Below are 288,358 nucleotides of genomic sequence, written 5' to 3'. Positions count from 1 at the left end.
AGTGCCAGTTTTGAGATAACTCAGTTCTATATAATAGTGAAAGACATACCGGTACTTCTTTTACATTTTGTTTGCACAAGGAAACCATGTTGTGTATTCTTTGTGAATTTATTTTTTTAATACTTTTTATTGAAGAATCTTTTTGCGTGTTAACAGCTTGTGAACTTTAGGGCCCTTTCACACTTGTGCTTTACAGCAATGCACAGTAAGGCTGCATTCACACCTTTGCATTTCCAGAATGCATGCAGAAATGCACAAAACGTTCTCTACAAACACACATTGCACTTGCTGTGCCATTCATTGTTAATGGCACCCCAAATGAGGTTAGCAGACATGTGTGCAACACTCCACACTTGAAAAGGTTGGCCTACTCAAGTGAACTGGCTGCCCTATTCACGACATGTGGAAACACGTGAAAAATGTGCAAAAAAACCACGAGCAGGAACACGCACTCTTGATATGCGTAGTATGAATGTGGCCTAATACATGCATGTTACAGTGTGTTCCTGCATTGCACAGGAATGCACCTGCTCTATGTGTGATGTGTCACGTTGCCATTCATTTGTGAATGGCACCCCAATACACTGTACAGTAGAGTGGTGTGCTGGGTTGCTAAAAAAAATATCATGTGCATTTTTTTAATTGCAGCTAATTCAAAATGAAAGGGCTGCCTTAAAGCCATGCATGTTAAAGCCTGCCGTAACACACATTAATGCAAATGCATTAATTGACTGCAATCGAACGCCTAAATGTGAATGGCCCCTTAAAATGTTGACAGTCCTGCTCAGTCCATTGAGAAGTGGAAAAGAAAATCCAATGCAGCATCCCTTTCAGTAGCTTATTACTATTGTAGCACTACCCCCTTAGGAGTTGCTGAGTTTCGGGTCCCCCTAAAACTCTGCACAGCCAGTCAACATGCATTTTCTTCCACACTTTGCACCCAGTAAACAGTCCTTGAGCTTGGTTTTGTGATTTTACTAAGGGTTTAATAACTTGGATGGGGTTTGAGGGGTATATGTGAACCCAAGCAACTGCAAACTTGAGGACAAACTCCTTAGCAATGATGTACAGATGTGGACAAAAATATTATTCTTTCCTTTATGAGAATTCCAGCTCTCTGGTGTACCTCCTCCGGCCCCAGATGAATCCTCCTGTTCACCCAGCTGTACTGAGGATATTCCCTGGGCAAGGGGGCCCAGAAACTGCTAATTTAGTACAGCAGCCCCAGATAAAAAGCTAGTTGGGTTTTCCATCTGATTGCCCTCTCCCCTTATCTGGCCCAGGGGGTGTAAGAGTACTCACACTGTCCTCTCCTGACAGCTTAATAGGTTGGTGGCTGCCTTCAGGTCATTCGCTTGGCTGGTTCCTTCCCTGCTGTTCAGGATTGTCCTCCCTTGGAGACAGTGGTACAGTGGAGATGCTCTTCTCCAGCATCTGCCTGTAGGTAGGCCTCTTCCGTGAGCCCCATCCCAGGCTCCACATTACAGCCTCTCATTCCATCTTCCAGCAGACACTCTCCTGACTCTACACATGCTCTGCCACTTTTGAGGGTTGCCCTGGACACCATGCCCAGCCTCCTGCCAGGGGATTGCCCAGGGTCCGTCAAACATGCAGTTCTGGATTTCTCCCCTCCTCCACAAAGCTCTCAGGTTTCTGGAGAGGTGGGAGGGCTACAGAAGCCCTGACCTGTTAGGACCTCCCAGCCTGTCCTGAGGTAACTTTTCTACCTCACTCCAAGGCTGACTCATCCCAGGATGCTACTCAGCTTCTGCCTAAAAGTAAAACAATAAACAGGCTATCTAACTAAACTGGAGGGTGTTGCTCCATCATAATCATAAATGCTTTAAATGTAAATTTACTGATCTAACATAATATCAGATGGCCATAAATTCCCAGAACACATACTTCTACATATAACATCGACACTACAATTTTCTAGTCTCTTGATTAAAAAAGGCTAGCTGTCATAAAATGTATATGTTCCAACAGGTCTAATAAATCTTTTCAAACAAACTATAAATTTGTTTTAAAATAATAGTACTGTTTTTATCATGCTTAAAATATTTTACACTAGAAGAAATAATGCAAATTCTGATATTCACATAGTATTCTAATTTACTAGGGCCATACTACACTAATGATTGACAGCAACGTATCTGTTCTCATGGTGTCTCTCCTTTGCTGACTGAACCATGAAACATTATTCTATTGCTGCTCTGTTACTGGTATGGTAACCCACATGGAAGAAAAATATATCTGAAATATATTTTAAAAATATTCTTTCCAAATATATTGACATATATTTGAAATGCTACAATTTTGGCCATATTCAATATATTTCAATACATATATATACTGTATGTTGAAATGCATTTTTATTACAAAATATATGAAAAATATTTTTAAAAATACATTTCAAATATACTATATACCTTTAAAAATACAAATCTACATTTTGTGGAATGCATTTACAAATATATGTAAAAATATATGTTAAACTGAATTTTTTATATGTTAAACAAAATCTGAAAAATATATTACAAAAAATATATTATGAAAAATATTTTTCATATATCTTGTAATATAAAAAAAATGCATTTCAACATGCAGTATATATATATGTATATATATATATATATATATATATATATATATTTATTGAAATATATTGAATACGGCCAAAATTGTAGCATTTCAAATATATGTCAATATATTTGGGAAGAATATTTTAAAAATATATTTCAAATATATTTTTCTTCCATATGGGAAAGTCCAAGTCAAGTGTGTCACTAGAACCAGAAGAGAAGGTAAATCATTACAATTTGGACACAAAGGCATCAATAATGTCCAGACAAATGTTCTAGGCCTTATCCAAAGGCTATCCAAAAATGAAGGAAACAAAGTCTGGCATAAAATACTGTTCTGTTTCTCCAATCTAAGCATTAATAGTGTGATCTCTGTAACTTACAGTTGTGATGAGATAACCATAACTTCAACCTCAGTTGGATACTACAGTCAGTGACTCAATCGATTAGACATCTTGTAGATCTTGTGAAGTTTATTCCATAAACTGAGAGAATCTTACAACAATGAACATTCGATAGGTCAAAAGATCATAATATGATCTACTCCTACCTGTCACAACGCTCTTTCAGCGTTACCTATAATGCTACCACCTCCCCCTCACTCCCCCTCTCTGTTGGGGTCTCTCAAGGCTCTGTCCTTGGGCCCCTTCTCTTCTCCATCTACACCTCCTCCCTTGGCCAACTCATACACTCTCACAGCTTCAACTACCACCTCTATGCCGACGACACACAAATCTATCTCTCAACCCCCCACCTCACCCCCTCGGTCTCTGCCCAAATCACACACCTACTGAGCGACATATCAGATTGGATGTCGCTCCACTTCCTTAAACTGAATCTCTCCAAAACTGAGCTCCTCGTCTTCCCCCCAGCCCGAACCCCACCCCCCATTGACTTCTACATCACATCCAACAACGCCAATATCAAACCCGCTCTGCAGACCAGAGTACTTGGTGTCATTCTGGACTCCAACCTATCCTTCCAGCCCCAAGTCCAATCTTTAACAAACTCGTGCAGACTCCACCTCCGCAACATCGCCAAAATCCGCACGTTCCTAACCCCAGAAACCACTAAACAGCTCATCCACTCCCTCATCATATCACGACTCGACTACTGCAACTCCCTCCTCACTGGTCTGCCTCGCCGCTGGCTATCCCCGCTTCAGTCGATCCTGAATATGGCTGCCAGACTCATTCACCTTTCCAACCGCTCCATTTCCGCCACCCCCCTCTGCCAATCCCTCCACTGGCTTCCGATTGCGCAACGGATCAAATTTAAAATCCTAACACTGACGTACAAAGCTGTCAACCATACTGCCCCGGACTACATCACTGACCTAATATCCAAGTACCGCCCAACACGCACACTCCGCTCCTCACAAGACCTCCTTCTCTCTAGTTCCCTGGTCTCCTCCTCCCATGCCCGCCTCCAGGACTTCTCCAGGGTGTCACCCATCCTCTGGAACTCCCTTCCCCAACCCAGCAGATTATCACCTACTCTCCTCTCCTTTAGGCGTACCCTGAAAACCCATCTCTTCAGGGAAGCCTACCTCACCCCCTGCTAACTTGCCGACCTCCTCCACTCTTCCTACCACTCCATCCCCCACAGCTATCTCCTCCTGTACCACTATCCCGTCCCTTCTAGATTGTAAGCTCGAAAGAGCAGGGCCCTCAATCCCCTCATGTTTTGCATTGTATTGGTATTGTTCTGTCACATGTTCTGTCCCCCTTTGTAATGTACAGCGCTGAGTGAACTATCGGCGCTTTATAAATACTGTATAATAATAATAATAATAATACTTCATGACATGAGGCTAGAGCTGCAATGCATTTCTGGCAAAGGGGGAGGGCTATCTATACAGCATTAACTAAACCAAAGGAAAGGGAGCAGCAGAAATAAAGTATAGAAACACTTAAAGGAATATGACAGTCAATATGACAGTCATGTGAAACATGACAAATACATTTCTAAACCAACTAAATTAGTGGCGGTTAACTTACTTTAAATAGGGAGCCTCAACGTTGCCTCCCTTCTGCTTGCATGTGTACTGCATACTGTTTGTAAAAATTCTTAATGCGAATACTGTTTTAAATATCTTTGGAGCAGTCACTTGAACACACACAACTCTGGCTACCCTGTGTCATTGAGTGGCTGCTGCAGCTGGTGGGAAGGAACACCAGCAACAGGAGAGCATGGAAGCCAGCAGATGACATAACGGCTCTGTGCAATTCAGCCCCATTGTTGAGCCACTCATTGACAAATGACCACTCTTGAGATAAAAAAGGTCATTTCTTACAAGCAGGAGACAATGGTTTAAACCTTAGCCTTTCTATCTTCTTTAAATTAGAATGACCTAATTCCATTTTAATTCTTTGATGGCTGCAAATGCCTTTATATATTTTGTTGGAACAAGTAATTTGTCACTCTATACATCATTTACTGTGGGTAATTATTTCACTAGGGTGCATAAAAAATTACCTATATACAGTCAGGTCCATAAATATTGGGACATCGACACAATTCTAACATTTTTGGCTCTATACACCACCACAATGGATTTGAAATGAAATGAACAAGATGTGCTTTAACTGCAGACTGTCAGCTTTAATTTGAGGGTATTTACATCCAAATCAGGTGAACGGTGTAGAAATTACAACAGTTTGCATATGTGCCTCCCACTTGTTAAGGGACCAAAAGTAATGGGACAATTAGCTTTTCAGCTGTTCCATGGCCAGGTGTGTGTTATTCCCTCAATATCCCAAATACAATGAGCAGATAAAAGGTCCAGAGTTCATTTCAAGTGTGCTATTTGCATTTGGAATCTATTGCTGTCAACTCTCAAGATGAGATCCAGAGAGCTGTCACTATCAGTGAAGCAAGCCATCATTAGGCTGAGAAAACAAAACAAATCCATCAGAGAGATAGCAAAAACATTAGCCGTGACCAAAACAATTGTTTGGAACATTCTTAAAAAGAAGGAATGCACCGGTGAGCTCAGCAACACCAAAAGACCTGGAAACAACTGTGGTGGATGACTGAAGAACTCTTTCCCTGGTGAGGAAAACACCCTTCACAACAATTGGCCAGATCAATAACACTCTCCAGGAGGTAGGTGTATGTGTGTCAAAGTCAACAATCAAGAGAAGACTTCACCAGAGTGAACACAGAGGGTTCACCACAAGATGTAAACCATTGGTGAGCCTCAAAAACAGGAAGGCCAGATTAGAGTTTGCCAAACGACATCTAAAAAAGCCTTCACAGTTTTGGAACAACATCCTATGGACAGATGAGACCAAGATCAACTTGTATCAGAGTGATGGGAAGAGAAGAGTATGGAGAAGGAAAGGAACTCTTCATGATCCTAAGCATACCACCTCATCAGTGAAGTATGGTGGTGGTAGTGTCATGGCGTGGGCATGTATGGCTGCCAATGGAACTGGTGCTCTTGTATTTATTGATGATGTGACTGCTGACAAAAGCAGCAGGATGAATGCTGAAGTGTTTTGGGCAATATTATCTGCTCATATTCAGCCAAATGCTTCACAATTCATTGGACGCCGCTTCATAGTGCAGATGGACAATGACCCAAAGCATACTGCAAAAGCAACCAAAGAGTTTTTTAAGGGAAAGAAGTGGAATGTTATGCAATGGCCAAGTCAATCACCTGACCTGAATCCGATTGAGCATGCATTTCACTTGCTGAAGACAAAACTGAAGGGAAAATGCCCCAAGAACAAGGCAGAGCATCACCAGGCCTGGAAGATCACCAGGGATGAAACCCAGCGTCTAGTGATGTCTATGCGTTCCAGACTTCAGGCTGTAATTGACTGCAAAGGATTTGCAACCAAGTATTAAAAAGTGAAAGTTTGATTTATGATTAGTATTCTGTCCCATTACTTTTGGTTCCTTAAGAAGTGGGAGGCACATATGCAAACTGTTGTAATTCCTACACGGTTCACCTGCTTTGGATGTAAATACCCTCAAATTAAAGCTGACATTCTTCAGTTAAAGCACATCTTGTACGTTTCATTTCAAATCCATTGTGGTGGTGTATAGAGCCAAAAATGTTAGAATTGTGTCGATGTCCCAATATTTATGGACCTGACTGTAAAACACTAAACAGATGCATTAGAACCTGTCTTTTAGTTTTTCAGTAATGCAAAAAATACTTTAATGGTACAATTATATGAGTGAGCTTGTCAATTTCAATTCCAAAATGCAGTTTAAACAAGAACTTCAATCAAAACAGACTTTTCATTTTTGAGTCAAACAAAGAAAGGTTCAGTCTCCACATGGAGGGCCATGAGGAGCTCTGCATGATTGTAATCTTTTCTCATCCTTACCTCTTTTGGTTCTGGTTGCAGTTGGGCTTAAACCCTAAGTGCAACCGAAATCACAGACAGTGAAATCAGCACAAGAGACATAACTTACAGTCAGTAGGATGTGTCCCTTGTGCCGATTCTGCTAATGTTAGTGAAAATATTCCTCCATCCTGCTCACACCCCACTGCTACCATAGTAATATGACTAATGAGTTGTCATAGGTTCTCACCAAGAGTGCCTAATTTTGCGTGCCCTTTCTGCTCAGCCATAACCATTGCTTCTATGTATGAAACAGAATCTATGAATAGAGAACAGGTGGATGATTGGTAGCTCTGCCCCCTCCATTCATATGTAGCAATAGCCCCAGAAGAGTTGCTGGATTTCAGGCCTTTTCCCCCACACAGCACCCACATCCAGGCAACAGAAATTTTTCCACACACTCCAAATGGCTCCAGAAAACAGTCTAGTGGTTTTGGGTTTTGTTTTACTTTTAGGTAGAACTTGGATAGGGACAAGGGGTACATGTACATGGGATGCCCCAAACTGAAGAAATGCCACAAACTATTTACAAACGGTTGAAGACCTACCAAAGTCTCTGGGTGCTGTAGACTGCTTCACACTGAACTGCACACCAATGGGAATGATGATACAGCATTTTAAATTAACAAAAGCTCCAAAAAGTTAAATTTGTATATGCAGCACCCCCCTGTATTGCACAGCACCTGGCTACTCTCGACCCAAGCTAGAGATATTGGGGATGTTCCTGGCTGTCATGCACTGTATGCAAGCTATCCCCTAGGTCTCATACATGTGCAGTCTTGCACTACACTGTCCTCTCTGGGGCTTTGGGTGTGATGGCTGGTATGTACTCACTCAGTCCCTCTTAAGTAGCTCCTTGGATCTAGCAAGCTGCTGCATGGGCCTTTCTGTTGTACAGGGTGATTCTGGCTTGGAGACCCCAACTAAGCCTAGCTGGGACCATTGCTGAGTGATGTCCTGGAACTCTCTTCTCCTCTGTCTCTCTCTTTCTTTGGCCCCAGGGGCAGAGCCACCAACACAGACTGGATCCCGGATTCTGCTCCCAGACTGCCAGGCTTCTGAGTATTTATGGGTTGTTTCCACTCCTTCTGGAGCCTACCTCCCTAGGAATTGGTGGAAACTCCATAAATATTCAGGCTGCAACCTTTGTCCCTTCACCCACTAGATTCTGGAACTATCCAGAAAATTCCAGAAGACAGGGGGAAGTAAGAAGACTACAGCCTGTGAAGCTCTGCACAGCCTCCCCAATCAATTAACTCCTGCACCTCTGGCTACAGAGGAGCTAAAGTCATTTTACTTACTCTAGCAACCTAGGACTGTGCTACACATAGATTGTGTTCCATCCATAGAAGTTGTAATATGACTTCTATGAATGGAGCAGTTGAGTGGAAAGACTTGAGAGCTTGAGACAGCCCTTTAGCTACATTACCCCTGTCGCACTGGAAGCTTAGAGCGGTATGGATGAGGGGGCAGGACAGAAGAAGATTTTCACCTACAGAACAGGAATCAACACAAGGGACACATCCTACTGACTGCAAGTTAATTCCCTTGTGCTGGTTTTCTGTTTGTGATGTTGGCTGTAGTTAGGCTTTAAAGCAGAAACAGTTCAGGTTTTTCTAAACCAATCTGAGGGTCCACAAACCCAGAATTATTGTCCGTTGAGCTACAATATCTACAGGTGAGAGCTCGAGTGCCCTTATTTCATTTCATGATTAGGGATGAGCAAAATTGAGAGTTTAAATGTACCACAAACTTGGGTGAAAATCCTGATATTTGGGAAAAATGTTGCCATTATGGCAAAATGCATTGGAGTTAATAGGGAAGACGAAAATCATTCTTTACCTAGTCAATCCAATCACTCCACTCATTGTTATTCATGACCAATGTTTTTAGTGAAGTTCAGACGCTCACGAAATGTGCTCCAGTGTACTTTATGTGCAACTATAGCTTTTGTGGGCAAGCCTGGCACTGACTTATGTTGCTCCCACTTTTAGTAGAACAGGCAGAAGATAATTGATGTATGGGCTACATATACCTCATGAGATTATTCTGGATAATCTCCTTACTTGCTGCAGGAATTTCAATCTGGCTATTGCCCTTAGTACTAATAATGTGCCCTTGTATGGTAAACATACGGTCAAGTTCATTACCAGTAAAACAGAGTCTCTTTCATAGTATATAGTCTCTAGGCTTCAACTAGAACCCAGCATTCAATTTATCATGGGATTTTTTTAAAACATTAACAGCGCATTTCTGACACTACTAATTTGATGGACGTCTTTCTCAGTCTTTCCAAGGGGATATAATGTAACCAAAAGTGTTTCCATATGCACTGGATTTTCCTGTGTTTACTTCCACAGAAGCTTATAAACCAAACACTGTTACAGTATCACACATTTGTACAAAGAAAGAAGCCAAGCCAATGTTAAAAAAAGAAAAAAAAAAGAAGAAAAAAAAAAGATTTTTCTGAAAAGTGTTTGATAAAACATAATGATTAAGAAAAATATAATGTTCTGATTTGTGGGTTCATGGATGAGTTGAAAAGCAACAAGGCTTCCTGCATACTGGGGCTTTCATAAACACTTTTTTCCTGGCAGGAGAAAAGCAGCTTCAAAAACACACCTAAGTTGCATTTTTTGCAAACGCATTTAGGCACATTTAGGTGCATCAAGCAATGGATGTTTCTTTAATTCATTGGCCAAAATGACCACTGAAATGAAAAAGCTTTCAAGAGCTAAACGTGCCTAGCGCTTAGGCACGTTTAGACATGTTTACTTGCGTTTAGGCTTGTTTTGGCGTGTTTTTTTTCTGCCAAAACACTCCTCTCTTGAGTGCACAAGTGATTTTTTTTTTCTGCCTCTAAACTCCTGTACATGCCTATAGTGTGCATGAACACAGGCTAACAAGGGGTGTTTCAGAGGCAGTAAAAAGGCCATTAAATGCCTGTATAACATGCATTATTGCGTGCATGAGGCCTTAAATGTGTGTGTAATTGTCTGACATCAACATGCAGTGGTTTATCTCAGTAATTTAAAGAATGAAATCTGTTATGTTACTATGGGCAGAGGTCAGAATTCATAGGGAGACAGTTATTAATTCTGCTGCACAGCAAAATAAATGCTAAACAGGAGCAGTGAGAAAGGGAAAAGATGGACATAAACCGATTGAATCTACTGAACTGACTGAATTCTGATCAGTGTGTGGCCATCGCCACTCAACAGGTCAATCATTTGATTGACTTCTATTGAATGACATGCTGGAAAAGTTTTATCAATTAGCAGGTGCAGTTATTGAAATACATTATGCCGGTTTATGGGGAATTCCTCCATTCACTTCGTTTGTGTGGATGGAGGAATATGTTTTTTTTCGTTCAGCCCTCTGACTGAAGGATAAAAGAATTAAGAGTGTATGACCAGATTTACTATAAGGTTGCAGCTTGATTCATAAATTGCATCCTCTGCTGCTCTAAAGTAGCACTGCAACAGAACAAAACCTGACTATGACCCTGACAACAACTTAGTGTTACCAAACCCAGGACCCTGCATTCTCCCTATCTGGTCTCCCACAGTACACACTACATGGAAATGCAATTATTTTAGTAAATATAAACTGCTAAATACCTTTTCTCATCAGCAGTTAGAGCAGTCTTGTTACTTCTATCAGTGTTCAGCAGAGCACTGGTTAAAGCTTTTAGGAAAAGATTTCTTTCTGTTCTAGGAGTATGCAGAACCCCTGACCTGGACAATGCTGATTGACCCTGTGCTGATCACATACACTCTCCCAAGATACGTGGTAACAGGAGATAAGAGGGGGACAGTGGAAGAATGGGAGGATCAGAGAAGTCAGGATTAAACAGAGTTTTTACACAATGCAGATGATTAACCCCTTAGGTTCCACAGTGAGTATCACAAGAATGCTTTACTGCATATACAGACTGATTTTACTGTTGTGGGTTTAGTAACACTTTAATTGTCTCATCTTAATTGCTAACTTAGTCTCAAACCTTTACACATTTGTCTTAGTTTGCTGTGAGAGTTCTGTGAGAGTCCTTAGCAATGTGTAAACTCCCAATTATGACTTGGATCAGAGATCTTCAAACCTTTTAAAACAAAAGGCAAGTTTACTGTCTTTCAGACTTGAGGAACGCTGGACTGTGGCCTTTGGGAGTAGAAATTGTCTTGGCAACAGTGAGAATAAATAGTGCATCTTTGGCATTAGGGGGAGGAATAGTGCCCCGTTGTTGATATGAGTGGGAGGAATAGTGCCACATCACTGGTACCAGTGGGAGGAATAGTGCCCCACAATTGGTGTCAGTGGAAGGAATAGTGCCCCATTGTTGGTGCCTGTGGGAGAAATAGTGTCCCATGCTTGGTTTCAGTGGGAGGAATATTGCCCCATCCTTGGTGTCAGTGAGAGGAATAGTATCCCATCCTTGGTGTCAGTGGGAGTAATAGTGCAGTGTTTTTGATGTCTGTAATAGATATTATACCCCATTGTTGGTGTCAGTGTGAGGAATAGTGTCTTGCATCAGTGGGAGGAATAGTGCCCCAAGGGCTGGATAAAGGCAAGCAATGGGCCTCAGGTTTTAGAGACCAGTAGCTTAAAGCTTACATAGAGCTTCATTCCTTCTTTCCTGACAGCTGAATGGATCAGCAGGGGAGCAAAAAGAAATTAACTCAGCCCAACATTAAGGTGAATCTGTCTACCATTCCAGTAACCTTTACATATATTTTTCATTTTGCATACTTGTATCTGTTCTTCTGTTAATCAAATTTACTATCTGTTTCTGAATTCTAATTTTAAAGATGTGTCCCTATAAGGGTTTTTTTTCCTTGCAATTATTCTTGATTTTCAAACCTCAAGACAACCCTTAAGTATCACAGATTCTGAGAGGAGTCAGTGCAGTGTCGAGTGGAAGATGGACTGAGAGGAAGGCTAGAGTGAGGAGCCTAGGAGGGGGCCCTAGGGTGGGGAGCCTACCTGCAGGCAGGATTCTGGAACAGAGGATCTCCACTGTCTCATTGTCTCCTTGAGAGGACGTTCTTTGAAGTAGGGAGGGAGCCAGCCCAGTATAAGGCCTGAAGGAAGCCACAAACCCACCAAACAAACAAGGAAAGACAGAGTGAGTACTCCTACACTCCCTGGGCCAGATAGGGGAGAGGGCGGTCAGGTGCAATACCCAGCTAATCTTCATTTGAGACTGTTCTCAATCTACAGTTCTTGGGCCCCTTGCCCAGGGAATACCCTCAGGCAGCTGAGTGAAGAGGAGTACTCATCTGGGGTCTGAGGAGGTACACCAAACAGACTATTTTTGTCCACATTTTTGTACATAGTTACTCTAAGTTGTCCTCAAGTTTATAATTTCCTTGGGCATCCCGTATACCCTAGACCCTATCCAAGTTGATAACCCCTAATAAAAGAAAAAAACCAAGCTCAAGGACTAGGCTAACTGTTTACTTACTCCAGTGTGTAAAGTGTGGTAGAAAATGCATGTTGCCTGGCTGTGCAGAGCTTTAGGGGAACCCAAAACTCAGCAACTCCTAACCTCACCTCTGTGACCAAACCCTGGTGGGTGGGGCGAAACGCGTCAGCAGGCATGGCCAGGATAGCAGCAGGCATGGCCATTCTTTAACACTGGACTCCTGGGGTCGGTTGACCAGTGTCCATCTCTTCACTTGTAGTGGCTGACATTGGAATCGCTTGGACTCATGCTCCCCTCTTCTTACTTGCCGGTGGGGTGATTTTTTTCCTTCCATCCACAGCTTGGAGCAGCGCCATAAGGTATACTTTTCCTAGGGGGGTAGTGCTGCACACCTTTTTACTGGGTTTTCCTTATTGTTCTGAAAGCTATATAGCTTTTCACTTCTCTTTTTTCATTAGATCTGCAAAACTTGATTTACCCATTCCAATTTTGTCTGTATCTGTGGACAGCATTTTCAAATCTACCATGCTCCATTGGTATCCAGGCAGGACTGCTCATCCTTACATGCACCATATACAGTGTCTGTAAGGGGGCACTCTTCCTACTGACCCCCAATGTAAGGAGCGCTCTTCCCTCTCACCACCATGTAAGGGACATTCTTCCCACTGACTTCCAATGTAAACAGCTTTTTTCCCACTCACTACCAAAGTAAGGAGTATTATTCCCACAGACTACCAATATAGGGCACACCAGTCCAACTGAGTGTAAACGCACCCTTCTCCCACTGACCAGTAATCTAAGGGGGCCCTATTTCTCTGACAACCAATATAAGGAGGCATTCCACTGCTCACGAGTATAAGGAGGCTTCTCTCTACTGACTACCAAAGTGATAGAACGCTACAATTTTCACTGCATGCATTTCTTTTCTGTCCATTATTATTTTCTTGACTTCATTATTACTGAAAATAATTTTGTTGTATAGAGCAGCTCTGGGTGTCAAATATGTAAAGTGCATTACTCATTCTTTACTAATTATTATATCTCAACTTACATGTCAGGAAGATCAAGTGCATGGATGCGCTTGAAGATCTGAGCATTTATTGCAGCCCGAGGCCCAATATGCAAGGTTACTGCATGCATTCATGCTCACCTTTATGCATGTCTGACACTGGCTATGGCAACGATCAGCCTATTTAAACATGCTGATGAGAAGTTCATAAGTGGTCATGAAACCCAGTGAACCGTAACCTGACCTGCATTCTGCTAGTCTCTGAGTCTCTGGTTGACCTTGCTTGCCTCCCCACTTTGTGATAACCTGATTTCCTACTACTGACCTCAGCTCATACCCTGACTTCACCTTGTTCCTCTGCTGTTTGTCTGGAATTGATCTTGGCCTGGACTTTTCCCTCGCTATTGCCTGCTGATCCAGTACCTCTGCTACTTGGCTGCTGCAGAACTCTGCTGGTCCTAGATATGTTTCTGCTTCCTGTGCTTGACTTGTGTTCCAACCTTCTGTGCTAGATCAGATCTGAGCATCTTCAGCATGACAGCAGAATCCAGGATGACTTCTAATCAACCACTGTGTCTGGATCCACTGCAGCCAACCATGCCAACTGTTTTCCTACTACGCCGTGTTACTACTTATAGGGGGATCTGGACTGGAGAATTAAGGGAAGCCCTCTCATCGGATGGACCTAGACCAGGTATGCAAAATTACTGTCCATAATAATGTTCCTCAGCTGTAAATATCGTCATTATTGGCAGGGGTTCCTTGAGACCTGAACATGTTTAAAAGGCTGAGAAAGGCAGCTTTAGATAAATGTGGATTTTTTAACGTCAGAAAATGCATTTGGATAGATTTCCTCAAATGAAACAGTAGGAGGAGCTGAAGAGCAGGCAAACACAGGAGCGCCCACATCACTCTGATTTTCTAATCTGCATCCTTGTTCTGGGTCAGTAGATCATAAGGTATTGAAGCCAGATCCGGCCCAGGGAACTGATGTTGGGGATGAGAACAGCAATGGGAGCTCTCATATCAGTTGACTACAGGTTTTCTTTAACACATTCATAGCTAGGCAGAATCAAACCTTTTAAAATCAGCTCCACTGTCAACCTGCCTGAACAAAACCAGGTATCTGCTCAAAGCCTGGACTGTGCTGAGCTCAGCCTTTGTCCTGCTAAATGTGCAAAGCCAGCTTTATGTAAATGAATCCTAATATGCTGAGTCGTGCCTTCTTCTTGGGCATTAGTCCAATCAAGTAACACCAGCGTGGCAGGGGTCAAAATCTGTTAAACATTGCAATTAAAGTATTACACTCCATATTCTCCTACATACACACAAACACACCACATACAGTCATGGCCAAAAATATTGACACCCCTGCATTTCTGTCAGATAATGCACCACATCGGCCAGAAAATTATTGTAATTACAAATGTGTAGGCATTCCCATGTTTGTATTGGTATGACACAAAAAAGTGGAGAAACAAAAAGCCAGATCTAACACATTCTACGCAAAACCCCAAAAATGGACTGGACAAAATTATTGTCAAGGTCCACAGAATCATTGCTAAATTCCACTGGCTCTGTAATTCGGGGTCTAAGGGTCCTATTTAACTTAAAAGTAGAATAGAAGGCAAAACTATTGAAAGATTTTCCCTATATTCCTGTTCTGTTGACAACTCAAAATTTGGAATTTTTTTTTAAATTAAATTTTGGTGATAATGGTCACCAAGACAAACAGAGAGAGTGATTCTCCTTACCGGGGAAATAGACAACAATAAAAACCTGACAGGTTTTTCAAATGCCTCTCCATCTAAAACTAAAATTAAATGTCTTCAGGTACACACTATGAAAACCCATAACAACCATATTTACCTGTATGTGCTCTTTGATTTTAGCCATTACATGAAGTAGATAACATAACGTTTCATACATTTTTAGGGCCTATGGTGGATGATGACGCTAACTCTGACAACAAACTAACCATTGCATACAATTCTATTCTATTTAGCAGGACATCCTCTCTAGAGTAAGAAAAAGTGACACACTCTCTAAAGTATTGATAAACACCTTGTTATTCATGTCACCAGACCAGTGTATGCCAGCAACAGTGTTCCTTATCACCACAACACCAGTGTAAGCCAGCACCAGTCCCAATCTCACTAGACCAGTGTATGTCAGCAGCAGTATTCCTGATTATTGTCACAATAGTACCCATTGTTACCAGACACTGACCAGTAAGTCAGCAACAGTGTTATCGATTACTGCTACACAAATCTCACTGTCACCAAACCAGTGCAGCCAGCAGCAGTGTTCCTAAACACCTCCACACAAGCCTAGTGTGGCCTCTGCCTACTGCCTGTACTAACTCTGGCCTGTTTATTGACCACATTTTGCCTGCTGCCAGGACCGATCTTTTGCCTGTTTGGTGACCATGTGTCTGTCTGCGCCTGAACTGACCAATAAGTACATCCGGCTGGCTACAATCCTGTGAGACACCAGCCCCAGCCATCCCCTGCAGGCAACTGCCTTCCTGGAACCACAGAAACTCTATTTGTTCTTGAATATTACATTACACTGTTTTTGCCAAGATACACAAGATACAATGTCCGGTACATAAACAGACAGTGAAAAATTCTCACATGTGGTATCGCCATACCTGAGAGGAGTATTAGGATGTGTTTTGGGTTGTAATTCTAGGTATGCCAATGCTGTGTGTGAAAGATATCACTTACATTTAAACTATCACATATTAAATTAAAAACCTTGTGTAAAAAAAATAATTTTCATTTTATTTCTGCATTTTCCAACAACTTGTGGCAAAAAATGAAGTCTTCAAAGGACTCACCATGCCTTTTAAAAAATACCTTGGGGTGTTAACTCTTCAATGTGGTCATTTGGTGGGTGTTTCCACTGTCTTGGTGCTCCAGGGCCTCCAGAAATGTGAAAGGTAGTCATGAAATTAGATGTGTAATTTATGCTCCTAGAAAGCCTGAAGGTGCCCCTTGGATTTTGGACCCCTCTATGTGGCTAGGCTGTGAAAAAGTCTCATACATGTGACACTGCCATACTTGGGAGGAGTAGCAGAATGTGTTTTAGGGTGTAATTCTAAGTATACCTATGATATGTGTAACCTCTTAAAATAACAACTTTGTGAAAAAAGAACTAATTTTGCTTAATTTCTTCATTTTCCAAAAAGCTGTGACAAAAAAATTACAACTTCAAAATACTCACCTCGCCTCTTGAAATACCTTGGACTGTCTACTGTGGCATTGTAGGGCCTCAAGAAATTAAATAGACAGTCAGTACATCAGGATTGATCAATTTTCAAATATACAGTACATACCATACTTTGCAGACTTTATAGCTTTCACACAGAATAAATAATATACACTGATTTGGGGTATTTTTACCAAAGAAATGTAGAATAATATAGTTTGGCCTACATTTTTGAAGAAGGATTATTTATTTGCAAAATGTTATACAAGAAACTAAGAAAAACATGTTGTTTTTTTTCAAACTTTTCAGCACTTTTTCTTTTATAAAGCAAAATATGCAAACACAGTAGTGATTAAATACTACCAAAAGAAGGCTCTATCTTTATCAAACAATGAATACAATTTAATTTGGGTATAGTGTTGCATTCTTGAGTAATTGTCATTCAAAGTGTGACAATGCTGAAAACTGGACTGGGCAGGAACGGGGTGAAAGTGTCCAGTCTTGATGTGGTTAACTTTTAACCCTAAAATATCTTATTAATATCTAATCACTCACCCATCACTTAACCTGTAAACTACCTCCTTCACTCTTATTCACTCACCCATTACTTCACATCTAAACTATCAACCTAGCTCTAAACATTCATCTGTCACTTAAACCCAAAATTTTTACCCTAACTCTTAATTCCATTTAATTCCTGGCATTTTCCCCAACCCTTAACCACTTAACTTTTATTTCTTTCCTAGAACAGGTTTCCTTTAAAGGAACTGTGTACTGGTTTTTAACAACAAGAAAACAATACATATAACCAAAACCATTATAGATTTCCTTTAGGCCTCATGCATAGCCTGGGGCTGTATGATGTAACTTTAGTTTGTATTTCTTCACCCAGGAGCCACAGGAGCTGTGTACAGCCACCCATAGCAAACTGTCAGTGTACGCAGGTATACGCAGGTATACGCTGGTATTTCCATAAACATGTGCATGCGTATGGACATACAACCCTATATGAATAAGCCAAAAGTTTAAATCCTATGGTCCCAGGCATCTGTGTGCATGAGGCCTTCAAAGAAGCCTGTGGGGATGGCCAAATAGGCGATTACTTAGTTATTTTATTTACTACAGGTATTTATATAGCGCAGACAATTTACGCAGCGCTTTATATGTATATGCATATTGGGACGCCCCTCCAAATTATTGGATTCAGGTGTTCCAATCACCTCCATGGTCACAGGTGTATAAAATCAAGCACCTAGGCATACAGACTGCTTCTACAAACATTTGTGAAAGAATAGGTCCCTGTCAGGAGCTCAGTGAATTCAAGCATGGTTCTGTGATAGCTTGCCACCTGTGCAATAAGTCCATCCATGATATTTCCTTGCTACTAAATATTCCACAAACTAAACCCCTATTCAATCACCCTAAAATAATATGATAGTGTTCTAAATAGTTGCTGTTAAAACACTGTTAGTGATTTCACAACACCTGTACCAAAATTAGTAACGATAAAGTATATTGCAACAAACTAACATATAAAAATCAATAAAAAACAATAATTACAGTCCCATGAAAAAGACTCCTTTAACACCACTGTGCAACGTGTATAAGATAAATCTTCTCTTTTCTTCAGTGCCAACCATGCCACCACCATTAGGTGAAAAACCTGCTCACCGCACTTTATGAGCTCATCAATAGGTCATTATGCGCTCAACATATGGAGAGACTTGTGTACACCCTCTGTGGTTTTCCTCCAGCTTCTCTCCCGACACCGCCACAGTATACACTCCTCTAGCTGATGCTCTCATATAATATGTACTATGGAAAACAGAAAAGTGGAACCATAGTGCTCTCTATTTATAAAACGATTTATTGGCACCCTGAGTAAAAACATACAAAATGTAATAAACAAGTCAACATATAATGTTTAATTTTGTTACATGGCCACCACCCCACTCTTCTGGATGGTCATCAGTTCAAAACATCTAGGTCTCAGCTCCTTCCACCTATAAGCATTACGCCCCAGATTTTTATTATTGATTTTTATATGAGATATTAATTTGTTGCTCTACTCTTTATTGTTATTCACAAAATATTCCATGGCCAACTGTTAGTGGTATTACAACGAAATGGAAGCAGCTGGGAATAACAGCAACTCAGCAATAAAGTGGTAGGCCACATAAAATGACAGAGCGGGGCCAGCGCATGATGAAGGACACAGTGCGCAGAAGTCTCCAGCTGTCTGCAAAGTCAATAGCTAAAGACCTCCAAACTTCATGTGGCCTTTAGATTAGCACAACAACAGTGCGTAGAGAGCTTCATGGAATGGGTTTCCATGGCTGAGCACCTGCATCCAAGCCTTACATCAACATGCAATGCAAAGCGTCGGATGCAGCGGTGTAAAGCATGCTGCCACTGGACTCTATAGAGTGGTGAAAACATGTTCTCTGGAGTGACAAATCATGTTTCTCTGTCTGGCAATCCGATAGATGTGTCTGGGTTTGGCAGTTGCCAGCAGAATGGTACTTGCCTGACTTCATTGTGCTAAGTGTAAAGTTTAGTGAAGGGGGGATTATGGTGTGGGCTTGTTTTTCAGGGGTTAGGCTTGGCCCCTTAGACATTTTGGACAATTTCATGCTCCCAACTTTGTGGGAACAGTGTGGGGTTGGCCTCTTCCTGTTCTAACATGACTGCACTCCAGTGCACAAAGCAAGGTCCATAAACACATGGATGAGCGAGTTTGGGGTGGAAGAACTTGACTGGCTTGCACAGAGTCCTGACCTCAACTGGATAGAACACTTTTGGGAGGAATTAGAACGGAGACTGCAAGCCAGGCCTTCTCGTCTGACATCAGTGCCTGAACTCACAAATGCGCTTCTGGAAGAATAGTCAAACATTCCCATAGACACACTTCTAAACCTTGTGGACAGCCTTCCCAGAAGAGGTGAAGCTATTATAGCTGCAAAGGGTGGACCAACTCAATATTGAACCCTACGGACTAAGACTGGGATGCCATTAAAGTTCATGTGCGTGTAAAGGCAGGAGACCCAATACTTTTGGCAATATAGCGTATATATATGTATTGTACAATCATATCAGTCCCTGCCCCCAAGGAGCTTACAATCTGAAGTCCCTAACTCACATTCATACATACAGTATACTAGGGCCAATTTAGTCAGGAGTCAATTAACCTACCAGCATTTTTTGGAATGTTTTAGGAAACCCATGCAAGCACAGGGAGAACATGCAAACTCCATGCAGGTAGTGTCACAGTTGGGATTCAAACCAACAACGCTAGTGCTGCTAGACAGAAATGTTAACCATTAATACTTACTTAAAGGTACAGGTTCCAGGGCTGCTATTTGCATCCTGGTCTCTTTATCTTGTGAATAATCACGCAGCCAGTAAAGTTTGAAAAGGGTGATTCATCCATTCATATTTCAGATCACTGAATTACAAGGCAGGTAAGATGACATTAAATAATATGCTTATTCTCCAAAAATAATCCATACACATACTCTACTCAATGGCCCTGTAAATCAATTTTTCATGATATTTGTTTTTCTGCCTCCTTGTAGCATCCTTTGTGAGCTGCCAGATCACCCCTTCCCCGCACACTTTGGTTGGTTTAGAGCAGGCAGTGTATGTTAGCTGTCATGTGCACTGCTTTATGTACATTGCAAATCCCATAGTCCATTTTCGAGAGAGAGCAAGAGAAGTAAATAATTTTAGAAAGTATTATTTTACTGAAAGAGTAGTGGATTCTTAGAATAGACTTACAACAGAGGTAGCGAATCAGTCAGCAGTAAGTGGTTTCACACTTGCTTGGGGTAAACATAGATCTACACTCAGACAACAAATAGTTAACAAAAAACATTGCAAAATATGTATAAAAAAAGCAGACTCAATGGACCACTTGGTCTCCTTTCTGCCGTCACTTTCCAATCAAGGGTGGCTATCAGGGGCGGACTGACAACTCATGGGGCCCCCGGGCAATAGGGGATCATGGGGCCCCTGTGTCCTTGCCCAAACTCAAAAAAGCCTATGAAAAAGGTACCAGGGGCATCTCATGGGGCCCCCTACTGACCCCGGGCCCTCGAGCAGTGCCCGAGTTTCCAAATGGTCAGTCCGCCCCTGGTGGCTATATCCCTACATACAGTGAGGCCATAGAAAACAAATATAGGCACGATCTAATAGGAAGTGAGATCACAACAGCAAAAAGAAAGGAAGTTGGAGATTTGGAGGAAAGGGGGCCAAGAGCAATAGAAGGTACTTCTATCTACTTATCTTAGTTAAGAATACATACTTGAATAGAATGAATAGAATTAGTGTCACTTTAAGCCAGGATCAGCATGACAGCCAGGAGCCTTCACGTTTAAAAACCTACTCAGCAATGGCAGTTACTATATTCCTGTCCTCGGATTCTCACAATAATATAAAAAGATCTGTCTTTAGAATATATATACAGTGCTTGGAAGAAGTGATGTATAGCCAGTGCATACACCAAACGTTCCACAATGAGATATGTCTGTCTGGTCTAAATGTTTTTCTCCTTTTCCCAAGTGAGCTCCAATTAAAATATTACAGATTCCATCACTAACTACAGACACAATTCTGCTGTAGAAAATACTAAAATCCCAGAGGTTGGATACAAAAGTAGCAATTAACGCAAATCTAATGTTAAAAACCCATCTGATCTCATGACACAGTAATGTAATGCCATATGCGGTGTAATGTACTGTAACAAAGGATAAAGATTAAAATGTATGTAAAGCTGAAATGTTTTTGCTTTGGGTAGTTTTGGATGGAGTTGATAGTGTAGGAATGGTTCAGGGCTCACAAGACACACGGGCTTAATAAAACACTGTTATCTACACTGGATCTAGCTGGCAGAAAGATCCTGTGTAAAATAATGTCATGGTAAAGGGCTTCCATTTACGCCTGTTTAAACACATAAACATTTGTAAAGCATTCATATCCGTAAAACTCTTCTTCATTTCCTATAGATCAGTTTTCAATCCCAGCTTGTATGTGTGTACATCCGTCTACATGCATGCATACATAATGTATGTAGAAGTACTGACTGCAGATTTATTATTTATTACAGGTACTTGTATAGTGGTGTCAATTTGCGCAGCGCTTTACATATATGTATATATATTGTACATTCACCTCACTACCTAACCCTCAAGGGACGTACAATCTAAGGTCCCTAACTCACGTTCATACATACACATACTAGGGCCAATTTAGATAGGAGCCAATTAACCTAACAGCATGTCTTTGGAGTGTGGGAGGAAAATGGAGTACCCAGAGGAAACCCACGCAGGCACAGGGAGAACATGCAAACTCTAAGCAGGTAGTGCCATGGTTGGGATTAGAGATGAGCGAAGTATTCAAAAATTCGATTCGACTGATTCGGCGAATTCGTGGAAAAATTTCGATTCGAGTCGAATATATTCGCTGTGAATTTAACTTAAAAAAGGGTGTTTCTAGGCTTCAGAGAGACTTAATATTAGTGCTGAACACTGTACCTTTAATTTAAATGCCCTTGGAGTCTGCTGGGGAAGAGAAATAATACTGTCAGGCAGTATGACATGCAGATGAGTGCCGTCGATCTTAGAATCACCGCACACTTCACTCATTTGGCCAGTCACGGGGCCAAAACCAGAGTGTGGAGCCACAGTGTGGCGGTGGAGGCAGCAGCAATGGGAGGCCATACAGCACCCTATGACAAAAATGGAAACCACCAGCAGTGTGAGGAGACCTGAAAGTGGCACATGGCAGAGTGTGGCGATAGAGACAGCAGCAATGGGAGGCCGTACAGGGACCCATGACACACTCTGGACCTGGCAGCAGCATGAGGAGGCGGTACAGGGGCCCATGGCAGATTACGGGCCTGGCAGCAGCATGAGGAGTTGGTACGGGGGCCCATGGCAGATTACAGGCCTGGCAGCAGCAATGGGAGGCCGTACAGGGACCCATGACACAATCTGGACCTGGCAGCAGCATGGGGAGGCGGTACAGGGGCCCATGACAGATTACGGGCCTGGCAGCAGCATTTGGAGTCGGTACGGGGGCCCATGACACACTCTGGACCTGGCAGCAGCATGAGGAGGCGGTACAGGGGCGCATGACAGATTACGAGCCTGGCAGCAGCAACTTGGACAGGAGGACGTTCAGTTTCTGCACCGTCTGGTGCGTGCTCGCAAACTGTTGTCTCTTGGAAACGGATTCCAAGAAAGACTGCTGACGGAATCCGTGAAGAGGAGTAGCAGGAGAAGGAGCATCTGAACGAGCGGAATATGCCAACAAGCGACAACAGGGGCCCATGACAGATTACGGGCCTGGCAGCAGCATGAGGAGTCGGTACGGGGGCCCATGGCAGATTAGGGGCCTGGCAGCAGCTATGGGAGGCCCGTAATCTGCCAGCACCCTATGACAAAAAATGGAACCCACCAGCAGTGTGAGGAGACCTGAAAGTGGCACATGGCAGAGTGTGGCGATGGAGACAGCAGCAATGGGAGGCCGTACAGGGACCCATGACAGACTCTGGACCTGGCAGCAGCATGAGGAGGCGGTATAGGGGCCCATGGCAGATTAGGGGCCTGGCAGCAGCTATGGGAGGCCCGTAATCTGCCAGCACCCTATGACAAAAAATGGAATACACCAGCAGTGTGAGGAGACCTGAAAGTGGCACATGGCAGAGTGTGGCGATGGAGACAGCAGCAATGGGAGGCCGTACAGGGACCCATGAGAGACTCTGGACTTGGCAGCAGCATGAGGAGGCGGTATAGGGGCCCATGGCAGATTAGGGGCCTGGCAGCAGCTATGGGAGGCCCGTAATCTGCCAGCACCCTATGACAAAAAATGGAACACACCAGCAGTGTGAGGAGACCTGAAAGTGGCACATGTTTGGGGCATGATTCATGGCGGATTTAGTCAGTTGTGTCAGGAACTGGTGGTTTGAAATCCAGACTAATCCACGCCTGATTCATTTTCACAAACGTCAGTCTCTCCACACTTTGGGTGGACAGTCGTGTCCTCCGCGGAGTTGCAATACCTCCTGCCGCACTAAACACGCGCTCCGATGCCACGCTACTGGCCGGGCATGACAGCCTTTCAAGGGCAAATTCAGCTAGTTGGGGCCAAAGGTCAAGTTTCGTTGCCCAGTAGTCAAGGGGATTGTCTACCTCGGTTGGCAGGGTGCTGTCCAAGTAGGCCTAAGCCTGTTGTTTGAGGTCCTGCTCCAGGTCCACCTGATGCTGCTGCTGCTGCTGCTGCTGCGGCTGGTTAGTAGTTTCCTCACTGCGCTGGTGAAGAAAGCTACTCATCATCGACTGCAGACTGAGGCAGCCGCTGCTGGTGGAGCTGCCACTGCTCCTACCACCCCACCCCTCCCCTGCTGCCATGGCAGCGGAACGCGAGCGCACAGGGCCCACAGTGTCTGAAGATGGACGTTGGCGCAGACAGGCAGAGACCAGCTGACTACATAGGTGGTTTTTATAGTACGTTATTTTGGCCTCCCTCTCAGCAGGTGTGAAAAAGGCCACCATTTTTGAACGGTAGCGAGGGTCCAACAAGGTGGACAGCCAAAAGTCATCCCTCTGTCTGATGGTTATTATTCGGCTGTCGCTACGCAAGCAACCGAGCATGCTATGGGCCATTTGTGCCAAGGAATGCGAGGGACTCCCTGCCTCCATCTCCACAGCATACTGCCACGGTGCGTCTGGGTCCTCTGTCTCCTCCTCCTCCTCCTCTACCAGATGCTCCTGCTCCTCCACTCCTGTCCGCTGAGTGGAAAAACCACCCATTTCACTCAATAATTCCTGAGCACCAATGTCCTCCTCTACCTCCTCCTCTTCTTCCTGTCCTGCCCCCACAGGGGTCATGTGGCGTTGAGATCTGTGCGCCACGTCTACCGCACCCTGACCAGCCATTGTTAACAGCATTTGTTCCAGGACGTGCAACAGAGGAATGACGTCGTTCATCCCATAGTCCTGCCGACTCACGAATAGCGTGGCCTCCTCAAAGGGCCTGAGCAAGCGCAGGTGTCACGCATGAGCTGCCAATGGCTGACATCTAAGTTACACAGGGAGTACCTTTATCCGCTTTTAACATCAGGAAATCGGTGATGGCCTTTCGCTGTTCGTAAAGGCGGTCTAACATATGTAGGGTTGAATTCCACCTTGTTGCAACGTCACAGCATGAGGAGTCGGTACGGGGGCCCATGGCAGATTACGTGCCTGGCAGCAGCAATGGGAGGCCCGTAATCTGCCAGCACCCTATGTCAAAAAATTCAACACACCAGCAGTGTGAGGAGACCTGAAAGTGGCACATGGCAGAGTGTGGCTATGGAGACAGCAGCAATGGGAGGCCGTACAGGGACCCATGACACACTCTGGACTTGGCAGCAGCATGAGGAGGCGGTATAGGGGCCCATGGCAGATTAGGGGCCTGGCAGCAGCAATGGGAGGCCCGTAATCTGCCAGCACCCTATGTCAAAAAATTCTACACACCAGCAGTGTGAGGAGACCTGAAAGTGGCACATGGCAGAGTGTGGCGATGGAGACAGCAGCAATGGGAGGCCGTACAGGGACCCATGAGAGACTCTGGACCTGGCAGCAGCATGAGGAGGCGGTATATAGGGGCCTATGGCAGATTAGGGGCCTGGCAGCAGCTATAGGAGGCCCGTAATCTGCCAGCACCCTATGTCAAAAAATTCTACACACCAGCAGTGTGAGGAGACCTGAAAGTGGCACATGGCAGAGTGTGGCGATGGAGACAGCAGCAATGGGAGGCCGTACAGGGACCCATGAGAGACTCTGGACCTGGCAGCAGCATGAGGAGGCGGTATATAGGGGCCTATGGCAGATTAGGGGCCTGGCAGCAGCTATAGGAGGCCCGTAATCTGCCAGCACCCTATGTCAAAAAATTCTACACACCAGCAGTGTGTGAGGAGACCTGAAAGTGGCACATGGCAGAGTGTGGCGATGGAGACAGCAGCAATGGGAGGCCGTACAGGGACCCATGAGAGACTCTGGACCTGGCAGCAGCATGAGGAGGCGGTATATAGGGGCCTATGGCAGATTAGGGGCCTGGCAGCAGCTATGGGAGGCCCGTAATCTGCCAGCACCCTATGTCAAAAAATTCTACACACCAGCAGTGTGTGAGGAGACCTGAAAGTGGCACATGGCAGAGTGTGGCGATGGAGACAGCAGCAATGGGAGGCCGTACAGGGACCCATGACAGACTCTGGACCTGGCAGCAGCATGAGGAGGCGGTATATAGGGGCCTATGGCAGATTAGGGGCCTGGCAGCAGCTATGGGAGGCCCGTAATCTGCCAGCACCCTATGTCAAAAAATTCTACACACCAGCAGTGTGAGGAGACCTGAAAGTGGCACATGGCAGAGTGTGGCGATGGAGACAGCAGCAATGGGAGGCCGTACAGGGACCCATGACACACTCTGGACTTGGCAGCAGCATGAGGAGGCGGTATAGGGGCCCATGGCAGATTAGGGGCCTGGCAGCAGCAATGGGAGGCCCGTAATCTGCCAGCACCCTATGTCAAAAAATTCTACACACCAGCAGTGTGAGGAGACCTGAAAGTGGCACATGGCAGAGTGTGGCGATGGAGACAGCAGCAATGGGAGGCCGTACAGGGACCCATGACAGACTCTGGACCTGGCAGCAGCATGAGGAGGCGGTATATAGGGGCCTATGGCAGATTAGGGGCCTGGCAGCAGCTATGGGAGGCCCGTAATCTGCCAGCACCCTATGTCAAAAAATTCTACACACCAGCAGTGTGTGAGGAGACCTGAAAGTGGCACATTGCAGAGTGTGGCTATGGAGACAGCAGCAATGGGAGGCCGTACAGGGACCCATGACACACTCTGGACTTGGCAGCAGCATGAGGAGGCGGTATATAGGGGCCTATGGCAGATTAGGGGCCTGGCAGCAGCTATGGGAGGCCCGTAATCTGCCAGCACCCTATGTCAAAAAATTCTACACACCAGCAGTGTGAGGAGACCTGAAAGTGGCACATGGCAGAGTGTGGCGATGGAGACAGCAGCAATGGGAGGCCGTACAGGGACCCATGAGAGACTCTGGACCTGGCAGCAGCATGAGGAGGCGGTATATAGGGGCCTATGGCAGATTAGGGGCCTGGCAGCAGCTATAGGAGGCCCGTAATCTGCCAGCACCCTATGTCAAAAAATTCTACACACCAGCAGTGTGAGGAGACCTGAAAGTGGCACATGGCAGAGTGTGGCGATGGAGACAGCAGCAATGGGAGGCCGTACAGGGACCCATGAGAGACTCTGGACCTGGCAGCAGCATGAGGAGGCGGTATATAGGGGCCTATGGCAGATTAGGGGCCTGGCAGCAGCTATAGGAGGCCCGTAATCTGCCAGCACCCTATGTCAAAAAATTCTACACACCAGCAGTGTGAGGAGACCTGAAAGTGGCACATGGCAGAGTGTGGCGATGGAGACAGCAGCAATGGGAGGCCGTACAGGGACCCATGAGAGACTCTGGACCTGGCAGCAGCATGAGGAGGCGGTATATAGGGGCCTATGGCAGATTAGGGGCCTGGCAGCAGCTATGGGAGGCCCGTAATCTGCCAGCAACCTATGTCAAAAAATTCTACACACCAGCAGTGTGTGAGGAGACCTGAAAGTGGCACATGGCAGAGTGTGGCGATGGAGACAGCAGCAATGGGAGGCCGTACAGGGACCCATGAGAGACTCTGGACCTGGCAGCAGCATGAGGAGGCGGTATATAGGGGCCTATGGCAGATTAGGGGCCTGGCAGCAGCTATGGGAGGCCCGTAATCTGCCAGCACCCTATGTCAAAAAATTCAACACACCAGCAGTGTGTGAGGAGACCTGAAAGTGGCACATGGCAGAGTGTGGCGATGGAGACAGCAGCAATGGGAGGCCGTACAGGGACCCATGAGAGACTCTGGACCTGGCAGCAGCATGAGGAGGCGGTATATAGGGGCCTATGGCAGATTAGGGGCCTGGCAGCAGCTATGGGAGGCCCGTAATCTGCCAGCACCCTATGTCAAAAAATTCTACACACCAGCAGTGTGTGAGGAGACCTGAAAGTGGCACATGGCAGAGTGTGGCGATGGAGACAGCAGCAATGGGAGGCCGTACAGGGACCCATGAGAGACTCTGGACCTGGCAGCAGCATGAGGAGGCGGTATATAGGGGCCTATGGCAGATTAGGGGCCTGGCAGCAGCTATGGGAGGCCCGTAATCTGCCAGCACCCTATGTCAAAAAATTCAACACACCAGCAGTGTGTGAGGAGACCTGAAAGTGGCACATGGCAGAGTGTGGCGATGGAGACAGCAGCAATGGGAGGTCTCCCATTGTCCCAACATGGCCCAAATAGTCCCAACATGGGCCCCCTGGCCACGCTTGACTTTCTGGCCACATAGTCGACATACGGCTACGTTTACTTCCTCGGGCGGCTTGACGAAAAATTGCCACACCGCCGAGTAGGAAACTTTGCCCCCGATACTCCTCACTGGCTGACTGCTGCTTCCTCCGTGCACACCGGCACCACTACTGGCCGTGGTGGTAGGCTGCAGTGGAGCTGGTGCTCTACTCCGTGGCGGTTTGGCTCCACTGACACTGCTTCCACTGACACTGCTGCGACCCTGCTGCTGTCTCCTGGGCAACCCACCGACTGTTTCGCTCACTGCCAAGCTGCCACCCTCTTCTCCTGATGATGCGGAAGAAATTGCCTGATGACGACGAGGCTGCCAAGTGCGATCAACCTCCTCATCATCAAGTAGGGTCTCCGCCTCACTACTAGCCCCCTCGGCTGCATCTGGGTCAGGAGACAGACCTGTCTCTAGACCGGCTACCGGGCCACTCTCCTCGCCACTACTTCTTCGCCTAGCTGCTGAAAAGGCGGATGTCTCCCCCCGTTCCTGACCGCCCTCTGTTAGCTCTTCCTCACTGTACAGTGGGGCTGAGCCCACAGCATGCGATACTTCGCTTGGTGAGGGAACACCAAAGGACAGGGGCAGGTAGAGGACACGTGATTTCAGTGGGCTTGGTCCCGGGCCATGCCAACTAACGGTTGTGTCTGACGTACCCACCGACCGTTGGCTGTAGGTGTCAGAGGTGACCTGGGAAGAGGAAGACGACCGAGCCAACCAATCGATGACGGCAGGGTTGTCGGTGGAGACACGACCGCTGGATGACACCGGGAGCACTGGCCTCTGGCTGCGAATAGTGCTGCCTCGACCCCTTCCTCTGCTGCCACGTCTGCTCGCTCCTAAAACATTGCCTCCTCTGCCACTCCTCTGCATGTTGTCTGACATACTCTTTAATTAAACGATTATGTGTCCCTGAGTAACAATTCTGTGTCCCTGAGTAACAATTCTGTGTCTGTGCGAGTAACAATTCTGTGGCCCTAAGTAACAGTTCTGTGGCCCTCAGTAACAATTCTGTGTCCCTGATTAACGTTTCTGTGGCCCCAAGTAACAGTTCTGTGGCCCTCAGTAACAATTCTGTGTCTGTGCGAGTAACAATTCTGTGTCTGTGCGAGAAACAATTCTGTGGCCCTAAGTAACAGTTCTGTGGCCCTCAGTAACAGTTCTGTTTCCCTGAGTAACAATTCTGTGTCTGTGCGAGTAAGAATTCTGTGTCTGTGCGAGTAACAATTCTGTGGCCCTAAGTAACAGTTCTGTGGCCCTCAGTAACAGTTCTGTGTCCCTGAGTAACAATTCTGTGTCTGTGCGAGTAACAATTCTGTGTCTGTGCGAGTAACAATTCTGTCTGTGCGAGTAACAATTCTGTGGCCCTAAGTAACGGTTCTGTGGCCCTCAGTAACAGTTCTGTGTCCCTGTGTAACAATTCTGTGTCTGTGCGAGTAACAATTCTGTGGCCCTAAGTAACAGTTCTGTGGCCCTCAGTAACAATTCTGTGTCCCTGATTAACGTTTCTGTGGCCCCAAGTAACAGTTCTGTGGCCCTCAGTAACAATTCTGTGTCTGTGCGAGTAACAATTCTGTGTCTGTGCGAGTAACAATTCTGTGGCCCTAAGTAACGGTTCTGTGGCCCTCAGTAACAGTTCTGTGTCCCTGTGTAACAATTCTGTGTCTGTGCGAGTAACAATTCTGTGGCCCTAAGTAACAGTTCTGTGGTCCTCAGTAACAATTCTGTGTCTGTGCGAGTAACAATTCTGTGGCCCTAAGTAACAGTTCTGTGGCCCTCAGTAACAATTCTGTGTCTGTCCCTGAGTAACAATTCTGTGGCCCTAACTAAAGTTTCTGTGGCCCTAAGTAACAATTCTCTGGCACTCAGTAACAATTCTGTCTGTCCCTGAGTAACAATTCTGTGGCCCTAATAACGTTTCTGTGGCCCTAAGTAACAATTATCTGGCACTCAGTAACAATTCTGTCTGTCCCTGAGTAACAATTCTCTGGCACTCAGTAACAATTCTGTCTGTCCCTGAGTAAAAATTCTGTGGCCCTAAGTAAAGTTTCTGTGGCCGTGAGTAACAATTCTCTGGCACTCCGTAACAATTCTGTCTGTCCCTGAGTAACAATTCTCTGGCACTCAGTAACAATTCTGTCTGTCCCTGAGTAAAAATTCTGTGGCCCTAAGTAAAGTTTCTGTGGCCCTGAGTAACAATTCTCTGGCACTCCGTAACAATTCTGTCTGTCCCTGAGTAACAATTCTCTGGCACTCAGTAACAATTCTGTCTGTCCCTGAGTAAAAATTCTGTGGCCCTAATTAAAGTTTCTGTGACCCTAAGTAACAATTCTCTGGCACTCAGTAACAATTCTGTCTGTCCCTGAGTAACAATTCTCTGGCACTCCGTAACAATTCTGTCTGTCCCTGAGTAACAATTCTCTGGCACTCAGTAACAATTTTGTCTGTCCCTGAGTAAAAATTCTGTGGCCCTAAGTAAAGTTTCTGTGGCCCTGAGTAACAATTCTCTGGCACTCCGTAACAATTCTGTCTGTCCCTGAGTATGAATTCTGTGGCCCTAACTAGCGTTTCTTTGTCCCTAAGTAACAGTTCTGTGGCCCTGAGTAACAATTCTGTGTCTGTGCGAGTAACAATTCTGTGGCCCTAAGTAACAGTTCTGTGGCCCTCAGTAACAGTTCTGTGTCTGTGCGAGTAACAATTCTGTGTCTGTGCGAGTAACAATTCTGTGGCCCTAAGTAAAGTTTCTGTGGCCCTCAGTAACAGTTCTGTGTCTGTGCGAGTAACAATTCTGTGTCTGTGCGAGTAACAATTCTGTGGCCCTAAGTAAAGTTTCTGTGGCCCTAAGTAACAATTCTCTGGCACTCAGTAACAATTCTGTCTGTCCCTGAGTAACAATTCTCTGGCACTCAGTAACAATTCTGTCTGTCCCTGAGTAAAAATTCTGTGGCCCTAAGTAAAGTTTCTGTGGCCCTGAGTAACAATTCTCTGGCACTCCGTAACAATTCTGTCTGTCCCTGAGTAACAATTCTCTGGCACTCAGTAACAATTCTGTCTGTCCCTGAGTAAAAATTCTGTGGCCCTAAGTAAAGTTTCTGTGGCCCAGAGTAACAATTCTCTGGCACTCCGTAACAATTCTGTCTGTCCCTGAGTATGAATTCTGTGGCCCTAACTAGTGTTTCTTTGTCCCTAAGTAACAGTTCTGTGGCCCTGAGTAACAATTCTGTGTCTGTGCGAGTAACAATTCTGTGGCCCTAAGTAACAGTTCTGTGGCCCTCAGTAACAGTTCTGTGTCTGTGCGAGTAACAATTCTGTGTCTGTGCGAGTAACAATTCTGTGGCCCTAAGTAACAGTTCTGTGGCCTTCAGTAACAATTCTGTGTCTGTGCGAGTAACAATTCTGTGTCTGTGCGAGTAACAATTCTGTGGCCCTAAGTAAAGTTTCTGTGGCCCTAAGTAACAATTCTCTGGCACTCAGTAACAATTCTGTCTGTCCCTGAGTAACAATTCTCTGGCACTCAGTAACAATTCTGTCTGTCCCTGAGTAAAAATTCTGTGGCCCTAAGTAAAGTTTCTGGGGCCCTGAGTAACAATTCTCTGGCACTCAGTAACAATTCTGTCTGTCCCTGAGTAACAATTCTCTGGCACTCAGTAACAATTCTGTCTGTCCCTGAGTAAAAATTCTGTGGCCCTAAGTAAAGTTTCTGTGGCCCTAAGTAACAATTCTCTGGCACTCAGTAACAATTCTGTCTGTCCCTGAGTAACAATTCTCTGGCACTCAGTAACAATTCTGCCTGTCCCTGAGTAAAAATTCTGTGGCCCTAATTAAAGTTTCTGTGGCCCTAAGTAACAATTCTCTGGCACTCAGTAACAATTCTGTCTGTCCCTGAGTAACAATTCTCTGGCACTCAGTAACAATTCTGTCTGTCCCTGAGTAAAAATTCTGTGGCCCTAATAACGTTTCTGTGGCTCTAAGTAACAATTCTCTGGCACTGAGTAACAATTCTGTCTGTCCCTGATTATGAATTCTGTGGCCCTAACTAGCGTTTCTTTGTCCCTAAATAACGATTCTGTGGCCCTCATTAACAAGTCTGTGTCCCTGAGTAATGGTTCTCTGTCCCTAAGTAACTTTTCTCTGTCCCCAATTATCGTTTCTGTGGCCCTAACTCTGTCCCTGTCCCTAGTACAGAGCGGTCTGCCTCTGTTCAATAACTGCAGGCAAATGAAGAATTCCAAAATGGCCGCTATTTATAGCTCGACCATTACACAGTGCTGGCTGGCTGGCTGCTGATTGGCTGATGCGATCACATGTAGTTGAGGAATGCATTATGGGTCAGCGCGCCTTGTCTGCGCGCCTTCCCAGACATCCCCGCTCCGTCGCCGCACATGTCAGCCGCCATTTTCTGAAAAATTTCGATTCGCGCGTCCGAATTAGGCTATTTTTCGGATTCGGCACGAATCGAAATTTTTCCGATATTCGACTCGAATTCCACTTCGGATACTTCGATTCGCTCATCTCTAGTTGGGATTCAAACCAACGACCCGAGTACTGCTAGGCAGAAGTGCTAGCCACTTAGCTGCTGTGCTGCCCCAATGCAGAATTTTTTACGTTATTTTATACAGATGAACACAGCGCAAGATTTCTGAGCACATCGCAACTGTGTGCACAAGTCCATAATACACAACATTGTTGCATTCATTATAAGGTGTACGAATCTGAATGCAATGATTTTTTTATGCCCGTGCGCATGATCCCGAAAACCCTTGTCAGGTTTTCTTTTGATGTCTGTCTCCTATTGTGGAGATTTTCCTTTACTCCTGTCTTAGGCCTCATTCACATGGGCATACTAATCTGTATTCCTGTGCAAAGGACTGTCTTCAGCCACCCAGGATGCACCGCTGTTCCATACAGGGGTGGGAAGGCAGCCTGTTCAAATCAATGACAGGCAGCCAGCTGCACAGATTTCCATGCGCGTCCACATCTGTGCAGGTCCAATCCATGAATCAGGATGCAGACAGGCTGCATTCTGACCTGTGCACCAGACCCACACAGGGATGCACAGGGAGATTCATGCAGGTCTGAGCAGCTGGCTACCTGTCATTGATTTCAGCAGGTTGCCTGCATGCCCGTGGATGGAACAGCTGTGCATCCTGGGTGGCTGAAGACGGCCCTTTGCACAGGCATATTGTTACACCCATGTGAATGATGCCTTAGCAACACAGCAGAAAATAAGAGAAAATCTCTTCAGAATGAAGGGAAATCTCTTCTTAGACATCTGTTACTGATACAGGTTTCCCCATCTAAAGTTTTCCCCTCTATCCCTGTCCTATATCTCTGGGTTTCCTATTACTTTCTATATCAGAGAAAATAGTCACCCAGCGGGGACACAAACAGCAATTAAATCTAAGAAAAAAAAGTTATGGATTGATGAGGGTCTGAGTCAAAGGACTTTGGGCTTGTGTCAATGCCATCAGTTTGAGATGCTTCTGAGATTATTCAGAATCCAAAGAAAGGTGCATTTTACCTACAGCAGACCACCTTCTAATCTGCATTTGACTTGCTTCAAGATTTGCATTTCCATAGACTTGTGTGGCAATGCAAAACCATCTTGATCTGAACAAAACCCTATTGACAGCACTTTAATGTCTCGTTTATATGAGCAACTGGGGGAAGAAAAAAAAGAAGGTTGAGCTGGGGTTTTAGGGCACATGGTGCCGCTCTACTCCGTTCAGCAGGGGATTTGAATCAGAGATGAACTGAGGACCCATGATGGCTCGAGGGAGGCCAGATGTAAACAGACCTGTATCCATTTCCATCAGGCTACCACTGATCCATCATGCTTATGTCGGTAAAAAGAGAAATGATGTAGTCCTTTCTGGACCAGGATGGACTCAAAGGCAGATGTGGTTTGTTTTCTCCACTGCAGGTGGTCCTCAAAACAAGTGGCACCTCAGCCTGGAGAGGAAGTTCAGAGGAAACAATGTTTCTGTATGGTTTCCTGGGTCAATGGAGCAGCGGTCCAGTTGGCTATGCTGTGTCCATGTGACCCTTGGCAGCCATCTGTAGTCAGCAGGGTCTCTAAGTTCCTGCACCTTGGTTTTGGCACACTTCTGGAGTGTGGCTAGCATAGGGAGAGAGACCCCTGCTTGTTAAGGAAAGTAATTAGTAGAAAGGAAAAGTTCCTGATGAAGAGGGAAGGATTAGGGACTCACTATCCTGGAACGGAGCTTCCCTCTTGGGACCGGACTGGCTCGGCTGCGCTTCACCCTCTGAAACAGATGCTGTCGGCACATCTCCTTCTCTACATCTGACTACATTGAACTGTGAGTTATTTCCTTTGCAGTGTTCTGCCGTGTTTTACTGCAAACGGACTCTGTGTGTTTACTGCCTGCACCATGCTGCACCTCCCCACAAGCCTGATATAGATAGGCCTGAAAAATTAACAAGTGGACCTGATCAGAAAGCCTGTGTGATATGGCCCTTACTGCCACCCAACTGCCCAGCCGCAAGTTAATATGGCCATCATGGTGTGGCACAGCAAAAGGTTTCTTTCAGAGGAGGGAACTGTAGTGAATGGGGCCACCGCACAACTAACTTGCAACTACGCCCAATACATACAGTTGTGGCATGGTCCTGCAGGCTTTAACCACTTGCCGACCGCAGATAGCTGAATGACGGATTCACTGTGGCTGGCCAGTTCTGGGATGGCGTTATATGATGTCCTCCCAGAACACGCACTCCCAATCACCCCCGGGGGCGCGCACCCAGCGATCTCCCGGCGCACCTGATGATGTGAGATGGTAAAAGGCCAATCACAGCATCCTTTTACCACATGATCAGCAGTGTCCAATGACACAGAAGATCACCGGTAAATGCAGTTGCCGGTTATCGGCTGCACTTTCCTCACACTGTCACAACATGAGGAAAGTACTGCCAATAATCGGCAATTGTCAGAGGAGGGATTGGCACCGATCATCAGGGCCCTGATGATCGGTGCCCAGCAGTGCCACCCACCAGTGCTGCCCATCTGTGCCCAGCAGTGCTGGCCACAAGTGCCCAGCAGTGCCACCCACCTGTGCCCATCAGTGCCACCCATCAGTGCCCAGCAGTGCCATCCATCAGTGCTGCCCAGGAGTGCCACCCATCAGTGCCCAGCAGTGGTGCCAGTCAGTGCCCAGCAGTGGCGCCAGTCAGTGCCCAGCAGTCAGTGCCACCCATCAGTGCCACCTATCAGTGCCCATCAGTGCTGCCTATAAGTGCCAATCACTGTTGCATATTAATGCCAGCTAATCAGTGCCACCTATCAGTACCCATCATTGTTGCATATCAGTGCCAGCTCATCAGTGCCGCCTATCAGTGCCCATCAGTGCTGCCTATCTGTACCCATCAGTGCTGCCTATCAGTGCAGCCTCATCAACGCACATCAGTGACGGCAAAAAATTAACTGCAAAAATTTATAATAGAAACAAAGAAAACTTTTTTTTTCAAAATTCTTGATCTTTTTTTGTTTGTTTTAACACCCAGTGGCGAGTACATACCACCAAAAGAAAGCTCTATTAGTGTGAAAAAAAATGATAAAAAGTTCATATGGGTACAGTGTTGCATGACCGAGCAAGTGTCAATCAAAGTGCAACAGAGCTGAAAACTGAAAATTGGTCTGGGCAGGAAGGGGGTATAAGTGCCTGGTAGTCAAGTGGTTAAAGGGTAAAACATGCATCCAGGAGGTGACATATTGCCTCTGAGCCACCTATCAAATACCTCTGAAAAGTGATCTACCACTTTTAGAGAGGCATCATTGACAGGCAAGACATAAAGTGTAATGGTTCCTCCTGCGCTATATGAACTCAACCCTAACACAGCTGCTATCACCCAAACCCTTTACCTCAAAAGATTAAATAACATAAATAATGTACATATGGTGCAGCGCTAAAATACTAAATGAACAATAATTAATACAATATTAATGCAGCTAAAAAAGATTCTATAGGATCTAAAATAAAGTGCAGAAAATAAAGTGCAACTTAGTGAATGAATCCAATGGGTCACAAAATCAGACCCTATATAAAGTGAGAACACAATAAACAACCCAATCCCAAAAATTGGGATAATACACACACCAAATTGTGTCAACAAAGTGAATCCCAATACTGGGATAATAATAAAGTGACCAGTGCTTATTCACAATGCATACAGTGTATACACAATACACACAGTGATAATAAATATTCAAAAACAATCTTTGGAGAGTTTGCTGAACCCCCAGCCATGAATTTGGGATCCTGAGGATGATGGGGATGAAGTATTTCTCTCTTCTCTTATGGGTCCCGCATGATCTTATTGAGAGCTGTGCAAAGTCTTTCTGAGTAAGTTGGAGAGAGTAAGGCCACCTGCCTATCGATCCAGGAAGGGGATTACTCATATGGTATATATGGAACCCGGTGTGTGGAGGTCAGCTATTGAGGAGATCTATATCATAGGATCCTAGTGTGATCCTAAAGCGTATTGACCCATAGGGGTTTATTTACTAAAGCTGAAGAGTCCAAAATCAGACTCCCTTCTGCATAGAAACCAATCAGCTTCCAGGTTGCATTGCTTCATTGAACAAGCTGAGGTTAGAAGCTGATTGGTTTCTATGCAGAAGGGAGTCTGATTTTGGACTCTCCAGCTTTAGTAAATAAACCCCATAGGGTCACTTACTGGAGGTGAGCGGGCATTTTAGCCATTTTAGGATTTGTTTTGGAGTGCACACCACACGGCACCAGTTCCTTATAAGTAGTGGAGCACTTTTTGTGTGGAGGATTCCAACAGCACTTTACTGGACTTGATTGGACATTTGCTGCCTTATTGTATGCGATCGTTTTCACAGCAATTGATTTTTTCACTGCATATATTTATTACTGAGTGTCACACCACACATATATATTGTTTTTGAATATTTATTGTCACTGTGTGTATTGTGTATACACTGTATGCATTGTGAATAAGCACTGGTCATTTTATTATTATACCAGTATTGGGATTCACTTTGTTGACACAATTTGGTGTGTGTATTATCCCAATTTTTGGGATTGGGTTGTTTATTGTGTTCTCACTTTATATAAGGTCTGATTTTGTGACCCATTGGATTCATTCACTAAGTTTCACTTTATTTTCTGCACTTTATTTTAGATCCTAAAGGATCTTTTTTAGCTGCATTAATTATTGTTCATTTTGTATTTTAGCGCTGCACCATATGTACATTATTACTGTAAGACAGGCAGCCCTGCAACATCATATTTTAATAGGTAAAATGCATCTAAACATACTCATACCCATAAAACAAGACTTTTATTGTGTGAACACAATGTGCCTGACAAGATCACATGGTAGACGTTATAGCTTCAGGCAAGTCTTGTTCCTGGAGTTGGGCTTATTTGTATAGCCATATGCTGCCAGGCACAATCCTGTTAGGACGTAGTGTAGTCAATGTGACGAGGTGATATGCAAGAAATGTACAACTGTTTCTTGTGGGTATGTATATCCGTTAGTGTGTTTGTACAGCTAAGCATTATTTTTTTTATAGCTGTTTCAGCCTTCTGCAACAGTGTGTATCCTTAACTGTTAGTTCATAAGTGTATAAACCTCACATTACTACAGAGATAGAATTCTATTCCAGAAAATGTACAATCTGAATATTGGGGAGAAAAGTAATACACATTAGACACAGCTATAAAATCAAAATCTGAAAACAAAATAACTTATTTCCAAAACAGGCAATTTTTCCATTTCCCTACAGCATAATGTATGTGCAAAACTATGAAATATACAATAACATGCATGTTGGAAAACTTTAAAGTGGTAGTAAACACTGCATGGTTACTTATAATAAAGCTGACCTGTACGTACAATGAAAAACTCCTAAACATGCACCATTTAGGAGATATTCTCTATTTCTGCAGCTGGTGACGTCACCAGCGTATGCAAACGGCGCTCTGAATTGAAGGCATACTAAGTATACCATCAATACAGAGCCCTGTGCCGCAAGCATGAGTGATGTCATCGCGGCTCGACCATTCAAGTGGCCAGAGCCTGCAAACCTGGAAGGAAGACCGGGTGAAGATGGAAGCCCTGTCAGTGGTGAGAGTGCGCCGATGGAAGGCTTTGTTTTAAGGTAAGTCTTTTATAATATGCTAGTATGTGGTGCATATTACCACATAATGTCATTACCTTGCAAGGAGACTTCTTTTTTTTTTTTTGGCAGACTTAACTACTGCTTTAACCCAAAGTGTACAAACCTCCCCATTTTAGACAACACTCCTTTCATATTTATCCACAATTATTCATAGAACCTTTACACCCATGCTTTCTATGGATTAACAAAGCCATCATTTAGGTTTTTACATTATACAACACAAGCTGGCTTGAGACAGTGTTTTACTTTCGAGGCGAGTCATAAATTTAGTCATGGAAAGTCATTTAAAGTAATAATAACCCTTCAACATTTTTTGGCTTAAAACACTAAGCACAATAAAATAAACATTGCTCAGTAAACTATGTTAAAATCCCCACCCCCACACTTGCAGTTTATAAATTTACAATGCTGCTTGCCTCTTCTTTCTTTTTGCTGCTTTCCTGAACTTCTGGTCTTTACAGGAAAGAGTTAAAAGAGCATACACCCTGATTTTATAACATCAACATTGTAATAACAATACAAACAATAGTTATACTGATAATCAAATATATGTAAGCTTATGTAAATTTCCTTTCATGTTATGAGTGCCGACTGTCTGCTGGCCATCTCTTTCCAGAATCCATGCATGTTTTGCAGCTTCTTCTCTTCTGTTTTTTTTTTTCAATTTCTAAGAACTACATATCCAATGGTACCTTTCGGCCTGCAAGCAGTGATTTCTGTACTGACTCCGCCTCCTGAAACTCCTCCTTTTAGCAATTCTGTAGTTCAGAAGGCAGGCGCAGTGTATACTCACAAAACATAGTGAATGAAGTGAATTAAGTGTCACCGAATTCAATTAAGTATGTGGGGATCTTCACAAAGTTTACAAACTTCATCATCATTCAGAATAGGAATAGGCTAGAAATCATTGAAATACAAGTGGAAATTATTATATTGTAGTGCCAACCCCTGATGGGCGGGGCAATATATTTCCCAGGTTTTCTTCCCATATGGATGTAGGGTAGCTAGGCACACAACAGCGCGAACAGTCTCACAACTCAATAACCAGGCGTGAGTGTCTCTTTTAGATTTAATGTTCGTTGAACTTGGTTGGGATGCAGGGAAACTTTGGGATTTTCCAAAATTTAGTGCACAAAGTAATCTGAGGACATTCTCTACTATCTTCGGGGATATCCCCCCTCTTGGCAGAGAATACAAATACAAACTCTTTGAGATTCTCAGCTGGGCAAATCCTACGCTAGCAACATTGATACAGTCCCACAAATAGCTAAACAGCAGACAGTCACTAGAATCCCACTTACAGGACTCACTATGAAATAGGCCCCTATTTTCCACTGAGCTGGGACCTTAGTGAATTTCCTGCAATAGGCCCCCCCAATTCCCACTGAGCTGGGACCTCAGTGAATTCTCTGCAATAAGCTTCAGCAAACCTGCCCAAAAGGCAGCAGCCCTTAAGGCTGGAATCTTCTCTTCCTAGACAAGAACCTTTCTGCTCCAGGCCCCAGACTATTTCTGCTCCCTCCCAGCCACTTTCTGGGCACCCTCTACCAGGGATTGGCTGAAACCGCATAAATATTCAGGCCCAGGGTTGGCCTCTTCCATCCCACTAAATTCTAGGTCCTAATAGTAGGCAGGGAGAAGTAGTGGAGCCTGCAGCCTTTAAGATCCAGAACAGCTAAAAATAATCACACACTGCTCTGATTTTGTGTGGCGATTTTTCAAACACAATTGTTTAGGAAAAAATACATTTTAATGAATTAAAAAAACAAAACACAATAACTCAATTTTTTTGTATAATATATAAAAGGTGTTACGTCAAGTAAATAGATACCCAACATGTCATGCTTTAAAATTGCGCACAGTTGTGGACTGGCACCAAACTACGGTACTTAAAAATCTCCACAGGTCACTTTAAAACTTTCTACAGGTTACCAGAGTTATAGAGGAGATCTAGTACTAGAATTATTGCTCTCGCTCTGACGTTCACTGCAATACACATGTGTGGTTTGAACACCACTTTCATATGTGGGCGTGACCTATGTATGTGTTCACCACTGCGCACAAGCACAAGGGGACAGGGGCACTTTAAATTTTTATTTTTTTTTTATTTACTTTATTACATTTTTTTATTTTTACACTGTCCCTTTAAAAAATAGTTTTTGATCACTTTTATTCCTGTCACAAGGAATGTAAACATCCCTTGTGATAGAAATAAGCAGTGACAGGTCCACTTAAATGGAGAGATCTGGGGTCAAAAAAAGCATTGATCTGATGCTTTAAAAATAAAAGGCCTTGTTTACATTAAGCCAGAACCGTAAGTGACGTAATGATTTCGCTCTGGTCCTCCTAGGCCATAGAGATGAGTGGAGGCCATCTTTCCTTCACTCATCTTTATGCCCAGCCGCCAAAATCCTCAGATGGGTTCTTGGGCTCACCAATCCCCCAGGTAAGCCCAAGAACCAAAGGAAGCAGCAAGAGGGTCCCCTCCCGCCACTTCTAAAAGTGATCTAGGGGCTAATCCGCCGCTCAGACCACCTTAAGGAGAAATGGAAATCATTGACTGAAAAAAACAATACCAGGGTTGTCACACATTGCTGCAGTCATAGCCGTGGCATCCAACCGAGGATGTATATTTACTATGGCCCAGTTGGGAAGTGGAACCAAAAAGACTACATTTACCTGAACCTCTCTAGCAAGCTATTCTAGGAGGGTGCTACATACAGTTTTATATTTTGACCATAGATACACTGTTACACTAGATAACAGTGGACAGTACAGTCATGAGCCAAGAGTCATGAATCTTTTAACTTGGAGAAGGGAGGAGGTGGGAGGAGAAGGGAAGTGTTTTGCCATCCCTGCCGTCCCTGCATGAAAGGGTGGCTCCATAGAATGCTGAAAGACAAAGAAGCCACCCTGAAACCGGAAACCTAGGGCAGCAGTCTTGGAATTGGCTCAATTTGGAACACACGCAAGGATTACAAGATAAAGAAGCTGTATACCCAATAAAGGCTTGTTTACATGTGTGTCACCCTCTGAAAATCAATTTGGTGGATCGCTTTTCAGAGAGTGTTCAACAGGCAGTGAGGATGTATTATACCCAACTGTAAGTGTAAAATAGGCCTAAGTGATTAAGTCAGCTGCTGTAAGTGCTTAAAAAAACTGACGGTTTAATATAATTTTTAGGGCTTCTTTCACACAGGCGTTTTTTAAATCCAATTTTGAACGGTGATTCTATCTATCTATCCATTCAGTCGTATCTCCGACCCTTGGCGATTGCATGGACTGTCACTTGAAAGCGACTTTTTCCATGAATTGTCTTAGCAATTATTTTACAGGGTAGGTTGCCAGGTCTTTCTCCAACCCCTACCATGCAGGAGATCCCGCATGGCCAGGGATGAAACCAGGACAATTTAGACAGGAGCCAATTGAGCTACCAGCATGTCTTTGGAGTGTAGGAGGATTCCGGAGTACCCGGAGGAAACCCACACGAAAACACAGGGAGAACATGCAGACCTGTGATTAGACGGATCAAAAACTGACTGCAATATATGCCTGTGGGCAGCCAGAGGAAGTGGATGTGTGTCCATTTACGTATGCTTACATCCAGGTCTTTTCTGTTTTTTTTGATCGAATGCAATGTAGACATGTGTGATTCATTTTGTTACGAACAGAAATTCGGTCAAAATATCTGTTATTCGGAGATTTGAATGTATCTGAATCACAACAGTAACAAATTTTAATAAATCCAAAATAATTTTTAACGAAAACAAGTTCTAGAATATGTGTCACACTCTGTATTGTTATGATTGGCCAAAGCCCAAGTCACAAGCTAATCGCATCGAAGTCGCAAGCAAGTCACCCAACATAACAAATGAATCCAAAACTTCTGAAATAGCTTCCGAAAATACGAATTGATTCAGAACAATGAATATATGAAATGAATCCAAATATACAAAATGGATTCCAAAAACGAATCATTCTAACATAACGAATATGAGGAAACTAAATGACTGACTTAACAAATGAATCAGAAACAAAAGAAATGTATATATCTATAATGAAATGCATCTGTGCCCAGGTCCAATATTGTGAAACTGACAGGCTGACTCATCCTGACTGGATGAATGTTGTCTGCAGTGATTACAAACAGAACAGACATGGAGGTCACATATGTAAAACAGTTTCTTTTCTGATACAACAAACATAGATCTATACTCAGCAGGGAATCCTAGTCTAATCCTGAGAAGGAATGAAGGGCGCTTGTGTGAAAGGGGTCTTAAACAGGTTATGAGCCAAATTCATACATCTGTTGTCAAATAGAAACATAGAAAAGTGATGGCAGAAAATTTATCAGGTAATCCATTGAGTCTAATCCCTTTTTTTTTTAATTTATACATCTTGTATTTTTTTTTCCTTTTGTATCTGAATATAGATCTATGGTTGTCCCAAACGTGTGAATCCATTTACTGTGATTTGTTGACTAACTCACTACCTCTGCTGGAAGTCTATTCCAAGCATTCACTACTCTTTCTGTAAAATAATACTTTCTAAAATTAGTTCTGAACTTTCCTCCTGTTTGTTTGATGTTTTTGATCTTGGCTTCATATTGAAAATACTGCTGTCCTGAACCTTGATGTATTAAAAGGTTTCAATCATGTCTCCCCTTTTCCTTTTTTCCTCCAGATTCGATCAGTGGGTGGCTGTCCCTGCTCAACAGAAATTGGTCAAATGATCAACTGCAATTGAAGGGACACGTTAGAAAATTTTCCTGGGTGGTGGGTGTCCTGTCTAAATACAATGTCCCGGCTGGGGGTATTCCTCCAACCACCTTGTTTATGTGGATGGAGGAATCTGATGCAATAGAAAGGATCTTTTCTGTTGTGTTTTTTTTTTTTCAATCCTGAAAACGTTTTTGGTGTCCATTTTTGGTCCTTTGAGACATATATAGAATACAATGAAAAGACAGATGGACGCTGCCATTGATATAGTATAAAGAAAATAATCCTTTTTTTTTCACCAAGCAGATTACGCGGGTGAGAAAGGTGGCGGTGAAACAAAAGGCCTTTCCCTCTAAACACAGACAGCACGGCATTATACATTTCTGCGAGCAGCAACAAAGTTCCCATAGGGCTGACTTATTTCCTGACAGATTACAGCCCTCATTGTTGGTGCCTCATGTCTGAGGTGGGAACAATTGTGAGCGTTATGTGATAGCTCCCAGATCACAGGTCACATGATACGCGCTCATCCTTAGGCTGCACTATACAGAGAGAAGCACCTAGTAAGACAGCAAACAGGATTACCTTTGTAAGTGCATACATACACGTGACACACAACATGTGCACACATTTAATATGTACATACGTAAATAAATGCTGAATTCTATTGATCCATGGTCAGTATGTAAGCTATGCATCACAGCAGTTTACTGCAGCAGATGTACTATGATTGCCCTTTTAACCCTTACTTTTTAATTAATCAGCAGGGTTAAGCTGGGCATACACTAGCAAACTTTCAAATGAATGCTTGTATGAATATTCATGTTACCATTCCTATGAAAATTCCCATTGGTACATTTGATGACATGCCGAATGACATGTTGTTCAAAAGTATTTAAAAAAAATATTTGTTTTTAACATTCGATTTTGGAGTGAACGAAAACCACCTTCACCATTACAGATTTGCTAATTCAAGAAAAAATTTCATCCTGCTCCCTCAAATTTGACCCTACTAATGATTACAAAATCGAACATAGGTTTTTTTAAAATAATAATTTTCTAATTAAATTTTACTAGTGCATGGCCAGCTTTAGTTGTGTAGCACCCCTACAGTGTAGCACTACCCCCGTAGAAGTCGCTAGAAGATTTGGGTCCCCTTATAGTCCTACACAGCCAGGCATCACACATCTTCACACAGACTTACATCCAGAGTCAGAAATCAGTCCTTGAGCTTTGGTTTTGCTGTTTTATTTAGGGGATTTTGACCTGGGATAGGGTTAGGGGTGTACAGGATGCCCAAGAGTACTGATAAACTGAGAACAACTTCCTGGAACTATTTACAAGCCTTCTCTGCAGCACAGTCTCTGTTGGAGAGCTAGCCAGCATCTCCTTAGTGTACCACCCCAGACCCTAGATGAACTTCACCCAGCTATCTGGAGGTATCCCTGAACAGGGGTTCCGGTTCCTGTCACTTTAAGAGTTGAACCGTCACTGGTAGGTGGCTAATCTAGTTTTCCACCAGAGTGCTCCTTCTATCTGCCCAGGGGGTACAGGAGTACTCACTCACATTCTCTCATGTGCCGCTTGAGGGTTGGTGGCTTCTACCAGGCCTATCAGCTGGGCCGCTCCTTCCGTGCCATACAGGTGGTTCTCTCACAGGGGGCTCTGAGCTTTCCTCCATTCCAGCTCCAAGCCTGCAGATAGGCCCCATCCCACTGGGCCTCCTCAAAGCCTCCTTCCTTCAGCCTCACATCTTCCACTCGAACTCTCCCTCCAACTCTCCTGCCACTGAGCAGGCTCTAACACTTTTAAGGGTGTCCAGCCCCTTGCCAACCTCTCATTGGGGATTGGCTAGGACCCCTCAAGAGTGCAGCCATCCACTTCTCATATCCACCCACTGCCTCTAAGGCATTCCTCCAAAAGCCCTAGAGCAGGGGGAAGTTCCAGAGGGGCTGGCCTAGAGAGCCTCTGAACCCTGACCACAATTTGACTCCTCACTGGCTTTTACACCTAACCACTGGAGTCTAGCTGCCCCTAGATAAAACAAGAAGGTGCTACACAAGTATAGGTGAATTTAGTTTGACTCCTCTGTTGGAAGAGATACATGTTTTAATTGTGTTTAGGAGACTAGGCAGTGCTTCACAATCTGTGGCTCTGTTACCTCCCCTTGCCTTCTGGAACTCACTGGCTGTTTCCAGAGCAAAGTGGGTAGAGAGACAGAGGCTGCAGCCTGAATGTTCATGGAGCTTCCACCAATCCCTGGGTAGGTGGACCTAGAAGGGAGGAAACAGCCAATAAATATTCTGAAGCCTGGCAGTTTGGGTGCAAAGTTCAGGGTTCAGTCATCTAGAGGTAACCCCTATGTTGGAGGTTTGACCCTGGGGCAAAATAAAAAGAACAGAGAAGAGAGAGAGAGGAAGGGAGCTCCAGAACATCACTCACAGTCTCAGCTAGACCTAGCTGTAGACTTCAAGGCGGGCTAGAGGCAGCATATTCAACAAAAGGCCAGAACATTAGCCTACTGGATTCTGGGAGCTACTTAAAGAGAGTGAGTACACACCAGCCATTCACCCAAAGGAAGGAGAAAACAGTGAAGTGCAATACCACACGTGTCTGGGACTGTTAGTAGCATACGTGCAGTGCAAGACACCTCTAACTTTGGGCCTGGAGCAGCCAGATTTTGAGCAATACAACCAGGTGCTGTGTCTTCAACATTACTTTTAGGGGCTTTTATTCCCTGTTTCAGCTGCACTATTACTCCCATGCAGCACAGTGCAGTTTGCATTATAGCAGCCAGAGACATTAGCAGGTTTTCTACAGTTTGGGCATCCCATGTACCCCCAGTTCCCATCCAAGTTCTATGTTCCAAAAATAAACACTAAATGACAAAACTGCTAGACTGTTTTTTGAGCCATCGAGAGAGTGTGGATAATTCCTTTTGCCTGTTTGTGAGTGCTGTGATGGGGAAATAGGCTTGAAGTACAGTGGCTTTTTTCGGGGGTAGAGCTACAGTTGTTAGTAATTAAAATCTCTTCCAACATTTCTTTGAGTGGATACTAATACAGTACATTTGAGGGAGAGGACACAGGCTATATTCATCTGGGCACCTCAGTAGATGCCATCCCAAAAATATAGACAGACAAAAAACACTAAAAGGGGCTTTATATGCAAACCTGAGAACTCTGAGCTCTCAATTAGTTCAAAAATATACAAATTTTATTATATGGATATAATAGAATTAATTCTAAAATTCAATATAAAACCATTCTATATGGATATACAGTATATTACAATGTGCACAATCCTTGCAATAATTAGACCGTGTCAGTATCATACATATACCACAGTAATTATACAACACTTGTCATTGTGTTTCACAGTTGGATTTGCTTCTTCAGGACAAGGCTGATAGGCAATACAGAGGTTATATTAACTAGACTTGAAATGAATATAACCTCTGTATCACTTATCAGCCCTGTCAGTTCTGACAGCAATACCAAGAATAACAACAGCCGTTATGTACAAGTAATGTTTGATGGAATAGAAAGAGGTATGACATGAGTCACCTTAATGGAGTAGGCCCAGTTTAAGGTGGTGTAAATAATTAAAATTCTTTGTTTAACCAGTTTATGACTGCCCACCTGCAATGTACTGTGGACGGGCAGCCAATGAAGGCAAAGTGAGTGGGTACATCGCTGCCTACTTCTGGGTTTTAGGCATCCCCCCCAGCACTCACTGTGATTGTACACAGCAGGAGCCTGTCAGCAAGTTCCTGCCAGGACCTGCCGATCGGCTGTGTACAATCACAACCCAGAGCCCTCTGTTGGCATCATGTTTCGGTCCAGGTTGCACCTCAGACTGTCCAGGAGCTCAGTGATGCCCTGGTCCAGTTATAGCAGAGCCATACAAAGCAGTTTGCTTACAGTGGAAAGCACTCTCATAGCACACTGTGAAACAGCACACAGTTAACCCTTTGATCCCTTTCCTGCCCAGTGTCATTAGTACAGTGCCAGTGCTTTTTATTAGCACTATTCACTGTATTGGTGTCACTGGGGATGTCAGTGACACCAAGTCAGATCCCCCAGTGTCAGAAAGCCCACCGCAGTCCTGCTATAAGTGGCAGATCGCCGCCATTACTAGTAAAAAAAAAAAATGCAGTATATATACCACCATTTGTAAAAGCTATAACTTTCATGTAAACCAATTAATTTACATGTATTGGGATTTTTTAAGCAAATACAGAATACATTTTGGCCCAAATGTATGAGGAAATTTGATTTTTAAAACTGGATTTTTACTGGACGTTTAATAGCAAAAGTCAAAAATATTGTTTGTTTTTTTTTCAAAATTGTCAGTCTTTTTTTGTTTATAGAGCAAACAATTAAAAATGCACAGGCTTTCAAATACCACTGAAAGAAAGCACTATTTGTGGGAAAAAAGGACATAAATTTTATTTGGGAGCAGCGTTGCATGACCGCGCAATTGTCAGTTAAAGTAATGCAATGCCGTATTGCAAAAAATGGCCTGTCATGAAGGTGGGTGCGCAAGTGGTTAAAAAAAAAAAACAAAGTAAATAAAATATTAATAATAGCATGATAGTAGTACTATTATTAAAGTGTTACTAAACCCAGGACCCTGCATTCATATATCTGGTCTCCCATAGTACACAGAATATGAAAATGCAATTATTTTAGTAAATATAAATTGCTAAATACCTTTTCTCATCCGCAGTATATAGCAGTCTTGTGACTTCTATCAGTGTCCACCTGACCACTGTTTAAAGCTTGTAGGAGGAGTTTTCATCGTGCTCTGATTTTTCTTTTAGGCTGTATAACCCCTGACCCTCTGTCTTTACAGTGCTGATTTGCCCTGTGCAGATCACAAGCACTCTCCCAAAGTAAAAACAAAAAAGAAACCTGAAGAAAAAAACTCTAACAATATACACCAAACTGAGCATGTGCAGATTGACTCCTAGAGCTCTGTACTATAAGCAGATGGATTGGGGACAGTAGAAGAAGGAGAGGATCAGAGAAGACAGCCTTTTTACACAATCTGGACGAATAACCCCTTAGGTTCCACAGTGAGTATAACAAGCATGCTTTACTGCATATACAGACTGATTTTACTGTTCTGGGTTTAGTAACACTTTAATATAGTAGTATTACTATCATGATAGCAATACTAGTGTGCCACCCTCCTAGGTAGCTAGGGGGAACTAAACCTTTCAATTGTTAGTCAGAGGCTGAATGGCAGCCTGGTGCAACAGTCAGAGTGGTCAAATTGCAGTCAGGACTGAGGGGCTCTGCAGACTGGTTTTCTGAGACTTCCCCACGGCACTAGAACTTTGGAGAAAGTTCTAAGAGCAGTGGTTGGAGGTAACGAGTGGCTATTCTGGCCTCCTAATAGGAGGCTTCGTATGGGGCTAGGACAGCCCTGCAAAGTGACAGAGCCTGCTCAGCAGCAGGGGGATTTTGGGTGGAAGATGGAGAGGAAGTGAGAGGCTAGAGAGCAGGGACTGTTTCACACTGTAGTGGCAGGCACTAGATCCCCTGCTCAGGGATCCACCCAGTACATCTGGATGAGGAGAAGATTCATCTAGGGGTCTGGGGTGGTACAACAGGAGTGCTGGCTAGCTCTCCAGAAGAGAATCTTCTGCTGTGTAAATACTTGTACAGAGTTGCTAAGAAGTGTGTCCTCAGTTGCGTTTCCCCTTGGGCATTCCATACACCCCTTACCCCATTCAAGTTCAATCCCCTAATAAAACATCAAAACAAAGCTCAAGGACTAGTTACTGTCTCCTGGGTGCAAGTCTGTGTCCTGGCTGTGCAGGACTATAGAGGGACCCAAAATGTCAGCAACTCCAATTTCACTAGTATTACTATCATTCTATTATTATTATTATTATTAACCCTTTTATGTACTTCTTTGTTTGTTTGTTTTATGAATGCACAAGCAGATTGTACAACGTATGGTTCAATTTATACACATACCAGTTTTGATTTTTTTTTTTCTTTTTTCAGCACTCATATTCAAATTTTTGTTCAGCACTCAAAAATATTTTGGCACTTCCATTACTATTGACTGGTTTTAATGATGGCTCCATGGGGGGGATAATGTATCAATATAATATCGATAATATCGATTGATATGAAAATCTTCTTTTGTTCTTTCTAGCCCTGATGAAGGGGAAACGTAGACCCCCCCCCAAAAAAAAAAAATGCTTTGGCTACTTTATGAACTGTACCCCTGACCTTTAATGGAAAAATTTGTATCTGGATCTTTTAGCAGTGGTGTGGAGCTTCAATTTCAGATCCTGGCATTAAACAGGCAATGTTGTTGGAAACAATATTTCCCATGAATTAAATTGTGAAGTGCCCATTCTGGCCATTATAAAAAGGTTTCATCATTATCAGCCTGATCTCTGTCCTGTGTACACGCTAACAAAGGAAAGATATGCTCAACATGATGGTCTTTGCAAGCCTCTGGGCAAAAGCCATATATACCTCTACCACAGTCAAATGAAAATACATTGTCAGGAATAAAAAAAATAACAAGAAAATATGAAATATTGCATATTAATATTTTGTATTTTAATTCTTTAGTCAGCAGGTGGAGCTTTAGTCTTTTTTTTTGTTACAGGTTTTTGGATCATTATTAGATTGTAAGCTTTCACTAGCAGGGTCTCTCCTTGGGTGGGGGTGGGGAGCCGGATTTTGCGTTGCCTAGGGCAGCATGAAACTTAAATACATCACTGGCTTTATCCTTACATGAGGTTTCCTCTGCTGGACTACAGAACACCTCCTCCTTATGTTATGAAGATGAGGAGGTGTTATATAGTCCTAAAGAAAGAACTGGGCGAGGATGTCAACACTGCTTAGCATTTAAAGATGCACTCTGGGCGCGAAAACTTTAATCTAAATATGTTTGCCAATAGACACAAAGGTATTTAGTGTGCGCCAACTGCCTTTGTAAACTTCAGATATTATCTTTTAAAAGTAGCAGTGACATCACTGGGCTGTACATAGACTATATAGAAAGCAGAGCTGTGGGAGGGACCCAGTAGGCCCCAATCACTACAAGCGGCCTGCAGAAAACTACAGGGTAGGGCATACAAGAACAGTCACCCCGCAGGAGAAAGAATAGCAGTTACCAGTCTTGATTACAGGAAATTCCTGCACAAAGGAGTATTTTCACAATGTATTAGTACAGGGCTTAAAACTACTAAAAGAGCTACTAGACAGGCCTTAGAGTCACTCGCCACCAACAAACACACACAAACAGAGACACCTGTACACACACACACACACACACAGACATATACATACACATGCACAGAGACACATGTACACACACATACACACACATACAGATACATGTATACACACACAGGCATGTACAGACACGCATACACACAGATACATGTACATACACAGAAATACACACGCACAGACACATGTACATACATACACAGACACATGTACATACATACAGAGACACATGTACACACAGACACATGTACGTACATACACACAAACACACACACACATGTACATGCACACACACACAGGCACATGTACACACACATGTGCATACACGCAGACACATGTACAGATACACACATGTACATACACACACACACACGCACCCCATAAAAAGTTGCAGTACTTCATTGTTCACTCACAGAGCCGGGTACTGCAATCTAGGGGGAGGCAGAGAGCACAGCACACACTCCTTCCTTTGCTTTCACTGCAGTCAGCTATTGAGCAGTCTGACGGCTCCCAGTGCCAATAACAGATCCGGCCTGAGCTCCGAGCCTTCTCAGCAAGACGGTGCTGGGGGACACACTTGCCCCCACCATAATTTCCACTCGCCATTGGCGAGCAGGCGAGTAGAAATTTCAGGCCCTGTATTAGTACACAGATCTGGATGAAATACACAAAGCACACCAAAAGGTGTATTTATAAAAGAATTTGCATTGTTGTTGTCCATTGAAACTGCATCTAAATCCATTCTGTGTGACTTGGCCATAATCAAATGTTCTCCGGCTAAATTCTCTCTAGATCATTTGTGTGAAGGGGGAAAATACCACATTATGGCCACTAGATGGTGATGGGGGCATACCTATTTCCTATGATACTCAGCCCCATCTAGTGGCCATAATGTGGTATCTTCCCCGTTTCATATATTTGATCTGCAGAAAATACAGCCTGAGAACATTTGACTTTGACATATTTGCACAGAATGAATTTTACATGCAGATTTGATGGACTAACAGCAGGTTTCTTTCTGTACTCTGCAATGTTTTTAAAGAAATAAACCCAGGGAAATGTACTGCAGAAACATACTGCATATGCTTTTTTTTATTTTACCCAGACAAGCTTTTTAGATAACAAGCTTTCAGTGATCACCCTCCTTGGCAATGTTTCAGCATTTATTTTCTTTCCAAATGCAAATCGGCTTTCCATTTACTGGAATCTTGAAAGTCAGGTTAGCAATATATTCCGTGGACAACCGTTTGAGGTGGCTGGAAAAGAATGAAATACACCCTTCAGCAGTTGTTGTTTACATATCATAAGTAAATACTGAAAATATTTGGGAACATCCTCATATGTTACTGAAGATCCACATGTCCTAATTAAATTCATTATTCCTCCTTCACATCCACCTCCAGGCTGTCATCTCATTGTTGTCTTTGGCCTTCTTTGGCCTATTGCTCTCCCAATCCAATCAACAACAAAGTCTTCTTACTTAGGCCTTCTCTGTTTTCTTTCTTTCCCAACAATATGTTTCCAAATGTACTCATTGCACAACAGCTCTACTGAAAATAACTGACATAGTTCAGTCTCTTACGTTTCCACTACATACCAAAGGCTTCCTCTGGAACCAATGCAGTCTGCAACCCAGTTTGGGCTAGAACTAAAGCTCACCATGCATGTTACAATCTGATTGTACGATCTCCTTTATGGTGGCCATGCACAGTTTAATAAATCATGTATTTTTTTTTCCAATACATCACTTGCAAAAGGAATAATCGACCGACAGTCAACATGCCACATACGGGGAAGTGAATTTCAATCAGTAAGTAAGATCTCTGTTTCCACCATGTAAATTCGTAATCTAATTAACTTAAATACGATTGTATTCATGAACAAAGTATCTAGGTGCTGATGGATGGAAAATGATCAATAACTTTTCACCCTGGCAGATCAGCTCAGTTTGACCAAATCCAATCTAAATCGAGTCTAAACAAATTGGAAGGGAAGTTATAGCTGTTCAATAGTTTGCAGATTCGATCACTTTTATCAAATCACACATCAATCAAATAATAAAATCGAAGTGTGTATGGCCGCCATTAGATTTACCAACTAGTATGTAGTGCATGGGCCTATCTGACTAAATACAGACTGATTGGATAGTTTTGGTTAATCTAAAGTTGATCTAAAAATAAAAACAGAGAAACATAGAAAAGTGATGGCAGAAAAAGACCATGTGGTCCATCGAATCTGCCCATTTTTACACGTTTTATACATGTTTTTGTATTTTTTGCATGGGTTTCTGTTAACTTTTTTAAGTATAGATCTATTCTTGTCCCAAGCATGTTTGAAGCCACTTACTGTTGACTGACTCCCCACCTCTGTTGGAAGTTTCCAAGCATCAACTACTCTTTCAGTAAAATAATACTTTCTAAGATTAGATTTGGACTTTCCTCAAGTTAGTTTGAGGTCATGTCCCTGTATTCTTGATCTTAGAACTAAGATTCTTGAACCTTACTCACCTCCTTGATGTACCGGTACTTAAAGCGATACTAAAGGTTCCGTTTTTTTCTTTTTGCAAAATAACAAACATGTCTATACTTACCTGCTGTGTGCAGTGGTTTTGCACAAGCAGCTTGGATCCTCCTCTTCTCAGGTCCCCTGCACGCTCTCCTGGCTCCTCCTGTCTGTCTGGTGCCCCCACAGCAAGCAGCTTGTTATGGGGGCACCCGCTGCTCCGTGTGTCCATTCACACATGGAGCCGCAGCTTGGCCCTGCCCCCTCTTTCTCCTGTCTGACTGGCTGTGACTGACAGCAGCGGGAGCCAATGGCTCCTGCTTGCTGTCTCAGTCAATGAGGAAGCAGAGACCCAGGACAGCCAAGCCTGTTATTCACATCGCTGGATCGCGATGAGGCTCAGATAAGAATTGTGGGGGCTGGGGGCACTGCCACACACAGAAGGTTTTTTTACCTTCATGCGTAGAATGCATGAAGGTAAAAAACCTTCAGTCTTTACAACCACTTTAAAGGTTACAGTCTTGTCTCCCCTTTGCCTTCTTTCCCCCAGACTGTACATATTAAGTCTCTTTTGATATGAACCACTTCAATACTGGACACTTTCACCCCCTTCTTGCCTAGGCCAATTTCAACTTTCAGCGCTGTCACACTTTTGAATGACAATTGCTTGGTTGGGCAATACTGTACCCAAATCACTTTTTTATAATTTTTTTGAGACAGGGCTTTTTTCTGGTGGTATGTAATCATTGCTGTTTTTTTTATTGTCTGCTAAACAAGTGAAAAACCGAAAGTTTTGAAAAAAAAAGGTTTTTCTTAGTTTCTGTTATAAAATTTTGCAAATAAGTAATTTTTTTCCTTCACTAATATGTGCTGATCAGGATGCACTGATGGACACTGATAGGCTGCACTGATAAGCGGCACTGATGGAAACTGATAGGCGACACTGATGAAGAGGCACTGACAGGTGGCACTGATGAGGAGGCACAGATTGGTGGCACTGATGGGGCTAATCTGATTATCAGGACACGGATGATCAGTGCCCTGATTATCAGTGTAAATGTCCCATCAGGATTGCTGGTTACCGGCTCTCCTCTCCTCATGCTGTGTCAGAATGTGAGGAAAGGAATGCCTATAAATGGCAAGATTGGACACACCTGATCCCATGGTAAAGGACTACTGTGATTGGCCCTTTACTGCAATCTGTGATCAGCTGTGTGTGAAGGACACAGGGATCACAGAACGTGTTGGATGCACGGGGGGCGGGGCGTGGTAATAAGAGGGTGTTTAAAGATACCCTCCCAAAACTAGGCAACCGTGCTATAGATGTCTTATGGCTATAGCACCGTCAGCAAATGGTTTTTATGTACAGTCTAGAGGAAAGAAGGGAAGATGTAGAGAGACTGTATAGGCAGTCTCTTCTCATTGGCTCAGACACAGCAGCAGGAACCTTTGGCTCCCACTGCTATCAATCACAGCCAGTGAGGAGGGAGTGGTGGGCGAGGCTGAGCCATGCTCTGTGTGTCTATGGACACACAGAGCCAGCTTAGGAGCGAGCACCAACGAGTGCCCCCATAGTAAGCAGTTTGCTATGGGAACAGTTGGTGGGGGGGTGTGCAGGAAAACTTTAAAAACATTTGAAAAATTTAATAAAAATACATTGAACAAGAAGTACACACATTTTAGTCTGAAACATCATCTTTCAGGTTCCACATCCAGGAATAGACTCAATGGGATATATATCACTTGGTTGCTATGAGAAGCTACTCCTGAGTTGCTGTAGTTAGGAAACGTGTAACTACAAAAGTGTATTAAAAATTCCCATATATTAAATAAAATCCACTCACACGTAGGCAGTGTAGGATGCGTCTGTCACTGCCCATGTTATATATTCACAGCTAGCCATGGACTGTCTCTCTTCTTTGTGCTGAGTGACTGTACTTATTCTGACTTCAATTGTTGTAATACTGACTTATCGCTTCCAAATGTAGCAGAGACAATTCTTGTAGTCAATCTTCATCAGATAGCTTAAAGTTTTAAACCCAGGACCCTGCAGTCACTATATCTGGTCTCCCACAGTACACAAAGCATGGACAAGCAATTATTTTAGTAAATATAAACAGCTAAATACCTTTTCTCATCACTAGTTAGAGCAGTCTTGTGACTTCAGCAGAGCACTGGTTAAAGCTTGTAGGAGGAGTTTTCTTTCTGATCTAGGAGAATGCAAAACCCCTGACCCTCTGTCTGAACAGTGCTGATTGACCATGTGCTGATCACATGCACTCTCTAAAAAAAAAAAACCTCTCTAGCAGGGGCGGACTGACAACTCATGGGGCCCCCGGGCAATAGGGGATCATGGGGCCCCTGTGTCCTTGCCCAAACTCAAAAAAGCCTATGAAAAAGGTACCAGGGGCATCTCATGGGGCCCCCTACTGACCCCGGGCCCTCGGGCAGTGCCCCGAGTTTCCAAATGGTCAGTCCGCCCCTGCTCTCTAGCAAAACACACTAAACTGAGCATGTACAGGTGGCTACGGGTTAAGTCTGTCTTATCAGCGTGGACATTTGAACAAGAAGAGGGGAAGAGACGTCAGGATCAAACAGCCTTTTTACACAATGCAGAGGATTAACCCTTTAGGTTCCACAGTGAGTATAACAAGAATGCTTTACTGCATATACAGACTGATTTTACTGTTGTGGGTTTAGTAACACTTTAACTCAACAAAACTCTTGGAATCCACTAATATCTTTATTGCATGCAGAAGAATTGAAACAAGCAATATAATGCTGTAGATTCTGGCATTTTCAGTGATTGAAGGTCAAAAGGAATATACACTATGTTGCCAAAAGTATTGGGACACCCCTCCAAATAATTGGATTCAGGTGTTCCAATCACCTCCATGGCCACAGGTGTATGAAATCAAGCACCTAGGCATGCAGACTGCTTCTACAAACATTTGTAAACGAACGGGTCGCTCTCAGGAACTCAGTGAGTTCTATCGTAGTACCGTGATAGGTTGCCACCTGTGTAATAAGTCCATCAGTGAAATTTCCTTGCTACTAAATATTTTGCAGTCAACTGTTAGTGGTATTATAACAAAGTGGAAAAAACTGGGAACAACAGCAAGTCAGACGCCACGTGGGAGGCCACATAAAATGACAGAGCAGGGTCAGCACATGCTGAAGCGCACAGTACACAGACGTCGCCAACTGTCTGCAGAGTCAATAGCTAAAGGCCTCCAAACTTCGTGTGGCTCTCAGATTAACAGAACAACAGTGCGTACAGAGCTTCATGGAATGGGTTTCCATGGCCGAGCAGCTGTATCCAAGCCTTACATCATCAAGTGCAATGCAAAGCGTCGAATACAGTGGTGTAAAGCACACCACCGCTGGACCCTAGAGCAGTGGAGACGTGTTCTCTGGGGATGAATCACGCTTGTCTGGCAATCCAATGGATGTGTCTGGGTTTGGTTGCCAGGAGAACGATACTTATCTGACTGCATTGTGCCAAGTGTAAAGTTTGGTGAGGGGGGATTATGGTGTGGGTTTGTTTTTCAGGGGTTGTGTTTGGACCTTTAGTTCCAGTGAAGGGATCTCTTAAGGCGTCAGCATGCCAAGAGATTTGACAATTTCATGCCCCCAACTTTGTAGGAACAGTGAGGTTTGCCCCTTCCTTTTCCAACATGACTGCACACCAGTGCACAAAGCAAGGTCCATAAAGACATGGATGAGTGAGTTTGGGGTGGAGGAACTTGACTGGCCTGCACAGAGTCCTGACCTCAACCCGATAGAACACCTTTGGGATTGATTAAAACCAGGCCTTCTCCTCCGACATCAGTTCCTGACCTCACAAATGCGCTTCTGGAAGAATGGTCAAACATTCCCATAGACACACTCCAACCTTGTGGACAGCCTTCCCAGAAAAGTTGAAGCTGTTATAGCTGCAAGGGGTGGGCCAACTCAATATTGAACCCTAAGACTGGAATGCCAATAAAGTTCATATGCGTGTAAAGGCAGGCGTCCCAACACTTTTGGTAATATATTGTATGTTTCTGAGCCTCAATGTCCACCTTGCTGGAACAATACAGGAACTCACAATGAGGAAGGAGGGCTACATCATACAAAAGGGAAGGATTACAGAATAAGTGCAGGCAATACAATGACCACAGGGTGGAAGCATAAGCATCAACACTTTAAAGTGAAACATCATAGGCTATAAACATAGATACATTTGCATTGTTCAAAGAACTGCTGGAGGCACCACAGTGCTGTAGTAGTTTGTTGGAGACTGTGTCAGTCCTGTCTCTTTTCTCTGCACTCTAGGAGCATGTAGTAAGAGCCTTCCAGGAGCAGAGCTAGATCGGCTTACCCATGGGATGGGAATAGTGTGCGCAGGGCTTAGGATAGTTTTGGGGTTGCTGAGCAATGTGTTTCAGGTTACAACCCTTTCTCAAACCTTGAGGCATCAGACCTCAGATACAGTGCTTCAAGCATGGGGATTCCTCCCAGACTCCCTCTTAACTTGTGTGACATCTCAGAGCCGAGGAGGAGTCCAAGGGAAGCTTCCCTGAATTGCATTGCACTGACACACAGCAGAAGATAGATGTCGATTTATACAGTTTTGAATGACCATAGTGCCTGGTCATGGTGTCAGGACCTGGAGCACAATTACTAGATGCAGGGCACATGCCCTAGGTGCCTGGTGCTAGCTATGACTGTTAAATCATTATCCTATTTTTTAGCATTTTATTTAGTTGCATTTACGGTCAGTAACATATATAGAAATTCCTTGTTTGTTCCAGTGTGGGGCAGTGGAGGTATGAGGCTATTCAGACTCCACAATCTCTTTTATTTAAGTTCCTGCTCATCATACCCTGTATGGTCGTACTGTCTTGTTGGGTCCCAAGTCCAACACCTGCCATGGTTTCCATACACTGCATTGATGCCTACATTTGCACTATATTTCATCAATTCTGGATGTACATCTGGTGGGATATAAGGATTGATTTGCATGGCTCCACCCACGATCATGAAATGGGGAATAATGCTCAGATTTTTGGGAGATGTGATGAAATGAGACTGTTCTGTTCTAACATGGCTTTACTGTGCTATGCCCTGACCCATTTGGAAGGCTTTTTGATTTCTTTAGACCCTTCTCACAAAACCCATAACGGTGTGGTTATATCGTAATGCAATACACAGATATTCTGTAGTGTTTCAGATAAGCATGAGTAGACTCCACAATGCTATGCGGACATCTCAACACACAAGAGTTTATCTCAAGAATGAATAGCACTTGCCTGTGAATTGGGCGGCTATTGTGCTGCTAAGAATCAGAACAAAGAACTGTGCACATAAAGGGCTTTTACAGGCCATTCTGACATTCAGATGTAGCTCATGCTTTTCTTTGGCACTAATTAACATGTAGTGTCACCATCAGCAGCCTCTAGAAAAAAAGCTAATCTTTTTGATTGTTGAATGTATCCCATGATTCACATTTTTCAAGAGACACGCTCTTGTACTTTCACCTATAGCTACTTTTAATAGCAAGCGATATGAATATTTTGATGTCTCTTGAAGACCAAACATTTCTTGCCCAAAGCTTAAAGTGATTTTAAACTCTTACACATACTTAATGAAGTGACTGGCCTTAGGTGATTCACAAAGATTAAACAAATCCTCCTACATAAGTTGTATCTGTTTATCTGCAGTATTCTGTTCTGGATCTCTCAGCTCTGAAAATCAGGGAGCGGGTGTAGCACCCTCCTAGTTAGCTAGGGGGAGCTCTAGTTCCAGTTGATAGTTAGAGCCTGAGTAGCAGCCTAGGTGTGATAGCTAGCAAGGTCAAATTTAGGTCAGAGCTGAAGGGCTCTGCAGACCAGTTCTCTGTAATTTCCCCCTGCTCTAGGACTTTGGAGAAAGATCTAGAAGCAGTGGGCAGATGTGAGGAGTGGCTGGTCTGTACTCTTGGAGGATCCTGGCCAATCCCCAACAGGAGGCTTGGCAAGGGGCCAGGACAACCTTCAAGAGTAACTGAGCCTGCTCAGCAGCCAGAGAGTTCGGGTGGAAGATGGAAAGGAAGTGAGGCTGGAGACCAGGAGCCTGGGAGGAGGCCCAGATTGGAGAGAGGCTCACCTCCAGGCAGGGACCTTGGAAGGAGTAAAGCTTTGAACTTCACTGGCCCCCTGAGAGAAGACCGCCTGTGTGGCAGGGAGGGAGCGGCCCAGCTAGAAGGCCTGGTAGCAGTCACCAACCCACCAACAACACAGGTGAAGAACTAATTGAGTAGACCTGCACCTCCTGGGCCAGATAGGGGAGGGAGCACTCTGGTGGGAAAGAAGATTAGCAATTACCTGTAACTGTCTTACTTTAACAGGGCAGGCACTGGATCCCCTGCTCAGGGATTTCCCTCAGATAGCTGGATGAGAGGAGGATTCATCTGGGGTGGTACTACAGGAGATGCTGGCTAGCTCTCTGAGAAGAGGATTTTGCTGTAAAAACCTGTATATAGTTCCAGGACGTTGTCCTCAGTTTCACAGTTCTATTGGACATCCCGTACAACACCTTACCCCATCCAAGTTAAATTCCCCTAATAAAACTTCAAAACAAAGCTCAAGGACTGGTTACTCTCTCCTGGATGGAAGTTGAAGGAAATGCATATTGCCTGGCTGTGCAGGACTATAGGGGGACCCAAAACTCAGCAACTGCTACGAGGGTAGTGCTACATGGGGATATGAAGTTACACTCTTACTCTTACACAGTCCTCAGTGAAGGTGCTCGTAATCCTGACTTGAGGGAAGAGACACCCCCCCCTTCACACAACATACAGGTACAGAGCTGATGCTGTCAATCATACAGTAGGCTGTGTGGTGGCGTTCCCTCCCCTGCCACCTTTTAACCTCTTGGTGTTGGAAAACTGGTTAGAAGTGACTCATGCATATAACATGCAAAGTGCCCCAAATCTCAAATCTCTACTTCTGACATCCCTGCTTCCATGTATTTGAAGGAACACCAGTAAAAGCCCAGCTCTGGTCAAAACTGCTTTTGGGTTGCTAGGGATAGAGAGGGGGAAGGGTTACAACCTCTATCAGAATTGTAATATATATATATATATATATATATATATAAATATATATTTTTTTTTATGTGGATAGAGCCAGGAAGGGTTACAACCTCCATCAGATTTTTATTATTTTACTTTCCCCATTGGGGGAGATTTCCCTTTACTTCCTGTCTTGAAGGGAAATTACAAACTATTTTTCAACAAGTGTGCAACTTCCCCATGTGGAGAAGGCTAAGAAGTCTAGGTAAAATGATTATTTGTATGGTGTCTACAGCACACAGAAGGCAGGCATTGTTCTAGATTTCTTTCCATATGCAGAAGAAAATGCAGAAGAAAAGTGGTCAGACCTCATGTCCTAATAAGAGCTGGCTGGCTAGGAGTGGTGGCAGGGTGGCATACCCATCTATCTATTTCCAACCTACCGCCGCTGAATGCCTGCTTCTCATCCTCTCCCTTCTGCAAGCATTCAGTGGCTGCAGGAGAGGAATGGACGCATCGTTTCCTCTAAATGCTGCCCTGCCGCCCCTCCAATCCATCTTTTTTCTGCTGCCTCTGGGCCCCTGCCCTCTCTCCTGGTTCCCCATTCTCTCTCCCAGCCCTCCTTCTCCCCTACACTCCAGCCAGGTTCCCCCCTCCCCTCTCTCCCTGCAGGGAAGGGGCCGGTAAATATGTAATTTAACAGCCCCTTCCTTTTGTGAATGGACAGTCAGTGATCGGTACCAATTACTGACTTTGTCCATTCATAACTGAGGCATAATAAACTGTGTTTAGTATAGTTTGTGAATGAACAGGAAGCTCTGTACAGAGCTATTCCTGTCCATTCAGTCTGTGCTGCTGAGGCTGCAAAGGTGGAGATTGAGGGCTGTGTCCTTAATCTCCTTTCTCTGTGCCAAAGCCCCCCAATGGTGTACCTGGGTGCAGGCTTCCATCTTGGTAAAGGCAGTGCTTTGCTTCTTCATATCAGATCTGTGTTCCTGATGTCTGGCGAGGGAATATTTAAATTAATTGTAAAGGAAAAATCTATATACTTACCTGCTGTGTGCAATGGAATTGCACAGAGCACCCGAACCTCCTCTTCACAGGTCCCCCACCAGCACACCTGGCTCCTCCTTTCTGTCTGATTCCCCCATGGGAGCACTTGTGCATGCTCACACCCGAGCCCCGCTGCTGTGTTCATTGACTCCCTTGTCGGGTGCCATGGCAAGTAATGCATTAAGGTAAAAAATGTTAAAGCAGAACAAAAACTTCTTTACTTTTTTTGTTTTTCCTACCTTCACTGAATGTCATGCATCTTGTGGGTTACTCAGTAGTTGCTTTGAAACAGCCTATTCATTTTCAAATTAAACCATTAATTCTCTTTGGTTTTGGTAAGACCTTTGACTGCCTATGCCTCCTACTACCTCAGCCACTGATTTTGGCACATCCTTTTTGTAGTTCCTTCTCCAGGAAGCAGTGATGTAATTCAGCTCCAATTGCAGTGGTGGGTGGGCCAAGACTCTCAGACACATTCAACATTTACAGGTCTAGTGTACCAGCCCACATACACTACAATTCCCTGTGCTTGATGGGAACTGTAGTTTCCTTTTACTGCAAAGAGAGAGGAGAAGATATGATGTCATCCCGGCTGTTACACCTCCTCCTTGGCAGAGCAGATGCTGTTATCTTTTGAATTACAGAGATGAGGTAACGAAAATTTAATTAGACTTTTCTCCTAAATGGTAAGGATTTTCAAAATTCTATTAACTGTTTAGTGTTTTGTGTAGGGGGTGTTCTGGTGGATGATTTTTGTGCCTATTCTACAGTTCTTCTTTAAGGCTTTAGAACCACTTTAAGAAGTAACAGAAGTACAGATACAAGGAATAGATTTGCAGGAGAAGGGGGAAACTTGCACTGCAAATCCCCAGGTACAAACTTTTCATCAGCAAGGAAAACACCAAGCATCAAACTAGTGAGGCTAGCAGCCAGAGGCAGCTGTGCTTTAGCTGATCTCAAGCTAATGATATATAGCTATGAGGCTCAAGGAATTCAAGACAAAAGGTTAATCTTTCAGGGCACTGCTTAAAGAATATGTAAACCCAGCATTTCATATTCCTGATATGTGCCTGCTGTACCATGTACTTGTATGAAAAAGTATCCTCTTCACTTTGTATTGCTTCCTTTATGTGACATCCATGGTGTTACTGCCAGTACCTCTGCTTTTCTATCACAAAATGACCACACTAGACACGAGTGCACAGTGTGGTCAGTTCTCTAGTTGTGTTGGGAACTCAGTCTGCTCTCCTCCAGTGTTCAAACTTGTACTGACATTCACCCCCTGCACAGCCATTCTTTGGGAAGACCAGTGTGCTCCTGTTTCTCCTCTCTATGCAGCTGATAACAGAGGGCACGTGATCACTTATAAAAAAAGGAAAAAAAGGTATTTATCATATACAGTTGCAAGAAAAAGTATGTGAACCCCTTGGGATTACGTGGAGTTTTGCATGAATTGGGCATACAATGAGCTCTGAACGTCATCTAAGTCACAACAATAGAAGAACACAGTCTGCTGAACATAATACTACACAAACATTAGATGTTGCCATGGTTTAATTGCACATAACATGTAAACATTCACAGTGCAGGGAGGAAAAAGTATGTGAACCTTTGGACTTCATAACTGGTTGACCCTCCTTTGGCAGCAATAACCTCAACCAAACATTTCCTGTAGTTGCAGATCAGACCTGCACAATGATCCGGAGTCATTTTGGACCACTCCTCTTCACAAAATTGTTTCAGTGTAGCAATATTCTTGGGATGTCTGGTGTGAATCGCTCTCTTAAGGTCATGCCACAGCATTTCAATCGGGTTGAGGTCAGGACTCTGACTGGTCCACTCCAGAAGGCGTATTCTGTGCTGTTGCAGCCATTATTTTGTTGAATTACTGGTATGCTTTGGGTCATTGTCCTGTTGCATCACCCATCCTCTGCAGAGCTTCAGTTGGCGGACAGATGGTCGTACGTTTTCCTGCAAAATGTCTTGATAAACTCTGGAATTCATTTTCCCATCAATGACAACAATCCGTCCAGGCCCTGAGGCAGCAAAGCAGCCCCAAACCATGATGCTCCCTCCGCCATGTTTCACAGTGGGGATGAGGTTTTGATGTTGGTGTGCTGTGCCTTTTTTTCCACACATAGTGTTGTGTGTTCTTCCCAAACAACTCAATCTTGGTTTCATCTGTCCTCCGTATATTCTGCCAGTAGTGCTGTGGAACATCCAGGTGCTCTTTTGCAAACTTCAAACGTGATGCAATATTCTTTTTGGACAGCAATGGCTTCCTCCGTGGTGTCCTCCCATGTACTCCATTCTTGTTTCATGTTTTCCTTATTGTAGATGTGTCAACAAAAATGTTAGCATGTGCCAGAGATTTCTGTAGGTCTTTAGCTGACACTCTGGGATTCTTCTTTACCTCGTGCAGCATTCTGCGCTGTGCTCTTGCAGTCATTTTTACAGGACGACCACGCCTAGGGAGAGTAGCAACAGTGCTAAACTTTCTCCATTTGTAGACAGTCTGTCTTACCGTGGACACATGAACATCAAGGCCTTTGGAGGTACTTTTGCAACCCTTTCCAGCTTCATGCAAGTCAACAATTCTTGATCGTAGGTCTTCTGAGAGCTCTTTTCTGCGAGGCATGATTCACATCAGACAGTGCTTCTTGAAACCAGTAAACCCAAAACAGGTGTGTGTTTTTTAAGGGCAGGACAGCTGTCAGCAACACATCCAATATCATCACACTGATTGGAGTCAAGGTTGGCTCACTCCTGGCTCCAATTAGCTCTGGGAGAAGTCATTAAGCTAGGGCCTCACATACTTTTTCCTCCCTGCACTGTGAATGTTTACATGTTATGTGCAATTAAACCATGGCAACATCTAATGTTTGTGTAGTATTATGTTCAGCAGACTGTGTTCTTCTATTGTTGTGACTTAGATGACGTTCAGAGCACATTTTATGCCCAATTCATGCAAAACTCCACGTAATCCCAAGGGGTTCACATACTTTTTCTTGCAACTGTATATATATATATATATATATATATATATATATATATATATATATCCTAGATTGTAAGCTCGAAAGAGCAGGGCCCTCGATCCCCTCATGTTTTGCATTGTATTGTTGTTGTTCTGTCACATGTTCTGTCCCCCTTTGTAATGTACAGTGCTGAGCGAACTATTGGTGCTTTATAAATACTGTATAATAATAATAATAATAATAAACACAAATGATTTACCTTTCATTTCTATTTCAAACTGTGTGGGTTGTTTTACAAGGTGAGGGTTTACTTTTACAGTACTTTAAGCACAATTAATGGTACTAGTTCTTTATAAGATCCAGTTCATATCTGTGTGGTGAGGTTTAGCTGCACTTTATAGTTCTTTTAAGTGCTGACATACTGTACTGTAAATATGCTATCACAATGGAAGGTCTTGTACAGGGTCCCATAGCTATTCATGACTTTAGAGGCAGAAAAGTGTACCTTATAAAATTAAGGAACGTCATTAAATAACTATCATTATCCCAAGTGTTCCACTGTGTTAATAACAAAATACTAGAATTTAAAAATATACAACATCGGGAGTATGGCTATAATTTACAACCTATCCATCTTTGATCATTCAGCTGTATGCCGCCATTGTGTATATTACTTCAGCAAAATAAATGTTACATGACATGATATGCCACAATGATTGGAGGTTAATTGTTGTGTTACTGTAGAAACTACATGTCAATGTTCCCCTGGAGCAGTTAAAACTAACTAGAGGTATTTGTTAAGAAGGCATTTACGCAACCTACTTATCCATCTGGCGTCAGACATCAGTGTAATTGTGTGCCAAGTACCAATGCCAACATTTTTTCTAATTATGTATCTATAATGCCAGCAGGAAAGCCAGACTAGTATCCAGTACATTGCAGTGAAATGTAATTCTATGTAGGTCAGTGAGCATAATGGCTAAGTGTATAGAAGTCTTGCTGAATGCCCAAAGTGCTTCTTATTAGTTAACTTTTAGTTGTTTATTTGAGCTGGTCTTTGATTCAGTTTAAATTGTTATGATGTATATTCATAGATCAGTGACATGGCCTCTAAGCAATGGAATCGTTTGATGCATGACAAAGCATGCGTAGACTGCATGATGCTATGGGTGTTAGAGTGGTGTAGCAGTAAAAAGAATACGGAGTCCCAGATTGCCAAAAACGATATATTGCGAAAAATAGTACAACAGGCCCTGTGGGGAAGCTGACCCAACTAGGACACTTAAGACAGTTCAATGTAGAGAGTCAGCGGTGTGTAGGCCCGAGCTGATGACAGCATCTGACAAGGAGAGCAGAGTGCAGACTAACCAGTCCAAACCAAAAGGGAGCTTCCTTAAGATACAAACATAGGTCATATGCTTTCCTTACTTCTCCGGAACCTCTCTGTATCGCTAGTGCTGTCCTTGACAGTCAAGAATCCTGTCCCTACAACAAGCCACAGGCAAAAATGCACAACAGACCCAGGGGCAGAAACTTAAAAAGACTGCGTGACCCAAAATGGTTGCCAGGGTCACCTGGATCCAGCGTACCCAACTGGATCGCTGCTCCAGGGGACCGAGGAAACCATAGAGAAACAGTTTCTCTCGATGTCCTCCTCTAGCTGCATTGCCATTACAGACGAATATCACCTGCAGTGGAAACTGTAGACTGCACCTGCCTACACAAAGACATCTAAATACAACATCTCTTTATATAGATACAAGGTCCCAGTAAGGAAAGTATCTTTCAAAATAGACTCTCTTTTTGCCTTACAGCAACCAATCAGATTCAAATTTTAGCTTTTCAGTTGTTCCTGGGAATGGTTATTGTTGGGCAAGAATTAATCTGGGTAATTCCCCTATTGTCTGTTCTTATCCTGATTAGATGACCTCCTCCTTTATCTTGTTTGGTGGGGGGTGCTTGTAAATGGTATTTAAATGAAACAGGGTTTTTTTTCTTTTGTGCATTCCAGGCTTAACAAAAAAAGCTGTATACAGATTGAAATGTTGCTACTTGTTTATGGAGGATTTATTTTTGCTGCACTGCTATTTTATCAATTAAATAAAACAGCTTATTTTTATTGAGACTCCAGTGCAGATTGCTTTGTTCTGTTGAGATGATCACTCCAGGGAATAAAAACAAATGCAAATTATTGTGATATTGATTTTTTGCACCCAACTACGGCCTCACAATGATTAGCTTTTAGGGACCTTAGAATACAATCTGTAATGAGATGGATATCATGGTATACTAGAATGTCCTAGTAACATTGGTGATAAGGACTATTAGAGAGAGTGAAACTCCCTACTGGAGACCAGACAGAGGTTCTAACCCGTTACCACTCTATTAAAAAAAGTTGTTTTTAGTTATACTTAAATTTAAACTACTAGTAGAATATAAACAGTATTCCAGAGTGGCCTTAGATAAATATAGGGATGACTAGTCACTTGAATGATACAAAGAAACTCCACATATACAATTTCTGAAGCTCTGGCCTTTTAGGTGAAAGAATTATGGCTGTAAGCTGTTTGTGCTTTATCTTTGATATTTACAAAAAATGGTGCCAGTGTCCTGTAGTCCTGACCCTTTGGTTGTACAGACCCTAAACATTTTTAATGCACCCTGTTTAAAGGTAGTATAAGAAGTATAGATCCTTGATGAAATTCTAAACGGAAATCAAGAGAGAAATAAAGACTAGAACGAACAGCCTTACTTTTCACATTTTTTGTGTTTCTGCAGTTAAGCAATTATCTTCTACAGAGGGCTTGCACACAATGATGCATACACATTTTTTCCTGGATTAATGCTAAAGTTGTAAATAATGAAGTCAAAGGCTTCTGACTAGTGGCTAGGGCCAGCATACGTAGGTACACCATATAATTACTGCAGTGCAGTGAAGTGATTCTTGACCAAATGTAGAGAGCAGGAAACTAAGTGAACCTGTTTGTAGTTCTAACATCCAATGATGTTCAGGAGCAATGTGGGGACATGGTCCTCTGACCCTCAAGGCGGGGATGCCAGAGTGAGTCCCTCCAAGCTTTTTAATTCAAACAAAGTAAATGAACAAATATAGTTTCCAAATGAAAGGAAGAGGATAAAGGAGTTAGTAAAAACAAGGGTTAACTAAAAATGTTATTACAAATGCTAGGGTTAATAAGAACTAACTAGGGTTAACTAGTTATTTACAAATTGTATTCTTATATATTTATCCTTTATATAGAAACTAGAATTATGCTTCCAGTACAAAAAGCATTTTTTTTAAACTGGTGCCATTTTAAATTGTTTGTTTATCCAAGTAGTTTGTGTGTCCAATAAAGGTTTTATATACTGTAAATGAATAAAAGCTTACCAATGTAAGCACCCATGTCGGTGGTAAATGGTTTGTCCCAATCCTCCACCTGCCACATTTGCTGGACAGCTTGGTCTGTTATAGGAAGTTGAAAAATATCAGATTTACTGGCTGTATTGCCAGGTATTAAAAAGTGTAGCTTTGATTAATAAATGAATGTAAGGCAGGACCTAGCTGACAGCTTAGTCCTGTGGACTACGCAGGAGAGTGGGGCACATTTCAGCTTGTGGGTGGGGCCACGTGTTGGGTACTTGGAGAGGAGAGAATGCACATGGAGACCGAGGATTGCGGTAAAGTGTATTAATATAAAGTTCTGACAAGGTGTTAGGACAATCTGTGTAACATGGTCAATCTGTCCCAGAAGCACTTACAGAGAGTTTGCAGGAAATTCCCAGGAACAACGGATGATGCCTGGTAACGTATATCAGAGGAGGTGGCTGGAAGGCAGATTGGCCGCAAGGCACTTGGATGCAGAAGGGCTCCTGGGTGGTGACACAGGCGAGCAGTGCTCGCCCCTGACCAGTGGGTTCCTGTCTCTGACCTATCCACTTCGCTAATGAAAGCCAACTTAAGGGGAACAGTGCTATTTCTTATCACTGCCCACACTAAAGAGGGCCAACTCAGTTCTTCCAGGGCAGCTGTGTCCGGTCAGACAACTGGTCTCTAGATAACACCTATGGAGGCCTCAGAGGAGCATGAGTTACCCTTGTCTTCTGCTCCCTCTGCATGGTGGCAGCCAAACAGCACCACCTGTTCAGGGAGGCTGAACTGCACCTGCCTTCAAGCGCATTTCACACTTTAGGAAATCGGGTTCCAGGACCACTTCCATTCATGCTTTAATAAATTAGGCCCCATAGCACTGAACTCCAGAAAACATCAATGAGGAGAACAGTGGGAGACAAGTAGAGGGTGTGTAGACAGTACCACTACACCCCAGTTTTTAGGAGAGCTGCCTCTGGGAAAGATAGCATGGAGTGTGATTCACTTACCTTCTGCTGTCCTTTGCAGAAATATTTGTCAGATACCTTCCTTAATGTCATAGAAAAGCTGACATAATGCACACTTAACAAGTCTGGTGTCCAATATATGTGAGTAGACTCCACTTTTGTGGAAGAAAATTTAACAATATACAATTGCTATACAAGCCATGTTGCAATGTATTATTATTAAAATATACCTTTCCTTTGTAATCTGTCGCTGTAATTTTCAGTGAAATTCAATGCAATATGGCAACCTCAAAATTGTTATTTTCTGCTTGTGTGACTCACTGACTTTCCCAGAAGTCTGAACTGCACTATGAAGTCAAACTTTCGGCAACTCCTGCAATAGGAATTTCAGTATTGGTGAGATGATCCCCAAGGGTTATATACCAAAAGGGATGCAGACCCTGCAGCTTTTCCTATTTGAATATTAGAGTGCACCATATGATGATAATGGGCCAGAGCTTCCTATTCAGAATCAGTCTGCAAAAGGACATGGTGAAACAAACAGCTATTTCTTCAGAGTAACAAATATAGTAGTAGGAATGAGCTACAAAATTTGTAAAATCCCTGCAATTTACATTCGCCACCCAGAGGATTTTTTTTTACCAACAAATGTGGAGTTACTATTTTTTTGGTGCTCACTGTCCACTGTCTATGAATTTTAACAGTAAAGCATATACATACTGTAGTAGCAAGAATAATTTTCACTCCATAACTTTGTTCCAGTCATCCATGTCAGCACCCCTTCAGTATTTTTCATTTACACAGACATCTACTGTATTTTGCATAGGCTTGCCCTTAACTGACACATTTTCATAATGACTTTCAAAATTACTCTAAGAACAATAGATAGAATCCTTTCATACTAGCTGTTTTCATATCTGATTTGTCTAGAAAACGTGCTTTTCAAGTTCGTCAAATATTGTACTTGTCATTTTTTTAAGCAACCCCCTCTTCAGAATACTTTTTAAAATACCAGGTGTGTCACAGTTAGGGTTGGGAAATTTGTAAGTAGCAAAAGTGTATTTTTCATATCCTTTGAAAAATCAGAGTACACAGTTTTTGTGGCCATTCGAGGGTATACATTTGCCAGATGTGACCTGTTGGACTGCTATAGTGTAAAGTATTAGTATGTATTAGTATTATGTTTGAATATCAATCCGTCTAGGGCATGAGATAAAAGAGTATTACTTAATTTAATCCATAGTCACACATGCAAGTCAGGGATCTGGTCCTTTTCTCTCCATGAGTTGAATGTGGGCGGGCAACCCATCTTCACTGGACTCTAGCTTAGGTAAATTGTAATACTCTGTTTTAATTCATTCCCCCAGAAATGAGCATTTCACCTGTAGTGTGAGTGCAAGTGAAAGGAACTTATACAGGAGCTCTCTTAAACTCTGGGTGCTCAAGTGATGTTACTGACTCGAGACTTCTATATATGTACAGTATATATGCCTTTGCAAAAGCTGAAAGACTTAAAAGTTCAAATCATGGAAGCGGAGAAATAGTTCAGTGATGGCTACATACTGATCAAGTTGTCATTTTATTTGTTAGCAGTTGGACAGTCAGAGACCTTTGACACTCATGTCATTTTGTGTGCTTTCAGCCACCAGGGTCCATAGGGAGTTCTCTGATTCTTGGGATGGATCTGAGGAGGCATCTATTGGCTTCTATTGCAGATGTGATTTTTTTGCCAGAGAGTGTGTTTCCTCCCTTTGCAACTAGTATATAAGTTTCAGACACTTGAGAAGACTTTAGCAGAGAAAGTCTCTCAGCTGAAGAAGATACCCTGTAGACCTGAGCAAAAGATGTGAACTAGGGCTCCAAAAGACACTATTTCACAGCCTTATGAACATGCAGTGGTATTGTCTGGAAGAGAAACGCCTGAACTCAAAGAGCAAAGGGTCAAGCAATGGATCTGGTCTATGATGGGAACCTTAACAAGAAGTCCATGTTCAAAACAAGCTTTCAACAATGAAGTGCCCAATTCACACTTTGGTCTGCCTCCTGAAACACCTTAGTGGAAGTCTCCCATGCCTGCTCATTTTGCAAGGCCACAAAATAAGCCTGACCTCCAGGTTCATATGTACCTAGTTTTAAATGTAAACTGTTTAATGGTATGTTTGGAAGAAGCTTATGAGTCATATTTACTGGGTCCCTGTTGATTATATGGGCACCACAGACTTTTGTTGGGGGGAATGTGTAATCCCAGGTCCATGGCACTCTTGCCCACTGCTGCGCAGACTGGGCTGCAATTTCTGCTGCTGTTGACACTCACACAATTTCTCTTCTACATGGAGAATCGGCCATATACTGTTAAACATACCCTCCTCCTCAAAAAAATCTACTCTCTTGGCCTTCAAGACTCTGCTCTCTCCTGGTTCTCCTCCTACCTATCACAGTGCTCCTTCAGTGTTAGCTATAACTCTGTCTCCTCCTCTCCACTTCCTCTTGCTGTAGGGGTCCCCAAAGGCTCTGTCCTCAGACCCCTTCTCTTCTTCATCTAAGCTTCCTCCCTTGGTCACTTGATAAACTCCCATGGCTTCCAGTACCATCTCTATGCCGATGACACACAAATCTATCTCTCTACTCCTCACCTCACTACTTCAGTCTCCTCTCGCATTACTAACTTACTAACATATCAGCATGAATCTCACACCACTTCCTCAAACTCAATATCAATAATACAACCATCAGTCCCTCCCCTCATTCCAGGGTACTAGGTGTAATCCTGGACTCCAATATGTTCTTTAAAGCCCCAAATCCAATCACTGTCCAAATCTTGTAGATTTCACCTATGTAACATCTCGAAAATACACACCTTTTTAACCATTGAAACCACTAAGCAACTTATTCACTCCCTTGTTATCTCTCGCCTTGACTATTGCAACTCCCTCCTCATTGGCCTACCTAATCGCAGGCTATCCCTTCTTCAGTCTATCAGGAATGCTGCTGCCAGACTCATCCACCTTACCAACTGTTCCATGTCTGCCATCTCTCTCTGCCAATCCCTCCACTGGCTTTCCATTGCCCAACAAATAAAATTCAAAACATTAGCAATAACATATAAAACCATTTACAATTCTGCTGCAAATTACATCACCAATCTTGTCTCCAAATATCATCCACACCATCCTCTCCGATCTTCCCAAGACCTCCTGTTCTCTAGCTCCCTTGTCTCCTGCTCTAATGCTTGTCTCCAGGACTTCTCCAGAGCCTCCCCCATCCTTTGAAACTCTCTACCTTAATCAGTCCGACTATCGCCTACTCTGTCCACTTTTAGACAATCTCTGAAAACATATCTCTTCAGGGAACCCCATCCTGCCTTCAGCTAATAAGCGAATCTTCTATTTCTCCCATTAGTTCATCCCCTACAGTTATTACCTTATGTTCCACCAGCCTTTCCCTATTAGATTGTAAGCTCCCTGGAGCAGGGCCTTCCTAACTCTCTTATATTGAACTGTACCATTAGTGTATTGTCTCCCTTTATATTGAAAAGGGCCCTGAGCAAACTGTTGGCTCTATATAAATCATGTATTACAATAATAATAAAGAAGAGAGAGGACACAGGACACTTTGAGAGGGCTGCATTTTTAGCGACAGTTGATGGGAGAGACCCTGCCCACTGCCCCGGGGTACAGATGATACTGATTGGCTGCTGTGCAGCCTGGAAGGAAGAGGATTAATGATAACTGTCTGGAATTATTGAGGATGTAGCCTACAGGAGGCAGTTAGCTATCAAGCTAGGGACTGGATGGGACTACAAGTCCAAGGAGGACAGAGAGGTGCAAGAGGAGAATAAATGGAAGAGAAGACCTTAATCGGGGCAGTCTCACATGGGCTCTGAGAGGTAACTAGCCTAGGCTGCCACATCTGTGTGGAGCCACATCTGTGTGGAGGCACAGCTGCCGGAGAGACGCCAGTGAACTGAATGAAAGGGGCATTGCTTGTTCTGTGAGAGATCACCATTTTTCCTGATTTATGGTCAATGCCACCAGTTCCTGACACTAGAGTGTGGGAGGCTTAATTACAGACTGCATGGTGGTGAGAAGCTATGGGCCACAACTTTGTTATCCAGTTTATAGACTGCGTGATGGTAAGAGGCTGTGGGCTACAACTTCCTTGTCAATGAAAAAAGTACAGCATGCTGCATTTTTCGTATGTAAATGTATAAGAATGCACGTGAACGCACATGAACACACTGCAAATGCATGTAAAGGAAAATTCGTAAATAAAGCACACTGCAAATACACCGCAAACACATACAGTACATGCAGAACTGCATGCTTACTGCAAGGATTATATAGATGAGCCCTTACATGCATTTGTAATGCATTTGCCCTGCATTAACCTCTCATACACTGTGCGTTTGTGGGCCATTTTTAAATTTTTTTAGGCTTTTTTTTTACCGAGCTGCATTTACATGCATTTTGGGGGTGCGTTCATGTGTTTTCAAGTAGGTTTACATGCAAAACAACTCCGCATGCTATTCTTTTTTTAAACACTCACAAAATCACTGCAATAGTGTACACTAGTCTTGTTGAAATCCATTCATTTTTCTTGCATATTTGTTCATATTGCATTTAAAAATGTGTTTGACAGCATCTTGTGTAAATGAGCTATAAAAACAAATGATTAAAAACATACAGGCATAAAAATAAAACCTAGGTGATCTTGTTTTGTAATAAAATGTAAAAAAAAATGCCATAAATTTAAAGTCAAAGTGACAAAAGTTAACGACAAAAGGATTTTCTTATACACAGCACTAATTTTATATCCAATGTACATAGTGACCTGAGTGGCCCTATCACCTGATGTTTTTCACACTGAAGAGAAAGCAGCTGTCAACGCATTTATAGGAAATGAAACATTTCTTAACAGTCAAGATAAACCACAATAAATACAACACAGATTACGGGCAGTAAATTCCGTGCTTTAGCTTCTTTTGAAACAGGGATGATGCAGACTAAGACCATGGTTAACTTCCTGCATATGAAGTTCTTCAAGTAGAATCCAGTGACATAGTTCTGAAAGACGGGCACATTATTGCTGCACAGCCATGTCTTGGTGGGGTGTGCCATTATTCTATTTACTGGAAATGTTCAGCTTCTTTTATTTTGTGGCTGGAACAGAAGAGGTGTGAGCCATACTTCTTTACCTTTGTGGTCACCTGATCGGTGCCTTTGGTGTGAAGCTTTATTATCTCTCACGTGCCACTTGAGAACAGACAGACTGAACATCTGTGACCCTTCATTATCTTTGTGACTTCTAATTTTTCTTCTGTGTTTGTTTGACTCCCATTGCCAGTTTTAACCCACCTTAGGGCCAATTTACTTGTCTGTAATGCATGAATTGCATTTATGTGTGTCGTGTTAAGGTAGCCTATTCACAATTAACGGCTGCCAATGCACTAAAATCACACATACAACACCACGCAATATATGTTTACCACTGCTCAAGGTAGAGATACTCCCAATGTCCAAACTCCTCCTGTAGATGCTAGCCCAGCTTGTGTGCTGCATAGATAAGAACAAAGGATGTCCAATCGGCTGCACTCCAAACAATCTACTTTATTGAACAAAGATAAAACCAATACAGACATTGGAAATACAGTGGGGGACTGGCAGGTAAACGTGTTTCACGCTAAAGACAGCGCTTATTCATTACTCACAATGCATACCAATACGCTACTGTGCATTGCAATACGCTACAATGCAGGTGCATTGCTATAAGTCTCATCCACACAGCCTTTTTTGTCCAGACTGCAGATCCCTGCGGTAAGAATTAGCAGATTCTTGATGCTGGAATCATAGGTGGTTCCAGACAACTGTGGCCACTCAAGTCTGTACAATGTAAACACAGGCTTATAGACCCACGGCTGTCCACCGCTATTTACATGTATCCACATATCCAGCCATTCAGCTACTAACAAAATCTGTCCGCAGTCAGGGCTGATCATCGGTCTCACTGCAGGTAACCACTGGATAGGTGGATACATGGAGAGAACAGTGGACAGCTGCTCCAGAACCATCTTTGATTTCAACCACAGGAATCCGGTGATTCTTGTTGCAGTATCCTGCACTCCAGAAAGAAAAGCCAGTGGGCAAGGCTTTAGTGCGTTGGGGTGCCATTTAAAATAAATGGCACTACAATGCATACTACATACCGTACCTTACTGCACGTTATTGTACTGTGCATGGGAATGCACGTGTAGCACTACTCCCGTAGGAGCCGCAAGAATATTGTCCAGATCCTCTCCAGTTACTTTGTCCACAGTTAGGTACATAGGCTCATTCACATGTTTCGCCAATAACCAGTCTAGGGGTGTTATTTTTGTTGTTTTTATTTTTTGCAGAACTTGGATAGGGATGAGGGAGATGAGTGGGATACTCCAGAAACAGGAACTGTACCTTGAGCGCTTTATCTAATCTCCAGGGCAAGCTATGTCAGAGTCTGTGGTTGAATCAAACAGTGGACTTCAGCTTTAAGGCAGTGGTAAAAAGTAGTAGTAGTAGTAGTAACTTTAGAGCCCAGAATAATGTTCCTTTAAAAGTAATCCAGGTGGACAAAGCTCGCTGTTCCCTTTGCTAGACCCACAGCTGACTTCCTAGCACCACAGGGGGGTTAAACAGCACACAGTCTCTAAGATCCTTTATTGTTGTCTGTACTCAACAGGCCCAAGAGTAGATGGATACCTTCCTCTATGATACCAGACCAGATCAGAGACAGTCCCTGGTCTCAGCATTCAGGCCCTCAGGTCATCCACCTTTGGCCGTATGGCAGCAGTTGCCTGGAAGGGCAACATACCCTCTCCCAGGCTGGAGAAATACTATACAGGAAAGAACCCAAAGCCACGTGTGCTCACTGAAAATAGGAATAGGCTGAGGCTGTATCAATATTCATGCTGCCATCTGCATAACTCCCCACCTATCATCCAGAAACTTCTCCTGTTTATGGACACAGAGGAAGCTATATGCAGACTAGCAGCAGCTAGCACACACCAACACAGTAGTCTGAACTGAATCCATTAGATATAAGATGAATTGCACTCTTGTGTTGATACTGTGTTGTGTAACATTGTCCAATGCAGCCCACCAATGCTGGTGTGAACAAGACCTAAAGCTGGGTATACAGCGGGTTGAACAACAGTGACACATTGTTTGTGTGGATAAGGGAATCTTCCCTGCTACTCTGTTGTATTCCGACAGCTGGTACTCCCCCTGTCAGAATACACTAATCAGTGCTGCAGCCATTGCAAACACTGATTGAATGCTGGTTTTCCAGTGGGATCCTTCAACCCTTCAGTTGTTAGACCGGCTTCTGTTGAACAGTACCAAAATTTGGCCAGTTCCTGCTGAACCTTCCGAACTTCGATATGTGTATCCCCAGCTTTACAGCTTGCCTTCACAAAGGCACTTTCTGCTCTGTCTCTCAGAGTACAGATACAAAGAGATGTGTTGTTCTCTATGCAGTAATGTATCTGCTGTCCACTCTGTGCCATCGTTAGGCCTGGTTCACACTACTGCAACTGCAAATTTGTAATGCAATGCGTTTTTTACGTGTTTTTGATTCAATTTTCATATTACTCTTATTTCTAGAGGAGAATAGGAATTGCATAAAAACACATGTAGATGCAATTTTTATGTGTTTTTTATGCATTTCAATTGAAGTCTATAGGCCACGGAATCATACTGCATCACACCAAGGTAGAACAAGACCCTTCCCCAAAGTCACATCACAGTTGCATTGTATGTGAATGTGATTGATTTCCATTGTCATGCGATTCTGTGTGACCCAAGTCGCATCTGAAATTGCACCAGTGGGAACCAGGCCTAAATACATGAGATGACTAACTTTATATTAAAGTATTACTAAACCCAGGATCCTGCATTCACTATATCTGGTCTCCCACAGTACACACAACATGGAAATGCAATTATTTTAGTAAATATAAACTGCTAAATACCTTTTAACATCAGCAGTTAGAGCAGTCTTGTGATTTATATCAGTGTTCAGCAGAGCACATGTTAAGGCTTGTAGGAGGAGTTTTCATTCTGCTCTAGGAGGATGCAGAACCCCTGACTTCTGTTTGGACAGTGCTGATTGGCCTTGTGCTGATCACAAGCATTCTCCCAAGAAAAAAATAACTGTATAGCAATACACAACAAACTGAGCATGTGCAGAGTATCTCCACACATATGTTTTATCAGAAGATAGATTGTAAGCTCTAACGAGCAGGGCCCCCTGTTTCCTCTTGTTCCAAACTGTATTGTAACTGTAAATCTACCTTCATTTTGTAAAGATCTGCGTAAACTGTTGGCGCTATATAAATCCTGTATACTAATAATAATAATAAGAGGGGGACATTGGAAGAAGGGAAGGATCAGAGAAGTCAGGAAAAAACAGCCTTTTTACACAATGCAGACGATTAACCCCTTAGGTTCCACAGTGAGTATAACAAGCATGCTTTACTGCATATACAGACTGATTTTATTGCTGTGGGTTAGTAACACTTTAAATAAAAATATCATGGTATGGAGGACTAAAGCTGGCCATATACTAGTAGATTTCCGAATGAACTTTGTTTGAGCATTTGTACAATAGTTCTCAGTACATTCGATGATGTGAGGAATATTGTTTGAAAGTACTTCCAATACTGTTTGCTCTTAACATTTGTGGTTTTGGAAAACCGCATACACTGTTAAAAATGTAAAAAATGTTCTTCCCACCACAGGTAAAAATGATTCAACACGTCGATTTGACCCTACTAACCAATACAAAATCAAACAAACATTTTTAAATCAAAAAAATTTGAACTGTATGACCAGCTTTACTCATAAGATCTGGTAACAAAAACTGTAGCTGCTGACTTCACCCGCCATCCTGTGTCCCCAGCGCTGGCATCTTAAATGTGAGCACCCAGCGCAAGTAGCACTACACCTTGTGATTGGTGCTGTAGTCTTCTGGGACCAATCACGTGTCCCAGAAGACTACGGGGGGGGCAACCTCCACAGCAGAAGTGGGAGCGGGTAACTATCAAAATTGGGGACCCGCTCCCCAAAGGTGCCGATACTTAACGTGGAGAGGGAGATGAGGCCTTAAAGCAGAACTTCCCCTTTTGGGTGGAACTGCTTTAACCGCTCTAGCGCCACCCCATAGCAAAAATACTGCTAAAGGGTGGCAGCAGTGCGCAAAATCACTTATTTATATGTGATTTCGCATTTCTGGGTAGGGGGCGCGTGCCCTACCCGTCCCACCATTCGCGTCTGCGGCTGTCAATCATCGGGTCCCGCCCGATGATTACTCACCAGCGCCCAATGATTGGCGAGGATCTCCGACGGGGGGATAACTGTTAGTAAACAAAACAGTTCTCCCCCGTCAGCTCCTGCACACCGCTCCCGCACAGCACAGCAGGCAACAGTCACCGCTCTCTTCTCAGAGAGGCAGTGAGAACTGAGCGTTCAACAATGTTTGATCACTCAGTTCCCAGCTTTAGAGCCGGTGGGGTACAGATGCAGCATCGGATCAATGTTTCATCCACCTAGGTAAGTATGATTTAAGAAAAATCCCAAACTTCTCATTTAAAGTACAGAAGGGTTAGAACCTGTTTCAGCTTTTATTGCTCCTCCTGACGCCACTGGGGAGAATTCCCTTCACTTCCTGTGTATGTGACAATATGGACACAAGGACAGAAAGTAAGGGAAATTTCCAACACACACTGTAATAAAAAAGAGCAAGAGCTAGCTAAAGAACAGGGATAGCTAAGAACCCTTTGTTAATTTTTTTTTTCTTTTTACTGCTGACCGTCTCTCTGTGCAGATCCACAGATACCACCCAAATTGCCCACTCCGCTCCTCCCATGATATCCTCCTATCTAGCTCCCTCATCACCTCCTCCCACGCTCGCCTCCAGGACTACTCCAGAGCCTCTCCCATCCTCTGGAACTCCCTACCACAGCATGTCCAGTCAGCCCCCACCCTGTCTGCCTTTACTCACTTCTTCAGGGAAGCCTACCCCACCTCCACCTAAGAACTGTACTTGAATCACCTCCACCAGATCATCCCCCGCAGTTATAACCCTTTGTATCACCTCCCCTTCCTTTAGATTGTAAGCTCCACGAGCAGGGCCCTCCTATTCCATCTGTACTGAAATGTATTGTAATTGTACTAACTCCCTTATATTGTAAAGTGCTGCGCAAACTGTTGGTGCTGTATAAATCCTGTATAATAATAATTGTCACAGGCTTTCTATCCTAATCACATTGTGACAGTAAGATCTCTCCAAGGGAACTTCAAGCAGAATAAAATGAGGATAGTAGTTTACCTTTCCCCACAAACTCCATAATAGTGCTGCACAGCTACCATCTTTGCCCTACCCAGCTGGCTTCCAGGTGTAGGCATCAAACTCCGATGACGCACGGGACCCTCCGCGTGGCCACCTCAGCCACATCCTATGCTGATCCGTGAGTATCCCAGGAGGCTGCAGACCAAGCTGGAGTGGTGGCAGGAGGCGGGGCTAAAGATAAAAAAAAAACAGAAATAAAAATTCCTGCAATTCTGCATGTGGGGGGAGGAATGCTAAAAATCGTAACCAACTCCCTTTTAGGAGTTTAGTTCAACTTTAAAAACACCCTGTAACTGTCTTAAAGTGGTTCCAAAGCCTAAACATTTTTTACCTTGATGCATTCCCTGCATTAAGGTTAAAAAATGTTTGGAGAACAGTATCTTCCCCTCCCCCTTCCACGTACCTCACTCAGTCCAGTGCTGTGTCCATCTGTAGTGGCTCTCCACGTTCTCACAGGCTTTGCTGAGGCAGTGAAAGGCATTCCTATGAAAAGGGAGCAGGAATCCTGTGACAAGGGAGTGGGTGGGCAGGGCTGAGCTGTGCTGTCTGTGTCTATGGACACATTTAGGATTGAGTCTGCAGGTGTGCCACCATAGGAAGAGAAGGAGCCAGGAGCCCCCTCCTTACTGGGCCTCTTTGACGAGGGAGCAGGGGCCAGGGCCGTGCCCCCTTGTCTGTGTCTATTGACGCAAGCACCGGGGCTTAGGATTGAGCCCACAAAAGAGCCCCCATGAGGACACTGCATGAAGAGGAGGAGCCGGGGCGCCAGCAGATGACCTGAGAAAAGGAGGATTAGAGCCGCTCGGTGCAATCCATTGCACAGAGCAGGTAATTATATCATGTTTGCTATATAAAAATAACTTTACAATCCCTTTAAACAAACCCATAAAAAATGTATTAACTTTCAATGTGCCCTTGAATTTCCTAGAAATCTTGGCTACTCCAGGAGAGTCAGTCGTTCTGTCCTTGTACATCATAGCCCTCTTCTTTTCTGTGCTGACCCAGCTCCTTTACTCCTCCTCTCACCTCCCTAGATAACCTGTTATGCTCCTCCTGGTGGATTAATGAATGTGAATACTATAGAGTGACAGCTCTGAGTGTGCTGATGCTGCTGAAATTTAAGATTGAATGTGAACTATGGTTGCCACCTCATCCCTTTAAAACCAAACACATATTAATTACACAGGTTCTGAGGCTAATTTAATGCAGACAAGGCTCTAAGTCTAGGTTCACACCTATGCAGGTTGCGTTTTGCATTTCTGCATTGTGTTTTGCATTGCGTTTTGCGTTTTTACACTTGCTTTTTTGCCGCGTTTTGCTTTTCTTTTTTTCATTTTTTTTATATTTTTCTTGTTGCTAGGCAATACATGTGTTTCTGCAGCATTCCCATTGAAGTCTATAGAACCAAAAACCACAACGTTTTGCATTCAAAAAAGTCCCGGACCCTTTCCAAAAAATGCATCGGGTGAAAACTCAAAGATGTTAACCTGTCCCATAGGAAATCATGTTAAAAGGACTGTAGTGCGTTTCTGCAAAACGCTGCAGAAAATGCTTACTGTAGGTGCCAACCTAGGGTTAGTGAGTTTAATTACCACCTTATTCAGCCACAGAACCTGTGTAAGTAATGTGTTCGGTTTTAAAGGGATGAGGTGGCAACCCTGATGTCAACACAAGTGAGGTTTTTCTAGTTAAATAATATTGTTAAAATCCATTAAATGCACATATAATCTTATGGGAAAATTCATGCTGAAAAAATTCTCTGAGGCAAGGTCTGTAAGTATATGTACTATTGGCAGCATGATTTTATATGAAGTCTATGTAGACTTGTCTCCAGCCATGGCGTTCAGCTGCAGCAGCGATTTCTTGTTGCACGCTATGAAAGCAGAGACAAATAATTAATCATGATCACTTCCACAGTGACGCAGTTATGTGCTGGTAACTGCAGCCCTCTGCTACTGCATTGTTCATTGAGAAGATTCAGTTGTCAGCAGTCACTGGCGATTGTGTGTTTCATATACCCGATGCTGACAATATTCAGAAATTGCAGCAGGAAGAGGTTTATATTTTTGCTCAGTTAGATAACATCTTTATGCACAATGTGCAGTAGATTAAATGCCCTTACCCATACATAAAAAGATTGTGGTAAATGTGAGAGGGCTTTTACTTCACACCCCGTGTCTGTTGTCTCAGACTGATAACATTACTTATTTATATTTGGTCGCATCTGATGTGTAGCGTCTAATGGTTATGGTCTATTTTTATTATGTTTTTGCATTGCTAATGGCCAGTTGTGATTAGGAAGGTTTATTTAATGTATTAATGCATTAGTCCACCATACCCAGTCCTCATTGGGGCTCTTTCACACTTACGGCCAGGGGGGGCAGTAAATACAGGCAGCTGAGCTGCTGTTTAACAAATCCCCATCCCTTGAAATGTTAGCATCACAGCCTGACAGGGCAGTTCACATGCCATTGCCATGATGCTTTGTGGCCTCAACATTTTTAACTCGGGCTGCAGAGTTTAACATGCTGCACCTGTCAACCTCACCAATTGAGATCAATTGGTCCGCACTGCAACTATGAACCAAGCACTTGGCTTCCAATTGCAGCATGGTTCCACAATGTAAAATTTCTGTTCAGTAGTAAAAATGCCTCCTGAATGCCTGCTAGCTGCTGCCATAGCTCCCGACTGTCCCTGATTTCGAGGGACTGTCCCTGATTTAGAACAAAGTCCCTCTGTCCCACTTTCCTCCTCATTTCTCCTTCATTTTAGTCTGATCTATATAGTTGTATATAAAATGCATTTTTTATCTTTCAAAAAGTGGTTCCCAGTGCTAAACCTTTCATCTAATTTCTAATTTGCTACATTTGTACATTTTATAAGTCAATATAAAGGAAACGTAGTGGTAAAAACAAACACTTGTGGGTTTACCTAATCATTATATAGTTTTGGATAATTCTCCTTTAAGGGGGCGAGGCTAATAGGCGTCCCTCGTTCCTATCTCAAAAAGTTGGGAGGGATGCCTGCTGCTATACAGTTCTCTGAAAACTAATCCACTGTGGATCACTTTTCTGAGGGTAGTAAGCATTACTGTCAGTGTGAAAAAGCACTAGGGTCCTTTCAGATCCCTGCCAAATTGCAGCAGGAAGGGATAGATGTCACTTTTGTGAAACCTATCACCATTCTGGTTTTTGTCCAAATTTTGACAGAGGACTGTTGCAGTATTGGATCTATGGTCTGCTGCATGTAAACCTCTGATCCATAACATTTAGGTCAGGACAAATCAAAAAGTATGACATTTTTTTTTTTCTGCATTTTTTTTGGACCACGAAAAACTGAATGTAAACAGACATAGGTCCATTTACATCTGCTTACTTCTAGGCCTACATGGAGCTTCCAGGTCGGCCTAAAAAACTGACAGGTGGACCTGATCATAAAAGCTGCATGAAAGAGACCTGTCCCACAATGTTCAGGCTGCTGAATGCAGGAGAAATCTACACTACAGGGCTGCCTTGTCCTCTTCCTGCTGAACCTCTGGTGCTGTGAGAGTTAACAGCTTTGGGTATTCACATTCAGCTGCACTAAGGCTGGGTTCACACTAATGTGGTGCGGTACATCGCATGGGATTTGCACAGGAACCGCACCGCATTCCTTTGCAAATCACATGCGAATTGTGTGCAGTGTGATTGGAGCTATACGTATTGTATGGCTCAAATAGCACCGCACCCGCACCAAAAAGATGCAGGACCCTTTTTTGGGTCCACACTAGAATCGGATCGCATGGGTATTCACACCTATGTGATCCGATTCTGCACATCGCACTGTGTTTTGTGGACCGATTTCAGTGTGTTCTTAACTTAATATACACACCCACATCGGTGCACATGAACGGGGTGCAATTCTGATGCAGTGCGGAGTTTGAACAGAAAACACTGTGAATTCTGCACCGCATCAGTGTGAGCCCAGCCTCAGGCTAGGTTCCCACTTATGCAGTTTGCGCTTGATCCGTTTCCGCATTTTGCATTTTTGCACATGCGTTTTTGTTGCATTTTGCATTTTTTTTTTGTTGCTAGGCAGATTTCAATTGCAGCAAAAATGCACTACATGCTTTTCTACAGCATTTCCATTGAAGACTATACAACCAAAAATGCAACTTTTTGCATTTAAAAAAGTCCCTGACCCTTTCCAAAAAACGCACCGGGTAAAAACGCGGAGATATGAACGTGTCCCATAGGAAATCATGGTAAATGGACTGTAGTGCGTTTCTGGAAAATGTTTGGTGTGAACCTAGGGTGAGGCTTCATTCACACGAGGTGATTACATGTATGTCCCATTCAGGGCTGTGTTTTGCTGGCACAAGGATGCACAAGTGTTGTGTGCCCTCCCATGCCAGCAGTCCCATTGTTGTCCAGTGGCTTCATAGATAGGTGCGGGTGCATGACTCTGAACGCACACTGGGTGACTTTGGGGACATGCACCTACACCAATTATATATTTGGACAGTGGCAAGCAACACCCGTGCCTCTCTGTCCCCTGCATGGGACATGCATGTAATAGTCAGGGGCGGACTGACAAATCATGGGGCTCTCGGGCAATAGGGGATCATGGGGCCCCTGTGTCCTTGCCCAAACTCAAAAAAGCCTATGAAAAAGGTACCAGGGGCATCTCATGGGGCCCCCTACTGACCCCGGTTTCCAAATGGTCAGTCCGCCCCTGGTAATAGCCCTATATGAACGAGGCCTAAAGATGATCCAATGGGGACATGCCCCTCCCGACCTCTCCTCTATAGGAAATAGTCCGTTCACTGATTTGTTCTCTAGGGAGTAGAGGCAGGGGTGTATTTACCACAAGGCATTTGCCTAGGGTGGCATTTTTCAGGGGGGGCAGCACTGCCCCTCAGAAGAAGGGATGGAAGAAAGGACACAGATGGCACGGGGACCTGGTGGGTTCCAAAAGAGGCTGCGGGTTTCATGACATTGTACCCACAGCCCTACTCTATTCCTGGGGATGTCCGGAGCTGTGAAGGTCTTTCTCTCTCTCACCATGGGGGATGGTGGGTGGAGTATGGGGTTGCAGTTTTAGTGAAAGGCTGTCTCGGTTGGGGGCAGGGGTGTTCTTGGTCAATGTCAGGCTCTGTCTGCGGGGGGCACCAATTTTTGTGTTGCCTAGGGCAGCACAAAACCTAAATACACCACTGAGTAGAGGGCAGGAGGGGCGTGTCCCCATTGGATCATCATTAGTGCAGCTGAGCCTGCAGACCCAAAGCTGTTAACCCCACAGCTCCAGAAGTTCAGCAGCAGATACAGGACAGGGCAGCTCTGCGATGAAGATTTCTACTGAATCCAGCAGCCTGCACATCATGAGAAATATTTAATTACAGGTAAGTAATGTAACTAAAGCTGTAAAAATGATTTTAGCTAAACTTCAGATTTAACAATCTAAACAACATAACTCTGCAGATGAAATGAGAAGAATTACATTATGATTAGACCTACCAATTCCAGTTACTGTGTTGCATGTACAGGGGTTCGATAAATAAATGGAAACACTACATGATTAGCAAGTGTGAAAGTGACAACATGTTTCAAAATGGTCATATAAATTGGCAACTTCAGTCACAGAGGCACCAGCTAAGCGGCACCAACAATTTGCCCTCTTTGAAGCTCAGTAAGCTCTGACATGACTCTGTATTACTAGCAGCGCACACAGTGAATGATGAAAGTGAGGCTTTCCACCTATCAGCTAGGTGTCTCATCACACAGTGGAAGCAAAAGAATATTACATCACTTCCGCTTTCAATGCAAAACATGTCACTTTAACACCTGCAAATCATGTAGTGCTTCCATTTTTGTCTAACCCCTGTAGATACGTTAGTCACAGAAGTGCTGTAAATAATAATTTTGTAAACTGGCACAGATAGTTGCCTTTGGCAGATAGAAACAATGTTACAAAACAGAAAATGTACACTCACCGCTCTGATGATCTGTCTAGTGTCCTGATTCTGCACAGATAGTCAGAGAAATGAGTTTTTTTTGTTTGTTTTTTTATAAATATACCCCATAGTGTGAGAGGGTATTGCACCATTCAAGTCTATGAGGACTAGCTGCACAAGCAACAAAGGAGATTTTGGCCCAAAGGAGATAGACAATTGAGGAGCCATGCTGAGGTAATTAGTGGCTGGGAGGGGAGATCTAGATTATTTAGAGCTAGTGAGGGTGGAATTGTGTACTTTATAATAGAAGTGCAGTTGTCCTTTAAGAAAAAAGGATGCAAGAAGTGCTAGATGTAATCAGGGACATAAATTCTGATTGTTGCTCTGGGTCACGGAACTTTGAATTTAGCTCCTTGTTCTGTACATTTGATATGACCATCATTCAATTACTGATCAAATCTTAGAGGAATGTCACTTCCCCATGCTGCATTTTCTTTTTAATTTCTTCTAACCTGTCATGCTGGATTTTCCTGCTGTAACCCACAGGCCAAGTCCATCATCCTCTCTGATATCATCAAGGAGCCAACCCTTGCTTCCAGGCTATTGCAACCGTCCCCATGATGATGTGGCCACACGGTCCACCCTCCTCCTGCTGCTCTCTGGACACTGATGTCTTACGCAGCCGTAGTAGATGTCATTCTTGCCTAGGAAAAATGGAGATAGAGGGCAGGCCAGGGCTGAATTTTAATTAAAAGTAGAAAACAAAAAGGTTGAAGGGGTAAGGTTGCATCAGCACAAATGTGTGTTTTGGAGTGAAGATCTGCTTTAAATGGCCATAGCCTAGCCTTAAAGTGAATAGTTCAATAGAAGACAACCTTCTCCTTGCCCTGACTACATACATCCAATCAGGCCCAGAATGGGACAAAAAAATAAGCCCAGGCATTTTAGACTGAGCAGCCCTGAGCCCGGGGGCCCTTCCCTTGGATCCCGATGATGGAACGCCAGGACCTCGATGAGAGCAACCTTTGTGACCCTGATAGTTCCGTGACTGGTGTCAGTAGTTATTTATTTATTATTTTTTACCATTTGATTTTTTTTGACAATTTTTGTTTTTTTATTTTTTTTTACAATATTTTTACGAGACCCATTGGGGGGCTTTGGTGAGATATCAGGGGTTTAAACAGACCCCTGACATGTCACCTTTGAGACAGAGAAAGGGGGTTGAGGACACAGCCCTCAATCTCCCTCTCTTCAGCCTCAGCAGCACAGAAAGAATGGACAGGAGTAACTCTGTACAGAGCTTTCTGTTCATTCATAAACTGAAGCATCGTAAACACAGTTTACTATGCCTCAGTTATGAGTGGACAAAGTCAGTGATTAGCCCCGCTCTCCATCCTGACAGATCTCCAGCAGCAGCTGGTGGGAAATGGAAAGGGGGAACCCAGGAGCATTGTGGGAGAAGAAGTGGGCCAACCACCAGGGAAGTACACAGCAGTCTGATGCACCAGGAGGTGGATAGGAGGGGCAGCATATACAGTGGATATAAAAAGTATACAAACCCCTGTTAAAATGTCAGGTTTCTGTGATGTAAAAACAATAAACAAAGATAAATCATTTCAGAACTTTTTCCACTTTTAATGTAGCCTATAAACTGTACAACGCAGTTGAACAACAAACTGAAATCTTTTAGGTGGAGGGAAGTAAAAATAAAAATCTAAAATAATATGGATGTACAAGTATGCACACCCTTAAACTAATACTTTGTTGAAGCTCCTTTTGATTTTATTCCAGCATTTAGTCTTTTTGGGTATGAGTCTATCAGCATGGCACATCTTGACTTGGCAATATTTGCCCACTCTTTCTTGCAAAAACACCCCAAATCTGTCGATTGCGAGGGCATGTCCTGTGCACAGCCCTCTTCAGATCAGCCCCAAAGCATGATGCTGCCACCACCATGCTTCACTGTGATGTGCAGTGTTGTTTTTGCGCCAAACATATCTTTTGGAATTATGGCTAAAGTTCAACCTTGGTTTCATCAGACCATAACTCACTTTCCCACATACTTTTGGGAGACTTCAGATGTGGTTTTGCAAAATTTAGCCAGTCTTGGAAGTTTTTCTTCGTAAGAAAAGGCTTCCGTCTTGCCACTCTACCCCATAGCCCAGACATATGAAGAATACAGGAGATTGTTGTCACATGTACCACACAGCCAGTACTTGCCAGATATTCCTGCAGCTCCTTTAATGTTGCTGTAGGCCTCTTGGCAGCCTCCCAGATCAGTTTTCTTCTCATCTTTTCATCAATTTTGGAGGGACGTCCAGTTCTTGGTAACGTCTCTGTTGCGCCATATTTTCTCCACTTGATGAGAACTGTCTTCACTGTGTTCCATGGTATATCTAATGTTTTGGAAATTCTTTCGTACCCTTCTCGTGACTAATACCGCTTAACAATGAGATCCCTCTGATGCTTTGGAAGCTCTCTGCGGACCATGGCTTTTGCTGTAGGATGCGACTAAGAAAATGCTAGGAAAGACCTACTAGAACAGCTGAACTGTATTTGGGGTTAATCAAAGGCACTTTAATGATGGCAGGTGTGTACTGACTCCTATTTCACATGATTTTGAATGAGATTGCTTCACTCTCAATACAGCTACATCCTCAGTTATAAGAGGGTGTGCACACTTCTGCAACCACATTATTTTAGTTTTTTATGTTTACTTCCCCCCCTAAAAGATTTCAGTTTGTTTTTTAATTGAGTTGTACAGTTTATAAGTCATATTAAAGGTGGAAAAAGTTCTGAAATGATTTACCTTTGTCTCATTTTTTTACACCACAGAAACCTGACATTTTAACAGGGGTGTGTAGACTTTTTACATCCACTGTAGAGGAACCGATCCATCCATTTCTCTCCTGTAACCGCTGAATGCCTGCAGGAGGTAGAGGAGGACATTCAGCGGCTGCAGGAGAGAAATGGATGGATTGGTTCCTCTATCTGCCACTTGACGCCTCTCCAATCCAGATGGTCTTGGCCCACAGGGGAAAATGCTTGCTTTCAGTGAAAGAAAGTGCTATTTCAAACTGAGTTTTCATGTAAATATGACAAAGACAGGTTCCCTTTATTAAGACATTAAGCCCTGGTTCACACTGAATGCAACTTTGAAATCTACTTTTCTTGAAGTAGTGCAATTCAAAGCCACATACATGTGTGATTTAAATCTCCAGTTTCATGTGGCTTGCAACTTCATTTAACAGAAGACAATGCAAGTCGCAATGAAATCTGAAAAAAAATAGATGGGAAGTATTTTTGAAATCGTGCTACTTCAAATCACATTGATTATGACAGTGCCACAGAAATACATTAGATGCCATGTCAGGTACGATTTGTAAACCACATGTTGCACCTGAAATTGCACCAGTGTAAACCGGGGTAAAGGTTTACTAAACCCAAGAACAAAAATGCAGTACATTGCATCCTATAGTCCTTAGATTTGCTGGCTGCACTCGTTTTCTTCTGTTTTTTCAAACTAACAACATTTTCAGCAAATACAGAAAATACCAAATGATTTTGCCAGTGTCTTTGTCTCTTCCTGTGAGCTGCACCAAAGAATATCTTTCTTCCTAACTATCTTCTGTAATCTGCCAGTTGCCCTGCCCCCCATGTAATAGCAATGGAATGATACAGAAATGTTTATAGTCCGCATCAGAGGAGAATATTTGGGTGACAACCAGTGATAAGCTCAGCCCTGTTATGGCTAAAATCCAAACCCAAGTATCCAAGCCTGCCAGGAAGCTGTCACCTACCAATCATCTATGGCTGGGGCATTCCCTCACCCGAAGCCACATGTATACATGCAACTGAGGGTGGGGAATGCCTTGACCCATACAGGTGACAGTTTCCTGGCAGGCTCACACATGTGGATTCAGATCCTAGTCTGAACACACCAGAGATCATCACTAGTGACAATCTTGGTTCTCTCCATTGATACAGTGGAGGAGTGATGTAGCCACCCAGGGGTAAAAATAGGGTTATCCTTTTAAAACTGAACACATAATTACACAGGTTCTGAGGCTAATCTATTGCAGATAAGTACAGGGCCCCTCTAGATAACCGGGGGGAACTAGTTATATTTATTTATAGTTAGAGAGGCTGAGTAGCAGCCTGGGGAAATAGTCAGCAGGGTCAAATTTGGATCAGGGCTGAGAGGCTCTGCAGGTCAGTTCCTTGATACCTCCCCCTGTTCTGGAATCCTGGAGAGAATTCTGGAAGCAGTGTGTGGGGCTGAGGAGCAGCTGGCCTGCACACTTGAAGGACTTTGCCCAATCCTCAAGCAGGAGGCTTGGCATTGGGCCAGGGCAGCCTTTAAGTCTGTTTGAGCCTGAAGATGTGAGGAAGGCTGAGATGCTGGAGCCTGGGAAGGGGCCCAGTGTGAAGAGGCCTACCTGCAGTCCAGAACCTGGAAATAAGGATCACTCAGCCTCATTGGTCCCCGGAGGGAGGACAACCTGCGGAGCCAAGGAAGGAGCCAGCCCAGCAGAAGGCCTGGAGGCAACTACCAACCCAACCAGCTCACAGGCAAGGACTGAGTGAGTAATCCTACACCCCCTGGGCCAGCTAAGGAGAAAGAGCATTCTGGTGGGAAACCTGACTAGCTCCTTACCCAGGACTGACCAACTTAAAGTGGCAGGCACTGGATCCCCTTGCCCAGGGATTTCTTCAGACAGCTGGGTAAAGAAGAGGATTTACCTGGAGTCTCGGGTGGTACACTAGGAGATGCTGGAGAGCTCTCCTAGAAGAGAACTACCTATCATGGACTTACACCTAGTTGCCTACTGTTCCTTGGCCATTCCATACACCCCTCAACACCATTCAAGTTTAACACCCCTGATAAAACGTAAAAACCAATCTCAAGGACTGTTTACTGTCTCTGGAATGCAAGTCTGAAAAAATACATGTTGCCTGGCTGTGCAAAAAAAACTTCAGCAACTCCTAAAGGGGTAGTGCTACATAAGGCACTAAGTGAGTTTAATTACCACCTTAATCAGCCACAGAACCTTTGTAATTAATATTTTTAAAAGGATGAGGTGGCAACCCTAGGTAGGAAGTGTGTTATTTTCAGGATTACCAGGTGTAAATAAAGTAAATGAAGCTTGCAAAAAGAAATGCAGCCAAAACACCAAGGACTAGTAAGCTGCTATATATTAAATTTTTTTTAAATTTATTTAAATACACTTTAGACAAAGTGCAAGGTGCAATAATCCACAGCAACTAGTTATAAATGACAGGTGAAATCTGGTTGCTCTGGTGTTGGAGAACTTTGCATGTCATCCTTGTCATTCACTGCCTTATTAAACAATTATAAAGCCTCCATATGGCTGTCATTACAATTTGCAAATCTGTCAGTCTGGCACATCTAAAAATAAATTTTCCTAACATTTCAGCTTCCTAACCATGCCATTACGTGGCTGTTTTTTGGGTTGTCAAAAACAGTTTGGACTTACTGAGTGTATAAACACATAGTATGCTAGAAATTAAGATAATGAGTAAATGACAGTCTCACCCCCTGTTCCCTGGGCCTCTGGGCACAACAAAAGCAGCAGTGTCTTTGGCTAGTGGCCCTATAGAGAAGATTACTGTGAATCTGTTGGAGCTGAAGGGAGGGGACAGTAGCACAGTATGGCAGCTGTGGAATGAATCTGTGATGGAGTCAGACCCCACCTGGCTTTTCAACTGTTTCTGTGTCACCATGAGTTAACTGTTCAGTGCCGTCATCAGAAGATAAATAATCAATGTGCTGACTAAGCTTATTCAGCTGGGCCGCATTCATGATACTTCCCCCTTAACTCCATGGCGGTGACATGTTCACATGTATTTTCTGATAAACATTCAACATTTGTAATCTTAACAAATCACCAATTTATACAATGCAGTCAAAACAATTTCATTCTGGTCTGGAGAAAAGCACAAGGCATAACTGTGGCCTTTTCTATTGTTATCCTTTGCTTTCTTATGCTTTGGATTCCTAAGTTTGGACACAGTTTTTTGTCCTTCCAGTTGTTTTCTGTCCTTCTCCCATCTTCTGGCAGACCCCCTGCATAAGCAGCTGCAGAATCCTTGTATTCCAGCTATTTACATTTACTTCCAGCCTATTCTTTGTGGTATCAACTCATGATCTGTCCACCTATAGCTGTGCTGTTTAAAAGCTGGCCATAGATGGGTAGAATTTTTTTAAGAAAAATTCTTCGGAAAAGTCTTAGGAAATTAGTACAAAAATCTCCGAACATTTGTTTGTCATTCAAAATATTTTGTTTGCTTGTAACATTTTATTTTGGAATGAATGGACTTTACCAAATGAAAACCACATACATTGTTAGAAATTCATTTGAGAAAAATTTTCCATCCTGCTCCTTCACATTTTCTCATCACTGTGGTCGAAGACGCACGTTAATTTGACCCACTAATGATTAGAAATACAAACAAACTTTCTTAGAACTTTCTTTTTGCAAGAATTTTTATATTTATGGCCAACTTTAGAAATGTAAAGCTCGCCATGCATGGTTAGATTTTTGTTTGAATGTTGGCTGAATAATCGGTCATCAAAACATTATTTCTTACCATCATTGGTTCAATTAGATTTGTTCAAAAGCTATTTTGCCCAGACCTGCGATTTGAATGGAGTGAATTAGAATTTAATTTCAATATTAATAATTTTTCCCAAAGTGAAAAAAACACACAGTCAGAATTTATTTAGTTCATGAAAATAAGCTCTGTCAGGTTTTCTCGTCATCACGGTCAAAAACAAATATCTATTTGACTCCACTAACCATTAGCAAATCAAACAAATGTTCAGAGAATAAAAGTTCTCAAATTAAATTCTACAAAAGCAGTGGTCTCCAAACTGCAGATACGGCCCTTGATTGCCTTCATCCAGCCCTTGGGGCACTATTTCATCCACGGACACCAACAATAGGGCATAATTCCTGTTGCTGACACCAACGATGGGGCACTATTCCTCCCACTGACACAAACAATGGGGCACTATTCCTCCCACTGACACCAACAATGGGGCACTAGTCCATCCACTGACACCAACAATGGGGCACTATTCCTCTCACTAACGCCAAGAATGAAGCACTATTCCTCCCACTGACACCAAGAATAAATCTCTATTCCTTCAACTGACACCAACGATGGGGCATGGTTATTCCCACTGATACCAAAAATGGGGCACTATTACTCCCACTGACACCAACAATGGAGCACTATTCCTCTGACACCAAAGATGGGGCACTATTTCTTCTATTGATACCAAAGATGGGGCACTGTTCCATGAATATTTATATAGCCCTGGCCGATCCCAGGGAGGAGAACCCTGAAGGCTGCTAGGAGACTGTATATATTCTCTGAGTACACTGAGCTCTGTGTCTTTTCCTGCTGAGGATCAATCAAGATTGGGGGGTGGCTGCCCTCCAAGGCAACACTACCATGTGCTTACTGCATCCAGGCCTGAGGGCCTGGATGCTGAAGCTACTGAGAGCTGACTGAGGGGCTGTCTGCTGAAGATCTAGTCTGCTATCACTGGAGGAAAGTGTCACTTGGAAATTGGAAGGAGGAAACCAGCTCCCTGGACATTTTATGAGTACAGACTGCTGAGAAATCTTAGAGACTTTCGGTTTTCTCCCCTCACCCTCCTGTGCTAGGGAGTCAGCTCTATGTTTGCTAAAGGGGACATCGGCTGGTGAAGAACTTCTGTTTAGTACTCTGTGTTCTCTGTTGTTGCTCTAAAGAAAGAAGCCTGAGTGATTTTATCAGAAAGCCAAATCCACAGTTTGCTGTATGCAAGGACTTCTGCTTCAGCCTTACAGAAAGGAGTTCACTGTCCACAATTTGTACATAGTTTCTGTTTTTGGGCTATCCCATACAATTTCCTCAACTCTATCCAAGTTCTCCAAAAATAAAACAACACCCCTAGACAGGTTATTGAGGAAAAAAGTGACCGTGTTCATGTGCCTAGCTGCGGGGCAATCCACTGGGGAAGAACCTGGTCAAATTTCCAGAGGCTCCTACGAGAGTAAGTGCTACAATTGGTATCAGTGGAAGCATGAGTGCCCCATTGTTGGTTTCAGTGGGAAGAAAAGTGCTCCATTGTTGGTATCCGTGTAAGGAATAGTGCCCTATCATTGGTATTAGAGGGATGAATAGTGCCACATTCTTGGTGTCAGTAGGAGGAAGAGTGCCCTATCGTTGGTGTCAGTGGGAGGAAGGGTACCCCATTGTTGGAGTCAGTGTAAGGAATAGTGCCCCATCATTGGTATTAGAGGGAGGAATAGTGCCACATTCTTGGTGTCAGTAGGAGGAAGAGTGCCCTATCGTTGGTGTCAGTGGGAGGAAGGGTACCCCATTGTTGGAGTCAGTGTAAGGAATAGTGCCCCATCATTGGTATTAGAGGGAGGAATAGTGCTCCATTGCTGGTGTCAAAGAAAGGAAGAGTTCCCAATTGTTGATGTCAGTGAGAGGAAGAGTGTCCCATCATTGGTGTCAGTGGAAAAAAGAATGCCCCATCATTCGCGTCAGTTTTAGGAATAGTGTCCCATCATTGGTATTAGTCCCATATTTGGTGTCAGTGTGAGGAACTATGCTCCACTGTTGGTGTCAGTAAGAGGAATAGTGCCCCAAGGCTGGATAAAGGCAAAGTGCTGCATCCAGCCTGTGGTCTGATTCAGAACATTAGAGTTATTTGTGTTAGGCCAGTTATTCTTTTGAATAGCCTAGTAACATACAATATTAACATCCAGAAAATACACCTGCACTATTTTTCCTAACACAGCGAACCACAACGCATAATAGCACCTTACTGTGCATTATGTGCAGGTGCACTGGAGGTACATTCCATCAGTGTATTTGGTATTATTTAAAACAATGTACTAATGTGTTCAAGGGGCATTATGGTAACGTATTGTTACGGTAACACAGGTGTGAATATGACCTCCATGGTGGAAGCTTGGCTTTTCAGGAAAAGACTAGATTTGCATGTCATATCATTCCATTTCAAAAAATGTACATCTCTGTATCTATTGATTGTTTTGACATGCCATTTTCATTGAAGGTAATCTCTGGTGATGCACTACTTCATTGTATGCTCATTCTGATTTGCCCAAGGTTAAGAGCACATGTATATAAAATGATCTAAAACAATCATCAGTGTTTTGCACAAAAGAACAGTTAACCTTCATAATACATCTGATAAACAGACCTTCGATAGAACAGCTGCTTTGTATTACAGTACGGCATATTCAGAGACCTCAATACTGATTATAAGTATAGAGTTACCTTGGAGTGCTCTGTGAACTCTATCTCAACACTTCACTGTATCTACACCAGAGACTAATAACTCAATATAATAGGACATGACTGTACCAGAAGAATGTAAATGCTGAAAAGAGCAAACAAAATGTCAAATGCCACATTAATAAAAATTTGCATCTTATTTCTAATGAAATGCAAGACAGACATAGAAATTTGCATGCTCCTTTTCAGCTCATGCAAGAGGAGAATAACAAAAACATTGTTCAGCTGCTACTGTGTCACCATCTGCAATAGAGCCTCTTTTTACCCACCCACGGCCCTGGTCACACATGTACTGGCCTCCAATCACAGTCCCACTCAACTGTGGACTTATGTAAGACGGGAAGTGAAAAACATCCAAGACTGAAGGTTGGAATACGGCAACAAATCATGTTCCTAAATAATACACTGTATTCAGCAAATTATACTGAAATATTAGAAGTTGCCAGCATGGAAAATAATGCTCTAATTGATGATATGTGTTCTAAGCTGAAAGCTATGAGAGCATTGGTCTGCTCTCAAACAACTCTAAGACTTTCCTAAAAACTGTATGTGTGTGTGTGTGTATATATATATATATTTCAATGTTTAGCATACAGTTACATTTAATGAAAGGTGTTTTAGTTTGTTGAATTTTGAGTGCTGTTATAGTGATTCTAATTTTATTTTTCTATTCCATTTTTTACTTTCACTTAATCAAAACCCCTATGTGATAACATTTGGCAGTTGACAGGTACACTTTATAGGGAGATCAGGGGCTTATTAGACCCCCACTGTCTCCCCTGCCCTCTGCTTCAGTGAACTGTGAACAAACTGTGAACAAGCTGTGTTTTACCCAGCTTTGCAGCTGAGATTTTCATACGTCGGAACCTGGAAGCTTTCAAAGCTGAGCACTTCACATTTTGCAGAGCTTAAGTGATTAAATGATAAAAGAGAAGTGTGGTTTTCTTTAAAATAAATTAATAATTAAATTTTTTATATATATATATATATATATATATATATATATATATACACACTTACCTAAGTGAATGCAGCATTGATCTATGCTGCATCTGTCCCCCGCTGCTTCTAAGACTGAGAACTGAGCAATCAAAGACCGCTAATCACTTGGTTTTCAGTCTTCATTAAGCAGAGAGCAGATGAGTGTTAGTCACCGGCTATCTGCTCTGCCCCTCCAGTGCTCACTGGAGAGTCGGGCTGTGGAGGGGGCAGGAGCAGCTTGCTCAGGTTCTCAGCAGCTTGCTGAGATGGCTGCCACTCCAGCCATCTAGGTGGATCCCAACTGTAAAGTCAGGATCAATCCAGAGCCTGGACCGGCTGAGTGGTGTCTGCTGACAGTGGGCTTTAGCCCACTGTTGGTTGAAAATGGGTTACAGGAGTGCAGAACGAACTGCACTCCTGTGATTCATAAGAGAAAAAGGGCCAAAAGAGCTTTGGTCATACTTCCCCCTTTAAATACAAGCTACTATGTTTATAGTATAAAACAAACCAAAGCTAAATTAAAAAAAAAAATCTCAAAGAATAAGTGAGAGCACTGTGGCCTTTCTTTTACTCAGAGCCAACCTTCTGCCTCCTAACCGACAGCTGATGCCCTGACACCCATCGCCACAGTTAAAGAACAGGCTCTCATAGGCATAATAATGACTCAGGCTTATAAGCTTTATCACCCATATCACCTAATATGTTTTATGAGTTTTATCACTGTGCAAATAGAAACTGGAATGTGCTATTAGGGTCTTTATGGTTTGTGTACAGAGCTAGCATTGACCTGTATGAGAGCATGCAAAGAAAAAGAAAGAGATGACTGCCTGTTAATCGAGCTGCAGAGCCATTGTACCTCGTCTATCCTGAGTTATGCTGCTAGAATTACCCTGAAGTGTCCAGAGGTGATAAAACAAAAATATAATTAAAAAAGTATATGCACACTGTGAGAGCCCCTTAATATTTTGGCATCCTGTCAGCTAGTGGTATTTGGCACATTAACACTAGCCCCTAAACTATGCACGGCCAGGCAACATGTATTTTCCACACTTTGCATACTGGAGTCAAAGTACAGTCCTTGAGCTTGGTTTTGTTAAGGGGTTAAACTTGGATCGGGTCTAGGGATATATGGGATGCCCGAGGAACTGTAGAACTTGAGGACAACCCCTTAGCAACTATGGACTAAATTAGTAAAGATTTAGTAACAGTCTCTCTCCAAGAAGCACTAGAGCCCCTTCAGTGCACCTCCTCAGACCCTGGATGATTCCTCCTCTTCACCCAGCTGCCTTGATGGTATCCCTGGGCAAGGGGGCCCCAAGAGCTGTCAATTTGATACAGTCCCAGAAGAGAAGCTGGTTGGGTCTTGCACCTGACCACCCTCTCCTCTTATCTGGTCCAGGGAGTACTCACACTGTCCTCTCCTGTCAGCCTAGTGGGTTGGTGGCTGCCTTCAGGCATGTCACTGGGCTGGCTCCTTCCCAGCTACACAGGCTGTCCTTCTCAGGAGATGTTGAGGCAGTAGAGATCCTCTCCTCCAGCATCGAGCCTGTAGGTAGGCCCCTTACCTGGGGCCCCCTCACAGGCTACACACTCCAGCCTTCCTCACTCCATCTTCCATCCAACACTGCTCACCTCCCCCCAGGCTCTGCCACATTTGAGGGTTGCCCTGATCACCATGCCCAGCCTCCTGCCAGGGGATTGGCCAAGGTCCCTCAAACATTTAGATTTAGGCCTCCTCCAGAAAGCTCTCAGGTTTTTGAAGAGGTGGGAGGGCTCCAGATGCACTGCCCTGATGGAGCCTCCTAGCCTGTCCTGAGGTAATCTTACTACCTCATTCCCCAGGCTGACTTATTCCCAGGCTGCTATTTAGTCTCTATCTAAAAAAACACTTCCTAACTAACCTGGAGGGTGTTACACACACACGCACTGTGCTAAGGAAGCCTATTATTTTAGAATGGGATGCTATAACATGTCAACAGAGGAAAAACTGATGTATGAACTTTTTTGTTGTGTGGCATCCATTGGTATATACCATATTTGGATAGAGGTGCTGCAGGTAGACTGCACTTTTTGCCACTTGTTACCACGATGTATAGGCGTGAAGAAGGCTCAGAGGTTTATTTACTAAAGCTGGACAGTGCAAAATCAGGTTCACTTCTGCTTAAAAACCTTCCAGGTTTTATTGCCAAAGCTTAACTGAACAAGCTGAGGTTAGAAGATGATTGGCTACTATGCACAGGTGCACCATATTCTGTGTGAACAAGCTTTAGTAAATCTCCCCCACAATGTCATGCCTTGGTGGTGCCCTTTGCACAGGCCTGTGAGTACCTTATGGTAATATCTGGCACTATATGCAGTTCCTCAACCCTCAAGACTACTGTCTATGCTCAGGCAATATGCACAATTGAGCAGCCTCTCAAGGGAATAGTATGTGTTGGAAACAAGGCAAATTTTCATTTTACATCTTCTTTTGATGGTTGTGGCAAGATTCTCACCTTGAAGATCAGCTCAGTCACTCTGCTGACATACAGCCCAGTGACATATAGACAGGGATTGCAAGAGCTACAACCCATGACAAATCCCACGTTCCTGGAGAAAGGCCCAAAAGAATATTGCTGCAGTTCATAGCTGTAAGTGATCAAAGGCGCTATACATTGTACCATCAAACATACTGATTGTGCTGCCCTATGCATGTCATTATGTGTCATGCAATAACATCATCTTATATAGTATGTCAACATCTACATGATTTTTTTTAAACCAAGCACAGGATTATATGACTGATGTATTTCAGTCTTTGTTCTGGTGATGATGTCTAGAACTAAAAATACATCTGGCAAGAGTAAAAAAATGATAATCAGTTAATAAAGCCACATTCACCCAATGAGAGTTAGAATCAGTGTTAGGGATATAGGGAGGGATAATGTGAGAGTTAGTGTTAGGATTACAAGGAGAATTAATGCTCACACGATCTCTCCCTATAACTCTAACACTAAGGCCCACTGACCCCACACTGCACTGTGCTGCAACCCACAAGTAGCAGCACATTGAATTAGACTGCCAATTCAACATAAATGTAAATGTATGCAAGTGTGCAATATCTGTGTTCCTTTATAATTCTGAAGATCCATGCTGCATATGTTTTCACATTAAAGTGGAACTTCACTCTCTGCAATCAACCTTGACTATTTTTAATCCCTATGCAGCTAGCATTAGTAAATAGATAAAGTGGATATAAAAAGACTACCCACCCCTGTTAAAATGTCAGGTTTCTGTGGTGTAAAAAAATGGGACAAAATAAATTCAGAACATTTCCACCTTAGTCACCTATAAACTGTACAACACAATTGAAAAACAAACTGAAATTTTTTAGGGGGGGGGGAGTAAACATAAAAAACTAAAATAATGTGGTTGCATAAGTGTGCACACCCTCTTATAACTGGGGATGTAGCTGTGTTCAGAATTAAGCAATCACATTCAAAATCATGTTAAATAGGAGTCAGTACACACCTGGCATCATTTAGGTGCCTTTGATTAATTCCAAATAAAGTTCAGCTGTTCTAGTGGGTCTTTCCTGACATTTTCTTAGTCAGGAATAGACTCGCCAATGGTGGTGGGACTCACCTGCCTTGTGGGCTGCAGTACCAGGGCTGGCCAGCGGGTGCTCTCAGCAGCCAGAAGCTCACTCCTGCAATCAAGCCATCAATTGAGGCTGATTGCAGGAGGTGTATTTAAGGAATGGCCAGGCCTGCAGTCAGGGCCTTGGTGTATTGTTCCCATGAGCCCCTGTACCTTCATCCTGTCTGCTTCCTACCTGATCCTGACTCTGCTTTAACTCTGCCTGCACTGACCTCGGCTACTGCTGACCAATCTTCTGCCTACTCCTTGTACCTTGTCTGCCCGTTAGCTTCCGACCCGGCCCGCCTGACTACGTTGTTTTCCATATATATATATATATATATCAGTTAAGGTTTGGGTTTGTTGCACCTTGTTGTACGCATTTGTGTTGGGTTTGGTTTGTTGCACTGCATTTATGTTTGTGTTGCCCTTAATAAATTATATTGTTTTACACGCTATACCTGAAGTCTGTGTTTCCCTGTGTCGGTCCACACACCTCTGGTCATTCCCGGAGCCCTGACACACATCCTACAGCAAAAGCCATGGTCCGCAGAGAGCTTCCAAAGCATCAGAGGGATCTCTTTGTTAAAAGGTATCAATCAGGAGAAGGGTACAAAAAAATTTCCAAGGCATTAGATATACCATGGAACACAGAGAAGAAAGTCATCATCAAGTGGAAAAAATATGGTGCAACAGTGACATTACCGAGAACTGGACGTCCCTCCCAAAAATGATAAAAAGACAAGAAGAAAACTGGTCTGGGAGGCTGCCAAGAGGCCTACAGCAACATTAAAGGAGCTGCAAGAATATCTGTCAAGTACTGGCTGTGTGGTACATGTGACAACAATCTCCTGTATTCTTCATATGTCTGGGCTATGGGGTAGAGTGGCAAGACGGAAGTCTTTTCTTACGAAGAAACACATCCAAGCCCGGCTAAATTTTGCAAAACCACATCTGAAGTCTCCCAAAAGCATGTTGGGAAAATGTGTTTTGGTCGGATGAAACCAAGATTGAACTTTTTAGCCATAATTCCAAAAGATATGTTTGGTGCAAAAACAACACTGCACATCCAAAGAACACCATACACGCAGTGAAGCATGGTGGTGGCAGCATCATGCTTTGGGGCTGTTTTTCTTCAGCTGGAACTGGGGCCAGAGGGAATTATGAACAGTTCCAAATACCAGTCAATATTGGCACAAAAACTTAAGGCTTCTGCTAGCTTCTGAACACGAAGAGGAACTTCATCTTTCAGCATGACAACGACCCAAAGCATACATCCAAATCAACAAAGGAATGGCTGCACCAAAAGAAGATTAAAGTTTTGGATTGGCCCAGCCAGAGCCCAGATCTGAATCTGATGGAAAATCTGTGGGGTGATCTGAAGAGGGCTGTGCACAAGAGATGCCCTCACAATCTGACAGATTTGGAGTGTTTCTGCAAGGAAGAGTGGGCAAATACTGGCAAGTCAAGATGTGCCATGCTGATAGACTCATACCTAAAAAGACTGAGTGCTGGAATAAAATTAAAAGGTGCTTCAACAAAGTATTAGTTTAAGGGTGTGCACACTTATGCAACCATATTATTTTAGTTTTTTATTTTTACTTCCCTCTACCTAAAAGATTTCAGTTTGTTGTTCAACTGAGTTGTACAGTTTATAGGTTACATTAAAGGTGGAAAAAGTTCTGAAATTATTAATCTTTGTCTCATATTTTTACATCACAGAAACCTGATATTTTAACAGGGGTGTGTAGACTTTGTATACCCACTGTAGTAAGGTATATTATATTTACTTGTTTTAGGGCCAGTTTACACCATAGAAGTCCAGTCTGGATGTGTTCCAGATGAGTTTCTGTGTGCGTTTTTGATGCGTTCTTTTTTTCTCCTTTATTTTTCTTCATCTTAATAAAGACGTGCGTTCCAGTGTGTTTTGGTGGGTTTAGATGCATTCCTGTGCATTTTTTGATGCGTTTTACTGTGTTCCAGTACAGTTCAAGGCACAAAAAATGCAGCATTATCTAAGTTTTTTTTATGGAACTGGAACTGACTACACTGGTGTGAACTATGCTATTGGAAATTAGGTAACCTACTATCAATGCATTTTTGATGTGGAAAAAACACACTGGACTGCATGTGATGTGAACTGGCCCTTAAACTTTTTTTTAGCCATTTATTCAGTTACTTCCTGGTTTTTATACCAAGGCAAATGATATCATACATCTCAAGAGTCTTCAGGAAGGGAGGAGAGACTTTCTCAGCTCAGAACACCCTCCTGAGCTAAGGGCAGATGGATTCCAGGAAGTTAATGGTACATATGTCATCTGCCCTTACTCAAGATGGCCACAGCCATAAATGCAAAGTGTGTTTTTTCAAAGTGATTTCTCAGCAAAATAAAGCATGGACGCATGGATAGCAGGATGAGTATGCTTTGAAAACTAATATAGCCCTACCCTCATAAGGGCTGCTGGATTTGATTGGGTCCCTCCTAAGCTTTGCATGGCCATGGCCCTTGTGCTGGTGTTTTAGTTGTTTTTATTAAGGGGTTAACAACTTGGATGGGGTCTAGGGATATATGGGATGCCCCAGGAGCTGTAGAACTTGAGGATGACTGTCTTAGCAACTACGTACAAAAAAGGTGGACAAGCCAAAAATATAGCACTGTCGCTTTTTTGGTGTACCTCCTCAGATTCTGAATAAATCCTCTTTTCACCCAGCTGTTCTGAGGGTATCCCTAAGCAAGGGGGTCCCAAGAGCTTTCTGTTAAGCAGTCCCAGATGAAGACTATTGCACCTGACTGCCCTCTCCCCTTATCAGGCCCAAGGGGTGTAGGAGTACTCACACTGTCCTCGTCTGCTAGCGTGGTGGGTTGGTGGCTTGTTTCAGGCCATATGCTGGGCTGGCTCCTTTCCTGCTAACAGGTTGTCCTCCCGAGGAGACGTTGAGGCTGTATCAATCCTCCCATCCAGCATCCTGCCTGTTGGTAGGCTCCCCTCCCTGGGGCCCCATCTCAGGCTCCATACTCCAGTTTTCTCTCAATCCATCTTTCACCTGACTCCCTTCTCTTCCCAGGCTCTGTCATATTTGAGGGTTGCCCTGGTCATCATGTCCAGCCTCCTGCCAGGGGATTGGCCAAGGTCCTTCAAACATGCAGATCTGGGCCTCCTCCCCTGTTTCACAAAGTTCTCCTGTTTTTGGAAGGGTGGGAGGACTCTTAGAAGCCCTGACCTGTAGAACCTCCCAGCCTGTCCTGAGGTGACCTCCTGCCTCACTCACAGGCTGACTCATCCCCGGCTACTACTCAGCCTCTATCTAACAAAAAAGAAAACAACACCTATCTAGCTAACCTGGAGGGTGTTACACTAAAAATTAATTAAAGTGGAGTTCCACTCAAAAGTGGAAGTTCCTCTTGTTTGCCTCCTCCCCCCTCCACTGCCATATTTGGCACCTTTTTGGGGGATAGCAGGTACCTGGTTTTAACAGGTACCCGCTCCCACTTCTGGTGCAGTTCACCACGGCAAAGTGAGACGGAAGTTCGGTCCTCTCCTTCCTCCCACAGTCTCCTGGGAACCTTCACAGGTCCCTGAAGACTGCTGGGCCTATCAAAATGCGCAGCGTGACTTGCACATGCTCAGTAGGCATCAGGCTGTGAAGCCGCAAGCTGTCACAGCCTGGTGCTCACAGTTGTGATGCTGGCACCAAGGAAAGAAGAGGCAGAGAAGGGATGGCGTGTGTGAGCACATCGCTGGACTCTGGGACAAGTGAGTGTGTGTTTTAGGGGCGGACTGACAACTCATGGGGCCCCCGGGCAATAGGGGATCATGGGGCCCCTGTTTCCTTGCCCAAACTCAAAAAAGCCTATGAAAAAGGTACCAGGGGCATCTCATGGGGCCCCCTACTGACCCCGGGCCCTCGGGCAATGCCCGAGTTTCCAAATGGTCAGTCAGCCCCTGGTGTGTTTATTAAAAGTAATCAGCTACAGTTTTTGTAGCTGCTGACTTTTAATAAACACAAAACTGACTGGAACTCCACTTTAAACAGAGTTTTTGGTTTGTGGTGTTCAGATACAGTGTAGATGCACTTTAAAAAATATAGCCTCATTTTTTCAGGATAGATCACACATCATTTTTTTCTTTCTCACACTTATACAAAATCTTGACACTTGTGACAAAGAATGATGAGTGTAAACACTGAAAGTCATTCTTGGAGTTGTGCTTGGAGCAGGCAGACTCTGCAATTTCAATCAGCTCTACATATTTTTCAGTCTGTTTTTATAATTTTCTAAAGCCATGATTTATGAGCTGATCTGCAGGACATCTATAAATCTTACAGATAATAATGATGATAATTCCAAACTAGCATAGCAAGTAAGCTGAAAATAGCTTCTCATGTTTGTAGATCGTGAGATGTAGATCTATTTGTTATTGTACCATGGTCGCAGACCATTCACAGAGCGTGGGGCATGGAACACATGCCTTTTTATTGTCAAGGTTTTCCTGGAAAGAAAGAGAGACTCACTATTTTCCTGTTACAGGAAGATAACATTGAATTTTTTTTTTTTTAAATTTTAGAATGGGGTCTAGCTTTCTAGAAAAATACATGTTTGCAAATGCAAATACAGTTTCTATGATTTTATACTAAATTGTGAACTGGCCAACTTAAAAAAAAGTTTATTACAGATATGTTTTTAAAAAAATTTTCTTTATTAATTTCATATATGATTCCCAAGTAAGTAAAAAAAAAATGTTAAAAGGATTAGTTAGCATATTCGTTTTTTTATGTACCACTTGCAGCCAGTAGGTGGTAGACTCCAAGAAGAACAGCAGATTAATGAATGATCAAAAACAGCTAAATTTGTGAACCTGAATATAAAAAGTGAGCAAACAACACCTTCACCTCTTTCTCCTATCATACTGTAGATAGAATCGCTTATATTAGTTATATTAATGCTTCAGTAAGCATGCAAGCAGTACTTGGCTTTCTTATTAGAAACCCCAGCATGCATTGCAAACTGTGTATTATGGCTATTCTCCATATTAAGTGTTTATCTATAAAACACAGGGTTTATTTTCAAATAGTTTAAAGTATAATTCACACATCAGTTTTTGGATGTGATTATGTCATATAGATTTTAGGCAACCTAGTAACAAACAGGAAAAGTGAGCCTCAGTGTATAAAAGTACTGAGAAACATGTAGTTTGGTGCATTTCCCAACAGCAACAACATAAAAGAATTTAGATTTTAAACAACCTAGAGATTTGAAAATAGGAAACCGAATGTATACAATTGCTGCATGACATGTCATTCATGCCTGTAGATGCACTATAGGGAACCAAGGAACTGTCTACATTTCATGCATCTGCTAGCCTGTCTTTCAATTATACAGTAAATATGAAATCTCATGCCAAAACGCCACACTCTTTTCACCCCTTGCTGTGTGAGCTTAGAGGTTCACCATACATCCTGGACAAGGGTATGAATTGGAAAAAAACATAGAAAAACAGATTTTTACATCTAATGGACACAGAGTTACAGGGCCTGAAACTGAATATAAATTTTTTTTTGTTTAAGCAGATAGAATTGACCCAGCTATTCTCAGTTATATTCACCATACTGTATATTCACTATACATTATTTGTCCCTACAATTGTCTGCAGCCTCTGTAGAGTAACAGATTGGTGTGTTAAAGCGGATTTCCAGTTGGTAAAAAAAAAAAAAGTTATTAGCTACAAAAACTGTAGCTGCTGACTTTTAAAATACAGACACTTACCTGTCCCTCGGTCCAGAGGTGTCCTCACCATGGCTGGTTTCACCGGTCATCTTCTCTCCCTGACATCTTCAGTGTGGGCACCCGGCTGTGACAGCTTGCGGCTTCACAGCCGGGTGCCCATTGCACATGCACGAGAAGCGCAGAAGACCTGTCATGTGTCCCAGAAGACTATGGGGAGAGAGGGAGGCGGGAGGACAACTTCCGCTTCAGATCGTCTCAGACGATCGCAGCGAATGTGGGAATGGGTACCAGCCAAATTCGAGTACCCGCTCCCCAAAGGTGCCAATCCTTAATGGGGAGTGGGGGACAAAGGCTTAAAGCAGAACTTCCCCTTTTGGGTGGGGCTCTGCTTTAAGCACACATACACAGGGAGGAAGAAACAAACAAAATGAGAGGCAGGGAGAAGCGCTTTTCTGAAAGATATACTGCTAAGATCTTTCTTAGCAGTAGCACAGTCCAACAGACCACTTTCTAATTACATACCTGACAAGCTCTTCCACCTCCCCCTGCACCTTTGTCCTATATTGGGCCTGGGTGACTTGGCCTGGGTACTCTTACTAGCTAGGTGATCCGTAGGGATGAGATTCAGCCCTGGTTCACACTGTTTATATTTCTGAAGCATTCCAGAATACATGGAATGGCATGAAATAACATGAGTTTCTACGAAGGACATTCACATACTGTATATGCAGTGCGACTCCGATGCGATTTTAAAAAAGGGTCCTGTGCAAGTTTAGTGCAGTGTGGTGTGATTTGTAACTACATAGATTTAAATAGAAATTGCTTATCTGTTCTATAAAAAACACGCTTCCTGTACTTTTCTGCAAGTCTTTGCTTTGTTCCTTGTTCTATCCTTCTGTTGTCCCATCCCTGGTCCACGTCAGGATGGAGAGAGACTGACTGAGAACACTGCCAAATCGCATCAGAATCGCACCTGATCGTACTGAAACCAGCAGGAAAATCACACAGCATCTATATGAACCTAGCCTCGGGTTGGACACTAATTTTTGTGTAGATTCCCCTGGAAGGTTTTTTTTTTTTACCATAATGCACTGCATGGCCTTTGAACTATGGCCAGATGGTTTAGGCCTTGTTCACACCATGTGCCGTCACACCAAAAGATGTCAGGTTTTCTGTATGCGTTCTGCAAGGGCAGAAAGAAAACAGTTGTTCTCTATGTGCCCTGTTCACACCACAACACAAGTATCACATGCAGACTTTTTCTGAGTAGGAATTTGCAATGTGTATGCAGTTTTCTGCATGGAAAAAAAACGGACATGACATCAACGTTGTGGTGTGAGCAGAACAGAGGAGAAAGTGATGACGCGGTGTGATGTTTATCTGTGTCTCTGCAAGTGAAATCTGTGTGTTTTTCTATCAGTTTTTTCATGCACATATGGTGTAAACGAGGTCTTAGAAGGGTCAGTAAATGGGGTTTTGGATTAAGCAGACCCCTCAGTATATAAGAAGGGAACACAAAGCAGCTGTAGCGTTAGTAAATTGGAAGCTGATGTAATCAAAGTATAGCAAAAGCTGACAACTTGCACAGGGAGAGATTTGGGTCACTTAGAAAACTGTACTTTCATTCTAAATGCTGACTCTTTGAGCAATCAACCCTTTTGCTGATATTATTAGTGGCGTTTTGTTTTTCATTTTATTTTGTGGTTGAGGTCAGTGCTCACTTCTAGCTGCTGTCCCATTGCTGCATGGTTTCCTTTACAAAATGGGGTTTTGTTTCAGTGGGTTTTATTGGGGGTTTTAATTTCTTTTTGGGGTATATTAATATGTATTAAATGTTGATAGGGCCTTTATGTTAGGTTAAACTACTTTTTATTGTGCTGCAAGTCTTCCCTTTTAAAAAAGTGGGCTTGTGTTTCAGAGGTGGTACTTTGGGGTTTTTATTTATTATGTGGGTTTTTTTTATTTTACTTTGTGTTGATAGGGCCTTTTATATATGTTGAGGTGCTTAAAGTGTAACATTTTCTTGTTAATGCCCATCTTTAAAGTGGTTCTAAAGGCTAAACATTTTTTACCTTAAGGTATTTCCTGCATTAAGGTAAAAAAGGTTCCAGTACCTGCATCGCCCCTCACCCCCCTTATACATACCCTGAGCCCTCATTCGATCCAGCACTGTGACTGTCTGTAGTAGCTCTCCCTGCTCTCATGGGCTTCGCTGAAGCAGTGGGATCCATTGGCTCCCTCTGCTGCCAGTCAAATTCTGTAATGAGGGAGCGGGTGTGCCACAATAGGAAGCAGCTTCCTATGGTGGCACACTGAAAAGGGGAGAAACCAGGAGTGCCAGCAGGGGACCCCAGAAGAAGAGTTTTTGTGCCTCTTTGCAATCACTTTGGCCACTTCAGCTCCAGAAGATTTACCCCCCTTCCTAACCAGGCAAATTTTTGCAATACGGCGCTGCGTTTACTTCAACTGACAGTTGCACAGTCATGCAGCACTGTACCCAAATGAGGTTTATGTCCTTTTCCCCAAAAAATAAAGCTTTCTTTTGGTGGAATTTGATCACCTCTGTGGTTTTTACTTTTTGCGTTATAAACAATAAGACCTACAATTTTGAAAAAAAAAAAACAATATTTTTTATTTTCAACTATAAAACATATCCAATAACAAAAAATGTAAGAATCTAAGTTGTTCATACATTTAGGCCAAAATGTATTCTGCTACATATTTTTGGTACAAAAAATCCCAATAAGTGTGTATTGATTGGTTTGCGGAAATGTTTTAACGTTTACAAACTATGGGATGTATACTGGAATTTTGAAAAAAAAATGTTATACTAGTAATGGCAGGGATCAGTGACATATAGTGGGACTGCGATATTGAGGTGGACATTTTCACACTAACTGACACTTTGTGGGAATGAGTGACACTAATACAGTGATCAGTGCTAAAAATGTACACTGATCACTGTACTAATGACACTGGTTGGGAAGGGGTTAACATCTAGGGTGATAAAAGGGTTAAGTGTGTGCCTAGCTATGTGCTTGGTGTACACTGGGTGGTGCTGGTACAAGGGGAAGTGATGGATCGTGTTCCCAGCTCTGCTCTGACACACAATCGATTACTCCCCCGTCAGAAGACTATATAAACAGAGGCAGAGCTCTGTTGTTCCTCCCTGCCTGACGATCAGCAGGTGCCAGTGAACATCCATTCACTGGGCCTTGCAGATTGGTTTTTGCTGTGACAGTTCACAGCAAAAGTGATTCGCCAGTGGCGTGCTTCCCTTGTGGCGGAAGTGCAGAATACACACACACACACACATGATTTTGCACAGGAGGGCTGCCCTGTAGCAGTAAAACTGCTATAGGGTGGTCTTCAAGTGGTTAAGCTGATTTTTGTTCGCAGCACCCTTTGAATGGAAGAAAAAGAATAAAAAGAGTGTGCACCTAAACCACCTCACATTATATAATGTGCATTCACTGCATTATCCCATAGATAAAATAAAAGTTAGGCATAAACCAGTTAGGCCTATTATTTCTAATTAAAACTGTGTTGCTGCTGATCAGTTAAACACTGCCTATCCTCTGCAGTATCTTAATTCTTGTAATAAAGCCCTAACCTGTGCTATTTGTCTGTATGAAAATTTGAGCCTAGCCTTGCTATGTAAAATTGTCCCGCTACTGGCTAATTTTAGATGTATGAATCATCTGCTGTTGTTCTTGATGTGAGTTTGATAGAAATTGGCCAGTGGCAAGACAGTTTTGCATCAGTAATAACAAGGACATTCACAGTGAACTACTAGTCAATTTCTATCTGCCAGTCAAAAACAATTGTTTGATTTTTTTTTTTTTTTTTTTAATCAAGCTGAATTGAATAACATTGTTGTGCTGCAGCTGTATGTAAGCCTAATTGTAAAAGAAAAAAGCAATTCCTCAGCCAAATATGTGTTCCCAGTATACAATGTTGGGGAAAATGTCTGTGAAAATTGTACTGTTCTATAACACTTTAAGGCATCCCCAAGCATATTATTTAAAGGATTTTCAAAGTTGCCTTTGAAGCTGCATGAAAAGATCCTCTCCTGCTGTATAGAATTTTTTTCAGTAGTATATGCCCCCTGTGCAAAGACAGTACCCAGCTTCCCATGCCTTTTTTGACTGCAGTTTGCCCATTAGCCCTAAAAACTGCCAAAATGAACAAGATTCGCCCCCATTAGACATCAGTTGGATTCACCTCTAAGATTGTGTTCGGCAAATTTTGAGCAAGATTTGCCAAACCATTGGCAATATGAACTCAGGCTTGAAGAGATCTGATTTGATAGTGACCACCCTCTTACAATTAATTGGGGTTGATTTACTAAAGGAAATAGTCTGTGCACTTCAAATGCACTTCAAGTGTAGTTGCTCTAGATCTGAGGGGAAGCTCTATTGATTTCGATCATCCAATCATGTGCAAGCAAAAATGCTGTTTTTTACTTTCCTTGAATGTTATCGAGTATTCTCCTCAAAGTGAAGATTTACCTCCTTTACTAAGCTTTGGAGAAACTGCAATTGCAGTGCACAGTATATTTGCCTTTAGTAAATAAATCCTTATTGTCTCTCTTTTAACAACATGTCCTGACACATCTGCTTGATGCGGTTTACCTCATTCTTTGTCAGGAATGTGTGGCCCACCTACTCTTACACTAGACACCCAACCATACTGTATTCAGATTAGGTTCAGGAGATGTTTCTTTAAAGCTGAACTAATGCATGAGACTAATGTGTAGTGAAATGTCCTCTACCCCATTAGCAGCTCACAAACCACCAAAGTATCCAATGCAGAGCCGAAGAAATAATCTGATTTATTTGCCATGACTACATCAACAGTTTTGGCTGGATTACTAGGTAGAAATAAAGGGCAAAAAGCCTAAAAGAACAAAATTAATACAGTCATTGTTGCATTTTGCCTATTAACAAAAATGAAATTTATTTGCCCAATCCCCTGCTCCTTCCCATAGCTAGACCAGTCCATGCAGCGTCTTCTTCTCGACACTCCAGCAGTCTAGGATTCTGATGTCGTCAAAACCAAAAAGGGTCCACAGCCTTGCACCGGATGTAATGACACCGAGTGATAGTCCTATTGTGTGGAGGACCACAGTTTGCCAGAGGAGCAGGGGATCAGGTAAATAAAACTGGTTCCCCTCTCACCTACGCGAAATGAGAAATGAATCCTTGCAGTGTGGCTGCAGCCCCATTAATTTTTTTAGTTGCCCCGAGTTGGGCTTTGAATTTGATGCTCATTAAACATTATAACCAACACTATGCAATGAGAGGCATTCTTGCTAAAGGAAATTCATTGGTTATTGACATTCCGTACACTCTCTAACAAGCGGCAGAAAGCCTCTGAGGACACATGGCAGGAAAAAATATGATGTAACCTCTGCTACAGACTGCAAGCATTCCATCTCATAGTCTGTAGTGTTAGTAAGGAGAACGCCAGGCCACCAGATTTTATAAAAGGACATGATAGGCGTCCTTATGTTTTATACAGCTATACCGCTGAGCAAACACAGTGTTAGTCTCCTAGCAGCTTGGTAAATTTGAAAATTTTAAATGCAAATTGAGATTTCCCAATCTGATTAAATTTGAAGTTTAATCTGCCCTTATTTTTCCTCCCTTGCCCCCCCTTTCCCCTCATTAACATACTAATGAAGTTATTAAGTTATAAACTTTCTGTTTTTCATTACAAATCATATTTTAGACCCAGTGACATTATCAATAGGTCTCTGTGCTTCCCTATATAATGCAGTCAGATCATGGCTAGTGGGAGGGGCCAGCAGGGAGCTGCACATAACTTCCTGAAAGCAGGAAGTTGTGGTAATATTGACATGAGATGCTGATCTTCAATGATTCAAAGAAGTAAAATGCAGTGAATAAAAGAGTTGGGCTGAGGCAGGGGCGGACTGACAACTCATGGGGCACCCGGGCAATACGGGATCATGGGGCCCCTGTGTTCTTGCCCAAATTTAAAAAAGCCTATGCAAAAAGGTACCAGGGGCATCTCATGGGGCCCCCTACTGACCCCAGCCCTCAGGCAGTGCCCGAGTTTCCAAATGGTCAGTCTGCCCCTGGGCTGAGGACAGTAAGGCTGGAGAGGAAAGACCTAGATAATGCTGGACAACTACCAGCCAGCAAAGGAGGCATGCTCAATCTGAATTGCTACAGCTTTAAATGCACACTGTGAGAGGCTTACAGCATGCAGTGAAATCAAAGTAATGAATTTCAGTACAGGAGAGGAACCTGGTACAAATGTGAAATACTGAAAGTAAGTGCAGCGTTCAGCATTAAATACACACAAATAGCCACATTCAAATGACTGCTGATGTGCTTCAACACACTTGGATTCATTCACTCAACCAAAATGTTATACTTAAAGAGGAAGTTCAGTCTTTAAAAAAAAAAAAATCCTGTGGCTGCTGAGTTTTAATAAAGAGACACTCACCTGTCCCGGGATCCAGTGCCGTCCTCAACAGGCTACTTCACAGACGGCTGGCCATTGTACATGTGCGAGCTGCACTGCGCTTTGTGAATGGTCCTGCAGTATTCTGGGGAAGAGGAGAATTCCAAGCGGAAGTGGGAGCGGGTACCTTTTAAAAGTAGGTATCCGTCCCCCCCTCCCCCATCAAAAAAAATTGCATGCCAAATGTGGCAAGGGAGGAGGACTTAAAGCAGAAAGCAGAACTTCCCCTTTTGGGTGGAGTTCCCCTTTAAGTCCTAAGTATTGCCGATAATAAATCTTATACATGTTGATATTTAGGTCAGGAACTTAAAATTTAGAAATCTTCCATTCACTGGATCTTGGACTGAAGGATTTGTTGCTTTCTCATGATCTTTCTCAAATTTGTAGACCTCATTTCTATTTTTTGTAGGCTTTCCAGATCTTCTAATGAAATTTCCACATTGTACAAGTTATTTGCCATTACAAAATTTATAAAAGCATGATATACTCTGATATTGGCACCGCTGCACATTTAATCATGGAAATTTCAGTGCAGCGATGTAACTTTCTATTTTCTGTAGTTTTGTATAGTAATATTTAAAAAAGGACTCTACACAAAATAATGCATTCAGTAATAAATGCCCTACATGAAAGCCTAGATCACTGTGGTAGCAATTCCATTCAGTGCACCATTTGGCAGGAAAGGGATTTTCCGCATGGCTATTCAGGTTTACAATAGCCCCTTAACCAGAGCATTGTGGACAGCCCTACTGCTTGTAGACTTTGTGATCTAGACCAGGGTTCCTAAATCATTTTTTAGCCGTGGTACCCTTTAAAAGTATGCAAAATCTTGAAACACCCCTATCTAAAATGTGAAAACGTAAACGTTACTTATCAATTGGAAACCTGAGCCTGGGAAGAGACGTACAACCATCTTAATAAAGTTAATGTCAGAAGCCCCCTCTGCAGCAGTGGTTCTCATTTCACATTTCATATTAGAGTCTCCCCTTCATGTCAGGGGTCCTTCCATCCCATCAAAGCCCCCCCTATACATCAGTGACCCCCCCCCCCATCATATCAAAGTCCCCCATGACACAGAGTACCCCCCAGATCACAGGTTTGTCTGATCCATCTCTGTCCCAGGGCAAACTGGGTCTTGTGCTCAAAGCATCCTGGCGGAACCCAAAGGGCACCCTAATTGAGAAACTCTGATCTAGGCCAGCAATGAAAGTGCAAAGATAATGGTGTTTGCAATGGGCATTCTGAAAGCTTACTTTCATTAGAAGCATAAAACAATAAACAATGTGTAATGGATATACTATCTTAATGTGTACGTAAACCATAAATCTTTTTTCAGTATGTTTGGCATCATACCTCACTGTATACAGTTTTCTAAAGCTGTTTTTTATCTTTAGATCCTGCCAGTGACAGCCTAGGCCAGTGGTGGGCAACCTTTTTTTTCAACTGAGCCAAATCTCGCCAAAACCATGATTGAAATTTATTTTGAGAGCCACATTTTTAAAACTGAAAATACATCTCCCATATAGTAATTCATCCCCCATAGTAATTCATCCCCCATATAGTAATTCATCCCCCATAGTGTAATTCATCCCCCATAGTAATTCATCCCCCATAGTAATTCATCCCCCATATAGTAATTCATCCCCCATATAGTAATTCATCCCCCATAGTAATTCATCCCCCATATAGTAATTCATCCCCCATAGCAATTCATCCCCCGTATAGTATTTCATCCCTCGTATAGTATTTCATCCCCCGTATAGTATTTCATCCCCCATATAGTATTTCATCCCCCATATAGTATTTCATCCCTCATATAGTATTTCATCCCTCATATAGTATTTCATCCCCCATATAGTAATTCATCCCTCATATAGTATTTCATCCCTCATATAGTATTTCATCCCTCATATAGTATTTCATCCCCCCATATAGTATTTCATCCCTCATATAGTATTTCATCCCCCCATATAGTATTTCATCCCTCATATAGTATTTCATCCCCCCATATAGTATTTCATCCCTCATATAGTAATTCATCCCTCATATAGTATTTCATCCCCCCATATAGTATTTCATCCCTCATATAGTAATTCATCCCTCATATAGTATTTCATCCCCCCATATAGTATTTCATCCCCCCATATAGTATTTCATCCCTCATATAGTAATTCATCCCTCATATAGTATTTCATCCCCCCATATAGTATTTCATCCCCCCATATAGTATTTCATCCCCCCATATAGCATTTCATCCCTCATATAGTATTTCATCCCTCATATAGTATTTCATCCCTCATATAGTATTTCATCCCTCATATAGTATTTCATCCCCATATAGTATTTCATCCCTCATATAGTATTTCATCCCTCATATAGTATTTCATCCCCCATATAGTATTTCATCCCCCCATATAGTATTTCATCCCCTCATATAGTATTTCATCCCTCATATAGTAATTCATCCCTCATATAGTATTTCATCCCTCATATAGTATTTCATCCCCCCATATAGTATTTCATCCCTCATATAGTAATTCATCCCCCCATATAGTATTTCATCCCCCCATATAGTATTTCATCCCTCATATAGTAATTCATCCCTCATATAGTAATTCATCCCTCATATAGTATTTCATCCCTCATATAGTATTTCATCCCCCCATATAGTATTTCATCCCCCCATATAGTATTTCATCCCTCATAAAGTAATTCATCCCTCATATAGTATTTCATCCCCCACAGTACTATTCCCCCCCCCCTTCTAGTAAGCCAAGTCCCCCGTGTCAATTCACTTACCTTTTGCGTTCCTCTCGCTGTCTTCCCGCGCCGTTCGGGTCTTCAGGGCGGACTGTGAGAGGAGCCTAGCTCCCCTCCCCTCACGTTCGGCACGCTGCCCCGCCTACACACATCCTGACAGCCACATCCGCAGGCTGGATTAAAAGGTCCGCGCGGACTTTTGGGGCTGCCAACCGAGAGGAGGCAGGGGAGCGGCCGACCGAGAGGAGGGAGGGGAGCAGGCGCCCGGCACACAGAAGAGCCGCATTAGACTGGGTAAAGAGCCGCATGTGGCTCGCGAGCCGCGGCTTGCCGACCACTGGCCTAGGCGATCCGAGTGGAAGTTCTGCCCCCCTCACCCACAGCCTTGTGGGACATGTCACAGATCCCAGAAGGCTGCGGGATTATTTGCAAAGTGCAGCACATCTCGCACATGCGCAGCCGGTTGTGTAGACTTGCAGATTGTGGGGGAAGCTGCATGCAGAAGGTTTTATACCTTACTGTATAGAATGTAGTAAGGTAAAAGAAACCTTCTGTCTTTACAACCACTTTAAGTTATAAAGACAAATCTAGGCAAGGAATCTTGTGCACCTTTTTGAACTTCAAGTGGAGTTCCACTCACTCTGTAATAAAATAAAAGTCAGCAGCTACAAAAACTGTAGCTGCTGACTTTTAAAAAACAGCCACTCACCTGTCCCACGATCCCGTGTTGCCCCTGCCGCCTGCGTTTCACCGGCTGTCCTGTATTCCAGGCACCGGCATCTTCAGTGTGGGCACCCGGCTGTGACAGCTTGCGGCTGCACAGCCGGGTGCCCACTGCGCATGTGCGAGTAGCGCTGCTCTTCCTGAATGGCCCCGTCGTCTTCAGGGACCTGTCGTGTCCCACAAGACTTCGGGGACGGAGGGTAGGAGGACAGCTTCCATTTCCAGCGGATTGCAGCGGAAGTGGGAGCAGGTACCTGTCAAATTCGGGTACCTTCTACCCCCCCCCCCCCAAAGGTGCCAATCCTTAATGGGGAGCAGGGGACCAATCTTTAAAGCTGAACTTTCCCTTTTGGGTGGAACTCCGCTTTCAAGCTCTACACATATTTTAACCCTATTGTGCATTGGCAAAAATGTGCTTCTTGCATGGCCGTTTTGGGTGCCTTTTTGACAATGAATAGCACAAGTGCAACACACATTTTTCACGTATGTTCACTGGTGTTAATGCTGCCTTAATTTTGTAAGCCTGTAACAGGAAGTGCTGTCACTTGCAGGATTTCAAGGTAGGAAACTTTGCAATAGATTCACAAAAAAAATGATTTTAGGTTTACATGCATTTTAAGTTATATAGTCAAATCTAGGCAAGTGATATTATATAATGCTATATTCAAAAAAAGCAAAAGCCTTGAAGCTGCATCTGCTCTAAACCCTTCAATAAATGCAAGCCCCAGCGAGGAGTCAGACTTGCCTTGTGACTAATGTGAAATTCATGCCAGTTCCTTCTTACATAAGCGATCGGCACACACTGATATAACAGATGGATGACATAATAAATGCACCAAGAAATAACATTGTAATACTGTTATTGCAGGTTCTGAGGAAAATGTCACTTTTATCATTTGAAGCTTTATCTAACATTGTCTGGACGATGTTTTTGACACTTGCAATATATGGAGGAGGGTTATTGTGTGATCTCTAATGTCTATATTTGTACAGCTATATACCCGCAGCTTTGTCTTACCTATGCTGTTTCTCCACCTGCAAGCACAATATGCAGTAGTGGACCAGTGAAAAATAAAGGAAGCACACATACAAAAATGCATAATGATTCTAAATTTGTACGGTGTCTTCAACAACGTCAGCATGATGATTTCACATGAACTGTAAGCATGATGACATCATCACACTATGACCCTTCTATACTTGCCACTGGTATTCTGGACTTTAGAAAGAAAGCAATAAGGTCTTTGTAAATCTAGTAATGTGTTAGTTAATGTGTAGGAAGGGCCTTTTAAGTAACGTCACTCCCATTGGCTGCATACCTGTCAAGCTGTCCTTAGACTTTGGGTGTATAAAGCAGTGGGTGGAGTCACAGGGAGGGAGAGACACAGAGACAACCCTGGAAGGAACTTCCATCATTATAGATAAAATGTCAGAGGGATCAGAATAGGTGAGTACTCAACTTTAGGAGTTCTTTCTTAATCGAAACGACAGCTTCACAAATGATAATTGGGTAATGTCAGGGCCTTTTAAGAGAAGTCACACCACTTGGGCTGCATACCTTTCGATGTCTCTTTCTTAGACTTTGGGTATATAAGGCAGTGGGTGGAGTCACAGAGAAGGAGACGTGTCACAGAGACAATTCTGGAGGGTGATAAAGTGTCAGAGGGACCAGAATAGGTGAGTAACCAACTTTAGGGGTTCCTCCTTAATAGAAACTTCAGCTCTATAATGGAGAATGGGGTGGTAGTTGGATATACAATTAGTCATTTCAATTTGCGTGTGAGCACTAGAGCAGCCTCTGCTGGAAGAGATTCTGTCAATGTCAAGTAATGGATTTGTGACTTTTCTCTAATGGCCTTATTCTGTGAGCCTGGGATCCCAGCAAGACTGGACATTGCATTTTTGAAGTACCAAGCTCCTTATGCTGGGATACCCTAATGTGGGGGCATGTGAAAGTAAGTGAGACAGCCTGCTGATTGTCTCCCTGTGCTCTCCATAGAGATGGGGTGGGTTATGGATCGAAATATTTCTGCTCTCGAGTTATGGTAGACTTCAGGTCTGAAGGTATGACAACCTGGAGTTGTCAGTAGGAATCGTGAAATGTGCATAGTGGGGAAAAATTGCCTGTGCCTGTTCCTGAAGGATTCCTAGCAAGGCGACAGAGCTCCCCTTTAGACCATGCCTGCTTGAGGAGCAAAATCCTTTGTAATAAGCCCCGTCTAAGAAATCTTAATTCTGAAACTTAAAGAGTTGTCTCAAGTTTAGTGAATAACGCTCCAAAGAAGACCTGCTTTCAAGTTCTAGATGTAATGCTTGAGAAACCCAACCGGATAAACAAATGAACGATGCTAATGATGAGTTGTTTTCCAAAGTACAGACTCCTGGCCCGTTATCCTCACCTTCCATCCTTCACTACTTGGTTAGTCAAACACTTGGAAAATGTATTTGAATATTAGATGTTGTGACACTTTATTATTTGCATGCTTGGTAAAGACAAGTGACTTACCAAGTAATAAAGCAATGGTGAAGATCACAGCTTCGAAATGTGCACCTTCAAATACAAATCAGCAATAGCAGGTCCTATATTTCTATCCTGATAAGTTCCCCTTATAGGTTTGGTCTACTAAGTGAGATAAATTATGATGAGAATTTATGGAACACAGCATAACCAACACCAAGTAACCAAAAGAAAGAATGGTGACATGATGGCAAATAACACTAAAAAGACACACTCATAGCTCAGAATCTCACCAAAGGTAACTTGGGCTAGCCAGCAACACGTAGATTTCTCTTGTTGAGCCCACGGGTTGAATTAGGGAAATTTACTTAATTCCTCCATCCAAGGTAAACAACGTGGATGGACCAATTTCCCTTGGTGGCTATTGTATTCTGACAGCCACTGCTCAAGCAGCTGTCAGAATACCCAAACAGTGACTGCATCTGATTTTTCGACTGAGAATTTTCCAGTCTGAGAACTTTGTTGAGCAGTGTAGTGCTGACAGGGCCTCCCTACCACTACTTGAATTTTGGTTGATTCAGAAGAAATGAGCTGCAATTCAAGCCATCTATGGCTAGCAAAAGGGTGGCATAGATAGGCAGATGTCTTCCTGAGAAGTTGAGGATTTACAAAGGAACAGCATGATTCTAGGGCCAAATATTTATTTTTAGAGAGAAACACTAAATACATTTAGTTACACTCAACAACGCTTCACAAACTAAATAAATCCCACTCATGTGTAGTCCCCAAATTATTATAGTCCACGGTTCCCATACCATTTAGCAAATCTTTCCTTTGTATGTGCTCTGTCAAAAAAAAATGAGCTGACTCTCTAGTAATCTGTACTTACCAGAAAGACCCCCTGTGTGGGGAAGAGCAGTCTTTTCAAATACTCGGACCCATCCCTCCTCCACAGTAAGGCTCTAATGCTTGCTTATTCTAAAGGTATTGGAAGAAAGGAATACTTACCTTATTCTTTGCTCCTGTGGCAGCTGATGCTTTTGTTCGATCCCATTCGAGCCAAAGATGATGGGCAGGTGCTCAGCGTCCTTGTTCTTGCAATGTATGTGATAAAGTCTGGGAAGGGCAGCCACGTGACATTTGGTATGAATTTAAGCCTGTGGGAGCAAGTACTAGGATAAGTAATTCTGCCTACTCCATGCCCCCTAGATCAGTGGTGGTCAACTTTCTTGAAATTGGGTGCCTTCAAGTGCAGTCCAGACATCACCAAAGGGACATAAATAAAACTGAGTGAATATTCTGAGACAGCAGACACACAACAGGTTATAGTCAGACTATGGGCATGATACAAGAGATGGTCAGAGACTGCAGACATGCTGCAGGAGACTGTCAGAGACTGAACATTTTATAGAAGTTGTTGGAGACTGGGGAAATGCTTCAAGAGCCAGTCATAGACAGAATACTGTATATTACATGAGGCTGCTATAAATCACTACTATAACAGGCCAATACCTAAACACAGACTTGTGTTTTCAGGGCCCTGAGGGCCACAGAAAAAGTGCCAAAGGGTTGCATGCACCCCTGGGCTACAGGTTGGGCACCAGGGCCCTAGAGTAAGCGATTTTTGAAGCCTTAAGCCGGCCATAGATGGTTTGAATCTCAGCCGGTTCAACAGAGAGCGGCTTAGATTCAAACCATCTATGGGCAGGTTGATTGTACCCAAATCGATTGTTGTATGATTTGGGTACAACCAGCCTGTCTGGTTTTTCATGCGATTATTGCCAGTGGTTAGAATTGCTAGCAATAATCACTGTGTTCTGCCAGTGGGGATGGCTTCCCTCCCATCCTCCCTTCCCAGCTGGGAGAACACAATAGCTCTGCAGGAGGTATTCTCCCATCAACAATGACTGTGTTGTTGGGGGAATCAAGTGATTTTCTTTCCTGCAACCCTGGTTGCAGGAAAGAAAACCACATAATCTATGGCTAGCTTTACTATATAGGGGAAAGGAGCTGCCATGGAGGATTTCTTTAGCTGACTGACGTTAACATGCCACACCCAGTGATTCTTCTCTTCTTCATTAGCTCCTTCACGCACTGCAACATATTCAAATGCTCGGCTTTATCATGCAGGCTGTCAGTTCAGAGGCAGTGAGGCTGCAGTGCAAAGTGCATTTCAGTGCACCACACTGTTTAACTTTTTTTTCTTTTTTCTTTTTTTGAAGTGTCACAAAGTATAGACCTATAACATAGGTCTCACAAGCTTGTTAATACATATTTTCTTCACACTCTCTTCTTGGGATTTCCAGCTTCTGAGCCTGAGGATACTAACTATTTAAATGACATCCATGCAGGCCATTTAAAGAAAAAATCCACTCAACTTCAAATGCGATTTCCCTCTGTAAACTGAAAATAGACCTGTTTATCGGACTCTGTTCCTCCAAACAAAAAGTTTCAAACACTTGCGTCTATCTCATGGTTGCTTTGGCCTCCATTTAACAGACTTCTTTACATTCTCCTGGCAGATCAGTCAGTCCATTATAATCTAACGGAGATCATAGATCATTGTTCTGTAGCATTTTAACCTCATTAGCTATTTAATGACTCCCTGCTGTTTTGAATATATAAAATACAAAATGAATTAGGGCACAGTACTATTGTTATTTATATAGCATCATCAACTCCTATGCTGTTGTAAAAAGTAAGAGGTACAAACAGGGAGAGTAATACAAGTAATATAAATACATAAAAGCATTCCAATGATAATTAAATAGCAAGGCATCTACATCAATAACATGATACAATAAAAACGTACATAATACATGTGTTCAAGTAGTCTTTACATTTGTAGCTAGGCTATAGCCATAGGGGTCCAGAGAGTGCAACTGCCTCTAGGCCCATTAGATCCTAAGATCCTTAGATCAATATAGACATTCAAGTAGTCTTTATAAATGTATCAAGGTATAGCTATACGGACTGCAGAGAGAACAACTGCCCCTGGGCCCATTAGATCCTTGGATCAATATGAGCGTTCAAGTATTCTTTATAATTGTATCTTGGGAATAACTTTAGAGCAGGAGTATTAAATCAAAATTCAAGGAGGTCCAGTCTGTAAAAAATGTTCTTCCAGCAGCAGTCTGATTCTCATGTTTGTGATATGACTCAGATCCTTCATATTTCAGCCATGCCAGACTGACTACAGGACATACATGTACCCTGTGCGTGAGCATGGCTGCCTGCATCTCTAAGAAGAAAGCTCCAATATGCAAACTGACCACACCAGCATGGATCTGGCAGGATGTAGCAACTGGCAGGATCACCAGGCATTAAAGCAATCAAAGACATGAAAAAAGAAGATGAATTATTTAATATTATTCACAGGAAAAAACAGACATGAATAAAAACTGACATTTTGGGGTAACATACACTTTAACATCACCATCTACCTTCACATCATAGTCCCCAGTTTACATAAGTGAGCTCTGTCCTGCCTTCACATCACAGCCCCCGTCACCTTACGGTCCCCCTTTACATCAGAGCCATCTCCTTCACAACCCCCCCCCCCCCCCACACACACACACACCTCAGTCCTCCTTTCACGTCACAGTCCCTTCTCACATCACAGTTCCCCCCTCACATCACAACCCCCCTTTACATCAGTGTCCTTAGCCCCTCCTTTACATCACAGTCCCCCCTTCACATCGCACCCCCTCACATTCCAATCCCCCCCCCACCTCAAAAATCCCTCCCTTTCACATCTTCATATTACAAACCCCCTTCATATCACAGTTCTCTCTTCACATCACAGCCCCCCCCTTATATCACAGTTCTCTCTTCACATCACAGCCCCCCCCCCCCTCATATGACAGTTCTCCCTTCACATCACAGCTCTCCCCCATATCACAGTTCTCCCTTCACATCACAGCCCTCCCCCATATCACAGTTCTCCCTTCGCATCACATACCCCCCCTAATATCACAACCCCCCCTTTACATCAGTGTCCTTAGCCCCTCCTTTACATCACATTCCCCCCCCCTCTCATATCACAGTCCCCTTTACATCCGTGTCCTTAGCCCCTCCTTTACATCACATTCCCCCCCCCCCTCATATCACAGTCCCCCTTACATCCGTGTCCTTAGCCCCTCCTTTGCATCCCAGTCCCCCCTTCACATCGCACCCTATCACATCCCAGTCCTCCCCTCATTTCAAAGATTCTCCCCCCCCCCCTTTTCACATCTTAATATTACAGACCCCCTCATATCACAGTTCTTCCTTCACATCAGTGTCCTCAGTCCCCCCTTTACATCACATTAACACCTTCAACCCCCTCACATCCCAGCCCTCCCTTCACTTCAAAGACCCCCCTTCACATCTTAATATCTCAGACTCTCCCCCCCCCATATCCAAATACTACTTTACATCAGTATCCGCAGTCCCCCCTTTACATCACAGCCCTCTCCCCCACATCATAGCTCCCCTGATATCCCAGTCTCCCTCCCTCCCCTTCACATCACAGTCCCCTCTCACATGACAGTTCTCCCTTCACACCACAGTACCCAGTCACATCACTGCCCTCTCCCCCCCCCCCCCAACCACACCACAGCCTCCCCTCACATCATAGTCCTTCCTTTAAATCGGTGACCTCAGCCACCCATTCATATCATTTCCCCCCATTCACACCATTTACATCAGTCCTAACCCTTCACATCAGAGTCTATCTCTCAAAGCACAGCCCCCCTTCTCATCACAGCCCCCTCCCCCATTCCCTCACATCAGTGGTTTCAGTCCCCCTGTCACATCACAGCCTCCCCCCCCTTTTACAGTCCTAACTTACACAACTTCATGGCAGTGGGTGGGAGGTGGAGCAGGTCTCAATGGAGGACAGGAGCTACCCAACTGTGCATGTTGAGAAATGGATCACTGGTTGCTAGAATGTGGGGCAGTCTTAGGAACCCGAGGATGACAGCAGTAGTAAGGAGAAACCCTTCTGAAAATGCTATTTTCCTGGCAGTATTTGAAATGAATACTTTCTGAGAAACTGACCCAGAATAAGTTTTCAGTTCAGGAAGTCATGAATAGAGAACACTTCATTGACATACTTGTTTGGGGTCAGAAACTCCAGAAGTATGAAGCAACTGGACCAAAATGATCGCCAGGGGCCTAGTATATTGTAGTGTTATTGGCCTCTATACACTCCTCTGTCTGTTAACACTACATTCCACAGGCTTGTGCCTCTATTATGTATGGTAAATGAATGGCTTCATAACAGTGGAGGTACCATTTAACTAGAGCAGGCTTCTAAGAGGAAATACAAGAGCAGCAGGCAGGTAAAGGGTTTCAATGGGTATTTATGTACAGTATGTCTGTGTTATCTTACTGACATGTAGTCTGATTCACTTTGTTGACAGATGACTCTTACGTGTCTTACGTCTACAGCATTGTGAGAGTATGAAAAGCCACCCCTAACTTTTCTAGGAAGAATTTGGAAAATGCTTAGTCAGCAAGATACCATTCTCATGTCTAGACTTGTCAGATGTCAAACAACGTCATAAGTAATAAAGTCTTTCGGAATAAAGTTCATGCACTAGATACAAAAAAAGAGTCTGATCTCGACAATCAATGAATGAAGACTACAAGCAGAGTATGAAAATGTAATGTCAGTGATTATTTTTTATTATTATTAGAGATGAGCGAATCGAAGTATCCGAAGTGGAATTCGAGTCGAATATCGGAAAAATTTCGATTCGTGCCGAATCCGAAAAATAGCCTAATTCGGACGCGCGAATCGAAATTTTTCAGAAAATGGCGGCTGACATGTGCGGCGACGGAGCGGGGATGTCTGGGAAGGCGCGCAGACAAGGCGCGCTGACCCATAATGCATTCCTCAACTACATGTGATCGCATCAGCCAATCAGCAGCCAGCCAGCCAGCACTGTGTAATGGTCGAGCTATAAATAGCGGCCATTTTGGAATTCTTCATTTGCCTGCAGTTATTGAACAGAGGCAGACCGCTCTGTACTAGGGACAGGGACAGAGTTAGGGCCACAGAAACGATAATTGGGGACAGAGAAAAGTTACTTAGGGACAGAGAACCATTACTCAGGGACACAGACTTGTTAATGAGGGCCACAGAATCGTTATTTAGGGACAAAGAAACGCTAGTTAGGGCCACAGAATTCATACTCAGGGACAGACAGAATTGTTACTCAGTGCCAGAGAATTGTTACTTAGGGCCACAGAAACGTTATTAGGGCCACAGAATTTTTACTCAGGGACAGACAGAATTGTTACTGAGTGCCAGAGAATTGTTACTCAGGGACAGACAGAATTGTTACTGAGTGCCAGAGAATTGTTACTTAGGGCCACAGAAACTTTAATTAGGGCCACAGAATTTTTACTCAGGGACAGACAGAATTGTTACTGAGTGCCAGAGAATTGTTACTCAGGGACAGACAGAATTGTTACTGAGTGCCAGAGAATTGTTACTTAGGGCCACAGAAACTTTACTTAGGGCCACAGAATTTTTACTCAGGGACAGACAGAATTGTTACTGAGTGCCAGAGAATTGTTACTCAGGGACAGACAGAATTGTTACTGAGTGCCAGAGAATTGTTACTCAGGGCCCCAGAAACTTTACTTAGGGCCACAGAATTTTTACTCAGGGACAGACAGAATTGTTACTGAGTGCCAGAGAATTGTTACTCAGGGACAGACAGAATTGTTACTGAGTGCCAGAGAATTGTTACTTAGGGCCACAGAAACTTTACTTAGGGCCACAGAATTGTTACTCGCACAGACACAGAATTGTTACTCGCACAGACACAGAATTGTTACTGAAGGCCACAGAACTGTTACTTAGGGCCACAGAATTGTTACTCGCACAGACACAGAATTGTTACTCGCACAGACACAGAACTGTTACTGAGGGCCACAGAACTGTTACTTAGGGCCACAGAATTGTTACTCGCACAGACACAGAATTGTTACTCAGGGCCACAGAACTGTTACTTAGGGACAAAGAAACGCTAGTTAGGGCCACAGAATTCATACTCAGGGACAGACAGAATTGTTACGGAGTGCCAGAGAATTGTTACTCAGGGCCACAGAAACTTTACTTAGGGCCACAGAATTTTTACTCAGGGACAGACAGAATTGTTACTGAGTGCCAGAGAATTGTTACTCAGGGACAGACAGAATTGTTACGGAGTGCCAGAGAATTGTTACTCAGGGCCACAGAAACTTTACTTAGGGCCACAGAATTTTTACTCAGGGACAGACAGAATTGTTACTGAGTGCCAGAGAATTGTTACTTAGGGCCACAGAAACTTTACTTAGGGCCACAGAATTGTTACTCGCACAGACACAGAATTGTTACTCGCACAGACACAGAACTGTTACTGAGGGCCACAGAAACTTTACTTAGGGCCACAGAATTGTTACTCGCACAGACACAGAATTGTTACTCGCACAGACACAGAACTGTTACTGAGGGCCACAGAACTGTTACTTAGGGCCACAGAATTGTTACTCGCACAGACACAGAATTGTTACTCAGGGCCACAGAACTGTTACTTAGGGACAAAGAAACGCTAGTTAGGGCCACAGAATTCATACTCAGGGACAGACAGAATTGTTACGGAGTGCCAGAGAATTGTTACTCAGGGCCACAGAAACTTTACTTAGGGCCACAGAATTTTTACTCAGGGACAGACAGAATTGTTACTGAGTGCCAGAGAATTGTTACTCAGGGACAGACAGAATTGTTACTGAGTGCCAGAGAATTGTTACTCAGGGCCACAGAAACTTTACTTAGGGCCACAGAATTTTTACTCAGGGACAGACAGAATTGTTACTGAGTGCCAGAGAATTGTTACTCAGGGACAGACAGAATTGTTACGGAGTGCCAGAGAATTGTTACTCAGGGACAGACAGAATTGTTACTGAGTGCCAGAGAATTGTTACTTAGGGCCACAGAAACTTTAATTAGGGCCACAGAATTTTTACTCAGGGACAGACAGAATTGTTACTGAGTGCCAGAGAATTGTTACTCAGGGACAGACAGAATTGTTACGGAGTGCCAGAGAATTGTTACTCAGGGCCACAGAAACTTTACTTAGGGCCACAGAATTTTTACTCAGGGACAGACAGAATTGTTACTGAGTGCCAGAGAATTGTTACTCAGGGACAGACAGAATTGTTACGGAGTGCCAGAGAATTGTTACTCACGGCCACAGAAACTTTACTTAGGGCCACAGAATTTTTACTCAGGGACAGACAGAATTGTTACTGAGTGCCAGAGAATTGTTACTCAGGGACAGACAGAATTGTTACTGAGTGCCAGATAATTGTTACTTAGGGCCACAGAAACGTTATTAGGGCCACAGAATTGTTACTCAGGGACAGACAGAATTGTTACTGAGTGCCAGAGAATTGTTACTTAGGGCCACAGAAACTTTAGTTAGGGCCACAGAATTGTTACTCAGGGACAGACACAGAATTGTTACTGAGGGCCACAGAACTGTTACTTAGGGCCACAGAATTGTTACTCGCACAGACACAGAATTGTTACTCGCACAGACACAGAATTGTTACTGAGGACCACAGAACTGTTACTTAGGGCCACAGAATTGTTACTCGCACAGACACAGAATTGTTACACAGGGACACAGAACTGTTACTGAGGGCCACAGAACCGTTACTTAGGGCCACAGAATTGTTACTCGCACAGACACAGAATTGTTACTCGCACAGACACAGAATTGTTACTCGCACAGACACAGAATTGTTACTGAGGGCCACAGAACTGTTACTTGGGGCCACAGAAACGTTAATCAGGGACACAGAATTGTTACTGAGGGCCACAGAACTGTTACTTAGGGCCACAGAATTGTTACTCGCACAGACACAGAATTGTTACACAGGGACACAGAACAGTTACTGAGGGCCACAGAACCGTTACTTAGGGCCACAGAATTGTTACTCGCACAGACAGAATTGTTACTCGCACAGACACAGAATTGTTACTCGCACAGACACAGAATTGTTACTCAGGGACACAGAACTGTTACTGAGGGCCACAGAACTGTTACTTAGGGCCACAGAATTGTTACTCGCACAGACACAGAATTCTTACTCGCACAGACACAGAATTGTTACTGAGGGCCACAGAACTGTTACTTGGGGCCACAGAAACGTTAATCAGGGACACAGAATTGTTACTGAGGGCCACAGAACTGTTACTTAGGGCCACAGAATTGTTACTCGCACAGACACAGAATTGTTACTCAGGGACACAGAATTGTTACTCAGGGACACATAATCGTTTAATTAAAGAGTATGTCAGACAACATGCAGAGGAGTGGCAGAGGAGGCAATGTTTTAGGAGCGAGCAGACGTGGCAGCAGAGGAAGGGGTCGAGGCAGCACTATTCGCAGCCAGAGGCCAGTGCTCCCGGTGTCATCCAGCGGTCGTGTCTCCACCGACAACCCTGCCGTCATCGATTGGTTGGCTCGGTCGTCTTCCTCTTCCCAGGTCACCTCTGACACCTACAGCCAACGGTCGGTGGGTACGTCAGACACAACCGTTAGTTGGCATGGCCCGGGACCAAGCCCACTGAAATCACGTGTCCTCTACCTGCCCCTGTCCTTTGGTGTTCCCTCACCAAGCGAAGTATCGCATGCTGTGGGCTCAGCCCCACTGTACAGTGAGGAAGAGCTAACAGAGGGCGGTCAGGAACGGGGGGAGACATCCGCCTTTTCAGCAGCTAGGCGAAGAAGTAGTGGCGAGGAGAGTGGCCCGGTAGCCGGTCTAGAGACAGGTCTGTCTCCTGACCCAGACGCAGCCGAGGGGGCTAGTAGTGAGGCGGAGACCCTACTTGATGATGAGGAGGTTGATCGCACTTGGCAGCCTCGTCGTCATCAGGCAATTTCTTCCGCATCATCAGGAGAAGAGGGTGGCAGCTTGGCAGTGAGCGAAACAGTCGGTGGGTTGCCCAGGAGACAGCAGCAGGGTCGCAGCAGTGTCAGTGGAAGCAGTGTCAGTGGAGCCAAACGGCCACGGAGTAGAGCACCAGCTCCACTGCAGCCTACCACCACGGCCAGTAGTGGTGCCGGTGTGCACGGAGGAAGCAGCAGTCAGCCAGTGAGGAGTATCGGGGGCAAAGTTTCCTACTCGGCGGTGTGGCAATTTTTCGTCAAGCCGCCCGAGGAAGTAAACGTAGCCGTATGTCGACTATGTGGCCAGAAAGTCAAGCGTGGCCAGGGGGCCCATGTTGGGACTACAGCGTTGCGGCAGCATATGCAGCGTCGCCATTTGGTGGCCTGGGAAAACCGTGATAAAGATACGGCGGTTCTGCCCGCCCCAGCCCCCGCTCCATCACCCGCTCTGTTACTTGCTCCGTCACCCGACGTCAATCGCCCTCCATCAGCCAGTCAAGGCTCCAACACCTCTGCTGAGGGGAGTTGTCACTCGTTGGCATCTTCCGCTCGTTCAGATGCTCCTTCTCCTGCTACTCCTCTTCACGGATTCCGTCAGCAGTCTTTCTTGGAATCCGTTTCCAAGAGACAACAGTTTGCGAGCACGCACCCGACGGTGCAAAAGCTGAACGTCCTCCTGTCCAAGTTGCTGGTGCTGCAGTCCCTCCCTTTCCAAGTGGTGGACTCAGCACCTTTCAGAGAAATGATGGCTTGTGCCGCGCCGCGGTGGAGAGTGCCAAGCCGTCATTTCTTCGCCAAAAAGGCAGTGCCAGCCCTGCATTCACATGTAGAAGAGATGGTGGGCCAGTCTTTGAGCATGTCGGTCTCTGCCAAAGTGCACGGCAGCGCCGACGTGTGGAGCTGTAACTACGGTCAGGGACAGTACATGTCATTTACGGCCCACTGGGTGAACGTGGTGCCGTCACAGCCGCACCAGCAACTTGGACAGGTCACGCCGCTTTTGCCTCCACGTTTGCACGTCCTTGGTCCGGCAAAGATGTCCGCCTCTACCACCTCTTCTTCCGCCGTGTCCTCAGCCGCCACCCCCGTGCCAAGTCCCATTACCCGACCGGCATATCACATGTGCAGGGCGCAACGGTGTCACGCTGTTCTGCACCTGGTATGCCTTGGCGAACGTAGTCACACAGGGGAGGAACTTCTGAGTGTAATGAACAGAGAAATCGACAGATGGCTGTCTCCGCGCAAACTGAAAATCGGAACCATGTTGACCGACAACGGAAAGAACATGGTGTCTGCTCTGCGTCAAGGAAGGTTGTGCCATGCGCCATGCATGGCTCACGTGTTCAATCTGGTTGTCAAGCGGTTCCTAAAATCCACCATCCCACTGCAAGACATCCTTAAAATGTCACGTAAACTTTGCATGCATTTCAGCCATTCCTACACCGCAAAGCACACCCTCCTTGAGCTGCAGCGGCAGAACGGAATTCCACATCATCGCCTGATCTGCGACGTTGCAACAAGGTGGAATTTAACCCTACACATGTTAGACCGCCTTTACGAGCAGCGAAAGGCCATCACCGATTTCCTGATGTTACAAGCGGATAAAGGTACTCCCCTGTGTAACTTAGATGTCAGCCATTGGCAGCTCATGCGTGACACCTGCCGCTTGCTCAGGCCCTTTGAGGAGGCCACGCTATTCGTGAGTCGGCAGGACTATGGGATGAACGACGTCATTCCTCTGTTGCACGTCCTTGAACAAATGCTGTTAACAATGGCTGGTCAGGGTGCGGTAGACGTGGCGCACAGATCTCAACGCCACATGACCCCTGTGGGGGCAGGACAGGAAGAAGAGGAGGAGGTAGAGGAGGACATTTGTGCTCAGGAATTATTGAGTGAAATGGGTGGTTTTTCCACTCAGCGGACAGGAGTGGAGGAGCAGGAGCATCTGGTAGAGGAGGAGGAGGAGGAGACAGAGGACCCAGACGCACCGTGGCAGTATGCTGTGGAGATGGAGGCAGGGAGTCCCTCGCATTCCTTGGCACAAATGGCCCATAGCATGCTCGGTTGCTTGCGTAGCGACAGCCGAATAATAACCATCAGACAGAGGGATGACTTTTGGCTGTCCACCTTGTTGGACCCTCGCTACCGTTCCAAAATGGTGGCCTTTTTCACACCTGCTGAGAGGGAGGCCAAAATAACGTACTATAAAAACCACCTATGTAGTCAGTTGGTCTCTGCCTTTGTGCGCCAACGTCCATCCTCAGACACTGTGGGCCCTGTGCGCTCGCGTTCCGCTGCCATGGCAGCAGGGGAGGGGTGGGGTGGTAGGAGCAGTGGCAGCTCCACCAGCAGCGGCTGCCTCAGTCTGCAGTCGATGATGAGTAGCTTTCTTCACCAGCGCAGTGAGGAAACTACTAACCAGCCGCAGCAGCAGCAGCAGCAGCATCAGGTGGACCTGGAGCAGGACCTCAAACAACAGGCTTGGGCCTACTTGGACAGCACCCTGCCAACCGAGGTAGACAATCCCCTTGACTACTGGTCAACGAAACTTGACCTTTGGCCCCAACTAGCTGAATTTGCCCTTGAAAGGCTGTCATGCCCGGCCAGTAGCGTGGCATCGGAGCGCGTGTTTAGTGCGGCAGGAGGTATTGTAACTCCGCGGAGGACACGACTGTCCACCCAAAGTGTGGAGAGACTCACGTTTGTGAAAATGAATCAGGCGTGGATTAGTCTGGATTTCAAACCACCAGTTCCTGACACAACTGACTAAATCCGCCATGAATCATGCCTCAAACATGTGCCACTTTCAGGTCTCCTCACACACTGCTGGTGTGTAGAATTTTTTGACATAGGGTGCTGGCAGATTACGGGCCTCCCATAGCTGCTGCCAGGCCCCTAATCTGCCATAGGCCCCTATATACCGCCTCCTCATGCTGCTGCCAGGTCCAGAGTCTCTCATGGGTCCCTGTACGGCCTCCCATTGCTGCTGTCTCCATCGCCACACTCTGCCATGTGCCACTTTCAGGTCTCCTCACACACTGCTGGTGTGTTGAATTTTTTGACATAGGGTGCTGGCAGATTACGGGCCTCCCATTGCTGCTGCCAGGCCCCTAATCTGCCATAGGCCCCTATATACCGCCTCCTCATGCTGCTGCCAGGTCCAGAGTCTGTCATGGGTCCCTGTACGGCCTCCCATTGCTGCTGTCTCCATCGCCACACTCTGCCATGTGCCACTTTCAGGTCTCCTCACACACTGCTGGTGTGTTGAATTTTTTGACATAGGGTGCTGGCAGATTACGGGCCTCCCATAGCTGCTGCCAGGCCCCTAATCTGCCATAGGCCCCTATATACCGCCTCCTCATGCTGCTGCCAGGTCCAGAGTCTCTCATGGGTCCCTGTACGGCCTCCCATTGCTGCTGTCTCCATCGCCACACTCTGCCATGTGCCACTTTCAGGTCTCCTCACACTGCTGGTGTGTAGAATTTTTTGACATAGGGTGCTGGCAGATTACGGGCCTCCTATAGCTGCTGCCAGGCCCCTAATCTGCCATAGGCCCCTATATACCGCCTCCTCATGCTGCTGCCAGGTCCAGAGTCTCTCATGGGTCCCTGTACGGCCTCCCATTGCTGCTGTCTCCATCGCCACACTCTGCCATGTGCCACTTTCAGGTCTCCTCACACTGCTGGTGTGTAGAATTTTTTGACATAGGGTGCTGGCAGATTACGGGCCTCCTATAGCTGCTGCCAGGCCCCTAATCTGCCATAGGCCCCTATATACCGCCTCCTCATGCTGCTGCCAGGTCCAGAGTCTGTCATGGGTCCCTGTACGGCCTCCCATTGCTGCTGTCTCCATCGCCACACTCTGCCATGTGCCACTTTCAGGTCTCCTCACACTGCTGGTGTGTAGAATTTTTAGACATAGGGTGCTGGCAGATTACGGGCCTCCCATAGCTGCTGCCAGGCCCCTAATCTGCCATAGGCCCCTATATACCGCCTCCTCATGCTGCTGCCAGGTCCAGAGTCTCTCATGGGTCCCTGTACGGCCTCCCATTGCTGCTGTCTCCATCGCCACACTCTGCCATGTGCCACTTTCAGGTCTCCTCACACACTGCTGGTGTGTTGAATTTTTTGACATAGGGTGCTGGCAGATTGCGGGCCTCCCATAGCTGCTGCCAGGCCCCTAATCTGCCATAGGCCCCTATATACCGCCTCCTCATGCTGCTGCCAGGTCCAGAGTCTCTCATGGGTCCCTGTACGGCCTCCCATTGCTGCTGTCTCCATCGCCACACTCTGCCATGTGCCACTTTCAGGTCTCCTCACACACTGCTGGTGTGTTGAATTTTTTGACATAGGGTGCTGGCAGATTACGGGCCTCCCATAGCTGCTGCCAGGCCCCTAATCTGCCATGGGCCCCTATATACCGCCTCCTCATGCTGCTGCCAGGTCCACAGTGTCTCATGCCATGTGCCACTTTCAGGTCTCCTCACACTGCTGGTGTGTTGAATTTTTTGACATAGGATGCTGGCAGATTATGGGCCTCCTATAGCTGCTGCCAGGCCCCTAATCTGCCATAGGCCCCTATATACCGCCTCCTCATGCTGCTGCCAGGTCCAGAGTCTCTCATGGGTCCCTGTACGGCCTCCCATTGCTGCTGTCTCCATCGCCACACTCTGCCATGTGCCACTTTCAGGTCTCCTCACACTGCTGGTGTGTAGAATTTTTTGACATAGGGTGCTGGCAGATTACGGGCCTCCTATAGCTGCTGCCAGGCCCCTAATCTGCCATAGGCCCCTATATACCGCCTCCTCATGCTGCTGCCAGGTCCAGAGTCTCTCATGGGTCCCTGTACGGCCTCCCATTGCTGCTGTCTCCATCGCCACACTCTGCCATGTGCCACTTTCAGGTCTCCTCACACTGCTGGTGTGTAGAATTTTTTGACATAGGGTGCTGGCAGATTACGGGCCTCCTATAGCTGCTGCCAGGCCCCTAATCTGCCATAGGCCCCTATATACCGCCTCCTCATGCTGCTGCCAGGTCCAGAGTCTCTCATGGGTCCCTGTACGGCCTCCCATTGCTGCTGTCTCCATCGCCACACTCTGCCATGTGCCACTTTCAAGTCTCCTCACACACTGCTGGTGTGTTGAATTTTTTGACATAGGGTGCTGGCAGATTACGGGCCTCCCATAGCTGCTGCCAGGCCCCTAATCTGCCATAGGCCCCTATATACCGCCTCCTCATGCTGCTGCCAGGTCCAGAGTCTGTCATGGGTCCCTGTACGGCCTCCCATTGCTGCTGTCTCCATCGCCACACTCTGCCATGTGCCACTTTCAGGTCTCCTCACACTGCTGGTGTGTAGAATTTTTTGACATAGGGTGCTGGCAGATTACGGGCCTCCTATAGCTGCTGCCAGGCCCCTAATCTGCCATAGGCCCCTATATACCGCCTCCTCATGCTGCTGCCAGGTCCAGAGTCTCTCATGGGTCCCTGTACGGCCTCCCATTGCTGCTGTCTCCATCGCCACACTCTGCCATGTGCCACTTTCAGGTCTCCTCACACTGCTGGTGTGTTCAATTTTTTGACATAGGGTGCTGGCAGATTACGGGCCTCCCATAGCTGCTGCCAGGCCCCTAATCTGCCATGGGCCCCTATACCGCCTCTTCATGCTGCTGCCAGGTCCACAGTCTCTCATGCCATGTGCCACTTTCAGGTCTCCTCACACTGCTGGTGTGTTGAATTTTTTGACATAGGGTGCTGGCAGATTACGGGCCTCCCATAGCTGCTGCCAGGCCCCTAATCTGCCAACGGCCCCTATATACCGCCTCCTCATGCTGCTGCCAGGTCCACAGTGTCTCATGCCATGTGCCACTTTCAGGTCTCCTCACACTGCTGGTGTGTTGAATTTTTTGACATAGGGTGCTGGCAGATTATGGGCCTCCTATAGCTGCTGCCAGGCCCCTAATCTGCCATAGGCCCCTATATACCGCCTCCTCATGCTGCTGCCAGGTCCAGAGTCTCTCATGGGTCCCTGTACGGCCTCCCATTGCTGCTGTCTCCATCGCCACACTCTGCCATGTGCCACTTTCAGGTCTCCTCACACTGCTGGTGTGTAGAATTTTTTGACATAGGGTGCTGGCAGATTACGGGCCTCCTATAGCTGCTGCCAGGCCCCTAATCTGCCATAGGCCCCTATATACCGCCTCCTCATGCTGCTGCCAGGTCCAGAGTCTCTCATGGGTCCCTGTACGGCCTCCCATTGCTGCTGTCTCCATCGCCACACTCTGCCATGTGCCACTTTCAGGTCTCCTCACACTGCTGGTGTGTAGAATTTTTTGACATAGGGTGCTGGCAGATTACGGGCCTCCTATAGCTGCTGCCAGGCCCCTAATCTGCCATAGGCCCCTATATACCGCCTCCTCATGCTGCTGCCAGGTCCAGAGTCTCTCATGGGTCCCTGTACGGCCTCCCATTGCTGCTGTCTCCATCGCCACACTCTGCCATGTGCCACTTTCAGGTCTCCTCACACACTGCTGGTGTGTTGAATTTTTTGACATAGGGTGCTGGCAGATTACGGGCCTCCCATAGCTGCTGCCAGGCCCCTAATCTGCCATAGGCCCCTATATACCGCCTCCTCATGCTGCTGCCAGGTCCAGAGTCTGTCATGGGTCCCTGTACGGCCTCCCATTGCTGCTGTCTCCATCGCCACACTCTGCCATGTGCCACTTTCAGGTCTCCTCACACTGCTGGTGTGTAGAATTTTTTGACATAGGGTGCTGGCAGATTACGGGCCTCCTATAGCTGCTGCCAGGCCCCTAATCTGCCATAGGCCCCTATATACCGCCTCCTCATGCTGCTGCCAGGTCCAGAGTCTCTCATGGGTCCCTGTACGGCCTCCCATTGCTGCTGTCTCCATCGCCACACTCTGCCATGTGCCACTTTCAGGTCTCCTCACACTGCTGGTGTGTTCAATTTTTTGACATAGGGTGCTGGCAGATTACGGGCCTCCCATTGCTGCTGCCAGGCACGTAATCTGCCATGGGCCCCCGTACCGACTCCTCATGCTGTGACGTTGCAACAAGGTGGAATTCAACCCTACATATGTTAGACCGCCTTTACGAACAGCGAAAGGCCATCACCGATTTCCTGATGTTAAAAGCGGATAAAGGTACTCCCTGTGTAACTTAGATGTCAGCCATTGGCAGCTCATGCGTGACACCTGCCGCTTGCTCAGGCCCTTTGAGGAGGCCACGCTATTCGTGAGTCGGCAGGACTATGGGATGAACGACGTCATTCCTCTGTTGCACGTCCTGGAACAAATGCTGTTAACAATGGCTGGTCAGGGTGCGGTAGACGTGGCGCACAGATCTCAACGCCACATGACCCCTGTGGGGGCAGGACAGGAAGAAGAGGAGGAGGTAGAGGAGGACATTGGTGCTCAGGAATTATTGAGTGAAATGGGTGGTTTTTCCACTCAGCGGACAGGAGTGGAGGAGCAGGAGCATCTGGTAGAGGAGGAGGAGGAGGAGACAGAGGACCCAGACGCACCGTGGCAGTATGTTGTGGAGATGGAGGCAGGGAGTCCCTCGCATTCCTTGGCACAAATGGCCCATAGCATGCTCGGTTGCTTGCGTAGTGACAGCCGAATAATAACCATCAGACAGAGGGATGACTTTTGGCTGTCCACCTTGTTGGACCCTCGCTACCGTTCAAAAATGGTGGCCTTTTTCACACCTGCTGAGAGGGAGGCCAAAATAACGTACTATAAAAACCACCTATGTAGTCAGCTGGTCTCTGCCTGTCTGCGCCAACGTCCATCCTCAGACACTGTGGGCCCTGTGCGCTCGCGTTCCGCTGCCATGGCAGCAGGGGAGGGGTGGGGTGGTAGGAGCAGTGGCAGCTCCACCAGCAGCGGCTGCCTCAGTCTGCAGTCGATGATGAGTAGCTTTCTTCACCAGCGCAGTGAGGAAACTACTAACCAGCCGCAGCAGCAGCAGCATCAGGTGGACCTGGAGCAGGACCTCAAACAACAGGCTTGGGCCTACTTGGACAGCACCCTGCCAACCGAGGTAGACAATCCCCTTGACTACTGGGCAACGAAACTTGACCTTTGGCCCCAACTAGCTGAATTTGCCCTTGAAAGGCTGTCATGCCCGGCCAGTAGCGTGGCATCGGAGCGCGTGTTTAGTGCGGCAGGAGGTATTGCAACTCCGCGGAGGACACGACTGTCCACCCAAAGTGTGGAGAGACTGACGTTTGTGAAAATGAATCAGGCGTGGATTAGTCTGGATTTCAAACCACCAGTTCCTGACACAACTGACTAAATCCGCCATGAATCATGCCCCAAACATGTGCCACTTTCAGGTCTCCTCACACTGCTGGTGTGTTCCATTTTTTGTCATAGGGTGCTGGCAGATTACGGGCCTCCCATAGCTGCTGCCAGGCCCCTAATCTGACATGGGCCCCTATACCGCCTCCTCATGCTGCTGCCAAGTCCAGAGTCTCTCATGGGTCCCTGTACGGCCTCCCATTGCTGCTGTCTCCATCGCCACACTCTGCCATGTGCCACTTTCAGGTCTCCTCACACTGCTGGTGTATTCCATTTTTTGTCATAGGGTGCTGGCAGATTACAGGCCTCCCATAGCTGCTGCCAGGCCCCTAATCTGCCATGGGCCCCTATACCGCCTCCTCATGCTGCTGCCAGGTCCAGAGTCTCTCATGGGTCCCTGTACGGCCTCCCATTGCTGCTGTCTCCATCGCCACACTCTGCCATGTGCCACTTTCAGGTCTCCTCACACTGCTGGTGGGTTCCATTTTTTGTCATAGGGTGCTGGCAGATTACGGGCCTCCCATAGCTGCTGCCAGGCCCCTAATCTGCCATGGGCCCCCGTACCGACTCCTCATGCTGCTGCCAGGCCCGTAATCTGTCATGGGCCCCTGTTGTCGCTTGTTGGCATATTCCGCTCGTTCAGATGCTCCTTCTCCTGCTACTCCTCTTCACGGATTCCGTCAGCAGTCTTTCTTGGAATCCGTTTCCAAGAGACAACAGTTTGCGAGCACGCACCAGACGGTGCAGAAACTGAACGTCCTCCTGTCCAAGTTGCTGCTGCCAGGCTCGTAATCTGTCATGCGCCCCTGTACCGCCTCCTCATGCTGCTGCCAGGTCCAGAGTGTGTCATGGGCCCCCGTACCGACTCCAAATGCTGCTGCCAGGCCCGTAATCTGTCATGGGCCCCTGTACCGCCTCCCCATGCTGCTGCCAGGTCCAGAGTGTGTCATGGGTCCCTGTACGGCCTCCCATTGCTGCTGCCAGGCCCGTAATCTGCCATGGGCCCCCGTACCGACTCCTCATGCTGCTGCCAGGCCCGTAATCTGCCATGGGCCCCTGTACCGCCTCCTCATGCTGCTGCCAGGTCCAGAGTGTGTCATGGGTCCCTGTACGGCCTCCCATTGCTGCTGTCTCTATCGCCACACTCTGCCATGTGCCACTTTCAGGTCTCCTCACACTGCTGGTGGTTTCCATTTTTGTCATAGGGTGCTGTATGGCCTCCCATTGCTGCTGCCTCCACCGCCACACTGTGGCTCCACACTCTGGTTTTGGCCCCGTGACTGCCCAAATGAGTGAAGTGTGCGGTGATTCTAAGATCGACGGCACTCATCTGCATGTCATACTGCCTGACAGTATTATTTCTCTTCCCCAGCAGACTCCAAGGGCATTTAAATTAAAGGTACAGTGTTCAGCACTAATATTAAGTCTCTCTGAAGCCTAGAAACACCCTTTTTTAAGTTAAATTCACAGCGAATATATTCGACTCGAATCAAAATTTTTCCACGAATTCGCCGAATCAGTCGAATCGAATTTTTGAATACTTCGCTCATCTCTAATTATTATTATACAGGATTTATATAGCGCCAACAGTTTGCTCAGTGCTTTACAATATAACGGGAGACAATACAGCAACAATACAGTTCAACACAAGAAGGATAGGAGGGCCCTGCTCCTTGGAGCTTACAGTCTAGGAGATTAGTGAATCAGTTTAAAAAGAAACAAATATTTACTCTTTGAAATAAATGCATGCATCGTTGTCTATCCTGAAACTTTGGATGGCTGCAACTTTGATGCGACTTTGACGCGACTTAAATTACTCTGATGCGACTTTGGATGGGTGCGACCTGGATGCAAATTCCATCATAGTCGACATGAACAGAACTGTCATACTTTCCTATTAGCAAAAAAAGTATGACAGTTCTGTTCATGTAGTGTGACTTTGATGCAACACTCTAGCACTCAAGTAGCATCAAAGTTGCATCCAAGTCACACCCATCCAAAGTCACATCAAAGCCGCACTCATTCAATGTTGTATCCAAATTGCACCCAACCTAAGTCACATCGAAGTCCCACCTAAGTCGCATCAAAGTCAATACCTTCCTATTGGCGGAAAAAAAAGTGTCAAAAATGTGTGTTAAAAAATGCAAAATATGCCAGAAAACGCATCAATCACAACACGCAGTGGTGTAAACCTAGACTTAAGCCTCGTTCATGTGGGGCATTTTAATCTGTACTCCATGCAGAGTCATGTTTTACAGTCACAGGATTGCACCCAGGGTGCTTTCGGGGCTGTACACCTGTATCTGCACAGATGTCACATTAGGAGCAAAGGCTGTATCCGTGCAGCCACTGCATCCTAATAGACAGCTATGGGACTGCCAGCAAAGGGATGTGCACAACACCCATGCATCTCTGTGTCGGTAAACACAGCAATGCACTGGGCACAGATCGTGAACAAGACCTTAGAGGTGCCACAGACAAATATCTAAAGTACTATTAAACTGGACATACACTGATCGAAATCAGATCGGCCAATTCAACAGAATTCAATTATTTAATTTGCCTTCTGTAGAAGAGACATGTCGGAAAATTGTTGGACGATCAGCAGCTGCTACCATTGATCAATATATTCGGACAGTGGCAGGTGTCACTGCCAGAAAACCAAATCTCAGCGGGATGGATTTCTCCATCCACATTATTTGTGTGATTGAAGGAATCTGAGCCCACCGGCTGATGAAAAAAGATGAACTGTGTATTTTCAACTTTATATATTTTATTAATTCAGCCTGAACCAAATGATTCACTTTTCCACACTACGTGGATGGACGAATCTCCAGCTGTGGCTATTGTACACTGACAGCTGTCACACACGGCTGTCAGATTACCTGAAATGAGGTTGCATTTGATTGGATGCAGCAATTGTGGTAGATTTTCCATTGCACCAGATTTTGCACTACACAGGTTTAATAAATCAACCCCATTGCTCTGCCAAAAATTTTTCAATTGAAGAATGACAGGCAAGAGGGACCAGGATAACCCTTTGGGCTAGGTTCACACTCATGCAGTGCGGTACATCGCATGTGATTCGCATAGGAACCGCACCACATTCCTGTGCAAATCACATGAAAATTGTGTGTGGTTCGATTTGAGCTATACATTATGTATGGCTCAAATCGCACCGCATCCGCACCAAAAAAGTGCAGGACCCTTTTTTGGGTCCGCACTAGAATCAAATCGCATGGGTATTCACACCTATGCGATCCGATTCTGCACATCGCACCGTGTTTTGCGAACCTAGTTAGGGGTGTTGTTAACTTAACATACACACCCACAGCAGTTCGCATGAACGGGGTGCGATTCTGATGCAGTGCGGAATTCTCACAGAAAACGCTGCGAATTCTGGACTGCATTAGTGTGAACCAGGGTTAAGCAAATTTCGACTTGTGCCTGATGAATTCAGTGTATGGCCAGCTCTAGAGAGGATTTCTTCTTGCTTTGGGGAGTTTTCTTCTTCATTCCTGTTGTGTCTCACGTTAGGATCCTCCAGGATGGAGAGTGGGGGAAGGGTCCAGTAAATATGTCACATTTACCAGCCCCTTTCTTCCCTGAATGAACACAATGAATGATTGGTATTACTGTGTTCATTCATAACTTAAGCATAGTAAACTGTGTTTTTTTGAGGGAGGGGCTGTCAGGTTGGCTGTACGGGGCCCTGTGATTTCTAACAGCAGCCCTGTCACTGATCAGTAAATTCTGACAGTGGTTAAGTCAGAATACAATAGCTCAGTGGGGAGGATCCCCCCATCCTCATTGAGTGTGTGGATGGAGGAATGGAGTCAGTTGAAAAAAAATGGCTAATCTATTGGCTGCTTTATGCTCACCTGTCCTCACCACTCCAAGATCCCGGATAGGAGCTTTCCATGGAAAATCTTCCAGCTAGGCTTTTCTTTTATCTTCCAGCTAGGCTTTTCTTCCGTGCAAGATTTTCTATTCACTACTATACAGAGGCCAACTATCATGTGTCCCAATGGTGGACAGCTTCTCCTTAGGAATGAAAGGAGATTCTACTGTGCATGTGAGGAAGAAGAAAATTTGGTCCAGGAGAATCTCCATTGTCAGATCTGCAGCCCCATGTGGGTTGGACAGTGAAGATCTGTATAAGGGTCTGTTCAAACTATGGTTTACTGCAACACACGTGTATTGTGTTTGTAGCACTACCCTCTTAGGAGTTGCTGAAGATTTGTGTCCCCCTATAGTCCTGCATAGCCAGGCAACACGCATTTCTCACAGACTTGCATCCAGGAGACAGTAACCAGTCAATGAGCTCGTTTTTTATGGGGGGGGGGATTTTTTTAAGGGGTAAATAAATGGGATGGAACAAGGGGTGTATGGGATGCCCAAGGAATTGAAACTGAGAACAATTTCCTGCAATTATGTACATGCCCTTTCAGACACAAATCTTCTTCTTGGAGAGCTAGCCAGCCTCTCCTAGTGTACAACCCCAGACCCCGGATACTCCTCTACTATACAGCTGTCTAAAGGAATCCTTGTGCAGGGGATCCAGTACTTGCTACTTCAGTGTGAAACATTCCCGGGTAAGAAAGCTAATCCAGTTTCTCAATAGAGTTCCTCTTTCCCCTAAATGGCCCAGAGGATATAGGCTTACTCACCCAGTTCTCTGCCTATGAGCTGGTGGGTTGGTGGCTGCTTCCAGGCCTTCTGCTGGGCCGCTCTTTCCCTGCTGCACAGGTGGTCCTCACTCTGGGGGCCGATGAGGTCCTGAGCTTTCCTCCTTTCCAGCACCACTGCCTGGAGGTGAGCCTCTTCCCAACTGGGCCCCCTCTCAGGCTCCTACACCTCAGCTTTCCTCTCACTCCATCTTCCACCCAAACTCTCCTGTTGCTGAGCAGGCTCCACCACATTTAAAGGCTGCCACGGCCCCATGCCAAGCCTCCTGCTTGGGAATTGGCCAAGGTCCTCCAAGTGTGCAGGCCAGCCCCTCCTCACCCCCACCCATTGCTTTAAGAATCTTCTCCAAAATTCTAGAGCAGGGGGAGGTGTCAAGGGACTGACCTGCAGAGCCTCTTAGCCCTGACCTGAAACAACCCCTTATAACTAAAGCCTAGGCTTCTATTCAGCCTTTCTGTCTGAAAACTTAATCTGTCTCCCACTGGATATCTAGGAGGGTGCTGCATGATGTTGTGATGCAGTGCAATGCATTGTGAATAGCACCTTAGATCACTTTCTGATGGACAAAATGGTGCATGTGTCATTTTTGGAAATGCATCACAATGCAAGTGTGTTGCCATGTGTTGCACTGGCCTGAAACATGCATCTGTGGGAAGGTGCGGTGGGGTGCACTGCATCGTACCAACGTATTACCCAATGGTTACAGCTCTTTGTGGTAAAGCATAATAATAATGTGAATTATGTGAAAGGTAAGCTTTCCTCTCTAACTGTGCATTTGTTGATATGTCGCAGCGTCCCTTTTTGCTAGTATTCGACCGGCCGGATGACCACATACATATTTCCTTTGTTGCACGCAGTGGTTTCTCCCATTGGCTCATACAACAATATAAAACATACAAGCCAGCAGAAGGAGCCAAGGCCTGTGATAAGGAAGACAAGTATTCAACCCATCTGGCTGGTCAAACATTTGCAGCAACCAGCGAGAACTGAAGAGGCAGCATATCGACAAACAGGGCGCCAGAAAGATAAGTATAAATACAAGGTGATCGTCTGCTGCCAGGGTCACCTTAAAATACAAATTGCAGTGCACTCTTTAGTTAAAAGGAAAAGTTAAAACAGGCGCCCAACCCTAGTTCTAGTTAAATACCACTAATCCTATAGTCAATTAGTCTTGGAGACTGATAAAAGGGGAATTCCCCCAAAAACGTATCCCTGCACACCGGCATCTCGGCACACCCAGCATGTGACGTCATCCAGGAGGTGTCTAGACACTGACAGCAACGTCTTTTCCTACTTGGGCCTGGAGTCAGCAGAGCCATCATAGAGCTGCAGTGTTCAACCCATCCAGTCCAGCCAGGCTTCCCCAGCACTCCTGAGCCTACCTATGGTCTGATGCCAGTATACCACACTACATGCCTTCATCATGTCTTGTCTTCTTGTGGGAAGCCTGAACTATGGGAATGTGGCTCAGCAACATAGAGCCTGACTTTCCAATGTCTAATCATTATTCAAACAGGTTGGACCTGTCAGTGGATCCGCTTGCTCAGTGGGGGATCTCTCTGCTGATCCCTGCTGAGCAAGCTGATGACAGGTCCGTATCCGCTCTACTGCTGCAGAGCGGACACAGACAAAGCCCGCTGTCCTCTGTGGGCGGTCGGATGGAAACGGACCGCCTGTCCAATTCCATCTGACTGTCGTCCCATCCCATCCGATCCGACGGACTGAAGGAAAATGGATCCCCATCTGTCTATTTTTGGTGGATCGGTTCAGATTAAATGTCAGTGCGTGTACATCAGTGGTTCTCAACCTTCCTAATGCCGTGACCCTTTAATACAGTTCCTCATGTTGTTGTGACCCCCAACCATAAAATTATTTACCCAGTAATTATAATTCATGAGTGTCGTTTTACCTCCAATACTGCTGCTTTCAACACAGTAGCTGCTTTTAACAGAGTAGCTGCTTTCAACACAGCAGCTGCTTTCTACACAGTAGCTGCACTTTACACATTGGAAATATGTGTTTTCTGATGGTCTTAGGGGACCCCTGTGAAAGGGTCGTTCGACCCCCAAGGGGTCGTGACCCACAGGTTGAGAACCACTGGTGTAAATGGACACATCTGTTTACACCTGCAGCTCAATGGAGGAGAATAGAGGATCCGATCGGTTCCGCCTGAAAAACGGCCAGGTGGACCCGATCGAAGCGCCCATGTGAAAGGGGCCTAACAGCTAGCATCAAGTGTTTTCCTTCATCTGTCCAACATGCACTATATTTAGAGCCAGTTTTTTTTTTTTTTTTACCTATTATTGCCTATTACACAGTAACAGCCACATTATTTTTTTTCCCTCTCTCTATCTCTCATGCAGAATATTCAGTGCCTGTCGGGTTTTTTTTTTATTAGCTCCTATTAGGCAGTAATTAGAAGAATCATGTTATTTTATTCATCTCTCTGACATTCTGTCTGACAGAGATTCTCTCTGTATTCTGTGCCTGTTGGGAGAACCACCCATTAGACAGTAATTGGGAGCGTTAAATCAGCTATATTCATTTCTTCAATATGAACTATATTAAGTGGATGTTGAGTGATCTCTCTGCTGCTGCCAAGGGTGTGTCTGCTTGTTATGTTTTAATTAGTTTTACGTTTTGAAAAATGCAGCGATAATATTGAGAATTTTTATTGGTAGGGGGCAGAACTGAGAATTCCTTCCAGATGATCCTGTTGTTATAATCCCTAACGCATACAAAATCCAATAGACAATACCCCTATTAGAGTCAACCTATTAAAAAAAATGTTAGTCTAATCGTCTTACATCAAAACTCCAACCAAAATAATTAAAGGATAACTGAAGGCATTTTTTTTCGTTTTGAATAGAGTAGAGAGGGATTAGAACCCCTGGCCATTTTTTATTACTGCCCCTATTAGGGAGATTCACCCTCTCTATTTGTCCTGTTCACCATTATTATTAAAAACAAAAGTAAAAGAAAATCCCAAATTTTAGGTGGAAAGCAGAACAGTAAGGGGAAAACATTTAATGGGGACACTAGTTTTGGTGACAACCAGGGATTCCCTCACTTTAAAGGGATTTTCTCTCATTTCCTGTTTTGGCTATGGGACAGGAAGTGAAGAGAACTCTCCCCACAAATGGCAAAATAAAAAACCTGATGAGATTATAACCCTGCCTTGCTCTATCCAAAATGAAAAAAAAAATGCCTTTAGTTCTTTAAATACAAAGTTGAAATACATAAATTATAATTTTACCTAGAAACATTTTAGTCTATATTGTGATAGCTGTTATGCAGTGCTCTGCAGGCTCCTTAGAAAAAAAATAATAATAAATGCACATTTTTACCTGCAAAAAAAATGTGCATTTATTATTTTTTTGCAAAAGGTGAATTTAGCCTTTAAGCAGCCATAGAACACATGGACATTGATGAATGTTTCAGTTTCTGTTTGCGTTTCAGTTTTTCAGCAATCAGCACTGGAAATTGGCAGCTAATTATGATTGACACTGTGCAACAACTGGTGTTACTCAGCCCCTCATGCTATCCACATCTTGGAACTGCAAAGCCTTAGGGCTCATTTACACTTGCTTCTATTTTAACACACTTTACAGCGCCTACCACTTCAGCGTGCTTTTTTTTAATGTATTTTTGATACTTCAATGTTTTTTTGAAGCATTAATGAAGCTTGGCAAATGTCCTGTGTGTGTGCTGACTTTCTATTTGTTTTAAAGGAGCCCAGTAGAACCCCGGCTCATAGATACTCTCATTCAGTGATTCTAAGCTTATTAGCACCCCTGTTCAGCAGATCCCCAGTTTATTGGTACCCTCATTCAGCAGATCCTCAGCGTATTCATCAGGTCCCCTGTTCAGTAGTACCCCCAGCTCTGCTGATACCCCACTCAGTAGTACCTCTAGCTTTGCTGATGACCCACTTATTAGTATCCCCAGCTTTGCTAATCCACCCGCTCAGTAGTAGCCCCCAGCTCTGCTGATCCCCCGCTCAGTAGTAGCCCCCAGCTCTGCTGATCCCCTGCTCAGTAGTAACCCCCAGCTCTGCTAATGCTCTGGTTTGCTGATCCTTCTCTCTCTCTCTGATCACAGCCCACTTCCCGCTGTATTGTTCCCACCACTGCACACTGCATATGACATTGCTAGTTTCTCCTGCTCCATTCCCCCAGCTCTGCTGGTCCTCTGCTTCTCAGTCCTCTCTCTCCTTCCTCTAAAGCATTCCCATGTTGCACTTCATGTGTGCTGTCTGCTAGTTGCTGCACTCCAGCCCAGACCCCGCTCACTTTGCTGCTGCTCCACACTGCACAACAGATGTGACATCTGCACCAAACACTTCCAGAATATACACACATGAACTGGAAGTGACTGCTGATGTCTTTCTAGTTCGCTTGCTGGTTTCCCAATGCATCCTTGGATATCTCATAATGCTGAATAAAAGCCCCTCAAAAGCTGCAAGTGCTGTTAACAAGCTTTATCATAGACTTCTGTGAAGGCTTTGGAGATGCTATGAAGCACAAAGAACATGGGGTATAATTTTTGAAGCAAAGCAAACGCAACATGCAAACATTTAAAAAAAAGCGTGTCCAATGCCACATTTTGAAACAAGTGTAAACGAGTTCTTACTGGGAAACACCTCCTCTGTGCCCTCAAATAGATAGATAGCATGAGGTGCATGGTGTCACTGGCAAATGGACAGCAGTTTCCAGTGTTGATTTCTGGACAACCAGAGTGTGGACAAAAGTTATACAAGGTGCTATGCAATTTTCAAGGTACATATGGCTGTGTAATGTTCATAGAGTAATTCTATTGTGAACTTCCACCCAAGCTTCCTGTGACCTGTTCCTGCTCACAGGGTAGAGCATGAAACAGTATTAGCCCACTGATGAGATCATCTGGAAATACTGGAAACGTGGAAGTGGAGAACTATGCAGACTGTGAAGCTTGCTGTTTACAGTAAAACTGTTAAGCTTTTGGTGTGGACATTTCTTTACTTGTGGAGGTGGGTCTCAGGCCAGTAGATGGTGGAATTTCTCCCTTTTAGAGGTGTGTGCATACCCTATCTGAAGAAGAAGCAGGGTGGAGCCTCTGGCTAGTATGGCGAGAGCTGGCGGCAAATTGGGGCTGCCAATAAGGAGAATATGGGAATTTAATAAAAGGTGCTTATACAGATATATATATATATATATATATATAAAATACATTTCACTTTCTTTGATTTAATGGCTTCGGATGTTTTCCCCCAGCAGCCCTAAGAGGACATGGGCCTCTCCCATTTATCAAAACATAATAGTCGGAACTGCAGATTAATCCATGTTTAGCAAGGATGGGGAAATACAGAGTTTCTCTTGTTCAGAACTTTCACATGTATGGCAAGCTCAGAGCCTACCTCTTAGGAAAGTAAAAGTCCCCCCTTGTAGTGGAGCTATCCCCACACTGCAAAGGTTAAATTTTGGTTTTGCTCTCAGCGTAAAGCAGTTTTACTTACCCGATCCTCTGCTCCCCCACCAGCTGTTGGTCTCCTCTACTCCCCCATGCTTTAGGCTGTACACTGTCCCTTGGCATCCTCACATCTAATGCAGAGCTATGGGCTCCATGTAGATGATACCATCAGTGGATCTGCGACTACTGGAACATGCAGCGCAGAAGTAGCCTGTGGGAGCAAAAGATGGGGTAGGTAAAACAACTTAACCCCAGCAGGAGCAACTCCATTGGAGGATTTTTACTTTCCCCTGAATTCAGCTTAAAGCGGAGCTCCACACAAAAGGGGAAGTTTTGCTTTAAGGCCTCGTCCCCTACTTCCTGTTAAGGATTGGCACCTTTGGGGAGCAGAGGGGTAGCGGGTTCCTGATTTTGACAGGTACCCGCTTCAACTTACTCTGCAATCGCCTAGGCGATTGGAAGCAGAATTTCTCCTTCCCCTCCAGACAACCAGGTGCCCACACTTAAGGTGCTGGTGCCAGGGATACAGGACAGTGAACCCGGCTATGGAGAGGAGACTGCTGGATCCTAGCAAAGGTGAGTGGCTGTTTTTTTAAAAGTCAGCAGCTACAGTTTTTTTCACAGTTATACAGTTATATTTTTTATTTCACCAGAGACTGGAGCTCCGCTTTAAGGTCCACTAATAGAACTTATACTTTAATTATGTTCATAAAATGAGCTTTGCTTTCAACACACAGTTATTTGCGAGAGATAATTCACTTGACAAGACAGTAACTGTGAGACTTTAGTTCCTCTTTCACCTTTATCTCTGGCCAAGAAGAGTCAAGTTCAGAGAAAGTAAGCAGAGCTAAATGAGAGTGAAGATATAAATCTACTGTAGATAAGCCAGCAAAGATATAATAATATGGGGTTGAATATTCTAATGGGTTCTTTAAACACAAAAAACAGATTTAAAAAAAGCAGTTGAAACACATGCATTTGAATTATTTTACCTTGCAATCTAAAATCTGCTCAGTGTTGCTATTCCCAAACCCCAAATACATTACATTGCCAGGTAGGATTATTATTATACAGTATTTATATAGTGCCAGAAAGGTTTGCTCAGCGCTGTACATTATAGTGGGGGACAGAACATGAGACAATACAGTAACAAAACAATACACGAGGGGTTCGAGGGCCCTGCTCTTTCGAGCTTACAATCTAGTAGGGAGGGGATATACCCTTTGTGGTTTCCTTTGTCATCTGTCAGGTGTTGGATAGTTAGCAGAGTGATCATAGTGATTTACACCCCGGTCACATCGGGTGTGACTTGGCATGCAATTTGCATGCCATGCGACTTGCAAATCATATGCCAAGTTGCACCCTATTGTCCGCAATTACAGCAGTCAAATCGGTGCGGTTCCGACTTGGTCGGAGCTGCACCGATTTCTAAAGTAGTGCATATACTACTTTTGGTGTGATTTGCATAGACATCTGTGTCAGATGTCTTACAAATTGTACCTGAAATCAGCATGTCCCCCGACTTTGAAATCGTGCGACTTCACAGTCGGGCTTGATGTGACCGGGGTGTTACTGCCCAAAGATGTGGCACAGGGGTGTCAGCTGCTTGACTGTGCGGTGGGAAAGAGATGTGTGAATTAAAAGAAGGACTAGAGAGCATTACAAATCCTTCAGCAGATAAAAACAATTCATATATACAGTATGCATTTCGGCAATATGTTTGACTGCTTTCCTAGAGTTCTCCTTTAAAGTAGATAATTGCCCTGTGTACAGTACTTAAAAATAACTTGGGGGAAAGTACCCCCCCTGAATATAGCACTTTGCTTCCTGCACTGGCAAGACATATGACTCAAGCTGGCCATAGATGGATCAAAATTTGTCCAGTTCAACAGGGCCGGCTGAATTTTGATCCATCTTGAGACTCCCGTTTGAGAGAAGTCGACCTAGTGATCAACTTCTCTCAAATGGGAATGGTGGAAAATTTGTGTTCAATCAGTACATGCAGCCAATTGGCTGCAACACTGGTCAGTATATTCCTTTAAAAAACTTTTTAAAGAAATCTTTATTGACATTTAGGCCAACATATAGAAAGAAAATGCCGACCAAACACAGCTGACCAAGAGATATACAGTATGTGACTGGTACATAAAACATTGAAGAAGAGCATCATCCACACAAAAGTCATGTACCAAAGGCATCAGGTAAAACACCATGACACAACCAGTGGGGAAGTGTGGTAATAGGTGCCCTGGGTACTTGTTAAAAAATAAATATATATATATACTGTATACCCACAAAGCATGGGTGGGAGTTGCCCCATGACTCTATAGTATATGGCTATAAGCATAACTAAGCATGTTGTATAGATTATTATTATTATTATACAGGATTTATATAGCGCCAACAGTTTGCTCAGCGCTGTACAATATAACGGGAGACAATACAGCAACAATACAGTTCAATACAAGAGGGTTAGGAGGGCCCTGCTCCTTGGAGCTTACAATCTAGGAGATAGCACTATTCCTAAACCATCTATCCATAGCATACAAATGAAGTTGTAGAAGAGTAGTGATTTACCCTAACACCTAAATCCTAATAAAAAGGACTCAAAAACCCAGGGAGTTAGGGGAAGGTGGCCCTGGAAGGCCCTCAGCGGTTGGAAACTTGAGTTTTTCTTAAACAGATTCTTAGGTTGGCTTTTGCGTGCCATTCCATAAACTGTAAGGAAACCATTAAGTTAGGTTATCTTGGAGGTGGTGAGTGAATGCTCTATAAAATACTTCCACCTTGCAAAAAAATTGCCTTGTAGGCCCATAGTTTTGGACAATGGTGTCCAATTTTTAAGATCAATGATTAGTGTATTCTGAGAGTTTGCTGCCAGAATATAATATTGCAGCAGGGCAGATTCCTTCACCTCGATTTTGTGGATTGGGTATCCGTATTTTTTTTTTATTGATTAGATGGCTGGCTGATCATCTATGGACAGCTTAAGGATGAGCTTGGCTGTGGTCTGAATTTGGGTTCATACCAATCCTAGAAGGAAGCTGCTACTCCCGCCCATTGCTGTCCATTCAGTTGCAGCCAGGACACTACCCAAGCTGCAGCTACATATACACAAGTGTCAGGAATGCTTGTGACATCATTGACAAAATATGAGCTTGTGGCCATATTAGTTCAATGGTGCCACAAGCATCCTCACCCCCTTGTGTAAGTGTAGCTGCAAGGAGGAGAATGTCCTGGCAGTGGAAGGGACTAACAACTTTTTAGAGTTTAAAGTGTTACTAAACCCAGGACCATTCATTCACTAAATCTTGACTCCTACAGTATACAGAAAATGGAAATGCAATTATTTTAGTAAATATAAACTGCTAAATACCTTTTTTCATCAGCAGTTAGAGCAGTCTTGTGACTCATATCAGTGTCCAGCAACGCAGTGGTTAAAGCTTGTAGGAGTTTGCATTCTCCCCTGATTGTCCTATGAGGCTGCAGGACCCATGACCCTCTCTCTGGACAGTGCTGATTGGCCCTGTGCTGATCACATGCACTCTCCGAAGAGAAAAAAAACCCTCTAGAAATACACACCAAACGTAGCATGTACAGCTTGCCACCAAGGCTGTTCTGTCAGGAGATGGATTGGGGACAGTAGAAGAAGGGGAGGATCAGGGAAAACAGGATCAAACAGCCTTTTTTACACAATGCAAACAATTAACCTCTTAGGTTCCATAGTGAGTATAACAAGCATGCTTTACTGCATATACAGACTGATTTTACGATTATGGGTTTAGTAACACTTTAAGTCTGAGCCGAAGTTTGTTCCAAACCTGAACTTATCCTTACCATATGACCGATGTTGTGGGTATGTGGGATCCACTGAGGTAGTTTGGCATTTGGACTTTGCCAATAAGTGGAGATGTTGCATTGTTGGAAATGGGTATCAATGGCATTAGTTCCACTTTAAAGCACAGATTGACAGTTATGGTGGTTCTATTAAACATTCAAAAGTATTTAAGTCCAAAGTTGAGAATGGTTCTATGTGAATGGCAGTTGAACAAAGATCACTTGGTCCAAGGAGTTCTTCTTGTCATCAGTTCCAGGTATACTGATTCAGGGTAGGCCTGCCTTCGCCAGCCCCAGTAAGCCATGTATGGCTATGAGTTGTTTATGAATTCCCCCCATATAGATTAAATACAAAAGGCACGTTCATTCTTTCTTCAGTTTGGTTGTGTTTTGTGCATTTCTTTCAGACCTGTGCAGTAATCTATCATGAAACTTTTCCTTTGTGCTTATTTCTGTAATAACTTTCTTCTTGTGCAGGGTTAGTGGTCTTGTATCCACCTCCCTGGCCAGGCTATGTACAGCACAGTGGTGATGTCACTTGTACATTTACAAGGTATTAACTGGGTTTAAAAAGGCAATTGGCACACACAAAGTGGTTTTATATCCTTTTTGGCTATTTAGGATTACATTTAAATGAAAATGCGTGACATTGAGGTTTTAAACCAAAGCTGTCACCATCCCAAGCAAGAAGAGTTGAGATTGAAGGCACGCCACTGTTAATCGGCCTTGATACAACTTTATTCCATTAAAAGTCAGGGGTATCATTTGAGAAGTAGCCAGCGTGTTTTGGGGGTCCAAGTTCCTCTTTCATCAGGGCTAGAAAGAACATAAGAAGATTTTCATTTTAATCTGACATCAATACAATGTCCCCTCAAAGGGGTCATGATTAAAACCAAACAGTCAAAGAATTTCAGGATTCAAAGCATGTTAAAAAATGCATAAGCAGACATTTCCTTCAATAATAACAACTTCATTATGTGGGTACAGTGACTTAGACAGCTGAGGATATAGATAGATACAATTTGGCTTTTCCTTTAAGTTCTTGTCTCTCCGGAGATGTATAGACCCACAAGGAAGGAATGGCTGATGGTCATGTCCTTACTGTACACGCATGCATGGGTAAATGCCAATGCAGAAGCGAACAGTACAACTGCATATAGCCATTCACTTGTATTGGCGGTTGTACATAACACCTGCGGATCTACAGATGTGTGAAAGTGTAGGGGATTTCGGCATATGCCAGATGTATCAGGAAGTTTGGGCAGCGGGAGACATTTTGAACAGCAAAACCATATTTGACGCTGGCAATTAAAGAACCTTTTAATATCAGTGTACACTTTGAATATTTAATTTTTAATAAAGAACCACTGAGCTATGGTCCTTCTCTGCCGTGGTTTACTTCCTGGAATGACCAATATAGCATTGGAGGAATTGCAAAGTGGTGTATAAGAGTTCCATTTGGATGTGGAAGGACTACCCATATATAAGAAAAATATATTTGAAGTATGTTGTAAAAATATTCTTCCCAAATATATTGACATATATTTAAAATACTACAATTTTGGCCATATTCAATATATTTCAAAATATATTTCAATAAATATATATATATATACATATATACACTGCATGTTGAAATGCATTTTTTTTATATATTACAAAATATGTTAAAATATTTTTAAAAATATATATTTTTTAAATATATTCTTCAGATTTTTTTAACATATTAAAAAGTACTTTTAACACATATTTTAACATATATTTGTAAATGCAGATTTGTATTTTTAAAGACATACAGTATATTTCAAAAAGGTATTTTTAAAAATATCTGTCATTTTGTAATAAAAACGCATTTCAACATACAGTGTGCATACATATACTGTGTGTATATATATATATATATATATATATATATATATATATATATATATATTGAATATGGCCAAAATTGGAGTATTTCAAATATATGTTAATATATTTGGGAACAATATTTTTAAAATATATTTCAAATATATTTTTCTTCCATGTGGGTACCTGTAAGGGCAGTACTGAATAAAGCTGTTGTGGATCCTCTTATGAGTTTAGGGGCCACGTCATTTTTTGTGAGTGGATATACAGTATTTGTGGGTATGAGCACTCGGCAGCATGGAGAGGATTGGAAGGAGGTGGTTTTTAGTTCAGTGTTTATGTTTGATGAAGAAAGATTCTGTTAAAGAGCACTGAAGACAAAGAGTATTGTTATGTTCATCATACACATCGATGAATGAAGCACTTATTTGGGAGCCCTGTTGTTTGAGAGACGTTATACAAACGGACTCTGATAAATGTTCACTTTATTATTGTTTGTACAGATTTTTTATTGCATTTTTTTGTTTATTATATTCTTTGAAAAAAGTGGGATAGGATAACATTTGTTGGTGATTACCTGATTAGTGCAGCACCTATTCGTTTAATTTAAGGGCCAGGGATTTTACACTTGAGAACACAGGAGCTATGAAATGTCCATAAGCATGCAGCCTAATAAACGATATGAAATTTAAATGTTGGAAATATCAGTTTTATATTTCTTACTATAAAAGCCTGACAGATTAGCCTATGTACTGTATGTATAGTATGTGCCTTATCTTTTAAATGGCAAGTTTGGTCACAGGCTCTCCAGTCCTCTTTTTGGTCAAAGAGATCACCCATCACATCCATGGACCAGTTTGGATCCTTTAGAGGGGTACACCCAAGCTAGAATTTGCATGTAATCTGTATAAATGCATATACCTACATTTTATCGTAACTTCTGTTTGTGAAATGTTTCATTGTATAATCCATTTGATTTCCCCAGGTTTGTAATAGGTTTGCTTTAAAGTCAGCCAGTGCTTTGTTTGTGCAGAGGGAAAAAAAAAACAATGGATTCACTTAAATTCCCCCCTCCCCAACCACACATACTCACTTTGCTTTCACTCCCCCCAAATCCATTTGGCTGCTGGGAGCAAAGAAAGAAAGCCCTGTGCAAGCTTCAAGACAGTCCACAGATTATGCAATTTTCTTTACTTCCACCATGGGTATAAGGAAAGAAGATTGCTTGATTCCTCCATAAAAACAATCAGTATTGATGGGGAAATCACTCCCGCAGCACTATTGTGTTCTGCCAGAGGGAAACCTTTCCTGCCAGCAGAACTCAATGATTAGTGTTGCTGGATATAACCAGCAGTACTAATCGCTCAGGAAAAACTCGACAGACTGGTTGTACACAAGTTGATCGATAGATCAGCTTGTGTGCAACCAGGGCGCCCCTACATGGATCAAAATTCAGCGGGTCTCTGCTCAACTGGCTGAATTTCAATCCATGCATGGTGGGCTTAAGCTGGCTGTACACTAGTAGAATTTTGTATCCAATTTTTTTGTTTTAAGAAACGTTTATTCGACGCTCATTTTCGACCACAGTGATGAGAACTTTTAAAGAAGCAGGATAGAAAATTTTCTTGAATGAACAAATTTCTAACAGTGTATGTGGTTTTCGTTAAGGATATTACATTCATTGCAAAATCAAATCTTAAAAACAAAAGAAATTTTGGGCAGCACAATGGCTAAATGCTTAGCAATTATACCTGGCAGTACTAGGGTCTTGGGTTCGAATCCCAAACACGGCACCACCTGCATGGAGTTTGCATGTTCTCCCTGTGCCTGCGTGGGTTTTTCCAAGTACTCTGGTTTCCTCCAACACTCCAAAGATATGCTGGTAGTTTAATTGGATCCTGTCTAAATTGTCCCTAGTATGTGTATGTATGAATGAGAGATAGGGACCTTAGACTGTACACCCCTTGAGGGTTAGGGATTGATGTAAATGTACTACATACTGTATATGTAAAGCTCTGCATAAATTGATGGCGCTACATACAGTAAGTACCTGTAATAAAAGTACTTTTGAACAACATTTGTCCAGTCATTGAACGTACAAAAAAATTTTGTACAAATGTTCTTTGAAAAAAATACTAGTGTGTAGCCAGCAAGCTATGGACTGTCTTCCCACCCCCAAATGACAGCGCTTCATTCAGTGCCGTCACATGGGAGTCACATGCTCCCACACCTTGAAATTCCAGGTATGTCTTCACTCCTGGAAGCTGAACAGAGTGGCTGTGGAGTAAGGTTAGGAAGGTACATGCAGCTGAGAAGGGTGGCAGGTAAAGCTGAACTCCATTCAGAGGAAATTAAACACTTTGGACCTATTCATACCAGTCAGGTCCACTAGTAATGATTTATCATACGCTTGTTAAAGTGGGTTGCATTATGACAGTCTATTCATTTGTATGGGTTACCTAATGCACCCCAATGGACTAAAGATTGTGATGCATAATTTCTAGCACAGCAACTCCTGGTAGTGTAGAGTATAACCATGCATTGTGTGAACAGTTAGAACATCTGATACAGCCACTGTACAATGTTTTCAGGCAATAGCCTGCAGTGGTGATTCCTGCAACTATGCTGTTAGCATGGAGGAGAAAATCGATTGATTTCAAAAGCAATTGAACGATGTATGGCTACCCTTTATGAAAAAAGAAATCTCCCAAAAGGGTCACAGAAAGCAAAAAATAAAACAAAACTGACAGATTTTTTAAAGCTAAACTCCGGGAAAGGAAAAATGCTCCCCTGCAGTGTGGCTGTCCCCATGCTGCAAAGGTTACATCCTCATTTAGATCTAAGGGACAGGAAAAAGCAGCATTACTTACCTCAGGGGTGCTCAACCTCTTGAGCCTGGGTTCACACTGATGCAGTCCGGAATTTGCAGCGTTTTCTGTGCGAATTCCACACCACATCAGAATCGCACCCTGTTCATGTGAACCTGATTAGCGCAGCACCTATTTGTTTAATTTAAGGGCCAGGGAGTTTACACTTGAGAACACAGGAGCTATGAAATGTCCATAAGCATGCAGCCTAATAAACGATATGAAATATAAATGTTGGAAATGTCAGTTTTGTATTTCTTACTATAAAAGCCTGACAGATTAGCCTATGTACTGTATGTATAGTATGTGCCTTATCTTTTAAATGGCAAGTTTGGTCACAGGCTCTCCAGTCCTCTTTTTGGTCAAAGAGATCACCCATCACATCCATGGACCAGTTTGGATCTTTTAGAGGGGTACACCCAAGCTAGAATTTGCATGTAATCTGTATAAATGCATATACCTACATTTTATCGTAACTTCTGTTTGTGAAATGTTTCATTGTATAATCCATTTGATTTCCCCAGGTTTGTAATAGGTTTGCTTTAAAGTGAGCCAGTGCTTTGTTTGTGCAGAGGGAAAAAAAAAATGGATTCACTTAAATTCCCCCCTCCCCAACCACACATACTCACTTTCCTTTCACTCCCCCCAAATCCATTTGGCTGCTGGGAGCAAAGAAAGAAAGCCCTGTGCAAGCTTCAAGGCAGTCCACAGATTATGCAATTTTCTTTACTTCCACCATGGGTATAAGGAAAGAAGATTGCTTGATTCCTCCATAAAAACAATCAGTATTGATGGGGAAATCACTCCCGCAGCACTATTGTGTTCTGCCAGAGGGAAACCTTTCCTGCCAGCAGAACTCAATGATTAGTGTTGCTGGATATAACCAGCAGTACTAATCGCTCAGGAAAAACTCGACAGGCTGGTTGTACACAAGTTGATTGATAGATCAGCTTGTGTGCAACCAGGGTGCCCCTATATGGATCGAAATTCAGCGGGTCTCTGTTGAACTGGCTGAATTTCAATCCATGCATGGTGAGTTTAAGCTGGCTGTACACTAGTAGAATTTTGTATCCAATTTTTTTGTTTTAAGAAACGTTTATTCGACGCTCATTTTTGACCACAGTGATGAGAACTTTTAAAGAAACAGGATAGAAAATTTTTCTTGAATGAACAAATTTCTAACCGTGTATGTGGTTTTCGTTAAGGATATTACATTCATTGCAAAATCAAATGTTAAAAACAAAAGAAATTTTGGGCAGCACAGTGGCTAAATGTTTAGCAATTCCACCTGGCAGTACTAGGGTCTTGGGTTCGAATCCCAACCACGGCACCACCTGCATGGAGTTTGCATGTTCTCCCTGTGCCTGCGTGGGTTTTTCCAAGTACTCTGGTTTCCTCCAACACTCCAAAGACATGCTGATAGTTTAATTGGATCCTGTCTAAATTGTCCCTAGTATGTGTATGTATGAATGAGAGATAGGGACCTTAGACTGTACGCCCCTTGAGGGTTAGGGATTGATGTAAATGTACTACATACTGTATATGTAAAGCTCTGCGTAAATTGATGGCGCTACATACAGTAAGTACCTGTAATAAAAGTACTTTTGAACAACATTTGTCCAGTCATTGAACGTACAAAAAAATTTTGTACAAATGTTCTTTGAAAAAAATACTAGTGTGTAGCCAGCAAGCTATGGACTGTCTTCCCACCCCCAAATGACAGCGCTTCATTCAGTGCCGTCACATGGGAGTCACATGCTCCCACACCTTGAAATTCCAGGTATGTCTTCACTCCTGGCAGCTGAACAGAGTGGCTGTGGAGTAAGGTTAGGAAGGTACATGCAGCTGAGAAGGGTGGCAGGTAAAGCTGAACTCCATTCAGAGGAAATTAAACACTTTGGACCTATTCATACCAGTCAGGTCCACTAGTAATGATTTATCATACGCTTGTTAAAGTGGGTTGCATTATGACAGTCTATTCATTTGTATGGGTTACCTAATGCACCCCAATGCACCAAAGATTGTGATGCATAATTTCTAGCACAGCAACTCCTGGTAGTGTAGAGTATTACCATGCATTGTGTGAACAGTTAGAACATCTGATACAGCCACTGTACAATGTTTTCAGGCAATAGCCTGCAGTGGTGATTCCTGCAACTATGCTGTTAGCATGGAAGAGAAAATCGATTGATTTCAAAAGCAAGTGAACCATGTATGGCTACCCTTTATGAAAAAAGAAATCTCCCAAAAGGGTCACAGAAAGCAAAAAATAAAACAAAACTGACTAAGAATTCCACACCACATCAGAATCGCACCCTGTTCGTGTGAACCGCTGCGGGTGTGTATGTTAAGTTAACAACATCATGAAATTGGTCCACAAGATGCGGTGCGATGTGCAGAATCGGATTGCATAGGTGTGAATACCCATGCAATCTGATTCTAGTGCAGACCCAAAAAATGCTCCTGCACCTTTCTCGTGCGGAAGCGGTGCGATTTGAGCCATACATAATGTATAGCTCAAATTGCACCGCACACAATTCGCTTGTGCGGTGCGGTTTCTGTGCGAATCACATGCAGTGTACCAAACTGCATATATGTGAACCCGGCCTGAATAGCAAGAGCTACTTAATTGATTTGGTAACCAGTCATGGGCCACAATGAAATGAAATGGTTCAGAATTAAATTTTTTTTATTTTGAATAACATAATGAACATTTTTCTTCTGCAGTTGCTGAATGCCAGCGGGAGGGATAGGAGGAGAAGCCGGCCTTCAACAGTTGTAGGAAGAAAATGGAGAAGATTGGTTCCTGTATATGCCACCCCTCCTGTCCATGTGTAAAACAGAATGTCGCAAGGAGGCCCCACGGGCCCCCTTGAGCATGGGGCAGGCTCGCCATTGCCCCCCAAACCACAAATGTAAACAAACCCTTATTGTTCTGGCCCCCTATAAGGCTGCTTTCACACTGAAGCGCTGCAGTTTATCCGCACTGCGAGTGCAACGCAGTGCACGTGAGTGTCGTTTGCGCTTTGCAATAGACTTCTATTATATCTTGCAGGTATGGTGCACTTTCTGAAAGTCACCCAAACTTCTGTATTCAGTTTACGGTTGAGGGCCACATCAGAGGGCTCTGAGGGCCACAGGTTGAGCACTGCTGAGTTATCTGATCCTGCTCAACCACAGGCTCCCTCTAGGCTGTAAGGCTGGTCCCCTTTGGTCCGATGGTCGCTGGTCCTCTGATTTCATCATATCCAATACAGACCCCATAGCCGTGTACCGGATGTGAGGATGCCGAGTGACACTCCACTGCTGGAGTACAGGGGAGAAGAGCAGCAGCTGCAGGGCGAGAGGAGGATAAGATAAGTAAAACTACTTTCTGGGGTCCCTAAACCTAAATGAGCATTTAAAGTGTACCAATGTTCAAAATATAAATTCATATAAATTCAGTTCTTGGGCCCCTCCTTTTCTCTCTCTATACCTCCTCCCTGGGCCAACTGATAACCTCCCATGGCTTCCAATACCACCTCTATGCTGATGACACCCAGATCTATCTCTCCACTCCACAGCTCACCCCCTCAATCTCCTCACATATCACAAATCTGCTAAGCGACATATCAGCATGGATGTCACATCACTACCTCAAACTCAATCTTTCCAAAACCGAGCTTGTAATATTTCCTCCCCCCCCCTGATCCCCACTCACGACTTTACCATTAAGATCAACAGCACAACCATTGGTCCTTCCCCTCATGCCAGGGTGCTAGGTATAATCCTAGACTCTGACCTCTCCTTTGGGCCCCACATCCACTCACTGGCAAAATCCTGCCACCTCAACCTCCGGAACATTTTCAAAAATCCGCCCCTTCCTGACCAATGACACCACAAAACAACTTATTCACGCCTTGGTTATATCCCGCCTTGATTACTGCAACTCCCTCTTCACTGGTCTACCGTTACACAGGCTATCCCCCCTATTAATCTAAACAATATTGAAATGTTTACTTTGTGAAGATCCCTACATTTACTTCTTTGAATTCTGTGACACATATTCACTATCAGGGGCGGACTGACAACGCATGGGGCCCCCGGGCAATAGGGGATCATGGGGCCCCTATGTCCTTGCCCAAACTCCAAAAAGCCTATGAAAAAGGTACCAGGGGCATCTCATGGTGCCCCTACTGACTCCAGGCCCTCGGGCAGTGCCCGAGTTTCCAAATGGTCAGTCCGCCCCTGTTCACTATGCACCATGAGTAGGCACTGCTTTGTCACACATTTCACAGAGCCTGCCTTCTGTACTACAGAGGTGCTGAGAGGAGGCGGAGTCAGTACAGGAACCACTGCTGGTAGGCAGCAAGGCACCATGGGTTATAGTATAAGATAGTATTTTTAAAATATATTCAAAATATATTTTTCTTCCATGTGGGTGCTGGGAAGGGTAATTTGAAGGGGGGATTTAGGGGAGAGGATTTGTGCTAGGGTGGAAAATTTGAGGGGAAAGAGGATGTGCTAGGAGGGGTGAAATAGAACTACAGGTGAAGTTTTTTTTTTTTATAGCTGGTCTTGCCTAGGACGCAAAATAGTATAGCAATGGCCAGGGCTAATATCCATTGCAACAATTCTTTACTGGAACCATGGCAGGATACAGCAGTAACTTGCTAACATGTTTCAGCCGAAGCCTTACCCATGATGCTATGAGTAGGCATTTGGACTAAATGCGTTAGCGTGTTACCGCTGCATCCTGCTATGTAGCCAATAAAGAATCGATACAATGGATGTTAACGAGTAGCCTGCTTTTTTTGTAGTAAAGGATTATTGCTACAATTTAAAGGCATCTGGGCCAGAGCAGTGGCTTCCTGTCTTCCAGGTAATTTACAGTAGAGCATTTTGTCTTTGTTGTTCTGTGTATGCTACCATGATATGTAGTCCTTAGAAATAAAAAGGAAACAGCAGAGGAGAAACTGCAAAGCAAGCCGGGAATCCTGGAAGTTGTGGAAAGAGATGGCCAGCAGACACGCAGCACTCACAACATGAAAGGAGATGTTTCAAGTAAGCTTGTATTGGATTGTCCAATGTAACTATTGCTTGTATTGCTATTATAATGTATCATGCTGATGGTATCAAATGAAAGCATACACAGTGACTATAGATCTGATTAACCTATACAGTGCAGGGGAAGCCCCACTGCAAGGGAGGATTTTTGCGTTTCTTGGAGATGGGCTTTACCCATTTCCCACCCTATTAAAAAAAACGGGTTTGGCTTTAGATACACTCTTTTGGCCAGTTCACACTGCCGGCATGCTAAAAAGCAGCATTTTACTGCTCTGGAGGTGGCAGTTCTCACTGATGGTGTTTAGCACTTTTAGGCTCCATGCACACTGGGCGTTTTAATAACACTGGTAATGTTTGCTGTGTAAAGTTACGTTAAAAATGCAAGTTATTTTAGCATTTTTTAGCGTTTTTGCATTAGCGGTTTGCTGCGTTTACATTTTTTAACCCAAAAATATTTTTTTTAACTAAAAAAAAGTCCAAAAATGCCAATTTGCCATGATTTACCGCATTTTTCAGCATTAGAGCATTTTTACAGCTAAAAAAAATCCTCTAGAAACTCACTAATTCTGTTTTTTTTCCCAGCCAAAAAAATCCCCTGAAAGAAAAACATTGATTACAGTCTATGGTGTGCATGGACACATAGGATAACATGCTGGGGGGTTTACTGGCTGTAGAAAAAAAAATGCCAAAAAGCCAAAAACAGCAGCTATAAAAACGTCCAGTGTGCATGAGGACTAAAAGCACAGAGCACTCTATTTTTTTTTAACTTTACTGAAATGTCACACTGACATTTCTTTAACATCTATGCATCACAGCTGAACTGCAGTGCACAGAAATGCAGATATTAAGCTGCACTGCGGGATGGAAAAATGCAGACATGTTGCACATTTCTTCACCACACCATAGCTCACCTGCAGGCTGCCTGAAAGGGCCGGTTCACACCATAGAAACGCACTTCAGATGTGTTTCCGCATGTGTGTTTTTGATGCATTCCTGTTCATTTTTCCCTTCTTTTCCTTCAATTTAAATAGAGCTATGTGCATTTCAGTGCGCTTTTGATGTGTTTTTCCGTGTTCCAGTTCAGTTCTGTGCAGGAAACATGCAGCCAATTCTGCTTTTTTTTTTTTGCACCCAGAACGCACTAGAACTGCAAGCACTCATGTGAACTATGACACTGACAACCATATAACCTACTTTGTGTGCTTTTTGGGTGCAGAAAAAAAGCAACTGAAACGCATGTAGTGTGAACTGGCCCTTAAGCCATTCACTTGCCTGAGTGTAAAGCAAACTGTCTGGTGTCCAGGGTGTCAGCATTGGTGGGAGTTTCAGTGTTGCTATTTGTAGAGTTTGTAGCACTTGTATGTGGCTGTTTGATACAAATGTTCCCAACAAGCAGAAGGACTTTTTTGATAACATCATTGTGTTTGTTGTGTCAGAGGACTTGTGTTTTGTATTGATGACACAACATTCTGATCACAGAGCTTCTCCTCCACTCAGCATCTGTGGGAGATAAGGAAGAACAAAGCCATGCCAAGTGCTGGGTAAAGCAGCATCTGCTGTGTGTGAGCCTTGTCCCCAATCATCTTGTCCCCAGTCATCTTGTCCCCAGTCATCTTGTCCCCAATCATCTTGTCCCCAGTCATCTTGTCCCCAGTCATCTTGTCCCCAATCATCTTGTCCCCAGTCATCTTGTCCCCAGTCATCTTGTCCCCAATCATCTTGTCCCCAATCATCTTGTCCCCAGTCATCTTGTCCCCAGTCATCTTGTCCCTAGTCATCTTGTCCCCAATCATCTTGTCCCCAGTCATCTTGTCCCCAGTCATCTTGTCCCCAATCTTCTTGTCCCCAGTCATCTTGTCCCCAATCTTCTTGTCCCCAGTCATCTTGTCCCCAGTCATCCCTCTGCTGCACAACTGGGCTGATCATATTTAGGCATAGCCCAGCCAGCCCACCCACTGGATCTCTGTACAGTCACTGGCAGCAGCCCCCTGACACCTCTGTGTCCCAGGGTGTCAAGTCTTCCAGTTCCAGCACTCATTGTCAGGGCTGATGAATAAATGATTAGGGAAGTCAAGGCTGGTGCGATCCCCCCTTTCTCATGTTGCCTGACACTTCCCAAGTTGCAAGAAATCCAAGGGGCCAATGGGCTCAGCATAAACAAGGCTGTGATTGGCTGCGGGGTGCAGGCGGCCCCCTGATTGGCTCCCAGGGCTGGCTGGTTGGCAGGCTGTGCCTTGCTTCGCACACCCCGAGCTCTGCAGATCTTGCTTTGCTGGGAGCCAGGAGGGAGACGGTGACTTGTAGACTCATCGAGCCAGGATGTGGCTTCTTGGTGACGTCACTCACAGATGTTCCTGCAGGCCACGCCCCCACGTGGGACTGAGACACACACTCATAGTGCAATAGCAGGGAGAGCCAGGCACCTCGTACTGCCACAGTGCAGCACCGCAAGATGTAGCCCGGATCACCCTCCTGGGAAATAAAAGATTGGGGTGTGGGGGGGAGTGCTCCTTGAAGGGGATCTGGCAGCAGCTGTCAATGTCAGGGGTGCCCCTCTCTCCCTGCGACTCACATGGATTTCTTCTTCTATGCAAGTTGGGCGTGATCTGTATGGACCGAGTGCAATCCGGTGTCAGCTAATCCCCCCGCCGATCCGTCCAGTGCTGCGCTCAGCCCCGTCCTCCACACCAGAACATGTCCTCCGTGGCGTTCGTGGATCACTTCGCAGCAGAGTGCCTTGTATCGATGTCCAGCCGGGCCATTGTCCACGGCGCTGACCATGGGGGCCACAGAAGTGAGCCCCCCGCCCCCGGAGCCCCTCCAGCCGAGGACAAGGCTGGCAAGGAGAACGCCTCCCTCTTCGTGGTGGCCCGGATCCTGGCCGATCTCAACCAACAAGTCCCCGGGGGGCCCGCGGAGGAGAAGGGGGGCCCGACCGGGGGGGAGAGCGGCCCCGACACCCCTCCACTGCAACCGGAGGCCAGACAAAGGGGGAGACGGGGGAAGGGCAGAGCTGACCCGGAATCACCCCTCAAGAAGCACAAGTGTCCCTACCCCGGGTGTGACAAGGTCTACGGCAAGTCCTCCCATCTCAAGGCTCATCTCAGGACACACACAGGTCAGTGCCGGGCACACCGACAGGGGAGCGCCATCCGTACTGTACACAGGGAGGTAACCCATCGGTATTGTATACAGGGAGATCTCCCCATCTGTACTATATACAGGGAGATCTCCCCATCCGTACTGTACACAGGGAGGTAACCCACCCCTCCTATACACAGGGAGATCTCCCCATCCGTACTGTACATAGGGAGGTAACCCATTGGTATTGTATACAGGGAGATCTCCCCATCTGTACTATATACAGGGAGATCTCCCCATCCGTACTATATACAGGGAGATCTCCCCATCCGTACTATATTCAGAGAGATCTCCCCATCCGTTCTGTACACAGGGAGGTAACCCATCCGTACTATACACAGGGAGATCTCCCCATCCGTACTATATACAGGGAGATCTCCCCATCCGTACTGTACACAGGGAGGTAACCCGTCCGTACTATATACAGGGAGGTAACCTGTTCGTACTATACACGGGGAGATCTTCCCATCCGTACTGTATACAGGGAGGTAACCCATCCATACTATATACAGGGAGATCTCCCCATCCGTACTATACACAGGGAGGTAACCCACCCGTCCTATATACAGGGAGATCTCCCCATCCGTACTATACACAGGGAGGTAACCCGTCCGTACTATATACAGGGAGATCTCCCCATCTGTACTATATACAGGGGAGCTCCATCTGTACTGTATACAGGGAGGTAACCCATCTGTACTGTACACAGGGAGATCTCCCCATCCATACTGTACACAGGGAGGTAACCCCATCCGTACTATACATAGGAGAGATCTCCCTATCTGTACTGTACACAGGGAGGTAACCCATCTGTATTATATACAGGGATATCTCCCCATCCTTACTATATACAGGGAGGTAGCCCATCGGTACTATACACAGGGAGGTAACCCTCCGGTACTATATACAGGGAGATCTCCACATCAGTACTATACACAGGGAGATCTCCTCTTCATTATATACACAGCGCTATCCTCATCATATACAGGGGGGTGTGCTCATTCCATACAATGTACATACTGTCCTCTGAGCCATGCAACACACAGGCCAGTGTGGGGCAGGAACATGGCTATCTTCATCAGTATGTATACACTGGGCTATCTTCATCAGTATGTATACACTGGGCTATCCTCATCAGTATGTATACACGGGGCTATCCTCATCAGTATGTATACACGGGGCTATCCTCATCAGTATGTATACACGGGGCTATCCTCATCAGTATGTATACACGGGGCTATCCTCATCAGTATGTATACACGGGGCTATCCTCATCAGTATGTATACACGGGGCTATCCTCATCAGTATGTATACACGGGGCTATCCTCATCAGTATGTATACACGGGGCTATCTTCATCAGTATGTATACACGGGGCTATCTTCATCAGTATGTATACAATGGGCTATCCTCATCAGCATGTGTACACGGGGCTATCCTCATCAGCATGTGTACGCGGGGCTATCCTCATCAGCATGTGTACGCGGGGCTATCCTCATCAGCATGTGTACGCGGGGCTATCCTCATCAGTATGTGTACGCGGGGCTATCCTCATCAGCATGTGTACGCGGGGCTATCCTCATCAGCATGTGTACGCGGGGCTATCCTCATCAGCATGTGTACGCGGGGCTATCCTCATCAGCATGTGTACGCGGGGCTATCCTCATCAGCATGTGTACGCTGGGCTATCTTCATCAGCATGTATACACTGGGCTATCGTCTTCATCAGATAGACACTGGGCTATCCTCATCAGTATGTACACACTGGGCTATCCTCATCAGTATATAGACACTGGGCTATCCTCATCAGTATATAGACACTGGGCTATCCTCATCAGTATATAGACACTGGGCTATCCTCATCAGTATATAGACACTGGGCTATCCTCATCAGTATATAGACACTGGGCTATCCTCATCTGTATATAGACACAGGGCTATCCTCATCAGTATATAGACACTGGGCTATTCTCATCTGTATATATACACGGGGCTATCCTCATCAGTATATATACACAGGCGATCCTCTTCTTCAGATATACACTGGACTATCCTTATCACCACATATACACTGGGCTATCCTCTTCATCCGATATACACTGGACTATCCTCATCAATATATATACACTGGACAATCCTCATCAGTATATGTACACTGGGCTATCCTCATCAGTATGTGCACACTGGGCTATCCTCATCAGCATGTGCACACTGGGCTATCCTCATCAGCATGTGCACACTGGGCTATCCTCCTCAGCATGTGCACACTGGGCTATCCTCCTCAGCATGTGCACACTGGGCTATCCTCCTCAGCATGTGCACACTGGGCTATCCTCCTCAGCATGTGCACACTGGGCTATCCTCCTCAGCATGTGCACACTGGGCTATCCTCCTCAGCATGTGCACACTGGGCTATCCTCCTCAGCATGTGCACACTGGGCTATCCTCCTCAGCATGTGCACACTGGGCTATCCTCCTCAGCATGTGCACACTGGGCTAACCTCATCAGCATGTGCACACTGGGCTAACCTCCTCAGCATGTGCACACTGGACTATCCTCCTCAGCATGTGCACACTGGACTATCCTCATCAGCATGTGTACACTGGGCTATCGTCTTCATCAGATAGACACTGGGCTATCCTCATCAGTATATATACACTGGACTATCCTCATCTGTATATATACACTGGGCTATCCTCATCAGTATATGTACACTGGACTAGCACAGGACTATCCTCTTCATTATATATACATAGGGATATCCTCATCATATACAGAGGGGCATGCCCCCTATTCCATACAATGTACATACTGTTCTATGTGCCATGCAACACACAGGGCTATCCTCATTATCCCTATGAGGCTATCCTTATCAGTATGTATACACTGGACTATCCTCATCAGTATATACACTGGACTATCCTCAACAGCTTATATACACTGGGCTATCTTCATAAGTATGTATACACGGGGCTATCCTCATCAGTATGTGTACACTGGGCTATCCTCATCAGTATATACACGCAGGGCTATCCTCATCAGTATATACACGCAGGGCTATCCTCATCAGTATATACACGCAGGGCTATCCTCTTCATTATATACACACACTGGGCTATCCTCAGTACATACTAAGGGCTATCCTCAGTACATATCCTGGGCTATGCTTACCAATACTAATACTGTACTTTCCTGTGAGCCAGGCAGCACACAGGGCTATCCTCAGTGCATACGCAGGGCTATCCTCAGTGCATACGCAGGGCTATCCTCAGTGCATACGCAGGGCTATCCTCAGTGCATACGCAGGCCTATCCTCAGTGCATACGCAGGCCTATCCTCAGTGCATACGCAGGCCTATCCTCAGTGCATACACAGGGCTATCCTCATCAATACATAACCTGCCCGTACACTGAGCCATCACCACACCTGCGATTCCATACACAGAGTTGTACTCCCCCCCCCCCCCAATTCCATACACAGGGTTATATTCTCCCCCAATTCCATACACAGGGTTATACTCCCCCATTCCATAGACAGGGTTGTACTCCACGCCCCCCCCCATTCCATACACAGGGTTATACTCCCCCATTCCATACACAGGGTTGTACTCCACGCCCCCCCCCCCCATTCCATACACAGGGTTATACTCCCCCATTCCATACACAGGGTTGTAATTCCCCCCCCCCCCATTCCATAAACAGGGTTATTATACTTCCCCCCCATTCCATACACAGGTTTATACTCCCCCATTCCATACACAGGGTTATACTCCCTCCCCCCCCCCCCCCCCCCATACTCTGAGCCATGCAGCACACTGGGCTATGCTCATCAATACACAGACTGTACATACTGTCCTCCTATAGACAAAGACTGATCACACCCACCCCTCCCCCCTCCTCTGCCAGGCAGGTGTGATTTCAGGCATTGATGGGGGGGGATCTAGTGCAGACACCTGATTGGGGGGGGTGGCACTGCAGGCTCCAAGGAGCAAAGGGTGCAATGATTTGGGAATGGAGGGGGGATACTATGACTTGAGTGGGATGGATGACTTAAGTTAGTTACCATGACTGGGGTGGATGCAGTGACTTCGGGGGATTCAGGGACATGGCTGGGTGCAATGTTTGTGGTGTGCAGTGTGTTGGGTGGGTACATTGACTCGGGTGTGTGCAGTGTTGGGGGACTCAGTGACTTGGGTGTGTGCAGTGTATCAGGATGTGCGTAGCGTATCAGGGTGGTTGCAGTGATCGAGGTGTGTGCAGTGGATTGGGGTGGTTGCAGTGAGTGGGGTGTGTGTAGTGGATTGGGGTGGCTGCAGCGAGTGGGGTGTATGTAATGGATCGGGGTGGTTGCAGTGAGTGGGGTGTGTAGTGGATTGGGGTGGTTGCAGTGTATCAGGGTGTGTGTAGTGGATTGGGGTGTGTGTAGTGGATTGGGGTGCGTGCAGTGTATCAGGGTGCATGCAGTAGATTGGGGTGCATGCAGTGTATCAGGGTGCATGCAGTAGATTGGGGTGCATGCAGTGTATCAGGGTGCATGCAGTGGATTGGGGTGCGTGCAGTGTATCAGGGTGTGTGTAGTGGATTGGGGTGCGTGCAGTGTATCAGGGTGTGTGTAGTGGATTGGGGTGCGTGCAGTGTATCAGGGTGTGTGCAGTGTATTGGGGTGCGTGCAATGTATCAGGGTGTGTGTAGTGGATTGGGGTGCGTGCAGTGTATCAGGGTGTGTGTAGTGGATTGGGGTGCGTGCAGTGTATCAGGGTGTGTGCAGTAGATTGGGGGGGGGTGCAGTGTATCAGGGTGTGTGTAGTGGATTGGGGTGCGTGCAGTGTATCAGGGTGTGTGCAGTAGATTGGGGGGGTGCAGTGTATCAGGGTGTGTGTAGTGGATTGGGGTGCGTGCAGTGTATCAGGGTGTGTGTAGTGGATTGGGGTGCGTGCAGTGTATCAGGGTGTGTGTAGTGGATTGGGGTGCGTGCAGTGTATCAGGGTGTGTGCAGTAGATTGGGGGGGTGCAGTGTATCAGGGTGTGTGTAGTGGATTGGGGTGCGTGCAGTGTATCAGGGTGTGTGTAGTGGATTGGGGTGTGTGCAGTGTATCAGGGTGTGTGCAGTGGATTGGGGTGCGTGCAGTGTATCAGGGTGTGTGTAGTGGATTGGGGTGCGTGCAGTGTATCAGGGTGTGTGTAGTGGATTGGGGTGCGTGCAGTGTATCAGGGTGTGTGCAGTAGATTGGGGGGGGGGGTGCAGTGTATCAGGGTGTGTGTAGTGGATTGGGGTGCGTGCAGTGTATCAGGGTGTGTGTAGTGGATTGGGGTGTGTGCAGTGTATCAGGGTGTGTGTAGTGGATTGGGGTGTGTGCAGTGTATCAGGGTGTGTGTAGTGGATTGGGGTGCGTGCAGTGTATCAGGGTGTGTGCAGTAGATTGGGGGGTGTGCAGTGTATCAGGGTGTGTGTAGTGGATTGGGGTGGTTGCAGTGAGTGGGGTGTGTACAGTTATTGGGGTGGTTGCAAAAGCTTTGTCACATGCCTAATGAAGGGGTCCTGCGAGACTCCGAAACGTTGCTTTCCTTGTAACTATGTGATTACACATTAAAAACTTCAAACCCATATTGGAGAAACCCAGAGAGCTGGTGATAGTTCTGTTCCTATTCAGTGATTGGGGTGTGTGCGGTGTATTGGGGGTGTGTGGTGTATTGGGGTGTGTGCGGTGTATGCAGTGTATTGGGGTTGTGTACGGTGTATTGGGGTTGTGTGCGGTGTATTTGGGTGTGTGTGTGTGGTTTTTGGGGTTGTATACGGTGTATTGGGGTTGTGTTCGGTGTATATGGGTGTGTGTACAGTGTATTGGGGTGTGCGGTGTATTTGGGTGTGTGTGTATGCTGATTGGGGTTGTATACGGTGTATTGGGGTGTGTGGTGATTGGGGTTGTATACGGTGTATTGGGGTGTGTGTGGTGATTGGGGTTGTATACGGTGTATTGGGGTGTGTGGTGATTGGGGTTGTATATGGTGTATTGGGGTGTGTGGTGATTGGGGTTGTATACGGTGTATTGGGGTGTGTGGTGATTGGGGTTGTATATGGTGTATTGGGGTGTGTGGTGATTGGGGTTGTATATGGTGTATGGGGTGTGTGTGGTGTATTGGGGTGTGTGGTGATTGGGGTTGTATACGGTGTATTGGGGTGTGTGTGGTGTATTGTGGTGTGGATGTGGTGATTGGGGTGTGTGTGGTTGATTGGGGTGTGTGTGGTGTATTGGGGTGTGTGGTGATTGGGGTTGTATACGGTGTATTGGGGTGTGTGTGGTGTATTGGGGTGTGGATGTGGTGATTGGGGTGTGTGTGGTGTATTGGGGTGTGGGTGTGGTGATTGGGGTGTGTGTGGTGTATTGGGGTGTGTGGTGATTGGGGTTGTATACGGTGTATTGGGGTGTGTGTGGTGATTGGGGTTGTATACGGTGTATTGGGGTGTGTGTGGTGATTGGGGTTGTGTACAGTGTATTGGGGTGTGTGTGGTGATTGGGGTGAGTGCGGTGATTGGGGTGTGTGTGGTGATTGGGGTTGTATACGGTGTATTGGGGTGTGTGTGGTGTATTGGGGTGTGTGTGTGGTGATTGGGGTTGTATACGGTGTATTGGGGTGTGTGGTGATTGGGGTTGTATATGGTGTATTGGGGTGTGTGTGGTGATTGGGGTTGTATACGATGTATTGGGGTGTGTGTGGTGATTGGGGTTGTATACGGTGTATTGGGGGGGTGGTGATTGGGGTTGTATACGGTGTATTGGGGGTTGTGTACAGTATATTGGGGTGTGTACAGTGTATTGGGGTGTGTGTGGTGATTGGGGTTGTATACGGTGTATTGGGGGGGGTGTGGTGATTGGGGTTGTATACGGTGTATTGGGGGGGTGTGGTGTATTGGGGGTGTGTACGGTGTATTGGTGTGAGTGCGGTGATTGAGGTGTGTACAGTGTATTGGGGGGCGTGTGGTGATTGGGTTTGTATACGGTGTATTGGGGGGTGTATTGGGGGGGTGTGGTGTATTGGGGTTGTATACGGTGTATTGGGGTGTGTGTGGTGATTGGGGTGTGTACGGTGTATTGGGGTGTGTGTGGTGTATTGGGGGTGTGTACGGTGTATTTGGGGGGGCGGTGATTGGGGTTGTATACGCTGTATTGGGGTGTGTGTGTATTGGGGGGGTGTGTGGTGATTGGGGTTGTATATGGTGTATTGGGGGGGGGGTGATTGGGGTGTGTACAGAGTATTGGGGTGTGTGTGGTGATTGGGGTGTATACGGTGTATTGGGGGGGGTGGTGATTGGGGTTGTATACGGTGTATTGGGGGGGGTGATTGGGGTGTGTACGGAGTATTGGGGTGTGTGTGGTGATTGGGGTTGTATACGGTGTATTGGGGGGGTGGTGGTGATTGGGGTTGTATACGGTGTATTGGGGTTGTATACGGTGTATTGGTGTGTGTGTGGTGATTGGGGTTGTATACGGTGTATTGGGGGGGTGGTGGTGATTGGAGTGTGTACGGAGTATTGGGGTGTGTGTGGTGATTGGGGTTGTATACGGTGTATTGGGGGGGTGGTGGTGATTGGGGTGTGTACGGAGTATTGGGGTGTGTGTGGTGATTGGGGTTGTATACGGTGTATTGGGGGGGTGGTGGTGATTGGGGTTGTATACGGTGTATTGGGGTTGTATACGGAGTATTGGTGTGTGTGTGGTGATTGGGGTTGTATACGGTGTATTGGGGGGGGTGATTGGGGTTGTATACGGTGTATTGGGGGGGGTGATTGGGGTTGTATACGGTGTATTGGGGTGTGTGTGGTGATTGGGGTTGTATACGGAGTATTGGGGTGTGTGTGGTGTATTGGGGGGGGGGTGATGGGGGGGGTGGTGATTGGGGTTGTATACAGTGTATTGGGGTGTGTGTGGTGTATGGGGGGGGGTGATTGGGGTTGTATACGATGTATTGGGGGGGTGTACGGTGTATTGGGGGGGTGTACGGTGTATTGGGGGGTGTGTGGTGTATTGGGGGTGTGTACGGTGTATTGGGGTGTGTGCGGTGATTGGGGGTGTGTGCGGTGTATTGGGGTGTGTGCGGTGATTGGGGGTGTGTACGGTGTATTGGGGTGTGTGTGGTGATTGGGGTTGTATACGGTGTATTGGGGTGTGTGTATTGGGGTGTGTGCGGTGATTGGGGGTGTGTGCGGTGTATTGGGGTGTGTGCGGTGATTGGGGGTGTGTGCGGTGTATTGGGGTGTGTGCGGTGATTGGGGGTGTGTACGGTGTATTGGGGTGTGTGTGGTGATTGGGGTTGTATACGGTGTATTGGGGTGTGTGTGTATTGGGGTGTGTGCGGTGTATTGGGGTGTGTGCGGTGATTGGGGGTGTGTGCGGTGTATTGGGGTGTGTGCGGTGATTGGGGGTGTGTACGGTGTATTGGGGTGTGTGTGGTGATTGGGGTTGTATACGGTGTATTGGGGTGTGTGCGGTGATTGGGGGTGTGTGCGGTGTATTGGGGTGTGTGCGGTGATTGGGGGTGTGTACGGTGTATTGGGGTGTGTGTGGTGATTGGGGTTGTATACGGTGTATTGGGGTGTGTGTGTATTGGGGTGTGTGCGGTGTATTGGGGTGTTTGTGGTGATTGGGGTGTGTGCAGTCTCCCGATGGGTGTCAGTCTTCCAGAGTGGGATGCGATGGGTGGGTGTGTTCTGCGGGTGTCGCGCGCGGCGCCCCCCCCCCCCCCCGGTATGGTGTCGGTGACATTCGTCCTACACAGACGGGCGCCCCTGGGTATCTGTGTGAAGTTGATAAGATGGAGGGGGAGGAGCCGTGCAGTCCCGAGAAGGGGGGGGCCACCTCATATGACCTCTGTGTGTGTGTGATGTCCCCGCTCGCTGGGTGTACGGGGTGGACTGTGGGGGTCCCGGTGGTGGCGGGTCACACGGCTCCCATAGACACGCACACACCGGGGGTGACAGGACATACCATTGCATTGGAAGATTACTAAGGCTCTTTGTTATAGCCGGCACGCCCCTCTATGTGCTACGCCCACACCCTGACAGGCCCCTCCTTCCCGACACGCCCACTATCTCTAGACAGGCTCACCCTCCCTCCCCCCAGTCACACGACCTCGCCCTGTGCAGGGCAGGCAGCCCACTCTTCTGGCCAGCAACAGACATCACTAACGGATCGCAGACTGATCTGTGTGTGACAACTGCCCTGCCTCCTCTATAGTACAGAACATGGCAGGTACAGGGGTCGTGTCACCTGAGCTGATCAGAGGAAATACAGCAATTGTCACACTAATCAATAAAGGATGTGTACATCTGGATTTATATTGGATTGTAAGGCTCACCACACACATTACAATCTGATTGTACATTCTCCTTTAAATCAACCATTATCTATGTAATGCAAGGCCTGATTTCATTACCTGTTATATAGATTTTTTTCTTAGGTTCATCCTGTTATTGCATAGTTTTGGTAACTGAATGAGATTATACAATCAGATTGCATAGTGTATGGTCAGAGAAGACATCACAGTGGTCACTATGTACATCCCACCCGTGTCATGGTGTGGCTGTTCTCCATTGTACTGGTTTGTGACCCCTACAATGGATATTTATCCGATGATCTGCGAGGAGCTCTATGATGTAATGATCTCCATAGGACTGGGGCATATGGAAGTGTTTTTGTCATTACTGTCAGATCTGACTGCACACATTAATACATAACCAGGATTCCAGTTACAGTACTTCCAGGTTATTGAATTAAGACAAATACTTGCGGAGCTCCCTGGACTCTGAAAAACGAGTAAGCAACCAAAATCCACAGGGGTGGGGACCAGAAATCCCCGATTGGGCATTCCATAGTAGAATACAAGTGGCCTTTATTAAGGCATCGTGCACACGGACGTAATCACTTACTGATGTTTGTAGTCAGGATTTGGTTGACAGAAAGATCCTGAGTAAGTTCTCATGTACACAGGACGTTTTTGTCCTCCCAGACTCCTTTCCTCCTGGCGGCTGTGTCTTGGCAGGAAAAACCGCTTGATTCTCTTATACGCATTTAAGCGCATCAAGTGCTTGGGCATTAATTCATTTCAGAATAATCGTTTATTGTGGCCATTGAAATTAATTCATGCTCACGAGCTAAACGCACCTTTAGCCCGGGTTCACACTGACCGGTTTCTATGTGATTTCTGCACCACATCATGATCGCACCCCATTCATGCGAACTGCTGTGGGTGTGTATGTTAAGTTAACGGCACCCTGAAATCGGTTTGCAAAAAAGGGGTGCGATGTGCAGAATCGGATCGCATGGGTGTGAATACTGCGATCGGAGCAATACAAAATGTATGGCTCAAATTGCACCGCACAGAAATCGCATGTGATCGCAAAGCAGTGCGGTTCTTGTGCAGATCACATGCGATGTGCCGCACCGCATCAGTGTGAACCCAGGCTCAGACATGTTAACATGCGTTTATGTGCACCAGTCGTTTTTTTTTTTTTATTGCCAAAACACAGTTGCTCCTCAACACACTGCCAGTGGGATTTGTTTCTACCTCTAACCTCCCCTAAATGCCTATGTAAGCATGGACACATTGGTTAACATGCAGGGGCTGAGAAGAAAAATCCCCACCCATCCTATGGGTAACAGCACTACCTATACAGCATATAATAAACCATATGTAACCATAATGTGCAATAATAAATCGTATAATAAATGTCCAAAAATAAGTGCAACTATGTGCCAGTGGTATTCTAGTGACAGTCCCACTCCAAACACTTATGCAGGCCATAGACGGGGAGTAAACCGGACATTTTTTTTTTTTTTAGAAAATGAAAAATCAGTCGTTCAATCGGCCGACGTTACCACCATTGGTAAAAAAAAGTCCGCTGATTTTCGTCCCGTCTATGGCCGGCAAATATAATAGCAGTGTCCCTGCAGAGAGCTCCGCTATTATATTTGATAGAAGAAATAGAATATGAATAAGAAAAAGAAGAAATAGAATATGAATAAGAAGAAGAAACAGAATATGAATAAGTAGAAAAGAAGAAATAGAATATGAATAATAAGAAGAAATAGAATATGAATAAGTAGAAAAGAAGAAATAGAATATGAATAATAAGAAGAAATAGAATATGAATAAGTAGAAAAGAAGAAATAGAATATGAATAAGAAGAAGAAATAGAATATGAATAAGAAGAAAAAGAAGAAATAGAATTTGAATAATAAGAAGAAATAGAATATGAATAAGAAGAAAACGTTGCAACATTTTATCTATTTGTATCCATTTCGGATACAGATGTTTCTATTCGGATACAAATAGATACAATGTTGCTATACTTTTAAATGTCAAATATTATATTGGACTGAAATTCTTTTTTTTTTCTTCTTCTTATTCATATTCTATTTCTTCTTATTATTCATATTCTATTTCTTATTTTTCTTCTTCTTATTCTATGTCTTCTTTTTCCTCTACTTATTCACATTCTATTTCTTCTTATTATTCATATTCTTTTTTTTTCTTCTTATTCATATTCAATTTGTTCTTTTCTTCTACTTATATTCTATTTCTTCTTTTCCTTCTTCTTGCTGGTCACTGCTCATGCGCAAAAACTTTCTAGTAATACACACCAAACTGAACATGTGCAGCTGACCCCCAAGGCTCTGTTCTGTGAACAGATGAATTTGGGAGAGTAGAAGAAGGGGAAGATTAGAAAAGTCAGGATCAAACAGCATTTTTACACAATGCAGAGGATTAACCCCTTAGGCTCCATAGTGAATATCGCAAGTATGCTTTACTGCATATACAGACTGAGTTTACTGGTGTGGGTTTTGTAACACTTTAAATAATAATTCACTCTCTGTGGAGCAAGCCACAGCTTCTCATATTGTGACCAATGCCATGCGTTTAGAAAGCGGTTGTTATGTGTTGCTTCATTTCACATATTGGTTTATGTAGTGAAAGTTTTATGTGTGGTAGCTGAGTTGTGCGTACCGAGGCATCAATACATCTTTTATAGTCCGGTCATCACATAATACCGCGGCAAACATTATGTCAGACTTCGTTCATCCCAGCGACCTCACACAGTGCACCGGCATGCCTAGGTGGAACCTCACTAAAAGGAATTCTGTTTGCTTGGTTTACACTGTTGTCCAATCCAACCTCCCAGACTTCCCAAGTGGTGTAAAAATAGAGTTTGAAGCTAGCGTAGTTAATGAAGGTGACTTCAACAAGAAAATAGCTCTATAGTTGGCCTAAATACAACTTGGCACCCTGCCCCGCTTGAGGTTGCTGGCCCCACTGACATTAGAATGGTTCAGGCACCACCTTCGCTATTCTCAGATTACTTCTTTCTACCATAGTCAAAACCAAGCAGAACAGGACCGCGCATTGTTGCAAGCTCTAACCTCATTTGATTCTTTTTGTGAAATTCCATTCGCCCGGCTGTACAAAAATAAACAGGATTACAGTACAGCAGGCTTCTGTAATGCCAGCACACGAGTGACAGGTTCAATACGTTTATTGTATCCGGCCTTTTTTTTCTGCCGGCATAATACATTTTGCTGCTTTCTTCTGATTTAACTTTAATGCAAATTTGGAGAGTACAATGGTACACAGTAAGTCATTGCAACAGTCGGCAATATTATTATTATTATACAGGATTTATATAGAGCCAACAGTTTGCTCAGCACTTTACAATATAACAGGAGACAATACAGCAACAATACAGTTCAATACAAGAGGGATTTGAATAGCTTGGAGTAATAAATGATGATTTCTTATTAAATAGTGGGGATTATTGTAAACGCATTCTCAAATTCACAAATTAGCGAGCACTGGTATTGATTATTGTCAGCACTTAATGCCTCCTAGTGAACTGTGCTGAAAGTATACATGTCAGTATGATAAAAGGTACTCAGCAGGCTCCAGGAGTATGGTGCAGGAACTGAGCGGTGCCTTTACATAGGTTTACTTGCCTTATGGCCCCGGGTGCCCCAAAACCAGGAGTACTACTGAGATGCAAGGCCACCCCTTACAGTAATGGACCAATAGGAAACTCCTCAAGAAAAGAGGTGGCAGGCCAGAGCTTGACACTACCAGCAAACGTCATAAATCTGCATGCAAAGGTTTGTGTCATTACATTTAATACAGTTCAGGAGCCTGGTTAATATCTTTATGATATGGTATGGTTCACTTTAAAGCCAGGAATACACGCTAAGAAAATCATATAAAAAATTTTGCTGATCAAATGATCGACCGATTTTCTCTTCATTGATGAGCAGGACGTTATGACCGATAACGATATTGTGAACGAATAAATCTGGTTGAACAACAGTGAAAAATGTTGCGAACGACCGATTTTCTATGCGGTGGTATGACGGTCGTCCGAAAAAATCTATCAAGCGCTATCACGCATGAGTGGAAACAGAAGATGACCCGGATGTTTATGTCCAAGGATCCATAAATCCAATTTAATCCAAATAATTCCAAGGATTTATTATTATTATACAGGATTTATATAGCACCAACAGTTTGCTCAGCGCTGTACATTATAATGGGAAACAATACATGAGACAGTACAGTAACAATACGATTCAATACATGAGGGGTTCGAGGGCCCTGCTCCTTGGAGCTTACAATCTAGGAGATATATGTCCAATCGCTCGTTCTGGACGGCAGGGAGTTCAACGCTCGTTCTGGGCGGAAGGGCGTGGCTACAAGGTCGCACGCACACTGCATCACTTCCACTTGTACGGAAGACATCAACACTACGTATTGCTCAATGGACATTTTTTTTTATTGATTAATGTGGGCCACGATTTCGACCAACGAACGAATGCCGATCGATCTTTGGATGACCGATCGGTTGATTTTCTTACTGTGTATTCCTAACATAAGGGCTTGTTCACACCAGGTGCGTGGAGATTCGTTCAGGGCTGGGACAAGGGGTGGACAGGAGGGGCAGGGATGGGGGAGCACAAGGCACAAAAACATCCTAAAATGTACATGAAGGCTTCACAACACACTATTGTGTTCAGAGTTGAATGAGTGTCCTTTGGGAAAAAAGCTGAAAACAAAGAAAAAAAAAAACCAAGCACAGCAATGAATTGCAACAACACATTGCAGCATGTGTGCACAATGCACACTATGTCCAACCTGAACCTGCTGGTATGAATGGGCCCTAAGCTGCTCTCCAGGAAGATGTAACAGAACACCAATGAATATTGTTATGCATTTATTAAAACAATAATTACTTTTTTAAAGAATATTTTTTTTACATTTCTTAAAAAATACAAAAAAACCTGCATTGGACTTTAAAATGACACTAAACAATATCTTTTTTCATGCTACAAAAATAATTCATACACATCTACTACTTGCCATCTATTTTTCATGAAATTGTTTCTTACTGTGTTTTTCTGCCTCCAAGTAATGTCCTCTGTGAGCCCCCAAACCTCTCCTTTTCCCCCTCACTTCCATTTATTTTTAACGAGCAGTGCACATTTGTTGCGGTCATAAGCACACCACAAATCCCATAGTCCATAATAAAATGGGAAAGGATGCAAACCTTTTATGTTGTTTTGGATGGACATGGAGGTAATTGCATGTAAATGGATGTGTGTTTGCTTACATTCCCCTGCCTATGGACTTAAACCAGCCATACATTGATCAAAATGGATGGTTCAGCAACGAACAGCCAGATTTCGATCCATATATGGGTAGGCTGATTGTACCCAAGTCGATTTATCGACTGACTTGGGTAAACTAGCTTGTTGGATTTTTTTGCATGCAATTACTGCCAACAGCTAATGCAGCCAGCAGTAAGCATTGTGTCCTGCCGGCTAGAAAACTCCCTTTGCCCCCCCGCAACAACCCCCCTCCTCCCTGTCGGCAGAACACAATAGCGCTGTGAGAGGGACTCCCCCATCAACAATGACTGTGTTGACGGGGCAATCAAACAGTTTTCTTTCCTTCCACCCAGGACCACCTGAAAAACTTACAGGCAAATCTGATCAGAACAGTGGTCTGAATTTCCCACAATGCATTTTCCAGATGCATCATTTATTTTGGGTGCATTCTTTTTTTTTAATTTGCTGTGCAGTTTCACCGAGGTCCAGGGGTGGACTGACCATTTAGGCACTGGGCACTGCCCGAGGGCTCGGGGTCAGTAGGGGTCCCCATGAGATGCCCCTGGTACCTTTTATAGGCTATTTTGGGTGTGGTTTGAGTATGGACAAGGACACAGGGGCCCCATGATTTCCTATTGCCCAGGGGCCCCATGATTTGTCAGTCCACCCCTGCCAAGGTCTGTTATTATTGGCAGTACCTGTCACTAACTTCATAGAAGGAGATCCAAATGCCTCTTAGGCTTCCTTCACATAGCTAGGGGGTGGTATAACCAGATGGTCGAGCTGCAGTTTTTCTGTCCCCCTGATCCGCTGCCTGGACCTGGACATGCAGCGGCTCAGGGTTGTACATACCATGAGCACAATGCAATGTTCAAAAATGAAACAGCATGTCACATCTGGCAGGCATTACTGCCACCAAATGTAACTAATGCAAGTCTACATACCCACGCCGCAACCACCCCACAACTGCGAGCAATGCACATGTAGTACGACATTTACAGGGTTAATTCAGGAGGTGAAATAATGCCTCTCAAATCCCGTCCGAGAAGCGATCCAGCGTGGCTCACTCTTCACTTGTAAACGAATCCTTTAACTACAGCTACTTAATGTGTTGGAAAGGAATTGTTTTTTTTTGTGCCCAGAGGGTTTGGATCTGTCTGGTGTTTGGCTGCGTTTTTGGAAGTACAGTCAGATGCATCTGAAATGCTCAGGAACCATATTAGTACTTACCCTTCAATTACCTAGAGAAGAGTTCTTATTTTGAACCACACAATGTGCGGTATAAATAGTGAGGATTACAGTATATTATTATTTGCCTTAGGTGAAAATCCGAAGAAAGTCCATGCAGTCAAACAATAAACTTGGACGCTGAGTATATTTGACATGTGGTTTTTGTTCTGTTTTTAGAATTAAATCATATGTTTTCTTTCTTCCAATTCTACATCAGCTGTTTTGCAAAAGTGAAAAGACCTGGCAGAGCTGGGGGAAAAATGAAATCCCCCTCCACATTTAGACACGTGTTAAAAATAAAATTAGCATATGTTGTTCTCTATTATTATTTCTTGTTTTGTTTGTATTTTTTTTTTTTAGTGGTTGTGTTATGTTTGAAGAGATCACATGACTTGGCAGATAAAGATCTTGTATTGTTAGGATACAATATGGGTCATTTGAGTGCAAAACTCTCTGCAGACACTTACATCCTGCTCTGCAGACTCAGCAAGTCCCTACGAGCCTCCATTAAGAGTAAAAGCATAAAAAGTTCAACGTCCTTCCTATGCTAGCTGAAATGGAAAAGTGATCTCATGTGTTTACTGCCACAAAACTTAACAGACAAACATGGACCGACAATTGGGCAAACGTAGTAGTGTAGAAATGCAAAATATCCTTATTACACCCAGATATACAAAGTCTGACCAGAAGATCAGGAATACCATATATACCTTTTCCTTTTGTCTACTAAAATGATTGTGCACTCTGTGTATATGTATATATATATATATATATATGCAAAAAATATGTTTATATTTAACCAATTGCCATCTGCCCTATAGCAGAAGTACTGCTACAAGGCAGCACGGCTGCTCAAAATCACGTACAGTTGTGTCCAAAATTATTCAACCCCCACTGAAATTGAGTGTTTTGGCCAGTTTGACATTGCTTTTGATCATTCAGTCATCTTGCTTACATTTACATTAAAGAGGCACTTGTAGGTCAGACAAATATAACATAACAGTTATAATGAAATAACCACAAATGTCTTTTCTGTGCTCACAGCATTATCAGTTTTATTCAACCCCCAAGTGACATTCAATCTTAGTACTTAGTACAGCATCCTTTTACAGTTATAACAGCTTTTAAACGTGAAGCATAGCTTGACACAAGTGTCTTGCAGCGATCTACGGGTATCTTCGCCCATTCTTCATGGGCAAAGGCCTCCAGTTCAGTCACATTCTTAGGCTTGCGCACTGCAACTGCTTTCTTTAAGTCCCACCAGAGGTTCTCAATCGGATTTAAGTCTGGTGACTGCGATGGCCACTCCAAAATGTTCCAGCCTTTCCTCTGCAACCATGCTCTAGTGGACTTGGAGGTATGCTTGGGATCATTGTCCTGTTGAAAGGTCCAACGTCTCCCAAGCCTCAGGTGTGTGACGGACTGCATCACGTTTCCATCCAATATCTCCTGGTACTGAAGAGAATTCATGGTACCTTGCACACGCTGAAGCTTCCCTGTACCTGCAGAAGCAAAACAGCCCCAAAGCATGATTGACCCTCCACCATGCTTCACAGTAGGCAAGGTGTTCTTTTCATCATAGGCCTTGTTCTTCCTCCTCCAAACATAGCGTTGATCCATGGGCCCAAACAGTTCTAATTTTGTTTCATCAGTCCACAGAACACTATCCCACAACTTTTGTGGTTTGTCCACATGGCTTTTGGCATACTGCAGTCGACTCTTCTTATTCTTTGGAGACAGCAAGGGGGTACGCCTGGGAGTTCTGGCACGGAGGCCTTCATTACGCAGTGTGCGTCTTATTGTCTGGGCTGAAACTTCTGTACCCACATCTGACAAATCTTTTCTCAGTTCCTCAGCAGTCACACGGGGACTTCTCTCCACTCTACGCTTCAGGTAGCGCACAGCAGTCGAAGTCAGCATCTTCTTTCTGCCACGACCAGGTAGCGTTTCAACAGTGCCCTTTGCCTTGAATTTGCGAATGATGCTTCCTAAGGTGTCTCTTGGTATGTTTAACATCTTTGCAATCTTCTTATAGCCATTGCCCTTCCTGTGAAGAGAAATCACCTCTTCTCTTGTCTTCCTGGACCATTCTCTTGCCTTCACCATGTTTGTAACCACACCAGTAAATGTCTAGAAGGAGCTGAGTATCACAGTCATTTTAAAGCTGCCTAATTGGTGCTTATTATGCTTGATTGCTGCTCGGTGACATCCACAGGTGTTTTCAATACCTGATGGAAAGCACCTGTATGAACCTCTGTTCTTCAGAGTGGTAGTCTTTAAGGGGTTGAATAATTGTGGCAATGAAGAAACCACATAAGAACCATTTACTACTGTATTACATAAACAATTGATGTCATTTTAGTTGCATTTGGGTAGTTACAACGTCCTTGTAGGATTTGATTCTGAATACAATTCCAAATGTACACTATAGTCCCTAAACCCCTTTACAGCATTGGGGGTTGAATAATTTTGGACACAACTGTATATATACGTGATTTGCATTTCCATTGTTGAAGGCTGGGTATGTCAATCACCGGGTCCCAGCTGGCGATTCCCAACCAGCAATTGGTGATCGTCAGCAAAGCTGACAAGGTAGAGACCTGTGTGTAAACAACACAGGTCTCTCTGCTGTCATCATGGAGATGCTGCTTTGTATCTCTGCACAGCAGAGAGATACAAAGCAACATGTCTCCCAAGTAAAACGACACACAAGTTAACCCTTTGATCACCCCAGATGTTAACCCCTTCTTGCCCAGTGTCATTAGTACAGTGTCAGTGCTTTTTATTAGCACTGATCACTGTATTAGTGTCACTGGGGATTTCATTGGCAGTTAGTTCCCACCCAATGTCAGACTACCAGCCACAGTCCCGCTATAAGTCGCTGATCACCACCATTACTAGTATAAAAAAATCCCCGTATATATACCACCATTTTTAGATGCTATAACTTTCACGTAAACCAATTAATATACAATTATTGGGACATGTAGCAGAATACATTTTGGCTTAAATTTATGAAGAAATTTGTTTGTTTTTTTTAAATTTTTTATTGGATATGTTTTATAGCAAAAAGTCGAAAATATTGTTTTGGTTTTTTTTCAAAATTGTCGGTCTTTTTTAGTTCATAGCGCAAAAAATAAATAACACAGAGGTGATCAAATACCACTGAAAGAAAGCTCTGTTTGTGGGGAAAGAAAATGACATAAATTTCATTTATGTACAGAATTGCATGACTGCGCAGTTGTCAGTTAAAGTAATGAAGCTCCGTTTCACAGAAAATGGTCCGATCAGGAAAGGGGGTAAATCCTGTGGAAGGCAAGTGGTTAACCTCTTGGCGCCGGCCAAAAGCAAATGTGCGGCCTCCCGGCGTCTGGGTCTTGACACTGAGCGGCCGCACATTTGCGTTCTATTAAAGAGAAACATATGTCCGGTACTCACGGAAAGGTCCCGATCTCCTCTTTCGATCGAGACCTTTCCCGATCATATGATGGCGTGGCACGGCGGTCACATGACCCTAAACCCCACCCCGCCTCCCGGCTTCTGAAACCCTTAAAGGGTTGGAATGCGCTGGCGCCAAGGGGTTAAACATTAATCAGCCATAACATTATGACCATTGACAGGTAGAGTTAACAACATTGATTATTTTGTTACAATGGCATGTAAAAGTGGGTGGGATATATTAGGCAGCAAGTGAACATGTCCCTGTTGATGTGTTGAAACAATGGGCAAGCATAAGGATATGAGCGTCTTTGACAAGGGGTCAAATTGTAATGGCTGGACAACTGGGTCAGAGCAACTGAAAAGCTGCAGCTTTTGTGGGATGTTCCTGGCCTGCAGTGGTCAGGACCAGGGGTGGACTGACCATTTGAAAACTCGGGCACTGCCCGAGGGCCCGGGGTCAGTAGGGGACCCCATGAGATGCCCCTGGTACCTTTTTCATAGGCTTTTTGGAGTTTGGGCAAGGACACAGGGGCCCCATGATCCCCTATTGCCCAGGGGCCCCATGAGTTGTCAGTCCGCCCCTGGTTAGGACCTACCAAAAGTGGTCCAAGAAAGGAAAACCGGCAAACTGGCGGCAGGGTCATGGGCAGCCAAGGCTCATTGATGCATGTGGGAAGTAAAGGTTGGCCCATGTAGTCTGATCCAATAGAAGAGCTACTATCGAATATACTTGCTGTTACAAGTGTTTTCTTGCACCAGATTGCATGGTACCAATGTGATCCGGTTGCTCTGCATTTTATAAAGTAGAGCATGGACTACATTTGTTATTGTCCGACGCAATTTTCGCCCATTTAAATAAAAATACTGAAATCACACTGCACCCAGATCACATGTGATTTGCACAGGAATGAACAGTGCGTTCCTCTGCGATTCATAGTATGAACCGGCCCATAGCCTAATTCTAAAGATGCCAACAATGTTTTCTCATACACTTGTTTTTGTACTAAATACTGGCTGATACACACCACTCAGCATAGGCAGTGTTATCTGCCCATGTATGCTATTATTCAGCAATGATGCATATGCGTTTATTTAATTCGATAATACAATTATCACTGACAGAAAATGTGACAGCTTGCACTCTCTGAAAAGAAAAAAGGAAGATATACCAGACTCTTAAAAAATTCATTGAAGTTGATTTACTAGCTTGATATTTACCTATTTCCCTTGTTGTATTTCAATGAGAAGCACTTTATATTTTGTGCAAAACTACGTAAAGAAATGCCACCCACAATCACCCTTGCATAGATGACATGTCTATTGATACAAGTGGTATAATGTAGAAGAAACACAGCCAAATGTCTGCAGTACATGTTTTTCTACAGCACAGCTACTTGGCTAAAATAGCAGACACCTATATAAAGGGGAACATACATTAAAGCGGTTCTAAAGGCAGAAGGTTTTTTACCTTAAAGTGGAGTTCCACTCACACTGTAAAAAACTAAAAGTCAGCAGCTACAAAAACTGTAGCTGCTGACTTTTAAAAAACAGCCACTCACCTGTTCCACGATCCCGCGGTGTCCTCCTTGCAACCCATTTCACCAGATGTCTGGTGCCCACACTGAAGATGGCATCTTCAGTGTGGGCACCCGGCTTTGACAGCTTGTAGCTTCACAGCCGGGTGCCCACTGCGCATGCGCGAGTAGCGCTGTGCTTCCTGAATGGCCCTGTAGTCTTTTGGGACCTGTCACGTGTCCCAGAAGACTACGCGGAGGGAGGGTAGGAGGACAACTTCCACTTCCGATCGCCTAGGCAATTGCAGCGGAAGTGGGAGCGGGTACCTGTCAATTTCGGGTACCCGCTCCTCAAAGGTGCCAATCCTTAATGGGGAGCGTGGGACCAGTCTTTAAAGTGGAACTTCCCCTTTTGGTGGGGCTCTGCTTTAAAGAGGAGTTCCAGGCTCCCCTCCCAAAAAAAAATTAGTCAGCAGTTACAAATACTGTAGTTGCTGACTTTTAATATAAGGACACTAACCTGTGCAGGGGACCAGCTCCATTGGCACCCAGGCTAGTTCTTCACTAGCCTTTGGGTTCCTGGCACTGGCATTGCAAGTAAGGGAAACCGGAAGTTAAGTCTTGAGGCTTCCTAGCCAGTTTCCTACTGCGCATGTGCGAGTTGTGGTGTGCCTCGTGATTGGCCCTGTAGTCTTCTTGAACCTGTCATAACTAAGAAGTACCCGCTCCCCCCTAAAAAGTGGCAAATGTGGTAGTGGAGGGGGGTGCAAACAAGCGAAGCTTCCCCCTTTGGGTGGAGTTCTGCTTTAATGTATTCTCTGCAGTAAGCCAAGCCCCCCTTTATACCTACCTGAGCCTGATATGAAAACAGCGATGTGCACGGCAGCAGCTCTCTCGGCTCTCTCACTCTCCTCATTGGTTCAGACACGGCAGCTGGAGCCATTGGGAGGGGTCCAGCAGGTCCACCCAGTACTGGCTACCGGGAAAGAACTACAGGGGATGGATACAAGACCCTACACAAGGAGAGAGCAGCAGTGACTGGTTTTTATTACAGGAAGTTCCACACAGGATTACTACACAGATCTGGAAGAAATATATGAAGCAGATTATGATTTAAGTAAGAATACACATGGCTTATATATTTGGATTTGCTTAGCCTGTAGTTCAGCTTTTAACTTTATTACCTGTCTTACCTGTATAAGATCCAAGTGCTGACTATTGCTTTTACCCGCTGGTAAATATCTTGGTCAGTGATTGGATATTGAAGGGGCAGCAGCTCACTGAAAATCTTATCACTGTGATCTCTTCTCCAATCAGCGAACTCCATTTGTTAGATTCATAGACCTGTAAAATTCATTAATGCTTGACCTGCTAAAGCTAGCCATACATGTATAGTTTTCCCTCCATCCATGCTAACCAACATGGATGAAGAAATCTTCTCTGCCATAGCTGTCAGAATACTGTGAGAACTAGTACCAAACAGTAGAACCTTTAAGCACTGAGCCACTCGCTTCTCTTTTAATAAAAGGATTCAACACGGTTCCAGAAATCAAAATCAACTTTCCCTCGCAGGGGGGTTTCATAAATTCACGCTCTTGAAAAGAACAAACGCATGCAGCCTCCTGGCTTACTCTTGCACTGCTTCTTTGGCCTGGCCTTAAACTTTAGACCTTTGTCTGCCGCCTACAGACAGTCTTCTCACAAACACAAACTTTTTCTATGCAGTTAGTAGCCCCTTGTCGCTCTGAATCCCACTTCTTTCCTAGTTGGAGCCCTCCTTACTCCTGGGTGAAGACCTCCTGACTGCCAGGGTTGAGCCCAGAACCTTAGTCAGGTCACTACTAAAAACCCAGCATATACCTGACCAATTTGTGGTTTCGAACACCTGGACCCAGGATTGGTGATTTCATCCCTCCCAGATAACTTTACAATCTCTGGGCTCCAGGTCCCAAAACTGACTTTACTAAACAATAAGAAAACTGAAAAGCCAGTTTCCTGTGCAGGACAAAAGCTCCCTGGAGCCCCTCAACCTGCCTGGCTGGGAATCCTGGGACAACAGCTCTTTTTTAGACCCTGCCAGGGCAACACACTGCCACAATACTTAAACAGTGACTACATCTGATTGGACCCAGTCACTGTCTGGCCAACAACGATCCATCCATCACCTTCGACAAAACTACACGGTGCCAACAGGGCCACCTATTGCTTGAATTTCAGCATAATCATCATCAACCAGCTGAAATTCATGCTGTATATGCCAGTTTTATGAGTGGTGGACTCCTTCCCTCCCAATCTCTGCTGATATTCTGGGGATTAAAGGAGGCTAGTAGAAAGATAGATCAAGGTACTATTTAATTATATATTTCAATACTTGTAATAAATACATAACTGAATTAAGTAGAGTCTGTTATATCTGCCTTTAAATACACTTCAACCTCAAATGGTTTGTAGATCATTTATTTTATATTATTGTTCGCACCACTAGAAATTGGAAATGTTATGATTCCCTTTATAACGCCATCTCACTGTACATTCAAAACCGCATTTTAAACTAATTGATTTTACATTTTCCTGAGCTTCATGTTTTCAGTCCCCGCTGAATTCAGTTTTCCCTCCATTTTCTGGCTTCTTAGATTTGACACCAATTTTCCCAGTCCCTCGAGAAAGATAAAATGGTGGTGTGACGGAATTTAGTAGTGTCCGTGCTTGCAATTACTGACGGCCTTGAATATGGCAAAATGATTATGTCTTGTGAACTATGGCAATATGAAGGTATTATCATACATCTTCATGAGCTGAATAGTTATGATCATGTGGAGGATCCCTTAGGAGGGAAGCCTACGAATGGCTGCTTTCTTTTATACATAATTGTTTTGCCAGCTCCATTGACAGTGATATGGGTCAAGTGAAGACACTTGTTCTCTGCCAAGTATAGGAGCTGCCAACTTTATTTCCTCCGTTCCTATTATCTGTAGAGTCTTACTGAAAGCAGACCTCATCTTAGATTAAGCGGAGGATTAGGTTTTACTCCAGCCTGGCGCGGTGTCAAATCGTCTGCCAGATATATTATACTGGAGACGCAGTCATTGTGTCTCCATCCTCCTGATCGCCATGTTCAGCAGGTGGACGTGTGAAGAATCTTTGCCATTGCTGTTCTTTTTTGTATTTATTCTTGAATAAAGAACTACAGAAACGTAATCCTTTTAGTGCCAGTATATCGTTTGACTCATAAATCAGATCATAATAGAACCTCTTCTTCCTTTCCAAAGGAAAACCACAGCCAAGTCTGAAAATTGCATGCTGTTCCATTGGGAGAGATTCATCAACCCCCATTACATGTTAATGTGGTCTTAAATCCTATTGACATGAATGGTAGTTACAGGCAAAATGGCAGCATTGAGCCTTAATGGAGTTTGATGAATCCCTCCTTCTAGATTCAACACAATAGTTCTGCCATTTGCTACTCTCCCGTGGCGGAAATGCCGGTGTGATAGACAGATGCAATGGACAGATGCCATCCGTATGACATTAAATATTGCATTGGTTAGATCTTTCTGTAAAATGAGACACAACAACACAATTGTATTTGTTGTGTAAAATGACAAAATTATTAGCAAACATAAACTTAAAGCTGAAGTTAATCTGTTTATAATTTCACCTTTTCTGTTCTTTCTTTCTCCCTCATCAGTATGCTGATTCATTTTTTAAAACTTTTCTATTTTTATTACATTGCGTATTTTGGACCCTCGATATCAACACTTTGTGTTGATAAAAAACAGGAACCACTACTGGTGGAATACATACAGTGAGGATCGAAAGTTTGGGCACCCCAGCTAAAATTTTTTATTATTGTGCATAAAGAAGCCAAGGAAAGATGGAAAAATCTCCAAAAGGCATCAAATTACAGATTAGACATTCTTATAATATGTCAACAAAAGTTAGATTTTATTTCCATCATTTACACTTTAAAAATAACAGAAAACAAAAAAATGGTGTCTGCAAAAGTTTGGGCACCCTGCAGAATTTATAGCATGCACTGCCCCCTTTGCAAAGCTGAGACCTGCCAGTGTCATGCATTGTTCTCAATCATCGTCTGGGAAGACCAGGTGATGTCAAGCTCAAAGGTTTTAAATGCCCAGACTCATCTGACCTTGCCCCAACAATCAGCACCATGGATTCTTCTAAGCAGTTGTCTAGAAAACTGAAACTGAAAATAGTTGACGCTCAAAAAGCTGGAGAAGGCTATAAGAAGATAGCAAAGCGTTTTCAGATGTCATTATCCTCTGTTCGGAATGTAATTAAGAAATGGCAGTCATCAGGAACAGTGGAAGTTAAAGCAAGATCTGGAAGACCAAGAAAAATATCAGACAGAACAGCTCGCAGGATTGTGAGAAAAACAATTCAAAACCCACGTTTGACTGCACGATCCCTCCAGAAAAATCTGGCAGACACTGGAGTTGTGGTATACTATTCCACTATAAAGAGATACTTGTACAAATATGGTCTTCATGGAAGAGTCGTCAGAAGAAAACCTCTTCTATGTCCTCACCACAAAAATCATCGTTTGAACTTTGCAAATGAACATATAGACAAGCCTGATGCATTTTGGAAACAAGTTCTGTGGACCGATGAGGTTAAAATTGAACTTTTTGGCCGGAATGAGCAAAAGTACGTTTGGAGAAGAAGGGGCACAGAATTTAATGAAAAGAACCTCTGTCCAACTGTTAAGCATGGGGTTGGATCAATCATGCTTTGGGGTTGTGTTGCAGCCAGTGGCACAGGGAACATCTCACGAGTAGAAGGAAAAATGGAATCAATAAAATTTCAGCAAATTTTGGATGGTAACTTGATGCCATCTGTGAAAAAGCTGAAGTTAAAGAGAGGATGGCTTCTACAAATGGATAATGATCCTAAACACACCTCGAAATCCACTGGGGATTACATCAAGAGACGTAAACTGAAGGTTTTGCCATGGCCTTCACAATCTCCTGACCTCAACATAATTGAAAATCTATGGATAGACCTTAAAAGAGCAGTGCGTGACAGACAGCCCAGAAATCTCAAAGAACTGGAAGACTTTTGTAAGGAAGAATGGGCAAAGATACCTCAAACAACAATTTAAAGACTCTTGGCTGGCTACAAAAAGCATTTACAAGCTGTGATACTTGCCAAAGGGGGCAGTACAAGATATTAACTCTGCAGGGTGCCCAAACTTTTGCAGACGACATTTTTTGGTTTTCTGTTATTTTGAAAGTGTAAATGATGGAAATAAAATCTAACTTTTGTTGACATATTATAAGAATGTCTAATCTGTAATTTGATGCCTTTTGGAGATTTTTCCATCTTTCCTTGGCTTCTTTATGCACATTAATACAAATTTTTAGCTGGGGTGCCCAAACTTTCGATCCCCACTGTATATAGTGCTGGCTACCGACTCACCCCCAAAAAATAGGGGGTGGTGTCTTCAGGACCACAATTTATGTCCAAAAGTACAGTATCTGAAAAGAGGTTCACCAAAAAAAGAAGTCCCAAAAGACGACAAAAGCTGTGCCTGGAACCAGTCAAATGTAACAATCTTTATTAGAAATATCAAAACAAACCAAACAAATGATTCCCCCTTCACATAACATCATAAAAAATGACAATGTTGGCATAACCAATGAAAAAAATATACATATTTTCCTAAAAAACTCAAAGCACCCTGCCTTAGTACTCCTCACAAGAGCCAATGCAAGCAATGGACTGGCTCTTGGGAGGAGTTATACAAATAATGAAAATGCATTTGATAGGTGGATGTCAGTCTGGAGGGGTGGGCATTCCTAAGCAGGCAGTATTTGCATGCTGACCTGCTTGGGTAATGCTCTCATGTGATGCTGAGACTGACTGAAAGAACTGAAATCAAATGTATGAAAGGAGTAGGCCAGGGAGAGTAAGGGCTGGTTAGGAATGGGGCTATATGATGTTGGATGTCCTCCAGCTAGGAAATAAGGTAGGCAGTAGCTGTCTTGCTGCTGTTTACAATGCACATTGTAAAAAACTGGTGTTCAGCCTTAACTGTAGACTTAAACTGTTGATAAACCCACAACAGTAAAATCAGTCTGTATATGCAGTAAAGCATGCTTGTTATATTCACTGTGGAACCTAAGGGATTAATCCTTAGCATTATGTAAAAAGGCTGTTTGTTCCTGCCTTCTATGATCCTCCCCTTCTTCCCCAATCCATCTGCTGATAGAACAGAGCCTTGGGGGCAAGCCACACATACTCAGTTTGGTGTGTATTGCTAGAGAGTTTTATTTTTTCTTCGGGAGGGTGCATGTAATCAGCACAGGGCCAATCAGTGCTTTCTAGAGGGTCAGGGGTCGTGCAGCCTCATAGGACAATCAGAGGAGAATGAAAACTCCTCATACAAGCTTTAACCAGTGCTCTTCTGGACACTGATAGAAGTCACACGACTGCTCTAACTGCTGATGAGAAAAGGTATTTAGCAATGTATATTTACTAAAGTAATTGGGTTTAGTAACACTTTAAGCTGGCCATAGATAGATCATCTTTTTTTTTTCTGTTATAGGGCTGAATGAAAAAAAACTAACAGATTCCTCCATTCACGCAATCGAGGTGGATGGATGAATCCTCCTTGCTGAGACAATGTATTCTAACAGAGGGGACCCTGTGTTGTCACAATACACTGATCAGAGGCTGCAGCCGCTGATTGAGGTCATTTTCCAAGCCCGTTCAATATAATTCCGACATTTAATACATTTCTGCTGAGCGGAACTGGCCACACATGGATCGAAATCCAGACAGTCCCTGCTGAACCGGCCAAATTTCGAATTATCTATGGCCAGCTTTAGCTACACTTTAGCAGAAGATGTCCAAACGTCATACAGAAGACCATGGCGACATGGCAAACACACGAAGAGGTAATAAAAACGGACATAAACAGTATTGAGTAGATTCCCATGTGGTATGCAGAAAGAGCCAGTTCCAAACATTTGCCAGAATGAAAAAGAGAATATAGCAAATAAACTATCCCAATGTCAGTCTCCAGGTTGAGAGTTTACATCCGACAAGGCTGGATTCAATGTGTGTGTGTATATATATATATATATATATATGCTAATGAGTGCTTGTGAGCTAAATTTTCTACCTCCAGCTCCAGCCATGAAGAATGATGCTTAAGCCAAGAGGCTGTAGGCTGTCCAGGGCTGGCTAGCAAAGGCAGTTTTTGAAATTTGCAATTGAATACCAGCCTATGCATTGCTGGTGATGAGTTTAAGTGTACTAAACTAGAAATTAATAAAAAGGCAGGACTAGCACACTATTTTATGTAAGTAACTGCACCGTTGTGACCGCTGTATTTGCAGACAATATGGTGCAACTTGGCATGCGAATTGCAAGTCGCATGGCATGCAAATCGCATGCCAATTCACATCCAGTGTGACTGGGGACTTAATGTAAAGCCTCTTACATACAGATGTATTCATTTACTGAACTTTATATGCAGAAAGAACAAAAACTTGTTATGTTTCATAAAGACCTTGCGTATACAAGTTTGCAGGAGCATAGACATGAATATGTGTGTAGGTATCCTCTTCTAGCTGCCAGTATTGCAATTTATGTAGGGCAGCACAGTGGCTAAAGGGTTAGCACTTCTGCCTGGCAGTACTCAGGTCATTGGTTCGAATCCCAACCACGGCACCACCTGCCTGGACTTTGCATGTTCTCCCTGTGCCTGTGTACGTTTCCTCCAGTACTCCAGTTTCCTCCCACACTCCAAAGACATGCTGGGAGGTGAATTGGATCCTGTCTAAATTGTTTACATTGTCCCTAGTATGTGTATGTATGAATGTGAGTTAGGGACTTTAGATTGTACACCCCTTGAGGGTTAGGGACTGATGTGAATGTACAATATATATGTAGAGCGCTGTGTAATTTGTACCTGTTAGAGCACAACCGACGGATGAAACACCAAAGAACACAGAGAGTAGGAGCCTGCAAGAACATGGGATAAGGTAAGTAAAGGGAGTTTATTGGTACCCTAGGCAAAAACAAACATTTACTTTTGTGGTGCGGAGTGAGCCCCACTTCAAGAGTGGTTCTTTAAACTCCCCAGAGGTCAGCTTTAAGTGGGAATTATATCATTCAGACTTCTTAATTGGACATCCTCTTATAACGGCCGTAGTCATTTTCCTGTGTTATAAAGCTTCCCTCTCTGGAGAATAATTAAAACAGACAACCCCAGGACATGCTTATTACCACAGTACATGCCTGTATAATTACACTGCAAGAATGCTTTATTCCTTGACACACTAACATATACAAAAGTGAAAATGTATTTCTAATACTTCGTCTCTGTGCTGCCTATGGCATTAATGTGCGTAGGTCTATAGTAACCATGCTGGGAAGGCAGAGTTTCACAATTTCTATTTTGTCTGTTTTAGATCTACCAATGTCCCAGTAAAAGTAGACCAGCCAATTTAAACAAAGTAGAGCAATGCTGGAGCTGTTACTCATGGCAGCCCATACCATTCCTAACATTACTTGTTCTGTTTCATATATGAAGCTTAATTAGATAGATTTTATTGCATACGTAGTTACATTGGTCCATCTTGTATGTATGCATGTACCATACCTATGGGATCCCTGGGGAAGCTGGAAATCACTGTAGTTGTCTCCACTACTACAGTGATAGCTGCTATGTTTCCCATGGCAAACAGTTGCCCTGCTGCATAGTGAGCACAGGGGGTCTCCTGCTTGACATGGGCACCTTGCATTTCTCTTGATGAGTTCAGGGCATTCTCTGATTAGACTAGGTAGAGATCATGGCTGTACCACCCTGCCTCTCCACCTTGTCCAATCAGAGAACACTTTGCAGTCATTGAGAAAAAAGCAAGTCATTCTGTGAATGGTACTTGTGTCGAGTGGGTGATCCACATGATAACTAACCAGTAGGGATTTCCAGATTCCAGAGGGATCCCACAGGTATGGTATGTGCATACTTACATTGATAACTATAATTCAGCATTAATTAGTTTTTATGGGAACCTGTTCCATGTTTGCTCCAGTTTATAATTCCCTATTTCTTGTAAATCACCTGCTCTAAAATAAAGTGGTTGTAAAGGCAGAAGTTTTTTTACCTTAAAGTGATATAGAAGGCAATTAAAAGTAATAAACATGTTATGGTTACCTGCTCTTTTCAGGTCCTCCTGGTGGCGCTCCTGGCCTCTCCCTCCTATGGGGGCATCCAAGCAGGCTCGCTTCCAAGCTGCTGCTCTGCGTGTCCTTTCACACAAATCCACTTCTCGGCCCTGCCCCCTCTCCTGATTGGTTCACTGGATGTGATTGACAGCAGCGGGAGCCAATGGCTCCCACAGCTGTCTCAGCCAGTGAGGAGGGAGAGTCCCCAGAGAGCCAAGGCACATCGCTGGATTGTGATGGGGCTCAGGAAGGTATTAGGGGGGCTACTACACACAGCAGGTTTTTAACTTCATGCATTAAATGCATGAAGGTAAACACCTTGAGCCTTTTCAACCACTTTAATGCATTTGCTGTATTAAAGTGATATTAAAGGCTCTTTTTGTTTTATTTAAAAAAAAAAAATAATAACAAACATATCATACTTACCTGCTCTGTGTAATGGTTTTGCACAGAGCAGCCCCGATCCTCCTCTTTTTGGGTCCCCCGCCGGCTCTCCTGGCCCCTTCCTTCTTCTGAGTGCACCCAGAGCAAGCCGCTTGCTCACTTCCGTATCCTGCCCTGTGTGTCTATAAGACACACTGAGCATGGCTCAGCCCTGCCCTCGCTCACTCCTCGCTGGCTTTGATTTGAATACATATTAATTACACAGGTTCTGTGGCTGAATAAAGTGCCAGTTAAACTCAGTGGCTTATCTGCATTAAATTAGCCTCAGAACCTATGTAATTAATATGTGTTCGGTTTTAAAGGGATGAGGTGGCCACCCTACAGCCAATGGCTCACACTGCTGTATCTCAGGCAATGAGGAGAGAGAACCCTGGGAGAGCCGAGGCTTCTGTGCACAGCTCTGGATCGAGATCAGGCTCAGGTAAGTAAGATCTTGGCTCTCTCTCTCCTCATTGGCTTAGAGGATTTGTAATGTGGTTCTTGTGATTCAGGAACACACCCGTAGCCTGCTGATTGGACAATGAAGAAGCAGCAGCACAATAATGAGGGCATTTTCCTTTTCTAGCTGTCTCCTCTTGTCAGCAAATGTGTATGCAGCAGACCCTGATTGGCTGCCCACGGTGACCCTGTTTCTTTCAGTCTGCTGCACAGAACACTATATGAGGCTGATATTATGACACAGTCATGTACTTACACTTGTTTGGTCTTAAAATTACAGTTAAAGATATTTTATGAATATATTTTATCATTGTTGTCATAGGCATAGACTGTTGGTCTATGCCAGGGGTCTGCAACCTTTAAGACATAAAGAGCCACTTGGACCCGTTTCCGAGAGGGAAAAAAAGACTGGGAGCCGCAAAACCATTGCAACATTTAAAACAAATCCGACACTGCATATATTGCGAAAAGCGCTCTGGTCATGAAGGGGGTTTAAGGGCCCAGTAAGCAAAGGGTTAACCAGGGCCACAGTGTATCGTCATAATCACAATCATAGCCTTAGGCCAGTGGTGGGCAACCTTTTTTTTCAACTGAGCCAAATCTCGCCAAAACCACGATTGAAATTTATTTTGAGAGAAACATTTTTAAAACTGAAAATACATCCCCCATATAGTAATTCATCCCCCATAGTAATTCATCCCCCATATAGTAATTCATCCCCCATATAGCAATTCATCCCCCCTATAGCAATTCATCCCCCCTATAGTAATTCATCCCCCCTATAGTAATTCATCCCCCCTATAGTAATTCATCCCCCATAGTAATTCATCCCCCATAGTAATTCATCCCCCATATAGTAATTCATCCCCCATATAGTAATTCATCCCCCATATAGTAATTCATCCCCCATAGTAATTCATCCCCCATATAGTAATTCATCCCCCATATAGTAATTCATCCCCCATAGTAATTCATCCCCCATATAGTAATTAATTCATCCCCCATAGTAATTCATCCCCCATATAGTAATTCATCCCCCATATAGTAATACATCCCCCATAGTAATTCATCCCCCATATAGTAATTCATCCCCCATATAGTATTTCATCCCCCCTATAGTATTTCATCCCCCCTATAGTAATTCATCCCCCATATAGTAATTCATCCCCCATATAGTAATACATCCCCCATATAGTAATTCATCCCCCATAGTAATTCATCCCCCATATAGTAATTCATCCCCCCTATAGTAATTCATCCCCCCTGTGTCAATTCACTTACCTTTGCTCCGCGCGTTCCTCTAGCTGTGTTCCCGCGCCGTTCTGGTCTTCAGGGCGGACTGTGAGAGGAGAGGAGTTCGTCACACTGCCCCGCCTACATCCTGACAGCCAATGTTTGGAGGAGGGAGGGGAGCGGGCGCCCGGCACATAGAAGAGCTGCATTAAAAGAGCCGCGGCTTGCCGACCCTATTGCCTGTCACCTGGTGGGCAGTGTGCTCCGGAGCCGCAGGAAAGGTGAAAAAGAGCCGCATGCGGCTCCGGAGCCGCGGGTTGCCGACACCCGGTCTATGCCTATGAGGTTTTGTTTTTCAATAGAACTCCTTACCAGTCAACTTGCTCTGATATTTACAGGTATTCATCTTATAATTAGATGTACAAATAACCAGCATTATGATTAGTTCATGTTAACTAAAATGCAACGATTTTTTGTGTATTTGATAAGACCGAAACGTTCTTTAATCCTTTTATTAAACAATGATCATTTCCTTTCAGTTCTTATTCCGTTGTGAGGCCCTTGTTTTCTAGTTGTATTTTTATTGGTATATACACAAAAAGATGGATTAAAAATAGAAATGAAAATAAACCCTCATTACTCATCTGTTCAATTGTTACTGCAATGTAAAAAAAACAAGAACAAATATAATGCGAACTACAACATATTTCACTTTTTTTAAACAGGAAAAAAATACAAAGAAAAGAAAATATAATGCTACTGTCCATGTGGACATGCAAGCAAATAACAGAATATTTTAACTATGCAGCAGTTTCCTGCTTTTTGAAAGAAAGAAGGATTAAGAAATGGATTAAAGTGTTACTAAACCCACAACAGTAAAATCAGTCTGTATATGCAGTAAAGCATATGAGAAGACATGGTGTGGAGTCACTTTGCACATGCTCAGTTTGGTGTGCATTGCTAGAGAGGTTTTTTTTCTTGGAAGAGAGCATGTGATCAGCACAGGGCCAATCAGCACTGTCCAGACGGAGGTTGGGAGTTGTGCATCCTCCTAGAGCAAAATGAAAACTCCTCCTACAAGCTTTAACCAGTACTCTGCTGGACATTGATAGAAGTCACAAGACTGCTCTAGCTGCTGATGAGAAAAGGTATTTAGCAGTTTATATTTACTAAAATAATTGCATTTCCATGTTGTGAGTACTGTGGGAGACCAGATATAGTGAAAGAAGGATCCTGGGTGTAGTAACACTTTACAAAACATACAAATGGTATTTTAGCTGCTTGCCCACCGGCCTATAGCAGCATTACTGCTACAGGGCGGCAGAGCCGCGCAAAATCAGGTATATATATATACATGATTTGCATTTCCAGGTAGGGGGAGCGTGCGTGTGCTGAACTACCCCACACCATTGGTGGCTAGGGATGTAATTCACTGGGTCCCGGACGGAGATTCCCCACCGGCACCCGGCGATCATCAGGGAAAGCTGACAGGGGAGAGACCTGTATGTAAACAACACAGGTCTCTCTCCTGCCAGCAAGGACATGCTGCTTTGTATTTCTCTACACAACAGAGAAATACAAAGCAGCATGTCTCTGTAGTAAAACACACATAGCAGACATAGTCAAACACACACAGCACACATTTAACCCTTTGATCTCCCCAGATGTTAACCCCTTCCTGCCCAGTGTTATTAGTACAGTACCAGTGCTTTTTATTAGCACCGATTACTGTAGTGTCACTGGGAATGTCATTGGCAGTTAGTCAGCCCCCCCAGTGTCAGAACTCTCGCCGCAGACCTGCTATAAGTTGTTGATCGCTGCCATTACTAGCATAACAATTTTTTTTTTAAATTCTAGGATATATACCACCATTTGTAGATGCTATAACTTTCACGTAAACCAATTAATTTACACATACTGGGAATTTTTTTAGCAAAGACGTAGCAGAATACATTTTGGCATAAATTTATGAGGAAATTTGATTTTAAAAATTTTTTTCATGGATGTTTTATAACAAAAATAGTTTCTGTTTTCAAAATTGTCAGCCTTTTTATGTTTATAGCGTAAAAAAAATTATGCAGACGTGATCAAATACCACCGACAGAAAGCTCTATATGTGGGGAAAAAATGGCATAAATTTAATTTATGTACAGTGTTGCATGATCACGCAATTGTCAGTTAAAGTAATGCAGTGCCGTATCACAAAAAATGGCCTGGTCAGGAAGTAAATCCTCTAGAGGGCAAATGGTTAACATGCTTGGAGGCAATAAATCTTTTTCATAATGCTATAAAATTGCTTTCCACTTTCCAAAACTGAAGTAGAACAGCGGGTTTCTTACTTCTGCACCTATACTTCTCCAGCTGCTCAGAGACATCTTCTAAACTATTCCTGAGTTTTCTATATTTGATAGATTGCTATATAGTGCAGCATGGCCCCTGAAAGGCTAACCATATACATAGAAGAGGAGACTTAAGATATGCACAATTTAAAATTGGCAGAACTTTTACAAAAGTGATCTTCACAACTGATGAACATCAGCAGGGAAATGGATGTGTAAAAAAGTGAGTTGGCTGTTTGCTTTTCGTAATGTGATGTTTTGACATCTGTGGGAGCAGAACTACCACCATGACATATTTAGTGACTGATATGGCACCTGGAGGCAGTGTTGAGGGGCTGCATGTGAATAGGGTTGGTTGGCAGATTATTGCTCAACCTTGTTGGGCTTAGCAACCCAACCGTCATCTGGACTCCGGGCTTGAACTTTGCTCTTGGCATCCTTCTAGTGCAGTACCATTTATAAGTAAGGATGCTCAACATCTCCCACTGACCACCAATGTAAAGGGATGTTTTTCTCCCATTGACTATCAATATAAAGGGGCTGCCTTCTTCCTGATGACCACCAATATAAGAAACATTCTTCTACATACCAACAAAGTAAGAGATGCATTCTTCCTCCCGCCAACTATTAATATAAGGAAGCATTCTTCTTACACTAACCACAAATGTCAGAATGGCTTTTCTTCTGCCACTGGTTACCAATATCAAGGGGTTTGTCTTCTCCACTGACCCCTAATGTAAGGGGGTATGTCTTCTGCCCTCACCACCAACGTAACGGGAAAGGATGTAAGGAGGTTCTTCTTTTCCACAGACCATTAATGTGAGGGGGCCTTTCTCCTCTGAAGAATATAAGATGGGCATGTACATTAACTACATATGTAAAGGGGACTTTTAGGGGGGCTATCCTCTCATCCTCAGTGTAAAGAATTAAAAATGGGAGTAGTGTATAGTGTACCAGTAAATAGGAGGTAGGTATAGGCACACACACTCAATTTAGGGTGAAAAATTGCAGGTACAGCCTAAATGTAATTTTGGATATATTTGTTTTTGAAGGAAAAATGAATGTCAATGCATGATACAAACCTATGTTTAACTTAAATTGACCCTCTCACATGGTCAGTTTTACAAAATAGCCCACCTGTGAAAAAAGCATTTATATACAGTGGATATAAAAAGTCTACACACCCCAGTTAAAATGTCAGATTTCTGTGATGTAAAAAAAAGAGACAAAGATAAATAATTTCAGAACATTTTCCACCTGTAATGTGACCTATAAACTTACAATTGAAAAACAAACTGAAATCTTTTAGGGGGGGGGGGGAGAAGTAAACATAAAAAACTAAAATAATGTGGTTGCATAAGTGTGCACATCCTCTTATAACTGGGGATGTAGCTGTGTTCAGAATTAAGCAGTCACATTCAAATCGTGTTAAAGCGGAGCTCCACCCAAAAGAGGAAGTTCTGCTTTGAGTATTTGTCCCCCACTCCCCATTAAGGATTGACACCTTTTGGGAGTGGGTACCCAAATTTGACAGGTACCCGCTCCCATTGCTGCTGTGATTGCCTAAGGCGATCGGAAGCAGAAGTTGTCCTCCCCCTCCCTCGCCATAGTCTTCTGGGACACGTGACAGGTCCCGGAAGACTACGGGGCCATTGACAAAGCGCAGCACTTCTTGTGCATGTGCAGTGGGCACCCAGCTGTGAAGCCTCAAGCTGTCACGGCCAGGTGCCCACACTGAAGATGCCGGCGCCAGGGAGAGAAGACGGCTGCTGAAACCAGCCATGGTGAAGACCGAGGGACAAGTAAATGACTGTATTTTAAAAGTCAGCAGCTACAGTTTTTGTAGCTGCTGACTTTTATAGTTTGTTTTTCAGCTGGAACTCCGCTTTAACTAGGAGTCAGTACACACCTGCCATCATTTAAAGTGCCTCTGATTAACTCCAAATAAAGTTTAGCTGTTCTAGTAGGACTTTCCAGACTTTTTCTTAGTCACATCCTACAGCAAAAGCCATGGTCCGCAGAGTGCTTCCAAAGCATCAGAGGGATCTCATTGTTAAAAGGTATCAGTCAGGAGAAGGGTTCAAAAGAATACAAAAGTGGCCTACAGCAACATTAAAGGAGCTGCAGGAATATTATATAAAAAAGTACTGGCTGTGTGACAACATTCTCCCATATTCTTCATATGTCTGGGCTATGGGGTAGAGTGGCAAAACGGAAGCCTTTTCTTACAAAGAAGAACATCCAAGCCCAGCTAAATTTTACAAAAACACATCTGAAGTCTCCCAAAAGCATGTGGGAAAATGTGTTATGGTCTGATGAAACCAAGGTTGAACTTTTTGGCCATAATTCCAAGAATATGTTTGGCGCAAAAACAACACTGCACATCACCAAAAGAACACGATACCCGCAGTGAAGCATGTTGGTTACAGCATGCTTTTGGGGCTGTTTTTCTTTAGCTGGAAATGGGACCTTAGTAAAGATAGAGGGAATTATGAACAGTTCCAAATACCAGTTAATATTGGCACAAAACCTTCAGGCTTTTGTTAGAAAACTGAACGCGAAGAGGAATTTCATCCAAATCAACAAAGGAATGGCTTCACCAGAAGAGTTTTAACGTTTTGGAATGGCCGAGCCAGAGCCCAGACTTGAATCCAATTGAAAATCTGTGGGGTGATCTGAAGAGGGCTGTCAGGGATCTCGGGTTTCTCCACGGCGCACGGGTCTGCACATGCGCGGAAGTCTAATGCGAACAAACATATGGGCGCTAGGACATAGGCGCCCGTGGCAACAATTACGGCCACGCATGCGCACTCGCGCACACGGGGGCGCGCCTGGCACCAATGACCGCGCAGGGCGCACTATTTAAACTGACTCTTGCATGCTCAAGTTGCCGTATGGTCTTGTTCCTGATTGTTCCCTGTTATCCTGTTTTCCTGTGAGAGTATCCTGTTGCCGACCCAACCTGACCCTGATTGCTGTTGACCGTCTCCTGCCTTAACCCCTGGCTCATCCGACTATTCTTCTGCCTGTTCCTGATTATCTGACGACCTGCTGCTGAACCTGGCCATTCTCTACCTGCTGCTCTGTACTGTTCTGCCTCCACTGTTACCGACCCGGCCTGTCTGACTTCGCTACTGCTTCACGGTGTGTTCCGTCCATCCATGCTGCACAGATCCATCCGTTGCTGTCTGGGCCTGCTCTGCCTCTTCACATCAGGCTCTCATCCTGCTACGTGCCACTGGTGGTTCCCTCAACTACAGCTGGGTGTACCCAGGGGCCGCGACCGGGTCTCAGTCTGCTCCAAGTCCATCCCCCCCTTTAGGGGCTCTGGTGAACAAGCAGATTGGGGCTTAGACTCCGCTCCCTGGGGAAATCCGGTCTGTGGAGCTCTAGAGCTACCGTCAGTAGGTACCTGACAGTACCATACGGCCATGTCTGAGCCTGGAAGAGGACCATCCCCTCTGGATGAGATTTGCCAACATCTGACGGCACTCACCCAAGCAGTCAAGACACTACAGGAGGGATATACGCACCTGGAAGGATGTATTCAGACCCTAGCCTCACCGGCGTCCATACCTCCGGATCCGGCTTCTCCGCCTCCAGCCAGGAACTCCACGGAACCCTCTGCTGGAGTGGTGGTCACATTACCTCCACGTGAAACCCGCGTGCCAATGCCGAAGCGCTTCAATGGGGATCGAGGGAGATTCAGGGCTTTCCGGAACTCGTGCCAGTAACCATATTATTTTTGTTTTTTCTTTGTACTTCCCTCCACCTAAGAAATTTCAGTTTGTTGTTCAACTGAGTTCTGCAGTTTATAGGTTACATTAAAGGTGGAAAAAGTTCTGAAATCATTTATCTTTGTCTCATTTTTTACATCACAGAAACCTGACATTTTAACAGGGGTGTGTAGACTTTTTATATCCACTGTCCTTACTGTTTGGCAGCCTGGGTATCGAAATTATTTGCTGCCATTGTGGTTCTTCCAGCCTTCTTGTACATCAGTACAGTGGCTTCTTTGGGGACCAAGTACTTGACTCATACAACGGCCAAATACTTTCAGCGGCCTAAGGTGCAGTACACAGACTGCTGGAAAGGTAGGTATATTCATGTTTCTTTAACAGGTGTGCAATTTTGTTATAGCAATCCTGTGGTGGCAAGGCCACTTTAAAATGATTTACCGGTACTTTGCCTGGTGCGAGAATTATTGGAATTTCTGCATGATTATCCTGCAAACATATGATTTTTGTGACAGAGAAACAATTTTCCCTACAACATTGTATAAGACAGAGGAACAGGGATGGGGAAAGTGTCTTATATCTGTGGGAAGCCTGAGATGTAATTAAAAAGGCGTATAAGGTTGGAAGAACACAGCTGGTTTGTAGACACTATCATTGCAGATAAGGGATATTAGCACCTAGATGCACAGATGTGCCAAATTGTTAAGATCTGGATAACCAGTCATTGGCACAGCAGCCTTGATTTAGAAATTTACCAGATGCTGCATCAGTTTCCAAGTAATACAGTTGTTGGAGCTCAGTAAAATACCTGATAAACCATTTCTGGTGTCAATGACTATCCAGTTTCTATAGAATAGCATGCACACTCTCCACAACACATGCTTACTGCAAGGTCTTACATTTCTAAGTGGTTTCATTTTTCTTCTTCCATTATACTGTACAAAGGGGACACAGCTTTGAAATGTAGGAGACTTCCTAAAATCTTTCCTGGCACAGATGTTCTCACGTGTCAGTTCCTCTTTCTAGTATTTGCAAATGTTCTACTTTTCTATCAGAACCTACGCAATCCTTGTTTCACAATTTCTGATGTATTTTGCTGACCAACCTTTTGGATGCCATTCAAAGTGGCTGTACTCCAGAATAATTTAAAGGAAACCTGTAGCGAAAGTACAAGAGCCTTTGCTACTTACCTGGCTGTCTGTGATTTCAGTGCTTTAAAGGATACTTTTAATTAAAGTCGTATACCCCCCCCCCCCCCTTTATCCCAATAGCCCTTCCAAATCTCATATTAACCTATACCTGACTGGAGTGGATCTTCCCTGCAGAGCCTACTAGGAGCTGCCCTGCCTCCAGACCCTACATCTCCCACTCAAGCATGCCGCGATCTCAATTCATACCTCTGGAAAAGCCTCTACCTGGCTCTCTAAGGGCTTGTTCACACTTGACTAAATTTCTAACTCTTCAAAAACGCCCCTATAGCGTTAGACAGGCATTCATGAGCTTTAGTATGAGGCGTTCTACATGCATTAAAAATGCTCCCCAAACGCCTTATACATGGTTTTGAGGCATGTTATAGGCATTTTACAAGCATTAAACCCACACTGGCAGCACAGTGGCTAAATGGTTAGCATTTTCACCTGCCAGTACTTGGGTTGTTGGTTCAAATCCCACCCATGGCACCACCTGCCTGGAGTTCACATGTTCTCCCTGTGCCTGTGTGGGTTTCCTCCGGGTGGAGGTGCTGGTAGGTTAATTGGATCCTGTCTAAATTGGCCCTACTATGTGTATGTATGAATGTGAGTTAGGAACCTTAGATTGTATGCCCCTTGAGGGTTAGGAACTGATGTGAATGTGTAATATATATATGTAAAGCTCTGCATAAATTGACAGTGCTATAAAAGTATCTGAAATAAAATAAATACAAACACCTATAATAAACTCTAATAGTGCAAATGCCCTTTGAGGGGCAGCACCATAGATTTGAATGGAAGGCGCTAAAAGGCTTTAACTCCTCCTGACTCAACATGAAGCTTCAATTTGGAAGCGACACGATGCTAACGCTTCATGTTTTGCTAATGTGAACAGCACTGTGTTTGAGGAGCGTTAAAAATGCCCCTCAAATATCTGCTTTCAAAGCTAGTGGGAACTAAGCCTTAATAGCCTAATTATTATTTTCAGCCTTCATCATCATTATTATTATTATTTTCAGCCTTCACTAAATAGAAAGCACAGTGCTTGTTGAGCAAGTGCATACTTTCACTTATTATTGCACTGCATACCTTTTAAAGTAGTTGGTGACTTTTACCCCTGAGTCACACCTGAGAAATTTGTTGCACATTTCCCAAAGTGCAACAATGCTCAACATGAAGGTTCTTACTAAATTCATAGTTACATAGTTCGATTAAAAAGAAAAAAACAACACACACATCTTCCCCATCTCAACCTGTTGAAACTGTTTTCCATTGTCCAAAACAAAAACAACCAAACGCACAAAAAAAACATAAAAATTGCCTGAAAATTGCTCCTGCTAAAGTAATGGTCTGTAAGGTTAACGTGGGCAGCTGGGGAGAGACTATGGCTTAACTGCCTATTTTTACACATCCTGGCTGCAAGTGTAAATGAGACCTAATACATTTTTATTTAATTACATAATTTATATTTACATCAAGTCAATCATTTTTTTAATAGAAATAACATTGAAAAGAGTATACATTCCCTTCAGTAAACACTGCAGCAATCTATATGGAATGGTATCATTTCTATGGAATTCAGAAGTAAATTATTCCTCATTATTCAGTATAAATACAGCACTGACTTATAGACATGCAAAGGAGATCAAGAGGTAAAAAAATGTGCAGAAATATAATTCTTGAAGCAATTGAGGCTGGTTTTCTATGCTCATGCACTAATCCGGGCAGTATGTACCATCTCAGTGGTGTACTGTGCTGTTGGAGGTTAAACCGTGAACCACACCCTGCACCCGGTGATATGAACGGAACTGGAGCAAACAGCTGTTTTCAGTTACATGTGGTAAGCATGTGAAACCTTAGACACACATCAGTGTTTGTTAAGCTATACATTGAGTACAGCATGGTGCCTGTTTAAATGTATCCACAAAAGAGTCCTTCTGTATATAACGAGGCCTCACTAATGTGAAGGATCCAAGGGTTATATACCTTCTTCAGAGTTTCTGAAATACAGAGGATAACAAATGCAGGATAGAATGTGTGGCCGACATTTGATGTGAATTCATAAAATAAATGGAATCTGTGAAGAGGTTTTATCAGTTGTAGCATATGGTCCTCCTTCACAGGTCTTACAGTATATGCGCACCTATCTGAAAATATAACTGTAGCCCAGGGATCTGCAAACCTTTCAGTATAGTGACCCCATCTTATATTTTACAAATATTCATGAGCCAAAAAATTGCCCACCAGAGTCACCCTTACATCTGGGTCCCTATCTGAATCGCCTTTCATCAAGAGTCTCCCTAAGAGTTCCACTTATATCAGAGTCCACAACAGAATCCCCCTTACATCAGATTCCTCATTAGAGTTCCCCTTACATCAGATTCCTCATTAGAGTTCCCCTTACATCAGATTCCCCATTAGAGTTCCCTTTACATCTGGGTCTCTGTCAGAATCCTCCTTACATCAGAGTCCCCATCAGAACCCCCCCCCCCCCTTACATCAGAGTCTCCATTAGAGTTCCCCCTTATGTTAAGGTCCCAATCAGAGTCCCCCTTTACATCAGGGTCTCATCAGATTCCCCCTTACATTAGGGTCCCCATCATAGTCCCCATCTCAGGCGTCCCTTATATCAGGGTCCCAATCAGCATTCCCCTAACGTCAGAGTCACCCTTACATCTGGGTCCTCATTAGAAGGCCCTTATATCAGAGTCTTTATTAGAGTTTACCCTTATATTAGGGTCCCAATCAGAGTCCCTCCTTACATCAGGGTCTCATCAGATTCCACCTTACATTAGGTCCCCATCAGAGTCTCCATCTAAGTCCTCCCTTATATCAGGGACCCAATCAGCTTCCCCGTTACATCAATGTCTCCATTAGAGTCCCCTTTTACATCAGAGACCACCTTACAACAGAGTCTCTATGGGAGTCCCGTCCCCCCCCTCACACACACACATCAGGATCCCCATCAGAGTTCCCTTGCCAGTGGCCTTAGCAACCAATGAAAAGGATGATGACAGCGACTGCAGGGGGTTGCAGGTTGGGGGGGGGGAGATTTAAAGCAAACACTACAGGCAGCCTCTGCTGACCCTAATTCATATTTTGTACGCATTAAGGATATGCCAATGTACACAGATTTAAGGGACGGTAGAAAATTTGTGAACGAATAGTGACTGCATCCTATCAGATGCAGTCTCTGTGCCGGTATTCAGATAGCAGTGGGTACTGCAACTGTCTAAAGGTAATAGCCAGCAGGGGAGATCACACCATTCACATTGTTAAGTGTGGATGTAAGAATCTACTAGAAGTCTATGTGTGTATGGCTAGAATTATAAATACACGTGACAGTCTGTATTTTTTGGATTGATGTGCTGAATGTAATGAGATCAGCAGAATAAGCGGAATACTCTGGAGAGGAGTCACTATATCACATTCGTATTTTATAGGCTTCAGTTCAGTTAGGTTTGTGCAGTTCTGTCGGTTCATCATCAATTTCTCTGCATACAATGTGGCATTATGGCAAAATCAATGTACTCAGCTAACCACAAACCGCAAATGTGCTTGTGAGACCATAATATTTGTCACAGAAAATTATTACTGACCCTTGTAGGAATTGTTAAAAATGATCTATACTATTTTGTTCTTGGCACCTGTCGTGAGTTGCATTAAAAATTCACCAAGAGTCTGAACATCAAACAGTTCCTGAGGTTTGAAGATGAAAGCAACGCGTTCTTCTTCACATTCCCCTAACTATAGGCCATAATGACCCAAAAATGCAGTCAAAAAAGATTTCTTGCATTGCTCAGAATTTATTTGGACAGAAACACAGTGCACAGTGTTGGAAACATTCATTTGGCTTGTCCATCAAACAACCTACATCACAATGATGGTGATGGAGTCAAAAGCAATTTATTTTGCTTTGGGCTGGGTACAATACAAAGCTAATGTAGCTTTGATGGACCTTTTGTATGTATAAACAGGTAGACTTCAGGGGGACTTAGAGGGAAAGTCACTCTGATTAAGGGTGCCCCACTGGAGCCTTTAAATTGGGCTTCCTCTGTGTTCAAGCATCAACTTCACTTTATGTCCAACCTTTGAGCACAGACAATGAAATGGGCCATCCAAAGGTAGAAGGTCCTGATAATCTACATAGTACATGCACAAATCATTTGCTTAACCACCGTTATAGTGAAGGGGTAAATAATCTGGTCTATCCCGCCTAACAAAAATTCGGGAAAGCAGGAAGATTGGCGATGAAACCCTAGGGTTATCCTATTAGTATAGAAATTAGTGGTGGTATTTGGACAAAGTGTTTGGAATCTTGACTGGCAGAATTTCCATAGCAAAGTATTTTCAAAGTTTCTCTGGCTTGTGCCTGAATGGATCTGAGATAAAAGCACCAAACTAGGAATTATATGTACAAGCCTATATTTCTTCCAATATGACTTTGGATAAAAGATGGATCCAACGTATTTCAGGGACCTCAAGTGTCCCCTTCATCAGGGCTGCATCAAAGCAGTCAGAGCAAAGAGAGGGAGAGGGGGAATGCCATTGCTGAAATATTTTAAAACACAGAAAGTTGAAAATGTAACTTAAGTGTCTGATTTCAACTTTGAATTGATGCTGCCATTAAAATAAAATTCTGAATAAAAGGGATCCCTGCAATAAAGAAAATAAATACTCATCAGCTGCTAAACTCTGCTCTAAGCAAAAGCAATTGCCACCTGAAGGCTCTTTAGAAAGTACACTTGGGAGTATAAATCTATTGGTCCCCAGCTTTGCTCAGTGGTTATTCCTACTGACCTCTGTGCTGCTACAGGACACAGTAGTAACATAGGTGTTGACAGGAGAAACCACTGAGAGTTTGAAGTCAGGAAATCGACATACCTGGAAGTGTCAGTTTCTGAAGAGACTTCAGGCAGTGATTTCTTGGCAGTAAAGTTGCACAGACAGCAGGAGACGCAAGTATTACCTTTTTTTTCTGTGTTATTATTATTATACCGGATTTATATAGCGCCAACAGTTTGCTCAGCGCTTTACAATATAAATTTAAGCTTTTATTTAGGATTTCATTTTAGTGTCACAGTTGCTCTATAATGAATATTATGTTATTTACAACATATTTTTTTATTGTTGCCAAGTAAATATAAAGATACAGAGAAGCAGTGTGTTTGCCAGCATTCCAATACAGCAGCTGTAGCTGCTTCTGTAAAAAACAAAAAAAAAACAAAAAAAGAACAGACCATCTGATACAGTATTTATAAATACTGATGAAGAAATACAATGTAACATTTTGTAACTATTCTGTTACATTCATCTGCAGATCAAAGGGGTGACCCTCAGTCTGCACATAATGTCTAGGCATTTTAATAACTGATGGTGGCGTTAGCTGTGGAAAGCTGCGTTAAAAACATGAGATTTTCAGCGGTTTTCAGCGTTTTTGCACTAGTATTTAGCTAGTTTTTCTGTGTTTGCATTTTTGCTAAAAAAAACACCCCAAAACAGCGGTTTGCCGCATTTTTCCACATTTACCAGCATTAAAGCATTTTTATAGTTAAAAACTCCTCTTGAAGCCCACTAGTTCTCCTCTTTTCCTGCCAAAACATGCCTGCATGGACACATAGTATAACATGCTGGGGAGTTTACTGGCTGTAGAAAAAAATGCCAAAAGTCAAAAACAGCCGCTGTAAAAACGCCCAGTGTGCACGAGGACTTAAAGCAAACTGACAAGTAAAAATAATTTTTTTTTTAAATAAAAATTGTCTCCATTCTTTACTCTAATTAGTCCTGATTATCTCCTTCTTTCCCTTCTCCCTTTAACTATTATTTTAATGCTGATTTGTTGTTTATTCCTATGTTACTAACCAATAATATTAAAACATCAAATACAATCATTTTTGCAAAACAATATAACCAAAAAAAGCCCTATTTTGTCCTTACAAATGACATACAGTATGTATTACTTTGTAACCACAAAGTTACAGGCCCATAGCAGAAATGTAGAAATGTCTCTGGTCCGAAGGGGGTGTACAGTTGAGAGAGGTGAATTGGTTAAAATGTTATAGGTACACCCTAGTCAGAACAGAAAATGAAACCTTGAGATGTATGCAGGAAGCACAGCCTTCTTATGCACTATTTCACGTTTTTATTTAGACATTTCTGTATTGCAACAGTCCACCTTGCTCCATGTGTTGGTATTCTGGGGATCTGAGAACCCTTGTATGTAATGAAGGAAAGGTGTCCTCAAACACTCCCACTGCAGGTTCCTTTCTGCCTTGTTAGATTGGATGTTATTGGGGATACAGGGAGCATCAGCAGTATGGAGTACCGCATTACCGAATGTATCAGCTAGAAGGCAGTGGTGCTGATTCATTGAAAACAGCACATCACACTGTTTACTTTTTTTTGTAAACTTTATTAAAAATTCACAAAGTGATATTTCATTAAATTCTGTTGGCAGTGCTATGTAGTAGAATGCTTCTCACCATGCCGTGCTGAAAAAAGCACCGCATTCCCATACTTTTTTCAGCGCATACCATTCTGGCACAGTGGTGTGAGCTGACATACTAGGGTACGAAGTTTTTTGCCTTGTTGCATCCCAACACATCAGATGTGAATGGCCCTTGATATGTACATTGCCACTGAATGTGTGAGCAGCTGCATGTGGCTAGCTTCAATGGCTTTCAAAAGCTGACATAAGGTAAATAAATACATTGAAATTTAAGACTTGAGCGCTGCTGCAGGGTTTCCCTGATAGCATTTCTATCTTACTGATTGGTTTCATTTCTTGCCTGGAATTACTTTTTAACCACTTGCCCTCCAGAGGTTTACCCCCCTTCCTGACCAGGCCATTTTTTGCGATACGGCACTACGTTACGTTAAGTGACAATTGCGCGGTCATGCACCGCTGCACCCAAGTGAAATTTATGTCCCTTTTTCCCCACAAATGGTGCTTTCCTTTGGTGGTATTTGATTGCCTCTGCGTTTTTTTTATTTTTTTGCGCTATAAACAAAAAAATACCAACAATTTTGAAAAAAAGCAATAGTTTTGACTTTTTGCTATAAAACATATCCAGTAAAAAAAAAATCCCAATACGTGTAAATTAATTGGTTTGCATGAAAGTTTTAGCGTCTACAAATGGCAGTATATATACTGGAATTTTTTTTCTATACTAGTTATGCGACGATCAGCGACTTATAGCGGGACTGCAGCAGGCAATCTGACACTGGGGGGAACTGACTAACTGCCACTGACATTCCCAGTGACACTAATGCAGTGATCAGTGATAACAAATAGCACTGACACTGTTCTAGTGACACTGGGCAGGAAGGTGTTGCCATCTGGGGCGATCAAAGGGTTAACTCTGTGCTGTTTTACTATTTTGTCTGTGTGCTTTACAATGTAGGCAGCATGCTGGAGCTGAGAGGGGAGAGCTGTATTGTTTACACACAGACCTCTCCCCTGTCAGTGTTCCTCGGCAATCGCTTTGAATGTCCGGACAGGATCTGGTGATTGACAGCTGTAGCTGCCAACGGCGGCACTAGTAGGGCACCACCTGCACCCCCCCCACCCATAGATAAAAAATCATGTATATATACACGTGATTTTGTGCAGCCCTGCCGCCATGTAGCAGAAGTTCTGCTATAGGGTGGCCGGGAAGCGGTTAACTTTGTAAAAAAAGGTGAAGAAAATACAGTTGCAGTCTATATAGGGTTTGTACTTCAATAGACTAAATAATATCCACCCAAATAAATGAGCAAATGCATAGATATCAAAGACATATGAATACTTTGTAACCTTCGCAGAGAAAATCCGGGATTTGCATTTAAGGGAATTCTAGTGCATTCTAGGTTTTTACTACAGGCAGGTTATTCAAGGACACCTTTTTATGAATCCTTGCCGAATGCTTACTTTAAATTTCCCCAGAGAACTTATTTGGAAACAATGAAAGCTACTCACACCGAGCTCTGGTTCCTAGCAAACATTCCATTATATTTGTTGCTGAAATAACTTTTATTTCTAGTGTGACATCACTTTGTGACCCGTAAAAGACCCGTAAAAGCGCTGCGAGCTCATTTATTTAGGCTTTCTCCGCAAAGCTGTTGGAGTTCATATGGTGGTCGGGACCATGCTTACCTTTTTTTTTTTACTATAGCAAAATTGCTACTGTGCCTAGCACAAATCTAGAAGCCACAAACACTGCTAAACTCTTCAACATATTGTATTGCCTTTCCTGGCACAGTTACTGTATTGTTAATGGTAAAGCTAAAGCTAAATGCACACTCCATCTGCATTGTACAGCTAAACTCCAGGAGAAGAGCTAAATACACACTTAAAATAAAATGGCTTTGGTTTTAATATCGCACAACCTAGCTGAGCTGTCTGGCAGGTTGCCCTCCAGAGGATTTACCCCCCCCCCCCCCTTCCTGACAAGGTCATTTTTTGCGTTCCGGCGCTGCGTTACTTTAACTCACAATTGTGCAGTCATGCAACGCTGCACCCAAATTAAATTTGCATCCTTTTTTTCCCACAAATTGTGCTTTCTTTCGGTGGTATTTGATCACCTGTGCATTTTTTATTTTTTTGCACTATAAAAAAAAAGACCGACAATTTTGAGAAAAAAACAGTATTTTTGACTTTTTGCTATTAAATATGTCCAGTAAAAACTAAAATTTTGTCATAAATTTAGGCCAAAATGTATTCTGCTACGTCTTTTCTAAAAAAAATCCCAATATGTGTACATTAATTGGTTTACATGAAAGTTATAGCATTTACAAATGGCGGTATAGATAATTAGATTTTTTTTTTTTTGTACTAGTAATGGCGGCGATCAGAGACCTATAGCGAGACTGCTGCGGGAATTCTGACACTGGGGGGAACTAACTTGGTGTCACAGACACCCCAGTGACAGTAATACAGATATCAGTGCTAATTAAAAGCACTGACACTGTACTAATGGCACTAGGCAGGAAGGGGTTAACATTTGGGGCGATCAAAGTGTTAACTGTGTGCTCCCAGTGTTTTACTAGGAGGCGGTGTGTTGGTGCTTCACTGTAAGCACACTGCTCTGAATGGCTGTGCTGTGCACAGCCATCCAGAGCAGTGTGCCCGAAATGACGGGGAGAAGGACTGTTAGTAAACAAAACAGTCCTCCTCCCCGTCGGTGATCGTTGGAAATCACCGTTGCCGGCGAGTAATTACTGGCCAGGACCCAGTGATTGACAGCTGTGGCCACGAATGGCAGCATGGGTAGGGGCGCCCCCTGCCCGGAAACGCAAAATTACGTATATATACGTGATTTTGCGCACTCGTGCGGCCCTGTAGCAGTATTTCTGCTATAGGGTGGTCAGGAAGTGGTTAATTACAGGACTAGCAGAGCACAATAACAAATCCTTTGGCAGGTAAAACAGTTCACATATACATATTTTTCAGCTTACCAGTCAATAGATGTGTAGATGTGGTGACTGCATTCTTTTTTCGTTTTTTTCAGTAACACACTCTGGATGATGGAGCACAGGGCACAGATTTGGACAACAGCATTGTCAGCCTGGGGGGGGGGGGGGTTAGATGTACTAGCAGATTTAGATACATTAACAAATAGAAGCCAAACTCCTGCTAATACTTTATAATCAGTTACAGTAAACAGTTTTTTTTCCTTTTAGGATAAGGATTTTAAATAAGTAAAAACTGATTATTATAAGTACCCCTGTCACTGTTGAATAGTCTCCCCCCTCTAACTGATACATCTGCAAGACAGCTTGTACTTTTGAAAAACAGACTTTACTGACCAAATTACGCGATAAAAATAGAAGAAAGAAAGCCTAAAAGAGAAAACTAATCTATCCATCACATCTAAGAATTGGTAAGCTGTTATATAATAAATGTTTCTTTTTGGGTTTTATACTGCTATTAACCACTTTCCCATTGCCCTGTAGCAGAAATACTGCTAGAGGGCAGCAGGGGTGCCCAAAATCACGCATATATGCATGATTTTACATCTCTAGGTAGGGGGTGCGTGTTAGTCACGCTTGCGCCCAACCCGTGCCGCTATTCATGGCTTCGGCTGTCAAACACCAGGTCCCGGCAGGTGATTACTTGCCGATACCCAGTGATCACCGAGTATTACTGACAGGGGAGAGACCTGTATGTAAACAATACAGTTCTCTCTCCTGACAGCTCCAGCACACTGGAGCCAAACAAAGCAGTGTGCTTACAGTTGCAAGCACAAACACAGTTTATTGTGAAACAACACACAGTTAACCCTTTGATTGCCCCAGATGTTAACCCCTTCCTGTCCAGTGTCATTGCTTTTTATTAGCACTGATCACTGTATTGGTGTCACTGGGGATGTCAGCGACACCAAGTCAGTTCCCCCCAGTGTCAGAATGCCCACCGCAGTCCCGCTAGAAGTCGCTGATTGCAGCCATTACTAGTAGAAAAAAAAAAAAAAAAAAACAGTATCTATACTGCCATTTGTAAACGCTATAACTGTAATATATAATATATAATAATATATAAGTCAATAATATTGTTTTTTTCTCAAAATTGTCTGTCTTTTTATTCTTTTTATAGCGCAAAAAATAAAAAGCGCACAGGCGATCAAATACCACCAAAAGAATCCATTCGTGAGAAAAAAAGGACGTAAATTTAATTTGGGTGCAGTGTTGTGTGACCACGCAATTGTCAGTTAAAGTGCGCCATAACGCAAAAAATGGCCTGGTCAGGAAGGGGGGTAAATCCTCTGCAGGGCAAATGGTTAAAATTTTTCTGCGGACTACATTGCAACTAAGCAATGTGACGATCCAGGATCCATCCCAGCCTGTAAAAGGAGAATGAAAATACAACACAATGATTTTTTTTTCACTTTGCAGTCGCCTGCTCTCAGGAAATTCTGTTAGATGGACAGCACAGTGCACTACAGTATAGCCTAATTGTCTGCTTGTGCTGCCACTCCCTCTTCTTGTATGTTATGCAAAGGATTGCAAAAATATTTCATGCTGGTTTTATGTGAAAAAAATTTTTTTTTTTAAGAATTATCAATATAATTTGTAAATCCTTGAATCCCCCTGGTGACCTAGTGTATGGAGCATTGGTCCTGTTCTGATGCATGTATTAGCTGCTGAGCTAGCGGAGTCAACCACTTACACCCCCTCCTCCTGCCACTGCTGTCTGACCATGCGGTGTCAAGTGTGGTAACAGCACCCAAAGATGGCAATTCTGCCATCTGATCTGCAGCCCTGTTCCCCTCTTGCTCTGCCTTGGGAAAAATGAGGAAAGACTACTGGATACAAACCCACATGTCTACTGTTGTGGGGAGAGCGACTAAAGTAGTAGCTGTGTTGTGAAAGAAGGCTTGCTGCAGGTGAGCGCAACACCAACTGGCAGCTACTACTCTAGTCCCTCTCCTCCTAATAGCAGGCAGGTGGGTTTGTCATCGGAGAATAGGAGCTGTCGGCTTGTGTTTTTATGGATAGTGGTGCTTGTCTCTAGCCCCCCACCATTCACAAAACAAGCCACACTGAGTACTGTAGTAGTTCCTCTTTCCAGATCAACAGTCAGCAGTAACCCCTTTACAGGCACATATTGCCATGGGCTGCTGCCGGTGCTATGTGGAGCCAGGAAGGAGGGCGAGGCGGGGTAATAAACATTCAATAGACAGGATCAGTGAGAATGACCCCCCACACACACACACACCTCTGCATCCTCTGTATTCCCCGTCACACCTCAACACCCCCCCAGCACATCTCTGCACCCTCACACCTCCGTCCCCCTCACACAGACACACACCTCTGAATCCTCTGTATTGCCCAGCACATCTCTGCACCCTTACACCTCCGCGTGTCCCCCCCCCCACACACCTCTGCATCCTCTGTATTCCCCAGCACACCTCAACACCCCCCCAGCACCTCTCTGCACCCGCACACCTCCGTGTCCCCCCCCCACACACACACCTCTGCATCCTCTGTATTCCCCAGTACACCTCAACACCCCCCCAGCACATCTCTGCACCCTAACACCTCCGTGCGACCCCCCCCCCCCCACCACACACACACACCTCTGCATCCTCTGTATTCCCTGGCACACTTCAACACCCCCCCCAGCACATTTATGCACTCTTCCGCACATCTCTGCACCCTCACACACCCCCCCCCCAACACACACACACTTATCTCTGCACCCTCACACCTCTGTTCCCCCCCCCACACACAAACACACACACATCTCTGCACCGTCATACCTCTCCCCCACCCACACACACCTGTACACCTCCCAGCATCTTCTGTATCCTCCCAGCACACCATTGTACACCACAGCAAGTGATCTTTGCACACCCCTAACACATCTCCGCTCTGTACCCACTTGATGTGCACCTCCAACCCTCCAACATCTCTGTACCCCCCCCCCCCCCCCATACACAACAGTGTACTTCCAGTACAGTCAGGTCACTCCATGGCCACTCACCTGCACATTGATCGCCAGCTCTATGGTTCCCTCAGCATCTCCCCCTGCACCTTCACTTCAGTTGCAGTTCACTATGCAGTGCTGGTTGGGGGGGGGGGGGGTTTGATCGGCAGCTCTTTGGTGCCTGCAGAATCTCCCTGTGGCTAGTAATGAGCATTAATGCACCTTTAGTGTTAATGAGCATTTTGGTTGCGTTGTACAGGCATTCATGTTGTGTCAGGAAACACTCTTCAAACGCCTTGTGAGATGTGTTTTTTATCTTTTACAAGGCTAAAATGGAAAGTGATCACTTTTGGACATTTTGCAACTGTACCATAAAGTGTTACTAAACCCACAACAGTAAAATCAGTCTGTATATGAAGTAAAGCATGCTTGTTATACTCACTATGAAACCCAAGAGGTTAATACTCTGCATTGTTTAAAAATGCTGTTTGATCCTGACTTTTCTGATCCTCCCCTTTTTCCAGTGTCTCCCTCTTATCTCCTGATAAAACATATCATTTGGAGTCACTCTACACATGTTCGGTTTAGTGTGTATTGCTAGAGAGTTGTTTTTTTGGGAGAGAGCATGTGATCAGCACAGGGCCAATCAGCACTGTCCAGACAGAGTTCAGGGGTTCTGCATCTTCCTAGAGAAGAAAGAAAACTCCTACAAGCTTTAACCAGTGCTCTGCTGGACACTGAAAGAAGTCACATGAATGCTGATGAGAAAAGGTATTTAGCAGTTTATATTTACTAAAATAATTGCATTTCCGTGTACTGGGAGAGACCAGATATAGGGTCCTGGGCTTAACAACACTTTAAATGCACTGCAAACGCCATAGGTGATTTTACAGTAGGTTTACAGCACGCTTGTGGTGCTTTTCAATAGAAGTGATTAGAGGCAGTTGCAAAGTGTCAATGTCTGCCAAACTTTGCAGGCAGCGTTATTTTTGGCTCGCCACAATGCCAGGCAACGCTAACAATGTAGTGTGAACATCTCCATCTGCTCTGTATTTTAACAATTTTGAGTGGCATTGGTAGGGGTTAGGGAAGCTTTAAAAATGTGACCAACTGCCTCTTTTCAACTTCTGCGTAAAAGAGCCTGTAATCACCTATACAGCACCAATCAGATTGGAAGCAGGAGGGGCAATACTTAGGGCCAATCAAGTGGCAAATGGATGCCCCAAACAGTTTCCCTCCTTCACTGTTTAATCCTAGACTGGGGTGAGGAGGCGACCTGACTGTCGTGTCTAACTGCAGGAGAAATAAGACAGATCACCAGGCTGTATAGCAGGACTGTATAAATGTTAGATCTGGATGGACATAAATACAATTCTTTTGGAAGGTGGAAAAGGTCCCGAATAAGTATTTCAACTGTATCAATCCTAAATTGTAAGCTTCAAGGATCAGGCCCTCCTATCCCTCTTGTATTGAACTGTATTGTTGCTGTATTGTCTCCCTTTATATTGTAAAGCACTGAGCAAACTGTTGGCGCTATATAAATCCTGTATAATAATAATAATAATAACTGTATAATTAGCTGATTGCCTGGAGTTTAGCTTTAAAGTGATCCTAAAGGTAGAAGGTTTTTACCTTAACGCATTCTCTGTGTGCAGCTCTGGAGTGAGCCTGCATGAGTGCCCCCATAGCAAGGGGGTTGTTATAGGGGGCGGAGCAAGGAACGCTGGGTGGGGACTCCAGAAGAAGAGGATCTGAGATGCTCTGTGCAAAACCATTGCACAGAGCATGTAAGTATGACATGTTTATTATTTTTTTAAAAAACCCTTTAGAATCACTTTGATGTAATGGTATATACTTCATGTTTCAGAGGTATTTTAAACATTTGATGCGATTGACTTAAATGAAAATTCAGGTCACAAGACATGACAAATGCTATATTTACTTACATTCTAATGTGTGAGCACAACACATGGTGTGAACAAAGCCCACTAATTGTTATGGATTATTACACAATAACTGCATTTGCATAGGTAAATGCATCTGGTGTGAGTGAATCCTAAGGGCCTATTCATGTCTTAGCATCTGCCTGTGGTATAACCCACATTTGTCTGCCACAGGAAAACACACAGGCTCCCATTGATGTCTCTATAGGCCGTTGTGAAAAAAAAAATGTTCCTGTAGAATTTTCCTGTAGTAACACGCAATAGGAAGGCACAGAAGAATGAAGGATATTGCTGTGGGCTCATTCACACTGGTGTGTTATGATAATGCACAGATACCACAACGCACATGAATGTACAAACTATGGTGCCCTTCATTGTCAATGTCACTGTAATGCATTACTGATGTACCCGTGTTCCAGCTCACCCCGATGTCCATAGGTTACATTGGGGTACGCTGGGCTTAAAAGGAGTACTTGTAAATGATTGAGCTGCCTAAATGACACATAACATAATACATGAGGCCCTAAGGGCTCGTTCACACTTAACTTTATTTCTATCTCTTGCCAAAGGCCCCTATAGCGTTTCACAGGCATTAAACAGGCATTTGGGAAGCATTTTTAACGTTCCTCAAACACTCCCCAAGCGCCCAATGCGCGGTTTTGAGGAGTTTTATAGGTGTTTGCCAAGCGTTAAAACCGCACCACAAACACCTATAATGAAGTTAAATGGTATTAACGCTCTGCAAATGCCTCGCAAACGCCTGCTAGGTGTTTGAGGAGCGGCACCATAGACTTGAATGGGAGGCTTCAACTCCTCCTGACTCAACATGAGGCCTCAGTTTTGCCACGACGCAACGCTAACGCTTCAGTGTGAACCGCACTGTGTGCTGCCAAGTGCAGAAATTTCATAGACGTTTGAAAAGCGTTAAAAACGCTTCCCAAACTCCCGCCTGACGCCTGCTGACAAAGCTAGTGTGAACGTAGCCTTAAACAGGGGCGGACTGACCATTTGGAAACTCAGGCACTGCCCGAGGGCCCGGGGTCAGTAGGGGGCCCCATGAGATGCCCCTGGTACCTTTTTCATAGGCTTTTTTGAGTTTGGGCAAGGACACAGGGGCCCCATGATCCCCTATTGCCCGGGGGCCCCATGAGTTGTCAGTCTGCCCCTGGCCTTAAAGTATATGTAGGCCCATTAATTGAAATCTCATAAAAGCTTTAATATGGGTAATGCAATGTCAAATCAATTTTCAATATTTTTAAATCTGATGCTATCATAAAATAATACCTAGTGACATTACTGCGAATAGATGTGAACCAGAATGAAATGATTCTGAAGTCTTTCTGTTTGTTCTACACTAGACAGGGCAGGGCTACACCTAGACTCCAGCTGGTCCCTTATTATTAACCCATGCCACATATACAATATTCCAAACATGGGAGGATGAGACCGTAGTGCTTCTGTACATAGGGAGCCTGCGGGAGTCCCTACATCTAGGCCTGGGGGACATACAGCATACTACACCCCAGAGCAGATGACCACATTTTTTTTTCCTAAAATGCACACACATTGCATGTTAGTGTAAAAATGTCTTCCCCAGAGTCAGACATTCTACTGGCAGGAGGCCCACCCTGGGGGGAGCAATACAAATGAACAGGGCTGCAGAGTCATGCACTGACAGTCACTGCTATCTGTGCAATGAGCGTAGTATGAAGAGAAGCTTTTCCACTGAGAGATTGTGTGTATATGTGTGTACAGCCATGTAGCTCAATCAACATTTTGTATACCAGGTGCACTTGTCGATCGGATCGGTATTCTCTGCCCATTGCCCCCTTTGACACCTGTGTGTACAGGGTTTGAAACTTGAGCTGGCCATAAAATGGTAGAAATTAATTTGAATGTCTGTTGAGAAATTCTGAAAACCCGTTCATGAGAGCGTTTGATCTTGCCATCGTTGAGTCAACTAGTTTAGTTCAAAACTTCTTAATATTTCATCAAGGCCTTTTACTTCAATGAAATCTCAGATGTATTAAATGGGTTTTTTTGCGCTTAAAACATGTGCATTACAATATGTATGATTAGTTAGAATTTCGTTAGTTAAAAAAAAAATGTAGTTCGTGCTTCTTCAGATGTTCTCGTCTCTGTGATCTTAAACAATCACAAACATTTATGAATGAAAGTCTACTAGTGTATACCCAGCAAGAATTTTCACTAATACATGGTGGTATAATTAGACGTTTACAAATCCTTGCATTAAATCGTTAATTGACCTCTTCCCAATGGCATAATGCATATATGTGGCAGCAGAAAAAGTGACCTTTAATGCCCATCCGGCACACGTGTCAATGAAGACAAGAGGTTGTGGCTGAGTGTAAACACACTGACCAAGCTTTCTCCAAGACCTCATGGTCATGGCTTCTGATCAGGAGCCAGTGGGATAGGTTCCTGATCATGTGACCGTTGTGAGAGCCAATCACAGTGGTCAAATGATCAGGAAGCTGTTTTCCCTCCTGGCATTAAAGGCCTGCTAGAAGCCATCAGGAAGGGATTAAACATACAAATGTTGTTTTCTTTAGTGTTTTTATGTACAATCTGTCTACTGGACTGAACAAGAGAAATATGTGGCTGTATGACCAAAGTGGCACAGTCCTCGGGGGATAATTCATACAGTCACATGTAGTATACACCTACATCAGTAGTTATGCGTGTCCTTATAGACATGAATGAAGGTATACACCTAGAGCAGGGGTCTCAAAACATTCTAAACAAAGGACCAGTTTACTGTTCTCCAGACTTTAGAGGAGCCAGACTGTTGTCAGTGGGAGTAGAAAATATCCTGGCATAAGTGGAAGTAAGCAATGCTCATCTTTGGAGTTAGTTGGAGGAATAGTGCCCCATCGTTCATATTTGGAGGGAGAAATCGTGCTCCATCATTTGTGACCGTGAGAGTAATAGTGCCCCATTGTTGCTGTCAATGGGAGAAATAATGCCCCATCATTGGTGTCAGTGGGAGGAATAGTGCCACATATTTAGTGTCAATGGAAGGAATTGTACCCCATTGTTTATGTCAATGGAAGAAATTGTGCCCCATCGTTGGTGTCAGTGGTAGGAATTGTGCCCCTTTGTTGGTGTCAGCAATAAAGGCAAGCAAAGGGCTGCAACTGGCCTCCGTAGTTTGGAGACCTCTGACCTAGAGTATGGATGCTAAAGCTGGCACCATGCAAATGTCAGCTGGTAACTGATAAACTGGTCAAAACTCTATTAGTGGGAGGCCATGTTGCCATCTTCCCATCTGATACCTTTCAATTGAAGAATTGAAGGAACTTGGTTGAAATTTGTTGCCAGAACAGCAGCTGTTTCCTATCAGTTGCAGCTGCTATGCAAGTATTTTAACAGCCAGCAGGGGCAGCTGTCAATATACAATGACAGCAGTGGAAGATTCCTCCATCCACACTGTATAGCATGGATGGAAGATCTGTTAAATATACTGTATGTGTCTGATCAGCTTAAGAATGCGGAGCCATTTAGGGCTCAACTACACTGGCTACCATCATTGCCTTGATCTTTTCATAGGGCAAAATAACTTTTCAGAGGGAATTTGACAGATGGCTGGGAGGCCAAATGTCACCACTTTGATATCTGTTATAACCCTTGAAAGTCTGCAGCAACCAAGACATAAGACATGGTTGTGGTGTGGCCCTGTTCACATGAATGGGTTGTGTTTTGTGGCATGTTTACCACCCCCTCTGGCCTCCATGTAAGGTTAAAGTGGGAGGCCAGGGGGTGGTAAAACCGCAGCTCAACCACTTATTCTTACTGCCCCATGGCTGCAAGTGTATCAGAAGTTACTGTTCAGGTGCATCTGGCGCCAGAGAAAATTTCAGTATCCAGGATGTAAATACCGGGAGAGGCCGCAACTTCCATGGAGAAGTAAGTATACACCAGAATGGGGGAGGGTTTTGGGACTGAATTAGTTTAGGAGGCTGTATGCTACTCTTCACCAGGGGAGGACTGACGACTCATGGGGCCCCCGGGCAATAGGGGATCATGGGGCCCCTGTGTCCTTGCCCAAACTCAAAAAAGCCTATGATAAAGGTACCAGAGGCATCTCATGGGGCCCCCTACTGACCCCGGGCCCTCGGGCAGTGCCTGAGTTTTCAAATGGTCAGTCCGCCCCTGCTCTTCACTGTGTATTCACTCTGCTTCTATTGCTGTTTGTTATACAAGATCTCTGCAAATGTGTTTTGCCAGGGTTTAGTACTACTATTATCTGCTAGCATGTAAGTGCATGTTGAGTATCACCTTTTGTACTGGTGTATATGAACTGTACACAACATAGGAATGTATATTTGTTGTTGCATATGCACATTTGCTCTTTTTAAAACAAGCATTTTTAGATGTGCATATCATGTTTGTGTGTTGATACCACTATATGTTTTTGACTTATATGACCTATTTTGAAAGTCAAGTACCCTTTTTTCGGTACACCATATACTGTATGTATGTTATGCATTTGGTATGCAGTTACCATAACTAACACCAAAAAGTCTCTGTATAAAATCTGAGAGTATAACGCACTTCATGAAACAAGCATGTTACTTTTCTGCTCTTTCTGCCTTATCTGCTTTCATTGTTAGGATTCTGTAAGGAGTATTTTGAATTCTTGTACTGTTCAGTAATCTATAACTTGTACAGATATTATGCAATCCACTCTGGCTGTCTAATGTAATACCCACATAGATGACAAAATGATAACGCCCTGTTCAGTAACTTTTACTTGTAACTGTCTGAGCAAGGTAGAAGAAATAGTTTTGGCCTCCACTCCAGATCTACAAACTGACACCTTAATTTATCACGTACTGTACAGTGTTATCAATATGACTAATGCATTTGTGTGTGGGAGAGCCTCTACCCTCTCTGCAGGCGTTATCGTAGTTACATGTAAACTCAGTACAGGACACACTTGCTCGGACCTGGTTGAATGTATGGCAGGAACACTTTCTTTATACTGCATGTCATACTGAAAGAAGTAATGAACATTATGAATTTAGGAATCATAGCTGAAAATATGTCAAACTTGATTTTTTTTTTTTTAAACTATAGTTACTTAGTGTTGTATTAATTTGTGTTGTATTGTTTGTTGTCTTCTAGCTAAACTTCATAAAGATCTTTATTTAAAATATCCAAAGTAGGATATTTTATATTTACTAACACCATGTCCCTTTACACCAGTGACCTCTTTAGCCATGGCCTTAGATGACTCCGTAATTTGAATTCAGAACATACTTAGATTTTTAGATAAATTGTATTTCCTAAATTGATACTAACATATTTTTGAGTTTCACTCCTCACATGACATTTTGCATTGCAGGTTTAGGTCCCATTCACACTGTATGAGTTGGGCTGCCCAACGCATTCCCAGCGCATAGACAAGGTATTTTCCTTGAGCCCTATGAGTTCAGTTCATACCACTGCATTGCAGTCATGTGCAAAGAAAAAAAAAAAATAATAAAACACAATGAGGTCTGTGGTGCATAAAGATGAATGAAATGTCATTTTGTGACATTTCAAAAAAGTTGAAAAAAAAGAAACCAAAAAAGGTAGACAGATCAATGCATTGTTAAAAAGCATCAGCACCTCTTCCTTCCTAGCACACCCCAGCGAATCTGGTATAAGGCAGCCACTGGTGTGAATGAGCCTTTAAAGTGAACTGTGCTTTTCCCATATAGGGCAATTCAACAGGTTCACTAATCTGCCGCTCATCCCAGCTGCAAATACTAATCTTCTATTACCTACCCTGACAGTCCAACTAGAGATTAATGCTGGGTACACGCACATCAGAATTCAGCAGACTCAGTGGAAACTGGACAAATATTGATCAATGTGTAGCCCTTTCTGTTCAACAGAAGCCGATTGTTAGACTGGCTTTTGTCGACTGGTTCTGCTGGAAAACCAGCATTTAAACAGCTGCTGCAGCCAATGGCTGCAACGCAGATCAGTGTATTCTGACCGGGGATGTCCCTGCTGCCAGAATTCAATAGCACAGTGGGAGAGATCCCTTCCGTCCCATGACCCCCCCCAAATATTCTTCTTTTATGGCAGGGGTTAAAGACACACTGGACCTGTTATATGCGGTCCTCAAGATAGACCACTTTAACACTTTGATTTTATTGAAAAAGCTGCAAACAGGGCATAAATAAAGGCTGAGACCAAATGAAAAACAAGATAAAACATACAAAATTATATTTTATGCTTTCCCTATCAATAGTTAGCCATGGGTAGATTTTGATTTGCTCTGTCAGATCAACAAAATTCATCGATAGATTTTCAGTGTGAGGACCTACCTAAACAAGCCATTTAAAATAATATATACTCAAGTAGACTCTCAAGCCACAAGTTTTCCTGGTAAATGTTGATAATCCAACAGATCAAAGTTGTAACAAAATTTGTGTGGCCAGCGTTCGACAAGCTGCACCAATTTAAGTAGATTTGGTCTTCTCTTCTTATCTTTTAAAATGAAAATCAGGCTATTTGTTTGGTGACCCGGCCATCTGGTTTGTAAGACAGACAATAGAAAGTGGGAGAATGCCCCAGACAGACCCAGAACACACTAGAGGAATTCTACTTCCCAGTTGGAGCTCAATTCTTTGGCTAAGCAAAGGGATTTTACAAGCAAGTGCAGGCAGGGATTCCAAGTATCCACAGTCCCCTCTGAAAAGGATTACTTTGAAGAAAGTCTAAAGAACTGTCAGTTCGTGGAAAGGTCAAGCACCGGAGGTGATTACTTTTTCCTAATCAAATGAATTCAGGGACTGGATGCAAATGTTGCATACACTATAAAAACTGTAGCTTATCAATGCACACTTAATTTGTTTGTCTGTATCTGATAGTCAAAGGTTCATGTTGGAAGTCCAGCACTTTTTTACATTGGAATTGATTTTTGTTGATGAACTACAACAACAAAAGAACATGCTGAATAGATGTTTAGCAAAATGCATACATCATACATTCAGTTAGGGGTAGATTTTAGGCACTATAATCCCAGGGCTATGGTGCCTGTTCCTAACATAAAAACCACCATCAAAACTTTGATACGTACAGAAAAAAACAATATTTGCATTCTTGTAGTAGGAGCTCCAGTGAGGCCTTTGTAGTAATTCCAATAGTGTGCTGTATGTAGTGCACTTAACCCAGGTTTCTCAATGACAGTTCCTGTAGCCATCAGAATCTGGGGCAAGAGTAGGGCAGATGCAAGTGCCTCATTGCTGATGATATGGTATCTATTTTTTTCATCAGTGAATGTGGGACTAAGATGTTTATTAAAGCCCTAAATAAGGTTCAATTTTACATTAGATAGCTGGCGGATGATACCTGAGATTTTATTAGAATTTGGTGGCAGTCCTGCTGTTTAAGGCCTAGAACAGACATTGTCACAGTTGAAGAAAAATATCTGTCGATAGCCTGACGTTCCCTCAAGTTACTGCTGAGATAGTAGAGGCACCAGAGATGCTCGCCTGTCACATATATATGAAGGCTACAAGTTTCCAGGAGCATGTGATCCTCTCCTTTGAAGGGGGGAACCTTGATGAAGGGTGGATCATAGTATGACATCTGATCACTGTATAATGCCTATGGCATTGTTTGTTGATACTGCAGATGGGATCTAAATCACAGTCAGCTGTGATTCCTGCCTTGGTGTGATGTAAGAACAAATCTCTAGACCATCCTTTCTTAACTGGAATCCTGGGGTTCCTCCAGAAGTTTCTTGGGGTTCCTTGAGCAGTGGTGGATTATTTCTCTGCTTGATGGTTCCAGCACTGACATCACTCAGCATAGGACAAGTGAAACCTTTATTCTTATGTTTCGTATACTGTAAGACCACTGACACAAAACATTTTTTAGTGGTCTGTAAAGAATGCATTCTTCCCCCTGACTATCAATATAAGTAACATTCTATCTCCCACAGACCACCATTGTAAGGGCACCCTTCACCAAGTGCCAATGTAAAAAGTGTCCTTTTCCACTGACCACCAATGTAGGGGGGGGGGGGCTGTTTCCACTGACCACTGATATAAAAGGGCAATTTTCCAAAGTTCAGCATTGTAAGAGGGTCAGTCCTTTCTGCTTGCCAGTGTAAGAGGACAATGACCACCTATGTAAGTTAGGTCCTTTTCCCACTGACAACCGATATAAGGGGGTCCTTTTCGCACTAACCAGCAATGTAGGAGGGCGTTTACCACTAAATGCCAAAGTAAAGAAGCAATTTTTCACTGACCAACATTGTATGGGGACCCATCCTGTCTGACTTTCAATGTAAGAGGGCAATGACCAGCAATGTAAGTTGGGTCCTTTTCCCACTGACCACCGATTGAAGAGAGTCCTTTTCCCACTGACAACCAATGTAAGGGAGCCATTTTCCACCAAATGCCAAAGTAAAGGGGCAATTTGCCACTGACCAGCATTGTAAGGGGGCCCTTCCTTGCTGCCAATGTAAGAGGGCAATGACCACCAATGTAAATGGAAATTGTTTAACTGTATTTTTTTGTCATTATTATTGTTTGTTCCATTTTAATCTCATGATTTTTACTGAAATTATTGTATCACATTGAGCAGGACGGTGATAAAAAAAAGGATCCACCTTGTGTGTCAGATATTCTAGGTATGACACATTTTTATTCCCTTATTTAATAATATATCTACAATTTACCAATCATGCTAATGTGCTGTTAACTGTAGATATAATACAGTTTACCAGGAGTTTCCGAAGACCAAGAAAAAAACCATAAAGTTCCTCTGGTTGAAAAAAAAGGTTGAAATAGGCTGGTCTAGACAAATAAGGGCATTCTGTGGGAAAGTAATATTTGAAATGTGCAAGTATTTAATGATATGTGTGGTTTGAGATCCTTCTGCAAATACTGAGGAACACTCTATTCTAGAAAATAAACCAGAATGTGTCAACAAAACCAAGCCGTGCCTATAGGCCTGTTTTTATTTCCCGCAGTTGTTTGGGGTTTTTATTTTTACGAAGGAATGCATACTTTTAGATACACAGACTCCATTGAGAAAGACTCAAGTCATATTTGGCATCGTTCTCTGCAACAACATTTGCCTTAATGTAAAGACCCTAATATTTCATGTTGTGAACCGAAGGAAATAAGCTGTGGAAATCAAAGAAGCAGCCAGAGGTTTACCTTACATGAACCCACTTTTCCACCCTGTTCCAATATTCTAACGTTTTATTTAAACAGCTGGGCTGTCTGGAAGTTGGCACTTTACACCTGCTAAGCTCAAAGGGTGGATTTTGGGAAGGAAAACCACAATTTCACCACAGATGTTGGTGTCAAATAGCCAAAATGAACAAATCACTATATATTTTTAACATCTGAGATAGAGGGAGAAGCACAAGAAAAAAGGATAATGAGCTGCATTGTATCAGGCACATACGGACATGTGCTGTGAATTAGTTCTTCATAGTTACAGTAAGGGAGATTAGCTTACTGGATGGCGTCCCTCTATGTGCGTCCATACTGTATAGTAGAGGAATGACTTGTGCTAGCCAGATTCTATCCCCAGAACTAAAGTGTAACTGAGTTCATGTTGCATGAACCGAATTCATTTTAAGAAAATACAAATTTACTTTGTACCAATATTTGTACAGATACTGCTACAGATAAAATGGTTATGAATAGTCAATGGACAATAAAGTAGAACATAAACCTATTTTGTTGTTTTATTACTGTCTGTATTGCCATTGGGGGATTTCCCCTCACTTCCTCTTGTGTCTTCTGGACAAGAAGTAAGGAGACATTCCCCAATAGGGACACAGACAGCAATGAAATGCCATGGGAAAGGGTTAGAATGTCTGACATGTTTGTAGCTGTCATTGCCCCTAATGACATTTCCTTACTTTCTGTTACTAGGACAGGAAGTAAGGCCTCTTTCACAGGGGGCGAGCTCCATTCTGGTCAGCAGGGGATCTCTGAGCTTATCCTCACTGATTGAAGCAGAGCAGAACAGATGGCACATCCATGTCTGCTCAGTTTATGCAGAGCAGACATGGACAGACCCCTGCTGTATGGGCGGCTGGGTGTAAACTGGGTGTCAATGGACTCCACTGTCCATTGACACCCAGCTGCCACTGATCCAGTCCACAAAAACGAATGAAGTCAGTTTACACCTGCCTGACCATAGGGATGCATGGATGTTCTGATCAGGTCCATCTGAAAAACTTGGCGGACCTAATTGGAACAACCGTGTGAGAGGGACCTTTGGGAAAATCAATTTGAGATTGTATAATGCAGTGCACTTCTAACAGCCTATCAGCCTTTGGACGCTGGGTGCTGAAATGACATCTAAATAAATTGCGCCATCATCAGTTAATACAGTGGTGCCCTCCTGTCCTTTACAACCAAAGAAGTTGCCATCAGAGCCTCTGTTTGATCTGCAACTGTCATAGTGCTGCACATGTGATCAGTTATGACACCAGCCACTTGATGGTTTGCCAGCTTAGTTGAGCACAAGCACCTGTGACATTTATCATGATCATTCATGGCATGTCTTGAATGTAAAGGATTGTTTTGCTTCGCTTTTTAATAACAAACATGTTATACTTATCTGCTCTGTGCAATGGTTTTCACAGAGCAGCCTCGACCCTCCTCATTTCAATTCCCCCACCTGCACTCCTGGCTCACCCCCCCCCCCACCGAATGCCCCCATAGCAAGCTGCTATGCTCGCTCTGGCCCCCACTTCCTCCTCACTGACTATGATTGACTCTTGTGGGCTCTGCACCACCTCCTACCCCCTTGTCAGTGGCTGCGATTCACAGCAGCAGGACCCAATGGCTCTCACTGCTGTGTCTAAGCCAATGAGGAGGGAGAGAGCCTCATTGAATTGAGATCGGGCTCAAGTAAATATAAGGAGGGCTGGGGGAGCAACCCTCTGAAGGTTTTTTACCTTAATGCAGTGAATGCATTAAGATAAAAAAAACTTCAGGCTTTAGAACCACTTAACTGTATTGGGAGGCAGTTAAAATCTAAATTCCACTTTAAGTACCAACAACAGGTCATGTTCTGGGAATTTCCCTTAGATCAAATAGCTGTAGTAAGTAACAAATCATTGAAATTGATTTAAAGCAGGCCTTGATATTTCCACTCGCCTGCTCGCCAATGGCGAGTGGAAATTATGGTGGGGGCGAGTGTGTTCCCCAGGGCCGTCTTGCTGAGCAGGCTCAGACCGAATCTGTCATTGGCAATGTAGCCGTCAGACTGCTCAATAGCTGAGCGCAGTGAAAGCAAAGGAAGGAGAATGTGCTGTGCTCTCTGCCTCCCCCTAGAGTGCAGTACCCGGCTCTGTGAGTGAACAACGAAGTACTGCAACTTTTTATAGGGGTGTGTGTGTGTGTGCCTACCTAATTTCAGCTTACTCTGGTCACATGATCCTCTATGTCAGCTAGTGGTGGCTTCAGAGGAGAGGAGAGAGCACTTAAAAGCGTGTGTGTGTGGGTGTACATGTGTGTATGTTTGTATGTGTCTGTGTATGCATGTACATGTGTGTATCTGTACATGTGTCTGCGTCTATGTACATGTATGTGTGTGTATGTACGTGTGTGTGTGTTTGTGTGTGTGTAAATGTGTCTGTGCGTGTGTATTTCTGTGTATATACATGTATCTGTGTGTATGCGTGTCTATACGTGCCTGTGTGTGTATACATGTGTCTGTATGTGTGTACATGTTTCTGTATGTGTATGTGTGTCTGTATATGTACATGTCTGTGTGTGTGTACAGGTGTCTCTGTTTGTGTTTGTTGGTGGCGAGTAACTCTTAAGGCCTGGCTAGTAGCTCAGGACTTGAAATTTTAAGCCCTGAATTAAAGTACCTGTGCTAGGTGAAGGAAATCCTGAAAACATGACCTTTTTGGGGAACTTGAGGACTGATGTTGGGAACCATTGAGTTTAAATGATGCAAAGAGTCACCAGCACACCATAGTAGATAAATATTAAGTTACACTCTGGGGTCACATGGAACCTGTCCATCAAGGTAACAGTTACCGTTGCGTTCATGAAGGGTCCCCATATGGCCCTGAAATGTTGCATTATGACAGTTTTGCAATAAAAATATCCCCATTTATTTGGTCCATATTCTAGTGAAAGTTCACAACTTTTCCGTATCTCCTCAACTTGACCACCGACAGCAGTTAAAATCTCTTCTGTATGACAGTGGTGACTGTATCATAAGGCTGGGCTTGAAGTGGAACACCATTCTACCTAGCTACAATTAAGAGTCTATGCCCTGATAATTGTCCTTGTGTGAAAATAAAAAAAATGCATACCTACTAGTCTATGCTTTGTCTTCTTTTTTTTCTCACCGCTCTGCTCCTGTGCTACCATCTGAGAGAGACATGGCATGCATGCATAGAAAGATGTGGGTCTCTGCTCGGTGGGCACTGTAGACTGGCAGACACCTAAGGCTCCATGTACACGGGACACTTATGAACGATGGAACCACGTTTGCATACCACGTTAATGCGCGTTTATGAGTGTTTATGTTTAGAAGAGTTTTCTAAAGATAACCTTAGAAGACCTTCCAAAATGCCCAGAATACACTGAAAAACAGTAAAAAATTTACTATTTCAGACATTTTTGAGAGAAATAGAGAGAGCAGAAGCAGAGAGAGCAGTATTTGTTGAGAATAGCTGCCTTTTTTTTGTGGTGTTTGGATGTGTTCCAGCTCATTTCTGTGCAGAAATTATTGCAGCAGTGTCTAACGTATTTTCTTTCATGTGAAACCTCAAAGTATGGTGTACCAGGTCCATTTGAGTACCGGGAAAACACTTTGCATGCATTTTTCATGATGAAAAAAGGCTCTGGACAGCATCTGGAAATGGAAGAGTTAAAAAAAATTTCCAAACTTAAAAGCTTATACACACGTTTACAAGTGTTTGGTGTTTGAAACGCTGATAAAATCTACTCCCGAACGCAAGCTTGGTGCGTTCAAAGAAACGACTGTAAACTCAACTGCCTGTAAATGACTATAAACGACATAGTGTACATGTACACATAGGAAAACATTAGGGAGAATTCAGGGGCTGCTGAAAAAAAAATGCAGAAAAGCTCCTGAACGTGAGTTTATCAGCTGCAGTGTACATGGAACCTAAGGTTTTCCGCACATGCCTAGGAGGCTCTTATGAGAACAGAGGCACCCTGCAGGTTTCCTTAGTCCTGGCAGAGACCTGTGACATGCTTAAGAAAGGTATTTATGATTTAAAACAATATTTTTTTGTCCCAGTTGTTTAAGCGGGGTGGGGAGGCAGAGGAGAGGAAGTGCTATGCATGGATGAAGGTTCGCTTTAATTACAAATCCCGTGGCAGGTAAAGCCACTCAGCTGTGTGTTAGCCATTTATGCTAAGGAATATTAACATTTTTGAAAAAGAAAACAGATTCCAGAGTCTCCCAATGTAGTCTTTGTACACGCTGTAAAGAAATACAATATTATAATCAATGTACTGTTTTGATGCTATAAATACTATACTTGCCTATGTGGTTTTCTTTCGAATGAAAGGAGCGGTCATATTGTTATTGGAGAAAGCGGCATGCTGCTGAGTAACTGAAACATGGAGAAACTGAAGACAAAACAAAGTATTGGCGAGGGGAAGAAGGAATAGTCTGGGCATGTCGTGTTCTCCTCGCAAGCTCCAAATGTCATGTTTTGCTAAGGGTAAGGGAGTGAGACATGCCAGGAGCCTTTCTTGTGGGTTCTAATTTACAGTACACCAAGAAATGTGTCATCCTGAAATTGCGATTGTAGTTATTGGCATATCGCATTACAGCCCTGGTTTCGCTCATGCTGTTATGACGTTGTTCTTTGGATTATCTGTAAGAAACTTGAGTAAACGACTTTCGTGATGATCTTATGATAATGTGTGTTCATGACTATTTCACAACAGTGAGAGTGCTGCCATGAGTCAACAGTTCTTTGTCCCCGAAATCCGAAAAGTCCTATCCATTGCTCACAACTGTTTTTCATTTGAGGGGACTGTCCCTCATTTGGAAACAATTGCCTCTGTTCTTCTTTTTTGGCTAAGTTCACACTAGCCTAGTCTTTGAAAAGTGATTCCCAGTGGATTGGTTTTCAGAGCATGGCTAAGCAGCCGCTGTCAGTCACTGCTGCTTCCTGAATGCTTTTTTTGTGTTTGTTTTTCTTGCTGAATGGCAATTTACAGTGTGTCTATTGTGCCTCAACCTGGAGCCAAGTGTTTGGCTTGAGGTTGTGGCACAGCCCCATTGACTTGAAAGGCTGAGTTTGATGGGCGCCTGTTAACTCAACATGCTGCTTTAAAGTGTTACTAAACCAAGGACCCTGCATTCACTATATCTGGTCCCCCACAGTACATGGAAATTTAATTAATTTAGCACATATGAATTGCTAAATACATTTTCTCATCAGTAGTTACAGCAGTCTTGTGATTTCTATCAGTGTCCAGCAGAGCACTGGTTAAAGCTTGTAGGAGGAGTTTTCATTCTCCCCTAATTATCCTATGAGGCTGCATAATCCCTGACCCTCTGTCTGGATAGTGCTGATTGGCCCTGTGCTGATCACTCTCCCAAGAAAAAACAAAACTCTAGGAATACACAGAAAAGTGAGCATTTACAGCTTGTCCCCAAGGCTCTGTTCTATCAGCAGATGGATTGGGGACAGTAGAATAAGGGGAGGATCAGAGAAGACAGGATCAAACATCTTTTTTACACGGTTCAGTCTGTCTTATCAGGTGATAAGAGGTGGTCGCTTAAAGAAGGGGAGAAACAGAGCAATTGGGATCAAACGGCCTTTTTGCACAGTGCAGAGCATTAAACACTTATGTTCCACATTGGGTATAACAAGCATGCTTTACTGCATTTACAGACTGATTTTGCTGTTGTGGGTTTAGGAACACTTTAAATTTGCAGTGGCCAAGGGCAAGTTGGCTTGAGGACTCCTCTCTCTATTCGATATGGAAAGACCATACCGTATCAATGTAATAGGCATGTACTGTCAATTGCCTTTGTATCTCTTATCACATTTACATGAGCCGCACACCAACTCTGTAGTACAATGTGTTTTGTCTGTCTCAGTGGTAGATTGTCTTGTTAGTGGTACTTTCTGCTGCGTGCCTTACCCCTGTGTGGACCTGGGCACTCAGCTTTTGTACAAGTTTATTAAAAAATAAATAAAAAAAAAGTAGCTTTAAAAAAAATTGCATTGGCCATGGCATTTGAACAACCCCTTCAGATTTGAGGGGCCAGAGAGTGATAAAGCCATGGCTCAACAACCAGTTTTTGCAGTCCCCTGGCTGCTCATGTGAAAGAGGTCTATCTTAGTTGTCCCTCATTTTGGTGTGATGTATAGATGTCTATAAAAAATGTATTATTTACCTAACAAAAGTATTAAACTGTAGGGCTAGTTCACAGCAGTATCCACAATATAACCTCTGGTGTGAACTGTGAAGGGAGCAGTGCCAAAGGGTCATGAATGATGCATTGCTCTGCTTACTATTTTCTTTTTTTAACTTTAATGAAATGTCACCAAGTGACATTTCATTCATCTTTGTTCACTGTGGCAGGTTGCGATGTGGTGTATTGTATTGCAACATGCTGCGCTGAAAAAAAAAGTAGCCCATGTCCTACTTTATTTAATTGAACACTGCATAACAGTGGTGTGAACTGGACTCCTAGGACTCAAGGCAAATTGTCTTGTCTATGTGTTGGGACTGCACAGCACAGCCCAATTCAATGAGTCCTGAAAATTTCATCCAACCTCTACATCGTTGCATTTGTTATGTTGAAAAGCGAGCATAAGGGAAAAGCAGTAGTTAAAAAATCACTTGAGTTTAAGCAGTTATTTTCAGTGTATTAATTTTTCTTGATCTATGTAACTAAGGGAGTGGTGGATATGTGTCCTTTGCCTACACACGTCTATGCAATGGCTGTGTTTATGCTTATGCCTTGCAATAATGTTACTGTAGCCCAGCGTTTATCAACCAGGGCGCCCAGGCACTCTGGGGTGCCTTGAAGAGTCTTCAGGGGTGCCTTGGCAAAATGTCTAAAATTGCCCAAAACTTGTATACAAGCCAGTGGATGGAAGAAACCTGCCTTTTAGTTACACAAAGCCACGGGTTTTCCATGTGCACCATTATGACCTTGTAGCCGCTGGCGTCCTGACAACCGATGACATCATCAGTTGATAAGGAGGATGACAGCTGCCTGCACAGCATCCTAGTTTGACCCTCCCCTGCCCCTCTCCATCAGTGCTGGGGTCACATTAGCTCAGTGATGAAGAAAAACTTAGGGAGAAGGGAAACACTGGAATACTGGTCAGTACCAGTGTACAAAAGTGTATTTGCTTTGGAAGAATAAATCCCCTCTGTTGGGTGTCCTACATGTGTGGATGTTGCTGCGATATATAAAACTATTAGAATAGTTATTCACATTTTAGAATGGGGTACCTCAAGACTGTCCATAATTTTAAAGGGTGCCTCGGGACTGTCCATAATTTTAAAAGGTGCCTTGACTAAAAAAAGTTGAGAAATACTGCTATAGCCAATAGCGTTACTGTAGCCAATGGCAATGAGCAAGTCACACTTCATTAGGACACTAATCTGGTACACCTTCAGTGCAGCTGTGGTATGCTGCATTGGGAAAAAATAGTACATGTTCAATTTTTGCTTCTTTTTAGTGTTTTGGCAAATTAATGGGCTGTCTTAATGAAATGCATATTAGCACGTGAGATAACATACATTTACATATATTCCTTACCAAACGCAGCACAAACATCTGACTGGGCCCTAAAAGGTGTCCCTCTTCATAATCTCAGGAATTAAAAAATCATGCTTATGTTTGTACCAAAATAACAGTTGTTTCCAGGGGCGGACTAACAACTCATGGGGCCCCCGGGCAATAGGGGATCATGGGGCCCCTGTGTCCTTGCCCAAACTCAAAAAAGCCTATGAAAAAGGTACCAGGGGCATCTCATGGGGCCCCCTACTGACCCCGGGCCCTCGGGCAGTGCCCGAGTTTCCAAATGGTCAGTCCGCCCCTGGTTGTTTCTGTTTTTTAGCCAGTACCAAGCTAAGTTTGTGACTGCTCCATAGCATGATGAGGACAAGTTACAAAAAACTAACTTCTTCATTGGTTTGACTGATGGTTACGAGTTAACTAAGGTTGAGCATCCTTTGACAACTCAGATCAGACTGCTCATGTTTCTATATACACCACTGCTTCTTTCAAATGCCAGCCTTTACAGATTTCCTGGCCTTGTAATGGGAATCTCTGACAGCAACTATCACACCATGACTCAGCCACTGGTCGTTGTGTAAGAGTGCTTTCACACCAGGTATGTTGGGATTGCATAGTCACCCTTGCCTAGTGCACCCCTAACTGAAGACAAGGCAAAGAGGCCAGTTCACACTGCCACCCTGCGGTGACTTGCACTGAAAGAAGTAGAGCTTGCAATACTTTTTTCAGTGCAACTTTGTGAAATGCAGTGTATCACATCACACCATGCTGCAGCCAACAAAACTTACTGAAATGTAATGTGTGACATTTCAATAACATTCTATCACAAAAATGCTATTTCCTTAGTGCGTTCATTGTGGCAGCTGATGTGAAAGAGCTCTTAAAGACTTCTATCATTTACAAAGCAAGAGTGGTAATTTTAGTTTTTTTCTACCGGTCCCCAATCTCCTCAAGGGCAACAAATAATCTGATTTTTCAAAGGGCTGAAATGGAAGGTGTGGTCATACAAAGACCATATAAATGGTTTCCATACAAGCACTTATATTATATCCTGTATAACTCTGTACACCTACATTATTATTATAATTATACAGGATTTATACAGCACCAACAGTTTGCTCAGTACTTTACAATGTAATGGGAGACAATACAGCAACAGTACCAGGGGTGGACTGACCATTTGGAAACTCAGGCACTGCCCGAGGGGCCGGGGTCAGTAGGGGGCCCCATGAGATGCCCCTGGTACCTTTTTCATAGGCTTTTTTGAGTTTGGGCAAAGACACAGGGGCCCCATGATCCCCTATTGCATGGGGGCCCCATGAGTTGTCAGTCCGCCCCTGAACAGTACAGTTCAATACAAGAGGGATAGGAGGGCCCTGCTCCTTGGAGCTTACAATCTAAGAGACATCTGCCAGACTATAGATAACCATTGAGGACCTGCAGCCAGGACAGAAAGGCATTAGTTGGCCCAACCAGCTTTACTCATTCTCAAAGACTAGTTCTGTCAGCCTTCCATGTAGTTTTTGTACAATTTTGTGTTCGCAGCTCCAGGCACATGTAATTGGAACACCCTGTTTTCTAATTTCTATTACATTGGTTTCAATGACTCATAATTTTTATAAGAACATTGCTATGGAAGAAACTGGCACATTGGAAAATACTATTCAATAACAGTTGTACTGCTTTATGTTACATAATCTTAATAGTATATCATATATTAAATCACACAATTGCAAACAATTTAAAATGATTGCCATAGAACAGTGGTTCACCTGTAGACAACCTGCTGAGAAATAGGAGATTACAGATTCACATCTGAACTGCAGTCATGTGGCTTCAATTATGAGCTGCAGCATCCTGTAACCCTAAGAGCTCACATACAAAGCCTCTTTATAGTAATACTTCTTCATTAAAGGGTATGTTAAGGCAAAACATTTTTTTAGCATTTTTTTTTTATTTCTGTCTGTACTGTTTTGGGAGATTTACCCCAAAGCGGAACTAAATCCATTGGTCTAATGGTTTTGAAAAAAAGTTAATTTTCTGGCACTGGGAATGTTAACTGTCATATTTGCTTGTGTTGTCAGCCAAAGTGTCAAACCACCAAATGGCTGGTGTCATAACTGATCACGTGTGGCACCATGGCTGCTTTGATTTTGCTGATATGGTCACAAAATGAATATGCATGCAGTTTTGCTGGATAAATCGCTCTGCAAATTTCCCATAAGTATGCCCCTTAAAGGAAATACAACATAATAATTTCAAGTTCTGACTATGCTGGATTATTCCTTAGAGCTAGGATAAAAAGAAAATTAAAGGAGGTATTGAAATGGCTATTCTACAATTTTATTAAAGGCAGATGCCATGAGTGACCACAAACAGGGCAATTTTTTCCTGATACATCAAGAATTTGATACTTTAAATGCTTTTAATCATTATGGGAGAACATAGGGGGAAACAAAATGATTTCCCCAAGAATCATTCATTGTTCTGACTGTACGTGCATGTAATGTAGTAGATTTTAAACAGTTGACACTATTATACCACTGCCCACCACTCTGTAGTCCTCTGCAGTCCTCCGTCACATTGATAACATCTTTCGTTAGTCTGCAGAACATATTTTTCCATCCCAGATTGCTTGAAATATGCACATTTTTTACTTGTTCTTTGATCCTCTTTTATATAAAAGAAAGCACTTGCTGGGCAATCATCATTGTAAAAAATGAAAAAATCTTTTCAGCTATGGGAAGCCTGTGTGTTGGACTTTAGTTCAATCATGGTTGTGAATAATTATGTATTGGCAAGTTGATATGAAAGGTGGGTGTGAAAACGGGACAACCAGCTGTGTTTCTAAACACAACTAATATAATTTTCAAAAGTTGAAAACAATGTTGTTTCTTAAAAATAATGCATTTTTCCTGTGATGAAAAACATAGCAACATACATGACAGTGCAGCTGGTGAGAGCGAGTTCAGAGGGTGTATACATAACGTTACAGTGGGTGGTTGAGTTAAACTTACTTCTCAATAAATAACAACTGGTCTGCTATAAAATAAATCACACGTTGCTGTTAATGATTGATATACAATCTTAATCCTTCTTTTGTAGCAATATCATCTCCGTATTTGTACTATTTGCGAGGTCTCAAACACACGTCATTTTTCATGCTTCTGTATCCGTCTTTTGGGGGATTATGTGAAATGCCCCCCCCCCCAAAAAAAAGCAAACAAACAAAAAACAAACAGGATATTGCAATAAACCTGTTTGTAGGAGAACCAGACCCTTGCCTAAGTGGAAGAGTGGGTTTGATAGTAAAGTTGGTAGTACCCAGGACAAGGCTTCTGTAAACAGTGGGAATTTCCTTCCTGGGGAATTAACCAGTAAAGTAATTGGGAGCAGAGGAACCACTGCATCTAGCATATAACATTAACCATAAGTATATAGATGCACAGCAGTATGGAAATAGTTGAAGCTTATTAATAGTGCATGCATCCAATGTACAAACAGGTATTGCCAGCAAAGGGTCCAAAAAGAGACCTGGTGGAATTGTGCACATATACCGGGGTATATATAAGTATTAATAACGATACCTCCAGATGAATATTGCAGCAATGTACAGTTGCAGGCTCCTGAGGCCATGCAGCATCCATCTTTGTTTTGGAGACCTGAAGGAAAGATCCTTCAACTGTTGTCCAACTAGCCTTGAAAGCTGCTTCTCACATGCAGTAACTGTGATATGGCTCTGGAACTCAGAGTCAGCCTATCTAGTCTGCACTGTAGCCCTGTCCAAATAGTTTCTAATCTGGAATGCAACCGAACCTCTAACTACCAGAAGTGGCCACCAGATGCCTAACCTGGCTCTAGCCTATGCTGGTTATTGATCCTTGAGTTAAAGCTAGCTATAAAATCCAAGACCAGAAGAGATAGGGTTAACTAAAATAACAGGAGCTGTATATAAACTCTATTACAACAAACTGGTTCACCCACTAATATACTTGATGGTTACCACTGCACATGTACAGTTGCACAGACGTAGCTATCTGGCACTGTGCATGTGAGAAAATAACAATAGGACAGAGATACTGTCATATATATTTAGAAACACACTCAAAAAGCTATGGACAGCTGCAGTCAAACTAACAAAACATAGGAATACTTGCACAATAGTCTCGGCTTCTGGTCTGGGTCAAACTACAGCAGCACCTATGTGTATAAGGTCATGTGTTTCAGTTCTCTGCTTCTCTAACCCTAAACACAGAGCCAGGAAGTGCAGTACAGTGCAGCCATTGAGGTTGTGGTGAGTTGGTACAAAAGGAATGGAACTAGTTGTGCAGTTCCCTGGACAAGCCCTACACCATAGAACCAGTAAAGCTATATCTTACACTGATGAGGGCTAAGAAGCCTAAAACAGCTGTATGCACATGACTCTGAAAAAGTATGGCTACTTATGTACTATATACCGGCAGTTCTGGATGCACAGATAGCCAAAAGGGCAAAAAACAATTATTTGTATGGCTCTACCCACTAACCCGTAAGCAGCGACTGAGTTCCCTGTTTTTGGATTTTTGTGCTGCAAATGAGATCATGTAAATACCTTTGATTATAAGATAGATATATATACTAATTAAAAAAGAACCAATTCAGACTACAGTAAGACTGACAGAATACTTTAATATGCCCACAACACACCCCCCAGCTAAGTTTCTTCTCTCCGAAACACTGTAGTCAGTGTATGACCCCCAGCTGGCAGTGATTACCTTGAAAAATGTGTACTGTATTCACTTTTTCAGCAGCAGTCAAAATTGAATGCAGTGTGGCGGTTGAATAACAACTTGTTATGGACTGGTATTCATTTAAAAATGTAGTGAGAGTCAACTAACCATACGGTTTAGTTTTATATGAAACAGAATAAACATACAAATTAGCCAAAGAGGGGCATGTGTCTAACATTTTCCTGTATGGTCTTCCGATTCCAGTTTATCCAAAACCAAATGCGCATTCCTCAAATTAAAGGGTTACAGTATGATTTTCTACATTTTCATGTGGAATCCCCAGATGTCACATCATCAGTAGGGGTTCTCCTATAGTTTTGTAGGTCTCAGGGTCTGAGAAGATGTTATTAAATCAAGTTTTAAAAATAAAATCTGTCCTAGATGAGGGGATCTGTCATAAACGAAATATGACATCTTTCTGCTATTGCCAGCTTATTTTTGGAGTTGAGAGTTCTCTGGCTTTCATGCTAATATTCTGGCTTCACTCTTTAGTTGTTTACAGATCCACAGTAGATGTGCAAGTAGGGAGTTTGGACCGCACTGGCTGCATACTTATTCTGGATCTGTGATTCAGCAAGTGGTAAAAATTGTACACATTTTTGACAACACATGACAAGTCATTATCAGCCTCAGTGATTCAAAGTACTGTAGCAAGAGGATCAACATAATAGACAGGCAAATTTTCAGTCTTCAGAATAGGAGTCTTCATTTTCTCTCAGTAAAGGTTTCCTTTGGGCCCATTCACACCAGCCCCATCTTTGGTGATGTGTTCCAATGAATAATAAATGTATAGGCTGCCTAACGCAACAGTCCATAAATCATGCATGCAGCGTTTTCAGCATCTCACCGCAATACACAGAAGTGTGTTCCTGAATGTTGTGGTGTAATGCAATGCTCATGCTGTAGGAAGGAGAGTTTGGGTGCCATTGAGAATGGTGGCATCATATTGTACCAGTGTGTTTAACAAGCATTCCCCCACACTGATGTGAATGGACTATAAACGCTTAGTCAATTGCACTTCAGTTTTAAAGTAGACAAGTGTCACTGACATGGAACAGCTTAGCTATAGTCTCATGCCAAACATATAATTAAAGGGAATTTTTATTTCCCTTTAGCTGGGTTCCTTGTGCATGCAGCACATGCGGTAATGACAAAGGGTAGGTGTGAATGGGTTCATAGTTGTAATTAATAGAATGTACTTAGATGGAAGCCTGACCCCTATACATCCTGCATATTTAAACAGCAAAAGGTCCCTCTTCTACTGCTGTTTACTCAGAGAACAATTCAATACACATTGTATTTTCACATATAGTCAGGTCCATAAATATTGGGACATCGACACAATTCTAACATTTTTGGTTCTATACACCACCACAATAGATTTGAAATAAAACAAACAAGATGTGCTTTAACTGCAGACTGTCAGCTTTAATTTGAGGGTATTTACATCCAAATCAGGTGAACGGTGTAGGAATTACAACAGTTTGCATATGTGCCTTCCACTTGTTAAGGGACCAAAAGTAATGGGACAGAATAATAATCATAAATCAAACTTTCACTTTTTAATACTTGGCTACAAATCCTTTGCAGTCAATTACAGCCTGACGTCTGGAACGCATAGACATCACCAGACGCTGGGTTTCATCCCTGGTGATGCTCTGCCAGGCCTCTACTGCAACTGTCTTCAGTTCCTGCTTGTTCTTGGGGCATTTTCCCTTCAGTTTTGTCTTCAGCAAGTGAAATGCATGCTCAATCGGATTCAGGTCAGGTGATTGACTTGGCCATTGTATAACATTCCACTTCTTTCCCTTAAAAAACTCTTTGGTTGCTTTTGCAGTATGCTTTGGGCCATTGTCCATCTGCACTGTGAAGCGGCGTCCAATGAGTTCTGAAGCATTTGGCTGAATATGAGCAGATAATATTGCCTGAAACACTTCAGAATTCATCCTGCTGCTTCTGTCAGCAGTCACATCATCAATAAATACAAGAGAACCAGTTCCATTGGCAGCCATACATGCCCACACCATGACACTACCACCACCATGCTTCACTGATGAGGTGGTATGCTTAGGATCATGAGCAGTTCCTTTCCTTCTCCATACTCTTCTCTTCCCATCACTCTGGTACAAGTTGATCTTGGTCTCATCTGTCCATAGGATGTTGTTCCAGAACTGTGAAGGCTTTTTTAGATGTCGTTTGGCAAACTCTAATCTGGCCTTCCTGTTTTTGAGGCTCACCAATGGTTTACATCTTGTGGTGAACCCTCTGTATTCACTCTGGCGAAGTCTTCTCTTGATTGTTGACTTTGACACACATACACCTACCTCCTGGAGAGTGTTCTTGATCTGGCCAACTGTTGTGAAGGGTGTTTTCTTCACCAGGGAAAGAATTCTTCGGTCATCCACCACAGTTGTTTTCCGTGGTCTTCCGGGTCTTTTGGTGTTCCTGAGCTCACCGGTGCGTTCCTTCTTTTTAAGAATGTTCCAAACAGTTGTTTTGGCCACGCCTAATGTTTTTGCTATCTCTCTGATGGGTTTGTTTTGTTTTTTCAGCCTAATGATGGCTTGCTTCACTGATAGTGACAGCTCTTTGGATCTCATCTTGAGAGTTGACAGCAATAGATTCCAAATGCAAACAGCACACTTGAAATGAACTCTGGACCTTTTATCTGCTCGTTGTAATTGGGATAATGAAGGAATAAAACACACACCTGGCCATGGAACAGCTGAGAAGCCAATTGTCCCATTACTTTTGGTCCTTTAACAAGTGGGAGGCACATATGCAAACTGTTGTAATTCCTACACCGTTCACCTGATTTGGATGTAAATACCCTCAAATTAAAGCTGACAGTCTGCAGTTAAAGCACATCTTGTTCGTTTCATTTCAAATCCATTGTGGTGGTGTATAGAGCCAGAAATGTTAGAATTGTGTCGATGTCCCAATATTTATGGACCTGACTGTAATTGTATGACCTAATGCCAGATTTCATCAGTAGGTGGCAACATAGGATTGACCTTTAATCACAACTTCTGTGAATGGAAGAAGTCCGAAGCAGAGGAGGATTAAAATTAAACCTCACGCTCATCTTACATGCATTTTAACAGATAGATATGACATAATATATATATAATGGCTCCCATGCCCCATCTCATAATGTTCTTTCCACCTTATATGGGCACTGACCACACCCATAAAATCACTAGAGAAGTGACTTCTCTAAAAAGGCAGCTATCACCTGTTTATAACTTTCCCATTTCTTTACATAATGAAGACAGAGCCATCCAGTGGCAGGCAAACTGCGCTTGCTAACATATGGGCATGTGAACAGTCTTGTGTCCATTTAAATTCACCCTTTACTATTTTTCCAAACCTGAACTTGAGGGATTAGAGGTAGCCTGATGTAAACGGGCAGAAGTCCATTTGCAGTCACCTTCCTCTAGAGCAGGGGTGTCATACTGGCGGCCCTCCAGCTTTTGCAAAACTACAAGTCCCATCATGCCTCTGCCTTTGAGAGTCATGCTTGTAATTGTCAATCTTGCAATGCCTCATGGGACTTGTAGTTTGGCAACAGCTGGAGGGTCACCAGTTTGACACCTGTGCTCTAGAGCCATTTTGGGTCCTCAACAATCTACTGTCAAAATGAGGACAAGAACTGCACAGGCACAGATGTCACAAAAGTGACATCTGCCCCATTCTGCTCTGATTTAGCAGGGGATCTGCTCATGGATCCCTTACTAAATGGAATGGCATGCCTGCATGTTAAAGGACCTAGAAGACAAGAATCTTGTTTTAAGTTCACGGAGATGGTATAGGATCCTGGCAAAACTGTCCCTGATATATCCAGTGGTCTCTGTTGTGTGTTGGCAGGTATGCTCCTGCATCCATGGTGGCAATGCCCTCACATCAGGTCATGGAAAGTGGTGAAGGATCTGATTAAGAAGGCCACACATATCCCCTTCTAAACAATCCCCTTATGGCCTTATTTTGTGCCATCCCTCTGTTTGTTGGAGCCTACAAAAGATACCCCTTCCTCACCACCTGAATGCCTCAAAGAGTCTATTATTGGGGTAAAGCAGAGCCCCTAAACTGAGAAACTGGCTTCCCAGTAAAGCCAGCCATAGATAGATCAAATCTCGACTGGTTCAGCAGGGACTGGCCAAGATTCAACTCATCTATGGGCAGGCTGGTTGTACTGAAGTCAATCCATCGATTTAAGTACAACTGGTCTGTCAGATATTTTTCATGTGATCACTGCTTAGTAATCATTCTGTTCTGCCAGTGGGGAAGGCTTGTCACCAGCAGAACACATTAATGCTGTTGGGGGGATTGGGACCCGTGGTGGAAGGAAAATAAAATTTCATAATCTATGGGCTGCTTTGGGATTCTGACCACTGTGGAAGCTGAGGTATGAGTACAGAAAGTGCAGGACTGCTGTTAGCAATTCTAGAAGTCTTGGACATGGTGGACTTCATTTTAAATAGTTAGATGCTGGATACAGAGATGCCAGGCAACAAAACAGGTGGTTTCTTACTGTTTCCCTTCCGTATTCTGCCTCATTGCCTTGATGTATCTGCTCTTGTTTTCTGATAACATATGGGTGTGGATAAATAATGGGTTATCGCTTTGACCTGCAGATCTTTGTATTGAATCTGAAGCAGAGTTGTATTCGACTTCCAATTTAGTGATGTCTGTATGGAAATAATTTCTTATTTAATAATACAATACAGATTTTACAAACCCTTTCATACATAGTAGCATGATATTTTGCTATATACAAATACTGGTGTGGACAAATTTGGACAGTGTTGCACATATTTTTTGTTGGAATGCCTTTGAATGATTAATTGTGAAGTTAATTGCAAAAGAACTATTCCACAGTGCAAACATCTGCTTAAATCTATATACACTTTTTCAGCAGTAATAATAAGAATACAGTATAAACATTGGTGCTCCTTGACACATTTATAGAATTACTGAAAAAAGATGAAGCGAGGGCTTTGTTGACGGACCATGGACTCATGCAAAGCACAATTTAAGGCTCTCTTTTTGTTTTTATTCTTGATTGAACCATTTCACTGCGAGGGAAGGCGCCCCACCCTTGTCTGCATTACCCTCCCCCACACACTGCAGTAATTCTAACTGTTCCATCTGTCTGTCTAGTCCTTTCCCTGCAGAAAAGCAAAACTAACATACTTGTATAGAATAGGGGGTAGAGCCAAAGCAGACGTTGAAATGTTTTGTTGATGTTACACATTCACCATTCTATGGGACAGCCAGTTTAGCAGGTTGTGTTTTTTTCCCACAAGATTCTTGTCCTTGTTCCTTGAAATGAAAAGGAATGCTTAGCAATATGTGCTTAAGAATTATATTGATTTATGTGATACACTTTCATTGTCTACTGACAGTTTCAAAAGCTTTGAAAGTATATTCTTTATTGTACTTGTCATAGTTGTTGATGTTGTTGCTCTTCTTAATTTAATCATAAATCCAAAACCAAAAGTGTCCTCTGCTGTCTCAGATATAGGGATATTTGAAACTTAATAGTACCTTACTAAAGTTGGCTATACATGGATCGCAATTCAACATGTTCAGCAGGGACTTCCCGAATTTTGATACATGTATGGGCAGAGAGGTTGTACGGAAGTGGATCTACCTTTCGACATCTGTACAATCAGCCTGTCTGATTTTCCCTGCTCAACAAGCACCACCAGCTATAGCCTACAGTGCTGATCAGTGTATTCTGACAACAGTCTTCTTGCTGTCAAAATACAAAGGTTCTCTGGGGAGGATTCAGGATCGGGTCTTTGTTTTGTTCAACAAAAAACATGAAATCATCTTTGGGCTGCCTAAAACATAACAGATTACAAATGAGTATATTTATTTATTATAGGTACTTATATAGCGCCATCAGTATATGCAGTGCTTTACATTATATTATACATTCACATCAGTCCCTAACCCTCGAGGGGCATACAATCTCACATTCACATACTAGGATCAATTTAGACAGGAGCCAATTAACCTACAAGCATGTCTTTGGAGTGTGGGAGGAAACTGGAGGACCCAGAGGAAACCCTCACAGGGAGAACATGCAAACTCCAGACAGGTGGTGCTGTGGTTAGGATTCAAACCAACAACCCTAGTGCTGCCAGGTGGAAGTGCTAAGCATTTAGCCACTGTGCTGCCCATATGTCACTCCATCCAGAGTATGTTGGAACTAAACACAAAAGAGCCACTGTTCAAAATCAAGTAACCAACTACAAGCAAAAGATTCTGCCGGCCACATACCCCATATTTTCTGAAAATTTTTCAGGCAACCTCTGTGGCCATAGATCAGTTTCTTTTATGGAAGTGTTTTGTTAATCTCCGCTTTTCATTGTTGTAAGGTAGGCAGCCCAGCTTAAGCAAACCATAGATAATGCGTGATTGCAGGAAGGAAAAGCGCTCGATTTCCCCCCAACACAGTCCGTGTTGATGGCTGAATCCCTCCAGCAGTGCTATTGGGTTCTGCTGACAGGGTGCTTTCCCAGCAGGTAGAACACAATGGTTACAACTGGTGGCTATAGCTGCCAGCAGTAATCACATGCAAAAAAATTGGGACAGGTTGGTTGTATGGAAGTTGATCAATGGATCGAATTCAGTACAACCAGCCTACCCATAGATGGATCTAATCTGGGCCAGTCCATGTTGAACCAGCTGAGATCTGATCCATCTATCGACGGCCTAAAATCTACATCTTTCCTATTAGCCTTTTGGCAGTAAGAAATACAATGTACCTTATGCAAAAAGGTGCAAAGATAAGTGTTTAAGACCTCATGCACACTGAGCTTCTCTAAATGCTTTTTTCTCCTGGCAGGTGAAAAACTGCTTAATGCAGTAAAAGCCACGTTTTGCACATGCGTTTATTCACATTTGGCATAATGTATTGTATTAGCCGGAATATTAGTTTATTCTGGCTATTGAAATGCATTCACACAAAAGTGTGATAAAATGCATCTAGCATTAATGCGTGTTTATGCACATTTGCATGTTTTTTCTGCCCAAACGCTCCTCTATTGAATGCGCTGGTGATGCATTTTTTCAGCCTGTAAATCCTCTTCTAAAACGCCTTTAAGCGCCTATGTGTGCATGGACATCTAGGCTAATATACATATGCGTTTACAGGCTGAATAAATAATCAAACTCCTGTAAAAACAGTGTTTTTTTGCCTAGTGTGCAGGAGACTTAAAGGCTAAGTTTACCATTTTATTTTGTTTTCTAAAATCCAGTTTCCCTATGTTCCAACGTACCATTATTGTATCAGATAGGTTTGATGAAGTATAAATAAATGGGTGAGCTTATCAATTTTCAGGGGACTAATCAGTGGCTGGTTAGAAGGTCTTCCCGGGTCTCATCATCAATAGAACCCAAAATAGCCTCCCACAAAATCTTTCTATTATAAGCCTGGGCTCGTGCTGTGGAGTTTTGGAGAGCTGCGCAGAATTCCAAAATCATTTGCTTGGCAGAAGCTCTAACGATAGCGTCAGCCAAATGATTATCTGCAAGCACGAGTTATACAAATTCAGAGTGCCTGGTGACCATATGTCTAAGCTAAACATATCAGAAAATCATTTGAATTTGGCAAAATAAATTCCTTTTTAAAAGCATTAAATATGGAAGATAAATTTCTCTTTAAAGTCCACAAAAGGATTTGAGTTGCCTATCAGTTAAGATCTGATCTATAAAGTTATACCTTACCTAAACCAGAGCTCAGATTTTTGTTTTCTGTTTGTAGTTGTGATCCTCTGACTTCAAGTGAGGACCAAGTGCACGCTGGCAGTCAGACAGTGTTTGCATCACTGTAGTATCAGATTCATTTTCCATTTGTGTTTACTAGTTTTAGGGGGGAACTATAGACAAATATAAGCTGAGTGAAAGGTATTACCAGATTCTCGCCTCCATAAAAACAATCTGACTGATATTTTAACCCTTCCCCACTTTATAATTAATGTAGCACTACCCCCTTAGGAGTTGCTTAAGATTTGGGTCCCCCTATAGTCCTGCAGAGTCAGGCAACACGCATTTTCCACAGACTTGCATTCCAGAGACAGTAAACAGTCCTTGAGCTTGTTTTTCTTATTAGGGGTAAATAACTTGGATGGGGTTGAGGGATGCATGGGATGCCAAAGGAGCTGTAAACTGAGGACAACTTCCTGGCAACTATATACAATTCTTTACATAACAAACATCTTCTAATCTTCTGGGAGAGCTCCCCAGCCTCTCCTGGTGTACCACCCCAAAGCCTAGATAGTCCTTCTCTATCCAGAAATCTGAAGGCTTTCTTTGGACAAGGGGATCTGGTGTCTGCCACCTTAAGAGCACAGTCCAGCTGAGGCTAGTCAGGTTTCCCACCCAAACGCCCTCTCCCTTCTCTGCAGTCCAGGGGGTGTAGAAGTACTTAATCTTCCTGTCCAACAAGCTGTAGTTTGGTAGCTGCCTTCAGGGCATCTGCTGGGCTGGCTTCTTCCTTAGCACCACATATGGTCCTCTCTCAGGGGACTGGTGAGGTTCAACTTTCCTCCTGTCCAGATCCCACCTGGAGGCAGGCCCCTTCTCACTGGGCCCCCTCCCAGGCTCCACACTCACCTCCGGCTCTCACATTCTCCACCCAAACTCTCCTGCTCCTGAGCAGGCTCAAGTTACACTTGAAGGTTGCCCTGGCCCCATGCCAAACCTTCTGCCTGGGGATTGGCCAGAGTCCTCTAAGTGTGCAGATCAGCCCCTCCTCAACCCCGCCCATTGCTTCTAGAATCTTCTCCAAGACTCTAGAGCAGGGTAAGGTATCAGGGAACTTGCCTGCAGAACCTCTCAGCCCTGACCCAAATTTGACCCTGCTGACTATTTTCCTAGGAAAAGCTTAGGCTTTCTATCTAAAAATTAGCTACTAGCTCCCCCTGGCTATCTAGAGGGGTGCTACATTAACAAAAAAAAGGTTCTGATTGTAGTTCCTCATAAGCCATGTGCAGATCTAGGAAGTATTGGACACAATCATACTAAGGGCTCATGGACATCTCTCAGATCAGTGTATTTCTGTGGCAGGTATGGCGTTTCCAATCAGCTGTGGACAAGAAGCTTGCACAAATTAATGACGCTATTTAAATGACACTGTCTGTGGCTGTCCGCATGTAAACACATTGGAATTAGTTACCTGCTGTTGGGTACACATGGGCACCTCTGGATGCAAACTCCCTGCTAATCTAATGGTTCTCGTTGGACCTGCACTAGTAGTACCAGCACTCCCCCTGCCATATCTGCTGTTGTGAGTGTAATTTCCAAGACTCAGCTGTCAAATATTCTGCGTTAATGGAGTGCTGACAGCATCTCCTGTGAGAAGGAAGAGTGGAAGGGCTGCCATACTCATTCATAAATATGTCAGTTTCCATGTAGCTTATTGAGCAGCTCAAAGACTAATCAGCATCAACCAACCTACAAAAAAATTAAAATAAAAGTAGTTTCTATTTAACCCCTACCTCTTAGACAAAGTTTTTCTTGGTAACTCACAGATGAGACGCTCCAGAAAAAAAAAGCAAGAGGTTTCGGGTAATACATTTTATACATAGCAGACCTAACATTAAATGCTTCATCTGGTGACTTGTTGTAAGTAAAGCTGATCCATACATGGCTCAAATGTTGAGCCATGCTGGGGGTGGTTTACAAAGTGATTTCTCAACAAAACAAAGCATGGAGACATGAATAGTTGGGTGAGTTTGCTTTAAAGTGATTGTAAAGTTTTTTGTTAAATGAAAATAACAAACATGTTATACTTACCTGTGCTGGGCAATGGTTTTGCACAAAGCAGCCCCGATCCCTCTATTCTTGGGTCCCCCGTTGCTGCTTCTGGCTCCTCCCCCCCCTTGCTGTGTGCCTCCACAGCAAGCTGCTTGCTATGGGGGCACTCGTGCGTGCTTGCTCTCCAACCTTGCTCTGTGTGTCCATAAGACATACAGAGCGGGGCTCGGGCCCACCCCTTGCTCCCTCATCTCTCGTTTTGATTGACAGAAGCGGGAACCAGTGGCTCCTGGTGCTGTATCTGAGCCAATGAGAAGTGAGAGCTGCGAGAGAATGCAGTAAGGTAAAAAAGAAAAACCTTTTGCCTTTACATCCACTTTAAATATGAAATATAAATGAAATAGTGTTTTCAGTTTGTGGTGCTCAGATGCACTTTAAAGTGTTGCTAAACCCACAACCTGGGATCATGCTTTGCTGGGATTTTTTTTTGCCTTCCTCTGGATCAACTGTGGGTATAGGATAACTTTTTTTTTTTTTTAATGGTTGAACTGGATGGACTTTTGTCTTTTTTCAGCCAGACTAACTATGTAACAGTAAAATGAGTCCGTATATGCAGTAAAGCATGCTTCTTATACTCACTGTGGAACCTAAGGGGTTAATCCTCTGCATTGTGTAAAAAGGCTGTTAGATCCTGACTTCTCTGCCCCTCCTTTTGTTCAAATGTCCATGCTGATAAGGCAGACTGAACCCGTAGCCCTTCTTCACATGCTCAGTTTAGTGTGTATTGCTAGAGAGGTTTTTTTTTTCTTCTTGGGAGAGTGCATGTGATCAGCACAGGACTAATCAGCACTGTCCAGACAGAGGTCAGGGGTTTTGCATCCTCCTAAAGCAGAAAGGAAACTCCTCCTACAAGCATTAACCAGTGCTTGGCTGAAGTCACAAGCCTGCTATATACTGCTGATAAGGAAAGGTATTTAGCAGTTTACACACTATATATTTGCACTTCCATGTTCTATGTACTGTGGGAGACCAGATATAGTGAATGCAGGGTTCTGGGTTAAGTAACACTTTAAGCCAATCAGATGTAGTTACTGTTCAGGTATTCTGACAGCTGTGGATGCTTACTGTCTGAATGCAAGAGCCAGTAGAGAGATTTGCTCATCCACACTGTTTAGCATTGATAAGGGAATCGATGATTTTCTTTATGTTTATAGCCTGTAAAAGCAGATACTCTATAATTGCAGCACACTTGCACATTATGTCCAATGGACCTCTCAGTTTGGCCTCCTCTAGCAATCACAGCTCCTCAGTAACCTTTGCCCTTCTTTGTTAGAACTTTGTCCACACGTGGCATCTTCCTTCTCAAGCCAGTGATGGTGCAAATCTCACACATATGCGCTGGACTTGAGTTAAGCAAGGACTCCGCTCCACGGTCAGTAATGGTGTAATGAGTGGGCACACTGCACTACATGAGTTGCACACAAGAAAATTGCCAGTGGAAAGGGGAAGGAATTTTTTCTTATTATTTATTTTGCAAAAGAGACTGACCAAGTATCTACTATCGAAAAAATACACCTTCTAGCAATTTTTTAATTAAAGTATTATAGTCTTACCCTTGACTGTTGCTTAGAACATTAGCAGTCATTTTCCACACTTACATCCATTATTCCCCAGGATCCTGCTCTCTTATTAGTAAAGGTTTATCAACATCCAACACACTGTATTTTTCGCACATACCCTCCGGCTTCATTTAGTAAGGTAATGTGTGATAAACCACCGTAGCCAATCAGAAACTGTTACACTGATCTGCTTAAACAGAAACACGCTGCTAGGGCTTACAGCATATTACACATCCTCAGTGCTCTAACCGCTGACTTATTTAATAAAATCCCATTGTGTATTTGTTAAGCTCACACAAAGATGAAAGGAAAACAAAGTGTATTTCCACTTTGATAGCCAAATTGGGATTACACGTACTTTATATTGTTACATTATCTCACTTGTCATATTAAAAAAAAAAATTGCAGATTTCATTGTCCCCTGCTATCAAGAAGGGTTGTAGAGTTAATGCTTACCATAATTAACCATGTCTGTACTATGCTGACAGATCTCATTATCAGTTATAAACTAGATTGAATGCTATCCATCTTAACAATGAGTTAAAGATCCGAATGCTGAATTGTATGTTAATGAAAGAAAGCTCAGTGTGTTCCTCTTTGTCAAGGTGGCCAGGCTGAGTTTCCTCTGATTTCAAATTGTTCAGTGTAGCTTGCATTTTAACCGGGGCCTGCTCCAAACACCTAGAACTAGAAGAAATATGTTTTCATTATTTTTAGGTATGCTGTGTGAATGGGAATACATAACAAACATTTAGTGTGGTATCCCTAAGGCTAAGACTCCATGTACACTGCAGCTGATAAATTCACATTCAGGAGCTTTTCTGCATTTTTTTCAGCAGCCCCTGAACTTTCCCTAATGTTTTCCTATGTATCTATGTACACTATGTTGTTTACAGGCAGCTGAGTTTACAGTAGTTTTTTTTGAATGCACCAAACTTGCATTCAGGAGTAGATTTTATCAGCGTTTCAAACACCAAACACTTGTAAACGTGTGTAAACATGTCTAACAGCGTTTATAAGCTTTTGCATTTGGAAATTTTTTTTAACTCTTCCTTTTCCAGATGCTATCCAGAGCCGTTTATCATCATGAAAAATGCATGCAAAACATTTTCCCGGTACTCAAATGTATCCGGTACACCATACCTTGAGGTTTTGCATTAAAGAAAATATGTGAGACACTGCTGAAATAATTTCTGCACAGAAATGAGCTGGAACACATCCAAACACCACAAAAAAAAAGACAGCTAATCTCAACAAATACTGCTCTCTCTGCTTCTGCTCTCTCTATTTCTCTCAAAATGTCTGAAATAGTTAATTTTTTCAGTGCATTCTGGGCATTTTGGAAGGTCTCCTGAGGTTATCTTTAAAAAATGCTTCGAAACGCAAACGCTCATAAACGCGCATAAACGGGGTATGCAAATGTGGCTAAACAGACATACTTGCCAACTGTCCCGGATTTTTTGAGATAGTGCTGTTTTTTAGCTACTTGACCCCCCTCAGCTGCCTTTTTGGTTTGTCCCAGGAACACTATGCCACACATTAGACAGCAAACTGTGTTGCCCGGGAAGTCCCCTCTATATTAGCACACACTCTATAACTGGGGATTGGGCAGGCCCTGACAGAGATGGTGGGGAGGAGGAGTTAGGCTGCAGAGGTGTTCTAGGGAAGGGTGCACTGGAGGCAAAGGCATGTTGGGGAGGAGCATTGGAGGCAGAGGTGTGTTGAAGGGAGCATTGAGGCAGAGGTGTGCTGTAGGGGGGAGCATTGGAGGCAGAGGTGTGCTGTAGGGGGGGAGCATTGGAGGCAGAGGTGTGCTGTAGGGGGGAACAGTGGAGCCAGAGGTGTGCTGTAGGGGGGAAGCATTGGAGGCAGAAGTGTGCTGTGGGGGGGGGGCATTGGAGGCAGAGATGTGCTGTGGGGGGGGAGCATTGGAGGCAGGGGTGTGCTGGGGGGAGCATTGGAGGCAGAATTGTGCTGGGCGGAGCATTGGAGGCAGAGGTGTGCTGGGGGGGAGCATTGAGGCAGTGGTGTGCTGTAGGGGAGGAGAATTGGAGGCAGAGGTGTGCTGGGGGGGAGCATTGAGGCAGTGGTGTGCTGTAGGGGAGGAGAATTGGAGGCAGAGGTGTGCTGGGGGAAGCATTGAGGCAGAGGTGTGCTGTAGAGGAGGAGCATTGGAGGCAGAGGTATGCTGTAGGGGAGGGGCATTGGAGGCAGAGGTGTGCTGTAGGGCGGGAGCATTGGAGGCAGAGGTGTGTTGGGGGGAGCATTGAAGCAGAGCTGTGCTGGGGGGGGGGCATTGGAGACAGCGGTGTGCTGGGGGGGGGGCATTGAGGCAGAGATGTGCTGGGGGGAGCATTGAGGCAGAGGTGTGGGGGGGGGTAGCATTGAGGCAGAGGTGTCATCATTATGGTAATTAGCCAGTACATGTGAAACTCAAAAAATTAGACTATTGTACAAAAGTTCATTTATTTCAGTAATGTAACTTAAAAGGTGAAACTAATATATTACATGCAAAGCAAGATAGTTCAAGCCGTGATTTGTCACAATTGTGATGATTATGGCTTACAGCTCATGAAAACCCCAAATCCACAATCTCAGAAAATTAGAATATTGTGAAAAGGTGCAATATTCTAGGCTCAAAGTGTCCCACTCTAATCAGCTAATTAAGCCATAACACCTGCAAAGGGTTCCTGAGCCGTTAAATGATCTCTCAGTCTGGTTCAGTAGGAATCACAATCATGGGAAAGACTGCTGACCTGACAGTTGTGCAGAAAACCATCATTGACACCCTCCATAAGGAGGGAAAGCCTCAAAAGGTAATTGCAAAAGAAGTTGGATGTTCCCAGAGTGCTGTATCAAAGCACATTAATAGAAAGTTATGTGGAAGGGAAAAGTGTGGATGAAAAAGGTGCACAAGCAGCAGGGATGACCACAGCCTACAGAGGATTGTCAGGAAAAGGCCATTCAAAAGTGTTGGGGACTTTCATAAGGAGTGGACTGAGGCTGGAGTCAGTGCATCAAGAGCCACCACACACAGGCAGATCCTGGACATGGGCTTCAAATGTCGTATTCCTCTTGTCAAGCCGCTCCTGAACAACAAACAACGTCAGAAGTGTCTTACCTGGGCTAAAGAAAAACAGACCTGGTCTGTTGCTCAGTGGTCCAAAGTCCTCTTTTCTGATGAGAGCAACTTTTGCATCTCATTTGGAAACCAAGGACCCAGAGTATGGAAGAAGAATGGAGAGGCACACACTGCAAGATGCTTGAAGTCCAGTGTGAAGTTTTCACAGTCTGTGTTGATTTGGGGAGCCATGTCATCTGCTGGTGTTGGTCCACTGTGCTTCATTAAGTCCAGGGTCAATGCAGCCGTCTACCAGGAGATTTTGGAGCACTTCATGCTTCCTTCCGTAGACAAGCTTTATGGGGATGCTGACTTCATTTTCTAGCAGGACTTGGCACCTGCCCACACTGCCAAAAGCACCAAAACCTGGTTCAATGACCGTGGGATTACTGTGCTTGAATTGCCAGCAAACTCGCCTGATCTGAACCCCATAGAGAATCTATGGGGCATTGCCAAGAGAAAGATGAGAGACATGAGTCTGAACAATGCAGAAGAGATGAAGGCCACTGTTGAAGCATCCTGGTCTTCCATAACACCTCAGCAGTGCCACAGGCTGATCGCTTCCATGCTACGCCGCATTGAGGCAGTAATTGCTGCAAAAGGGGCCCAAACCAAGTACTGAGTACATATGCATGCTTATACTTTTCAGTGGTCCGATATTGTTCTATGTACAATCCTTGTTTTATTGATTGCATGTAATATTCTAATTTTCTGAGATTGTGGATTTGGGGTTTTCATGAGCTGTAAACCATAATCATCACAATTATGACAAATCACGGCTTGAACTATCTTGCTTTGCATGTAATGAGTCTATCTCATATATTAGTTTCACCTTTTAAGTTGCATTACTGAAATAAATGAACTTTTGCACGATATTCTAATTTTTCGAGTTTCACCTGTATGTGTTGCTAATACATGTTTGCAGTAGCATTGGTTTTTGGGTATCACAGACAAACAGGTGAATAGCTATAGCCATAATAGTCCAAATAATCTACTTATGTTCCCTAGAGCTATAACAAGAAGTAATAGAAGTTCTGACCCTTTATGTCTGCCATACGGCCTCCAGGATCCGAATCAAAATATACAGGTCTAGGTCTGCTATCGGCTTAGTGTTGCTGCCATTTACTCATCCAAGAATGAAATTGCTGTTTGCAGTTATGACATCATTATGTCACCTGGCTGATGAAGTCTCCAGTAATACAGAAACATCTCATGACCTCATTATGGATACTGCAGCTGATTAGAGAAACAGCTGAAAGCTCTAGTCATCAAAAGTGCTCATTATTTTTTAATTAGTCACATTGCCAAAGTTTTATTGCTAGCAGCCGTCATTTAGTTCTGTGAGGGCCTTCCGCGTGTGTTTTCTTATTGTTATAGCTGCCTCTGGCTTTGTCCCTAGGACATAGGCTGTATTCTGAATCTAGCATAATGTGTCATTTGTATGCATTGTACTTGGTGGAGGGAGGACAATCAGTCTGGGGAGTACAATATGGTGAGTGAGTCTTGTTCATAGACACAGTGGACTAGAAAATAGAAATTGGATTTGTGATTTATTTCAAGCAATAATATCCAGTTTGTAAATTCTCTCATTAACCATACTCGTGTCTGTTATCATTTTTTTCCTTTATAGGACTAGATGCATTTAAATAATGGCAGGTTTTTTTTGGGCCAATTGCTATTTTTTTTTTTTTAAAAGGTTCCAATTATTTTTCTTTTATTTAAAATATCAGGATACAGAATCCTCATGGAGCTGATAATCACTGCATCATGTCTGTATAGGGCAATACTCTTATCCTGTCAGATATAAAGCATTATGTGACAGAAGATCCTCTTATCTGGCAAGACCACAGGCATGAAAATCTTTTGTCTGACACTTGCCCAGCCATGTCAGACTCAAATGAAAGAGAAAGATAAACCGAGTAGAATAATTCCCCAGGGGGTCACATATGGTCTGCTGAGAGCCACACCTGCTTAGAGAGCAGTTCACTTTTGAGCATAAAGCTCCCTTCCCCCAAAGCTCTCCTATGAAAATTAGTTGTTTAATCAGATATACCTTCCTCTGGCCTGACATTGGTCAGGCACTTCACCATCACAGCATTCCTGTAGTACTATGAATGTGCTTATAGAGAGGTGTTGGGGTTCTTTAAGGAAAGGTCCTGCTTTTTCCTTACTAGGTAGCGGCCCTGTCATTTTAGGCCTGTGGGTTTAGCTTAAAAAAGTGCTGGAGTAAAGGCAGGAGAGGTTGACCCATAAAGTGAGTGGAAATGAATCCCTGTGAAGGGGTTAGAAACAAGGACTGAGTCACTGCTTATGAGTACCCTAGTTAGGGGTAGAGGCCAGTGGATTTCTAGAGCTTTTAAAGGAAAAGAGGTTGAGAGTAATCTCTCAGAGGAGATTGAGTACCCTAAATTACCTGAACAAAGAAGGAAATAATTTGTTTTTTGGAAAAGCCTTGGTAAACCACTCTGATGGAAAAACTCTTTGTTCCATGTTGAAACAACTGTAGAGTTAGATTTAGGTTTCTTCAGATTAAACATATGGGACACTCTTGTGTTTGGGATGTGGAATGAAGAGAAAGCTTTGCACTGAAGTGACTCTTGTGTGTATAGTGTGGAATGCCCACTGTCTTCAATGTCCTAAGAAAAGTTATACGTGATTTTCATGTTTTTCACCTATAGGCCCTGCCTGGATAACTTGGGACTGAGAATCCCTGTGATGTATATGTAGGTGGATCTGGAAGAAGCTAGCCAGTGAACTATGTGACTTGTCTTGGAGGAAGATTCTCCCTGCTAGAGACTGTCCATGTTAGTAGTGGGTTTTGGTGTGACAAGTTGAGCACTTTGACCACTTGTATGCAGGTGCAGTCTAGTTTCCCTACTGTAGATGACTCTCATCTTGAGTGGCAGTGCAGCTGGAGGTGTAAGTTAAGAGAAACTGAGTTTCTCTATGATTCTCTTGGTTCCCTGGAGTAGTGTTCGAGATGGCTGTGCTGCATCCAGGTAACCCTGACGTCTTTTTGGGTCACACAGAGTCTTCTTAAGTCTTTGCCCCAGGTTTTAGTGTGCTTTGGCAACGTGGCTAGTGTATGGAGAGCTTACTTGTCTGTCAGAGACAGCATTTGGGGCACAAAGAGGTTCCGGAGGAGTACGGAAAGCTCAGGGTCTTCATATGCAACACCAGAGAGCTCCCCTTTGAGTTGGACCATCCTGGTTGCATTCTGCCTTCCTTACAGGCACTGACAGTTCAGGCTTAAACTCTGCTCACTCTTCACTCCTTTGACTGTAAGTTTCTGGTTAGGTGGGCTTCCCTGCCAGGCTGTTGTACTGTAACAAGTTGTTCAGCCAAACACACTTGTAATTCCAATCAGTCCTGAAGTCACGGGGGAGGGGCAAGGTTGCCAGCACCGACCCTGTGGGAGAAGTGGGAACCAGGCATACCATTTGGTTTTATGCAACCTTTCAGTTTTAAAGTACAATTGACTTTATGCTCATTGACAGACAGGAGCTCCATTATATTTTGTGTCTGGAGGACATTTAGTGGAGCTAGACTCCCCAAGAGAACATAACTGAAATACTGGGCAACTTTTAATTTAAAGTATGTAGCTCAGGAGTTCTGACTTCTAATTTACATACTTGTTCTTGGTCAGTAAATGAAACAGAAACAACCAGAAACTGAGTGTTTTTAGAAAGTGGCCAGCAATGTTAACATCCCTTTTATTTTACTACTGATGTATGTGTGCGCTATTTTTTTTATTAAAGAATAATAGACAGATGTGCAGAGCATACAAAGTCCATAATTTATAGCAAGATACATAGCAAAAACAGGAGTTTTCAATGTCATGCAGTGTGGGGCAGCAGACCCAGAAAGGGGGAACCAAGGAGGACACCCACTGCAAAAGCAAGGAGCCATAGATTAACAGAGAAAAGGTCCACTTCAGACCCATCTGGCCTAAAATATTTGCAAAAAAATTCAAGGCCAAAACAAGTTTTAGCTTCATGTGCACAGAAGAAATGTGACATGTCCCCCATGGCGCCCATGATGTTTCTGCACTTTTAAACTCAACCAGTTACAGTTACATTTGTTGAAGTGGGGAAATAAAGAAAAGCAGTTCTGATAAACTGAAACCACATCCTTCTGTAGAGGCAGAAGTGGTGTTTGACACTACAGAATGTCAAACAGGTAGTGTGCATGCGGAACATCTGGTGTGTTTCTTCCATGCCACAAACTCTGCTTTCCTGGCATTTCACCCTTGTTTACATGTACTATATAACTAAAAAGAACCGGATAGCTGTTACCCAAGACTGTATCAAGTGTTTGCTTAGGTTTTATAATTGAGGGCTTAATCAACGTCATAAGGAACAGAGATTGAAAAATGTGCAGTCAGCAAAATCAGAATGTTTGCCAAAGGTGCACTCACTTGTAATTTTGACGATTTCTAAAAATATGTCTGAGATGACAAAATTATTTTAAACTATTCAGATATTTTTACCGAGGGAAATTCTAACTTTTATAAATAATGGCTGTTAGCAAAATATGTGAGTGTTTAATGTGGAACTAACTTCAGTCTTAAAGCGCAGAGGGGTAAAACGTTCAGTCAGATTTTTTATTGCTGCTCATAACTCTTAAGCTGGCCATAGATGGATCGAATCTCAGCTGGTCCTTGCTGATCCGGCCAAGATTTGATCCATCTGTGGGCAGGCTGGTTGTACTGAAGTCGATCCATCGATCATATTCAGTACAACCAACCTGTCTGATTTTTTTACATGCAATTACTGCATAGCTATAAACACACAGAGTGAGGCTTGGGAGCGAGCACGCATGAGGTACGAGGCACTTGGCGGGGAAAGAGGGGCCAGATGCGTCAGTGGGGGACCTGAGAAGAGGAGGTTTGGGGTTGCTCTGTGCCAAACCATAGCAAAGAGCAGGTATGACGTTTGTTATTAAAAAAAAAAACTTTATCTTTAGTATTACTTTAAGCAGTATCCACATTTAGCATAAATCATGAAGTGTTGGCTATGTTATATAAGAGAAGGACCAATAGAATTATTTAAATACCTTCCTGATAGCAACAGCTAAATACATTGTGTCTTACATACCATAAACATCTATGATTTGTTATTTTTAAGGGAATGCTCACTTGTACCACATAACCTTGTTGTTATTTTTTAAGCCCATTCTTGGGTTTTTAGGTGTTCAAGTGCCAAAACTGTTGTATTTAGGTCTATTTATTGTGCTACTCCACCCTCCTTGGACCTGGCACTTTGGAATGTTTTATCAGATTATGCCCTGATGGCGTCTTAGCAAATCATTGGAAATCAGGTTGTGTTACAGCTGTCTGTTCCTCTTGTGCCAGTGGGCAGTAGGCCTAGGGAACCTAAAATGTCACTAACAGTAAATAGTAGATGGGAGTAACATGATCTCAGAAATACCCAACTTTAGGAAAGCTACAGTCTAGCACAGGATTTGTATGTTTGCCCCTGGGAGTCCTGTCAAAGTAAACCCAGGCCTGTGTGTTCTGGTAAAATATCCAGGCTTGAAAATCAATATTTACTTTCAGACTGCCCTCCCCTGGTTTCCCCACAGTGTGGGTGCAGCTCAGTGTACCCAAGCTTTTCATGCAGGTTACCTACATTCTCCCATAGACTTGTATTAGATCAGGAGTTTTTGGTACATTTCTTGAAAGTGCACCAAAGTCTTGAATGCTGCATCTTAAGTGGACTTTCAGAAAACGCACTAAACATGCCCGATCTGATAGAAGTCTATGTGAAAGTGCTGGCAACCCACACGAAAACTGTGGGTACACTGCCCTGCACCTACGCTGTGGGGAAACCGAAGTTGGGCAATGTGAAAGGGGCCTTATTTAATATACAAGTATGGAATGTGTATCTCATTATTCAAAAGCCCAAAAAAGGAAAATGTATCTTTTTTTTTTTTGTAATAATATCATTCTACGCTAAACTGGCTAACGTTTGCTTCTGGCTGAACTTAAGAACACTTAAAAATATAACAGAATAAAGCAAATGCAGAAATATTTTGGGAAAACAGAGGTTTTTTATGTTCGGGATAGCTTATTGTATTCATTATTTATAATTGTGGTTCAAATTACAGAAAAAATTAAGGCTTTTAAAATAATAGATTGCACATTTGCATGCTAGTGTGTTTTACAAATTACGGCCCTGTACATTGCTGTCACTCTACTTGATATATATCTTTCTGAACCCATCTGTCAAAGCCAGAAACATGAATAATTGTCTCCATTAACATTTTTCTGTTTGTTATTCACAGGTGAGAGGCCTTTCGAATGCAGTTGGGAAGAGTGCAACAAGAAGTTTGCTAGGTCAGACGAGCTTGCTAGACACTACCGCACTCATACCGGAGAGAAGAAATTCTGCTGTCCAATTTGTGAAAAGCGCTTTATGCGCAGTGACCACCTGACCAAGCATGCCCGCCGCCATGCCAATTTCCAGCCCAGCATGCTTAAAGGGCGAGGGGGTGCCAGCTCTAGGAATGGATCTGTCAGCGACTACAGCCGCTCCGATGCATCTAGTCCTGCTATCAGCCCAGCAAGCTCCCCTTAAGTCTACTTGCACTGGACATTAGCACTTTTCCTCTGCTAATGTGGAATACTTTGGGAAATTAACTTTTTCTTACCTACATTTAACTTTTTTTTTTTATTTTATGTTTTTGATTTGTAAGTGGTTTAAGACAACTTATTTTAAACTAACAGAACAAATACCAGTTACCAATATAAGGAACACGTCCTTTCTACTTTCCTGGCTGCCTTTCTCTTGGATTTCCAGAATTCTCTTAACAAATCTATTTTGGATCTCCAAAATTTTACAGGTGATTCTGTCTTGGATTCAGAATTCAGTACTTCCTCCGTTTTCTACCTCCAGATGTCATGAAATCTTCTGCTTTTGTATACAAAATACATATACGCATATCCCCTACACTAAATGTCACTTAACTATACAAGTCTGTCTGTCCTGGATCAGACCTCCATAAGTTCATCTCTTGTGTATTTGGAAAATCTCCTAAACCTGTCTCTCGAAGTCATATTCCTCAATTGCTATACATCATGTTTGTCTCCAGTTCATCAAAAGATAAAATTTACTTCCAAAAGGACAACTAGCAAATAAACTACTTTCTTCACCTCAGGACACGAAAAAAAAACTTGCACAACAAAAGCATTTATCTACAGCTTACAGTTCAACAATGTTGAATCTCACCTCCTCTTCAATACTCCCCTCTCTCAGGGATTGGTTTTTAGGTTATAAGAGTACAATGAAGTCACATTCTTATTGCAGCCTTATCCTTTGTGAGGTTCTACTCTCAATTTTCCTTTTATTTTTTCTTTGCACTCAAAATTTTATTTGGTAATGGGCATAATGCGAAGTCTTGGAACGTGGTGCCCATATAGTGCTGTGGTAATTCTGGTTTTGTTGCGGTAGCTTTTTTTTTTTTATAATTTCAATGTATATATTATTCCTAGCCATGTCAAATATGTACACACATATACACACGTGCGCAAAACAAACACATGCACACACACGCACACACACATATATGCTTGTGTGAATGGTGTTGTTCAGCTTTGTGGCTATTTTAAGTATCAGTATAAGTTTTAGTATTTTCTTTGATTATACTTGTGCGTAATGCTCAAGGGCTGTATTGTAAACTCTACAATGAGCATTCTATTCATTTCAGTCTGGGATGGATTCAGTGCACTTTCTTTCTTCGTATCAGGTCATAAAATTAAAGAGCCTCTTACCGAGTCACTGTTGATAAGTGCCTGAGAAAGCAGCACTACCTGCGGTCAAGCCACTATGGTTGCCATTATTCAGAAAGTTAACAGGCTGTCACAAAATGTATACCTGTTTGCTGACACCACTGAAGTGCTTGTACATGATTATAATTGAATGCTTGGCAGCTATGTCTACATGCTATCATTTTTACTATTCAATGTACCTTAGAAATGGCATCAGTAAAAATGTTTAAAGCTGAACTCTTGGCATATAACTAAATACACAGATAAAGTATATATATGTAAACAGTTTTTTACCTATCAAAGGATTTATGTCTTTGTCCATCCATCCATCTTTGTCCAGATTTTTCACATCCCTACCACACATCACAGCTGGGCAGACAACACCATTTTCTCTATTACAGTTCTAGTCTATGGAATGGATACATTGGTGCCCTCTCTTCACCCCTAGCCTGCTGACTGGACAGTGAAGGAGTAGTAGCAGACTGATTAGGTTATCTCTTTGCTCGCTCTGCTCTTTTCTCCTATTTGCATGTTTCTTGTCAGATTATTTGCATGCAGCTTACCTAACTGGCTCCCAGTCTTGCCCTAACCATTCCCTGTCTGCTGTATTGGAGATTGCAAGTGGCTGATGCCAAGTCAATGACAGTACAAGGAACTGCCATTAGTTTGATAAAAAGAAGTGTATGCAATATTTTAAACAACTATCTAGCCGCATTTATTTGTGTATTTTGTATTTGCCTGAAGTTCAGCCTTAGCTTATGAAAATTAAACCAAAGCTTCACCCAAAAATATTGACTTAGTTTGGTGTGGAGGATGAATAGGGCACTTCTTCTGTCAATTTATATAGTTATAGGCCCACTTGTGTAAACCTCCACCATCAATCTTCCCCTATTGCTGTTAATTTGACAGAGCTATCAGTTTGGCTGTTTCTGATACACCATCAGGCACAGCAGCAAAAGGGGTAGAAGGTCATTGAGATAAGGTCACAATGGCAGATCTTCACAGTAGACATAAGTAATTATAACTTCACGCACCAGTTGTCGTCATTGTAGTAAACTGATTCAAATAATTGTAAGACTTGAAAATCACCTAAAAATGTGTCAAAGTACTGGCAACCTTTAAACCACTGAAATGGCAATTTCCATTGTAGCTCACTTACTCAAGGGTTTGATAATTAAACATTTGCTACGTGAGCCTGTGTAATTCATAGGTTCTCATTTTAATTGCACCATTTTGTTAAACACATCCTTTATTATTTGACCGAAATCTCATTAGTACATTTGTCTGTCACATAGTGCTGCTTGCTCACCAATTTATTCAGATGTGTCTAGGAAGGTGGTACTTGTTCACTATATGGTATGCCTGCATACTGATGCAGCCAGACTAACTTGCCATGGTAAGTGGGGCATTGTGGGACAAGGCCTGCATCAGTATTTGAGTTCATGAAGAGGAGCAGAAGTCTGACTACATCTGTATCAAATGTTTTTTATGCATAAAACTATCAGCTTCACTACTAATCGGGTATTGCACTTTGGGTTTTTGAGTGTGTTTGTGTATTTCTATATAATATCTATAAATATATAAATCTATACATATAAGAAACAGTAAACTGCAATACGGTTTTGTAGCAGGATCTATAAAGCCACAATTTTCATTTTTCTGGTTTTCAGGAAACTACAGCTTTGTACCACTCTGTAGTTTTACATCAGGATCTTACGTTAGGGTAGGTTTGGAAGATTATAGAAACATTTTAAAACCTATAACTAATGTGAAGTGCTCTTAAGGGATTCTTACTTCTTTCTGTGTTGGAAATATACAGTATGTGTGTATCGTGTGTTACAGGGTACAAAGCACATACAGGCTTGTTTAAAGTATCAGTGCACAAGGCAGTGATGATTTGCAAAGTATGATAACCTATAATGTCAGACATTATTCAGGTCAGTTGTGGCTCTGATTGGTTGCTGTGGGTTATTGCATTTTCCCCATCATCATTGTTATTAAATAAATGTTCTGTGGTGTCATCTACAAAGGGCATTGTGCAGTACACAACTTTTTTCTCCAAGTAAATGATTCATGTTGAAGTATAATGGTTTAATTTACTGCATATGAACTAGTTTTAACTTAGAGGTAACAACATATTGCAGCTATAAGATACAGCCTTTGATAGGCAGACTGACAGAGAGAGGGAAAGTTGAACAACACAACATCAGACCCACCCAGAAGAATGTGGGGGCTTCATGAAATATAGCTGTATTTTCTTATGTAAAGCTTAAGGTGTATCTCTGCCAAGTCTAAGTATTTACATATTCTAAATAAGCAATAAAAGCACTTTAAAACAAGCCCTAATTTATCTCTGCATCTTTAAGCATTGTAGAGAAATCCATCATCACAGTTCACAAAGACATATCAGACCTTCTTTCTCTTTAGTTTCCATGGCAGTCTACAAGTGCTGTAATGTAAACACACAGCAGGTATTTTTAAGCTTGTAGAAACCAACCAAAACCTGACTTAAGAGTCTTTGTTTTCATCTTTGAGGATCTGTGAGGATGAATTACTTCACAGAACATGCAGCTAGAGAGATGAGGGATTGTTTTAGGCTTTTACTGCTTGTTAATAATATGCAAACACTATAATGTCTATAAACTAGGCACAGGTGCATTTTTCATTATTTGACTGGGCCTTCTGATTTTGATATAGCTGCGATATTTGGTGGATTATCTTCAACAGTTTAATGATTTCCAATTTTTAGAGTTGCTCTACAAAAGAGGCCCTGCAAAATAGGATGATCACTTAAAAGAGAACTTCAGTCATGCTACAAATTACTATAGGATATAATGCCTGCCATTGACGGAGCAAATTTCTTTCCCTGCCAGGAGAACCCAGTGATTATTGCTAGCGGCTACAACAGCCACTAGCGATTATCGTATGGAAAATCTGGCAGGCTGGTTGTATCCAAGTTGATCGATCAATCAACTTGGGCACATTCAGCTGGTCCATTCCAGCACCTGCAGGTTTGAAATTAAATCATTTTATGAGCGCAATCATACACTTTTGTATTGACTTGCAATGTATGTATTGTCAAATCTACTGCACACAGTAGTAAAATAGTCTTGTAGATAGGATTCAGATTTTGCTACAGGTCCAAAAATCCTGGAGAAGCTTTCTATTCCAAACTCTGGATCCACACATAGTAATGTAGAAACAGGTAACTAGTTACATACACTAGAGTTCATTATAGATTATTTTCAGTTATATTTTGTCTAAAGTTCTCTTTTTAAATGATATTTTTAAAGAATATGAATTTTGAAGATATCCTTTGTCTACCAACCCAGCTTTTATTCTGTACTGTTTACCTGTCTCTATAAGTGCCCCCTGCTTCCACCAATGGCATTACAGAAGACAAGGAAAAGGAAATCACTGACCAGATTTGAGTTGATTTGATCGGAAACGATTAAAGCTAAAAATTGTGTTGTTCTAGGGTTATGGTGAATTTCCTGATCATTAGTGCTACAGTAGCAATATAATTACAATAATCAGTAAATATCTATATTTATGAACCAATTTTATCTAAGATTCAACCGTTGCCAATGACACAAGAATATTTTGCTCAAAATGCAGTGATATTTAGTAATTTTGGCCTAAAACAACTCAGCTGTCTTGCTTATAGGACCTATTAAATTTCCATCACTGCACATACAGAACAGGAAAACAGATGTTCGTACCACAAGAAATATTTGAACTCTTTAAGTGTTTACTTTCCAGTATACAAGAACAAGGACCATGCTGTGGGGGTGATTCTAGATCACCTTAATATGTGCTCTAGAAGCAGTCCTTTTCTTTCATTCTGAGATTTAGTGCACTTAACTAGACTGCTTGTACAAGTTACATGAGCTGTTGTAATAAACATTGTGCATCAGAGATGCTGAGATTTGTGATCAACTAACTGCAAATAGTTATATGGTGGACGAATCTTGAACAGCAGGAGAACATGTTGTAACGACCTAATCTGCCTGTTGGGTGCACCATTGCACAGTATGTTGTAGGAAAACCCTAGAGCAAAGAACCAATCTATATCTTTAGTGTTTTGTTAGGACTGCTCTTGAGAGTGGACAATATATTATTTTTATCTGTTAATAATAATAAAAAAAAACAATTTGCAATTTCAGAGAGATATTTTACATAGTAACAGTAAGTATCGAACACTCGGGCATTGATACATTGCATTCCGTAGTTTCTTGTTTGGGCATTTTGGTTCCATTTTTATTTATCTAGATAGACGTTTTGGTGCAATTTCACTTTTAAATTCTCTTTATGTTATGCAGATTGTTTTATTATTATAAAAAAAAGTTGCTGTTTTTTTATGCTATTGAATGATATGTTTTAAATTAACTTTGTTTCCTTTTTTATTATTATTATTTTTCAGCTGTATTCTCCTGTTCAAGGTTTCAGTTTGTTTTGTCTCTTTAAAAAAAAGGGAACTTGGTGTATCAGTCAAAATCAATGAACCATGTTAGGCACTAATAAGTGTAACTAACTATAACATTCCAGCAGACAGGGAATATTGAATGCATAAATATATGTATGCGTTTTGTGTATCTTTAAGTAGATTTTTTTAAAGGAAATTATGGATTAGTTACGCATTGATGCAGCATGTGTAGCATTTTATGAGTTTTATTGGTTAATTTTTTTGTTTGGGGGTTGTTTTACAATACTGTATATAGTAAAATTCATTCCTTACTTCTTACTGAAGCTGCCAGTAACTGTTCCACTAGACTTGTATTTTTACATTGTATACAGCTGTAAGGAGAGAAAAAAGGTTGTTGCAATAGGCACAGTGATTAGAGCAGTTTATGTGAAATGTATAGAGGATTTTTATCAAACATATATCTATTTGTTCATGCAGATGTCAAGAAAACAATAGTTCTATAATATAGGGAAAATATAGGGTACATCTATCATTTAGCAGAACGCCAGCTTAGATAGTTAAACATGTCTAGACAGTCACTTCCAAAGCACAGTACGTATACTGTATGTCACGTTTATTAGATGTGTTCACTATAATAAACCCTGTCAGAAAGAAGTTCTTTGGCATAGCTAATATTGCCCATATCCATTTACTCATCGGATTCCTGACACATTTGTCCAACACTGCCCAGTAAACCAAGAAATCCTTCTAATATTATCTGTTAATCCAAAAACATTAAAATGCAAGGTCTTGATAAAAAAGCATTTTAACATGGGCAAATTAGTGAGTAGGAGCCACTAGATCACTCTCCCATCATTAAACAAAAAAACATGGAATTAGTAACCAGGGAGCCAACTACTTGAGTCAAAAATTCTTATAATCTAGCCTGCAGATGTACAAAGGCAGATACAGATTAGACCTGGTATAGGCACTTTGAATTACATAGAAAAAATAACAAAACAACCTACTATATCTCTTAATTATTTGACTACTGAACAGCAAGCCAAAATATTCCATTTTGCAGGTTACATCATATTATTGACTTATTCCCCATCTAAGAAATGCATGCTGTATAATTAGATAATTGCTCCCCTCAACTTATAATACCATGGATATCCTTACCATTGAGTAAGAAGTTAAGAGTAGACCAATGGATATCCATGAAAATCTTTTAACCTTAAGTCCCACCTGAACTGTTCTTCTTTAGATCTGGGCTAGCTGGTCAAATCTGTGTTAAAGCTTATCTGTTTTACTTTGATATGCAATATCAAAATTAAAGGCATCCCTTCACTCAGATAATTAAGATATAGAAAAGACTGGAAAGACCAATATTATGAAGGGATAAAAAACCTGAAATAGTTATTGCCTTAATGCCTTTTCTCAAAATATTACTTTAATAAGAAACCATAAAATGTTCAAATTTTATGGTTCATAGGTTACTTTTTTAGAGTTATTAATAGACTACCTACCAGAAAATGTGGTGCTCTTGAAGCATTTTTAGGGTTTCAGCACATAATACTAGTTCATTGAAATGCTAGAAAAAGTGCCAGTATTTACATGTTATCCAAATCAAAAACCAGCCTTTGTTTTTGTATTACATGTTTAAAATGTGAGCAAATGTTGTTGGGAACACAGATACTTTTTATCGCCATATATTCTTATAATAGTCTGCCATTAATAGGCTTCATGGTCAACAACCATAGATATCTGTGGTTCACAGTAATATTACCACATTACAAAAATTATCAATTGTTAAAATCTTCACTAAAGTCTAAAATAACATAAAGATGTGCTTTTAAGCCAAAAAAAAACCCTTTAATTGATCTTCAGAAATCGTTTGCTCTTTCATGTTTCAAGAAATTCTCAAAACATGTTTTTGCATGCACAAATTACAAATCCATAAAAATCACACTTCTTTATGTGGTGTATTCATGTCACTTTGTACCTTTAACTCCTTTGGTACTAACTTAGCTACAAAACCATCATAATAGCTAGTAATTATATATTCTCACTAATCAGCTTTCCTCTATGCAGATCTCGCTCTGCAAATATTACATTCTTATTATTGTGTTGTTGGGTGGCTGGTACTGAAGTGAGACAACACAGAAACCAGAGCTGTATAAGTAAGGCAACACATGTATTATTTTGTATTCAAAGGCAAGAAACCAAACTGAGCATCATTGCAACATTCAAGCAGTGTATATGTTGGCTCCCAAACTTTAACAACCAACAGCAAGCGTTTGGAATGTTTTGTTACTATTATAACTACCTGTAGTGGTTTCCTCCATGCTGGGAAATCTGTATGACCAGCCTTTCTCTTTTCTACAAAGAAAGTCAGAAACTACACATAGGTATACCTACTAAATATTTAAATTTTTTCCAATTTCCCCACCTGTTTGAATTAAGAAACCATGGGAAAGTAACATTAAAATTTCTTGTTTCTAGAGAAATATTTTCAGACTTCTATTTAGCAACCACATAGATCAATGTTCTACAGCCTTCTTGGTAAATTGATGGGAAAATTCAAAATACAGTCAGCAAGTAGTAATATCTAAAGAAAAACAATATAAAATCTGACATGGACTTTTAGTTTTGTATAGTGGTATTTTTCTAAGGGTTGAGTCACACTTTAGCATTTCATTGCAGTGCATTAACACGCTTTAATGTGCATTGCATTAAGATACACCATTCAGTATGAATGGGATGCCGAGGCACCACAAAGGATAAAAACATAGGACTCTTTTTTTTTTTTGCAATGCAGTGCCCCACAAAGCATTTGTGCACAAAAATGTGCATTGCATTGTGCGTTGCACTCTACTGTACAGGATCTTGAGGTGTCATTCACAATGAATGGCACAGCACATAGAGCATGTGTGTTGCCACAATGCACAAGTGTAATGTGCCCTAAGGGTTATTTATGAACCAAAAATGCACAGCACACTTTGTTGTACATAATGTGATTGGTTGCTGATTACAACATTTTTTTTATTTTAGACACTTTCAGTAGGGCTGTTTTAGGAATCCTTTTCTATGAAACTTTGCAATTTCATATGGGTCTGTAGTTTCTAGTGGCTATGAATATAGTGGACAGTGTACACCTAAGTCGTAAATAAAAATGTAACAAAGTAGTTTGTAATTATTAGATTTATAGTTAGCAAAAGATGTTTAGTTTACTCATCCATCAACATGAAAAATCTTTTTTTATTTTAATTAAAAGTATTTTAGTTGTAAAACTACCCAGATATACATTTATAGTATCTACAGTGTCCAGGTTATCCATGAATAGGCTAACAATGTAGGGCCTAGTTATAAAGATTAGCAAACTGATTGCTTTTCCTTTTGCCACACCTGCCACTTTTGTTTGACATTTTTTGAAGAATTTTAATCTTTAATATTTTTTTTATCATTTTGTTTTTGCTTTACCTAATAAAATGAAAAAAAAAAATTGTACAAGAGTGGAGTTGTTGCCCTTAATAATAAATCTTTTGTTCTTTGGGAAACTGAAATGGTCATTGTGGGCAATGCAGCTGCTTTTGCTCCCATTTTGTATTCTATATTTGTTTTTATAAATAGCCCAATAGTGAACCAATTTTCAAAATAAAGAATAATGAATTTGAACCATCTTGAGGAAGACTAGTGTTCCAGCCATAACAAATAGTCCCCAGACAGTGTCCTTACACAGGTACATATAATCATTCATTCCTAAATAATCATAATTTGAGGAGCCCCCTTATCCAACATGAACATCCACTATTCGGTGCAATGGGTTGGTAACACATTTTTACTCAAAAGGCAGTACAAATGGCCTCAGCATATACAGTACTTGTCAAGTAGAGAATGGGGGCTGAACTAAAAATGTTAACCTTAGTTTATCACACCAGGCCTTAATGTTTAAGTAATCAAAACACATTGTTTAGTGCCCCCCTAATCACATTACCAGGGTGATGTGCTTGTTAGCATTAGAGGGTAGAAGAAGAGACTCTGTTACTTACACTGTTCCCAACTCCAGTAGGCCTTGGTGCTCTTCTCTTCTCCTTGGCACTCCTGGCTGTGGGTGGTCCCTCAGCGTCATCACCTACAATGCAAGATTATTAGTACTGCATTGTATGTGTGGACGTACATGTGCTACCTTGGCCAGGAGTGCCTTAGAGAGGAGGCTTCTGAGGGACCATTTGTACATTTGGAGTGAGGCAGGTTTTTCTTCTACTCCTACACTAAATCAGCATCAAACCCTTGTGCCCACATTTAGGCATAATGGAAGGCAATGCAATTTTCTCATCTCTTCAGGTGAAATCAAACATCGATTTAGGCCCACTAATGATTAGTAAATCAAACTAATTTTCCTGAAGCAAAAGTTTTCAAATTAAATTCTTCTAGCATATGGCCAGCTCTGGCTCTCTAGAAAGAATATGTCTTATGCTGTAAACAACCCATACATTTCATTCTAAAGAAAGGTTCTCTTTATAATTGTTTCCCCAATTTTACCCACCCTGTTATGTAAAACATTTTTATCTAACTGGTTTCTGCTTATATGTTCTACAAGAGGGCCAAAACCTAAGCATCTTCTACATGACAAATTTTGATGTGCTAAAAGGATTATGCACTCTGGGCACATAATCCCAGTATTTCAAGTAAATATCCGGATGTGGCACATAACATGTGAAAAGATTTCTCATACATTTTCATGGCATTTAAAAAATCTGTCTGTGTTCCAAACACAGAACGTTCCTGAAACTCCTGCTAGTTAGGTGATTCTTTTTTATTTTGGTGCAACATTAACTACCTTTACTTAAATAGCAGCAGTGTCTACCAGCTCAGAACCCATTGCCTGAATTGTGAGGGATTATTAGTCCCTTTTTTTTCTGTATGTAATGCTCAGAAGCCGAGAATGTCCTCAAGGACCTTGCTGCCTGAGAAACTGTCTCGAGAAGGCCCACCTGTCTGATGTTACAGTGGCTGCCACCGGAGTTGTGCCTAGCTAGCTGTATAATTAGATTGATTACCAATCATGCATTGGTTGACCCCCTTACAGGAAAGAGAACCAATTCACCACAAAAAACTGAGAAGCTTCATTAAGTAGGTTACTATGTAAGTAAAGGCAGTTGGTGCCTCACTGCAATACTAACAAACCTATTTAACTGGAGAACATCCTTAGCTGGCTGGAGATACTTTCTATCATGACATAATATCTTTGACAATAAACACTTTGGCACATGCTTAATAAACATTGTGTAGTTAACTTACACTATAAATTCCTGCAAAGCTAGAAAAAACAGGACTATGTTTAATTAGGTTAAGACCGTACTTTAAAATATACAATTTTACTATTGGGGCCAACAGTACTTTACAATATACAATTTTACTGTTGAGGCTGGTCAGTGCTTTAAAATGTAAAATCTTGCTGTTGAGGCCGGACAGAGCTTTACAATATACATTTTTACTACTGGAGCCATATTTTTGCATATTAACAAAAGACCTTTTGTGCCTTGCATGTTACAATTGTGACCAGTTTGGTTTTGGATATACAGTAGTTGTTTGCTTTACTAAGTATCCAGCTGAAACACAGCATCTTCTTAGCTGTTCAACAGCAATCTGAATCTGAAATAAGTCATGCATTCTGATGTATACAATGAACAGTTGAAGTGGGTGTTTGCAGTCATAACTATGTTTTGACTGTGAATATGCTTTGTACCTGTAGATATTATATTAATACTCCAAAGTTAACTTCTAAAGGCTTTTTTATAGCTAATTGTATAACACAAGTAGTAGACATTGATACATTTTCTGTTGACCTAGATATTTGAAAGAACAAATGTCTATAATGTTAATTTTAAATTATGTCTATGGATATGGTTAAAACAGGCCAGTGTCTTAAACCAGAGTTCGCATAATTGCTCCCCAAATGCAGTACAAACATATATAACCCTTCATCTAAGTATCACTAAATATATGGACATTTACAATGGCATAAATGTGTCTAGTCAATGAGAAACCCATGACACTAGGAGCATCTCTATAGTTATTCATTCCCATATCTAAATAGACAAGAAGCCACAACATAGCATATCTGTACTGTGGAAGAATTCCATTAATTTGAGGGGTAAGGCTGAAAAATCAAAAGGCAGATGGGTATGGCATACAGTAGTGAATTTACCAAATAAACAAACTCTTTAATAAGTCAGAGCAACCAGCAATATTGTTGCAACACATACCAGCCAATATTTTCACCTTTTTATCACTCAAAACAATAAAGGTAATTTGTGACTGGTTGTTTTGGGACCTTTGTCTTGTTGAATAAGTTCCTAAGAGAGGATACTGCCAAAGAATTCACCAAACCTGTTTTTTTTTGTCAATACCAGGGAACAAGAAAACCGTCCAGTTTTCCTGCATTATATTTTTATCTAGAATGGTTTGTCAGCTGTACGGGCATTAGTGCTAATAATTAGTTAAAACTACTCTATTAATATACAAGTTAGGAGAACTGTAGAATAAACACTGTTGCTAACTTAACTGCATTTGATGGATTAAAGACATTATGTGATTGGTTGCTGTGGTTGTAGTATATAAGTTTTATATAAATTCATATTAGTAATTGGGCCTTACTACTACCATAAAAAAGGGTTCAATGTTTTGCCCACATAGATAAACTGTACAGTAAGCCATAATTTTTCTCAATGAAAACACCTTTTTAGCATTGTGCATCTTGCATGATATGGTTTAAACTTGAATTTTTACAATTATCCTTGAATTTCTGCCTTCCAATTAGTTAAGTTTATGATTCTGCCATTTAAAAATGTTTTTGTAAAGAAAAAAAAGGTTATCCTAAGTTAGGAGGCTTTTGTATAGTAATAACTTACAATGTTTTGCATGTATTATTACATTTTCATTTTTTTTATTAATTTGATGATATAAGAATATACAGGATTTTCACAAATTATACATTTTTGTAAACAATTTTATGTGTGGTTTTCATTCTTAGTTTAACTGTTTATCCATTTAATAAAGCATTCTTTTTTACCCAGTCAGACTAAACAATCACAAATGGTCTTGTTTTTTTACATCCTTTGACATTTGTTTATTATTTTATTCACTTATTTTTATATAACATGGCACATAAAAGGCTAATTCCTGCCAAACTGTTCTACCGCAGCTGTATGACAACTGCTATGTACTTCAGACAGCGCTATTCCTGTTAGTTGCTCTGTTTGGACAAGATTTGTTTGCAATTGTCAAGGCATCACCTCCCAATGAATTTTTCAATCATTTGTCATATTTATATTCTGAAATTTGATTCAGTTTTGGGTAGAATTAGCCTTTAATATTCTGCATTAAGTATTCATCCTTATATAATTATAGAAATGCCATCTTAGTTTTATTTATAGCATATCCCATAATGTTCTGCAGTTTGAGGAAAATGGAAACTTGTGAGAACAGAACTTGAGACACAAGTAAGCTCCAGGTTAAAGTTACCCTGTCACCAAAAAACGCTCTTGTAAAGGAAAGTGATAGTTACTTAGTCCAGTGCCCATTATAGGTGTCTTCAGTCTGCTGCACTGCAAAGCTACCTGAAGAATATTCAAATCGAACACACTTCCAGGTTTGCATACCGCATTGGGCTCTACTAGCGCCGTAGGGGCTTGCAGGATGAACCATTGAGCGTGGTGGAGGACAGGAGCAAAAGTGTGTGCTTAATTTGAAGACTAATCAGGCAACTTTGCATGGCTTGCAGCATTGCTAAGATTCCATGAACAGACCAGGTAAGTATGACCTCATTTTAATTTCTAGAGCTTTTGGTTTTAATCTTTTTTTTTCTTTCAGTAACAGGGTTGCTTAAATTTATTAGTTTTTGGTAATAACGTTTGAAAGAAAAAATTTACTTTTACATATTTTTACTATACATTTTCTATCTAGAGTACGTCTCACAAGAGCCAGTCACATTTTCTGGGTGGTGTGTCTAAAAGAAATTTCCTACAGTAAATAAATTCAGTTTTTGGTCAACGTATGCATTTCATTTTATAGCAGAAAATCTGTGTTCACTTTTACTGAGCCATGATCTAAATAAAAGTCCAATTTAATCGCCTCTTACGTTGATGGAAAGTTTGTAGTAAACACAAGTTTGCCAAGCCAGCAAACAATATAAATGTGTCTTTAATAAAAGCATGGCCTTGAATACATCTGAAAACATATGATTGTGCCTTGCCCTATATTGGCTTGCTAACTGTGAAACCCTGCTGCAAACAGAGTCAATTACAATTCAATTACATAAAAATATTTGTACTCATTCTCAGTATGAAATACATCCTTGTGATCAATAAGACATTTTCACTTTAACATAATATATACTATACGTAATACTGACACATGCCCTTTGGCTTTGGGCCAGGCTTATATATAAATGTAAGCCTTGGCAGACATCCCAGCACAAGTTTAGAGTTTTTCAAATATCATAAGCACGCGTTGGAATAAAAATCAAGCAATAGTATTGTCAGGACCATTTTTGGATTCAGCAAACTAGGTCGGCACCTAGATTGCCGGTAGCTGGAGGGAGGGCACATGGATGGAATGATAAATAGTAGTCATAAATTTACAGGTCAGATCATATTGTTAAATATTTATTTGTGAAATTTCACTCTGTGTGCTAATTTGCCTTTAGTCTGACACTGTTTTAAAAAGTATCAGCTCTTCATACCCCACCCATTGACTCAACTTTGCTGCAGACTTAGACCCAAATATGATATGACACCTAAACCTCAACATGTAATGATTACTTGTATGAGAGGAAGTCTGCAGTACAAAGTAGCTGAATACAGTGAAAAGTAAGGACGGTCTATGGACGGGGGAAGAACAGTAGACATAAAATAAAGCAGATTAGTCGTTAACGTTCATTGCACCAACATTTGACAAACAATTTAGCATATTGGCTCGCCCTACACTTTGCAATATAGTATTGAGCGGGCACATGACACTTGGAATATGATAGGAGAAGAACATATAGAAGGTCAGAATGTGGGTAGGGATATAGGAGAGAACTGCTGTACTAAAAGAAGTGTCTGGCCTAGGGTACCAAATTGTTCATGGCTCTAGCATAGAGACCGGTGCCCCATATGAAATTTAAAGGATAAGTTTAACTTCCTTCAAACATTTCATATCTATTGCCTTTAGCCTCCATATATGCAACTAAATTAAAGAAACAGAAGTAATTTGCAGTACAAATGCCTTTCCCATCTTGTCAGCCCAGGGCTGGTGCAGAGTTTGCTAGATTTCAGTGGATCAGACATAATAAAAATATGCACCAAGATGAAGACAGGGTCTTTAGAGACTAGCCTTTATTCCTTATGAGTCAGATCCAAAGATTCACCTATCCATCATAGAGTATGCACCCAGTTCTAAGGAAACCTATATGCCCTGGATAGGGTTGGCAACTACTGATCTAGTCTCAGGCAGAGGGTAGGCTGTTTACTACCAATCACCAAAACTATACATTTTTTTTCTGCAAAGGCCATGGGAAGGGGGAAGGCCACTAATTTATTTTTCTTCAATTTAAAAGATTAAATAGTAATATTATACATAAGTTCATAGAATATGGCCCATAAATCAGATCTGATTGTTGTGAACACCACAAATACAAGTGGTAAACTATGCATGATGATATTCAGTTCAGTAATGAGTATATGTCATTTTAGATACAACCTCTTCACAACAATAAATTAACTTTTTTGTTAGCATGAATGACATTGGGGTTGATTTACTAAAACTGTAAAGTGCAAAATCTGGTGCAGTTGTGCATGGTAGCCAAGCAGCTTCTAACTTGTTCAATTAAACGATAAAAAAAAAATGGAAGTGGATTGGTTTCCATGCAGAGTCACACCAGATTTTGCACTCTCCAGTTTTAGTATATCAACCCCATTGATTCTAACAGGTACTGACATATCTGGCTTACTGCAGCATTGTGGGATTCTATAAATACAATGCACAATAATGGCACCGGTTTGTACATTTCAATGTTGTGCATCTAATCCATCCAGCAACCATTCAGTTTAATTTCTCCACATGTTAGTATCATACAGTGAAACCATTTCTAAACCATGTCATACACATTTTATGGAATATATGTTTTATGTGTCTGAATTCAATTGGGTATCATTGATACTGATAATACAATAAGCCAACTTCTCTTGTTATTATCTAGGATATTTGTGAAAGTTTGTAGCACCCAAACCTGATACTTCACTTGTGACAGGATGCTGATTGGTTTGAATTACACTGGCTTTTTAAATCTCCTAGGACTTCAGTCCAATATCTGGCAATTCCCATACTCTACTGCTATGGAGTATTAATTATTTCCCCTTATTTGCTTTTGAGAGTATTGTATTTTGTTCTACTTGCTCCATAATATAACACAGTTACAACTTGAACTTACAGTGGAACAGAGGAATAGATGGAGCAGGTGGGTGCAGAAATCATTTCATTTCTAAATTCTCCGAAGGATAAATGACAAACAAACATTTATTTTAAGTGGATTTCTTAGCTGGATTTATACCTTTGCATCTTTTACTTGAAGCGTTTGACTATAATTGGGTTTGATTGGAGCAGAGAATGTTTTATTTTGGGCTTATGAACACTAGCAGTGTTGGATTGCATCCCAACACAAGGACAAAGTAAACCGTCCTATTTTCTGTGGTGCGCTGGGAAAAAACAGGACAAGTTGCATTTCAGCTCAGTGCAGCTCATTGCAACGTTCTGTAATTTGTAGCACTTGGTTAAAGTGTATAGGTCCAAAAAGAAATAAGTTAAAGAGTGCACTGCAACACTTGTTAATAACACATTGCAGTGCAATGAAAAAAATACATGCCAGCAAGTGCATGTTATCCGCATGATAATTCCTGCATTATGGCATGAATGAGCCCTTAGATAAGTGAATAAAGTAAATTTATGTTCCAATCATGTACAGGAGCTTAAAAACAGTATGCTTGGCAACATTTTTCAGGATTGGATGGTTGATGTGAACACAGCTTCACTTTATTCACTAAGCCAAACGTACTATTTCTACTGCTTCAGGGAATTTAACCACATCATCTTGGCACATAGTATATATATACTGTTGGAATCACTGCACACTGTAATGCCTACTGGCAGGTTAAATGCAGTCATTATAGTCATTAGTGTTCCTTCAGCAGGTTTGCGGGTGTTTAGTCACTTATCGGTGAATGCACCTATTTCAGGCGATGCCATATCAACACTGAAGACCTCATGTAGACAAGCACTTCACAATGTTGGAATGATTTATTTATTTATTTCAGGTACTTGTATAGCGCTGTCAATTTACGTAGCGCTTTACATATATATTGTACATTCACATCAGTCCCTAACCCTCAAGGAGCATACAATCTAAAGTCCCTAACTCAAATTCATACATACACATACTAGGGCCAATTTAGACAGGAGCCAATTCACCTACCAGCATGTCTTTGGAGTGATCCCACTTTGTACTCCAGTTTATGTATTACAGCACATTGATATATTTTACTGGGGAACTTAGATAGCCGGTCTTTGCTAGTACTGCTAATGAATACAAGACAAAGCTAACATTTATGTACGAGTTCTATAATCTCACTTACTAAAGGTAGGAGCACATGATGACCCTTCTTCTGCTTGGTATGAACAAAGGCGTTAAACATGTGATAGCATACTAACAATGGAGAAGTGGGTCCTGCTCTGTGACATGAGTCATTTACTTTGCACATGTTCAAAAACAAAATCTTTTTTTCACCGATATACATATATGCATTTCAGTGCACTGCTGGATGCAGTACCTGTACACTTACATTTTGTATACATTTTTACACTTCACATTTTTACGTAATACCCTGTTTTGTCACTTTGAAAGTTATAAAATTTGTAAATACATATAAATTACATGAAAACATGTCCATGCATTTTACAAGCTCTCTTTTTCATTCCTATGAAGGATGTGAAAGTGCCTGTAAAATGCATTTACTCACAATACCTTGCTTGGTGAAAATGGGTCCAGTGGAAAATAATGTATATTGGATTGTCCATACAGTTTGCCTATGTTATGAAATACAAAAAAATAAATAGGGGCAGAGGAAGTCTGAATGAACCTATAAAATATCTGTCTCTTTCAATAAAGCATGGCAAAGAGAAATGCAACTGAAGCAAACACTTGGCAACCTGTTTACTGCCAGTTCAGTAAAAGATGACCCATGATCATTTGCTATGGGTTACTGCATATTGTACACAGCTTGTTGGCTCTTAGCATTCATGTGATCGTGTATATATGTATCTCAGAGATACAAAGGATAACAGTTGGATCATTTTCTAATAAACTGCCAAAATTGTAAATGGCTAGCTTTATGCAACGTGGTTTCAACATTACAATACTCTTTACAATGAAGAAATGAATTACTAGTTTCTTACTGTGCATTTTTTTCAATTTCAAAACAGGGTAAACTTTAATACAACATAGATAATCGCCAAGACAGTAATTTATTTACACTTAATTAGTACTACAAGCAAAAACATATAAAACAAAATGTCTGTATTTTTCCATGGTCTATATGTTATTTAAGGTTTATAGAGCAAACATTTCATATAATTATTCATATTAAAATTTAAGACAATCAATGACTTTACATGTAAAATATACTGTACGTAGCAGGGCCCAGTAAGACATGGAGTGCTGCTACAGACACCTCTGATAAACTTAATGTACACTTTAGCACAGACTACCTCAATCAGCACTTCAAGCAGTCAGTTCTAATATCATGCCAATAACAGATCTATAATGGATTCAGATTATGATCTATTGGGGTCATTTTATATTGAAGATTAAAGGAAGGCAATAGTACAAAGGAGATAGAGAAGAAGCAGTCATTTGATGGATACTGATAGTGAAGTTTGAGTATTTGTAATTTTTATGAAAGTAAAAATATTACAGATTTGGAAAAACTGTATTTTGTTCGTGTTGCACGGTAGATTATAGTTGTATGTTGTATAGTTATATGAATTCCGAATGGCTTTCTAACAAATAATGCATATTACTTTGATATTATTCAATGTAGAAAGTCAGCTCTTCAGCTATGTGTCTTGAGATAGAAACGAGTTGATGCTGAAGGTTTAGCTGCACTGCGCAGAAATGAAGTGTAATCAGTGGAAAGTGTTTAGTGGTCAGGTTAGTGGTGTGAAACCTGGAAAACACAGGTCAGTTATTCCATTTGTTAATAGTTATCTGTTGGTCCACAGACTCCTTGTAGTGCATGGTCAACCTGCAGAGAGTGGAGCAGAAATATTATTGTGTATTGACCAACATTTGTTAACCAATCTGTTTTTTAGTAATATAATATTAACAAAGTGTCTGATGACTTATCAGTGTGTTGCTGCTCGTTCTTTGTCCAGGCTGCAGGCTGACAACTACTTAATTCTAACAGAGAATTTAACAGTGAGCCGCTGCTCAAGAAAAGCCTGCTACTGCTGTCCTCCACACCTCTCGCAAATTCAGGTGCCAGCCCAGTTCAATTGACTGTATGCATAAAAAATTCCGATCCTGATGGCTGCACTCCGAGAAGATATCCAACTTTATTGACACAATAAAATCACTCAAATACAGCACCTTGACACCATGGGCGCAGGGATAACAGTCAATGCATTTTGCACTCTTGCGCTTATTTATGACAGATATCTCTACCTTTGGTGTCAACGCATCGATGCTTATCCTACTCTATAGCACTCTTATTCCTACCCATGGTGTCAAGGTGCTGTATTTGAGTGATTTTATTGTGCTGATAAAGTTAGATGTCTTCTTGGAATGCAACTGTTCGGATCTTTGGAATTTTTCATAACAGAGAAAGCAGTTGTCACAGAAGTGGTTGGGCAAAAGTACCTTGCCAGATAAGAAAGTTCACCTATGTGTATGTCAACTGTATATTAAGCTGTTTAAAGTTCAGCCTGTGGTGGAAAATACAATCGCAGAATTATGTTAACTTTTCACCTATACTTGTGTGTTAGCATGTGCATTGAGACACATTGAACCAATGTGGTGTGCATATGCTCTTTGGAATGTATGCACATCCAGGCAGTAAACTGCAACTGACCCATTACCACACCGCAACACACATTTGTGAAAATACATGTTCTCTGTTACAGTGTGTTGGAAAAAAGGAGTCAGGTATGTTATTTGGTGTTTGTACTCCTATTGCAAACCTGTAAGAAATTAATGGGCAGATGCAACGCTTGCCATCACAGTAAAAAATGCACATCATTGAGAACTACAATGTGTGAATGGTTCTTTAAACTTTGAATTGGTTATTGGGGAGCAATAGAAACACTTGGTATCAAATGAATTCTACCAAATACACTCTCCAGCAATTTGGAAGGAATTAAGCAGTCTAGATAACCGTGATAAAAAATGAAAAGCTATCACAGTAGGACTTGAAGAGTGAAAATAATCCATTTAACTTGAAAACACTTTATACATTGAAACTGTGATGTATATTTAAACTTGGAAGTAATTTGCACACTATACAATACAATTATGCTCTGTCAAATCCTTGCATGCTGAATGATATAAATTTAAGGGAAGACAGAATTGTAGTTTTTGGTTATGCAAGTTAATAGTTATGCACATCATTGCATTTTAATGTTCACAGCTGTATTAAATTACATCTTTATTGCTATTCTGACGTTTTCCTAGTGCTTCACATTCTGTAATCATAAATATGTATATTGCTGGCAGAGACTGCTGTCTTTGTGAAGTGTAGCAACTGTGTCATGACCTAATCTCTGGCAGTATTAGTTTTTTTTCATTTCTTGGCTATAGTTGGCACGTAATGGCAAAGTAGATGCTGTTTCCTTTGCAAAATCCAGTTCTGCATTAACACCTCCTAAAGTTTGACCTAAAATAAACTTCGCCTTCCAGGTCTGAAAGTAAATGTGCTCGACTCATTTTACACTTTCTACGTGGGTTTGGTGGCTTTATTATGTGCGTTGGGTTGCAGTAGAACCATCCATTTATGATTGAGTCTGCTAAAACAAAATGTAAACTAATATAATATACATTTTATTCAGAAGCATGATTCCTCAGCAAAGCTACCCATAGACATTGAATATGGGGTATGATTCCAAATGTTATGGTTAGACAATGCTTCATATGACTGCTATGGGACTCAACAGCCCAGACGACTCAAAGCAGTCTGGGTGGAGGTTGACATGTCCATGTACTACATGTACTTTATAAAACGTATCATTCTATAGCTCAGGAACCAATTTCACTGTGCTATGAAAACAATGTCCTGTAGTGGTTGGTATATTTTTAAAATAGCACAGATATTGGTTGAAGGATTACTTTATGGGTGTAGATGAAGAACCATGGGGATGTGTAACTATTTTACAGTTAGATCATACAAATGAAGATAATAAAGAGCCTCAAAGTCAAAATAGGTTATCTGGAAAAAAAATGATGGGTATAATGTCTGAACGAAACTATCATACTTTCATTTAAACAAGAATATACCCTTGCTGAACCATGTCCTAGATCTGTTCCTATTTTTGTCAGAAACTGCAATAATCACAGTTGCCACGAGTAAAAAGAAATTGCTGTGTCAGGAGGCAGTAATTTGGTCTTCCTTAAATAAAAATGAAATAAAAAAAAAACTGTCTATCAGGAAGCCAATCTGACAAAAAATCCAGAAGCCAAGATGTGCCTAAATGTACCTTTGTAATTTTATGGCCCGCCCTTGGAGCTCCAGAACTCAGGCATTTAGTAAGCATATAGGTTGGCACTCTGGCATGCTTCCTTTAATGTGAGCCCCTCTATTGGTTTGTAAGGTTCATGTCAAACCATTCAGGGATGCAAGGATTGGTGAACTCATTTCCAAACTGAGTAGTCAGGTTTGGGGGTTTCGACTGCATTAAACTAGATGCAAAATATATGTGCTTTTATCTTCTAGAACCTCTATATAAATATGAAAAATACAACTTTTCATGACTACAAAAATAGCAGTTTTCAGAAATCTCATCTTTATAAGGTTTTTTGCATACTTTACTAAATTTATAAAGCTGAGATGTCAGTCATTTCACAGAGGTTCTAAACCTTCCCTATTATATCCAAAACTAGTAAAAAACTTTTTGCTGCAATTCCACTTAACTCATCCAAGATCTTTAACCATCATTACCCTCTCACCTACACCTTCTGTCAAACCTCACAAATGGTGACTGGTTGCCTTGAACTCCAGGGTCTTCAGGATCCTTACTGCACAGCTTTCTCCCTCCTTGCTAATTACCTTTGTGAGGCTTAAACAAGAAAACAAGTTTTTGCTGCAATTACACTTTAATTAACTCACCCGAGACCTTTCATCATCATCACCGTCTTACCCACACCTTCTGTCAAACTTCAAAAATAGTGACTGGTCACCTTGAACTCCAGGGTCTTCAGGATCCTAACTATATTGGTCTCTCCTTCCCTGTTAACTACCTTTGTGAGGCTTAAACTTTCCATCTTTACTATTATTATTATTAGTAGTATTAATAATAATTTAAAGAGAATTTTTTTTATACAGTAAATAAGCCCCTTTATATCAGGTTGGTGACCTATCAGATAGGACAGGTTTGCTTTATATTACGTGGAAGCAGAAGGGTAAAGGGATGTACAGGATTGAGTGGTATAGAAGGAACTACATTTAGTTAAATTTTACTTATATGTAATCTAAAATGATTCCTTAAATCAACTATGTCTGTAGATTATATTAAAAAAACATTTTTCCACATATAATAGGCAGCTCAAAAATGGCCTCGTTTGACAATTAAAATAAGTTCCTTATATACTGTGTAGCTAAAGACAGCTTGCTGTTCTCCATCTTCCCTTTATAATATACACACAAAAAAAAATAATACTCTATTTAGTGAGTGGGATTTGGCGGCCTCATTTCTCAAGTAGCAGGCTCGTGTCACTCTTCCGCAGTTTACCTGCACAGTCAAGTTTTGGCAAGTCGTCATTTTCAGACACTTTCCAGGTTTCAGTCTATTGAAAACCAGACACTGAAAAGAGATACAGAACAGAAAGTGAGCTCGGTTAACAAAGCAGTCTGGCTGGCACTGCCCTGAATGCTACTGTGTTTCATTAGAAATTCCAATGTGAGAAGCATCACTTTTATTCAGTGATAAATGGGTTATATATACTGATGGATATACTGTACATTCTGCTGTCCTAACTAAATGGCACCGTTATTATGAAATATATTGGTATTAAAGCAGAATTGTAGACAGATATATATTCCCCCATTGAACTTAATTATGAATTAATCAAATAGCCTTACATGCATTTTAATTAGTACCTCAATCTGTCTTCTTTTCAGCTTCCTAAACTTCCCTGCACAGCAGGGTTCAGTCTGGGAAAGGAAATAGCAGCAATCTAAATCATAAATCAATCAGGCTTTGCTACAACTGTTGTGCAACAGTGCACAGGGAAATGGCTGATAGGAGAGGAGGGAGTATAGTTGACCTGATTGGTGTGCATCTGTTCCTTCACTATTCAATTCCAGGCTGGGACAGACCTTGACCAAGCTGTGTTGTTTTAGTAGAGAAAAGTGAGGTCCGAATCAAACTATGTCCACCAAAAGGATGCATGGATTAGAAAAGTAACAGAAACATATTTTTTTGGCTAGTGGGACAGTTCATAGTTATTAGTTCATTCATTCATGGGATTAGTTCATAGTTATTAATCTGTTTAAATGCCTCTTTTGCATTGATATACATCCTCAAACCCAGGCTGTCCAGACAGTAGGGTCAACCTGCTGACTAGGCACATCCACAGGCAGCGTAACTTTTCACTAAGACACAGAAATTGAATATAATGCAATTTTATTTCAGACAATTGCAGTACAGAGGTTGCTTTTCCAGTCTTTTGAAGTGTAAGAAGACAATGACTTTCCTGAGCCCTACAAACAACTGGCTGAGGGAACATAGAAGCAACAGAGAGGGTCTAGCTAAGTCTAAACTAACAAGCTCTAAACAGGAGAGTAATCCAGAGGAAGATACCAAAACCACATCAGTAAACAAATTGTAGTGGCCTCAAACCACCACCAAATGTCAGCATACTACAGAAAAATGATAATGCAGTTATATACAAGACATAAAAAATACATGAAAGCAGGGCAGAACATATCAACTTTGAATATATTTGTCTACAATTTTGCTACTGTCTAATCCAAAGTGTTTTTAATTTATAAGGTTATACATTAGCAAAATATAACTTTGATACTATATGATACTATACTATACAAACTCTTATTTCTGCACTCTGCTTGAACCATGTGTTTTGGAGGAGTTTTTTCAGTGGTGTTAATGGGCAGTTACATGATATACAGTGAAGGAAATAAGTATTTGATTCCCTGCTGATTTTGAATGTTTGCCCACTCACAAAGAAATAATCAGTCTAATAATCGAATGGTAGGTGTATTGTAACACTGAGAGACAGAATAGCAACAAAAAAGTCAAAAGAAATGCAAGTCTAACAAATTATGCACTGATTTGCATGTTCATGATGGAAATAAGTATTTGATCCCCTATCATTCAGCAGGATTTCTGGCTACCAGGTGTCTTTCATACAGGTAACAAGCTGAGATTAGAAGCAGTCTCTTAAAGGGAGTGCTGCTAATCTCATTTTGTTACCTGTATAAAAGGCACCTGTTCACAGGAGCAATCAAACTATCAGATTCCAAACTCTCCACCATGGCAAAGACCAAAGAGCTGTCCAAGGATGTCATGGACAAGACTGTAGACCTACACAAGGCTGCACAGGGCTAAAAAACTATTGCCAAGCAGCTTGGTGAGAAGGTGACAACAGTTGGTGCAATAATTTGCAATTGGAAGAAACACAAAACAACTGTCAGTCTCCCTAGGTCTGGTGCACCATGCAAGACCTCACCTGTCAATGATCATGAGAACAGTGAGGAATCATCCCAGAACTACACGTGAGGATCTTGTCAATGATCTCCAGGCAGCTGGGACCACAGTCACCAAGAAAACAATTGGCAAACATTCAAAATCAGCAGGGGATCAAATACTTATTTCCTTCGCTGTAAAAGCAGAAGGTGCTGGAGAAGGACTACAGCAGAAGTGCTCCACTCAAGAGCTTTTTGACAGATGATAACAGGAACAGGTGGCGTTCTACTTAAAAAAAAAAATGCAATCTTCAACTGATATTTCCATTATGAAAGGATGCGGGTGAGCTTAATCACCCACTTTTTTAAACATATTTTAAGTATTACAATGGTAAGTTTTTCCCAGTCAAGTTCACAAATCTGATCCCACCCCAAGACATTCACTCTTCATGCTGCAGCAGAAGAAATCTATCTTCCTGAGCATTATCCTTAAAGGGTAACTCCACTTTAGTGGTAAAAAAAATATCAAATCAAAAAATAATATAGCATATACAATTATATTGTATTTGCATGCTGTTAAAAATTACATTTCCTTTTCAATCTTCAGTGCTGTAATTTTCTGTAAAGTGCAATTTAATATGGCAACCTGGGGGCCTACTGTACACAGATGAAAAGTAATTTCCTGCTTGTGTGATTGGTTCACTGATTTTCCCAGAAGTCTGCACTAAGATGCAAGTGAGATTTTAGGCATCCTCTGCATCAAAAATGTTATTTTTGGTGGGATACCCACAAAGGGAAATCCTGTCTAAAGGGATGCAGACCCTGCCACTTTCCTTATTAGAACCCTGCAAGTGCAGCAGCTGATTGATGATTATAATTTCACTTCCATTCACATTCACTTTGCACAATGACACAGACAAACAACCATTTCTTCAGAATAATAAAAGGTATGAATCTGCAGCAAAGGTTTTTAAAATCCCTGCAATGTGCATAGATCACCCAGAGGAGAATGTTTTTTTTCTCAACAAAAATGGAGTTACTCTTTAAAGAGAGAAGTGTAGCATATTTTGAGATGTTGAGTTATCATTTTAAGTGCATACCTTGAAGTATATTTTAGACTTTCACATACTGTACATGCTTGATCTCATTTTATTACTGTATGCTCATATTTTGTTATTGTATTAAAAGTAGATTTATACATTGACAACAAAAAAAAAGCTATCCCTCTATCACATCTACTTATCAACTGATAAGATATCAGCCACACAGGAGGTATATTGTTTCCAGTGGGTCAGCTGACTAATTGCATTGTGGTTATATAGGGAAGCAGAGCCTGCATATGTAATAAGGAAATAATTTGGCGCTTATTTGCATATATTAATAAAAATTAGAAAATATAAAAAATAGCAAATGTTTCTATTAAAATAGAAACAAGGTTTTTAAAATATTAATTTTTAATTTTAAAGCATGGATACTTTTATTTACATCAAACCAATTAATTGTATATGCCATCTAAAAACATTGAAAAGGCTATCCATTCTCTTAATAAAACATAAATTAAAAACCCAAAGCATGCAGATCCTGCTAGTAAGCTACCAGGGCAAAGGTCTCTCCACTTGAGTCCACAAGATATAAAAATGGCTACTTTGGGATATAACCTGTTAACATCTACCAAAGATGGAAATGTCAGTTGGGAATATAAAAAAAGATGCAACACATTTACCTATTTCCATACATACACACATATTGTGGCACATAAATTCACAAAAAAACTGGGAGATATTTGAAACACTGATACAGGCTAAAAACGGGACCATTTTTGAGCTATGATTATATTCCATTTTCAGGAACTTTATTATTTTACTAATATAAACTACAAAATTATGTTTTTAGGATGCATTTGTTAAAGCACAAAAAGAGAGAAGCATTTTTCAAACAAATGTCCCTCATTACTTTTTTTATAAATTGGCAGAAAAAAGTTCAAAAAATATTTTTTGCTACCTATATATTGTGCAAACCTTTCTATAGTGCTAACAATCTGGCCGGTTTGCAGCTATTTTCTAGCACTGTTTAAAAAGATAAAGCTTTAAATGTAAAATTTTTCGAGAAGACTGGAAAACTCTTGTGAGGAATACTGGAACAGCTGATGGTCTAGGGTTTGTCATAATAATGCCATGTTTAAACAATGTGTTCATAGTAGGAAGCAGCTAATCAATGGTTATTATTGATTTATTTTGTATATATTGTTGCTCGTGAAGTCATACACTGCCTTCCAACGAGCAAAGATGATATACAGTACCCCGAAGCAGTGTGCTGGCCTTATTTATGATCACTGCAGCACTTACTGAACTAGCACTTTAGTGGCCAATATCCCCAAGGCATAAATCACTTAAGTTAGGTGCTTCAATTTACCTAAAACACATAGAAAAAAAGATTGTTAGTGATATATGTTTGTGATTCCTGTTTCCATGCATTGCACGGGCAAAATGCAGGAACTACTTTCAAGCAGATATGAAATTCATTTTACCATTTTTTTAATGTTATGAGGATTTCTAATATTTTGTCCACCGCAAATGTTGGTATGGTGTTTGGATCCTCAAAACGTTATTAAAAGGCTAGTAACTGCAAATAGTCTTCCTCTTCTATAGTGTTTTTTTTTACATATATCAGGTACAATTCTTTAGAGGACTCATGCATCTTCTAAGTAATTGTACTATACATTTATATATTGCACAATTCCCAATTCCAAGCCCTCAAGGAGCTTAAAGTCCAAATTCCCTAACGCACATTCATACATACACATACTAGGGCCAGTTTAGAAAGGAGCCAAATAACCTACCAACATGTCCTTGGAGTGTGGGGGGACACCAGGGTACCTGGAGGGAACCCACACAGGCACAGGGAGAACATACAAACTCCAGGCAGGTAATGCTGTGGTTGGGTTTAATAGATGAGGAAGTATACTGACCAAACACAGAGATATGATTATCATAGAGGTGCAGGTACTATCTCAGGTATCCTATAATTAATCATAGATAATAAAAAGTCCAATATCAAGAGTCCTGTTACCTAAACACTCGTGGTCTAAATAGCCCAATTTACTGTCATAATTGTCCTCAGCTTGGGGATATATTGTACTGAAGATGCCCAATTGTGAATATGGTACATGTGTAAGAACTTAATGATATAAAAGGATACAAAATATGATTGGGACCAACAGGTCCTCATCCCAACTCATTCCAGGCATGTGTCCCCACTACATACTGTATAATTATATAGAAAAAAAGAATTGTTGATTTGGATGTAGGACAATAAAGCTGCTCTGATATTTCAATACTTTACAGTAATTAGCTACTGTAAGCATCAGTTCTCAGAATATACTTTTTTAAGTAAGCAGATCAAACAGCAGTAGAGATATGCAAAGATCAGTAATCTGTAGCCTCCAAACAGAAAAACTATTCCAACTGAAATTGTAGTATTCTGAAATAATTTGGGTTGCTATTGCTTTTCACGCTAATTGAATAAGTCCAGCTGTGCATGTAGAGATACTTTCAATTCTAAAAGATAAAAGATAATATACAACATTATAATGGAATAGTATCGCATGGAAAGCTCATGACTATACCTGTTAAGACTTACACAGACAATGCTAGTCTAAAGCCTTTATTGCCGTTAATGATATGTTCAATACATCTGAGCTTCTAAATTACTGCTCTAGCAATAACATTTGACCCCTCTACAGCCCTTGCTGAAACCTATCCTTTCAATGATTTACTTAATGGCCAAAGTTCATGGCTTCCTCATCAAACTTGTTTTTGCAAGCCAGGATTTTGTATTACAAAGAAAATGAAGTTTTTGATTTGCTAATGACTATATTCATCAAACACAGATTTGCTCAAATGAAGGAAAACTAATGCTGCTCATAACAGTTTGAGGGTACTATATAAGATACTATGGCAAAGGTTTCAGCATTTTAAAAAAGAACCTTTGTGTGTGCTATTGAATTGAAAATGGAATTGGTCAAACATTTACCCCTATAATGGAACATTTCTGGTATAAGAGTCACTATAGTGAAAACTGGATTTAAACTACCCTCTAAAATGTTATTCTTGGAGATTGGACATATTTCTTGGGGGTCATTTTACTAAACTGAATGGGTTATTGTATCTGCATTTGTTGTTTTATATCACATTAATTTTCTCATCAAAATGGGTAGTTCACTAAACATAAATAAACCTAAAGTTGGCCATACATGGAGTAATTTTCATCCAGTTACGAAGAGCCAGCTGAAATTTGAGCTCTTGGTGGCCCTGTTGCTACCCTCTTACCAATTATCTTTCAAAGTAAAAGTCAAAGGAGCCAGGAGGAAAATTGACTGCTGAATAGTGGCTGCATCCAAATCAGATGCAGCTACTGTTTGTGTATTTTGACTGCTGTCAGAACACAATAGCCTCAGTGGAGATTCATCCATTCTCGCTGTTTTGAGAGAAATCTTACAGTGTATGGCCTGCTTAGATTGTGCAATCAGTATTTCACCACTGAAAGCCTTTACTTCTCTGTATTTTTTCTATGCAATGCTATTTTATCTCCACTCAATTTTCTGTTCTCCTTATTAGGCACCACCTCATAGAACCACACAATTATTACCAGTCAGAAACTACCAGTATTTTAAGGAACAAAATCTTGTGTGATACTCTTTATCAACAGACTTTTACTTACAAAGTAAGTGCATGCAGTTGACTGTGTTGATCTGTGCAATAAAATCTTTGGCGAATTTAAAACACCACCGCCATTTGTAAAAAATAGCATGGAATGCACAGACTTGAAAATACCTCAAGTGTTATGCTTTACAGAATTAACTCTTGCTCTGCAATTTTAACGCAATCGCAAGTTTTTCCATAACTATATTAATAAATCACGCTGAACTCTCACTGTGGACCGGATTGGATTTGCGCACACCAACTGACAATCTCTTACAAAGCTTCCAAATAACAGATGGGCTGGTGAAACTTGAGTCAGAATTCATCAATTGTGAAATGCAGGATTCTCCATCAAATCCAGCAAAACAAATCTTACACGGTTTATTAGGTCGGTATCAGTGCACGAAATATGCACATTTTGTATGTATGTACCGTCTAGACAATGTGAAGGTAGATTTATGTAAGTCTTCCTGTCTGTTTTTCAGAATAAATAATGTTGAGTATTACAGTTGTACAGATGTGATCCTTCCTCCAATGTAATTATTTTTAATGTTTTTTGTACTTTATAGACTATATATTGTGAAAATGTTCAATGCTAATAAAAAAGAGAAAAAAAAAGAATTACTTGCTATATATATTGTTCTGTCTGCATGTATTTTAACGTTTTGGAGTAACATTTCTAATAAAGGAGATAGTGATAAATTGAATTGCCTATTGTGTTTTGTAATTTTAAAGGCAATTATTTTGTTGCGCTCCAAGGTGCATGCAGCTCGTGTACTCAAGGTTGCATGAAGAATCAAGTTTTTACCTCAAAGAAAACCATGTTCAACCATGCTGGAAGGTTTGATATTTGATAAATCAGGCTCATCTCACGCTTGGGTCTGGGTTTTTGTGGTATAAATTGTTAATAGGATTGTGTATATAATTTGGTATGGGACACCAAGGCTCCATCCCTGATGACACCCTTTTAGGTAAAATATGATGAGCAGAGCTTAGAGCCTGTAATGTCACACGCCATACCTGGGTGGAGGAGTGATCAATTTTAATACGTATTTTTATGTGTCCTGTTTTTATGGAAAAAAACATGTTATTTGCA

General features: G+C 42.8%; 2 protein-coding genes across 4 annotated transcripts; one reads left to right on the top strand and one right to left on the bottom strand.

The window, feature by feature from the left end:
• Window positions 1-145,679: 145,679 nt before the first annotated feature.
• Window positions 145,680-161,643, bottom strand: LOC149447577 (uncharacterized). 2 transcript variants are annotated; one of them, XM_089652439.1, is made up of 2 exons: window positions 159,414-161,643; window positions 145,680-149,557 (listed from the first exon to the last, which is right to left on the bottom strand). In XM_089652439.1, exon 1 carries the CDS (start codon window positions 160,398-160,400, stop codon window positions 159,996-159,998), a length of 405 nt encoding a protein of 134 aa, XP_089508565.1. In that variant the 5' UTR covers window positions 160,401-161,643; the 3' UTR covers window positions 145,680-149,557; window positions 159,414-159,995. The 2 variants fall into 2 exon arrangements, with proteins under 2 accessions (XP_089508565.1, XP_089508564.1); XM_089652438.1 differs by lacking the exon at window positions 145,680-149,557 and adding an exon at window positions 156,128-156,789.
• Window positions 160,773-287,969, top strand: KLF13 (KLF transcription factor 13). Of its 2 annotated transcripts, XM_089652437.1 has the most exons (3): window positions 160,773-161,162; window positions 161,194-161,620; window positions 257,719-287,969. In XM_089652437.1, exons 1-3 carry the CDS (start codon window positions 161,091-161,093, stop codon window positions 258,009-258,011), a joined length of 792 nt encoding a protein of 263 aa, XP_089508563.1. In that variant the 5' UTR covers window positions 160,773-161,090; the 3' UTR covers window positions 258,012-287,969. The 2 variants fall into 2 exon arrangements, with proteins under 2 accessions (XP_089508563.1, XP_089508562.1); XM_089652436.1 differs by having other exon boundaries at window positions 160,773-161,620.
• The last annotated feature ends 389 nt before the right edge of the window (window positions 287,970-288,358 follow it).

This window comes from Staurois parvus, unplaced genomic scaffold, assembly GCF_062004578.1.
Source record: "Staurois parvus isolate SC_StPar_1 unplaced genomic scaffold, SC_StPar_1.0 ptg000682l, whole genome shotgun sequence".
Classification (NCBI taxonomy): domain Eukaryota; kingdom Metazoa; phylum Chordata; class Amphibia; order Anura; family Ranidae; genus Staurois; species Staurois parvus.
The sequence above is the reverse complement of the archived record's forward strand: the minus strand, read 5'-3'. Positions and strand labels throughout refer to the sequence as shown.

Bases quoted from the DNA above. Each gene is read 5' to 3' on its own strand.
- KLF13 (XM_089652437.1), top strand. From the start codon at position 161,091: ATGCAAGTTGGGCGTGATCTGTATGGACCGAGTGCAATCCGGTGTCAG. The intron at 161,163-161,193 runs GTGCTGCGCTCA...CCTCCACACCAG, and splicing joins TCCCCCCGCCGATCCGTCCA to AACATGTCCTCCGTGGCGTT. The intron at 161,621-257,718 runs GTCAGTGCCGGG...TGTTATTCACAG, and splicing joins TCATCTCAGGACACACACAG to GTGAGAGGCCTTTCGAATGC.
- LOC149447577 (XM_089652439.1), bottom strand. From the start codon at position 160,400: ATGACTGGGGACAAGATGACTGGGGACAAGAAGATTGGGGACAAGATG.